This window comes from Pelophylax lessonae, assembly GCF_965119305.1.
Source record: "Pelophylax lessonae genome assembly, chromosome: 1".
NCBI lineage: Eukaryota > Metazoa > Chordata > Amphibia > Anura > Ranidae > Pelophylax > Pelophylax lessonae.
In genome coordinates this window covers 744,862,024-745,116,736 of record NC_138768.1, presented here as the reverse complement: position 1 = coordinate 745,116,736, position 254,713 = coordinate 744,862,024, and the positions used below count along the sequence as shown (strand labels likewise).

Sequence of the window (254,713 nt, the reverse complement as noted above, 5' to 3'; positions counted from 1 at the left end):
AGGGGGGGAATGTATTATGTATGAGGAGACGGGGAGGGATGTATTATATATGAGGAGGGGGGGCTGTGTTATGTATGAGGAGAGGGGGGACTGTATTATGTATGAGAAGAGGGGGGGGGTATTATGTATGAGGAGGGGGGGGCTGTATTATGTATGAGGAGAAGGGGGCTGTATTATGTATGAGGAGAGGGGGCTGTATTATGTATGAGGAGAGGGGGGGAATGTATTATGTATGAGGAGAGGACTGTATTATATATGAGGAGGGGGCTGTATTATATATGAGGAGAGGGGGGGAATGTATTATGTATGAGGAGACGGGGAGGGATGTATTATATATGAGGAGGGGGGGCTGTGTTATGTATGAGGAGAGGGGGGACTGTATTATGTATGAGAAGAGGGGGGGGGTATTATGTATGAGGAGGGGGGGGCTGTATTATGTATGAGGAGGGGGAGGACTGTATTATACATGAGGAGGGGGGCTGTATTAAATATGAGGAGGGGGATGTATTATGTATGAGGAGGGGGGGACTGTATTATGTATGAGGAGAGAGGGGGCTGTATTATGTATGAGGAGGGGGGTACTGTATTATGTATGAGGAGAGGGGGGGCTGTATTATGTATGAGGAGAGGGGGGGCTGTATTATGTATGAGGGGGCGCTGTATTATGTATGGGGAGAGGCGGGGCTGTATTAAATATGAGGAGGGGGGCTGTATTATGTATGAGGAGAGGGGGAGGGATATATTATGTATGAGGAGGGGGGGCTGTATTATGTATGAGGAGGGGGGGACTGTATTATGTATGAGGAGGAGGGGACTGTATTATGAGGAGGGGGGACTGTATTAAGTATGAGGAGAGGGGGGCTGTATTATGTATGAGGAGGGGGGGACTGTATTATGTATGAGGAGGGGGGACTGTATTAAGTATGAGGAGATGGGGGCTGTATTATGTATGAGGAGAGGGGGGCACTGTATTATGTATGAGGAAGGGGGGTGGGGAACGTATTTTGTATGAGGAAGGGGGGGGGACTGTATTATGTGTGAGGAGGGGGGGACTGTGTTATGTGTGAGGAGAGGAGGGGGGGTTGTATTATATATGAGGAGGGGGGCTGTGTTATGTATGAGGAGAGGGGGGGCTGTATTATGTATGAGGAGGGCGCGCTGTATTATGTATGAGGAGGGGGCGCTGTATTATGTATGCGGGGGCTGTATTATGTATGAGGAGGGGGGGCTGTATTATGTATGAGGAGGGGGGCTGTATTATGTATGAGGAGAGGGGGGGCTGTATTATGTATGAGGAGGGGGGGACTGTATTATGTATGAGGAGGGAGGGACTGTATTATGAGGAGGGGGGGACTGTATTAAGTATGAGGAGGGGGGGACTGTATTATGTATGAGGAGGGGGGGCTGTATTATGTATGAGGAGGGGGGACTATTAAGTATGAGGAGATGGGGGCTGTATTATGTATGAGGAGAGGGGGGACTGTATTGTGTATGCGGAGGGGGGGACTGTATTATGTATGAGGAGGGGGGACTGTATTAAGTATGAGGAGATGGGGGCTGTATTATGTATGAGGTGGGGGGGCTGTATTATGTATGAGTAAGGGGGGTGGGGAAAGTATTTTGTATGAGGAAGGGGGGGGGGCTGTATTATGTGTGAGGAGGGGGGGGACTGTGTTATGTGTGAGGAGAGGAGGAGGGTTGTATTATATATGAGGAGAGGGGGCTGTATTATGTATGAGGAGAGGGGGGCTGTATTATGAATGGGGGGGCGCTGTATTATGTATGAGGAGAGGGGGGGACTGTATTATTTATGAGGAGGGGGGCTGTATTAAGTATGAGGAAGGGGGGCTGTATTATGTATGAGGAGAGGGGGGGCTGTATTATGTATGAGGAGAGGGGGGCTGCATTACGTATGAGGAGGGGGGGGCTGTATTATGTATGAGGAGGGGGGGGACTGTATTGTGTATGAGGAAGGGGGGGTTGTATTATGTATGAGGAGGGGGTGAGCGGTATTATGTATATGGGGGGGCTGTATTATGTATGGGGAGAGGGGGGGACTGTATTATGTATGAGGAAGGGGGGTGGGGAACGTATCATGTATGAGGAAGGGGGGGACTGTATTATGTGTGAGGAGGGGGGGATGGACTGTGTTATGTGTGAGGAGAGGAGGGGGGCTGTATTATGTATGAGGAAGGGGGGTGGGGAATGTCTTATGTATGAGGAAGGGCGGGACTGTACTATGTGTGAGGAGAGGGGGGGCTGCATTACGTATGAGGAGGGGGGAGTGTATAATGTATGAGGAGGGGGGAATGTATTATGTAGGAGGAGATGGGGGGGCTTTATTATGTATGAGGAGGAGAGGGGGGGACTGTATTATGTATGAGGAGGAGAGGGGGGGCTGTATTATATATGAGGAGAAGGGACTGTATTATGTATGAGGAGAGGGGGGGCTGTATTATGTATGAGGGGGGCTGTATGATGTATGAGGAGATGGGGGGGACTGTATTATGTATGAGGAGGAGAGGGGGGCTGTATTATGTATGAGGAGAGGGGGGCTGTATTATGTATGAGGTGAGGGGGGGTACAGAGCAGAGCTGTGTAAAGCCCCTTTCACACTGGCAGACTGATTGGGCCCGCCTGTCTATTTTCCAGATGGACCCGATCGGACCATCCATTGCTCTCTATAGAGCGGCGGATGTTAACAGACAACGCAGACACCCGCTGTCATCCGATCCAGTCTGCTATAATCAGAGGGATAGGGATCCATTCCCCATCCGCCCAGCGGATCAGATTAGTTGACAGTCAGATGGAGAAGGACAGGTGGTTCATTTCCATCTGACAGCCCATAGAGGGCATCAGGCTGTGTCCACTCTGCATTAGTGGAGCAGGCATGGACCTGACATCCATTTGGTCAGCAGGGATCAACGGAGAGATCCCTTGCTGAGCAAGCGGATCCAGCTGACAGGTCTGCCCTGTGTGAAAGGGGCCTTAGAAGTGTGGGGGGTGCCAAGATGCAGATCTGCGGGGTGTTGAGGTGTGCCTTGGGGGTGTTGAGGTGTTCTGGGGACTGCAGAGGATGCTGGGAGGTGCAGAGGTGTGTGTATGTGTGAGGGAGGGGAGGTTTACAAATGCTTAATGGATGTATGGAGGCATACTGGGGAATAAAGAGGATTCTAGGAGGTGCAGAAGTGTACTGGGGGGTCCAGAGGATGCTGGGAGGTGCAGAGGTGTGCGTAAGAGGTGCAGTGATATGCAAAAGGGTAAAGAAGTGTGCTGGGGGGGTTCGGAGGTGTGTTAGGGGTACAGGGGTTTTCTGGGTACAGAGATGTGCAGGGAGTACGGAGGCATTCTGGGGGGTGTAGAAATGTGCAAAGAAGTATGGCATTAGATGGTTCTTGTAGAACCACGCCAATTTTAGATGGGTTTAGTTCCACTTTAATGTCCAACTGAACTTTCCATTTTAATCCGCTAAATACATTCCAGGTGTATCAAAACTAAAAGTTTGTACACCTTTTGTTTTGATGCACCTGGAATGTACCGTATTTAGAATGTCATAGAGCATCTAAAGTGATATGCATATTACTGTGCTTGGACTTAGTTATTCATGGAAATAATACGATTCCACCTTGCTGGGTCTAGGACAGACATGTCCAAAGTCCGGCCCCCGGGCCGCTTTAATACGGCCCCACAGGTAATTTGGAAAAATACATTGGCATCATTCATGACTAATATTGCTGCCATCATTAATCATCATCGGTGGGTTCATATAGCGCTTATATGTGTGTAGCACCCTTCTAGGTAGGTGCTAGGTAAACATAGAGTGGCCCCGTCTGCTTATCAGGAGGGCCTGATCTGTTAGTTAGCCTGTCACATGCTTCAGGTGTGACCTGTTGAGTCTGGGGAGTCTCCCCACTGTATACAATGAGGGACCTTGTTGGACAGTGGAGGAAACCTAGGAAATAGCACACCAGGGTTTATGACTGCCCCAGTGGGTGGGCATTGCCACAATGAATCCTGGGATTGGGAATAAATCCGGAGGGGGCATGTGACAGGGTGTCTTTTGGCGGGAGCAAAGTCCCAGGAGGAGGTGGACGGCTGTCTCTCCTCCTGCTGAAGTGAGGAAGGTGGTCCGGGCAGTCAGCCTAGGGACCAGGGGTCAAGCTGTGCTGCAGAGGATCCAGTGTGCTGACCGGTGGAACTGCTGGGCAGAAGACTTCAGGAAAAACAGTGTCGCAAGTACTCAAGGATCTGTGCACAGGGGTTTTCCCGAATGCCCCATACACACGTGCAGATTATCTGCAGACTTTTGTCTGCAGACTTACCAAAACCATATAATATGAGGTCAAACCTAAACAGTTTCAATTTGTATGCAATCCGGCAGGCCCTTGCACTACATAGAAAAGGTAAGTCTGCAGACAAAAGTCTGCAGATAATCTGCACGTGTGTATGGGGCATTAGGGAGGGAACCACTCCAGAGAGGTCAAGGGGCTCACAGAGCCAGCTAACCTAGAGTGTTATCGTAAAGGGGGCGCCAAGTTGTTAAGCCCTGAAGATTAGGGATAAAGGGGGCGCCAGGAAGGGCCCCGAAGTTGTTCAGCAGTACAGTCTACCGCAAGCGTTAGCTAGCGTTAACCAGCGTCAATCAGCATTTTTCTTGATCGCCTCGCCTATTGGGCATAGTTCAGTTCAGTTGGAGTATCCCACTCATCCCTTCTCCTATCCAAGTTCCTAATAAAACATAAAAACCAAAGAAACTGGACTGGTCCTTGTCTGAGTTAAAAACACTTGGAAACATGTCAGAATTTTCTACTGTTGCTAATGGTAATCCAGGGGAAGCCACACTCCACAGCTCCCTTGGGAGTAGTGCTACATGTGGTTAACCCTTGTGTGACTGATTAGGAAGCACGCATGTTCTGAACTGAGATGAATACATTGTAAAATCCCAGTTAATGTCAGTTGGTCTAAATCAGTTATAAATATATTTTGGACACATTTGGTGTTATGTTAATGTTTATATTTTTTTAACTTAAAAGTTGACAGCCAACCTTTATTACCAATAATATGTAATGTACTTTACAAGTAGCTATCTGACCAATCACTGCTGACTCATTTTAAAGCCCTCATTTGCATGGCTGGAGAGGACCTTATGGGGAACTGCAGGTACTGTGCAATTGACCAATGGGAAAGCGGTTGTTGGGGGAAGGATGTTCCAAATTCTGTATAAAAGTGTGCTGTGTTCTTCCAATAAATGTTGTTCCTGTTTTAACCTCAACGCGGAGCCTTGTCTCGTTATTGGGGGGATTTATTGTATGCTGTTCCAGTTTGACTGCTAGGAGTGTAACCCTTCATATGGTTTTTCCTATTCAGCTGTATGCAGCATTCATAAGGTTCCAGCTACACTGTTTGCATCATTCCTTGGTTTCCAGTTCGGGAGTTTGGTGTCCTGCAAGTAGCTGTGCCTGTAGCTCTGGACAGGGAAGATCTCCTAAACGGTTTTAACCCTTTTGTGTCCGGGGTGCCGTTACAGTCGGCCCTCATGCATGTTCACTTCATCAAATCTGGCCCTCTTTGAAAAAAGTTTGGACACCCCTGGTCTAGGAGGATAAATGCCAATTCATGCAAATTAGACTTAGATGCTGAAATAGTCATTTGCATGCTGCTGAATGTTCATCAAATATACCCAGTACGTTTATTATTACCTTAATATATGAAAATACATGACAAAAAGTGGAACTTTAGTCAGAAAATGAAGTCTAGCTAGATCAATTCAGGCCAGCCCCGTTTGCAGGTAAAGCTATGGGGGAAAAAAAAAAGTCCAGGAATACACTGTCTCACCCTGCTCTGCACATGCTCAGTTGCTCTCCATTTTTAGGCGCTCTGCCCCCACTGCATGGATTAACTGCTCATTAACTGTTCAGGGGCACACCGAAAGGCTATACTTGCCCGATCCTTAGGAAAACTGTGCTCCCCCACTTCCAGCTGTGGATTGTTCCTGCCATCCTCCCATCTAGAGCTGGTCTGTGGGCACAATGTTGTTGGAAACAGTCTATTCACAAGACCACCAGCATGCGGGGTGGAGGTGTAGCGGGGACCAGTCTTGCGCTCAGAGAATTGACGGGGATCAGTCTTGCGCTCGGAGGATTGGTGGGTTAGGTAAGTTTATCTTTGCTCTGAAATCCCCTAGACAAAAAGCCCATCAGTGCTACCTAACAGTGACACCTCTCAGTGCCCTTCAGTGCTGCCTATCCGAGCCCATCAGTGCCTCCTCATCACTGCACATCAGTACTGCCTCATCAGTGCCCATCGGAGCAGCCTCATCAGTGCCCATCAGTGAAGAAAAAAAATTACCTATTTGCAAAATTTTATAACAAGCTATAAAAAATATTTGTTTTTTTTCAAAATTGTCTGTCTTTTTTTTCTATTTGTTTAGTAAAAAAAACCTAGTGGTGAATAAATACCACCAAAATAAAGCTCTCTTTGTGTGAATAAAAAGTGATATAAATTTTGTTTGGGTACAGGGTTGCATTACCGCGCAATTGTCATTCAAAGTGTGACAGCGCTGAAAAATTGGCCTGGGCAGGAAAGGGGTATAAGTGCCCAGTAAGCAAGTGGTTAATATAGAATAATTAAGAACATTTATACACCATCAGGACAGATCAACAATACACATACATTTTGACCTAAGCCCCCCCAGAGTCAAGATGTACTTCACTTTAATGCATGTCAGATGTTCGTGATTCGGTGCCAGTGATACAGGGGCCAGCTTGGACTGGACAAAAAAACTCCAAGAATTTATATTAATATAATGAAGAAAATCATCAAGTGCATAAATAAAATAAATCACTTTCATAGGGATTACCTCTTTCTCTGGACCCCAGATGCTCTTACTAATGAAATGCATTCAGATACCAGCCTTACCAAGATTGGAAGCCAGAAAACAGCTGCAGGAGGGCTGTAAACTAGTTGCAGGACTCCATGAATAATACTGAAGAGGTATTATTGTACTTACCGAGAGCAACGTGTTAGGGAACATGGAGGTCTGGTTGGGTGCTGTTGTTTGTATTTTTGAGGCATTACATAATATCTGTTCTGTTTATACATCTGTCTTTTTTAAAAGAAAATTGCACTTTTGTTTAAAAATGTTAGAACATAGAATACTACAAAAGCAAATTATATAATTTAATGTTATTAAAATGTAATTCTCCAATTCCATCTGCAGCTTCTGTAATTTTCTGAAACGGTCTAAAAATAAAATGAAAGATTGCTTCACTGCTTTTCTCAGTCTACGCTAAGATGCACAAAAAAGTTTAGACATACCCTGCTATGGGGGTTTTAGTGTGAAACTTAGTGGCCATTAGAATATCAAAGAGTGGCTGGATCTGATTGGGCACAGCTTTTTCTCGACTGAAGCTTTTCCGTTCAGCTCCTTCAATTTTTTTCAGTCGAATGATGCCGGTTAGGAGGTTGGTGACAAGGTGATAAACATATGCCTAGTAATAAGAAAAAAAAAAGCAAAGGCTAGCATCCATATTTGATAGTTTATTAATTTTTTATCATAACAGATTTATTTTGTTACAGGCAACTGTTGAATACATTGAAAATTCCAGCATTCAGTATGCAATGGTTTAAACAGAAAACGTGACTACATCAGACATACAATTCATGTTTTCTTTCCAGTCACCCACCCCCATATTCAAAAACAATTAAATGTAATATTAAACTTAAACTACCAAACAAAATGTACTAATATGTTTATTAGGATGAGGAGCATGTGTATACAAATGTGTTTCGTAGGGCACATGTCCAGTTTGTTTGGGAGGCAATGTAAACAATAGTGTTCACATGGAGAACACTTATTATGCTGTAAAGGACATTCCCCCTCCAAGGTCAAAAGCCACTGAGAAACTTTAGAAGAAAAAAGGGAAATCAAAATAGCTCACATCCTACTTTCCGCTTTCCTAATACCCCTATTTTAACAGAAGCCACTTTGATCTGATCACCACACTAGTGTCTGTCTATAAGGACAGATGGATGGCCTAAGCAGAAGCAGAATACTGGGATGCAAATTAGACCGACTCTGGTAGATAGTCCACAAATCAGTTTACCCCCCTTCATGACCAGGCCATTTTTTTTGCAATACGGCACTGCGTTACTTTCAATGACAATTGCGTGGTCGTGCGACACTTTACACAAATAAAATTGATGTCCTTTTTTTCCCCCACAAATAGAGCTTTCTTTTGGTGGTATTTGATCACGTCTGCAGTTTCTATTTTTTGCACTATAAACAAAAAAGACCGACAGTTTTGAACAAAAAATTAAAAAAAAAAATTTTTTTTCTTATATAAAACACATCCAATTAAAAAAAATGTAAATAAAAAATGTAAAAGAAAAAAAAGAAAAATCTAATTTCTTCATAAATGTATACCAATATGTATTCTGCTACATTTTCATGATTAAAAAAAATCCCAATGAGCGTATATTGATTGGTTTGCGCAAAAGTTAGAGCGTCTATAACTATGGGATATTTTTAAGGAATTTTTTATTTTTTCTAGTAATGGCAGCAATCTATAGCGGGACTGCGACATTGTGGCGGACAAATCGGACACTAAGTGAAACTTATTTGGGGACCAGTAACGTCAATACAGTGATCGGTGTTAAAAATATGCACTGTCTCTGTACTAATGATACTGACAGGGAAGGGGTTAACATCAGGGGTGATCAAAGGGTTTAATGTGCCCCTAGGGAGTGCTCTCTGTGTGAGAGATGCTTTAACTGTAGGAAGGAAGAGATCCATGTTCCTGCTTAGCAGAATCTGTTTACATAGACAGAATGCCGTTCTGCCCCTTTCGGGAACGGACCCGCTGTTTGGCTCCTGCCGTGTCCATTTACAGCGGGATCAGGTCGCTGGCAGGGCGCATGCGGGCTGCAGTGGTTAAATGCAGCATTGACTGGACTGGAGTGTATAAGAGACTATAAGACTCTTGGACATACATCTCAAGGATAAAAACATTCAGGGGTATGGGGAAATTATTCACACCTACACAGGTTGAACTGGATGGACTATTGTCTTTATTCAACCTCAACTACTATGTAACTATATGAAACTACGAGTGCACGTATAAACCGGGGGGGGGGGGGGTCTCCAAACTTGAGGGTAGAAAATGTGTCAGGCCCAGCATCAGTGAGAATAAACATGGCCTTAGGGTTTGTGGTCAGGAGGAAGAGGAGTGGTGCCCCATCATTGGTACTAGTGGGTGTAATAGTACCCGATCATCTGTATTAGTGGAAGAAATAGTGCCCCGTTGTTGGTGTCAGTGGGAGGAAAAGGCTCCAAGGGCCAAAAAAAAGGCTAGCAAAGGACAGCAGGTTGGAGACCTCCGGTCTAAGCTATAGATGTGGCTGGATACAATATGTATCTATCTGGCTGCCGATCAGTGGGAGACAGCTATGGAGGACTAGTGTGACACAAGCATCTGTATTTACACTGAACAAAATGAGGAAGGACTGAAGCTAGTCATTTTATTGCCAGCTACATGGACAACAATGAATTATTTAACAGCTAATCAACACAATTCTTACCCCAAGAGCTGAATACATTTTTCCCATTAGAATGATGGCTACAAACAACTATCTGACATAATATCAAAGGTCTATCACTATTTTTAAATGCCCCTAGTATAGCAAACTGTGGCTTTATTGAATTATTAAGACATTCATCATACAGTAAAAAATATACTGAACCAATAAACAGGGCAAGACTTCAAAAGCATGTTACCCCAAAATGTTGTATTTCTGATATGTGTGTTTTGTACAATGTTCTTATGTTAAAAGTATTTTTTTTCCTTTGTATTGCTTCCGTTGTGTGAAACACCTGGTGATCCTGCCAGTCCCACTGCTTTCATTATTCAAACTGACTGACCAGGCTAGGCATTAGAGCACATCCATGCCAGACTGTCAGTTTTCTGACTGTTCTGGGAGAATAGTCTAACCGTCTTCCAGTGATCAGACTTGCGCCCCCCCCCCCCCCCCCCCACTGCCATTCACTGAGAAGGTCAGGGTGTTGCTGTTTCTCCACCCCCATCTCTCTCTAAGCCCCTTATGCAGCTGATAATAGAGGTTATGTGATAACATATAAAAAAAAAAGTTATTTTTATTTTTTCATAATATTATATATATATATATATATATATATATATATATATATATATATATATATATATATATATATATATATAATATTATTACGCATACACAAATATTTTGCCTATTTTAAACTGAATGTGTAATTTTAAAAAGGTAGGGGTTTTCATATGATTTGACTAAACCCAACTGTGATCAAAATGTCAATAAAACAATTAACCAGTTTTTGACATTTTAAATCTAAACCCAAAGAGAAAAATGTAATATATTGCAACTCACCAGACCTTAGATAGGGAGGTTAGTTTCCTTTTTTGATTTTTACCCTTTTGTTTTCAACTGGTGATCCCACAAAATACATTCTTCTTGTCCCTGGGTGGCTACAGTCACTCCTCCACTGTATCAATGACAGAACTTTAATATGTATTTTTCAGGGTTGTTTGAGTGTTCTGTTAAGTATTTCTGGCAGGACCAACAGGTATTTTCTGTTTATGCTAAAAATGTTCTTAGAAAATGAATCTAACCACTACATCTAAGGACTGGTAGGACACAACATATGTTACATTTTTGTTTTTTGTGTTTAGTTACCCTTTCAACAATGGCCATTGTGACATTGTTTTCACAAGAGCTCCCTGTATATCTGTGCCTTCTTTACATAAATTCTAGCTTTTCAAAAGTCAACACTGAGGAACATCGTCACCCATCCTATAATGTAATATGTGGCAACCTTCTGTGCACTGTGGGATGTGCTAGCGGTATGTTTAAATACAGGGCATTGAATGCTGCATGTGGTTATAGGGAAGCCCAGCAGCAGTGGATTTAGAAGTTGCATTAAACAAATCAGGTCCGGAGGAGAGCATAGTCTTCATCTGGATGGCTTATTTTCAGCTTGCAGTGGCAGGTTTGCTTTAAGCAAGGAATACTTGCATACATGGGGATGCATATGTGTCTATGCAGACATTTTTGCCACTGGTGTGAACTTTCTGGAACTCAAGCTGGGTTTAAAATATATACTTATACATTTGTGTGTGCTTTTTAGCAACAAAACTATGTGTTTTAATTAATTTCTATCGGAGGATGCTTAAAATTTGGGTAACGGTGGCTCAGATTTAATGATCTATATATACACATCACCTTATATCCATGTTATATTAGGACAATGTTATTTATTTCACTCAGCTATAAATTATCTTTCTTCCATTGAACTATCTTCTTTAAGCATGCAAAAGCTGTCCAATATACAACTCACATTCACTTTATGATTGTTCGGGTGACTGAAAAAACATTAAAGGACAGTGCACCATGGACACATGCACCTGTTTCAAGAAAGAACATTGCTTTTATGGATTATTTAGCCTCAAGCAAGGCACATTTTCTTCTGAGCCAAAAAGCCCATGAAACTATTAAGTAGTAAGAATATGTGTACACTATATGAATCAATATTGAAATATGTAAAAAAGACAAAATCTCAATGTATCTTGCATTTTGCACAATACTTGTTCAATACAGTATTCCGTGTAGTGAGTGAAGAATTTGGAAGTTGACATTCTTACTTTGTGAACAAAACGGACTTTCGTTGTTCCATGTAAATGTAAAATGTCATATATTAACTTGTGTCAGATACAGTGTAAATACAGCAAGAACAATGCCACAGACAGGCATTAGGATATAATTCTTATATTTCTGCCAGGTGGATGGCTGAATCTCTACTTCATCCTTCTTCCTGTTCTTTTTCCGTTTTCCTTTCAGACGGTTTTCAAATGCTTCTAATTCAGCCTATGAAAGGGAACATTCACAAAGGTAAATTGCAATGCAAATTGTACAGTTGACATATTGTTTGGATTGAAGGGAGAAGGATTAGAACCCCCCCCCCTTTTTTTTTTTTTTTTTTTACTGCTGTATACCTGCTTGGGGACATTTCCCTTCCATCCATCCAGAGAGCACGTAGAAGTGAAAGGAATCCCCTCAAAAGGACATATACAGAAAAACACCTACTGCCTTCCTCTAACTAAAATGTAAAGGTTGCAGAATCACAGATGATTGCAATGGCATTGTTACTCTAGAAATGACAAGTTTGGGAAAGACTGTGCTATTGCAAATGACATTGCCAGATCACCTCTGTACTCAGTGGCCAAAGTAATGCACACAATAGCTCTTAGGCAGATGCAAACCATATTACTCATGAACGGGATTCAGATCCATATACAGATCAGATACGGCACCAACTGCCAAGTTCATGAGTATGAATCTTGTTGGCCATCCTCATCCTGGGTGCATAACTTAACTAGGAAATAAGCTTAGCCTCCATGTTCAAAACTGAGCTTTCCCTGGTCTGAACCTGCTCGAAGTACTGATGTATACAACACCGGTGATCTCACACGACGTGCGTGCAGGCATCTAAGATGCTCATACAATAATCTTGACAGTATGTGTGATGTAAAGATGCCGCACTTCTGACAGCCCAGCTTTAGCCTCTGCTCCTCCTCAGCCATGCCCCTGATACATTTCGCCTCACCCCAAGGCTTGATGAAATGTGTTGGGGGTGTGGCTTGGGATGGGCTGAGGCCATTTTGCACCTTTACCACATACTAGGAGGTCGTAAGTCCGGCATCTATATATCACAAGTACTGTCAAAATTCTAGTCATTTCAGTTCTATTAAAAAAAAAATAACAAAATCACCTGCTGTAAAATCTGAGGTAGCATTTAAAGTCTGCAACCAAACTCATTTTTCACTGTTCTGAATTACTGTCTATTTCATGCTAAATGTTAGTTGCATATTACAGAGACCGGATTAATAGTCAAGCTGTGACAAAGGGCACACAGAGAACCTAAATGTCCTCTACTAAAAATACTGTGAAATACAGAACTGGCAAACTGTCCTAAGATGAACACAAGAATGATCATTGATGGCCTCTTTCTTGGAATGCTTGCTGCCAGGCCACCATGACGATCCCCAGTGTTAAAAAAAGTATTAAAAAAGGCAGAGCACAAATCAAGAGTTGTGACTTCATATGCTGCTTACTTGTTTCAGGTCAGTGACTGGGACACAATTACAATGTAACAAGAATGCAAAGTTTGAATATGTAAGATTAAAAAGTAGTTAGCATTCAGAGAAAAGGACCTTGTAGTAGCTCCACTAGCTTCCTTGGTGAAGGGGCCGGTCCAGGGGGTGGCAGAGTGGGCTTTCCATGGGAGCTTTTTACAGGAATATGGGGCAGCAGCATCAACACATGAGAGCAATGTAGCAAAAAACCAACACCCCACTGAGGCTGAGCTGTTCAGTTCAATAAACATTAAAACAACTCAATAGAAAACAGTTTTAAACGTGTTGACTTTATCACATTCCTTGTGAATTACTTATTGTGCTGTACTCCATGCTGGGAGATAATAGGCGTGTGACAGCACTTCCCCAGGCCACAAATGAAATCCAGCTATACCAGAAATCTTTCAAAACTCTTAGCAGGCTTGTTGAGAACAAAGTGTAGCCTAGGAAGATGGGCTTATTCTACACAGCATGTTGGCTTGTTACCCCCAACTCTGAAAACCTGAAAACACAACAAAGCCTCCATTCGCCTAAAATATGGTTTGTGTTACATTCATTTTTACACTGTTTATGAAAAATGTTGTCTTAAAGCAGAACTAAAAACTTGCACCTTTAAATATTATCTTTGCAAACTATTTGGGAAAAAACATGCATGCATACAACCCTGAGTGATATCTATTACTGCTGGGTTGAGCTTTACTGGCAGCAGAGGTCCCCAACACCCATGCCCCAGACAAGTCCTGGGCCACACAGCAGGAGGTGAGCAGTGGGCAAAGTGAGGATTCATCTGTATTTATAGCCGCACCCCATCACTCACATTACTGCCTGAGCTCTGCCCTCTGTCAAATCAGTAGCTGCTTTAGATTCTCATAGGAGCGCAAACCCTACTGTAAACTGCACATGCAAGGGATCTAGGTCACAATCGAATGCCTGATGATCTCAGACGGAGCGGAGGCCATGATGCTAGCGCTGGGGAGTAGCTGCAAATACAGATTATTATTAGCAGAGAAATTTGACTGCACAGAGACTACAGTAAATTAAAATCAATATATATCTGAAGCTCCGGTTGGATAGCTATCCACCACAGGTTTTAGATAGGGTTGCACATCAAGGAGGAGGAACAGTGTGGTGGCTGAGCCACCTTAATACACACACAGCTGCTGGCAAATAAAATTAAAGCAGTTCTTTAAATAACTTCCCTCTGATGTAGGCACCTCCTTCATCAGCTCGGAGGAGAAATAAAAGAAGAGGTTTCTGCAAGACAGTGGGGTTGATTTACTAAAATCGGAGAGTGCAAAATCTGGTGTAGCTCTGCATAGAAGCCACCAATAAGCTTCCAGTTTTTTTTTGGTCAAAATTTAAAGTTACAAGCTGATTGGATATTATGCACAGCTGCACCAGATGTTGCGCTCTCCAGTTTTAGTTAGGCCTCTTTCACACTTGTACGACTTGAAAGTCACGTGACTGACGCGACTTGAAGAAATATCTGTGTAATCTTGAGGTCTATGGACCTTAAGTTGCATCAAAGTCCGACCAAAGTAGTGCAGGGACTACTTTGAAGACGCTGTGACTTGAAGTCGCACAGATACGAATGGTACTCCTTGGAAATCATGGAGTACGACTTGTCATGTGACTTTGCAGTCCAAAGTGTGAAAGATTTTAAAAAAGCCACAGGGGAGTAAGGCTTGCAGGTATGTATGCACAATTTGTCTGTAGCTATTGTGTGAAAAAATGAAAATGTTTAGTTGTGCTTTAAAGTGCATGCTTAGAAAACATTTTTTTGTTTTGTTTTAGATAAAGTAGGGAAGGGTTAGAATCCCCAACAACTTTGTATTGCTTTCTGTGTCTTTGTCTGTGCTTGACCCCCTCTATTTGTCCTAAGGACCAATGTCACCAGCATTGAAAGTGAGGCAAAAATCCAAGCTTTGGAGTTGTCACTGGAAGGAGTAGAGGTTAATCTTCCAATTTGGACACTTGTTCCAGTGACATTGAAGAGGTTTCTCCTTCCTTTGGAGAGATCTCCTCTCATTTCCTGATGTGTCGACAGGAAGAACAGGAAAAGATCTTTAGGTGGCTTGCAGGAGGACAGCCTAGAGAGAACCTCTTCAGTATTCTATTCTTTCATGGTCAGGCAAGTGACACAGGAAGCTGCAAGTCTGCCATACATAGCACATAGTGGTGTCACTAGGTATTACAATATTTTGGCAGACAAAAAAAAGTACACAGACATATTTCAATTGTGTACAAAAGATATTTGGCGGAGGTTTCACTTCACGTGGTTACCTATAATAACCACATTTATGCTTTTGTTGTGTGTTTTCTATACAGGATTGAACACAAACCTAGTTGCTATAGGCAGTACCTATAGTTTTGTTTCTTCTCACATTTTCTATCTGTAATATACTTGTGTTCTTTTTTTGTATTTGTTACATTTTGCCGGCTGCCACAGAAAATCAGTAAACAAAAAGGGACCCCTATGTGTATGTACTGTATAACAATGGCTGCTGGAAAAACACTCAAATGATTGCAATGACCCAGTTATAGAAAATTGTTTGGGTACATAAGACAAGTTTATGTGAACTTTGGCATTGATACACCCAAAGAATGATTACCGCACCACTGCAATTGTTGCAGAAATGGTTGAACAGTCAGGATATCTATAGGCACCCATGAAATCATCAGGTAGAGTCTTATGTGAGTAGCCTTGCTGCGAACTGACCAGCCTATTGGGATAAAACAAATCTTACCCAATAAGAGCATATTAAAATGCAGAAAGAAACCTGGCAATGGCACCTGCCAAAGTTCATATCTGCATACAATACAAATATTAAACACAAATATTAATGTATGGTCAATAGTAGTACCTGCTGCTTGCGTATCTCTTCCTCATTTGCTGCCTTCTCTTCCTTTTCTTTCATCTGCAAAAAATGTATATAAATATTTAAAAATAAAGAACATATTATCAGTGGCATACTAAGGGGGGTGGACACTCTCTGGGGGTGCTGGCCTGTAAATTGGTAATGGCTTGCCAACCCCAGAATCAGTTTGCTTGTAAGAGCCAGGATTTTTCCTGTGTATGTGAAGACAACGCTGAGCACAGCGCAGCACATATGTACCAAAACCAACAGAAAGTGAAGGGACAGACATGAGGAGGTCATCTGTATTGAGGGGTCTTGTACTGTAGGGGGAAGCTTCTGCTACTGGGGGGGGGGGGGGGTTAGGGGTGCCTATACTGTGAGGTCTTTACTAGGGGAGGGGAGGTGTTGTCTGTACTGAGGGGACTGTACTGGGGGATTATCTGTGATGAGGTCTCTGCTATTGAGGGGTTTGTATTGGGGGTATCTGTACTGAGAGGTCTGTACTGGGGAGGAGGGGGTGTTGTCTGTTTTAAAGGGTCTGTACTGGAGGGGGGGGGGGTGTCTGTAGGAGCTGGGCTGGGAGGGGAATATTTAGGAGTGGGCACAGGTCTGTACTGAGGTGCTAGGAGGGGAATCTTTAGGGATGTAGGGATGTTAGGGAAAATCTGTACTGTGGGGGTGATTTGTACTGGAAGAGGGGTCATTTTATTGTACTCTGTAAAGTGGCTTGTACATTACGTACTCCTGACCCCTGCATTATAGACACAGATTCATCAAAACAGAAGAAGACAGAATTTGGAGCAGCTGTGCAAGGCAACCAATCAGATTCTAGCATTCATGTTTGACGCTTAACGGAACAAGCTGGAGATAGAGGCTGATTGTTTTCCATGCACAGCTACTACAAATTCTGTCTGCTCCAAATTTTAAAAATTCCCCTCACTGTGTTTTACATATCATACTTCTGGCTACTGTACTCCAAGTACATTACTTCCGAAGTTCTTCTGTAAGGTAGACTGTGTGTAGAAAAATGTATGTATGGAACAGTTTTACTTTATTAAAATGAATGTGCTGGGCAATATACTTATCTGTTACACTCTTGCTTGTGGCTCTGCCTTTAAAGTATATTTTGTGGGTAAAAGGACTCTAGAATATGTATCCTGAGTATAGTGGGGTTTTATTTATCTATGCCCCTTTAAGCCCATTCCACTGTTATTGCAATTTGACAACACTTATGGCCAACAACATGCCGCTTTATTCCTTCACATTTGTTTGTGGGTGTAAAAAAAATTGGACCCAGGTGCCAGATGTGCTACGTATGCCACTGCATTTTATGTATAGAATTTTATTTATTTTGCAAGGGGCTAGAAGTCTTGCAGTCTTCCAACAATCTAAGTACATTGCTTTCCAATCCCAGGAGGGTATTGGACATTCTATTCTCTTATTTTTATTTCTACCAGTGAGAATACTCAAATTCAAGCTGTATGCATCCTCAGGTCCTCAAGTGAGGAAAGCACACCAATCTGCATGGTACTTTATCACATTGTTCCTATGATTAATCAATCTTCATTCTCACTTGGTAGAAAAGGAAAGCATGTGTGGTGACAATTTTCTCTGTTTTAATGTAATCTGTGACTAGGTCTAGCTGCTCAAGGTCCAGGAAAGATGAATGGAAACCAATCTGCGTCAATATGCCTAGCGAATGATAATAATCGCAGACACATTTACCCATCCTTAAATGACTCTTAAGGACCCAGGATTAACCTCAGATTTCCTTGCAATTCTGTCAATAAAAGGGTAAGACAGGTACAGTGAGAGCTTTATTGCCATTTCTTTACTGAAAGAGGAGCAATAGACTATTAGTTCCAATCTCAGAGTAAAGAGGACAAGTATTAGCTAAACTAACTAAATCATAGCTGCTCTGCTGAGACCCATAGTGGTATATGGTGCTCACAGTGTGTGCATGGTAAATCTCTTCTTTTCTTCTTAAAGTGTTACTAAACTCACAACAGTAAAATCAGTCTGTATATGCAGTAAATCATGCTGGTTGTACTCACTGTGGAACCTCAGGGGTTAATCCTCAGAATTGTGTAAGAAGGCTGTTTGATCCGGTGTAACGTTAAAAAACCCTACCTCGTGAAAATTCCATACCCTTGTCACTTCCTGTCATATACGTAATGGAACAGCTGAGCAGCTTAGCAGTGCGCATGCTCACAGCTCCGGATACGTCATTGAACAGCTGAGGAGCTTAGCATTGCGCATGCTCGGAGGGGTAGGGAATTTTCACGGTAGTGTGTTGTAACGTTACACTGCCTCAGCATGAATCATCTCCGCTCCTACCCCTGTCACTTCCCTGATCTCGGCTACTAAATGTAAAAGCGTCGGGTGTATGAAAATATAAATCACGGAGATCTCTGATCCGTAATTTATATTTTCATACACCCGCCGCTTTTACAGCAGAGATGTTTTAATGTAACCGCGGCAACAGCTGATGCGGTGTAACATTACAACACACTACCGTGAAAATTCCCTACCCTCCGAGCATGCGCAATGCTAAGCTCCTCAGCTGTTCAATGATGTAGGTGCACCGGAAGTGACGAGGGTAGGGAATTTTCACCGGTATGGTTTTTCCACGGAACACCGGTCTTGTCTGATACTCCCCTTTTTTCACTATCTTCAATCCATCTCCTGATAGTACAGAGCTATGGGGCACTCTGCACATGCTCAATTTGGTGTCTATTGCTAGAATGTTTTTTTTTTTTCTTAGGAGGGTGCAGGTTATCAGCACAGGGCCAATCAGCACTGTCTAGACAGGTGGTCAAGGGTCATGCAGCCTCATAGGACAGTCAAAGGATAATAAAAACTCCTCCTACAAGCTTTAACCAGACACTCATAGAAGTCAGAACACTGCTATAAACTGATTATGAGAAAAGGTATTTAGCAGTTTATATTTACTAAAATGATTGCATTTCCATGTTCTGTGCACTGTGGGAGACCAGATTTAGTGAATGCAGGCTCCTGGGTTTAGTAACACTTTAATAATAGGGACTGATCAGTGTCTATTTACAGAAAGATCGGACTAAAAATCCATGTGTTATAATTACTGCTTCTAAAGGTTACAAGTCCCCCTGCATGTCCCAAATTCCTTCCAGTCAACATAAAGGGATACTTTCCATTGTGACATAGATGGGACAGTTTTAAAGCACAACTTTACCTTTATTTTGTTTTTGATAAAGTCAAGGTGCTAAAAAAAAGTATTTCCTTGTTTACTAGCACTCCAGCACCATACCAATCTCCCCTTCCCTGGTAGCGCACTGCTGATCGGGAACACTGGCCTCAGAGCAGATGCCATTTTTCAGCAGTCAGACATGTGCCCTGCCAAGTCACCACTACTATGCTCCAAATCACCAGAGACATGTATCCTGCTCAGGGAGTGATGAAAACTAATCATTTTTTTTCCCAACACTCAAGAACATTCACAGAGTTGTCCTGTAGCCACTCCTTTGTTATCTTGGCTGTGTGCTTAGGGTGGTTGTCCTGTTGGAAGATTAACCTTCGCCCCAGTCTTAAGTCCAGAGAACCCTGGAGCAGGTTTTCATCAATCTCTGTACATTGCTGCATTAATCTTTCCCTCGATCCTGACTAGTTTCCTAGTTCCTGCCGCTGAAAAACATCCCCACAGCATGATGCTGCCACCACTGTAGGGATGATATTGGCCAGGTGATAAGCAGTGCATGGTTTCCTCCAGAAATGGCACTTGTCATTCATGCCAAAGAGTTCAATCCTTGTTTTATCAGACAAGAGAATTTCATTTCTCATGGTCTAAAGCCCTTCAGGTGCCTTTTGGCAAACTCCAGGTGGGCTGTCATGTGCCTTTTACTGAGGAGTGGCTTCCGTCTGGCCACACTACCATGCAAGCCTGATTGGTGGAGTGCTGTTTCTCCTCTACATAGTAGCCGCTGCTAACAGCTCAGCATTGGACGCGATGGGAGCGGCTTCAGAATAGGAAAGTAGAGCGAGCTTTTCTTTACAGAGTTAGATAGATTAGGCTTAGACTGTGGCTGAGAGTGGGTTTAGCCTTAGATAGGTTTTGACTAAACAGTTCCTAAATTGGCTTTGGGGCACAAGGAAGGAGAAAGAGGTGCACATGGGACCCAAATACAATAGTTTGATGTGCCTGGCCTACAACAAGCATAACATTATCTAAGTTATAACTGGTGGTGGGTGCAAAGATGGTCAATCCTATCTACAAGAGCTCCTCATGTATGTTCCTGATCTATCTCAAACTAAAGGTATCAGGTAAAAATGCAAAGGGATTTACCTCCACGGCTTTTTTCTTCAGTTCTAAACAAAGTGAATCACACTCCAGTGAAACATGACCCTCACGCGCAGTGTTACACGGGAACTCCTACAAATGGAAAAGGAGAACAATGTTTTGATCAGCAGTTCAGGAAGGTCATTATATCAAGCATCTCTATGGAGGCACACAGATGAAATATCCAACATCTTCACATGTAAAATACTGTTCATCATAAATTAAATATGAAAAATTGCAAAATATAAAAAGAAAGTTTCCAATTAATGTATGCAAGCGTAGACTACATGGGGCTCTTGCCAGCTCTATGATGTATTAAGTAAATTTATACCTTTATCATGGTGTCGTTAAAAAAGCCTAGGGACACATTAACATATTGCAGATCTTCCTTATGTAGATATTTGGGAGAGCTGACATTCAGTTAGTGCTCTGGCCAAACAAATTATTGCCAGATTGAGAAAAGGATAGCTCTGTTGCAGCAATAATCCTTGGATCTAATGCCACATGAAAGAGGTTGTACAGCATAAGCACAGGCTGTGGACAGGACATGATGAAAAACTAGGTAAATAAGACTGGGGTCACCAGGAGGGTAACAAAATCATAGGGAAATGTGTCCTTGTTCTGTGGTGAAGAGGCAGGTCTTCTCCAGCCATTGTAACTGTAATGGGAAAAAGGTCTGACAGGGCTTCCAATAAATTGAGTGAAATCCTCTACATGGAGATCCAGAGCTGCTGGAAAAAGACATTTTTTAAACAAGCTTCAATAAAGGAATATAACGGTTTCACTGGATAATCATTATTTTATCACTGCAAAATATATTTCAAGTAATCAACCAGTTGTTCTCTGCCAGCCCGGCACAAGATTTTTACTGGCTCCTTTGTAGACAGTATGGTGAGCTGCATCCATCAGAAGAGGTGAGTATGGTTGGGGGCATAGGTGGCACAGCTGTGTGCATTGAGGGGGCAAGGGACAGTGGCTGGTGTTTTTTTTTTTTTTTTGTTCAAACTGGTGAACTTAACCAACTTACAAATATGCTAAAGAATGGGGGTGCGCATGCCCGCGCACTGAAAACCAATAGTAGCAAAGTACCTTAGCCTATGGTTTTATTAAATAATGGGAGTCAAACATGTCTTGTGTACCTATAGGATGGGGTACATAGGTATTGGAGATATAATAAATCCCCAGTAATAAGAGGAATGGAGATAAATATTCAAAGGAAAGGCAATTTGGCTGGCCAATTACTGTGGTATGGTGTCATGCATCCAAGTCACTCATTGGTCTCAGTCAAAAAATATATACAAATTCAATGCTGAGCAGTTCATGATTGGTAAAAGATCTGCCTTGCTACAGCACACTATCAATATCTTCCAAAAAGTAATTTATATACCACTGAGGATGTTCGTACAAAGCAAGAAATAGCTATTTGCCTGACCAATTACTGTGGTATGGGGTCATGCATCCAGACCACTTGTTGATCTCAGTCAAAAATAGGTCAACCCAAACTCCTATAGCCTGGCTCGCAGTCTGCGCTCTAATTCATCCCGAAGGTGTTATATAGGGTTAAAGTCAGGACTCTGTGCAGGCCAGTCAAGCTCCTCCACCCCAAACTCGCTCATTCATGTCTTTATGGACCTCGCTTTGTGCACTGGTGTGCAGTCATGTTGGAAAAGGAAGGGCCAACTCCGAACTGTTTCCACAAAGTTGGGAGCATGAAATTGTCCAAAATGTCTTAGTAGGCTGAGGCATTAAGAGTTCCCTCCACTGGAATGAAGGGGCCAAGCCCAGCTCTTGGAAAACAACCCCAAACCATAATGCCCCTTCCACCAAACGATTTGGACCAGTGCACAAAGCAAGGTCCATAAAGACATGGATGAGCGAGTTTGGGGTGGAGGAACTTGACTGGCCTGCACAGTCCTGACCTCAAACCGATAGAACACCTTCGGGATGAATTAGAACGCAGACTGCGAGACAGGCCCTCTCCCCAATATCAGTGCCTGACCTCACAAATGCGCTTCTGGAAGAATGGTCAAACATTCTCATAGACACACTCTTAAACCTTATGGACAGCCTTCACAGAAGAGTTGAGGCGGATGAAGCTGCAGAGTGTGGGCCAACTCGATATTGAACCCTACAGGCAAAGAATGGGATGCCATTAAAGTTCACGTGTGTGTGTAAAAGCAAGCATTGTGATACTTTTGGTAATATAGTGTATATGCACATACATCCCCAATGTCTCCAATCAGATATCTGCTAGCACAAAAGCCTTCTTAGTACCCCTCCTGTTTCGATCATAAGGGTGAGCTTTGTCAGGAGAAATAAAAAGTCAGTAATATTTCTCCTGACCAAGCTCACCCTTATGAGTGAAACATGTTAAGTTCTTTTGCACCTGGCTTTATTTACGCTTATTATTTCTTTATTTGAATTGTTGCATGGCATTATTATTAGGGTATGGTATACTCTCATGAACTTAGACCGATAAGATATTTGTATGAACATCCTCAGTGGTATATGCAGTATCTCACAAAAGTGAGTATACCCCTCACATTTTTGTAAATCTTGTGAATCTATGTGAAGTAGTGAGTGTACAGCTTGTATTACAGTTTAAATTTGTTGTCCCCTCAAAATAACTCAATACACAGCCAATATGGCTAAACTGCTGGCAACAAAATTGAGTACACCCCCTAGGTGAACATGTCCAAATTGGGCCCAATTAGCCATTTTCCCTCCCCGGTGTCATGTGACTCGCTAGTGCTACAAGGTCTCAGGTGTGAATGGGGAGCACGTGTGTTAAGTTTGGTGTTATCGCCCTCAATCTCTCATACTGGTCACTGGAAGTTCAACATGGTACCTCATGCCAAAGAACTCCCTGAGGATCTGAAAAAAATAATTGTTGCTCTACATAAAGATGGCCTAGGTTATAAGAAGATTGCCAAGACCCTGAAACTGAGATGCAGCATGTGACCAAGACCATACATCGGTTTAACAGGTCAGGTTCCACTCAGAACAGGCCTAGCCATGGTTGACCAAAGAAGCTGAGTGCATGTGCTCAGCATCATATCAAGAGGTTGTCTTTGGGAAAAAGACATATGAGTGCTGCCAGCATTGCTAAAGAGGTTGAAGGGGTCAGCCTGTCGGTGCTCAGACCATACGCCGCACACTGCATTAATTTTGTTGCCTGCGGTTTTGACAATGGCTGTGTGTTTAGTTATTTTGAGGGGACAGCAAATTTACAGTTATACAAGTTGCACATATCCTTTGAATATTTATCTCCATTCCTCTTATTAGAGGGGATTTATTATATCTCTAATACCTATGTACCCCATCCCATAGGTACACATTATTTATTAAAACCATAGTGTAAGATACTTTGCTCTCCTTTAGTTTTTGGTGCCTGTGCATGTGCACCACTGTTCTTCAGTGTAATGCTTGTCAGTTAAAGAGGGCTATTGATACATAGAAGGCAATTGTTAAATACTGATCTTGCAATTATGGCACTGACTATAAAATAGATAATATACTGCTCAAAAAAATTAAAAGGAACACTTTTTCATCAGAGTATAGCAAAAAGTCATTTAAACTCCTGGGATATTAATCTGGTCAATGAGGTAGCAGAGGGGGGTTGTTAATCAGTTTCAGCTGCTTTGGTGTTAATGAAATTAACAACAGGTGCACTGGATGGGCAACAATGAGACAACCTCTAAAAGAGGAATGGTTTTACAGGTGGAGGCTACTGACTTTTTTTACTCTACTTATCTTTTGTGACTGTTTTTCACTAGTTTTGCATTTGGGTAGGGTCAGTGTCACTACTGGTAGCATGAGGCGATACCTGGACCCTATAAGAGGTTGCACAGGTTGTCCAACTCGTCCAGGATGGCACATCAATACATGCCATTGCCAGAAGGTTTGCTGTGTCTCCCAGCACAGTCTCAAGGGCATTGAGGAGATTCCAGGAGACAGGCAGTTACTCTAAGAGCAAAAAGAACAAAAAAGGGCGCACCGACCTAGCGCATTATCCTCAATAAAAGGCTTTATTTAAATGACATAAAAAATGGCTATTCACAGACGTAGATAAAGATAAAGCATATCAAGCTGGATTACTCAAAAGTCCGTGTTTAGTCCATATAATCGTCCATGATGAGATGACTGACGCGTTTCGAGGCCTAGCCTCTTCCTCAGAGTCACTGTGTCATGACTGTCTCTTTGGTTTAAATAATGATGTAGTGAGGTAGCGACCCAGTCACTGCCCCCAGGTAGGAGTGCCTCCTCCCCCGGGGGGTGTGGCTAGAGCACCACCCACCTTCTCTTGTGACATTATTAGTAGTATACAGTGGCAAACATCAATCATAAAAATACAATGCAAGTGCTAAAATAGTAATATTATATGCGTGAAATAAAAACATATGCATAAAAACAGTGCAACAAAGTCTAAATAAAAAACACCATGAGCTAATGTTAAAAACAAATAAAAATGCTTTCTCGGCGCACTTAAAATCATTGTGGACACTCCCTGGACTGACAGTAGAGAGCAGCCTATAAAAGTGTTATTATTAGGTAGTTACCCCACAATTTTTATATATTACCTTTGCCATCTATTGTACCAGGTCTAGGCTGGAGACTCATCTAATCGTAATGGTGGTGTTCTGTCCTCTCCATATTTTCCCCTTGATGGTCTGCCCTCTCCATATTTTCCCTTGATGGTTCCATCCTATTAGGGGGGCTCCAAACTGGAAGGAGGGATCGAAGAGGGGTAGGAGGCTAATAATGCACTCTGTGCCCCTAACCTGCTTCATTAGACAGGTGGGGCACAGGCAGTACTGGATCGTGGAGCCGATCGGTCACATTACACCGATCACCGGCTCCGTGGAACGCACGCCGCTGCCCTACTTCCGGGTTATTGCGTCATGCGTTCCACCCATCATCACTTCCGCCGGCGTCACTTCCGCCGACGTCACTTCCTGTACCGGGGGAGGCAGTGTACAGCGGGGCGGTCCGTCTCCAGGGCAACTCTCTCCATCACAGCATTGGCCTGACAGACGTCAACACCGCCCACAATATACAGCATCCCATCTTACTGTATTATACATAGGCGCTTCTATTTATTCCAGTGTTCAGGTCACGATAATGCTACTGTCTCTGATTTGGAAGCCTCTACCCTTCTAGATGTGCAATCATGGACCATTTTGGGCCACTGTATGTTTGATGGAATCAAGGAACCAGTATTTATATTTAACCATCTGCATATTCTGCTTGTTTTTATTGTTAATGGTGGTGCAGCCCTGTTGCGTACGCGTGTGAGCGCACATGCACAACCACATACATAGCCCACAAGGAGCCTGCAGGCTAATGCACATACGCACACACGCATGTACGCAACATCACAATTGTACAATATCCACATGGATTTAGTGGGACCCTCGTCTAATTTAACCTGTAAGTCCGAACAAAGAAATATACATATATATATATATATCTCACACGTATATCAATATGCTACACTATGTATCTAAATAGATACTTTATGTGGTCACAATATAGAAAAAACAATTAAAATCAATGTAAATAGTGGTTAATAACCCAAAGCATATATGGGTGTACAGATGTACCTTCTTTTTTTGGGAATTGACCCAAAGGTGGATTATTTAGAGAAGACATGTCCTCCAAGCTTGGTGAACAGATGTCATCGTTCACTGACAGTCACAGGTTCATGACAACCCCATGACTGTACGGCTCATTGAAGTGCTCAGTCCCGTGAAGTGTGTGGTCAAGGGGCTTGGATACCAAGCGCAGGAGAAGGGTGGTTACACCTTATTGTTTTTTGGAGTTACTCTAAGAGAGCTGGACAGGGCCGTTGAAGTTCCTTAACCCATCAGCAGGACCAGTTTCTGCTCCTTTGTGCAAGGAGGAACAGGATGAGCACTGCTAGAGCCCTACAAAATGACCTCCAGTAGGCCACTGGTGTGAATGTCTCTGACCAAACAATCAGAAACAGACTTCATTAGGGTGGCTTGAGGGCCCGACGTCCTCTAGTGGGCCTTGTGCTCACTGCCCAGCACTGTGGAGCTTGATTGGCATTTGCCATTGAAGACCAGAATTGGCAGGTCCGCCACTGGCACCCTGTGCTTTTCACATATGATAGCAGGTTCACCCTGAGCACATGTGACAGTCATGCAAGGGTCTGGAGAAGCCGTGGAGAAAGTTATGCTGCCAGTAACATTGTTCAGCATGACCGGCTTGGTGGTGGGTCAGTGATAGTCCAGGGAAAACATGGAGGGACACACAGACCTCTACAGGCTAAACAATGGCACCTTGCCTACCATTAGGTATCGAGATAAAATCCTTGGAACTGTTGTCAGAACCTACGCTGGTGCAGTGGGTCCTGGGTTCCCCCTGGTGCATGACAATGCCCGCCCTTATGTGGCGAGAGTACGCAGCCAGTTCCTGGAGGATGGAGGAATGGATACAACTGAATGGGCCCCGCGCTTTCCTGACCAAAATCCAATAATACACCTCTGGGACATTACGTTTCAGTCCATCTGGCGCCGCCAGGTTGCACCTGTCTGTAGAATCTTTAGGAGATCAGTGATGCCCTGGTCCAGATCTGGGAGGAAATACCCCAGGACACCATCCATCTTCTTATTAGGAGTATGCCCCGACATCGTAAGGCATACAAACAAGCACGTAGGGGCCATACAAACTACTGAGTACCATTTTGAGTTGCTGCAATGAAATTTCAGCAAAATGAACTAGCCTGCTGCATAGTTTTTTCGCTTTCATTTTTGGGGTGTCTTTGTATTCATCCCTCTGTATTTAATTTTCACTTCAATCAAACGATGTGGCATCCTTTCATTCCTAACACATTACCCAGTCCATATCGGTATAGAAATCCAGCATGATATTTTTTCCCCATTAAGATCTGATGTATTTTCTTTAATTTTTTAAAAATTAAAGCAGTGTATATCATATACAGATTTCCCTTCTTGTGGTCATCTGTAAAAGGTGCCCATACTCCCAATCTGTTTATACAATCTTCATTTAGATTTGCCAAACTACGCAATTTGAGGACCTACCTAGACAATCACTTTTCTTTGTATCAATTCTTTTTATATCCAATCAAGCCGATCTTTGCACTACATAGCTGATGGCATATATAAAGAAGATATTACAATAAAGTTCTAACATGTATGGTCAAGCTTTAGTGCAACTGACATCTTTAGGTCACATTCAAATGGATACTGGAATCTGGTTGCTGCGGGTAACCGGCCGTGTAAAAGAGGCCTTAGTGAAAAATTGTTTCAAACAAATCAAGCAGGATAGGTATGTTGGTATTAAAGTGGTTGTAAAGGCTCAACTTTTTTTATCTTCATGCATTCTATTCATGAAGGTAGAAAATCTTCTGTGTGCAGCAGCTCCCCCCGCCCCCTTAAATTTACCCTGATTACCTGAGCCCCGTCTTGATTCAGCAATTTGCACAAGAACCTTGGCTCTCCCGGGTCTATCCCTCCTCATTGGCTGAGACAGCAGCGGTAGCCATTGGCTCCTGCTACTTTTCAATCAGCCAGTGTGCCGATGAGGAGAGAGCGGGGGTGGGGCCCAGCCACGCCCTGTGTGAATGAACATGAGTCTGCATGGGTGCCCCCCCGTAGCAAGCTGCTTGCTATGGGAGCACTAGGCAGGAGAGTGGGGTCTGGAACACCAGTGGGGGACCCAAGAAGAGGAGGATCAGGGCTGCTCTGTGCAAAAGGTCAAAAATAAAAACCAAACCTTTAGTGTCACTTTAAATTATGCTAATTTTATAGACATGCAATTAAAAGCGGAGTGGCTAGCTGCTGTCAGGACAGCAGCTATCGACTCCTTCTCCCTTCCTCCTAATAGAAAAAAAAAATTAAATCTGAAGTTGAGTGGAGTGTGCATGTTGATGTGTTCACTGGCAGAATGTGATCATTCAGGACGACTGCATGTCTAACCAAGCTCAGCATGTGTATATAGAAAACCATTTATCATTAAAAGCTTAAAATAGAAATAGAGATATTTAAACATTAGCTCATCTAATATCCATATGATAGTCACACACATATGCCTACATGCTCTAGGGCCAATCTGGTCAGATGCCAGTTAACCTATCAGTTTGTCTAGAAGAAAGGAATGCACACTTGGGAAGAATATACTACTGTAAGTTATTATAAGCTATTACTTGCTAAAACTCAATTCACTCTAAACAAGAAGTACCCTTGGCGGGAACACTAACTAGGAAATTCCACCCTTCAAATTAGGGAAAAAAATTGGTAGCTGTAATACCTAATAAAAGACAGATGTAAATAAAGCTCCTGTAGATGTGTTACATGTCACTGAGAGACAGACAAAAAAAAAAAAAAAAAATGTAAATTTTGATAACACTGTCTCATACCGGACCTGCATTTTCCCATAATGTCTAGTACACTTCCTCATCATTAGATTCTTTGTTTTGTATATTATGGCAAGGCACCAAACCACGTAAACACTTAAGAGAATACCAAAGACTACTTGCTCAGGACATAGCAGATCTTGATCTGGGAAACAGCTTAAAAGTTCACATTGTTCTACGTACCATAATGCTGTGTGCAAAAGGAGCAAAAAAAAAAAAAAAAAAAGAAATGAACCTATGGGAGATTAACTGCAAAGTGTGAATCACAAATAGAGAGCCAAACAAGGGCAAACTATGAATGCAGTCAAAACTAAAAAATGATTAAAAGAGTAACTCCACTTTTTCTAAGAGAAAAACATTCCCCTCTGGGTGATCTCTGTACATTGCAAGGAGTTTAACAAACTTTGTTGCAGGTTCCTATCTTTTGTTATTCTGAAGATATAGCTGTTTGTTTGTCTGTATCCATGTGCACAGTGAATCTGTATGGGAGTGGTTTAGTAATCATCAGTCACTCTCTAATGGGGAAATTGGCAAGGTCTGTATCCCTTTAGGCGCGATTTCTTTTTTGAGAGGATCTAGTCAAAACAATTGGATTTTTGACTTGCCGTAAAATCAATTTCTCTGATGTTCATTGACGGACACAGCTCCTGATCTTCTTAACCATTGGGTTATACTGCCCCTACAAGAGTAGGACACTAGGCAGAAAAAAACGTCTGGCTATGCCTATAGGCAGTCCCAGGGGGTATACTCCCTTGCTCTGCTTTTGTTACAAGCTGTGTCAGAAGAATTACCACTCCACAGAGGGATGGGTACCGTGTTTGTCAATTAACTTCAAAGAAATGGATTTTACAGTAAGTAAAAAAATCCCATTTTCTCTTTCGTTCATTGACGGACACAGCTCCTGATCTTCTTAACCATTGGGATAGGATTGGGGTGGGAAAAGCGAAAAATAATTTCTCAAGGCTAACAGGAGCTCAACCAAAACAGGAGCTCACCTGAAAAAAACAGGTCAAAGAGGACCAGGTCCTCCAAAAAGCAGCCTGCAAAACCTTGTGGCCTAAGGAAGCATCTGCAGATACCAACACATCCACTTTATAGAACTTTGTGAAAGTGTGCACCGATGACCAGGTGGCTGTCTTGGCCTTGAAGGCCATGGAGGCACTGAGCGCCCGGTTGTGCCTTGACAAGGAAAGGAGGAACCAGATCCTTGATAGAATAGGCTTGAATCACTGTCTGTCTGATCCATCCTTGAAATGGTCACAGAGGAAGTGGAAAACCCTTTCCGAGGCCCATCCGTAAGCACAAATAGTGGGTCTGATTTTCTAAAAGACCCCGTAGCTGCCAGGTACATCCTAATCGCCCAGACCACATCCAAAGCATGCAAAGCAATTTCCTTTGGATGTCTTGGCCTGGGACACAGGGAAGGCAACACAATGTCTTCATTCAAAAGAAAATCAGAGAAAGGAATGACAGGCAGGGGCGAATAACCACCTTATCACTGTGAACTATCAAGTAAGGTGAATGACAGGGTAACATCGCCAATTCCGAAACCCTGCGAGCAGAGGTGAAAGCCACCAAAAAGGCCACTTTCTGGGACAGCGTAAGCAGGGGAATCTCCTGAATATTCTCAAAAGGAGAATTCTGGAGGACTGAGAGCACCAAATTGAGGCCCCAAAGCGGCAACAGAGACTGCACTGGAGGGGTCAAGTGCCTAGCTCCCTGAAGAAAAGTATGCACCAAGGAGTAAGTGGCCAAGGGCTGTTGAAAGAAGACGGCTAAGGCTGACACTTGACCCTTGATTGTACTCAAGGCCAGTTTCTGCTCAATCCCCGTTGAAGGAAGGTTAAGATCCGAGCACCCAAAAAAGGGCAAGGATGAACCCCAAGAGACTCACACCACGCAATGTACATCTTCCATGTACGATGGTAGATCTTCCTAGAAGATGATTTCCTAACTTTTAACAGCGTTGGAATCACTTACTCAGACAAACGTCTAAACTCAGACAAATGGTTTAACTGTTGAACCTGGCGTTCAACAGCCAAGCCGTCAAAGCCAGAGAATGAAAAGCAGGCTGGTAGACTGTTCCTTGGGACAGCAGATCATTTCTGAGAGGAAGCTTCCAAGGTATGTCGGCGACCAGCCACACCAGATCGGCGTACCAAGCCCAGTGAGGCCAGTCCGGGGCAACTAAGATGACCGGAATCCCTTCTTCCTCAATCCTGTAGAAGTCTTGGCATAAGCTTGAGAAAAGGGAAGACATAATTCAGACAATACTGACCCCCATGGGGCCACCAGCACATCTGTGGCGTCCGCGAGAGGATCCCGTGACCGAGCCACAAACCTCTGCACCTTTCTGTTGAGCTGGTACGCCAACAGATGCACCTTGGGGATGCCCCCCTGGAGACACAACTGATAAAACCTCTCTGGATGAAGGAACCACTCCCCTTGGTCCAATGCCTGCCGACTGAGGTAATCCGCCTGCCAGTTTTTCAACCTGGGAATGTGTACAGCGGAGAGGGCTAGAACGTATCGTTCTGCCCACCTTAGAATGGCAGCTACCTCCAGAGCTACCAGGACACTTCTTGTGCCCCCCTGGTGATTGACATAAGCCGCAGCCATGGCATTGTTGAATATGATTTAATGCGCACTGTACATCCCTGAAGATGATGCGGCCAATGTCCCAGGCACAGTATGATTGCTCAGAGTACTAAGACACCGATCGGTAGTCTGGACTCTCTGAGCATAAATTTTGCAGAGGAAGCCTCCCCAGCAGGACAGGCTGGCATTTATGGTGACCACTGTCCAATATAAGGGGAGGAAGGATTTGCCCAGCTGAAGTTTCTGGAGTTTTTCCAGAGGAAGGAGCACTCTGGCTAAGGCTGAGTCCAGAGTCAGACCCAGATAGTCCAGCTTTGTGGACGGAACCAGAGCAGACTTCTGAAAATTCAGAATCCAGCCAAACACCCTCAAGCTTGTATGGTGATGTCCAGGTTTTCCACCAGAGCAGTAGGAGACTCCGCTCGCAGGAGGTCATCCTAGTAGCCCAGTACCGCCATCCCCCATTGGCATAACAATGCTAGCACCGGGGCCAACACTTTCGTGAATACCCGAGGAGCAGAAGCGAGACCAAAGGGTAACGCCACAAACTGATAATGCTCCTTTCCTACAGCATAGCGGAGGAAGTGCTGGAGATGGACACTTATGAGAATGTGAAGGTAAGCGTCCTTAATGTTGATGGAGGTATGAAAAATCCCCCTGATGCAGGGAAGCCACCACCGTGCAAACGGACTCCATTTTGAACTTCTGCACCTGCACACAGCAATTCAGCGCCTTGAGATCCAGAATTGGACGCACCTTGCCTTCCTTCATGGGGACTGTAAACAGGTTTGAGTAAAACCTCTGAAAACATTCCGAAGTTGGAACCGAGACCATTACCCTTTAAAGTAAAAGGTCTTGAACCGCCCCAAAAAGAGCCTGTAAGTGGACCGGGGACAGTTGCACGTTGGAAGAAAGAACCTTACCGGAGGGCAAGAATGAAACTCGGTCTTATAGCCAGACCGAATGACCTTGTGGACCCACCTGACTTGTACCACAGGAGTCCATGGGTCTGGGAACCAGTAAAGATATGCCAGATACGGGTGAGGGCGCACCTTCAAGCTGAAGGGGCCTTGACTGCGGGTCTAGAGAAGGTCGTTCTTGACCTTTCCAGATCAAGTTCGCTTGGATCCTCCAGAGGAGGCCCCGAAGAGCTCCGATCCCTTGTCAGTCCCTGAGGGATGAAAAAACTGCTTATGAGCCGAGGAGGGGGGCCCACGTCTAAGACGAGGGTCCTTACCTATAGTAGCCTGTGGAAGAAAATTACTCTTCCCCCCTGTGAGACCTTTAATGATGTCATCCAGGATAGCACCAAGCAGGTGATCTCCTTGAAAGAAAAGATCAGTCAAGGCCTTTTTAGAAGCTTGGTCCACAGACCAGCATTTGAGCCAAAAGACACACCGAAGGACCACTGCCGATACAGAGAGCGGAGCCACTAGGGGAGCCGCATCCTAAGAGACATCACAGATAAACTGCAGCCCTTGGACCAGCTGGTCCACCAGCTCAGCAAAGGCATGGGGGAGATACTCCCCCCTTCAGGTCAAGGTGCAAAAGCCTAGCCTATTCAGTCAGATTCTGGGACACCAGGGCAATGGTGAATATCGGCCTCAGTGCCGAACCAGCCAGGGTCTATACATTGCGGGCCACAGTCTCCACCTTCCTGTCAGCCAGGTCCTTAAAGGCCTGGGACTCTTCAACTGGAATCATGGTTGCATTGTTCAATCTGGAAACCGGAGGGTCCACCACAAGTGGAACAGTCCATTTCTTAAGAAGGGACTCCTCATAGGGGTATCGCCTAGCAAAAATGCTTAGGGACCCCAAGGAGACACTTTGGTCGTCCACTATTTAGTGACAAATCTGTCAAAATAGGAGGGGAAAGGTAACACCTTTTCTGCTCTGGATGGCTTGTGCATGCCAATAGGGTACCTGCGCCTCCACAGCAGCTTCAGCTGCGTTCTCAATCTTTTAGGTCTCACACACAGCTGTAATCAGTGCGTTTACCAGCGCCTTTTCGTACGCGGTTGCAGAAGTGGATGAATTCTTCTCACTATCTGAGGATTTATGGCCTTCTGTAACCCTTCTGTGTACAGACCACCACCAGGTAGCCATATTGCATTTTAAAGAACATCACAGCACTGTAGATTAAAAGGGAAAGAGAATTTTGAATAACATTAATTTACAATATAAATTGTGTCGCAATTGTATACGCTAAAATGTTTTTTTTTTTTATTTGCTAAATTTTCCCCCGAAAGTGGAGTTACATTTTAAATTTCTACTAACCAAGAAAATACTATGTGCACACCATAAGGCTTCTTCAAAAAGGGAAAACTTGAGGTGTACATCATAAACATACCACACTTTGGGGTTGATTTACTAAAAATCTGATGTTCTGGGTTTCTCTGCCTAGAAACCAATCTTCCAGGTTTTTATTTATTTCTTTTTTTTTTTGGTAAAAGCTTAACTAAACAAGTTGAAGTTAAAAGCTGATTGGCTAGGGGGCGTGGCGACCGTCGTTCTGTATGGGCACCGGAGACTTCAGCTCTGCTATCTGCAAGGGAATAACGGCCTCCATATTAGGGCTGAACGATAGTCGATGTGATAATCGACTATCGTGCTGCAGGCGTGGGCGATAGTCACATCGCCGAAGATACGATATTAAGGCACATAGGCATTAAGGCAGGGAGAAGTCGCCTTGGATCCCTCCACTCAACAGCCCCACACTGCATACAGCCTCGGCCGAGGCGTAGGCCAGCCTATCCGGCGGTGAATGACGGCGGGCGGGTGGGCATTAGTACGTTGTGATCCGGCGGGGGGGGGGGGGGGCCAGAAGCAGGAAGTGGCTGAGAGCGGGCTAGAGCGGCGTCTGCAGCGAAAGACGAGTCCGGAGGTTACCCCGGAGGGACGGGAGGAGCTGGAAGCTACAGCTGATGTGCTTGTCTTGCAAGGAGCTAAATGTGAGTGCAACCTTATTGTATTGTCCTTTATTAAAGCGTTATTATCCGAGGTCTGCGTGCGCTCTCTTTTTTACAGTTTGGTATCTGCTATATATCCACCACCCAGTGGAGTACAAGAGGAGCTGCAGTGACCTGGATAAACTTCTTTCCAACATACAAATTGTCACAAGTAGGGATTGGATTCAGGATCAGCGCCAATGTCTGGTGAAGTACTCATATATTAATTAGTGCCTGATGTGGGTTCTTGTTGATTGAAATGTGTTCTTCTACCGGCTCCTACCACCACTGTGAGTCCCGAGACTGTGCCTAATCCACACTGAGTGTCAATCCCTAGTACAATACCATTATTAACCCTGGCCTGCCTTAGCTGTATCTGCAATTACAATCAGAAGAAGGCTGTGCTGCTGCCTGCAATACTCCATGATTTCCATCTTAGCATCCCTACAGTAACATTAACCCTGGCTGTCCCAGCCGGTAATTGTTGACTTTAGCCTGGATTGACGGCTCTCTTAATATCGCAATATATATAGTTGAAAAAAAAATATCGCAATGTACTTTTTTTCCCAATATCGTGCAGCCCTACTCCATATCCACGCCAAGTAGCTCCTACCGACATCACCGGGCACCGGAACATCCCCTCTCTCGTGCTGTCCCAGAGATGACCCGAAGCTGAAGAAGCTGTCTGGTTTCTTCATGCCGGTCTGCAGAGAGCTTCAGCAAGATGGCAGCGGGAGTCAATCTCTCACAAACGAAACGGCCTTCTAGCGGCGGCCACCTTCCTCTTGCCCCAGTCAAACGTGGAAGATGTGAGGCACACAGAAAATGGAGGAGAATTACCTCCTGCGTCCCCTGGCACGAATATCCCAGCGAAATTGAAGCCTAGAAGAGATCCCCGCCAGATGACAGCGCCGAACCTAATATGGAGGTGGGTGAATCGCACAATAATATCATCTGATCCTATAGCATCTTTCCCTACAGTGGGTCAGGCTATGACTGACTAATGAATAAATATTATTGTCTTTACACTCCTCAATTTAAACCGATATGCTTGCCTGCTTTCAAAAGTGTAACAGTTACATCCAAGCTCTTGAGGAACGAGTATGCAATTTAGAGGACTCCATGGGATTATGTATGGAATCATATAACATGGTAGATGCGCACACATCTCTCGCAGATGACATCATATGGTTAAAATCCAAGGTAGCAGACCTGGAGGACCGCTCCAGGCATAACAGTTTAAAATTAAGGGGGGACCCCCAAATCAGTAAAGCCGTTCAATCTCCCCCATTTTGTAAAAGACCTCTTTCGCACGGGTAACAACATCACTGACGCCAGGAGACATCACAATCAATTGTATCCATAGAATCCCTAAACCTTCCTTCCTCCCACCAGAAGTACCTAGGGAATGTCCTTTTGAAAATGCATTACTTTCAGGCGAAGGAAACTATTCTAGCAACATTTCGCAAAAAGGATACCCTCCCTGAAAAGGCTAATGGCATACAGGTCCTGCAGGACTTCTCGGCTCACACCTTGCAGAGACTGAAAAGTTTTAATCTCCATTGCCAAAGCTCTGAGGAACCACAATATAGGGTACCAATGGAAATACCCAGCCACACTTAAAATCACTAGAAATGGAGCAACTACCATCATTAATACACTCGAAGAAGGAATCCACCTACTCAAAAATTGGAAAATCATTCCCGTGGACCCTCCAATGGCCCAATCTCATGGATCCACAACCAAACGCCAAAGAGGGAGGAATCAGAACTCGGACAAACACAACCATAAGAAAAAGTGACAGCTGACCCTATCGCCCATGCTTTATCAATAGCATGCAGGCCGGATTCCCTTGCAGACCTTGGATTAGTATATCCTTCTGCTTACTTACAAGTTGTGTTCCCCTACATTCTGGAGTCAAACTGCGCGAGTTCTCGTGAACTTTTTTTTTATTCCTCTACCTACTTTTGATCTATTCCCTTCTTCAATTTCTTTACTTTCTTATATCTTAAGAACCTCTGACAACCTACTTCATTGACTCATCATGGCTAACGTTCTGAGCCAAACCCTCTACGATTCCCCCATCCACCTCCTCTGCTTTAGGCAGTGTGCACTTAGCAACTTCTACTATTATCAACAGGATGAACTCTCAAGATATCGCTCAAGGACATACCGGCCAATAGCAACCACCGGTTTCTATTTACAAGGTCACTCAGCACGAATGGCCTGACTAGTCCGTGCACATCTCCAACTACCATACCACGCCAATGTCCCTTAAGCTTATGTTTATTAACGCCCGTGGTATGAACCATCCCACTAAGCGCTTCTCCTTATGGAAAGAAGCCACATGTTCTAAAGCCGTCATGGTTATTGTCTAAGGCAGTGTTTCTCAACTCCGGTCCTCAGGGCACACTAACAGGCCAGGTTTGCAAGAAAACTGAAATACATCACAGGTGATAATATTTGCTGCTCAGTGATTCTAGTATTCAGTATTCTAGTCTGCATCTCCCCAAGGTAATACTTAAAATCTGGCCTGTTAGTGTGCCCCGAGGACCGGAGTTGAGAAACACTGGTCTAAGGAACCCACTTTAAAAGGTCTGAGACCCCGAAATACCTGCACACAGATTTCCCGCTCACATTTTCTGCTGACTTCACCAAAAAGAAAAGAGGTGTTTTAATCGCCATTAAAACACACTGTATAATTTCATCTCCACTCATCCATAATAGAAGGAGAAGGTAGATACTTGTTTGCAAGATCCACGATATCACCTACACTATCGTGGGAGAGTATGCCCCCAACTCTAAGCAGTAGAAAATTTTTCCAAAAAGCTCTCAAACTCCGTGATTGCTCCTCAAATGGACTCCTCCGCTACTAGGAAATATTGTCCATCCTCCTCCCTATCGCTAAAGAGGACCTCTATGATACATGGAGGTGCTTGCACTCCTCAGAAAAAGACTACACCTTCCACTCTCCCAGGTTTAATATGTACTCGTGCATAGATTTGCGTTTGGTTGACAAGTGGTTGTTGTAGCGGGTGTCCTCTTCCGAAATTGCTGACATTACGTGGTCGGACCATGCACCTCTATTTATCACAATCTCGGAATCGAACACCTATAGCCCTACTTTGCTTTGGAGATGTAGCAATAAACTCATTAACCAATTGCCGACCGCCTCCTGTATATTTACTGCGGCACGCAGCCGATTACAGGCAAAGTGACGTAGTACTACAGTAGGTCGCTTGCCAAAGAGCCTGTAGGGGGTGAGCGCACGCCGCTTGTTTCCTGCCTAGCCAGCGCATGTGACCGGCTGCTCCGATGGCTGCCGGCCACTCGCGATCTCCTGCAGGAGAGGGAGAAAGACAGATGGCTAAACACAGCCGTGTCATTCTCACTGAAGTAGGCACAGAGGTTATGCGATCCTGCTATATTGGATCGCATGTCTGTGGTTACTTCACTAGCCACGCCCCCTAACAGTTAAAATCACGCCCCTAGGGACACACTTAACCCCTTGATGACCAATAAAGTTAACCCCTTCCCAGCCAGTGCAATTTTTTACAGTAACAGTGCATATTTATAGCACTGATTACTGTAGTAATGTCACTAGTACCCCCAAAAGTGTCAAAAATGTCAGTCAGGGGTCCGCTCTGTCCGCCGCAATGTCGCAGTACCGCAAAAAAAATAAAAATAAAAAAAAAATCGTAGATCGCCACCATTACGAGTTAAAAAAAAACAATAAAAAAATGACATAAATCTTTCCCGTAGTTGGTAAACGCAATAACTTTTGGGCAAACCAATCAAAATACGCATATTGCGATTTTTTTTACCAAAAATATGTAGCAGAAAACAAATTGGCCTAAAATGTTGAAAAATTTTGATTTTTACATTTTTTTTGAGATATAAAAAAATGTGAAAAATATTATTTTTTCAAAATGGTCGCTATTTTTTTGTTTATAGCGCAAAAAATAAAAAAATCGCACAGGTGATCAAATACCACCAAAAGAAAGCTCTGTTTGTGGGAAAAAAAGGACGTCAATTTCATTTTGGTACAGCGTCGCACGACCGCGCAATTGTCCGTTGGTCAGGATGGAGGTAACCAAGAAGGCTTTGTTACACTCTACCCAGCAGGTTTTTGAACATGGCAATAAAAATAGGAGACTTTTGGCCTGGTTGGCCAGGAGTCAGGTTCCGTCCATGCCAGTGGGTTCTACCTGGGATGGGAGGGGTGAAATAGTTTCCTCACCGATAGAGGAAATACAGGGGGCCATTGCTGGGATGCAGGTGGGTAAGACGTCGGGGGCAGATGGACTTCCCGGTGAGTTTTACTCGGCCCATGAGGAGCTGTTGGCTCCGAGGCTCTTTTACCTGCTTTCTGACTTTTCCTCCCTGGATTCTCTCCTGGCCTCAATGGAGGAGGCGGTTATTGTACTGGTTCCTAAAGCCGGCAAGGACTCCTTGGACTGTGCGTCCTACCGGCTCATTTCGCTCAAAAATGTGGATGCAAACATTTTTGCGAAGATTTTGGCGGGCCGCCTTACTACCATGATTGAGGATCTGATCAATGTTGATCAGACTGGGTTTATGCCGGGTAGGGGAACGGACATCAATATTAGACGGTTGTTCCTTAACCTGTCCAAATCCTATGCTAATTCTGGTACTAGGGTTGTCGCCTCCCTTGACGCTGAAAAGGCGTTTGACTCAGTGGAGTGGGAATATCTCTGGAAGGTGCTGCGCCGCTTTTGCCCGCGGTTTGTACATGGCCTCAGATTGTTATACAGAGCCCCCAAGGCGAGAGTCCGTACTAATGGTGATGTTACCGGATCCTTCCCACTCCACCGGGACACTCGTCAGGGTTGCCCTCTGTCCCCCAGTTTGTTTGCTTTGGCCTTGGAACCCTTGGCCATTTTAATCCGGGTGGAGACTGCGGTAAGGGGCCTGCGGGTCGGGGCTTTGGAGGCAAAAAATATCCCTCTATGCAGATGACACCCTCTTATACTTGCAGGATGCGGGCCCTTCCCTTCAGGCAGCGTTGACGTTATTTTATGCGTTCGAGGAATTTTCGGGTATTCGTATCAACTGTTCCAAATCGGTGCTCTTCCCTATTGATGATGATGCGGCCCGGTTGGTTCACCCGACCCCCCTCTGCTGGGTGTCGGAATTATGGTATCTGGGCGTGCAGATCGCCAAGCCTCTGTCTGCAAGCTATGATAATAACCTACTGCCTCTGCTTGCTGATCTGAGGGTGCGGTGCTCCTCGTGGGCCGGCCTGCCGCTGAATCTCTTGGGGAAGATTAATTTGATAAAAATTATGATTTTGCCCAAATTTACCTATATTTTTGTTGGGTTCCTGGCAAATTTTTTTTGGGGCCTGGGCTCGTTCCTATGGGGTAGTTCGGTCCTGTGGCTGGCTAAATCTACGTTGTGGCTTCCGACTGCTCTGGGGGGTCTGGCCTTCCCTAATTTTCAGGTCTATTATTGGGCGGCGATCCCGGTGACATTCCATTGGTGGTTCCAGGGTTCTAGATTTAATGCAGCCACTTGTTTGGAGGCGGCCCTCCTGGGTTCTTTTGCAGATCTGAAAAATGTAACGCTGCACGCTGACGAGACTGTTGGGGACCACATTAGAATTACCTGGAGGGTGTGGGTGGCAGCTAGACGTAGGTTTCTGCAACCCAATCACTGGTCTCCAGCTCAGCCCTTATGGGGGAATCCCTTCCTGCCACATTTGCGCTCTGTCCCAGACCCCCAGGTCTGGGCTCGCTATGGTGTCAAGATACTTGCAGATATCCTGCCTTCCGGTACCGTTCTGTTTTTCCTGCAGCTTCTTCATAGATGTCATCTGCCTGCTTGGAGGCAAACTGACATCCCGTCGCTCGACAGGGAGGATTGGGAGCTTGGTCCTAAATTGGTTGTCTCCTTGCCAGACAAATTAATTCAGGTGAAATTTGTACACAGGGTTTATTATACTCCTGAGAGATTACATCGCATATACCCTGCTAGAGACCCGGACTGCCCCCGCTGTCACGCACATCGGGGTACTTATTTTCATATGTTTTGGGATTGTCGGATCATTGCTAATTTCTGGGCTGAGGTTTTTGAGGACATAAATTCCCGACTGCAGATCTCTCTCCCCCGCCCTGGCACTATTGGGTATTCATGATGATGATCAGACGGCACATAGTTCCAAACTGCTAATTTCTTACTTGCTGTACTATGCCAAGAAAAAGATTCTGCTCAAATGGTCCTCGCCCCCCCTCCCCCGGTGTCTCTTCCTGGCTAAAACTGGTTGATGTTGATCTGCCAATGTACAAACTTACTTATATGAATAGGGGCTGTCCCTGGAAATACGGCAAGGTGTGGGCCCCCTGGACTGCTGAATGATCCCATTTCTCAACGCTTCCATCCTCCTCTTTCTGCTCCTCCCCCCCCCGGCTTCCTGATGCCTGCCTTATCCTCCTTCTCCCCTCTGTCTTTGCCCCCCCCCCCTTCCCTCTTCTCCCTGTGGCCCCTTTTCTTCATCCTTTCTTCTACTTCTTCTCCTAGGTCCCTCTCCCCCCCTCTTTCCTTCCTTCTCTCCCCCTTTACCTGCCCCCCCCCCTTTCTCTCCTTTCCCCCTCTCTCTCTTTTACCTTGTTTCCTTCCCTAGTGGGAAGTTACTCTGGGTTGCATTGTACAGTTATTTGGGCATTACGGTGTTTTGCTGCTATTGGTTCTCTACTGCGTACCATGTATGCTCCTCTGATATACCTTTGTCTTCTTTTTAATTGCATTGTGCATTAGTGACGTTCCCTTACGTCCTGACTCTCCAGCTAATTTTCTTTACTTAATGCGGACAATAAAATATATGCCAAAACATTGGCACAAAGGCTGAAAAAATGTCTACCCTCTTTGATACAGCCGGACCAGACAGGATTCGTCACGGGTAGACAAGCATCTGATGCCACCAGACACGCGATTGATGTTCACTATGCTGAGCGAAGTCAAACACCTTCTCTGCTACTCTCTATTGATGCGGAGAAGGCGATCGACCGAGTCTATTGGGGTTATATGTCTCAAGTGTTACACAAGTTTGGTTTTAGGGGCACAATTCTCCCAGCCATACTAGCTCTGTACTTAAATCCTTCAGCTCAGGTGTACACCTCAGGTATACTTTCCAAACTATTTGGTATTTCCAATAGAACGAGAGAGGGGTGCCCCCTGTCCCCAACAAGATCCAATTACATCGGCTAATAACAGGATTTCTCTTTCGGAAAAACCTCACATTATCAACCTGTTCACGGATGATGATATTTTAATGTTAAGGACCTCTAAGCCTCGCCCCCCATTTACCCAACTCTCAAAATTCAGCAGAATATCGTATAACAAAGTTAACCATTTCAAATCACTGATAATGAATATGAATATCCCCAATCCCGTTGTGGTGGCATTTTAAAAAAGAGCTTACTGTACATCTGGGCCAAATCTAACATCCCCTATCTGGGCATAATAGTCACCCCTTCTCACCACACTTGCAAAGGCCAACTATAAACCCCTAATCGCCAAAATTGAGTCACAATTAAAGAAGATGGCTTTAACAGAGATGTCTTTGGTTGGCAAACTAGCGGCCTACAAAATGCATTTTCTCCCTCAAATTCTATACATGTTTCCGTCCCTCCATATACCAGTCAAACCATTAACCCTGACGACGTCACCGTATGACGAAACGCGTCGGGATTGGCTGAAACCTTGACGGATGCGCAGACGAGGGACGCGGCAGCCATCTTGCTGGTGGGATACCCACACGATTTTTTCATGTTACATGCTGGATGACATCTCCGTAAATGTAAGCTGCTCTCTTATTATTTAATAAACTTGTTGATGGTACTGCACCATGAGGAGTATTCTTTTATGTCCCCTGAGCAATTGAAGGAACAGTTGGGAGTCTGATCTGGTCGTTTTAGGAGGAGACGTACCAAAGTGTTTGGTTTTCCCTTTGTTACCGGTTCATTTACATTCAGAGTGTGTTTGACCCTGCGGGGTCTTTAAAGCTGGTAAGAGTACCTTGGTATTCTGATTGGTGGTGGACTCTCCTGCTTGCACCCCCTTTTTATTGGGATTTATGTGGATGGGACTTTCTTTGCACCTGGGACTTGTTTGCTCCTTATCATCAGTTAAAATTATTCTATGTTGATTAGCGCGACACCATTTTTTTATTAAACCATTACACCTGAATTCCCTTACACGACAACTAAAAAACTTTATATGGAAAGGGAAAAAGCTTGTGCATCTCTGGACTCCCTAATTAAAACACAAGAACGTAGGGGGAATGGAAATGATAGACCTACAGGACTATCTCATGGCAGTTCATTTGGACCACTTGAGAAACCAGTTCAACCCTTCTGCAGAACCTTTATGGTTGGACATAGAAAAAGGTATTCACAAAACCCCTAATTTATGCTCCTTACTGTACGCTGGCACTTGGAGAGCTCAGAAGCTAGCCTCATGCCTACCAACTACTAAAGCATCAATTTTTGACTGGGGGAAGATAGCAAACTCCACCTCCACACCTTCTATCCTGTTCACCACCGATATCCCTCTGGGGACTCTAAGACACCTCATCCCTGACATTTTCCTGAAAGACTTAGAGAAGTTTAACATTAAATCCTTATCAGATCTTCTCGAGAAAGATCAGTTAACCTCTCCAGAGACCATGATAGCCAAATACAAGCTCCCTCCTAACACCTTGGGTAAATTATACCGCATCTATTATTTCATAAAATCTTACCCACCTCCGACTATAAAGATAAACCCCAAAATAGCACAACTTTTCTATAACCCCCCCAAAAAAATTAAGGGAATATCACTTATATACAATATCCTCCAAAATAAAGCCAAATTCAACAAAACGAAGCTCCAATGGGAGTCGGACCCCCAAAACTCCTATACTGATCACCAGTGGACCCAAGCTACCCGTTACTCACACTCCACTATGCACTGTGTGAACCACTGGGAAATGGCCTTAAAAATATCCCTTAGATGGTACCTTACTCCATGCAGATTAGCAAAAATGTACCCTACAAGCTCACCACTGTGCTGGAGAGGATGTGGCTCCAAGGGTAATATCATGCACATAATATGGTCGTGCAAAAACATTCGTAGTCTTTGGTGTAAAGTATTTCAAATAATATCAGACATAACCAGCATCTTGACCCCCGCCAATCCTGCACTGGCCTTACTCAATTTAGGGATTGATAATTTCCCAGTACCGTTCAGGGGCATAGTGGCCAATATTCTTCTTTCCACCAGACTATCACCAGACACTGGAAACAAGACCCATCCCCTAACCCTTCTGAAGTGATTAATGCAAAACACTTCATTTGGGAAAAATCACTAGCCATACAAAACAACAGCCTACGCTCCTTTGATCTAATATGGAACTTATGGCTCCTATGGTATACACCTTGAGAACTCAAGATCCCCTGTCATACCTGGTTGTTAATTTCTGTTGCTCTAGCTTAATAAGTGGTTAATAATTAATAATCTATGATTAGAAATCTATACATAGGAGTATTGTTGTCTCTGCCTGCCTCCACCCTACCTCCCTCCCCCTCCTCATTACTTCACCAAACTCTCTCTCTCCTTTCCTTCTCCTCAATCTATCTCTCTTCTTCTTCTCTTCTCTTTTGTGTTTACTTTCTTATATGTGAACCTCCACATTGGCGGCTGTGCCCGCTTCAAGTTTCTTTTACTCATTTTGTTAACCTTTTTTACTTCTGTTCATTTAAAAAAAAATAAAATAAAAAGAGAGAGAATACCAAGAAATTTGGACAATTTCATGCTCCCAACTTTGTGGGAACAGTTTGTGGATGGCCCCTTCCTGTTCCAACATGACTGTGCACCAGTGCACAAAGCAAGGTCCATAAAGACATGGATGACTGAGCTTGGGGTGGAGGAACAAGACTGGTCTGCACAGAGTCCTGACCTTCAACCCAATAGCACACCATTGGGATGAATTAGAGAGGAGACTGCGAGCCAGGCCTTCTCGTCCAACATCAGTGCCTGAACTCACAAATGCGCTTCTGGAAGAATGGTCAAACATTCCCATGGACACACTACTAAACCTTGTGGACAATCTTCCCAGAAGAGTTGAAGCTGTTATAGCTGCAGAAGGTGGACCAACTCTATACTGAACCCTACGGACTAAGACTGGGATGCCATTAAAGTTCATGTGCATGTAAAGGCAGGCGTCTCAATACTTTTGACAACATAGTGTGTGTGTATATATATATATATATATATATATATATATATATATATATATATATATTTATTATTGATTTATATATATTATAATTATCCACTTCAACCCCACTGGCTGATGAACATATAAGTATTCTTCTAAATGTGCAGTACATTAGAAATAAACTTTGCTTTGCATGATAGAAAAAAAAGAAAAAAAAAAGCTGATTGGCTCCAATGCACAGCTGCACCATATTTTGGACTCTACTGTTTTAGTAAATCAACCTTTTTGTCTTCATTTGCAGAAATTCAAGACTGTAGACAACACTGTTTTAGAACTTTTACTATATTCTTATTTTAAAAGGGGGAAACGCTCAACTGGTATTTCAAGTGGGAAACCATTCATGGGACTGAAACAGCCAGGAACAGTCCAAACAGATGTATCCTGCACTTTTTTTGAGCAAGGCAGTAAGGAAACACAGTTGTTATACAAGAGAGCTTTGTACAGCAAGTTCACAGCTTTAAAAAAAAAAAAAATAAATAAATAAATAAATAAACTTTTTCATTTAAAAAAAAATACAACAACAAGAAGTCCCAGTCTTTTACATTCTTATCAATAATCTCCTTTAGCACAACTGTCAGGGTTCCATTCAACTGTTCTAGCAAACCATCAGTTTTGGGGGTGGTACACTAAGGTGCAAAGATGAGTCATTTTCAAGTTATTTTTCGTTTTTTAAGCTGCCTTTGACATGAAAGGTGTTTCCTGATGTGTAAAAATTTCCATACCACTATAGGAAAACATGAAAAAAATCTAAGAGGGATTGCTGCTGGATATTGGATGGCATAGGTCCCTTTCACATGGCGCAGATTCTGCCCGCTCAGTGGGGAATCTGTCTGCTGATCCCCGCTGAGCAGGTAGATGGCTTGTGCGTGTCTGCTCCGCTTATGCAGAGATGACACAGACACAGCCCACTGTCCTCTATGGGCGCTCGAATGTAAACAGACCGCCTCTGTCCATTTACATCCGACCGCCATCCGATCCAAAAGACGGATGGGGGACGGATCCTCATCAGTCTGTTTTTAGCGGATAGGATGTTGGTTGGTGTCAACGGTCGTGTCCGGCGCTCCATAGAGGGCAATGGATGGTTCGATCGGATCCACTTAAAAAGCTGACAAGCGAACCCGATCGGTCCGCCAGTGTGAAAGGGGTCTTAGTCAAGGGCTACCACTATATGCTAATGACCCTGGTGGACTTTGGAGACCCATCAGAACAATGGTAACTCTCTCAACAGGTACCTTAGGGTACCACCAACTTCAACAATGTGGTTGTGGTACATTAGGTTGACACTCAGAGAAAAATCTGCAACACTCCAACTGCTTTGTAAACACTGGTCCAGAATAAACCATGCATAATCCACTCGTCATTTTCTACACCTAAAGGTTTGCACAAAATATGAGAAGGTCAGATCCAACACCATCCTTGTGGGAGTGTCATGGCTGGGCTTTTGCTATTACTAGCAGCGGTCTTCTCAATGCTCTAGGCTGCTCAGCTGATGGTTAATTACCAGGCACATATTGTTTCCACAGTGACTCACCTGGTTATCATTACCTGCCTTATTAGTCCAGCCTACAGCCAGCCCCTTTTAGCTATTTAAACTGCCTTGCTCTTTACCTCCATGCCTTTGTGTGGTCAACCTCTCCAGCGTGTGCCTGCTGTGTTCCTGTGTATGACTTTGCCTGGCTGACATCTCTTCTGATTCCTGATCCTGATTTTTGGCTTCTGACAACGCTGACTTCTGGCTTCCTTATTACCACTCGTCTGAATATCCGCTCTGGCTTCCAAACTCTGGCTTCTGTTTTGGACTGCATTCCTGATCGGTTTTATTTTTACTCTTACATTAAAGTTGTGATGTTAACTGCATTTTCTGTCTCTGCCTGGTTTATGGTTCCTTACAGGGAGATTGGTGAACCACTAGCTGCTCCACAACTTGTTCTTGTTCCTTCTATACACTATACAGTAAGTTATGGCATAATGAAAAATGAAGGTATGCCAGGCAAACTTCTGGTTCCTGAGGTACCCCATATCACCTTTACATTTAATATTTCTAGCACTTGAGAAGTTTCACGTTTCACTTGACTTCCCAACCATGAACAGGTGTCAACATTCCCCTAAAGTTCATGCAAAATATTAACAGCATTTACTTCAAACACCTTTTTTGGACTGGTTAACAGTTTTTTCCCTACAGTTCCCAAAACAGGAAAATCACAGCTCAGTATTACACTATGCATGTGTGTAGCAAGTTCCTTGACATGCTTTACAATTCCATTAGATAGACATATCTGCCTTTCAGTCTCAATTCCTAGGTGGGTTGCAAGAACAAGCTTGGCAAATGGTGACATACGTTTCTCCAGGTCACATTCTATAGGCTCAGGGGGAACTTGGCAGCAGATATCTCACTCCCTGGCACTGCCAGCACCTAGAATGCCAAGTTTATCTCAAGGAAGAGATGCTTTTTGGGCCATTGCGTGCTTTGCTACCTTTCTTAAGCGCCAGTTTACCCCTTAGATTAAAAAGGAATAGTCTTCCCTGAGGGTGAGGTTTTCCTTTTTTAAGTGGTTAACTGTGCTGGAGGACAGATCACCTGATAGCGCTCAGCAGCAATAATGTCGCTCCAAAACTGACTGTAATGTTTAGGTCTGGGGAATGGGGTGTCAAAGGATTTTTCTAAACAGGCCATTAATACTTTTAGCAGTATCATAACAGAACTTGAGTCTGGAAAGCCTCTTAGGGGAAGTCTGGTAAAAAGAGCACCAATGGTGTTTTAAACAGCAGTTAGCCAGAGACTTGTATTTAAGCTATGTCATAAAAAATCTAGCAAGCTCCACAAGCCTGAATGCTGGTAGTAACCAACTATTGTAAAGCATTTAGACCAATACACAGGTAATCTGTCTTTTTGTGACCCTAAGCTGTCCTTTATAAACAGCCTAGCTCTCAAAATAGACATTAATTTTACAGGTCCAGCTATAATTAAGATAAAAAACATCAGGCAAGACTCTGATGTTCCCGTTCAGACCACACACTACACAATCTAAGCAGACTTGAGCACTTTCAGTTCCAGCCACTGGTTTGTAAGGTCCCCTGGTCTCCCGGAACAATCAACCCATCTCAGACTTTGCTGGCTTTCCAGGGTCAAATTCCCACCTGAACAACTGCTTTGACTTCAGGATACTCCTTGACATACTGGGGTTAGAAGTCAACGTAGGCCTTCTCTAACAGGGCTTGTAGCTTCTGTTGTAGAGGCAGTTTCACTAATTGCTGTCTCTCCTAGGAGGCCTGGTGGGCTACAGTCAGCTGTTGCTTCTGCTGGGCAACTTCCCTAATGCTGATTATAATTTGCCAAAACGAGCGGTTTAAGAAGTTCCTTTATTTTGTTTAACACTAGCTGTCTCTCTTTAAGACACAGCCTGCACCTAAACACTGAATTGTAAGGAAAACAGACTCAACTGGTACTGGCAGCAGTAAACTATACATGAGATAGGGACACCTAAAAACAGAAAGCAGGTTTGAACTGCACGATTATTCAGCAAGGCAGCAAACCATTATAATTTCAATGCAGTACAAGTCCATAACACAAAACAAACAACACATTTGCTCCTGATAGACACTTAGGTTCACACTAAGGCAACACAACTCTGTACTACTTCGGGGGCGACTTGTGCATTGCCATGCACCACGACTTCAGAGCGACTTGCAGGGACTTCACATAATGGAAGTCTATGCAAGTTGCTCCGAGGTCGCCCCGAAGTAGTACAGGACCCTTTTTCTAAGTCGGAGCGACTATTAGAACGGGTCCTGTAGCAGTCAATGGACCACGAGGGAGCGCGACTTGTCAGGCTGTCAAGTCGCCTGACAAGTCGCGGCAGTGTGGACCGGCTCTTACTAAACTCAGGTCAGTTTCTGACTAGATCCTAATGAATTCCCTAAAACAAACAGGCAGCTCTTGTATATTTTGTGTGTTCTGTCAGCAAGTCAACTACCACAGCAGAGAGAGCTCTGAGCATCTGTCAGCATGCAAATATAAAGGCCTGTGGAGAGCCAACACTAAAAATGAGATCTTGCTACCAGGTGAGATGTGGACCTAGGGATGGAGGAATTACCCACTCAAAGCTCTACAAAGGCTAGGCCCAAGAACAGAAATGATTAGGATTCTAACCATCATAAATCCTGATGCCTCACACCATATGTATGTGGGAAACCTAGGTGACCCAAACACACCATCCACAATTCTTTCCACCAGTAACTCACATTACATACTGTTGAACCATGTATCTCTAAGTTTTTTCTTGGGGATTGCAAATTTTCTTTTACATTTTAAAAAATTGAGATCCAAAGCACAGTAACTCTTGGAAACCAGACATCCTTGATTGCAGGTGTGATTTACTGTACATTATTACTATTTTACCAGCCTTAATAAATTGGCTAAAGCAGACACTTGAATATGTTCTAAAAATGTCCAGAATTTGTGTTTCGAGTCTTTTTATAGGAGCATAGCAGATATAGATGCAAACACACTGGACGTTATTATAAAACCATGCAACGAGAAATGATGTGCTGACAAAGCAGATGAAGTACCATACAGAAAAATGTTAGTTTTTAAAAGATTTGTTTGATAAGGCAGATATACTAGACCTTTTTATTTCTCCGACAAGGACATCTAAGTTTAACTTTCTGGATACACAGAAGTGAACAACTTCCCTGGTGACAAATGTCTTTGCACCGATGTCCACAAGTCAGCTGAAAAAAAAAAAAAAAAAAAAAAAAAAAAAAAGGTAAATAAGGTTTAATAATTAAAAAAAAAAAAAAAAAAAGTAGATAATATGATTCAGTTCATAAAAATGAAATGTTACCATGAGAAGCTTATTCTTAAAGCAGCATTAAACCTAAAACCAAAATGTATCATATTGCAGCTTTCAGAGGTGGTGCTGTGCAGTGCTGTGTGTACGGAGCAGAGAAGGCGGGAGAACTGTCAGCAGAGTCAGCCTGCGAGGAGAGTGCAGCGTGGGAAGAGTGAGTAGAGACTACTCTGATCGGACCCCCTCTTCCCCCGGACTGTTGAGGTTGCGGGAGACCAGGGGACCGGAAGAGGCGGTGGGTGATCAGGTGAACAGCGGGACCGAGGAATCCAGGGATCCAAAGGACAGGCTGACCGTAGGCGGCAGGTAAGTGACAATATAGGAGCGGGAGATGGGTAGGAGACTGACAGATGGACTGAGGGAGGAGGATTCACCGTTGGCCTACAAGTGTCAGTGCCAGTGTCAAGTTACAGGGGCGGCTGTGCAGGAGCACAGAGACACAGATTAGGTAAAGACTGAGACTGTGACTAGACTGACTGACTGAGGGTGTAGTGTGAGTACCTGAGTGCCTGAGCGTGAGTGCCCGAGCGTGAATACCTGAGCGTGAGTGCCTGATTACCTGAGTGTGAGTACCTGAGTGTGAGGGCCCAAGCGTGGGTGCCCGATTGTTGTAAAGTACCAGTGTGTGAGTTCCAGAGTGTTGTAAAGTACCTGAGTGCGAGACACAGAGTCAGGAAGCTAGAACACAGCTACACAGGACAAAGTTACATTTCAAAATCCCCATTAGATTAGATTAGTAGGTACAATGCCTGGTGGGTGTGGAGATGCAGCTCAATGTACAAATACTGTACTGGTGACCCTAGCATAAGGAACAAACATTTCAGAGAAAGGGAATACAATAAGACACGTGGCCACTCACTAAAACTAGAGGGAAAACGGTTTAACCTTAAAATACGTAGGGGGTTCTTTACTGTCAGAGCAGTGGGGATGTGGAATTCTCTTCCACAAGCAGTGGTATCAGAGGGGAGCATCGATAGTTTCAAAAAAATTTTAGATGGGCACCTTAAAGACCACGCATGCACACACACTAGGTTGAACTGGATGGACTGATATCTCTTTTCAACCTCACTATCTAACTAAAGCTTACCAATTATTATGAGGGTTGCATCAGTTTTAATTTCTTTGGCTCTTTTCCCTCTGTTTTCACCTGATCTTGCCAGTATCACACCTACTGTATTAGCAAGACAACTCTGGAGGAATGAGGACAGGAGGCACAGCAGGCAGCAGCATTGTCAGTTTTGGGAGGGGGGCCGGGGGTATAGTGTTAAATGCATTAGTAGACTTAGATACACTGACAAATTGAACCCAAACTCCAGCTCACACTTTATAATCAATTGCTACAGCAAACAGATTTTTCCTTTTGGGATAAAGGGTGCATGAATAAAAAAAAAAAAAAAAGCTGTTCATTTTAATTACCCCTGCTAGTGTTAAGTGGTTTGAGCCTAATACATTCTGCTTGAGAGCTTGAGCTTGTAAAAAACATACTTGTTTGCTGGATTTCCAGAAGAAAATAGAACAAAGAAAGCCTAAAAAAACGAATACAGCCATCACATCTAAGAATTGGTAAGCTGAAAAATAATAAATGTTTCCTTTTAGGTTTAATACTGCTTAAAGCAAAGTTCCGGGCACAGAAGTCATTTTTCACTGAACATACCCCCGGGACAGTCAGGGCTAGCACATTCCACAATGGCTAGCCTCTGATCTGTCCCGGTTCGCACTTCCCTTTTAGAAGAAATACTTACTTATAAAATTTCTTCCACAGCGTTTCCATCTCTCTTGTGGGCAGCTGAAGCCGGCGCGGTCCTCTTCTGTGTCTTCTTCCGCGTCTTCTTGTCCCAGAATGCGCCTGCACCGGCCCCTCTCATCACTTCCGGTGCGGCGCCGCATTCCTCCACAGCTTCTGGGCATGCCCAGAAGCTGTTTAGCCAGCAGAATGCGGCGTCGCCCGGAAGTGACGAGCGGGGCCGGTGCTGTCACATTGATTCCTGGGAGCGATGACGTTCAGCTCCCAGGAATCATTGCGAAGGAGGAAGTGACGGGTGAGCCGCGGCGCTGAGGGAGGAAGTACTCTGAGGTGAGTATTTACGATCTTCATTTACAAGGTGAGTAAACAAAAAAAAAAAACCTAACTATCCAATTCCTTTTCAGGTGATGTCTAACTAGCGGAGGGGCACAAAGAAAAAAATATTGATTTTGTGCCCGGAACTCCGCTTTAAAGACCTGAGCTCAAAATGAAGCATCACCTTCTCACCCTACCTGCTCTATATCTAAAAAGTAACAGTAAGAACCTCCCAAACACTTACAAAGTTGGGTCCCATCCTAAACAACAGAACAAGGCTTTACTGATGTTTCTGGGATATAGCCTTGGCATTGAACTCTTCTGAGAGTAGCAGAAAAACTAACTGACTGCCTCAGTTTAAACACAAACATTTTTAGTTTTAGTACATCGGTAAAAGAGTTGAAAACGTCATCAATAATTTCATCGGTGCCCCCCCAAAAAGAGAGCACTCAACAGAGCTCCATGAATCAATTCCATCCATCTATTGATGTGAATAATCTATACTGAACTCAGCTGTTGGATCCTCATCCCCAATGACCAGCCATTAAGGCTGGCTGTCACCTGCTTCATTAGATGATCGAGCAGGAAAGAGTTTTCTAAGGCTGTGCATGTTCCAGCTCTATGATCTAAAATAACTAATTGTTCTGACTATCTAAATGGCCGTTAAACATTGCTGTAGAGAAAAAAAGTCAATAAAAATGTATTGAGTAGTACTGAGGAATAAAAAAAAAGAAAAGAAAAAAAAATCAAAAAAAAAAGAAAAAAGAAAAAGAAAAAAAAAAAAAAGGAGAGAATACAGTTGGCTGGCAAGCAAGGATACAAGGGATGGAAACCATGACGGTCACAATAACTCATCCAATTGAAAGCAGATGTTGAAAAATAAAGCCTCTAAATTTGTCATTTGCTTTTGGTAAATAAGCCTCAGGAACAAAGTAGTCTATTGGCCAAATGTCTGTCCAGTCAAGGGTTTACTGCTCAGAAAGCTGAATGAAACTGGCCTCATTATTTATGGCAAAAAGGTCTGTACAAGTTAGCCCTCTAGCTATATACTTGGCATTATACTTGGCATTACCTCACATTAACATGTAATTGTAAAAAATCCAACAATCAACAGGCATATCTTTATGGGGTTACTTTCAACATATGAAAGGGGTCTGGACACATAGACAGCTTACAGAACCATGTACTTCTTGCATATGTACAGCATGTTTTACTTCACAGGCATCATAAGGTCTATTTGATGGTTCTGGGTGATTGTGTCAGACTGTAAACCACAGACTGTCCCATAAATGAAATGGCCATACGTATGAGACTGCAAAATAAACATTAAGAGCCCATTCACATTAGCGCGACTTGTCAGCCTGACAAGTCGCGCTCGGTCGCGGTCCATTGATTAGCACAGGACCCGTTCTAATAGGAGCGACACAAGTCGCTCCGACTTAGAAAAAGGGTCCTGTACTACTTTGGGGCGACCTGGAGGCGACTTGCATAGACTTCCATTATGTGAAGTATCTGCAAGTCGCGCCGAAGTCGCGGTGCACGCGACCTCACAGGTCGCCCCCCCCCAAAGTCGTGTCGCGCTAGTCTGAATGGGCTCTTAATTGTTAGTGGTAGAAGACTGCAACATAAACATTTGAGAAAGCTACAATAAGGCTTTTATATGAAAAAACTTCAGTAGAATGTAGATTTAAATTAATCATATGTTCTATATTAGCAGCCTACTGTTAAATTGATAGAAAAACCATACATTCATAAGGTGCCAAAACAGATGGAAATGTAGTCTACAAGCGATTACAATAATAGAATCTCCTATCTACGGTTCAGTAAGCTTCCTTCCACAGGAAATCTGCCTGCTACCATCAAATTACACCATGTGAAAAGTCAAAGGAAAGACACTAAGCTCTGTAAATGTTTGCAGACCTTCTAGTCAGCAGCTACAGCTAGAGGCAGAGACATACTAGGGAGTTATGCAATATGAAACTTGGGTCAAAAAACAACTCTTCCACAAAGCCCCAAAGGGCAGAAAAACACCTTCAGGCAGCCAAGAAAAACAGCTCATGTCTGGCTATCAGCAACATCGTCAATCCCACAGTTATACTGCTGAAACCCACCAAATTACCAGCAACGTGCTATTTTATTCATGCCAGTGGAAGCAGACTAATTGCAGGTGACTGATCCATCTATAAAACCCACTAATTTCCTAATGACAATACATTTCCTTACACGGGGATTCAGGGCTGAACATTTTCTCAGGCTTCCACAGTTGGTTTTTAACTGGGAGGTTTACTCAGAGGAACATACTCACTTTAACATTTATTCAAGCTGTCATTACCCTTCAGTAATGATCTTAGCAGAATCGGCTATAAAAGTTATTTTATATCTGAATAACAAATGTTTTCTACCTTGTAACAATATATTTGTAAAATTCCGTATCTGTATTCAGCTAAAGTAATAAAAATGATTTGGCATGTATTTGAGCGGAATAGATACAATTCTTTAATAACCAAATGTCATTGAATAATAGGTGTCCACCAAAACATGTGTGTCCATATGTGTGCATAGCTTGACCATAACGTTAGGACTAATTTGCCAACCAAGTTAAAGTGGAGTTCCTGGCAAATTCTAACTAGGCCTAAATCTACTCCAACCCATTTCTAGGATTCATTTTATCTACCCCATAAAACGGAATTTTTGTAAAATCTTACCGTAAAATTCCTTTCTCTGAGTCCTCCGACAGTCGCCGCCCACTCACAAGTCTTCACCAATGGGTATTGACCTTTGCTCCGCAGGAGTAGCTAGGCACAAGATTTGTTAATAACAAAAGCTTTTAGCATAGACACACCCCTAGGGGCTGTCCCCTTAGTCAATACCTCCCTGCACCAGCATTCCCAACTCAGTTTGGTAGCATAGCAGTATGAGTACACAAAAACCCCAAAAGAGGGACGGGGGCGGCGACTGTCGGAGGACTCACAGAAAGGAATTTTACGGTAAGATTTTACAAAAATTCCGTTTTCTCTTACGTCCTCCGACAGTCGCCGCCCACTCACAAGTCTTCACCAATGGGATGTCCCAAAGCAGTGTAGACATGAGGGGTGGGAGACGCAGCCGCATATCAAGCAATGCAGTACCCACATCAGAGAAAGGAACCTTACCATAGTAAGAGAACCAACTGGGCAACAGGAAAACATGCTCAACAGGAGCAACAACCCAGGAAAACAAGTAACCCAGGGGTAAAACACCCCAACAGCCAAGGACCCAAAAACAAGGGTCCCTAAGGCACTGTCGCACTGAGAACTTTACGGCCAAAGGAGGCATCGGCCGATGCCTGAACATCCACCTTATAAAACTTTGAGAAGGTGTGAATGGACGACCAAGTCGCCGCCTTACACACCTGGGCCACAGAAGCCTGATGCCAGAAAGCCCAAGACGTACTCAAGGACCTGGTAGAGTGCGCCTTCACAGGGAAGGGTGGAACCTTCCCCTTCAAAGCATAGGCCTGCTCAATGGTTTGTCTGATCCATTTGGCGATTGTCGCAGCCGACGCCGCCATGCCCTTCCGAGGTCCCTCAGGAAGGACAAAGAGGGAATCCAACTTGCGAAAAAGATTTAGTGGACGACAGGTAAACCCTGATCGCCCGGACAACATCCAAGGAATGCAAGGCAACCTCCTTCGGATGCTTTGGCTTCGCGCAGAGCGAAGGCAAGACAATGTCTTCATTAAGGTGAAAATCCGAGACCACTTTCGGAAGAAAGGATGGAATAGGTCGCAAGACCACCTTATCCTTGTGAAGCACCAAGTAGGGAGAGCTGCAGGACAAGGCCGCCAGCTCCGACACCCTGCGAGCCGAAGTGATCGCCACCAAAAAGGCCACCTTTTTGGACAACAGAGGCAACGAGATTTCCCTGATCTTTTCAAAGGGAGCATGTTGCAACACGGACAGAACTAGGTTCAAGTCCCACGGAGGCAAAGGCTCCCTCCGAGGAGGGGCCAAATGGCGCACCCCTGGAACAAAGGTGCGAATCAACGAATTTGACGCCACAGGGCGCTGAAAAAGAATGGCCAGCGCAGAAACCTGGCCCTTAATCGTGGCCAGCGCCAAACGCTGGTCCACTCCAGTTTGGAGGAAAGCCAACACTCTCGACACCGAGTATGAGCGAGGGGAATACCCCCTGGACTCACACCAGGCAAAGTATGCTTTCCAAGTACGGTAGTAAATCTTCCCCGAAGAGGCTTTCCTAGCCTTGATCAAAGTGGGGATGACCTCAGGGGAGAGACCCCTATCCTTCAGGACCTGGCTTTCAACAGCCAGGCCGTTAAAGCCAGCGACTGTAAAGCAGGATGGAATATCGGCCCTTGAGACAGAAGGTCTTCCCGAAGCGGCAAGCGCCACGGAGTGTCGACTGCCAGATTGACGAGGTCTGCGTACCAAGACCGGCGAGGCCAGTCCGGTGCCACCACAATTACCATATGCGGTTCCGAGGCTAACCTGCGAAGGAGCCTGGACAGCAGCTGAATCGGGGGAAAGGCATACATCAGACGATACTGATGCCAAGGCGCCACTAACGCGTCCAAGGCGTCCGCCCGAGGATCGCGCGTTCTTGCCACGAACCTTTCCACCTTGTTGTTTAGACGAGACGAGAACAGGTCCACATCCGGTGAACCCCACTTCGCGCACAACATCTGGAAGACATCCGGGTGAAGGGACCATTCCCCCTGGTCCAGGGTTTGGCAACTCAGATAATCCGCCTGCCAGTTCTCCACCCCTGGAATGTCAACTGCCGTTATCGCCGGGACGTGCGTCTCGGCCCAAGACAGAATGACGGCCACTTCCCGAGCCGCTCGGGCACTCCTGGTGCCCCCTTGATGGTTGATGTAAGCCACCGCGGTGGCATTGTCCGTCTGAACCCGAACTGGACGGCCCTGAAGCCGTTCCGACCATCGCAGAAGGCAAAGCTTTATCGCTTGCAATTCCAGAATGTTGATCGGAAGGGAGGACTCCTCCTCCGACCAAGTTCCCTGGGCGGACAGAACGCCCAGGACACCACCCCAGCCCGACAGGCTGGCATCCGTGGTGACCACCGTCCACAACAATGGACTTAAAGACTTGCCCCCCGACACCGCCCGGGACTGGAGCCACCACAGAAGATTCCCTCTGGTGCGGTGGCTCAGAGAGACCCGCAGATCCAGGGACTGCGGTCACCCGTCCCACTTGGCAAGAATCTCCGCCTGGAGACCCCGCGTGTGAAACTGGGCAAAGGGGATCGCCTCGAAGGCCGAGACCATCAACCCCAGACACCCCATGCATGTCCGGAGAGACGAGCTGTCGTTGTCCCTGAGGGACCTGACCTCGTCCTGAAGCGTCCGGAGCTTGTCCTCCGGTAGGAAAACCTTCGCCTGGACAGAGTCCAGAACCATCCCCAGATAGGGAAGGCGAACCGAAGGGCACAGAGTCGACTTCGGAATGTTTATGGTCCAACCGAACTCTTGCAGTGTCTGCACCGTGGTGGACAGGTCTGTCAACAGGCTCTGGCTGGCATTCGACCTTATCAGGAGATCGTCCAGATACCCCAAGACAGCAATGCCCTGTGCTCGCAACAGGGCCAGGACCGGCGCCAGCACCTTGGTAAAAACCTGCGGAGCCGAAGCGAGACCGAAAGGTAACGCCACGAATTGGTAGTGGTCCTCTGCAATGGCGAATCGAAGGTACCTTTGGTGACCCTCGAAAATAGGGATGTGTAGGTACGCATCCTTCAGATCGATGGAGGCCATGAACTCCCCCGGACTCAGGGCGGCCACCACTGAGCGCAGGGATTCCATGCGGAACTTCCGAACCCGCACAAAGCGGTTCAGAGCTTTCAACTCCAGAATCGGACGCACCTTGCCCTCCTTTCTGGGCACAGTGAACAGATTGGAGTAAAACCCCCGAAATCTGTCCCGATGAGGCACCGGAACCACCACCCCCTGGGCCCGCAGGTCCCGCACCGCCAGGTGCAGATCCTGCAAGCGCTCCGGAGACAGTTGAAGATTTGAGGGAAAAAATCTGCCTGCCGGCCGAGAAAGAAATTCGATCTTTTAACCTGATCGAACGATTTCCTGAACCCATCTGTCCTGAATGCGGACCAGCCAAGGTTGGAGGAAACCGCGCAAACGTCCCCCCACCCCTGAAGCGGGTGAGGGCATCCCTTCAGGCGGAATTGGCATGGGTTGCAGAACCGGCTTGACCGGATTTCTGCTTACCCGCCCACGGCTTCTTCTGGGAGCCTTGGCCTTTGAAGGGCTTGCCCTTGGATTGCGACCGAAAGGCACGAAAGGACCCCTGAGAGGGCCTGAACGAGGAGTTCCGCTTGCCACGGAAGGACTTGTGCTTGGGATTCTGGGGTAAGAGAGTACTCTTGCCCCCAGTAACACCTTTCACCAGATTATCCAACGCATCGCCGAAAAGGCGAGATCCCGCGTAGGGAAAATCCGCCAACGTTTTGCGAGAAGATTGGTCGGCAGACCAACTTTTCAGCCATATCAGGCGACGGTTGAGCACTGCCACACTAGACAGGCGTGCAGCCAAAGGAGCTAAATTCAAGTCAGCATCACACAAGTACATGACTCCCTGATGGATCTGATCCACCATAGCCAGCGTGGTTGGCGGAGCCGAATCAGCTACCAGGGTGCGCCTGAGCACCTTCGTCCAATCGGCCACCGCCTGGGCCGCCATAACCGAAGCAAAAATAGGTTTGAGCATAGAGCCAGCAACCATATATGCATGGCGGGCAAGAGACTCCAACCTCCTGTCCGTAGGATCCCGGAAAACCGAAGTATCCTCAGTAGGAACCAGAGTAGCTTTGTTCAAAACGGCTACAGCGTGATCCACCTGGGGTGCCACACACCAACGCTCGTCGGTGGAAGGCGCAAATGGATAAAGCAGATTAAACTTATTTGGCACTGTAAAGGGCTTCTTTAAATTGCGCCACTGCTCATTAACAGTATGATGAAACTCTGCAGGGCAGGGAAAAACCTGCGCTGATTTGCGAGTTCTGTGCGTCCCAAAAGAGGACACCCTAGCAGGAGGAGTGGGCTCATCCTCCAGGTGCAGTGTATCCTTGATGGAGGCGATCAGCTCATCCATGAGTGCAAGCTCTTCAGGCGAGCCAGGGGGAGAAGTATCAACCCCTTCCACCTCCGCCTCCCCCTCAGACCCCATAAGGTCCAGAGATGAGCGAGACCCTGAGAAGGGCACGCCAGCCACATCGCCCTCTGAATCAGAGGAAATGGATAACCTGGCCCTCTTCACAGATCGTTCAGCCATCAGCACTTGCATCTGAGATACTAAGGATGCCACCACAGTGGCCAGATCAGCCCATACAGGGATCTGTCAGGGAGCCCGCACTTTACACAGACATGGGGGTACACACAGCCACAGACTGACACCCCACACAGATAGTCCCCACACAGAAGGTGCTTACCGTACCGGATGGCGTGGGGAGCCGTCTCCAAGCGAACAAACCGCTATCCTTCATGACAGGGAGAGTCGCAGCCGGGACGCAGCGGACCGCAGCACAAGACCGCAGAATGGCGTCCAGTGAGGTAGCCACCTCACAGGCAGCATCCCTGCAGCGAGCAGGGATGGGTCGTTCATGGCGCCAGGGCGAACCGTAGCTGAACACTCGATTGCAGGCTGGGGATCCATCTGGCCCTCAGCCCTGGGATCCAGGGCAGCCAGTCCGAGACCCAGCTCCGCACGATGCATCTTCATCCGAAGATCCCTAACTAAGAGCTGCAAAATAACAGCTAGTAAAGTAAAGAGAAAACACTTGAAATAAAATCAAAAAAGGGTAGAAGGCTGAGACTGAAGCCCCAGCACAGGAAAGCCTGCTACTCCTAAGCTAGGCAAAATCAAAACTGAGTTGGGAATGCTGGTGCAGGGAGGTATTGACTAAGGGGACAGCCCCTAGGGGTGTGTCTATGCTAAAAGCTTTTATTAACAAATCTTGTGCCTAGCTACTCCTGCGGAGCAAAGGTTAATACCCATTGGTGAAGACTTGTGAGTGGGCGGCGACTGTCGGAGGACGTAAGAGAAAAGAAAAGATGTCTATACTCACCGATTCTGAAGCCGCTCTGGTCCAGTCACATGATTGGGGTCCCAGTGCCGGCTTAAGTGAAGCAGTGACAACATATGCCGAGCTGGGGCGATGAGGTCACCCATAGGCTTACTACGGAGCATCCGTTGTCAGCTGTCCTTCCTCTACACTGTAGCCACTGCTGGAACCCAATCATGTGATCGGACCAGAGGGGCTTCAGAACAGACAAGAATAGGCATCTTTTCTTTTACAGGCTAAATAAAATAGTCTACGAATGGGACCATCATTTCTTAAATGCTAGGCGAGATTCAGAGCTGTTATTTGAAAATGGGATCTGTGATGACACATCGAACAGTCAATTTCTTATGACCTGGCAGTACCTTATGCACGGATTTCCCATACTGGCAACTAGTGGCGGCTGGTGCTCAAAATTTTTGGGGGGGCGCAAACAGAAAAATGAGTGACAAGCGTGCCCCCAATCAATGCAGAGTGCCACAGCGTGCCCCCAATCAATGCAGAGCGCCACAGCGTGCCCCCAATCAATGCAGAGCACCACAGCATGCCCCCCAATCAATGCAGAACGCCACAGCTTGCCCCCAATCAATGCAGAGTGCCACAGCATGCCCCCCAATCAATGTAGAGTGCCACAGCATGCCCCCATCAATGCAGAGTGCCACAGCATGCCCCCATCAATGCAGAATGCCACAGCATGCCCCCATCAATGCAGAATGCCACAGCATGCCCCCCAATCAATGCAGAGTGCCACAGCGTGCCCCCCAATCAATGCAGAGTGCCACAGCGTGCCCCCAAATCAATGCAGAGTGCCACAGCGTGCCCCCAAATCAATGCAGAGTGCCACAGCGTTCCCCCCAATCAATGCAGAGTGCCACAGCGTTCCCCCCAATCAATGCAGAGTGCCACAGCATGCCCCCCATTCAATGCAGAGTGCCACAGCATGCCCCCCAATCAATGCAGAGTGCCACAGCATGCCCCCAATCAATGCAGAGTGCCACAGCATGCCCCCAATCAATGCAGAATGCCACAGCGTGCCCTCAAATCAATGCAGAGTGCCACAGCATGCCCCCCAATCAATGCAGAGTGCCACAGCATGTCCCCAATCAATGCAGAGTGCCACAGCATGCCCCCCAATCAATGCAGAGTGCCACAGCATGCCCCCCAATCAATGCAGAATGCCACAACATGCCCCCCAATCAATGCAGAGTGCCACAGCTTGCCCCCCAATCAATGCAGAGTGCCACAGCATGCCCCCATCAATGCAGAGTGCCACAGCATGCCCCATCAATGCAGAGTGCCACAGCATGCCCCCAATAAATGCAGAGCGCCACAGCATGCCCCCATAGTGCAGAGACCAGCGTGCGTGCCCCCTTCAATGCAGTGTGGGCTTCCCCCCCCTCGAGACCAATGCACTTACCTGGCGGCGGCTTCTCTTCAGTCCCAGCGGCGGCGGCTTCTCCTCACTCTGTCCCCCGGCGCGTCTCCTGCAGTCCTCCCGCTCCCGCCTCCTCCTCGGCCAATGGCATGGGGTTTGCCTTGCAGCCAATCAGGAAGTGCGTATCGGGCGCGCTTCCTGATTAGCCAGGAGGAGGATCAGTGTGGCAATAGCGAATTTTTATTCGCTATTGTCACACAATGGGTGGGCTCGGGACGCACTGCTCTGCGCCCCGAGCCCACCCTTTGCATCGCCCTATTAGAGCCTCTGGCTCTAATCAGGTGATGTAAAAAAAAAAAAATCCCCATTAAGCTCCATGCGTCCGGCGCCCTGCATGCAGATTAGGGGGCTGGACGCATGGATGGGGGGGGCGGCGCCCCTGCGCCCCCAACACTCCGGCCGCCACTGCTGGCAACTCCCCATCCCTGTGTCAGTGGGTTCTAAAACAAGTCTGTCATATACAAGATGGCTGGACACAAGAATCTTCTGGAAGATGACCTTAAAAGAGAAGTATGGGTTAGTGTTATTTTTTAGATTTCAATTTACCTAGGTGGATGCTGCATCTGTCCCCCGTCGCATTTACACTGAGAACAGAGCACCTCCAATGCCTCAGGTCTCACAGCTCCTTGAGCAGAGAGCTGCTGCCTGTAAGTCAGCTTGCTGAGAGGCTGAGCCGGATGTCAGTCCAGGGATCTGGAGGATCCCAACTCCGTGGTCGTGATGACGTGGAGCCTGAACCGACTACTGTGACGTCAGCAGAGAGCAGACTTCAGCCCATTCTCTGCTGAAAACGGGTCACAACAGTGCAAAACGAACTGCACTCCTGTGATCCATAGGAGAAGTACAGCCAAACAAGCTTTATTTATTATTTATTCTTTAAGGGCTCTTACACAAAAACGCCACATTTTAAAATGTTTAGGGTTTTTTCCCTATTCGATCTGTATTGCAGCCCATTGTTTTTAGTGAACCTGTACACAGAGGTACATACATATCATAAAACTAGTATTTAGTAAAAAATAAAAATAAAAAAATCAATGTTTGATTGGATTATAGCTAGGTTAATTTTTACACAAATATGCGTGTAAACACATGCACTATATTGGATAGGAAAAGCAACAATTCTAATGAAAAGCTGAGGTATTTTAGTGTCTTTAGATACAATCTGTCTTGCCAACAGATAAAGGGAGGTTCTCACAGTGATTTTACAAGTCCCTATCTTGTTTTAATAAAAAATACAATTTAGGACTGAGGCACAAAACATATGTAGAGTTTAAAGACTTTCTTTCCATAGCATGATGAATTCTCAAACAATTTATGTGGCAAAAGTCTTTAAGGTATTTTGAAATGAATGACGGTGAAAATCTTTACAGAGAAATACGTGAACATAAATAATGGTGTTAGTGGTTTCTGTGATGTTTTTCACATTTGGGGATTTAGAACAAAATAAAATATTGTTCCAAGTGAGCTTTGTAGGTGAAAATGTAACAATTGGTTTCATATGAAAGATTTTACTGAACTCCGCTACTCAGAAAATGTACCATGACAAACATCATTTGAAGAGTTAAAATAAAAAAAAAATTTTAAAAAAGGAAAAAAAAAAAAAAAAAAACTTTAACCCTTCCCTAGTCTATCCAAAACAAGAACAAAATTGGCTTCTAACCCCCCCCACAAGTCAACAGTAATGGAAAAGTAGTTTGAGTGAGGTTTTTTTTAAAGGTCAAAAAGAGGGACCAAGCAAGTCAAAAAAAGGATTTCCCATGATGTTCAACATGCTCATTTACATAAGACTTTATGCAGTAGTTTTTTTTCTGGCTAAGCTTAAATATAAAGACCTTTGTCCTTTTTAGGAAAACCTGACCATGATCCAAGGGAATAGCATGTGGAACATCAGTGTTTGCGATTTCAAAGGAGTTGAAACAACTAGTAACAGTAAATTAAGTGACCACACTGGAGAACACAAGGTAACACCAGGTAGAACTGGACAAGAACACTGCAAAGTAGAATCTCGAAAATAGGACGTACTCGACAAGAAAAAGTAAAGCCATGTAAGCAACAACAATGGAGAGTGAAGGACAATGCCACGTGTTTTATGAAAAAGCCCTTTAAATAGTTGCAAAGCCACTATGTGATCTTTACATCATCCCCTCTGTTAGATTACAAGCTGTATCCTAGTGCCTGTGCTTTATTTAAAAAAAAAAAAAAGCAGATTTCTAACTGAACCCCCTGATGACGTCAGCGTTGACTGACGAAACGTACGTCGGGAACGTGAGACTGTACACTTCCGGGTCTGAGGAGCGCAGGCGTGGAGCGGCGTGTCCTATTCCCAGCTATCGATTCAGTTTTTAAGGCGTTTATCTACTTGGATTGTAGTAAGTGCATTTTATTGTAATAAAATGATCCTCTATTGAGTAATACTGCACCATGAGAGCCTGTCTTGTCATTTCCCTATCTATGACCTGGTTCCGGAATGCTCCATCGTTTTGGCTTTTGCACTCATGCCTATGAGAAAGTGGGATGTACAAGCTTCAAATTGATGTGGATCACAAAGCGTGTTTGACCCCCTATAATTAAGGGGTCCAGTGGCTCTGGTAAGCGGTACCTTTACATTTCACTGGGTGATCGTGTGGAGGTGAAGGCTTTTCTAAAGAATCACTCCTATCAAGTCTATGTTTCTAATATTGGCTGTTTGGTTGACCCAATTGGTTTGGACACTAGAGACTTATTTTAATTTTTCACACGATCGTTTTAATTTATTGTGATCTATTGTGATTTACATTTGTTGAGCGCTACAATTTTTTCACTTTTCACTCATCACGTTTTACGTTTATGTGGCAGCTTGCATAGTGGGAGAAATTCCACCTGAATCACCTTTAGGTTTATTGATTATTATATTCATTTGCGCAGTTTCACCCATTTTTTCAAATATACCGTTTTGTTTATATGTTTGAAAACTGTATAAAAAAAAAAAAAAAAAAAAAAAAAAAGGTCAGAAATTTGAACCTGACCTGTGTCCTCTGCACATTACCAATGTTCCTAGTTCTTATGTTGAATTACATAATGAATAGCCTTTATGTTTTAGAGAGTTGACATTGGAGCCATATTACATTCCCTCTATTAGAGTGACTGAAACAGTCACTATCGCAAGTCAGCTGGGCCACCCAAAAGCAGTGCTGAAAGTTAGCTACAGACAGGCCTTTATGTAAACTGAGTCTGCTGTGTGGCACCTTCCCATTTCAGGTAAATTTAAAAAGTAGAGTGAGTATAGATAAAAAGTGTTCATTTGAAATATTCACTTCAGCTGAATGTAGGATGCACAAGAACTTTGGGGAGCAAAACATTTTGATTAGGTCAATGCTCCCTTTTCAGTCTGTGGAAGGGATTGTCACATTTTAGGTTTATCTGACATAGTTTTAACTAGTGTGATAGATTCAGTGTGGAGTATTTAAGGATCAACCTGATCCTTAAAGTGATTCTAAAGGCTCAAGGATTTTTTTTACCTTATTGCATACTATGCATTAAGGCAAAAAACCTTCTAGGAGCAGCAACCCCCCCCCCCCACTCACCTGAGCCCCATCTCAATCCAGTGATGTGCATGAGAGCAGCAGCTCTTCAAGGTCTCGCTTTCCTCATTGGATCAATCACAGCCAGTAAGCCAATGAGTAGCTGCACTCCGTGTGTGGCTCCCGAGGAACAAACTTATGCTGAATGGATTCATAACAATTTTTATCCCACAGCCCCTCTGTACAGAAGGCTCAGAGACTACCACAGCTGCAGGAGTATCAGATAGGGAATCCGGAGGGAAGAAGTAGACATACAACCCCTGGCAAAAAGTATGGAATCACCACTCTTGGAAAATGTTTAATTAATTGATTTATTGTGTAGAAAAAAGAAAAAAAAACTAATCACAGACATGCCTCAAAACTATTTTCATTTAACATTCCAACCTTCTGGCTTTAAGAAACACTTAAAAAATATAAAAGAAAACTAGTCAATTGCAACTGTTTTTGCAGATCAAGCAGAGGAAAAAAAAATATGGAATGGTTCAATTCTGAGGAAAATATTATGGAATCATGAAAAAAAAAAAAGAAAAAAAACACTACAGTACACCACTAGTACTTTGTTGCACCACCTCTGACTTTTATTTCATCTTGAATTCTCTGAGGCATGGATTTACCTATCAGCAAACAGTATTCTTCATCAATCTGGCTCCAACGTTCTCTTATTGCAGTTGCCAGATCAGCTTTGCAGGTTGGAGTCTTGTCATGGATCATTTTCTTTAATTTCCACCATAGATTTTCAATTGAATTGAGGTCCGGACTATTTGCAGGCCATGCCTTTGACATTACAGGGTTTATTTACTAAAGCTAGAGAGGGCAAAATTAGTCACAATTCTGCAGAGAAATCAAACAGCTTCCAGGTTTTATTGATAAAGTTTATTTAAACAAGCTGAGGTTACAAGCGGATTGGTTTCTCTGTAGAATTGACTAATTTTGCCCTCTCTAGCTTTAGTAAATAAACCACTTGTATGTCTTTCTTGAAGGAAATTTTTTAAGGCTTTTGCCCTATGGCAAGATGCATCATCATCATCCTGAAAAATGATGTCACATCCTTTGAATTGATGGAAGAAAAGTGTCCAAAATCTCAATATAAACTTGTGCATTTTTTGAAGATTTAATGACGGTCATCTCCCTTGTACCCTCACCTGAAAATGCAACCCCATAACATCATGGATTGTGGAAATCTGCATTTTTTTTTTTCTGGTAGTTGCCTTCTTACATTTCATTGGAACGGCACCAAACCAAAGTTCCAGCATCATCACCCAGCCCAATGCAGATTCAGATTCATCACTGAATATCACTTTCATCCAGTCACCCACAGTCAATGATTGCTTTTCTTTAGCCCACTGTAACCTTGTGTTTTTTTTCTGTTTAGGTGTTAATGATGGTTTTCGTTTGGCTTTTCTCTATGTAAATCCTATTTCCTTTAGGCAATGTCTTACAGTTCGGTCACAGACATTGACTCCGGTTTCTGACCATTTGGTTCCTCATTTGTTTTGTTGTGCATTTCCTGTTTTCAAGGCATATTGCTCTAAGTTTTCTATCTTGACGCTTTGGTCTGCCTTGGTACGCTTCCCTTTAAAATGTTCCCATTTGATTTGTACTTGGTCCAGATTTTAGACACAACTGACTTGGAACAACCAACATCTTTTGCAATATTCCGTGACGATTTACCTTCTTGAAGAAGATTTAAAATCCTCTCCTTTGTTTCAACGGGCATTTCTAGTATTGGAGACATAATTCTTGTCAATCAGGTTAGCGCAACAGCTAACCAAGGTGTGCAAGCACTCTTAACTGCAGACTAATTAGCAGATGTAATCTGATGCAGATGTTTTTTTTAGAACTGCAAAGTACATGGTGATTTAATAATATTTTCCTTTGATATGACTGATTCCATATTTTTACTTCTGTTTGATCTGCAAAAACAGTTGCAATTGACTACATTTTTTTTTTTAAGTGTTTCTTAAAGCCAGAAGGTTGGAATGTTAAATTGGATACAGAACTGGTTAAAGGGGCATGTTCAAAGGGTGGTAATAAACAACGCATACTCTGACTGGTCTGGGGTGGTAAGTGGGGTCCCCCAAGGCTCATTTCTGGGACCAAGTTTGTTCAATTTATTCATAAATAGCATTGAGGACGGGATCAGTAGCTCGATCTCAGTTTTTGCAGATGACACAAAATTGAGCAGGGCAATAACTTCACATCGTGAGGCAGAAATCTTATAGAATGACCTGAACAAAATAACAGAGTGGGCAGCTACATGGCAAATGAGGTTTAATGTGGATAAGTGCAAGGTACTGCACTTAGGGACCAATAACATAAAAGCAATATACAAGCTAGCGGGGGAAACCTCTGGGGGTAACAAACATGGAGAAAGATCTGGGGGTCTTAGTGGAAGATAGATTAGGCAATAGCATGCAATGTAAAGCTACAGCTGCCAAAGCTGGCAGAATTTTGGCATGCATAAGGAAGGGGATGTATTCCAGAGATAAAACTATAATCCTACCACTTTATAAAACTCTGGTCCGACCACATCTGGTGTATTCTGTCCAGTTCTGGTCGCCAGTCCTCAGAAGGGATGTATTGGAGCTTGAGAGAATACAGAGAAGAGCAACAAAACTTATCAGGGGATAAGAGGACCTTAATTTATTCTCCCTGGAGAAGAGACGCGTGAGAGGGGACATGATAGCGATTTAAAAATTCCTTAAACGGTGATCAGAGCATAGAAAAAAAAAATATTCAGACGCAAGGAATGCATGAGGACACGAGGTCATACAATGCGTTTAGAGGAGAAGAGATTTAACCTCAGGCTACGCAGGGGATTCTTTACTGTAAGGGCTACAAGACTGTGGAATTCCCTGCTACAAATGATAGTAACTGCAGGGAGTATGGCTACTTTTTTTTTTAAATCAAAACAACTTTATTGCGTACTGAAACACAACAGGAGATATACAACAAGAAAAGGCTGCGAGATAGCCAATATAGAATAAACCAGTCCATAAATCTTGACAGTCAATGCCAGCTCACGAGAGTACATAGCAATTAGTAGAACAATGTACACAGAAATGCGATAATTGAAACACAATGCATTAGGAATTACGATGTACAAGTAGTGGAAGAATTTAGCCATTTATCCCACACTTTATGGTATTTCCCCGGGCAACCTCTATTAACATAAATAAGTTTTTTATAGGGGAGAGTGCTATTGATCTCGCTAATCCACGCCGCCAAGGTAGGCACCGCCTGTTGGATCCAATTTCTGGCCAGCAATTTACGGGCCTGAAACAGGGTCTCCTGCAAGAACTGGGCCACGTGCTTGTTAATCTCAACATCTGGAAGGAGTCCCAGTAAACACAATCTAGGGTCGAGTGTCACAGGCGCGCCCATCTGATCGTGGAGGAACTGGACCACTTGGGCCCAGAACCCGCGTACTCGCGGACATTGCCACAGCAGATGGTCGAATGTGCCAGTCGACAGCAGACACTTGGGGCAATGGGACGCCTGGGTGGGACGAAATTTAGCCATACGTACAGGGGTAAGGTATGTACGGTGAAGGATACATACATGAGTAAAGCGATCCGACATTTTAGGGGAAGCACACTTAGCGCCCATCAGTACATCCTCCCAATCCTCATCCAGTATCTCTCCCAACAAAGGTTCCCATTTGGGTTTCAACGCATACGCGATCTTGGTGGCCGCGGGCGTAAGCAACATCTCGTACAGAAGGGCAATCAGCTTACAGTGGTCCGCGCCCATGAGGACCCTAGTCAAGTCCAAGGGTTCCACCATCGGACAGTCCACCGGGAACTGGGCCCGCAGCGCGTGATCGAGCTGCATGTATCGGAAGTACATATGAGATGGGAGGGCAAACTCCTGCTTAAGTTGGCTGTATGACTTCACTGCTCCCCGGTGCAATACATGGGAGAGCAGGAAGACACCCCTAGAGATCCAGACACTGGGATCAGGTATCTGTAAAAGTTCTGGTAGAAGTTTATTAAACCACAGCGGCGTATCAGCGTGTAAGGCCTCGCAGCCCATCTTCTGCATCGCCAGGTCCCAGACACGTCTATAGTTATGCAAGAGACTCCCACGTGGGGAGGACCCGTGGGATCCCTTCACCCCCCGAAGGAGGTCACAGAATGGGTGGGGAACCGGGAAGCCAGAGTCCGCACAGACCAAGAGACGGCACCTCAGATTGTCCTGTTTGTCCAAGTGGTAGAAATGGGATAGCTGAGCCGCCAAATAGTACAGGGGAAGATCGGGGACCGCGAGACCGCCCAACGAGATCGGGAGACGGATCGTACGCGACGACAATTTGCGCCTCGCCGATCCCCAGATAAACGAGTTCCAGAGGGCTTCGAGGACCTTAAAGTAGCGGAGTGGTATATAGACCGGGCAATGCCACATAACATACAAAATTTTAGGGAGCAGGATCATCTTGAGGAGACCTATCCGCCCCATCACCCCCAGCGGGAGCTTAGCCCACGCCTGGAGTTTAGCCTTGAACAGGGATATAACCGGTTCAATATTGAGGGAAACGTAGTCCGAAAGATCCCGAGATATATGTATACCCAGGTATTTAATCACGCTGACACGTCGAAGGGGCAATGAGGCCTGGGCAAAGGTAGGGGGAGAGGCATCCATGGGGAGAATCTGGGACTTGTCCCAATTGATACGTAGACCAGAGAACTTACCAAAGCGCTCGATGACCTGCAGAGCCGAAGCCAGGGAAGGACCAGCATCCGATAAATACAAAAGCATATCGTCAGCATATAGGCTAACCTTCTCCACCAGTGGACCAGCACGAAGCCCCTCAATACCCGGATGGGATCGAAGAGCCGCCGCCAATGGTTCCACCGCCAAGGCATAGAGTAGAGGGGAGATAGGGCACCCCTGACGTGTGCCTCTGGAGAGAGGAAACACGTCCGAGGTCCAGCCATTCGCCAGAACCCGTGCCCGAGGGGCATCGTAGAGGATAGTCAGCCACCTGATGAATCGCGGACCAAAGCCAAAGATACGCAGACAATGCCATAGATAATTCCATTCGACAGAATCAAAGGCCTTGGCCGCGTCAAGTGAGACCACCACCCGAGCTCCCAGCTGGGCATGCGAGGCCTGTAAATTCATAAATAGACGTCTAGTGTTATAGGCAGTGTTTTTTGTAGGCATAAAGCCCGTCTGATCAGGGTGTATCAACGTCAGGATAACCTTATTTAGACGAATGGCCAAAACTTTAGCAAGGATTTTCACATCAGTCTGTAATAGGGAAATGGGCCTATACGACTCAGGTTGGAGAGGGTCCTTCCCAGGCTTCGGGATCAAAACAACGAGGGCCTCACGCATAGAGTCAGGAAGGGCAGCGTCCTTAAAAATAGATCGATAGAGGGTCACCAACCTAGGAACAAGGGTAGACGAAAATTGTGCATAGAATTCCACAGGGAGCCCGTCCACGCCTGGAGCTTTGCAACGAGCGAAACTAGCTATAGCCGCCTGCACCTCCTCGGCGGAGATAGGGGCCTCAAGGGCCTCCACCTGAACCGCCGATAACTGAGGGAGGGACAGGTCAGCCAGCAGCCCATCCAGCTCGGGGGCCCCGTACGCCACCGTAGAGGAATAGGTATCACGAAAAAACGACGCAAACATGCTGGCAACCTTGGCAGCGTCAGAAACCAGGGATCCATCCGGACCCGCTAGGGAAATGACCACAGGAGGGCGGGCATCCAGGTGCGCCAAGTGTGCCAAAAGCCTACCCGGGCGTTCTCCCTGTTCAAATATCCGCTGCTTGGCGAAAAATAATTTATGCCTAGCCCTCTCGTAACTAAGCTGTTCGGCCACCCGCGTCTGCAATTTAAGGCCCGCGAGCGCATCCGGAGTCGGTGCAAGAGCATACTGATCCTCCATAGAGGCCAAGTCCTCCAGCACCTGGGCGTATGAAGCTCTAGAGTGACGTTTAAAAGTGGAAATGGCATGGGAAAGTTTCAGCCTCACATGGGACTTGAACGCATCCCACACCGTCAGGACATCCGAGGTACCGTCGTTAGTCGCGAAGAACGAGTCCCATTCAGCGTCTAGAGATTCAGTGTCTGGGATTAGGCCAAGCCAGAATGGATTAAGCCGCCAGTTACTGCGCGGTGGCCTGGACAAAACATCCAGGATCACCCAGTAAGGGGCGTGGTCAGACAGGATACGCGGGCAAAAGCCCGCTGCCTGTAGCTGAGGAGCAAGCTGTGGGGAAATAAAGATGTAATCAATGCGAGACATGGTGGCATGAGCCGCCGAGAAGCAGGAGTAAGCCCTCTTAGTAGGATACAGGTGGCGCCAGGTGTCAATCAGCGAGAACTGGGACATTACCCGACCGAAACGGGTCAGACCATTCGAAGGCCGGGCCGGGAGAGTTGAACTCACCCTATCCAGCTCGGGGTCAATGGTCATATTAAAATCACCCAGCCATATAACAGGCACAGAAGGGTGGCGTGCAATAAAGTCTAAACCGGCCCCAAGGACAGCCCCAGAAAATGGGGGAGGCACATAGTAGGCCAGCAACAGAATAGAAGAACCCGCCAGTGTAGCATGTAGAAGAACATAGCGACCCTGAGGGTCGGTCTCCACCGAACAAATAGCAAAAGGGAGGGACTTAGCAACTAATATTGAGACTCCACGGGAGTAGGAACTGTACGTGGCATGATATGCCCACCCCATCCAGGGCTTCCGTAGAGCGCGAACCAAGGAGCCAGTGGCATGGGTTTCAGTTAGAACAACAATATCTGCAGCTTGGGCCTTCAAAAAAGTAAAGAGGGCCGTACGTTTGATTTTGTCCCTAATGCCACGAACATTCCAAACTAGCAATTTCAACGGGGCCATGGAGGTAGGTAAAAAAATGGCACCAGGATATAAAGTGTCAGTGGAGACCGAGCCTGCAGAGAGGTACAGACTGAGATATGGCAAGAAAACATAGAAAAATGGCAGCATCGCAATATCATAAGGAACAGCACACAATAAACATTCTGTAAATAAACAACCCTAACCCACCCAGCTCTACACCAACCCCAACTTGTGCGAGCATACATCCCCGAACAGAAAAACCCAACAGTACCCACATTGAAACAGAGGGAGCACCAGCTGCAGCGGAGACCCGAAAGGGGCCCGCACACACACAGCCAGGACACCAGACATAGTATAGCAATAAACACAATCAAATTTGCAATCTGGGCACAGCGTAACAAGGGGGCAAACATCCTCTGAAGAACAAAAGAGTTCCTGTAGTAGTGCCAGCAAACAGCCCCCACAAGACAGGACATCTGGGGGGCCGAGCCGGCGGAGCAAAGCAAAGGGAGAGCATACGGCAGTCTGTAAAAATATTTCCACGGTGCACATGGTGAATAAACGGTGTCCAGAACAGGGGGAGAAGGAAGAACAAGGGGGGGGGGGACAGGGTGTCACAAAAAAGGGGGCAAATCCGCAGCAGTTCCTCACGTCTTGAATAGGGATGGATGGAGCAGGGGATCAGGGTCAACAGTGACGGAGGGACAGTACAAAATACAGGTGGCTCACAGGGCAAATATGGGCAGTAAGGTGGGCACAGCAGGAAAGGTGACTGCGGACAAAAGTGTACTCACGCACTAGGCAGGTCTCAGTCTGTCCAACCATGCCACAGCCTCCTCAGGATCCTCGAAAAAATGCACCCGGTCCTCGCCCACCACACGGAGCCTGGCAGGGAACAACATAGCATATTTCAGGTTTTGGGCGCGCAGCCTCCGCTTGATATCTGTAAACTTGCCTCTGCGACGCTGGACCTCTGCAGAAAAATCCGGGAATGCGAGCACCTGGCTGTTGAGGTGGGGAATGTTGCCCTTATCCCGGGCCAAACGTAAGATGGCATCCCGGTCCCGGTAGTTGAGGAATTTAGCTATGAACACCCTGGCGGGCGCTCCCGGAGGTGGCGACTTGGATGGCACCCGATGAGCCCGTTCAACCACGAAGGATTGAGAGAATGCGTCCCGGCCATAGGTGGTCACCAGGAGATCCTCAAGGAACGTGGCAGGGGAGGCCCCCTCAGCACCCTCAGGCAGGCCCACGAAGCGCAAGTTGTTTCGGCGCATCCGATTCTCAAGATCGTCCTGCTTAGAGAGCAACAGGGATATATGGCGTTCTGCCTGGTCAGAGGAGGCCTGCAGGGGGGGGACCGCATCCTCCACGCGGCCTAAGCGGTGCTCGGTTTCGGACACCCGGTCTCGCAGTTTCTGGAAATCCTGACGGAGGAGGGAAACATCAATTTTAACTTCCTCTATGCGAGCCGTCAGGGTCGCCTGGCAGGTAGATATGGCGTCAAGCACTTGTGCCAGATCAGCCGTGGATGCAGCCGGAGCGGTGGATGAGGCCGCGCCATTTTCCAGCGGGGCCTCCTTGTCCTTGTGCCGGAATTTGTCCAGCTTCGCAGCGGCCTCCGACTTCTGCCGGGGGGGAGACATACCACCGCGGGATCCGGGAACAGGTAGGGGTCAGGAAGAGATGAGTTCTGGACTCAGCGATGATTCAGGATCGAGAAGTCAGGATATTGCCGGAGGAGCTCTCGTGCAATGCGACCTACTCCATTGCTCTCCAGGCCACGCCCCCGAGTATGGCTACTTTTAAAAGACTCTTGGACGTACATCTTAAGGATTGAAACATTCAGGGGTATGAGAAATGAACAGGTCCACACACACCTACACAGGTTGAACTGGATGGACTATTGTCTTTATCCAACCTCACCTACTATGTAACCTACTATGCCAATGAAAATAGTTTTAAGGCATGTCTGTAATTTGTTTTTTTTTTCTACATTATTAAATGAACATTTTCCAAGAGTGGCGTTTCCATACTTTTTGATAGGGGTTGTACATTTACAGCTCTACGTTCTCAGCCAGCTATTATTGTATCGATTTTGTTCATAAAATCTAGCATAGCTGTAGAGAACGTCTCACTAGATAAGGCAGATGAGCGGGCCATACCTAAAGGAAGGAAGGAAGGAAGGGAGAGAGATTTCTGAAAAAAAAAAAAAAAAAGATTGTGATCTCAAGTTGAGAGCAATGATCCAGTCATTTGGTGTCAGGTCTCTGAGCAAAGAAACTGTGGGCCAAACTGGAATAGTTAGTGGCTCATGAGCTGGAGAGGCCCGCAAGACCATTCCACTAGTATTTGGGATCCGACACATGCTGCTAACTAGAGGCAACCTTAAACACCTCAAAAGAAAATCTTGGGTACTCACAAACCTGATGTGGACAGCATGAACAGGAATATCATGGCTGAAGTGCCTCGGTCACCATAGATAGCAGCAAAGACACAGAGGCAAAACCACATGTCCTTTGGAAATAGAGCAATGGCAGAAAAACTATCTCATGCTGAAAAGGTGGAAACAGAATGTGTAAAGCAATTGCGTGACACTACAGCTAGTGACATAGCAGAAGTTTAACTGGGGATTGTCACATTCAGAGCCCAGTGGCTAAAGAGAGTCTTCAAACCGAGATGCTGTGCCATGGACTTGGGTCTGTAAAGATCTCTGCAGCTAAAACACAGTATATATAAATGTCTGGTAAGTTCTACAAGCAGAGCCCAGTACCCAAGGGTCACATTGTAGGCAGGCCCACATCTTCAGTTAAGCATAGTCTGGGTATGGCCCCCAAGGTAGCACCGAGGATTTGCCAAACTGGATAACTGGCCAAAGAACAAAACTCAGCAGTGTAGCAATTGAAAGAATAAGAAAAAGGAGAAAGGTCTAGTAAAAAATTTTAACTTTTCTGAATAGAGAACAGACATCCATCCTCCAAGACACCAGCCAGTGTCCAATTAATTTTGTAGGTAGTACAACCCAGTTGTCTTTGAATTACTTCTGATCCTGTGTCACTTAAACCATAAAAGGAAAATGTTTTATCTGAAAACGAATAAATCAGGCACTATTTAAACTCAGGTTTAGAATCTCTCTGCTGTCATAGTTAAAAAGATTAAAATGATTTTCTGCAATTGTCTGAAAAACTGTCTCTGACAGCTTATATTGTCCTTCACCAAACTTTAAAATGTTATCTGAATTTACAGATCCCAATATGTCAGCTAAGAAGAAGCAGAGATAATGGCTGTATAAATTGGCTGACAGTGTTCTGAATCCTTTTCAATGTATTAGCATGAGTTCTGCCTTATGCTAATCCGATGGCACATTTTTTATTTCTATGGATTCCCTGAAAACAGCTAAAGCAAAGCAGGAAGGCCAAACATCATGGTTTAAATAAACTGAACTATCACATCGTGAAAAAAAAAAAAAAAAAAAAAATACAAAACACAGAGCATTTAATAATTTTAGCAATAACTACACAAACCTGCTTAGGATTTTTCAACATTCCAACAAGCAAGGGGTTGCACTTGCAAATTAAACATATAGGACACTTTACAAATTCTATCCATATTTTCTATCAGGTCTATAGGCTTTTAGATTGCAGCAGCAGAACATGCTGCTACTGACAGCTGGCTGATTGTACTAAGGAGTAAATAGGTGTTAACAACATCCAATCAGATTCTTGCAGACATTTTTCGTATTCAGTATGGAAAAAAAAAAGGATTATATTAGACTGGTTGCCATAAGAAATGTAGTCTTTTCTTCTAATTTTATAGATTACCATAAATTTATTAAGAACTTGAGACAAACTGTCAAGAACATAACCAAGAAACAAGAGTTTGAAACTATAGACTCCCAGAAATAGAGAGAAAGGTGGCTAGATACAGTGCATCCAGAAAGTATTCACAGCGCTTCACTTTTTCCACATTTCATGTTACAGCCTTATACCAAAAAGGAATAAATTCATTATTTTCCTTAAACTTCTACAAACAATACCCTATAATGACAACATGAAAGAAGTTTGTTTGAAAGCTTTGTAAATTTATAAAAAAAACATGTACATAAGTATTCACAGCCTTTGCTCGATACTTTGTTGAAGCACCTTTGGCACCAATTACAGCCTCAAGTCCTTTTTGAGTATGATGCTACAGGCTTGGCACACCTATTTTTAGGCAGTTTCTCCCATTCTTCTTGCAGGACCTCTCAAACTCCATCAGGTTGGATGGGGAGTGTCGGTGCACCGCCATTTTGAGATCTCTCCAGAGATGTTCAATGGAGGTTCAAGTCTGGGCTCTGGCTGGGCCACTCAAGGACATTCACAGAGTTGCCCTGTAGCCACTCCTTTATCTTAGCTGTGTGCTTAGGGTCATTGTCCTGTTGGAAGATGAACCTTCAACCCAATCTGAGGTCCAGAACACTCTGGAGCAGGTTTTCATTAACCGCTTTCATACAGAGCAGTTACACCCCCCTTCCTGCAAAGACCAATTTTCAGCGTTCGGCACTCTCACACTTTGAATGATAAATACTCAGTCATACAATGCTGTACCCATTCAAATTTTTTATCCTTATTTTTTCCACACAAAAAAACACATTTTGTTTTAGTTTCTATTATAAGATTTTGCAAATAAGTAATTATTTTTTCATAAATTTGGGCCAAAATTTATACTTCTACATATCTTTGGTAAAAATAACCCAAATTAGTGGTTATTATTTAGTCTGTGTGAAAGTTATAGAGTCTACAAGCTATGGTGCCACTCATTGAAAATTGATCACACCTGATTACCGACGGCCTATTTCATTTCTTGAGGCCCTGAAATGTCAGGACAGAACAAATACCTCCCAAATGACCCCTTTTTGGAAAATAGACATTCCAGGGTATTTATTAAGAGGCATGGTGAGTTTTTTGAAGTTGTCATTTTTTCCCACAATTCTTGGGAAAATTAAGAAATATTTTTTTTTTTTTTTTTTTTTACACAAAATTGTCATAAGTTATTTCTCACACACAGTATATGCATACTTGCAATTATACCCCAAAATACATTCTGCTACTCCTGAGTATGGCGCTACCACATATGTGAGACTTTTACACAGCCTGGCCACATACAGAGGCCCAACATGCAAGTAGAACAGTCAGGTGTTAGGGATGCACCGAAATTTCGGCCACCGAAATTATCGGCCGAAAATGAGCCTCTCTCATTTCGGCCGATAATGGGTTAACAGTGCCGAAAATAAAAATGGCCGCCGTGGGGAAGGAGGAGGGCGCAGCGCAGCGCAGGGCAGGTTTCAAAAGTCCCGCCTCTGGCCGGCCGTCCGCCTCTTAATAATGTCCCTACTACTCTGTGCATTATGAATGGACATACTAGGCGGGGGGCGGGGCGAGCGGCCGCTATAGAGAGAACTATTGTGATCCTTCACTGTCAGCTCCTCACGTCTATGTATGAATGAGAACTGAACTGAGCTGACACCGGGCGGGGGGGCGGGCGGAGCGGCCGCTATTAGCTGTGACTATGTGAGAGCTTCACTTCCCTGACAGGCACGTATCTCCGCTGACAAGGAAGAGAAGCTCTCACATAGTCACAGCTAATAGCGGCCGCTCCGCCCGCCCCCCCGCCCGGTGTCAGCTCAGTTCAGTTCTCATTCATACATAGACGTGAGGAGCTGACAGTGAAGGATCACAATAGTTCTCTCTATAGCGGCCGCTCGCCCCGCCCCCCGCCTAGTATGTCCATTCATAATGCACAGAGTAGTAGGGACATCATTGAGAGGCGGTGCCGCCGGCCAGAGGCGGGACTTTTGAATGCAGGAGAGGACACCCGAGGAGGAGGACGCTGAGGCAGTGGGGGAGGGGGGAGGGGAGCTGAGGCAGCTTACCAATGCTATTAGTATTATGAGGCATGAGGGGTTAATGTATTGTCACTGCTGGTCACTCATCTATTAGTGACTGACCAGTGGCAGTTAATTAACCCCTTTTGTGCTGCATTAGTGCAACCAGTGTCAGTGTTAATTAACACTGGTTGCACTAATGCAGCACAAAGGGGTTAATTACCTGCCACTGGTCAGTCACTAATAGATGAGTGACCAGCAGTGACAATACATTAACCCCTCATGCCTCATAATACAAATACCATTGGTAATTAAATTAACCTCTTGCCAACCCATCACAGTACATATACTGTGACAGGGTGGCAGCGACAGGTTTAGGTGTACGTCGCTGCCTGTTTTTGGTTTATGTCCCTGTTCTATCCATTTTTTTAATTTTTTTGGGGGAAAAAGTCATTTTCGGTTTCGGTTTTCGGCCAAGGGCATCCTGCATTTTCGGTTTCGGCCCAAAATTTTCATTTCGGTGCATCCCTATCAGGTGTTCTAGGAGCATAAATTACACATATAATTTCCTAACGACCTATCACACTTTCGAAAGCCCTGGAGCACCAGGACAAGGGAATTAACCACAAAATGACCCCATTTTGGAAAGCAAACACCCCAACGTATATTCTATGAGGCATAATGAGTCTTTTGAACATGTCCTTTTTTTTTCCACAAGTTTTTGGAAAATGTGGAAAGAAAATGAAAACGCATTTTTTTTTTTAACACAAAGTTGTCAATTTATAAAGATATTTCTAACACATAGCATGTACATAGCAAAAATGACACCCCAAAATACATTCTGCTACTTCTTCTGAGTATGGCAATACCACATATGTGGGACTTTGTCACAGCATAGCCACATACTGCACGCCCCCCCCCCCCCCCGGGGATCGACGAGCCCTTCCTGCTGGCGTCATTTTACAATGGCCTGGTATGGAAGTGGTTAAGGATGTCTCGGTACATTGCTGCATTCATCTTTCCCTCAATCCTGACTAGTCTCCCAGTTCCTGCCGCTGAAAAATAACCCCACAGCATGATGCTGCCACCACCATGCTTAACTGTAGGAATGGTATTGATCAGGTGAAGAGGGGAGCCTAGTTTCCTCCACACATGACACATGCCCTTCAGGCCAAATAGTTAAATCTTTGTTTCATCAGACCAGAGAATTTTGTTTCCCATGGTCTAAGAGTAATTCAGGTGCCTTTTAGCAAAAACTCCAGGCGGGCTGTCATGTGCCTTTTTTTGCCTGAGGAGTGGCTTCCATCAGGCCACTCTATGATACAGGCCTGATTGGTGGAGTGCTGCAGAGATGGCTGTTCTTCTGGAAGGTTCTCCTCTCCCCACAGAGTAACGCTGGAGCTCTGTCAGAGTGACCATCTGGTTCTTGGTCACCTCCTTGACTAAAGCCCTTCTCCCTCGATAACTCAGTTTGGCCAGGCGGTCCGCTCTAGAAAGAGTCCGGGTGGTTCCAAACTTCTTCCATTTACGCATGATGGAGGCCACTGTGCTCAATGGGACCTTCAATGTTGCAGAAATCTTTCTGCACCCTTCCCCATATCTGTGCCTCAATACAATCCAGTCTCTGAGGTCTACAGACAATTCCTTGGACTTCATGGACTAGTTTGTGTAGTGACATTCACTGCTAACTGTGGGACCTTATATAGACAGGTGTGTGCCTTTCCAAATCATGTCCATTCAACTGAATTTACCACAGGTAGACTCCAATCAAGTTATAGAAACATCTCAAGGATGATCAGTGAAAACAGGATGCAGCTGAGCTCAATTTTGAGTGTCATGGCAAAGGCTGTGAATACGTATGTACATGTGATTTATTTAATGTTTTATTTTTAATAAATTTGCAAAGATTTCAAACAAACTTCTTTCACGTTGTTATTATGGTGTATTGTTTGTAGATTTTTGAGGAAAATAATGAATTTAATCCCTTTTGGAAAAAGGCTGCATCATAACCAAATGTGGAAAAAGTGGAGCGCTGTGAATACTTTGCGGGTGCACTGTATGCAATACATCATTTTCTTTTTTGTTCAACTCTTTCTTATGATCTTGTCTATGGACCAAGACTCAATGCTAAAAAGCTTATCAGGAGTAATTGGTGCCAAAGGTGTTTCAACAAAGTATTGAGCAAAGGCTGTGAATACTTATGTACATGTTTCTTTCGTTTTTTATTTTTAATAAATGTGCAAAGATTTCAAACAAACGTCTTTCATATTGTTATTCTGGAGTATGGTTTGTAGAATTGAGGAAAATTATGAATTTAATCCATTTTGGAATAAGGCTGTGACATAACATGTGAAAAAAGTGAAGAGCTGTGAATACTTTCACTGTATTTGGAAAGACACAGACAATAACAGGATGATAACCTAATAACTCATGTAAGAAGCAGATAGGTTGTTCAATTTATCTGGGTAAAATGCTCTGGATGTGCAAGTGCCCCTGTTAGGTTTGATCCAGTGACCTCATGCCATTAGCTTAGGCTCAATAGGCCTATATGACATTTTTTTTTTTTCAAATTTGAGCTCATGCAAGTTAATATAGCTTTTGTAGTGCTGTCTTTTGACTTTTGACTTTATCTTCTAATTTTACCTAGTTAACCCTCTTCAACAAGCCCTGCTTTTTCACAGGAAAACGAGAAAAGAGCTGACAAACAATGTTTATACAGTCAGGTCCATAAATATTGGGACATCAACACAATTATAATCTTTTTGGCTCTATACACCACAACAATGGATTTGAAATGAAACAAACAAGATGTGCTTTAACTGCAGACTTTCAGCTTTAATTTGAGGGTATTTACATCCAAATCAGGTGAACAGTGTAGGAATTACAACAGTTTGTATATGTGCCTCCCACATTTTAAGGGACCAAAAGTAATGGGACAATTGGCTGCTCAGCTGTTCCATGGCCAGGTGTGTGTTATTCCCTCATTATCCCATTTACAAGGAGCAGATAAAAGGTCCAGAGTTCATTTCAAATGTGCTATTTGCATTTGGAATCTGTTGCTGTCAACTCTCAATATGAGATCCAAAGAGCTGTCACTATCAGTGAAGCAAGCCATCATTAGGCTGAAAAATCAAAACAAACCCATCATAGAGATAGCAAAAACATTAGGTGTGGCAAAATCAACTGTTTTTGGAACATCCTTAAAAACGCACCAGTGAGCTCAACAACACCTAAAGACCCGTAAGACCACGGAAAACAACTGTGGTGGATGACCGAAGAACTCTTTCCCTGGTGAAGAAAACACCCTTCACAAAAGTTGGCCAGATCAAGAACACTCTCCAAGAGGTAGGTGTATGTGTGGAAGTCAACAATCAAGAGAAGACTTCACCAGAGTGAAAACAGAGGGTTCACCACAAGATGTAAACCATTGGTGAGCCTCAAAAACAGGAAGGCCAGCTTAGAGTTTGCCAAACAACATCTAGAAAAGCCTTCACAGTTCTGGAACAACATCCTATGGACAGATGAGACCAAGATCAACTTGTACCAGAGTGATGGGAAGAGAAGAGTATGGAAAATTAAAGGAACTGCTCATGATCCAAAGCATTCCACCTCATCAGTGAAGCCTGGTGGTGGTAGTGTCATGGTGTGGGCATGTATGGCTGCCAATGGAACTGGTTCTCTTGTATTTATTGATGATGTGATTGCTGACAAAAGCAGCAGGATGAATTCTGAAGTGTTTCGGGCAATATTATCTGCTCATATTTAGCCAAATGCTTCAGAACTCATTGGACGGCACTTGACAGTGCAGATGGACAATAACCCAAAGCATACTGCGAAAGCAACCAAATAGTTTTTTAAGGGAAAGAAGTGTAATGTTATGCAATGGCCAAGTCAATCACCTGACCTGCATCCGATTGAGCATGCATTTCACTTTCTGAAGACAAAACTGAAGGGAAAATGCCCCAAGAACAAGCAGGAACTGAAGACAGTTGCAGTAGAGGCCTGGCAGAGCATCACCAGGGATGAAACCCAGCGTCTATGCGTTCCAGACTTCAGGCTGTAATTAACTGCAAAGGATTTGCAACCAAGTATTAAAAAGTGAAAGTTTGATTTATGATTGTTAATCTGTCCAAATACTTTTGGTCCCTTAAAAAGTGGGAGGCACATATACCAACTGTTGTAATTCCTACACCGTTCACCTGATTTGGATGTAAATACCCTCAAATTAAAGCTGAAAGTCTGCAGTTAAAGCACATCTTGTTTGTTTCATTTCAAATCCATTGTGGTGGTGTATAGAGCCAAAATGATTAGAATTGTGTCGATGTCCCAATATTTATGGACCTACACAAAATACAGAAAAATCTGCCTCTCTTCAGGACATGATCTGCTCACTCATGGGAAGGGCCAAGGTGAGAGGCATTCTAAAATACATTCAGTTAAAAAGTAAAGGCTAAAAAAGGAGTGGACTTCAGTGGACCCAAAGCATGCAGAGGTTTGCCTGATGTACACAGGGCAGTTGAAAACCACTTCTGGACGCTGGAAACTCACAGTGAAAAACTTCCATTTTACAGCTTTTACATTACAAGTTTATGCGAGTTTAGCAACAGGATGAGCATTTGAGGTTAGAAGCATTTTTTAAAGATAACCTCAGGAGACCCTCCCAAATGCCCACAATGCATGAAAAATAAGTTATTAACTATTTCAGCCATTCTGTGAGAGAAGACAGAGCAGCAGCAGCGAGAGTAGTGTGCTTGTAGATAGTGGTCTTATTTTTTGTGTTTTCACTATGGATCCCATCATGAGCAGGTGTGAGGAAATGCTCCTGATGTTGCTGTTGCCGAAGCTCTGAAGACATAGAAAATTGTGTGAGGACAAGAGTTCAGTGCTACTGGACTCATCCTTTGATGCAGGCAACAGCATGTGGTTAAAATCTGTTATTTCATCAAAAACTTTTTCCCCTTTAAAAACGCTTATAAACGCATAAGGGGCATACACGCGATTTACTGCGGTTACAAGCATTTGGCGTTTAAAATGCCAGTAAACTACAGTCCTGAACGTGATTTTTATGCTTTCAAAAAATGCCCTTAACCTCAACTGCCTCTGAACTACTATAAATGACTAAGTATACATAAGATAACATTGGGGAGAGTTCAGTGGCTGTTGAAAAAAACGCCCAACTGCACCTAAACTTCAGTTTAGAAGCTGTAGTGTACATGAGGCCTAAGGACATATTCAGGTATGCGGCTTAAAAAAAAAAAAAAAAAAAAAGAAAAAAAAAGGTAAGGGCCTGCTTTTATGATATGTTTACTCTAGTCAAGATCAAGTACCACTAACAGCATTCTAGTTCTAGTGTCCAAACTGGGCATGCAACTTTTAATATTCATAGTGTGGCCCTCAGGGCCCATGAAGGCAGCGGCCTTTATTTTGGTGCTTACTCAAGCCAGTGAAGGAGATTTATTATTTAGAGTGGCTTCTAGTAGTTACATGGTTCCATTTATTTATTTTATGATATCTTCCATTTTTTCTCCTCTGATTTTCTTTTGTGGATCTTGAGTGAAAGAATGGGATTTTTGACTTACCGTAAAATCCATTTCTCTGATGTTCATTGACATGCACAGCTCTTGATCTTCAAAACCATTGGGTATACTGCCCCCTCCAGGAGAAGGACACTAGGCAGAAATAAAGTCTGGCTACGCCTATGGGTAGTTCCAGGGGGTATACTCCCTCGCTCTGCTATAGTTTTGTTACAAGCAGTGTCAGAAGAATTACAACTCCACAGAGGGGTAGGTGCGGTGTCCATCAATGGACATCAAATAAATGGATTTTACAAGTCAAAAATCCAATTTTCGCTTTCGCTCATTGACGGACACAGCTCTTGATCTTAATAACCATTGGGATGTCCCAAAACAATGTTAACCATGAGGGGTGGGAAACAGCAAAAAATAATTCCCAAGGCCAAACTACAGCCAACGAGGTAAATGGGAGCTCAACCAAAACAACTGGAGCCCACCTGAAAAAAATAATACGCCCTCAAAAAGGACCTGGTCCTCTAAACAGCAGCCTGCAAAACCTTGCGGCCAAAGGAAGCATCTGCAGATGCCAACACATCCACTTTATAGAACTTTGTGAAAGTGTTCACCGACGACCAGATGGCCACCTTGCAAACCTGCGTCACTGACACCGGATGACGGAAGGCCCAGGAGGCACTGAGCGCCTGAGTAGAATGCGCCTTGACAGGGAAAGGAGGAGCCTGACCCTTGATGGAATAGGCCTGAACCACCGTCTGTCTGGTCCATCTGGAAATGGTCGAAGAGGAAACAGGCAACCCTTTCCGCGGCCCATCCGTGAGCACAAATAGGGAGTCCGATTTCCTAAAAGACTCCGTAGCTGCCAGGTACACCCTAATCACCCGGACCACATCCAAGGCATGCAAAGCAATTTCCTTTGGATGTTTTGGCCTGGGACACAGGGAAGGCAACACAATGTCTTCATTCAAAAGAAAATCAGAGACAACCTTTGGAAGGAATGACGGACAGGGGCGAAGAACCACCAAGTAAGGTGAACAACAGGATAACGCCGCCAATTCCGACACCCTGCGCGCAGAGGGGATAGCCACCAAAAAGCCCACCTTCTGGGACAGTGTAAGCAGGGGAATCTCCAGGGGATGAGGAGAGGCTCCCACCACCAAAATTGCAACCCACAGGGCTCCACTGTCATGGCCCTAGCTATTTTCCATGGCAAACTTGCTGCCGGACTACACAAACATGGCCACCGTGCATAGAAAACATACAAGCTATAGCAAAATGGCGGCCCCACGATTCTCCCAGAGACCGAGGAGGGATCCCTAGGCCTCAAAGACAGGCCCAGGCAGAGGTACAACCCCCCCTCGCACAGCTGATTGTCTGGTCGCCGGCAGCACCCCCCTTCGCCAGTATAGCGCCCTGCCCCAACCCAACCCCAGGAGGTGGACGAGAACACCCACACAGCCCTAGCAAAAGTGGAGGGGGGTAGGATGGAGGGGACAGATTAAGGGGGTGCCTGACCAGAAGGAGGGAAACCTGGGGGGTCTGACTGTCCCAAGGAGGGGCCCACGGCCACGCCAAAACACTCCAGGGGAAGAGGGGGGACAGCTACTCACCATACTAGGAACAAGACAGGCACCGCTCCGGACAGAACCCCTCACCATCAAAATGGGGGGGGGGGCTGTCGGCCAGGATTAAAGCGGTGACTCGGGCCAAGACCCCAGTCGTATGCGACCTCGCGAGGCATATAACTCGCAGGCCAGCCCCCGATCTAGTGCAGAGCTGAGGTCTGTGCACGCTCGCTGGCCACATTGGGGTGACCACTGGATCTAGATTATCCAGCCTGACGCCCAGTCCGGCAGTTGATTGCAAATCTCACAGGAAAACACCAGGAGAAAAATTTCCATCCAAAAACAAAAAATTGCCAGGACCAGAGATCCCAGCAAGGAACTAGGTCCTTACTCCTGACCAGGCACAAGAAAAAAAACTGAGTACCTATTAGCAGAGAAAGGGAGTATACCCCCTGGGAATGCCCATAGGCGTAGCCAGACTTTTTTCTGCCTAGTTTCCTACTGCTGTAGGGGACAGTATAACCTAATGGTTATGAGGATCAAGAGCTGTGTCCGTCAATGAACGAAAGAGAAATTTAATGTGGCACAAGTCATTTTTAGGAGGGCTGTTGGGAGAATAGGCAAAGATTTGTAAGGGGCTGCAATACCAATAATCGCTAGAGGTCTGATGTAATGCATCTCCAGAAGGGTGTCTTCAGTCTGCAACAGCTCCTTAAGAATTTCAACAAAATGGTGACCATCTGCACACAGACACCAAACTGCCTGTTGCCTCTACTATTAAATCCTACGAGTGGAGAACAGAAGCTGAAGCCATCTTTAACCCATGTCATTCATATTTTTGCAACAGGGATGATTAATGTCTGTGTGCAGACAGTCATTTTGTTGAAGTCTACTAGGGTTGCACCACTATCGATATCGGTACCGATACCTCGTGGAAATGCTCCGATACCTGAAAACGATACCTTTGTGATGTGATTTGTGGTGCAAAATGAATGGGCTCAAATTGTACTGCAAAGAATCACATGCCATTTGAACAGGATTGCGGTGCGATTCGCATGTGGTTTCCCCCGCACCGCTCCTGTGTGAACCAAGACTTGTCATAGTGACTTCAGTCTATTCTGATCCAACGGACAGGTTTGGGGGGCATTTTAGCAGTACCATTTGCATTGTTTTGAGCTCCTATAGAACGTATGACATGCATGACCACCTCTTACAACACACATCTTGACCAGCCCCCCCTATTGCTTGCCAGAAGTCTAACACCTTTCTGTAGTATTAAATTTAATGAATATTATGTGCGGTCCTTTAAGATTGTCAGGAGCCGCACTTGAGGCTTTCTATATCAAGTAAAGTAGTTGCCACAGCTATAGTGATGCCCCATTTGAAATTTTTCCTTGGTTCTCAAAAACAAAATGCCTATTTGGACAAATTACCAAATAAAATTATCTGGAGATTATGAACATAAGACTCCATGTACACCTGAGCGTAGCGCAGCGACAGCTGTTGCAGTGTTTTTTTTTTTTTAGCTTTTTTGTGGAGCGTTTTTGAAACGGCATTCATTTGAATGGGCCTCCCTCTGCTCCAAAGAAGCTCACGTACCAAATTTTTGCACAGAGCCAAGATCGTTTGTCGTTGCGATTTTTGGCGCGATTTTAGTGTGTTTTGTCATTTGACAATTGCAGGAAATTTGAACCGCTTTTAGGGTGCCAATAAGAAATGGAATCACAAACACATTCCGCGTTTGCTGTGATTCTGGAACCGCTGCGATACTGCCCGCCATTCAAATCGCCTAGGTGCGAACAGGGCCTTATAGGGAGAATTATAATCCTGATCCCTATTTTAGCCCACAATTTGGCCTTTTTAATTGTTAGTAGCAGACAGGTACACTTTAAATAAATGTAAGAAAAATGCAAACTAAGAAACAGACAACAGAAAAAAGATCAGCAAGGATTGGGTAGCAAAAATGTTCTTCCTACTCAAAGGCTATCTGATTTTGTTGCTTCTGGGATACATGTGTCTAGGTTTACAGGCTCCTTCACAATTAATCGGAAAGTTAAACATTGCAAATCTTCAGGACTCCAGTCCCATTCTTACCTCTTTTGGACACTGATTTTTGCACGAAGTCAGGATATTCTTTTCCTTTTCATCAGCCAAAGTAAGTTTTCTAAAACAAAACAAACATCTTAAATGATTGTTTGAATGAGGACCTGCCAGTCAAAATGATATCCAGCAGTTAAGGCAGCTCTAAAAATTCCTCTTAACAAATCACCCTCACATGAGTGATCTTTATGCTGGTAGAATCTTCCCGACAGGCTCAGCTCCTGGGATCCAGCAAATGACTGGGCAATCTAAATCCATACTCCTAAACGCTATACGATTAATATTTATTAAGGGGAAGAACTGGCAACATTGAATCCTAAAGTGGTTCTAAAGTCTAAACATTTTTTACCCTAATGCATTCTCTGAAAGAAGGTAAAAATGTTTAGATAGTAGAATTGCCCCCTTCACCCTCCTCTCCACTTGATCCAGCGCTGTCCCTAGCAGCAGTCTTCTCTGGGGAGGTGGGGCTGAGCCGCACTGTGTCAATAGACACAAAGTCCAGCTCAGCGGCCCCCATAGCAAGCGGCTTGCTGTGAGGGCACTTGCAAAGAGAAGGAGCCAGAAGCACTGGCAAGGGGACCTAAGAAGGGGCGGTTCAGGGCCACTCTGTGCAATTCAATTGCACAGAGCAGCCAAGTAAAAATCTGTTATTTTTTTAAACAGCTTTACAATCACTTTAAAAAGGCATCTAAAGTAAGAAAAAAAATGGATTTTTGTCTTACCATAAAATCCTTTCCTCTGTGAGGTTCACTGACAGACACAGCTTCAATTCCTCAAACTAATGGGCTTATGCTCTCCATCTCTAGGAGTAGGACTAGGCAGAAACCTTTTTGGTTACGCCCCTGGGGCAGTCCCAGCAGGTATACCATCACTTTGTGCTGTAGGACACCAGTTTGTAGCAAGCAGTGTCAGAATAACAAATAACTCACCCCAACAGTGGGGCGGTGCTGGGTCTGTCAGTGAACCTCAGAGAAAAGGATTTTACGGTAAGATAAAAATCCAGTTTTCTCTTTCGTTCACTGACAGATAGCTTCGATTCTTCAGACTATTGAGATGTCCCAGAGCAGTGTCAATGAGGGGTGAGAAAAAACACAGCAAATGCAGAATTCCAAACAAGGCTAAACATAGCCAACTAGGTAACAACAGGAGCTCAACTAGGAACAACTGGAGCTCACCATCAGGAAAAAATGTTAACCCTCAAGAAGCGGAAGCCTCTGCAATCACAGCCTGCAACACTTTGCGGCCAAACGCAAGTAGATCCACCTTATAAAATTTTGTGAATGTGTGTACAGACTACCACATAGCTGCCTTGCACACCTGAACAACTAACGCCTGATGACAGAAGGTCCAGGAGGCATTAAGCGCCGGAAGGCCCAGGAGGCACTAAGCGCCCTCATAGAATGCACTTTACCAGGAGGAACCTCACCCTTAATGGAGTAGGCCTACACCACCATCTGCCTGATCCACTTAGAAATGGTCGCAGCAGATGCGGCCTGCTCCTTACGAGGTCCATCCGTAAGAACAAAGAATCGGATTTTCTAATCGGTTCAGTCACCGCCAGGTATACCCGAATTGCCCTTACCACATCTAAAGAATGTAAGGCAATTTCCTCAGAATGTGTAGGCTTAGGACATAGGGACGGTAGCACAAGGTCTTCATTCAAATGAAACCCTGAGACACCCTTAGGAAGGAACGCCTGACAGGGTCGCAACATCACTTTGTCCCTATGGATCATCAAGTAAGGTGACCGACAGGAAAACGTAATAGCCATTAAGAAAGCCACCTTCTGCGACAGAGTGAGCAGAGGAATTTCTCGAATATTTTCAAAAGGAGGCTTTTGAAGCACCGGCAGAACCAAATTGAGATCCCACGGAGGTACCAGGGATCTCACCGGAGGAGCCAGATGGCGATCTCCCTACACAAAAAAGTGTGAACCAAGGACTTCACCGCCAATGACCTTTGGAAAAAAATAGCCAAGGCAGAAATCTGGCCCTTGATGGTGCCCTGAGCCAAACGTTGATCTACACCCAATTGTAGAAACTCCAACAGGCGAGACACAGAAAAGGATCGGGGAGAAACCCCCCGCGACTCACACCAAATAATGTACGCCTTCCAAATTCGGATGATAAACCTTCCTGGAAGTAGATTTCCTAGCCTTCAACAGCGTAGGAATCACAGACTCAGACAGCCCTCTGTCTTTCAGCACCTGGCTTTCAATAGCCAGGCCGTTAAAGCCATCGACCGTAAAGCAGGATGGAAGATTGGTCCCTGAGACAGAAGCTCTTCCCAGAGAGGAAGCTTCCAAGGGACGTCTGCTACCAGCCTTACCAGGCCTGTGTACCAAGAGCGACGAGGCCAGTCTGGTGCCACCAGAATGACTAGAAATCCTTCTACTTTGATTCTGTGTAGCAGTCTTGACTAAAGTTGTATTGGAGGAAAGGCATAAATCAGACGATACTGACCCCAAGGGGCCGCCAGAGCTTCTGCGGCGGCGCCCAGAGGATCCTGAGGCTTTGACATGAACCTATGGCACCTTCTTGTTGAGGTGGGAAGCCAGCAGGTTCACATTGGCGGTCACCCCACCGAAGACACAGTTGATGAAATACCTCCGGGTGAAGAGATCATTCTCCCGGATCAAACGTCTGCCGACTGAAACAGTCTGCTTGCCAATTCTCTACCCTCCGGAATGTGAACAGCAGAGAAGGCCGGAACATATCGTTCTGCCCACCTCAAGATGTTGACCACTTCCCGGGCCGCCAGGGCACTTCTAGTGCCCCCTTGATGATTGACATATGCAACAGCTGTAGCATTGTCCGATTGTATCCGTACAGGACATCCCTGTAGATGATCTGTCTATTGAGACAAAGTCTGATCGCCAGAATGTCCAGGATGTTGATCGGTGACCTGGTCCTCCCAAGTCCAGACACCTTGGGCCGAAGACACTCCCAAGACAACTCCCCATCCGGATAGACTGGCATCCATGGTGATTACAGTAAAATACAGGGGAAGAAAAAAGATTTTCCCAGACGTAGGGCTGGGGAGCAGAGCCACCATAGGAGAGGCTCCCTTGAACCTTGACTCAACAGGATCAGAATGTCCAATGACAGCCGATCCTTGTTCCATTTGAACAGAATCTCCCTTTGTAAGGGTCTGGTGTGGAACTGCGCAAACTGAACCGCCTCGAAGGTGGAGACCATCAGCCCTAACACTTGCATGCAAATCCTGAGTGATGATCGATGGTTGGACAACAGGAGCCGAACAGCATCCTGTAGCTTCAGAAGTTTTGTCTGAGGAAGAAACACCCGGGCTGATGCTGAATCCAGCGTCAGACCTAAGTAAATGAATGATATATATACAAAGTATATACCATGCGCCAAAGATAGGGTTCCAGGTGGATGAATAAATAAATTACCAGGTGGGTGTGATTTAAGAGAAATTGAGGGAAAGAGCAGCTGCTGTACAATAAAAGATGTATGTAAAAAATTGGACTTTTAAAAGAAAGGGCCAAATACAGCACTTGCTATCTATGGATTAAATAAATAAATATATGAAGATATCCAATATTAATAAAAACACATACTTGAATGACTCAATAAAAAGGTACCGATTATATATAAAATCCACAGCAAAACATATAAAAATTTATATAAAAATTAATAAAATAGATTATATATTGTGACAAAGTGGCGATGTGCTCAAAATAAATTCCTTAGTGCATGAATGGCTGTGACATAAATATAAAAATATCAGACATTAAATATGCAGTATACGTATTATTGCAGTGCAAACTTAATTAAATAGTCCAAGGTAAATAGTGACTTTGTGCTCATAAATAAATATATTGTCCTTAATGGAAGTGGTTCTTCACAATTGGAAGGTGCAAATGCTGTGATATAAATGCTGTGATATAATTCGCTACGGTGTCGATTCCTTCTCCCAAGTGAATGTAAGAATTGGATCACTTACCGAATGTAGTGGGTCTTATATGCCGTATGACAATAAGACCTTTCACGCTTTGGTGGCCTCCTGGGCCGAAAGGGTTCCCCTTTAGACGGTCCTATAAGATGGTATAGCTCCTATGGACTCCGGGGTGCAGCAACCCAGTGCAAATATGGAGGAGAAGAAAGAAAGCTCCCAATAGCGTAATAAAGTCTAGATTAAAGTTTATTTCCCATATTGTAGGGTTCCAACAATAAAGACAGAACCCTTTCGGCCCAGGAGGCCACCAAAGCGTGAAAAGATCTTATTGTCATACGGCATATAAGACCCACTACGTTCGGTAAGTGATCCAATTCTTACATTCACTTGGGAGAAGGAATCAACACCGTAGCCAATTATTTCACAGCATTTGCAGCTTCCAATTGTGAAGAACCACTTCCATTAAGGACAATATATTTATTTCTGAGCACAAAGTCACTATTTACCTTGGACTATTTAATTAAGTTTGCACTGCAATAATACATATACTGCATATTTTTGTCTGATATTTTTATATTTATGTCACAGCCATTCATGCACTAAGGAATTTATTTTGAGCACATCGCCACTTTGTCACAATATATAATATTCTATTTTATTAATTTTTATACGTTTTGCTGTGGATTTTATATTTAAATCGGTACCTTTTATTGAGTCATTCATGTGTTTTTATTAATATTGGATATCTTCATATATTTATTTAATCCATAGATAGCAAGCGCTGTATGTGGCCTTTTCTTTTAACCTCCTGCCATCCGCGCTACAGCCTATATACGGCTGCAGCGCGGACTCGAATTTTAGGGAGGCCGTTTTTAAACGGCCTCCCAGTGACATGCCCCCCGCGCGCTCCCGCGAGCGCGCATCGGGGGGAATCTGTGTCGGCCGTGTCCCTTGGACACAGCCGATCACAGATCGTGGTGAATGGCCAATCACAGCGGCCATTCACCACGTGATCAAGCCGTCCAATGAGAGATGATCTCATATGAGATCATCTCTCATCGCCGGCGCTCCTTCCTCACACAGAGCCTGCGTGTGAGGAAGGAGGGAGAGCTGCACAGCGCCGGGGACACAGAAAAAAGTAATCAGGGCACCGATCACCAGTGTCCTGATTACTAGAGGTACACCAAACACACCTTCAATGCCCATAGTGCCCACCATCAGTGCCCCCCATCAGTGCACACAATCAGTGCCCATAGTGCTGCCAGTCAGTGCCCATCAGTGCCTGCTCATCTAGGCACTGATGAGCACTGACTGGCAGCACTATGAGCACTGAGTGTGGGCACTGATGGTGCTGCCCATCAGTGCCACCTGCCAGTGCCCATCAGTGCCGCCCGCCAGTGCCCATCAGTGCTGCCCGCCAGTGCCCATCAGTGCTGCCCGCCAGTGCCCAGCAGTGCCACCTCTCAGTGCCCAGCAGTGCCACCTCTCAGTGCTCATCAGTGCGGCATATTAGTACCTCCTCATCAGTGCCACCTCATCAGTGCCCATAAGTGCCACCTCATCAGTGCCCATCAGTGCAGCCCATCAGTGCCCATCAGTGCCGCCTCATCAGCGCACATCAGTGAAGGAGAAAAATTTATTTTCAAAATTTACTCGCAAAAAATAAGAAAAAAACTTTTTTTTTCAAAATTTTCTGTATTTTTTCTTTTTTTTTGTAAAAAATAAAAAACCCAGAGATGATTAAATGCCACCAAAAGAAAGCTCTATTTGTGTGAAAAAAATGATAAAAATTTTATATGGGTACAGTGTAGCATGACCGCGCAGTTGTCATTCAAAGTGTGAGAGCGCTGAAAGCTAAAAATTGGTCTGGATGGGAAGGGGGTTTAAGTGCACAGAAGGCAAGTAGTTAAAAGTCTAATTTTTTACATTGTCAGACCTAAGTAGTCCAGCTTTGTGGACAGAGACAGTTCTGATTTCTGAAATTTCAGTGTCCATACGAACTCCTCCATCCAAGTCGGCTTCTAGAGCCAAGGAAGACTTTGCACGCAGAAGCAAATGGTCCAGGTAACCTAGTACCGCACTCCCCTTATGCCGTAACAAGGCCAACCCTTGGGCCAAAACCTCTGTGAACACCCGAGGAGCTGAGGCGAGACCAAAGGGTAACGCCACAAACTGAAAGTGCTCCTCGCCCACAGCAAAATGAAGAAAACGTTGATGTACAACACATATTGGAATATGAAGGTAAGCGTCCTTGAGATCGATAGAAGTCAGCAGATCTCCTTGATGAAGGAAAGCTACTACTGTGTGGATGGACTGCATCTGCAATTTCTGAACCCGCACAAAGTGGTTCAGAGCCTTGAGATCCAAGATTGGACGAACCTTGCCTTGCTTCCTGGGAACTGTAAACCGATTTAAATAACAACCTTGGAAACGTTCTGACTCTGGAACCAGCAGAGTAACTCCTTGTGTTAACATGTCCTGCACAGCTCCGTAGAGGCCCTGTAGCTGCCCTGGAGACAGGCGTAAGTTGGAAGGAAAGAACATTGCCAGGGGCAAGGACTGAAACTCGATCTTGTAAACGAACCGAATCAGATTGTGGACCCATTTGTCCTGAATGAGCAAGGTCCACGGATCCGGAAAGAAACAAAGATGTCCCCCCACCCCAGACGCAGGTGAGGGCGCCCCCTTCAGGCTGAGGAAGGCTTTTCTGTGGAACCAGAAGTGCCCGCTTTGGACTTACCATTCCAGGGTCTCTTGGAGCCTCCCGCAAAGTTACGGGTGGATCTCGAACCCTTTTCCCTGCGAATTGGACGGACGAAAGGGCCACTTGTGAGCCAAAAAGAAGGGTTCCTTGCCCTTAGCAACCCGCGGAAGTAATGTACTCTTACCTCCTGTTAGACCCTTAATGATCTCTTCCATAGAGCACCAAACAAACGGTCCACTACAAAAGGAAGATCAGTCAGCACCTTTTTAGAAGCCTACAGATAAAATGAAAAAGGTCATGGGACTTTAAATAAGGTCTACCACTTAGCCAAAATTAGTATACAAAATACATATAAAAATACATTTAAAAAAAAAACAACTAAGCAAACAGCAACAATATTCCATGATCATAAAGGTACATAATAACAATTCCCGAATATGGAATATCGGGAATTGTTATTATGTACCTTAGGATCATGGAATATTATTGCTGTTTTGCTTTGTTGTTTTTTCAATAAATTTATTATCATATGTATTTTGTATACTAAATTTTGGCTAAGTGGCTGGTCTCATTTAAAGTCCCATGACCTTTTCCATATTATCTGTATACATATTTAGGGATGGAGACCTCCCACTGTGGATGCTTCGAGTCACAACGGTTTTTTTTTTTTTTTTTTTTAGACGATTGGTCAGCCGACCAGTACTTCAATCAGATCATGCGGCGAAGGATCACCTGCCGGCCAAGGGGACCGTATCCAGGGATGCATCACAAATGTACTGTAACCCTTGGATCAACTGATTCGCAAGGGCCGCCAGCTCACAAGGCTGTTGACTCCCCTCCAGATCCTGGCGCAAAATCTTAGCCCATTCCATTAAGGTCTGGGATACCAAGGTGATAGCAAACACCGGTCTCAAAATGGAACCAGCCACGATGAAGAGGTACCGGACCAGAGCTTCAGCTCTTTTGTCCATGCGGTCCTTAAAAAATGTGTAATCCTCCACCGGCAAAAGTGTGGCTTATTTAGCCTGGAAACCTGGGAGTCCAACGTTGGTGGAACCATTAGTTTCTTCAAAAGAGACTCCTCAAAAGGATATCTCCTAGCAAAATGCTTAGGTATTCCAACCATGCGTTTCGGGGATCCCCACTGACTAGTGACAATCTCGTCAAAATAGGCAGGAAAGGGAAACACCTTAGTCACCTTGGAAGATTTGCGGGTGCCAAACTGCACCTGGGCCGCCGACTCAGCCTCAGCTGAGTCCTCCAACTTTAAAGTTTCCCGCACTGACCCAATTCGGGCCTCCACCAGCACTTTTTCATGCGGAGGAGCAAGACTCATCACTCACTATTAGAGCACTCAGCGTGCGTGGACGAAGACCCAGCGGGCTGACTCTCGGCTAAATCCACCTCAGAATCTGCTGAAGCAGAGGATACAGGTGAAGGCGGGGGGGGGGGGGCGCTTCTTGCCAGGTTTCCTTTGCAGGGGCATATCTACTTTGGCTTCCCGTGGCGCTGTATACAGCAGAGGAAGGATAGATACTCCCAGAGACTCACTACCTGAGCTGGAGTGCCAAAACGATCTGCCACACTGCTGGAAAGAGGAAGAGGTAACACTGACCTGATACTAGAGGCCCCTGCAGCCTCAGCCCTACATCAAACTACAGGAAAATGGCCACCATTGAAACTCTATGGGGAAATATGGCCGCTGGACTACACAAACATGGCCGCCGAAGCCGGGAATACAGTGACCACGGCAAAATGGTGGCACCATGCGGCGCTGCATGGAACCCTGGACCCCAGGGAAAAAGATACACAGACCCCAGGAGGGGACCCCTCAGGGACACCCCCCCCCCCCACTCCGCAGCTCCAAGGTACAGACAACCCCTACAGGCTGACAGGGGCATCACCCAGCGCTCCTCCAGCCCAGCACCATGCAGCCCAATTACCCAAATTCACCAATGCCCCCAAAAGGGGCCAGGGAGGGAGGGGGACGGGACAGATGAGGGCACCAAATTAGGGGGCCTACCATCCCCAGGGGGGGCCCAAGCCCACCCCAGCAATTCCGCAGGAAAGGAGGGGGGGATACTACTCACCATACCATGGTCACCAGGCGAGCGACACTCCCAGCAGTCCACCGCACCATCTTAGAATGGGAGTGCAGCGGCCTGAGGTACGCTGCATCTCTGGTCGTGACTGCTGTCGTAACCAGGGCTATGCGACCTCGCGAGCTGTTTCACTCGCCGGTCAGCCCCCGTCCAGTGGGGCTATGTCATGGCCAACCTAGCACGGAGTTATTAGTTGGGTCGCGCTCGCAGGCCAGACTGGGGATGGTAGGAGCGTAAGGATCTAGGATATCCAGTGTATTGCCCAGCCCGGCTGTTGATTGTAGTTCACACAGGAACAAAAATAATACAGAAAAAGTAAAACATATAATTTAGATAGGAAAAAATGCCAGGCCCACAGATCCCAGCAGAGAGCTAGGTCCTTACTCCTGACTAGGCAGAAAAAAAAAACTGGTGTCCTAGAGCAGAAAGTGATGATATACCCTCTGGGACTGCCCCAGGGGCGTAGCCAAAAAGGTTTCCGACTAGTCCTACTCCTAGAGATGACGAGCATAAGCCCAATGGTCTGAAGAATTGAAGCTGTGTCTGTCAGTGAGCGAAAGATAAAATCATTATTTGTCTTGGATAGAGTGGTGTGGGGTTAGAACTCCTGTCAAGTTTTTACTAGAAACATTATCTACCACGTAGTGCTCAAAATGATAGTGTCACCATTAATTCTATGATGAAAACAGAGAAGTACAATATTCTTATACCGTATAACAATCTCAACCTAAACAGAAATGACACAGAACATACAGTACATATTCATATAAAATTGTATCAGCATAAAGTGAAACATTCCAAAAATGACATAATGTGAACAATATTTAGTTTATGTAGACATTAATATTCAAGCCAACCACAGTGAAATGTCCTCCTTTTCCAAAAGCAAACACAAATAGTTGTGCTTCCAATTCATCCAATAATCCTTTCAACTCAAATTGGACTATCACTCTCTGTTTTACCTTTCTAATATGGAAAGGTAGCCGTACTTTGTATGTGTGTGTGAACGCCCAATAGATAAACTGCTAATAGCATAAAATTGTTTAATAAACAAATATAAAATCAGACACAGTAGACAATCACATGTAGAAAGTGCCAGACAGTGCTACCTTAACAAGACAAAAAAAAAAAAAAAAAAAAAGGGACTTTGAATACGAGGACACTTTGTCCTTCCAGCAGCCTCCTCACTCCTAAACAGAAGGTCATGTAAGTAGGCTCCACATTTCATCAAAACAACTTTATCTTGAAGCTACTCAAATAATCCAAAGAACCAACAGACTCCTTCAAATATTGCTGGTGTTATACATGGAAACCAGATATGCCCAATACATTTACAATTCATATATAAACAATAAATGAGAAAAACAAAAAAACAATGCTGGGCATGGCGTGGGTCCAACTAATATGTAAGCAATAAAAAAAAAAAAAAAAAAAAATTGTTATATACTGCCGTATCACAAAAATAACATAAAAAAAAAAAAAATGAAATCACTATATAAAACAAACAATTATACATTACTATGTTTTTATGGCTTTAAATGTGTGTGGTTGTTGTAGTTATATGTTATAATTGTTTATTGTTAATTGTTTATTTAGCACTATATGCTTTTATTACTAAAAAGAACATCTATCTTTTGAGATATCTCACTAAGAGGGTTGAGATTGTTCTAAGAATATTGTACTTCTCTTTTTGGGAAGATTAACATTTACACTTTTGAGTCACTTTCTACATTCGACCACTGTCTCAGGGACTAATGCCCCGTACACACGTGCAGATTATCTGAAGACTTTTGTCTTCAGATTTACCTTTTCTATGTAGTGCAAGGGCCTGCTGGATTGCATACAAATTGAAAGTGTTTAGGTTTGACCTCATATTATATGGTTTTGGTAAGTCTACAGACAAAAGTCTTCAGATAATCTGCACGTGTGTACGGGGCATAAAAGTGTGGAGTTTTCACCAGAACAGGAATTGATGGAAAATCATCCAATGGGGACACTTGTTCTAGTGACAATTCTCCAAGAGGGCACTTGCTTCACTTTGGAGAGCAAAAGGTAAATTCACTCAGTGGGACACAAGAAGCAAAAAAAAAAAAAAAAAAAGAACTTACAAGGGTTTTAATCATTGTTTACGCCAATTAGAATAAAAAAACGGAATTTTTGTAAAATCTTACCTGTAAAATTCCTTTCTCTGAGTCCTCCGACAGTCGCCGCCTCTTCATATTCGTCACATATGGGGTATTAGACTTTGCTCCGAAGGAGTAGCTAGGCAACAGAATATGTTAACAATAAAGCTTTAACATATCCCACCCTCAAGGGGTGGTCCCCTCAGTCAATACCCTCCTACTTCCTGCAACCATATCTCAGTTTTAGTGGAATAGCAGTAGAGTATACATTCAAACCCCAAAAGAGGGGCGGGGGCGGCGACTGTCGGAGGACTCAGAGAAAGGAATTTTACAGGTAAGATTTTACAAAAATTCCGTTTTCTCTTACGTCCTCCGACAGTCGCCGCCTCTTCATATTCGTCACATATGGGGACGTCCCAAAGCAGTGCAAACATGAGGGGTGGGAAACGCATCCGCGCCGAAAGGCAACGCAGTCTCCACATCAAAGAAAGGAACCTTACCAAAGGAAGGAAACCAGCTGGGCAACAGCAAAAATAAGTGCTCAACAGGAGCAACAACCCAGGAAAAGACAAAAAAACCAGGGGATACAAAAAACTATCCCAACAGCCAGGAGTCCCCAACAAGGGACCCTATGGAACAGCCGCACTAAGAACCTTGCGGCCAAAGGAAGCATCCGCCGATGCCTGAACATCTACTTTGTAGAATTTTGTGAAAGTGTGCACGGTCGACCAAGTCGCCGCCTTACACACCTGGGCTACAGAAGCCCCATGACGGCAGGCCCAAGACGTACTCAGAAATCTAGTAGAGTGCGCCTTCACAGGTACAGGGGGAACCTTCCCCTGCAAAGCATAGGCCTGTTCAATGGTCTGCCTGATCCATTTGGCGATGGTAGAGGCCGAAGCCGCCATGCCCTTCCGAGGACCCTCTGGAAGAACAAACAAGGAGTCCGTCCTACGAAAAGACTCAGTCGATTTAAGGTAAACCCTTATCGCCCGAACAACATCCAGAGAGTGCAATCTCACCTCCTTTGGATGTTTAGGCTTCGTGCACAACGAAGGCAAAACAATATCCTCATTAAGATGGAATTCCGAAACTCGTTTCGGCAGAAAAGAAGGATTAGGTCGCAAGACCACCTTATCCAAATGAACAACCAGGTACGGAGACTTGCAGGACAAAGCCGCCAGTTCCGACACTCTGCGAGCCGAAGTGATCGCCACCAAAAAGGCGACCTTTTTGGACAACATAGACAACGAGATCTCCCTGATCTGTTCAAAAGGAGCACGTTGTAACACAGATAGAACGAGATTCAAGTCCCAAGGGGGCAAAGGATCCCTCCTAGAAGGAACCAGATGCCGCACACCCTGAATAAAAGTGCCAACCAAGGAGTTGGAAGCCACGGGACGTTGAAACAGAACGGCCAGCGCAGACACCTGACCCTTTATCGTAGCCAGCGCCAAACGCTGATCGACACCCGTCTGAAGGAAAGACAGCACACGGGAAACCGAGTACGTGCGGGGTGAAAACCCCCTGGACTCACACCAGGCAAAATAGGCCTTCCAAGTACGGTAATAAATCTTCCCCGAGGAAGACTTCCTCGCGTTGATCAAAGTATGAACGACCTCTGGAGAGAGACCCTTCTCCTTCAGGACCTCGGTCTCAACAGCCAGGCCGTCAAAGCCAGCGACTGTAAAGCAGGATGGTAAATCGGTCCTTGAGACAGTAGATCGTCTCGAAGAGGCAGACGCCAAGGGGCGTCGACCGCCAGATTCACGAGGTCTGCGTACCAGGACCGGCGAGGCCAGTCCGGTGCCACAAGAATCACCGTGCTGCGTTCCGAGTGTAACCTGCGAAGGAACCTGGACAGCAACTGAATCGGTGGAAACGCGTACATCAGCCTGTACTGATGCCACGGGGCCACTAACGCGTCCGACGCGTCTGCCCGAGGGTCGCGCGTCCTTGCCACGAACCTCTTCACCTTGTAGTTGAGACGAGACGCGAACAGGTCCACATCTGGAAGACCCCACTTCGCGCACAACATCTGGAAGACAGCCGGGTGGAGAGACCATTCCCCCTGATCCAGGGTCTGGCGACTCAGATAGTCCGCCTGCCAGTTCTCCACTCCCGGAATGTGAACCGCCGTTATCGCCGGGACATGAGTCTCGGCCCAAGACAGAATGTCGGCCACTTCTCGAGCCGCTCGGGCACTCCTGGTGCCCCCTTGGTGGTTGATGTAGGCCACCGCCGTGGCATTGTCCGTCTGCACCCGAACCGGGCAGCCCTGCAGCCGGTCCGTCCAGCGATGAAGACAGAGCCTTATCGCACGCAATTCCAGAATGTTGATCGGGAGGGAAGACTCCCCCTCCGACCAGGTCCCCTGGGCGGACAGAACGCCCAGAACACCACCCCAGCCCGACAGGCTGGCATCCGTGGTGACTATCGTCCACGAGATCGGACGAAACGACTTGCCCCCGGACACAAACGGGGACTGGAGCCACCACAGAAGGTTTTCCCTGGTGCGATGACTCAACGAGATCTGAAGATCCAGTGATTGAGGTCGCCCGTCCCACTTGGACAGGATCTCCGCTTGGAGACCCCGCGTGTGAAACTGCGCGAAAGGAATCGCCTCGAAGGCCGAGACCATCAATCCCAGACATCTCATACACGTCCGCAGAGACGAGTGTGGAACGTCCCTGAGGGACCTGACTTCCTCCTGAAGAGTCCTGAGTTTGTCTTCCGGCAGGAAGACCTTCGCCTGCACCGAGTCCAGTATCATTCCCAGATAGGGGAGACGAACCGACGGACTCAGTGTCGACTTTGGAACATTTATCGTCCAACCAAACTCCTGCAGAGTTTGCATTGTGACAGACAGGTCCTTCTCCAGACCCTGTCTGGTCGCAGACCGAACCAGAATGTCGTCCAGATACCCCAGGACAGAAATGCCCTGGGCCCTCAATAATGCCAGAACCGGTGCAAGCACCTTGGTGAAGACCCGCGGAGCCGAGGCGAGACCAAAGGGCAACGCCACGAACTGGTAGTGATCCTCCGCAATGGCAAATCGAAGGTATCTCTGATGACCCACGAATATGGGGATGTGAAGGTACGCATCCTTCAAATCGATGGAGGCCATGAATTCCCCCGGAACCAGGGCAGCCACCACCGAGCGCAGGGATTCCATGCGGGAAACTTGCGAACCCGCACAGAGCGGTTCAGAGCCTTCAAGTCCAGAATCGGACGAACCTTGCCCTCCTTCCTGGGCACGGTGAACAGATTGGAATAAAACCCCCGAAATCTGTCCCGATGAGGCACCGGAACCACCACTCCCTGAGCCCTCAGGTCCCGCACCGCCAGGTGCAGATACCGCAGGCGCTCTGGAGACAGTTGAAGATTTGAGGGAAAAAATCTGCTCTCCGGCCGAGAGAGAAACTCGATCTTGTAACCAGATCGAACGATTTCCAGAACCCATCTGTCCCGCACACGGGCCAACCAGGGCTGAAGAAAACCGAGCAAGCGTCCCCCCACCCCAAAACTGGGTGAGGGCGCCCCTTCAGGCCGAACTGTTATGGGCAGCAGGTCCGGATTGGCCGGACTTCTGTTTCCCAGACCAGGGCTTCTTCTGAGAGCCTTGGCCTTTGAACGGTTTGCCCTTGTAGTGCGGCCGAAAGGCACGAAAGGACCCCTGAGGGGGCCAAAAATTTGCATGCTTCTTCCCAGAAGCCCCCTTAGCCTTGGGGAAATGGGGCAAGAGAGTGCTCTTACCCCCGGTGATCCCCTTAATCAACACATCCAGGGACTCCCCAAAAAGGCGAGACCCATCATAAGGTAGATTGGCTAAGGTCTTACGTGAAGATTGGTCCACCGACCAACATTTCAACCAAACCAGGCGGCGAGACAACACCGCCACGCTGTGCACACGTGCAGCCAACGGAATCAGGTCCAGGTCCGCATCACACAGATACATGACACCCTGGTGGATCTGATCCACCATATCCAGGGTCGCCGCCGAGGCCGAATCGGCCACTAGGACGCGCCTAAGCATCTGCGTCCAACTTGCGATCGCCTGGGCCGCCATGAGAGAAGCAAACAGAGCCTTAAGCATAGAACCCGTAACAGAATAAGTATGACGGGCAAGAGACTCCAGTCTCCTATCCGTGGCATCACGGAAAACAGGGGAACCCTCTGCAGGAATCGCAGTGGCTTTGTTCAAAACCGCAATTGCATGATCCACTGGCGGAGGCACACACCACCGTTCATCAGTGGCAGGCGAGAAAGGATAACGCAGCTTGAATTTACTTGGTACCGCAAAAGGCTTGCGCAGATCGCGCCATTGATCCTTAACAGCGCGCTGAAAATCAGCATTGCAGGGAAAAACCTGCGGCGTCCTGCGTTTTCTCTGCGTCCCATAAGCCGCCAAAGCAGCGGGGGGACACACTTCGTCCTGCAAACGTAGCGTCTGCTTAATGGAAGCAATCAACTCATCCATGATTGCAAGCTCTTCAGGCGAGCCAGGGGGAGAATTATCAACCCCCTCAACTTCAGCCTCTACCTCAGACCCCACTAGATCAAGAGAGGAGCGGGACCCCGATAGGGGGGTCCCTGCCAGAACAGCCCCATCACCTTCACCCTCAGAATCAGAGGACAGAGCAACTCTGGGCCGTTTAGTAGATTGAGCAGCCACCAGCATTTGCACCTGGGCAGCAAGGCCAGCCACAATAGTGGCTAAATCCCCCCCTGGGGGGGAAACAGCGGTCCCCTGGCTTTCCACCAATACTGTAGGAAACTTGCCCTCCTGAGAATCCATTGCCCCTGTAATGCCAGACAACCAAGGGTTAACTGCCCCCTTTTAGCAAGCGCGGCAAGCGCAGCCCACCGCACCACACTCAGGCACAATGAGACCCCCACAGGGAATATACAAACTGAGTACAGGCAATGGATAACAAGAACAGAAGGATAAAACCTGAGGAGACCCCGCTGCTGCTGCTGCCTCGATCGGTGTTCCAGGAGAGAGGAAGTGATGCTGCCAGGGCGCTCTATGTAAGCCTATGGAGGCTACAAGAAAATGGCCGCCGTGCATGTAAACCATGCGGCCGGAGCGGGCGCCGGTAAAATGGCGTCGATTGGCGCCGAAAACGCCGCTCCACAGTGCATAAAAAACACACACATTACATCCCAATATAAGGATACATGTTAGATCGCCGCAGCGATCGCTGTATATGCCCAAACATGCCAAGAAAAAACATGCCCCACAGCACACAGCTCCTCACACTGCCCAGCCTGACACACACAGTGTCATACAGCTCCCCCCCCCCCCCCTTGCAGCCCACAGCATGCAGCCGAGAGATAGGGAGACAAGCAGTGTGATTAAAGGCAGGTTACACAGTCCCAGACTGAGACCCCCCCAGACAGACAGGTCCCCACATAAATACACTTACCTCACATGGCGTGGGGAACCCGCACAGGCGAACAAGCCGCTGCACATGAGGCAGGGAGAGTCGCAATTCAAGACGCACAAAATGGAGGTTAAGAAACCGCACAGCGTCCGGTGAGGTAGCCACCTCACCAATCATTCCTGCACCGAACAGGGATGGGTCGTTCACTGTGCCAGGAGCGTTACCTGGCTGAACGCTCGATGGCAGACTGGGAAGCCACTGACCCACGACCTGCGACCAGGGGGATCAGCCCGAGACCCAGTCCGCATGATCCTCTTCGTCCGAAGAACTAACTAATGCTGACAAAAATAACAGCTAAGTAAAGGTAGAGAGAAAACTCAAACAAAATATTAAAAAGAAGAAAGAGTCTGGGACAAAAAGTCCCAGCACAGAGAGAGCCAGCCACTCCTGACAAGCTAGACATTAAAACTGAGATATGGTTGCAGGAAGTAGGAGGGTATTGACTGAGGGGACCACCCCTTGAGGGTGGGATATGTTAAAGCTTTATTGTTAACATATTCTGTTGCCTAGCTACTCCTTCGGAGCAAAGTCTAATACCCCATATGTGACGAATATGAAGAGGCGGCGACTGTCGGAGGACGTAAGAGAAATTGGATTTTTTGACTTACCGTAAAATCCATTTCTCTGATGTTCATTGGTGGACACCACTCCTGATGTTCTTGGTCACTGGGTTATACAGTCCCCCTACAGGAGGACACTAGGCAGAAAAAGAACTTGACTGCCTATGGGCAGTCCCAGGAGGTTTACTCCTGCTCTCTGCAATAGGTACTTTGGTTACAAGCAGTGTAAGAAGTAAAAACACTCCATAGAGGGGTGGGTGATGTGTCCGTCAATGAACATCAGAGAATTGGATTTTACGGTAAGTCAAAAATCAAATTTTCTCTTTCGTTTATTGATGGACACAGCTCCTGATCTTCTTGACCATTGGAACGTCCCAAAGCAGTGTCAAACATGAGGGGTGGGAATAGCAATAAAACATTCCCAAGTCTAAACCGTAGCCAACCAGGTAACAGGAGCCCAACCAAAACAACTGGAGCCCACCTGAAAAAAACAGTACACCCCCAAAGAGGGAACAAGCCTTGTAAAGAGCAGCCTGCAAAACCTTGCGGCCAGGAGAGGCATCCGCAGATGCCAACACATCCACTTTATAAAGTTTTGTGAAAGTGTGCAGCGATGACCAAGTAGCCACCTTGCACACCTGCGTTACTGACGCCTGATGACAGAAGGCCCACGAAGCACTGAGTGCCCACATAACTAGAGTGCGCCTTTACAGGGAAAGGAGGAACCTGACCCTACTCGAATATCTGTAAGTCACCGTCTGTCTGATCCATCTAGAAATGGTCGAAGATGAAGTGGATAGCCCTTTTCCAGGCCCATGCGCAAGCACAAATAGTGCAATTTCTTTATGTTTTTGGCCTGGGACACAGGGAAGGCAACATAATGGAAGGAACGACAGACAGGGGCGAAGAACCTTATCTTTGTGGACTACCAATTAAGGGAAACGACAAGACAACGCTGTCAATTCCAACACCCTGTGCACAGAGATGATCACCACCAAGAAGGCCACCTTCTGGGATAGCGTAAGCAGGGGAATCTCCTGAATATTTTGAAAGGGAGGCTTCTGTAGAGCTGAGAGCACCAAGTTGAGATCCCAAGGTGGTAGTGGGGACCACACTGGTGGAGTAAAATGTCGAACCCCCTGAATAAAAGTACGCATCAGGGAATACGTGGCCAGGGGTCCTTGAAAGAAGACCGCCAAGGCCAACACCTGGCCCTAATGGTACTCAAGGTCAACTTCTTCTCAACACCCCCCCCCCCCACCCATTGAAAGAAAGGCAAGACTCGAGCCACGAAAAAGAGCATTGGTGAACACCAAGCGACTCATACCACGAAATGTACGCTTTCCACGTAGGATAGGAAGTCAACTAGGAAGATCTACCATCTTTCAGTAGAATAGGAATCACTAACCCAGACAAACCTCTATCCTTCAGCACCTGCCTTTCAACAAGCCGTCAAAGCCAGCGACTGCAAAGCAGGATGGCAGATTGGCCCTTGGGACAGCAGATTCTCCCTGAATGGTAGTCTCCAAAGGGTGTCGGCGACCAGCTGCACCAGGTCGGCGTACCAGGACCAGCAAGGTTAATCTGGGGCCACTAGAATGACCCTTCTGCATCGATCCTATGCAGGAGTCTTGGCAGAAGCTTGAGAAGAGGGAAGGGGTAAAATCAGACAATACTGGCCTCACGGGGCTACCAGCGCAATTTGTGGTGTCCACTAGAGGTGTCTACTAGAGGATCCGGTGACCATGTCACAAACCTGTGCACCTTTCTGTTAAGCCGGGACGCCACAGATCCCACCTCGGCGTTGCCCCACCGGAGACACAGCTGATTAAACACCTCTGGATAAAGGGACCACTCCCCTTGGTCCAAAGCCTGCTTACTGAGATAATCCACCTGCCAATTTTCCACCCCTGGAATGTGTATAGCGGAGTGGGCCGGAACGATCCGTCCTACCCACCAAAGAATGCTGGATACCTCCAGAGCTGCCAATACACTTCTTGCTCCACCCTGGTGATTGACATAAGCCACGGCCGTGGCATTGTCTGCTTGGATTCGCACCGGACACCCCTGAGGGTGATCCGTCCAGTGATTCAGGCACAGCCTGATCGCTCGGAGTTCCAGGACATTGATCAGGAGTCGGGACTCTTCCAGTGTCCAAACGCCCTGAGCGGAATTTCAACCCAGGACACCTCCCCAGACATACTGGCATCCATGGTAACCACTGTCCAATACAGGGGGAGAAAAGATTTGCCCTGGCAAAGAGCTGGAGAGTGAAGCCACCAGATTAGAGACCCTTGTTTTTTTTGGCTCAGCTGGATTTGATTGTCTAGAGAATTCGGACACTTGTCCCATTTGGCCAAGATTTACCTTTGCAGGGACCTTGTATAGAACTGTGCAAACGGGACCACCTCAAAAAGGTAGAAACCATCAGGCCCAGCACCCTCATGCAAGTCCGGAGGGACGACCACCTGGTGGACAGCAAGAGAGGAGTTGCAGCATGCAACTTCTGAAGCTTGTCCAGAGGAAGGAACACGTCAGACCAAGATAGTCTAGTTTTGTGGAAGGAACCGGAGCAGACTTCTAATAATTGAGAAGCCAGCGGAACTCCCTCAGAGTCCATATAGTGATGTCCACGTTGTCCATCAGAGCAGTAGGAGACTCAGGTTGCAAGAGAAGGTCGTCCAGATAGCCCAGCACTGCAACCCCTCGCTGACGTAACGATGCCAGCAGCCAGGCCAACACCTTTGGGAGGACCCGAGGAGCAGAGACGAGACCAAAAAGTAACGCCACAAACTGATAATGCTCCTTTCCCACGACAAAGCGGAGGAATCGTTGGTGACCGACACATATTGGAATGTGTAAGTAAGCATCCTTGATGTCAATAAAGGCAAGAAAATTCCCCTGATGCAAGGATGTCACCACCATTTGAATAGACTCCATCCTAAGCTTCTGTACCCGCACAAAGCAGTTTAGAGCCTTGAGATCCAGAATTGGACACACCTTGCCTTCTTTCTTCGGGACCGTGAACAGGTTTGAATAAAACCCCTGAAAACGTTCTAGATTACCCAGCCTGTCGCCCAGTCCGGCAGTTTATTCTAGATCTCACAAGAAAAACTAGGAGAAAAAAATGTATTTAAAAAGAAAACAATTGCCAGGACCAGAGATCCCAGCAAGGAACTAGGTCCTTACTCCTGACTAGGCACAAAAAAAAACAAAAAACAACTTAGTACCTATTGCAGAGAGGGGGAGTATACCTCCTGGGACTGCCCATAGGCATAGTCAAGTTATTTTTCTGCCTAGTGTCCTACTCCTGTAGGGGCAGTATAACCCAATGGTCAAGAAGATCAGGAGCTGTGTCCGTCAATGAACAAAAGAGAAACAATTTGATTTCTCTATGAGAGCAAAGAGGTCCATCACCTTAAGAAACTAGCAAAAAAAATGAGGACCCATGGCTATAGGGAGGGTTATAGAGAGGCGCACAGGGGCATATCCTTTTAAGCTTTTGCCAGTGTCCAAGCACCTGATGGTACCAGTCTATAACCCAGGGTATATGAATGCTCCCCTGTGCCCTGTACTGTACAGTTAAGGTAACAGACTTTTTCACTGCTTGGGCCTAATGACCAATCACTAATGCCTGCTAGATCATAACCTGGAAAAGGAATTAGATTCTTCTGATAAGTCTGAGTGCAGATTGTGCAGATGATACCAAAAAGATACTATCGGACATTAAAAGCTGATAGTCATGTAGGAAGGAGTTTAACCGAACAGTTTTGATCAGGGTCTTAAAAGAGAAACAGGTGCGCTGCTCTAAATGGAAAGTGACTAAATGTGTGAGTTGCAGCTCCCACTAAACAAGTACTCGTAAAACTTGCTCAATAAACCAGATTAAAATAATATAAGTGGTGTGCTACTCAAAATGTGAACATAATCAGTGGTCTCCAGTGATACATAGTAATAAATACAAAATTAAAATTACACCCCATATATACATAGAACAACTGTAAAAATAGTGAAAAAATTAATCCACCAATAAATTCATCCACCAAAAAATTATTAAAAAATGTATATAATGTTATTGTAGTGAGTATACAGTAATAGACTTTTACTTCACCCATTGTCCAAAATTGTGCAATATGTGTATATCCTCCAAACAATAACGGTGAATAATAGTGCAAACTGGCATTGAAAGCGAAGGGCGATCAGCTGGGGGCGACGTCACTAGTCACCTGACTTCATCAGGAATCCCTGATGAATCAACTAAATGTGAGTGCAATACATCAGAGTGTGTTTATGCTAAATGCACTTTAAAGGAGTCCATGGGATGATAAAGGAGCTCTAGGTGGATCATCCAATTAATTATTGGCTGCCCACTTTGTGTGCTGGAGATGAGCGGCCATTGCACACAAGGATGTTTTGGCATGTTCTCACCATTTATACATATATTAAGTTTGCACTATTATTCACCATCATCGTTTGAAGGATATACACATATCGCACAATTTTGGACAATAGACTTTTACTTCACCCATTATACTCACTACAATAACTATATTTTAATTTTTTATTTTTTTTTTGGTGGATTAATAAATTGGTGGATGATTTTTTTCACTATTTTTACAGTTGTTATATGTATATATGTTGTGTAATTTAATTTTGTATTTATTACACATTTATGTATTTATTACTATGTATCACTGGAGACAATTGATTATGTTGACATTTTGAGTAGCACACCACTTATATTATTTTTTAATCTTTTTTTGGTCTGGGTCACTGAGGCTGACAATTAAACTTTCCTTCACAGAACAAGCAAACTTTCAGTTTCAAACTAGGAAGAAAAAGTCATAAAAAAAAGTGTGGACACGCTTTTTTTAAAAAAAATAAAGCAGACACTGATATACAAAACAACTTAAGAGCTCGTTCACACTTGCTTGAAAACATGGCTTCGGACACACTTTTTTAAAGCTCTCTAAACACCAGTCAAAGCCCCTGTCACTAAATGAAATGGTTAGCCTACAGTCCTGTTTACACCTTGCTATTGCTTTGGCTTCGCTCCAGAAATTATACCCCATGTCACTTTAGTGGTGCTTCGAAGCATCTTCAAAGACTCCATAGAAGTCTATGACAAAGCTCCCTTGAAACACCTGCAGCTTTAATTCAGCTTTAGCTTTGCTTTGTTTTGGAAGTATTGGAAGTAGGAGATATCAACACACACACAGGGCATCTGTCAAGCTTCATTAAAGCATCGTCGAAGCACCACAGAAGCATCAAAAAAGCTTTAGTGTGTTAGTCAAAGCATGTGTAAATGAGCCCTAAATCACCACACAGTATTGCATTATAATCTAAAACATTTAGCTTTGGTCCATGTAAGACCAGGGAGAGATTCTCAGTACACAGAGACAGAAAAACAGACATGTACAATATAGGATTAAGAGTCCATTTAGACTAGCGCGACCCTTTGGGGGGCGACCTGTGAAGTCGCGTGCATCGCGACTTCGGTGCGACTTGCAGAGACTTCACATAATGGAAGTCTATGCAAGTCGCTCCCAGGTCGCCCCAAAGTAGTACAGGACCCTTTTTCTAAGTCGGAGCGACTTGTGTCGCTCCTATTAGAACGGGTCCTGTACTACTCAATGGACCGCGACCGAGCGCGACTTGTCAAGCTGACAAGTCGCCTGACAAGTCGCTCTAGTCTGAATGGGCTCTTGCACTAACCACATAAAATGCAAATTCATATATATTTATTTTCACACATTACAAATAGCTAATTTAGTAAGACAATGTGCAAAGTGCCACTCAAAGGTTTCTATGAGCTTCTAAATCATGTACATCACTACTCCCCTTAAATATTGTCATATTAAAAAAAACCTCATCCTGAAATGTTACTTATTTGTTTGGAATAACCCAATAAAACGAGCAGGTGAGTTTCTACATACAGTACACGCCATGCAAAAATATGAAAGATGAGTTTCTACGTACATGCACTCGATGTAAAGATTGCTAATCTTGCAGTGGCATTTGGTCCTGATCATCTGAGCACATGGAGGGCAATCTTTGGGGTGACATGGGAGATTGCAACGATGAGGACAGCCTGGTGGTCGAGGTTTTGAGCATTCCTCTTCACACACAAAACATTCTGGACCAGACTAAAAGGCAAATGAAATGTATGAGTATTTAGAGAAAAGGTCCTGACTGATGAAATGCAAGAATCTGAACATTCAGCCTTAATTCATTGAAAATGTACAGGCTAACCTAATTGTATTTGGCCTATTATTTACCTTAAACGGTTAGTTCACTTTTACAAAAAAAAAACAAAAAACGGTCTATGCAAGTAAGGAGTGTTTGTACATAAACACAAACCATCCAACTCTGGCTAAAGATGAATAATTTTCTTGCTATAGGTGTAGGCCATTCCTCATGAAGCCCGACTGAAAGCCACCTAGGACGTTGCTAAGTGAGGCCTATTACTGCTCACCTCCACCATCACAGGACTGAGCTCTTTTTCTGATTCAAACTCCTGCACATGCTCTCTCTCACCCCTGGTGCAGTAGTTCTGAGCTCAGCGGTTAAGAGTTCACTGCTGTGATGGTGGAGGTGAGCAGTTAAGACTAGGCCTCACTTAGTAACATCCTGGGAGTATTCCAGTCAAGCTTCATAAGGTATGTAAATGGCCTATAAGCATAGCAAGGGCATTATTCAACTTTAGTCCAAGCTGCACAGTTTGTTTTTATCTACATCTGCATAGACAGTTTTTTGGTAAAGGTGAACTTACCCTTTAAGTAGTCTGAATGAGTAGGTAGGGCACCCGATATTACCAAAGGATTGCATATATATAATTTTGTGTTTGTTATGCTACAGAAAATTGCAGGCATGATACAAGGAATGGCCAAGGACTGACAAACTTGTTGCATGCAACTGCTAGAGACCATTAGCATTACAGTTCCTTTACAAATTAATGCTTCAACATTTGTGCTCTCTAAGCCCCACTGTATACTGTGTATCCAGAACAGAATTGATTAGGTATTTGCAATATATTTGCTAAAAAGGTACTAGCTCACTATGCAATTGGAAGCCCACACTTCATTCCAACTGCCATGACTGGTCACAACTTTTTACCCCACCTATTGAGCAAATTGGTCAAGATAATGCAATAGCATTCAGCATTGTAGAAGCAAGACTCAAAAGACGTTAGTTTCCAACACAAAATAGCTAGGTGAAGAAACCGAGCATTCAACAATGAGGCATAACTAAAAACGAATTGTGGTATAATATGAATATTTTTTTAAATTTAGAAATCAAGTTTACTAAAAACAAATAAAGCAGTTACAACCAATATACTGTACATATAGGTAGTGGTGATCCAAAGTACACATGAACTATATGAGATATGACAACTCCAGAGAGAAGCAATCACTCTTAGAACATAGTCACAATAAAGATCCAAAATTGCAAAGGATACAGCCATTAGAGGGGTGTATAGTAACAGGAATTTGACAACTCAGGGTGAAGTCTCCGACAGCTCCGTAAAAAGGTATGTACTAGAGTCAGCCCAAATTCTAGTCACCACTAAGTCAACAGGTGCAAGACCCAGGACTGCCAGCGATTCCCCAGAGTTTGTCAAATTTTCCTGGGCATCCCCATGCTAAAAAATGGCCTTTTCAAACCCAAAGGTTGTCTCCAATGTTGACATTCCATTCTTTGTAGGTGGGAGCCCTATCAGTTTCCCACTGTTGCAGGAGGAATCTGCAGGCTTGGAACAATGCTCTATTAATGGTTGCCTTCTGGAACTCAATGGGAGGTCATCAAGTATGCCTAAAATACATTGCGTAGGTTCAAAAGAAATGGTGATTTGAAAGAACGTATTCATTTTTTTAACCACTCTCGCCCAATAAAGGTGAAGTTTAGGGCAGCGCCATAGAAGGTGAATGAGGTCACCTTGCGCAGTAGGGAGACTGCAGAATACCCATACGGTGATGTCTCAGAGGTGTGTAATGGGCATATAGAGTAATGTATAATTTCCAGAGTCTGAATAGTGTGAAGTAAGCTTAGCATGACTGATTCTAAAGCATTATCCCATACATCCTCCTTTAAGGGGCCTACAAAATAGCACTACTTAAAAAAAAAAAAAAAATGTTGACATATGTATTTCAATAGCAGAACAAATGAATTGGGAATTAAAGACATTTTGTCAAGCGGAACAAAAAACAAAACTGCTGCTGGCACCTAGAGGAGAATGTATATATCTTTATATATGTCACTAACATGTCACTAACAAGTACCATGCTGACAGGCAAAGCTGTGACAATATGGAGTTCTGTCAGAGTCTGCAAATTAGCCCTGACCCTACACGCTCCTATTGGACCAGAACTATGATGGACAGGGTCACTAACCAACAGGAATTACAAAGAGGGGCAGGCAAGCTTTAGCACTACAAGAAAATGTTGATGCTTTGCCTGTAAGAACAGCACAGCATTTGACGATGACGAGAGGATGGTTTCTGTGGCTGCTACAATTATGTGTAGCCACCTTTAGGTGCCTGCACCTTATACCTGCAGCAGCATTAGGTTTTGCCTTTGACATTCTCTTAAAATTTGCTTAAAGGGTTACTAAACCCAGGACCCTGCATTCACTATACCTGGTCTCCCACAGTACACAGAACATGGAAATGCAATTATTGTAGTAAATATAAACTGCTTAATACCTTTTCTCATCAGCAGTATATAGTAGTCCTGTGACTTATATCAGTGCCTGGTTGAAGCTTGTAGGAGGAGTTTTCATATTGCACTGGCTGTCCTGTGAGGATGCAGGACGCCCTGACCCTCTGTCTGGACAGTGCCAATTGGCCCTATGCTGAATACATGCACTCTCCCAAGAAAAAAAAAAAACCCTATATAGCAATACACACCAAACTCAGCATGTGCAGCTTGACTACATTTACTCGGTCTTATCCGGACATGTTTTGGGGACAAAGCAAGAAGGGGAGAATAGGTGCATACAGGATCAAACAGTCTTTTTACACAATACGGGGGATTAACCCCTTAGGTTCCACAGTGAGTATAACAAGCATGCTTTACTGAATATACAGACTGATTTTGGATTTGTGGATTTAGTAACACTTTAGGGCTGTTTCGTTTTGACCTCATATTATATGGTTTTTGGTAAATCTAAAAGGAAAATTGTACAAGCAAACTGAACATGTATGGCCAGTCTAAGTGAATTGGAAGTAATTCTTATAAACCTCAAATAAAATCAGAAACTATAGAATAACTCGAACTATTACCTTCTCTTTGTTACCATTATTCTCAGTCACTTTATGACATTCTTTTAAGCAGGCGTGGTTGCCACAAGCAAGGAAACGCCCACAGGACCTCTTACATGAAAATGGACCAGCAGAATGACATGGCAATGGGCTTATCTAAAAAGAAGAAAACACAGTTAAACTGAAGAGTTTACTTGTGGAAAACTGACTGTTTTATGCAGACTATGTCACAACTCTTTGAAGCTTACCACACAATTTACAATCTGAAAGAGTAGTATACATTATATCTAACAATATCCTGTGTAGTGCAATGGGTTGCTTCGCTGGATACAAATTTAAAGGATATTACAAAGCTTTGGTGAATTTTAAGGAGATTGCACAGAGACTGTACAGTCAGTCAGAACTGAAACCGATAGGAGGATCATCCTATAAGTGATTAGCCTGGTAGCTCAGAGTCCAGAGCCAGTGTAATATGTGTGCTCCCTCTTGGCTTGTGTAGACTTTAACCAGGTGCTCCGGTTTCCTCTCACTATGACAAACAGATCAGTACAAAAAGTACTGAAATCTTAGAGGGAATATTCCCAAACTGGCCTTGATGTGCATTTTGTATGCTACGCACAGGGAATTGTGACTAATGTAAATGGCTCTATTTGCGCTGTAACAGATGTAAAACGTCAGCACTATATATTAAATGACCATCAGATGCTCCTGAAAACCTGAAATAAACATACTGATATGCAAATATTAACTAGCAACTTGGGTCTCAAGCATAGCCTGCAGACACTGCAGTATATGCTTTGCTTTCCAGCAGACACTGCATGGAAATCATTGGTTCTGGAACATGTAACATGTTCCAAAGGTGAACTTAGCCTTTAACAGCTGATTGACATACTGTAACGGTCTGCCCCAGGTAAACTAGACATGCTTTCTTCCCACTGACATGAAAAAAGAAGCAGCTTCGGGTGAACCAAGTTTTTTTTTTTTTTTTATGGACAGTCCTTTCATTAGAAAGATCTTTCAGAGACCAGATTATGTTTGAGTGTCTGACCATCATCTGATAGGTAGCTTTATAACCTTACCTCATGTTTGCCGAGACATTCCCTAGGAGAGAAAAAGGGGAAAATAATTATAAATGAAGGGAAAAACTATATATTAGAGGAGTATAAGAATAAAGGCAAGCTTAACAAATAACCATTGTGATAAGCAATGTAGTAAAAATGCTCATGTCAGATTTGATTTCTCAAGAGAGCCACCTATTTTCGAAGTTTAAAATATTTAGAGGAATGCATCAAAAGTAAAGTGATTTTACAGCTAAAACGGATTTACACGTTGACCACAGGAACCAGATTTTTGCTCTGAAATGCAGAAAAAGCCAATTGCTGAGTGACGCACAATATTGCTTCCCTATTTTTCTTGCTCATGTTAGTTCCAAAACTCACTATTGTAGATTTGTACAATACTGCATTAGGGTCTCAATTACTGGTATAGCTAATGCGGCAAAATTAGCTACCAGGGGATCACAAGTACCTCAAAAAATGAATTTTTGTACAGAAAAATTCCTTTCTTAGGTCCCATTCACATAAGGGAGATTTAGATTCGTGGGCAGAATGGCTACAATTCTGCCCACGATTCCAAAATGAACCAAATTGCGCAACACGCATTCGGTTCCCATTCATCCTGAATGGCAACACAATTTCTCCAAGACTCTGGGAATTGTGGGAAAAAGCAAGTGCAAAATTGCTCCTGGCTCAGGCACAACATTTGGTCCATGAGCTTCTTTGAAGTGACAATTGCACATAGAGCAGTCCCTTCAAGTGAACAAACTGTGAGAGGATTGATTACTCTTGCACAACCAATGAGTGTGGGAGAAACAAATTTCCCATCTCTCTCTCCCTCAGGCTTGATTTGCAATCCACCAAACTAGGTAGTTCCTCACTTTACAGAAATGCCGAGAGATGGAGTGTTTGTTCCAAGAGAACGTTGGGTTGGAGAGTCCTTGGGTGGAACACGGTAAAGTCAACAGCATAAAGGATGTCCTTTTGATCTTAAAGTGGTTCTAAACATTTTTTTTAACCCAAATCCATTCCCTGCATGAATGTAAAAACACCCCACTATGTGTCCCCCCCCCAACCCTGCACACTTAACACCTCTCCCCATCCAGCACTGCTCTTCTCTCTTCCACTTCTCACAGGAGACACTAGGGGCAGAGGGAACCACAGGCTTCTGCGAGAAACTCCTGTGAGTAGGGAGTGGGGGCGCAGCTTGTCATGGCTGTGTGTGTCTATTGATGCACACATCCCAGTTCGAGAGCATATGCGCAGAGTGCCCCCTTAGAACCTGGCTTGCTTAGGGGCACTCAGAGGAGGGAAAAGCGGACAGCACCAGTGGAGGGGTCACCAAAGAGGATGTAAGCAGCTGCTCTGTGCAATAGCGCTGCTCACAGCAGGCAAGTACAGTGTCTTTTTATTTTGAGAAAAAAATATATAGCCTTTAATATCACTTTAAGGTTTACGCATGAGACCTTAGAGAGAATCTTGTTTGCTGAAAGAAAATCTTTTGCCTGGGCCCTGTCTAGGATGAGGCCCAAGTATTCCAGACAAAGGGAATGCTGGAGGGCAAACTTTTGGAAAATAATTACCAACCCGAAAGCTTCAAAAATCTGAGAAGTCCTTTGGATGTTGCAAACAGTTTTCAGGGAGATGAATCCTTCAGAAGAAAGTCATCTAGGTACCCTGTAACCTCGATATCTTCGGTTCCTAAGATATAGAGTAGGTGTGCAAGCACCTTTGGGAATACTCTGAATGCAGAGCTCAGGCCAAATGGCAGTGTGACAGTGACATTTTTTGAGACCTACTGTGAAGCACAGAAAGCACCAATGTGGTTGATAAATATGAATATGGAAGTAGGCATCTTGAATGTCTGCTGATGCCAAGTAATCTCGTTGTCATAGAGAGCCAAAAACTGACCTTGTGGATTCTTTGCAAAACCTGGGAACATGAAGGTACTTGTAAGGAGATTTTAGGTCTGGAATAGGACCACTCCCTGGAACAAGAGATCTAGGACAGTCTGTAAATTTGACTGTCCTTCGGCAGATTTTGGCTGGATTGAGAGAAGAAAATAATGGGAAGGTAGAGTTTGAGGTAATTTGTACCCCTTTGAAAACACAGAATGAATCCACAGGTCTTCAACATCTGGGAACCATAGGAATGTAAACTGTAACAGACATCACCCCACTCTTTGGAGTAAGGGCACCTCTTCATTGTGAAGGAGGCTTTAGGGTAGACTTGGTGGGTTTTGTGTTGCAAATCTTGCACTGAAAGGAAGAGCTGAAATTTAGCTTCGAAGATGAAGCCTTTGGACAGTGATGGAACGGTCTGCACTTTGGGGAGGTGGATACACCTGAAGAGGGGGCGTTTGGAGTCTTCAGCTGTGGAAGGAGCCCATTTATTCCTGTGACCTCCTTTATGAACTTGTCAAGTGCCTCGTCAAAGACACATCCTTCTTCAGAGAGCAAATGAGCGAGACACCTTTTACAGGCAGTTTCAGATGTCTAGACTTCCAGCCTTAAGAATTTGTGCATATGGACAGAAATGAGAGCCATTGTTCAAGGGTATCAACACCGAAAAGTAAGGCGAAAGACTGCACTCCACCAGAGTTTGATCCTGAAAGACAGGATCTTGTTGATTGCCCGTTGCCCTAGTCCAACTAGCTTTGGTTTGACAAACAGAAATTGCAATAAAAGCTGGTTGCAGGGCTGGACCTAGAACCAAGCAAGATAAAATAAAATGTTTTTAAGTGTGATTCAATTATTCTGTCCGCAGATAGCAGGGTCTACTACTGGAACAGATCACTTTTTAGTGAAATCTATTTAAAATAGACATCGCTCAATAATGATTCTTGGAGGAATAAACCTTTTCAAGACAAATCCAATTGTCATAAATTGCCTATTCTATGTGTAAATTAATTGGACATTGCATTTTTTAAATTTTCAGCTCTTAGTATCCAGAGGGGCATGGCAAGACAAAGAGGAATCAAGTGTGACTATACCGAGGCATTTGCGTATACCAGAATTAAGCATATCTGTGCCTGCAAGCACATCGCATGAAGCCACAGCATCAGGTGTATGGGAGCCTGGAAGTGTGAAATCATGGCTGGCCTCTGCTAATATCACCTCTGGGTCTTCTTCAAAGTTTGCCATGTCTACCCCTTTAAACAGAGTGGTTCCACTTCTAACTCAGATAGAAAAGGTGGAGGTAGAGAAGAAGGCTGTCATTTTGAGCTCTGGACAAAGGTAGCTGCATTCAAAACGGTTAGTTATCCAAGAAATTATGACATGTTGCAGAGAGATCTGCTTTGGTCAGGGAGGCCACTAGTTTCTAAAATTGGGAACTGGTGTTAAAATAGGGTCCTGCTCCAATGCAAGGGAAGCAACGTCATTGTAAGTAGCTTGAGCATCTTGTAACCCATCAGTAGAGTAAACCTTTGCCTGAGCTTTTGCCACGGTTCCCGCCACAGCCATCAGTGAAGGTATTTCCATGTAGGGTACTCACCAAGTAGGGTGTGGAAATAGGGTAAGGCCGGCCATACACGGTGCAAAATTTGCACGATTCCCCCATCAACACAGGCAGTGTTGACAGGGAAATCAGCAATTATTTTCTCCCAGCAGGAGGGCAGGGGAAGCAGTCCCCACCAGGAGAAGACAGTGATTATCGCTAGGGGCTAAAGAAGCCAAGAGAATTCGGCAGGCTGGTTGTACTCAAGTTAATGGATAGATTGATCGATCAACTTCGTACATTCAGTCTGTACATTAATGGTTCAAATCTCAGCCAGTTCCTGCTGAACCAGCCAAGATTTGTGTCGTGGCCTTTACTTCGCGATTAAGATATACAATTTCCTAATTGTAAATCCCAGGACATAGGAATGGATAATTCGTAGGTTGCATACACAAGAAATAAATTGCCAAATCCACTTAACAATTGTGGATCAAAAGGCAGCCTGGTAATTTTGTGAGCCCTCAGGTAAAACAAAACTGAGATGTGGCTGCGAGATAGACTCGGACAGTAACCAAGTCCTAACTACATTTAAAGAGTGGAGCACAATCTCCTTTAAAAGAAACTCCACTTTTTTGGGGTTTAATATATTTGTTAAGTTTTACATAGTAGCAGTTACAAACTACCAATAAAAATTGAGATTTTAAAAAGGTAACATACATATCTTGAGAATAGATATTAACAAATTGTCAGGGATGACAAAAAGGCAATGCGGAAAAGCAATGGATTACCAACAAGGTAGTGCAAAGGAAACAATGAGTAACGCTCCAATTATTAAACTAGTTGAGAGATGGCCTATTGCTAACGAGATTGTGTAGAAGTCATCATTATCTGACACATGAGGGGAAGGAACATAGAGGTGGCTTTGTGCAAAATGGACAGGGGGGGGAAGAAAGGAAGAAAAAAATATATAGGGTATAAAATGGGGGGAAGGTTGAGGAAGACTCAGGAAGAGGGAAGCACTCTCCCCTGATTAGAGCTCCAGAAGGCTGTGGTCGAAGCCAGCAGGAAGAAATTTAGAGTTTCGAGGTTGTCAAATAGGATTTTGTTCAGGTTATCGGTCAATTTGGCTTCAATTTTCTCAAGTAGCATAACTGAATTGATCCTGTTTTTTTGGCTTTAGTTAGAGAGAAAGTGGGCAATTGCAAGGACTTCACAACTGTTTGCTTGGCGAGTAACTCCACTTTTGTTGAGAAAAGAAAAGAAAACACACACAACAACAAACTAACTGCTTCCCATCCACTGTACTAATATATGTAACCCTCAGACTGGAGCAGTGGTGTCCTTGGGATAGGATAATGGCTGCAGCTGCAGCCATTATCCTATAATCAAATTTTCTGCTGCCGATTCTCCTTCTAGTAAAAGTGATTCAGCGGCTTTACAGCCACCCAATCACTTTTACAGGCGGCAGAAGGAGGTATCCCACCCCTCCTGCTGCTGCCGCCTTTCCAATGCTCTCCTAACCCACCAGGGTGGGTGTCCAGGACCGATGCACCATGTGGTGCCAGATGCACTGTGAAGAGTGGGAGGAACTTCCATTTCTTCCACTGCTCCGTGATGTCAGAAACCAGAAGCAACGAGGACTTTGTCACTTCTGTTTCGGTTTGTTTACAAATCGATCTTGGTTTGCAGAGGAGAGATGTGGGGTCTAATAGACTATAAAGTTGATCTGTCACGGAAAATGCTACCGAAAGGGTTATTATTCATCCCTTGTGATAACAAAGTTCAATCAAAAAAATGTAAAGAGACAATGTAAAAACAAATGTCGCCCCCCCCTGTGGTCACTTGCAAATGCGAACACAAACGTAGGTCCTGCACACATATGTATATGGTAATCACATCACACATGTGAGATATCGCCTCGAACAACAGAGTGAGAGCAATACTTCTAGTGCCAGACCTGCTGTGTAACTCTAAACTGGTAACCTGTAAAGGCTTTTACCTTAACCTGTAAAGGCTTTTATCTTGTTGACTATTAATGATTTAATGTACCATAAGTTATCACCATTCTACAGGCGTGCGCAATTTTAAAGCAAAAATTGAGTATTATATTGTGCTTGTGTGCATTAAAATTCGCTAAAATTATTTTTTTGCTGCAGAGGATGTCTAAAACCGGATTTGTATCTTAGCATAGTTCATTACATTGAGAGGGGCATTCTGCGTACAGAACGCCTCCGAGTTGCCTAACTGGGTTGAATATTTCAGAAAATTACAGACCTGCAATTTAACCCCTTTACACCCCAGCCAGAAGCCAGGAGCACCAGCACAGTACTCCAGAATGAGGATCAGGGCTGTGCAAAATCACTACACATAGATAAGTACAACATGCTTGCTATTAAAAAATAAAAAAGAAACCTTTACAATCACTATAAAATTAAGTTGATCACTTTAAAGCAGAACTATACACATAACCTGATTAAAAATAATGTTCTTTAGCAAGGAACATACATTCTACATTAATAACTATGCGACCAAAATGAGTGAGTGCTGTAAATTCCCACCAGCTTTGCTCCTGTTTCTTCTTGCTGGAGCCTGCCATTTTGCTGAAGCCCAGAGCTCCTGAGCAGCAGTAAATCTTTAAGCTATCAGCAGATTGGCATCTACATTTTCAGCACAGTGCTGAAAAACAGTGAGCATTTGAGCATGTGAGACAGTTTATTACTGGATTTTAAACAGCATAGGCACTTGTTTTTAAGGTTTTACAAAGCTATACATGCAAAAGGGGCCAGCCAGAAGTGCAGTGGACTAGCAGGACCTAATTTTCTGAATAAAGTTCCACTTAGGGGCTCATGCACACATGACGTTTTTACAGCTGCTGTTAGGGGCATCTGATGTTTTTTTTTTTACTGCTTCTAAACGCCCCCCCCAACATTAGCCTATGTGTCCATGCACACATAAACTTTCAGACGTGTTTGGAGGAATAAGTGTTTAGGAGCATCCAGGAAGGAGCAGAGGCTGTTGAGCTGTAAAAACACAAAAGGCCAAAAAACACTGCTAAGCGCTGTAACAAGCTTTTAGCCGCTTTTGACATTTTTACATTATTGGGAGTGTTTTTACTGTAAAAAAACGCCCAAGCCAAAAAACGCACAGAAACGCCAATAAACGCTAGTCAAAAATGCGACTAAAAGCACGTTTTTACAGCTGCTTTTTCCTGGCAGCAGGGCTGGTGTTTTTTAAATGTCCTGTGTGCACGAGACCTTTATATAACACATAGAACATTCCTTTTGTAATGCCACAAAGTAACAGATTTTCTTCATCAGCCAGAAGAGTCTCTTCCTTACAACCTTCTGATCCAGAAGTTTCACCAACTGCCAGTCCCCTGTCCAATGAGAGTGACTTGCTGGCCCATAAATGCACCTTTTATGAATAAAAGAATGGAGCTGCTATAAAATCAATGTAAGTCAGGCCCAAGTATGAAAGTGAAGCTTAGGTTACAGGAGTGCAGAAGAGGATTTCTGGCTAATAAAGGCAATAATAAAGGTAACAATGGGTGGGTGCTCTAAAGCATTTTTACAGATCCACTTTAATTTTGTTAAAATTTATCATGTTTTGTTAAATGTATTTTTTTCAGCCCTTCCTGATAACAATAGCTACAGAGAACTAAAAAATAAAAAAACTGCACGGGCAAAATAAATATTTCAATACTTTTGTCTAGACCTAAAATTGACTTACAGTGATAACACAGGGATATTTATAAAATGGTTTCTCCTGAAGCCAGTGATCTATGAAGCAAAAGGAGAACAGAGGCTACATCTGGAAGCATTAAAGCAGAGTCATGCACTTGTCACAGAGCGAGGACCAGACATCTCATCATCATAAAACAACCTTCATAGAGGAAGTAATAAAAACCATGCAAAGGATATTAAAAGGTAACATGAACCTGTTTCTTCTACAGACCAGTCCCAAATGTAAATCAATATAGAAAGAGCATGCAGACAATAACACAAACTATAATGTTCAGGCAATGTATTAATAACTGTACATATGGCACGCTTCAGAAAAAAAATCGATGAGAAAATTTCGTGCCTTACAAAATACTCTATAGTTTATATCACGGTCACATCATACATAAAGCTCACTATCAATAAAACTATTGTTTTTTTTCCTGTCTGTGTGCAAGTGGGGATATTTCCATTGAAATGCAAATGGTAGTGAAAGAAGTTCTCTATATAGTGAGGGAGAATACTCAATTAGACAGTGGTCACCAGAACAAGTGTCCCCTTTGGAAAAATGTACAATCCCCTGATTTTCTAGTTTCTCCTCACTTTCTCCCCCAATAACAAATGGTCACCAGGACAAACAAGAGGGTGTTCAATCCTGTGGGGACAGCAATAAATACCTGACAGAGAATTTTAAGGTTCTAATCAAAGCTAAAAATAAAAGGTTTGGTTATACATACACTTTAAGGACTCATGCACACTTGACGTTATAAAAACGCCAGTAGCGTTAGCTGTAGAATGCTGCATTAAAAAAAATTGATTTTTTTACTCACTGTCAAATTAATTTCTTCAGTTTATCGACGGATGCAGCACTCCTTAAATTATAACTACTACTGGGTTATATTGCCTCCTCCTGGGACGTGAAGGAAAATGAGGGGTGGGGAAAATAACCCAAGGCTAAAACACAAGAGCCCTAACCAGGACACCCAAGACTTAACCGGGTCACAGGAGCCCCATCTGAAAAAATAAAAATTTTAAGAAAAACACCCCTCAAGAGGGAACAGCCCCTCTTAAACAGCAGCCTGCAAAACCTTGAGGCCAAAAGCAGCATCCGCAGGTGCCAAAATATCAACTTTGTAGAATTTGGTGGAAGTATGCACTGACCACCGAGTGGTCGCTTAGCAAACCTGAGATATTGACACCTGATCACGAAAGGCCCAGGAAGTACTCAGCGCCAGAGTAGAATGCGCAGTGACAGGGAAAGTAGGAACCTGACCTTTAATAGAATAGGCCTGAATCACTGTCTGTCTGATACATCTGGAGATGGTAGCCGAAGAAGCAGCCAGCCCTATCCTTGGTCCTTGTGTAACCACAAAGAGCGAGTCTGACCTCCGAAAGTCTCCGTAGCTGCCAGATAGACCCGAACCACATCGAAGGTATGCAAAGCAAATTCCTTGGGATGAGCCAGCTTGGGACACAAGGAAGGCAACACAATGTCCTCATTGGAATGAAAGTCCGAGACAACTATGGGCAGGAATGACGGACAGGGACGAAGAACCAATTTATCTCTTTGGACCACTAAATAGGAAGTAAGACAGGATAGTGCCGCCAACTCTGATAATCTGCGAGCCGAGGTAATAGCCACTGAAAAAGCTACCTTCTGGGACAACGTAGGCAAGGTAATATTCTCAAATGGAGGTTTCTGTAGAACTGAGAGCACGAAGTTTAAATCCCTCGGTGGCAAGAGAGACTGTACAGGTGGAGCCACGTGTCAAACCCCTGAATAAAGAGTGTGTGGCTAGCGGTCACTTAAAGAAGATTGCCAAGACAGACACCTGGCCCTTAATGCAACTCAAAGCCAACTTCTGCTTGATGCCCGTTGAAGAAAGGCTGAGATCCAAGCCACAGAAAAGGATCGAGGATGAGCATCAATTGACTCACATTAAGAAAATGTACGCATTCCACATATGATTGTATATCTTGCTGGGAGACAACTTCCTAACCTTCACCATAGTAGGAATCACTGATCCAGACAAACCTCTATCCCCCAGTATCTGGCTTTCAATAGCTAGGCCATACAAACCAGCGACTGTAAAGCAGGATGGTAGATTAACCTGTGGGATAACTGGTCCTCTTTGAGAGGTAGCCCCCAAAGGATGTTGACGGCCACCAGAATGATTGGAAGACCCTCGATTGGAAGAAGCTTGAGCCGAGGAGGATACTGGCCTTACCGTGGCCCTTGAATGCCTGCGCCATCTGCTAGAGGAAAACGTGGCCTCACCACAAACCTCGGTATCCTCCTGTGGAGTCAAACCTGCTGAAGAAACTGCATGCAGGTCTGTGCAAACAGAACTGTATTGAAGGTGGACACCACCAGACCCAGAACCTACAAAGTCAGTCAGGTTGGAAAAAAAAAAAAGTCTATCTGGCTCAACCAATAAAAAACAAAAAACAATAAAGAAAACACCACCATACAACCCCATATACACAATCCTATACCTGCAGTTGATGCCGAGGAAGGTGAAAAACTCCAGCAAAGCATGATCCAATTTTCTACGGCAGGGGTAAAAATTTCTTCCTGATCCCCCGAGAGGCAATCGGATATTTCCTGGATCAACTTTACCTATAAAATATTAGTACCCAGTTATATTACGTACACCTAGGAAAGAACCCAGGCTTGTTTAAAAGCAATTTACTGATTGCCACCTCTGAAGAGAGTCTATTCCACATTTTCACAGCTCTTACTGTAAAGAAACCCTTCCGTATTTGGAGATGAAATCTGTTTTCCTCTAGAAGTAAAGAGTGCCTCCTTGTCCTCTGTGTTGACCTTAAAGTGAACAACTCAACACCAAGTACATTATATGGATCCCTTATGTATTTATACATGTTAATCATATCCCCCTTAATCTCCTCTTCTCAAGAGAGAATAAATTCAGTTCCTCTAATCTTTTCTCATAGCGGAGCTTCTCAATGCCTCTTATCAGTTTGGTTGCCCTTCTCTGCACTTTCTCCAGTTCCCCGATATCCTTTTTGAGAACTGGGATGTAGACGCTGTGCCTTACAGACTGGTGCCTCATTTAAAGTCAAATTTTGTCCTTACTATATATACTAAAGGGATGGAGGTGCATGCTTCTCAGCTGGTTATTTTTAGTTTGAACCCTATGGCTATTACACAGCCAGTCGTTTTCAATTACAGCTAAGATACATTCAAGACCAGTCATAGATGGGAGCAGGTTGGGGGAGGATTGGGCCACCTCCAGGCCCACCCGTTTCCCATCTATCCATTAGCAACCATATGCTTCCACTGTGGAGACACTCAAATTCAGTAGTTTTAGGACTGCAAGTTATACAGGGTGCCATGAAGGGGCCTTGCAGCTTACACATGCATTTGCAAATGTGTGTCAACTAAACCCCTGTTTTTAACCTACATTGTTAGACAGGTTTATTCGGTTGGTTAGCAGGCTGGCAGTGAGTATAACAAACTGGGGGCCGGCTGTTTTCCATGCACCTCTTTTAGTCCCCTTTTTCTTCAGTTTTTTTCTTTTTAGAACTGGTGCCCAAAACTAAACTGCATATTCCAGATGAGGTCTTACTATTTATACAGGGCAAAATGGAATCTCTTTCTCTGGAGTCCTTGCCTCTGGTAATACAAGAAAGTACTTTGCTTGCTTTGGAAACCGCAGCTTGGCATTGTATGCTATTAAGCTTATGATCTACCAGAACACCCAGCTCCTTCTTAGCTATGGGATCCCCCAATTCTACTCCCCCTAGGATGTATGATGCATGCATATTCTTAGCCCCCAAGTGCATAACTTTACATTTATCAACATTCAATTTAATTTGCCACATAGTTGCCCAATGAAACAGTGCATTGAGGTCGGCTTGTAATTTGAAAACCTGTATGCAAATCGGGAGAGAGAACTCTCTGTGTGACAGCAGCCGGTGAATTACAGCCTGTGGTTCCTGAAGTTTGTCCAGAGGAAGGACCACCCTGGTCAGAATCAAAATCAGACCGAGGTAATTAAATTTCCTGGACAGGGATAGGCAGTTCAGACATCTCCTTAACCTTTGCAGGAATTATATCTGCACAAGGAGACTCGGGCCTAGGAAAAAAAAAAAAAAAAAAAAAAAGTTTGCCCCCCTTCTTTGATACCCCCAAAAGAATAATTTTGTGGATCCCCTTGATGCTCACGAAGGAGGTCCTCGAGCCAGAAACCAACAAAGTTGTCCCCCCACCCCATTAATGGGTGAGGGCAGACCCTACCGCTGAAGGAGTCTTGTCTGCAGAGAGAGAGAGAGAGATACACAGGGACCCCCTTCCCCAAGGACTCACCCTACCAGCCAGAGGAGCACCGCAATCTGGACCCAGCAACACCATGGATGCCATCTACTTCCTATATCCCAGGCACAGGAACAGGAACAGGAGAAAGAGGAGAAGCCCCAGCATCTCCAGGAGTCGCCGGCCATCTCCAGCGTTTAGCTGGACTAAGGGAAAATGGTAGCCGTGATATCGGGCTACAAAAAATAGCCACGGGCAAAAGACCAGCCAAACCAGGGGAAAAAAAGCCCAGCTAAACTGAGGGACTTTAGGATGGGAAGAGGAACCCACAGGCAGGCCTGACCATCCCTTAAGGGTACCCACGTCCACCCCAAACTGCACAATAGGGGGAGAGGGGGTATCGTACTGACCTCTCCATGGTGCAGGTGACGCTCCAGATAGAACTCTCCACCACCAAAGTAGGGGAGCTGTCGGGCAAGGGACTGCTGCGACTCGGACCAGCACCCGGTCATATGCGGCCATGTGAGATGTTTCATTCGCGGGCCAGCCTCTGTCTGCGAGACTATGTCGCAAGCAGACCTACCGATAGCTGCAGTCTGCACGCACTCGCTGGCTGGGCTGGAGGGACCACAGGATCTAGATTATCCAGCCCATCCCCCAGCCCGGCAGTTGATTGTAGATATCCCAAGAGAAAAAACGAAAAGATGCATGGAAGGAGAAACAAATGCTAGGACCAAGAGATCCCAGCAAGAAGCCTAGGTTTTTATTGCTTACTATACAGAGCAAAGGGGGGGGGGGGATATATACCAGCTGAGTAAGGCAAATGGGCGTAGCCAAGTGTTTTTTGTTCTAGCTAGTCCTACTTCTTGAGGAGACAATATAAACCAGTAGTTATGATTAAGGGTGTACTGTGTCCATCGATTACCAGAAGAGAAAAGTGAGTTTTTACTGCGTTTTTGCATTAGGGTTTTGTTGAGTTTGCGATATTTATAAAAACTATACTTCCACAAAAGCTTGAGGCTCAAAAACGCTCATAAAACACCAAATAGCTGCATTGTGCTGCATTTTTCAGCGTTAGAGCGTTTTTACAGCTAAACAACTCATCTTTAAATGCAGTAGTTCTGGGTTTCTTTTTCCAGTCTGAAAACGCCCCTGCCAAAAAACGCTGATAAAAGCCTATGTGTGCATGGACACATAGGATAACATGCTGGGGAGTTTACTGGCTGTAGAAAAAAAATGCCTGATGCCCAAAGCAACAGCTGTAAAAACTCCCAGTGTGCATGAGGCCTAATACTCATAGTTATGCTATTCAGTATTAGAGCTGCACGATTCTGGCCAAAATGAGAATCACGATTTTTTAGCTTGGAATAAAGATCACGATTCTCTGTGTAACAAAAAAAAATTGGGATAACTTTACTGTTACGTTTTTTTTTTATTCATTAAAGTCTATTAATTGCGTTTGAAAGACTGCTGCGCAAATACAGTGTGACATAAAATATTACAACAATCGCCATTTTATTCTGTAGGGTCTCTGCTAAAAAAAATATATAAAATGTTTGGGGGTTCTAAGTACTTTTCTAGCAAAAAAAATGATTTTAACTTGCAAGCAACAAATGTCAGAAAAAGATCCAGTCTTTAAGAGGTTAAACTTCCTTTCTGCCTGGCAGAGGGAAGAAAAAGATACAATGTAAACATTTAGGTTTATAGTTACTGGGAGACTTAGCTGATAGCTTTTGCTGGGAGGCTTTTTTTTTTTTTCCACAGCTGTTCTCTCTGCTATGCAGCTATGCAAAGAATCGAGCATATTTCAGGGTTAGATCGTCAGGGGGGGTGAATCGAGATCGCGATTTTCATACGATTAATCGTGCAGCTCTATTCAGTATATGAATTCCTTTTTAATGTGGCATGCTTTTATTTTTATTTTTTCATATTTACACGAAGACCACACTATCCAGCAAAGTGATCTTTATCAGAGTTTGGACAAACTAAAACATTTCACGCGGGAATGCTTACAAAAACACTTTTGTAAGGGCTATGGGCTTTAATCTCTGTCACTCACTTGAGGCCCATCTACTGATACATTTCACATAATTTCACTGCAGAACAGTGTTGTCACCTTGAAGAAGCTGAAAATCAACAGATCTACTGGCAAAATCAACAATTGAAAAAACTATGTTGCAGGTTGGACACAAGACAAAGGCTGAGTTTTTACGACTGACAAACTGCATCATTTTACCAATAAAGGTGTTCTTTATACTCACGTTGGTATAGGGACTTGACAAGGTGGACATGGTAAAGCCATCTGGATAAAAGCTGGTTCAGAAGGCTGCTCCCAAGGACCGGCTGGCTGGGGCTGACCAGAAGGTGTAGAAAGAATTGTCATTTAAAAAAGGGATTGCATTGACAAAATTACCACTTTGTAATGTAAAATTTATGCGGTTACGCAAATAAATCTTGAAAGATTAAAGTGGTTGTAAATCTCAGACACAAAATATGAACAAAGCATATTCTTCCATAGTGTGTACTTGTCTCAATTAAAAACACTAAGTGTAATTTCTGTCTGCTGCTTTGTTCCTCTGCAATCAGCATAAATCACTTCTGACAATTTTTCCTGACACTAAGAGAAGTGACAGGGGAGAGATCTCCAGCAGATCGACAGCCTCAGCTGTTTTACTGTGCTGTGTGAATGGGGGTGCGTCAGCTCTGCAGAGGAACTTCTCCACCTCCTTTTTTCTGAACACAGACAAACTTATAAATTTAGCACTTTGAACAGATGTAGAGAAGAGTAGACTGCAGATAGACAGGTACAACTTATGTAGGTGGATTTGTTTCATCTCTGTGTATTACCTAATCCCTTCACTAGGTATATGTAAGAGTTTACAATCACTTAAAGAAAAAATTTGACTGCTTTTGAACATCTACAGATGTCTGCTATGGAACATCTATGGACAGTCTGTACAGCTTCAAGATTACTTTAAGAAAGCCCTGCAAGTTGGCCTCCCATGAAAACACAAAGAAGGGTTTTTGTTCTTTGGTTAACCACATTAGCCCTAGCCGCTGCAGATGTACTGCGGCAGGCTGGCTCTCCCATGCAAAGTCCCGTACATGTAAGGCGCTCGCCTGGGCGGCGCGCTCCCTCCCCCACTCATCAGCTGGGGAGCTCCGATGGCCGCCGGCCACACGCGATCTCCCCCCACTGACAGAGAAGGATGGACGGCTGATGTAAACACAGCCTTCCATCATTCTTCCTGAGATGACCACAGAGACCATGCGATCCTGCTATATAGGATCGCATGTCTATATGGTCATCTCATAAGCCCAGCCCCCCCCCCCCCCCACAGTTAGAATCACTCCCCTAGGCTTACATTTAACCCCTTGATCACCCACAGGGTTAACCCCTTCCCTGCCAGTGTCATTATTACAGTAACAGTGCATATTTTTAGCACTGATTACTGTAGTAATTTCATTGGTACCCCCAAAAGTGTAAAAAATGTCAGTTAGGGGTCCGATCTGTCCACCGCAATGTCGCAGTCCCGCTAAACATCGCAGATTGCCACCATTACTAGTAAAAAAAACAAGAAAAACAACAAATCTTTCAAGCACATAGTAAACGCAATAACTTTTGCGCAAACAGATCAAAATACGCTTATTGCGATTTTTTTTACCAAAAATATGTAGCAGAAAACAAATTGGCCTAAAATGTTAAAAATAGATTTTTACATTTTTTTGGGAATGTTATATAGCAGAATGTGAAAAATAGTTTTTTTTTTTTTTCAAAATTGTCACTCTTTTTTTGTTTATAGCGCAAAAAATAAAAATCGCACAGGTGATCAAATACCACCAAAAGAAAGCTCTATTTGTGGGAAAAAAAGGACGCCAATTTCCTTTGGGTACAGCATCGCATGACTGCGCAATTGTCCGCTAAATTCACGCAGTGCCGAATCGCAAAATAGGGCCTGGTCTTTAAGCAGTAAAACCTTCAGGTCTTAAAGTGGTTAAGAGTCTATGCATCTGTCAGATCAGTGTAGGATTTTGTACGCTGACATCACTGACAACCTAAATTTGAAGAAACTAAAAGGAGGAAGCTGGCGGAGGGAGAAGACCGTGATTATCGTTAGCAGCCGCTAGCAATAATAACAAGATAATACGGCAGGGTGGTTGTACCCAAGTTGATCGATCAACTTGGTACATTCAGCCTGCCAATTAACGTTTCGAATCTCGACTGGTTCCTGCTGAACCGGCCAAGATTCGAACAGTGCATTGCTGGCCTTAGGGTTTAGATGCAGTTTAGAGTCTATATACAGGTAAATTACTTACCAGTCCTTTCTGTTTCACTAGAGCTTCATCATGGCAAGAGACAGGGCAAAGGTGACCGCATTTTCGTAAGGTTTTCTGACAAACCTGTCTGCAAGTCGGACATGGACCAAAATGGCACCTATGTTTTTCTCTGGTCTCATGATGGCAGGTAGAAGGGCGACTTCAAGAGGAAGACAATGCAAACGTTTGTTACATTAGCAGCAATAATTCTTTACATAAAAATGTATTAAAGAGATAAAAAGCTTTAAATACCTGCACACTTCCTTACAGCGTGGTGGTTTAGTACTGCGCTCTCTGCCACAAGGAACAGTCAGTATAGTTTTGCCACAGTTACATTTCACATCAACAGTTACTGGACAAGGGTAGCAGCTTCCTATATTAAAAAGAATACAATAATACCCACATTAAAAGTGTGGTGCTAAAGAAGTAAATTTATTAGCAAAAGAAAGCACAGAGCTAAATTTCAAGCACTGATTTCTATTAGTGAACACTGGTAAAGATGGAATGCAGCCATTTTTACATAACATGGACCTCTCATTGAGGCCCCATTAACACCCGAGCATAGGCAATTTTCAGGCATTTTTAGGAGTTTTGCAAGCATATTATGAGCATTCTATAAGTGTAATACAGGCATTTTACATGTGTATTCAAGCTTCAGGTATTTTTTATTTTAGCCGATAGAAATCCCTAGGGGGAGGAGATTAGGGGTGGAGAGCTGTTTTTTTTGCCAGAAAACATGCAACAAAAGCACCCATGTTGAGCTTTTTTTTAGGCGTTCCCATTAAAGTCTACGGTGCCAATGTGCCTCCAATCTGCCTAAACTAAGCTCGTGTACTTTTTTGAGCAACAAACATTTTGCTACAGTGACAAAACGCTAATATGTGAACAAGGGCTATTGAAATTAATGTGATTTTGTTTGTTGAGCGTATTAGAGCTACAAGCTTCAAGCAGAATTTTGCCAAGGTGTGAACAGGGCCTTAGTGTTACCATAACAATAGTAGTTAGAGTGCAAGAAAGACGAACCGAAAAGGTACAGATATTCTCGGAGGTAGCGATATGACACTTTACACATGTTTGCACTGGCTTCAGTTATTTTGCTTTTCCCTTTTGCACTAGAGGACACTGCTTTGACTGACGTTCCAACAACCTAACCTCCTACAGTTGCCACAGCATCATACACGGGTGAACAAAGCTAAATGGTACAGAAAGAAAACATTTAAAAACACTTTTCTGATATGTTTAAGGATCTTGAATAAAAAAATCAAGGACCGCAGAGGCGGCTCATTACGTTCATATTTACTGCAGCGAAAATAACAATAGCGAGATCCTGGAAGTCTCCTACTATACCATTTGAGCAGCTTAGGCACAAACTGAACTGAATCATGGTTAATGAGCACTTAACAGCTCAATTGGAGGACAAAATGCGCAGGTTTGACAAGGTATGGGAATCGTGGATTAACTATCTCACGGGGGGTGCCTGAGAGATTCGGGTGGGTCTGGGGGCGGGGCGCGGGGGTGGGTCCGATTCTACTACTACTTCTTTTTTCTTTTCTTTTTTCCTCCTTTTTTCTCTAGGCTCTCTTTCCATTACTCTCTCTGTACAACTTCTCACCGTTGCTTATATGAGGTTTTCAGTGGTAATGTCTTCTAACGGCTTTGTACCTCCTGTTCCCGGCTTCAGGCTAGGGCAGGACTCTGCAGGGTCACAATTTTGCCACTAGCCCTGGGACTTACACCAAGAGAGACCAAATATTTGGGTTAGCTGGACCTGTCTATCCATGGTAATGGTCTCTCCTGATACCTTATGGTTCCTGTTTTCTGTTATTTAGGTTGTAGGTCTTTGCCATGTTATTGTGCTGACCTCCTATAGCCGTGTTGGCTATTGTTTGCTACTGATGTACCACTGCTCACAGTTATTATGCACTGATTTTTATGTGTATATTTTGCACTAATTTTGTGTGTACTTTGTAAAAATTTTCAATAAAAATCATTGAAAACAAAAAAAAAAAAAATCAGGGACAGAAGATATCATTTTTATATGCCGTTTTGGAGCAGTACCACCTAAATGTAAGAAAGCCTGTATTCACATTTTTTAGAAAGTAATTCCCGCACATAGCTTTTGTAAATAAAAAAAAAACAAAAAAAAAACACTATCTTCCCTGCCTTTTACCATTTCAAAATCACAAGTGCGCTTTAAGGCTAATTGTACAAATACATCACGATCTGACAGAATAACACCGTTCTGCCTGATGAAAGCTGTGGTTGCAATAGGCCTACAAAACTTTTTTTTTTTTTAATCCTTTATTTGGAAACAAAAGAAACAGCAACATGAAAGCGTGAACAAAAATCATCCAAGACAGAGCAATGCAGTTATACACATATGAACGTTATCACATTGTTTATACACAATAAAGTCTCCAGCGTATGTGTATAATACTACATAACATATCCATAAAAAGGTGGTGTCTGAATGTCCTTTGGATGATAATGGTAAAACAAACAACCCAGTAGGAGGACCAGACCTTATGTTGTTTTGCAATCTTTCTATTGCTTTCATAAACATGTGACTTTATCATCAGGTAGGCTAAACATGCCAAAGTAGTCCTTCCACTAGGCCTCAGATACAAGATAAGACTAAGAAATGCAAGGATAGGAAGAAGAAAAAGATATGGGTAAATGGTGAAGCGGGGGGGGGGGGGGGAGCCAGCAAGGCCCCTTTCACACACAAGGACAATTTGTCCGTTTGTCTTTCATCCGTTGATGGATGAAAAACGGACATAAATGCATCTCTATGGAAAAACAAATGTAAATGGCTGTTCATCCATTTACAACCGTTTACATCTGCTTCCGTCAACATCAGATTTTTGGAACAGATCAAAGCCGTATTTTTCTTCAGAGCAGATGAAAAAAATGGATGTACAAGGACAAATAGTCCATTTTTGCTTGAAAAAAATGGCTCTGGGACTCCAGTGGTTAAGGACTCTAGCTGGAGGATGGAAAAAATGGACGTGAAAACAGATGTAAACTTCATCCTTTTTTTCTTTAAAAAAACGGGACTGAAAAAAAAAAAATATGACTGAATGGATGAAACAAACGGTTAGTGTGTGTGAAAGAAGCCTAAGTGTACCTGCACATTTTTTTAGTCTTTCACTTAAATGGAGTGGCAGTTACAAATTATATATCTACAGTGTATTCCTACCGCTTGAAATTTTCCACATTCTGTCAGGTTACAACCAAAAACATGAATGTATTTTATTGGGATTTTGAGTGATCGACCAACACAAAGTGGCTCATAATTGTGAAGTGGAAGGAAAATGATATGGGGTACATGGGAAGATGGATGGAGCCAAATACAGTACAGGGTATTCTTAGAAGAAAACCTGTTAAAGTCTGTAAAAGACTTGAGACTGGGGCAGAGGTTCACCTTCCAGCAGGACAATGACCCTAAACTTACAACCAGAGCTACAATGGAATGGTTTAGATCAAAGCATATTCATGTGTTAGAATGGTCCAGTAAAAGTCCAGACCCAAATCCAAATGAGAATCTGTGGCAAGACTTGTATATTGCTGTTCATAAATGCTCTCCATCCAATCTGACAGAGCTTGAGCGATTTTTCAAAAAAGAATGGGCAAAAATGTCACTCTCTAGATATGCAAAGCTGGTAGAGACATCCCCAAAAAGACTTACAGCTGTAATTGCAGCGAAAGGTGGTTCTACAAAGTATTGACTGGGAGGTGAATACAAATGCACGTCACACTTTTCAGATATATGTTTGTAAAAAAATATTGAAAACCATTTATCATTTTCAGCAATTATGTGCCAATTTTTGTTGGTTATCACATAAAATTGCAATAAGATAAATTTACATTTTTGGTTGTAACATGACAAATTGTGGAAAATTTCAAGGGGTATGAATACTTTTTCAAGGTACTGTAGATGATATATTTAGATATATTTTGTAACTGCCACGCAATTTAAATGAAAAGTTTCTCTTTCAGGCAGAACTAAACCCTCCTATACTTTTCAGCCAAGGAAGCTGCCATCATAGCCTGTTTGATCTGTAACTGGCAAGTTGCTGCACATGTGATCAGTTATGACAATAACCATTTGATGATTTAAATGCCAGGAATGGAACTTTTTTTTTTAAACCGTGAAATTGATGGGTTTAGTTCCAATTTAAGCAAGGAATTTAAATCTCTGTTACATTTAGCGAACAGAGCGCCTTGAAGTGAAACGAACGTCTTACATTTTTCTCAATAAATCAAGACAATCTCTGAATGAGGTGGAGAGATAGGGTGGGGTTGTCACGATTTCCACCTTGTGCAATCAGAGAATGCTTTGCTATCATTGAACACAATGCAATAAGTTCTGTGAATAGCGCCCGTGACAAGCGATCGATCACTCCAGTATTGGTGACTGCTTGAGTGATTCCCTGCTTCCACAGCAGTCCCATAGGTATGGCATATGCATACCAACATTGGTCCAAGCTGGACTATTGTAACTATGCAACAATACATACTTGGAGCTCAGCCTTAAGTACAGTTAACAGAATATAATATTTTAGATCTAAACTCAAAAAACAAAGAACCATAGATTTGTTATCTTATAAGGGACATCTACAAATTGTAATTGTGCCCAAGCATTGCCCTAAAAAAAATTATATATATATATATATATATACACACACACATATATATACACACAGTACAGACCAAAAGTTTGGACACACCTTCTCATTCAAAGAGTTTTCTTTATTTTCATGACTATGAAAATTGTAGAGTCACACTTCAAGAGGTAGTCACCTGAAATGGTTTTCACTTCACAGGTGTGCCCTGTCAGGTTTAATAAGTGTGATTTCTTGCCTTATAAATGGGGTTGGGACCATCAGTTGTGTTGTGCAGAAGTTAGGTGGATACATAGCTGATAGTCCTACTGAATAGACTGTTAGAATTTGTATTGTGGCAAGAAAAAAGCAGCTAAGTACAGGAAAACGAGTGGCCATCATTACTTTAAAAAATGAAGGTCAGTCAGTCTGACAAATTGGGAAAACTTTGAAAGTGTCCCCAAGTGCAGTCACAAAAACCATCAAGCGCTACAAAGAAACTGGCTCACATGCGGTCCGCCCCAGGAAAGGAAGACCAAGAGTCACCTTTGCTGCGGAGGATAAGTTCAGCCGAGTCACCAGCCTCAGAAATTGCAGGTTAACAACAGCTCAGATTAGAGACCAGGTCAATGGCACACGGAGTTCTAGCAGCAGACACATCTCTAGAATAACTGTTAAGAGGAGACTGTGTGAATCAGGCCTTCATGGTAGAATATCTGCTAGGAAACCACTGCTAAAGAAAGGCAACAAGCAGAAGAGACTTGTTTGGGCTAAAGAACACACGGAATGGACATTAGACCAGTGGAAATCTGTGCTTTGGTCTGAGGAGTCCAAATTTGAGATCTTTGGTTCCAACCACCGTGTCTTTGTGTGACGCAGAAAAGGTGAACGGATGGACTCTACATGCCTGGTTCCCACTGTGAAGCATGGAAGAGGAGGAGTGATGGTGTGGGGGTGCTTTGCTGGTGACACTGTTGGGGATTTATTCAAAATTGAAGGCATACTGAACCAGCATGGCTACCACAGCATCTTGCAGCGGCATGCTATTCCATACGGTTTGCGTTTAGTTGGACCATCATTTATTTTTCAGCAGGACAATGACCCCAAACACACCTCCAGGCTGTGTAAGGGCTATTTGACCAAGAAGGAGAGTGATGGGGTGCTGCGCCAGATGACCTGGCCTCCACAGTCACCGGACCTGAACCCAATCGAGATGGTTTGGGGTGAGCGCAGAGTGAAGGCAAAAGGGCCAACAAGTGCTAAGCATCTCTGGGAACTCCTACAAGACTGTTGGAAGACCATTTCAGGTGACTACCTCTTGAAGTGTGACTCTACAATTTTCATAGTCATGAAATAAAGAAAACTCTTTGAATGAGAAGGTGTGTCCAAACTTTTGGTCTGTACTGTATATAAATGGTACCTTTTGCTTGGATTTCCTCCTAAAATATAGACGTACACTTCCTGTGCTTTGAGTCTCATTGCTATATACCTGCAGTGTGAAGCTACCCATTGCATTGCTGCCTTGACTTCCTTGTGTTGACTGTTCCCCTTGCTGGAGAGGAGTCAGTACCAAAAGGAACTGCAGTGCAAGGATCTCCCTGCTTCTGCTATATTCATTCTGTGAATATGTGCTTTCTGAACCTGTCTTGCTGCTTCTTAAACACCGCACTTTTTTTTTTTTATTAGACCACCAGTCATCAGGGGGGGGGGGGGGAACCTCTTACATTAGCCACTAGCAAAAAAAAAAAAAATCAGCTGCAGGGAGCCAACCTGTCAATGAGAAGTCATTTGCCCTCTGTTTTTTTTCTAGGCACAGCTTCCACAGTTTGGCCCATTTAAAGTTCATGGAAATTTGCAGCTGTAAACAGGAGGCCTGGAGGTCCAAATAGCATTAATATTAACAGTGGAAAGGATATTTTAGGCGTCAGTATCTTCAGCTGTCATTTCTCTAGTAAAGGTTGGAATATTAAATTCGAAAGTATTGCTGTAGCAATATCTTTGCATTCTATTTCCTTCAGTTATTATACATTTATTTCAAGCTTATAACAGAGTGCATTTCCCTTTCAACTGTTAGCCGAGTTAGAGGTTCACATAACTATTCTTTTATTTTATAATAAATCAGAAACTGAAATTTTATGGATGGTAAACGTTAGCTGCTGTACAGTAATTTCTTATACATGAAGATGCAGGTCCCACTGATAACCTTGGACTGCTGAGTGGCTGCAAACCTATAAGGCAATCTGCCATTTTCTATCTGCAGGTTTTTAATCTGATCAGCGGAATGTCAGTTAGTGAGTGATCAGAAACTCAATCTTGGAAAAATATCACAGACAGTAAGACTTTCATTTTGTGTTTTATCAGAGCACTCATCCGGGTGACCTTTAGAATAGATCCTATTATTAGTTACATTATGTTTGAAATGCAAATGAAAGCAAAAGGCACAGAAAGCTCATAAAAGAACCTTGGCGTTCATCATAACCTTTCAAATGATCGGGATATAAAATGCTGGGCATTCCATCAGTGACAGTGCCATAAATAAGGTCAGAGCATTATTTCTCTCTCAAGAATGCTTCAAAGAAAGGAGAAAAAAATCAATGTTTCTTTTAAGGTTAGCAGCGTAAATCGTTGGCTGTTGTATATACGCTTGATTTGTTTCTTGTTTTGATTACTGCCACACTGTGGTACTAGCACAATCAGCTATACAAATGTGTTAACAAGATGATAAATAGTGATAAAGATTTTAAAAATGACAAACTTCAAGGCTGTTCTTCATAAACACGGTTTTAAAAAAAACGTAAAAAAAAAAAAAAGGCCTTGTTCCTCAAAACATTGCAACAGTTGGGTAAGAGTTGATAAATGTTTTTTTACTCTTGGCTGAAATTATGCTATTGGCCTGTCCCAGAGAGGCCAGATTGTGAGACTAAGATCTAACCAACAGAAGATCAAACCGCTCCACTCAAAATTGCAACATCTCCTGGAAACCTGTTTTGAATAATCCCCAAACAGAATATCTGGCTGACATGCACTTTGTTGGTAGAAACAACCCTCAAGAGCTCATGATCAGTAAGATTTAGGCTGGCCATAGACGGATCGAAAGTTGTCCAATTCAGCAGGGACCAGCCAAATTTCGATCCCAGGGCTTGACAAATTTGCTTTAAATCTAGGAGCCAGCTAAAAAAAAAAAAATGTTAGGAGCCAGTTTTAATGGCAGGGATTTATTTTCAGCGACAGAGATGGCCAACTGTTGATCTCTAAAGGGGGTCACTGATAAAAGGGGACTGATAATGGGGGGTCTCTAAGGGGGTTGCTAATATAAAGGAACTCCAATCTAATGGGGGCAAGGGGGGGGTCTCTGAAGGGGGTGCCAACATAAAGGGTCTCTGATCTAAAGGGGGAGGGTCTCTATGCTGCCTGTCCTAAAATTGCAGAACACATAAGGCAGGGAACACCTTTACGAGCTTTGCGAAGCCCTGTTTGATCCATCTATGGCCGTTTTCATTGGGAAGTTGATCTCATGATTGACTTCTCTCGAAGCAGCTTGTTGGAAAATTTCCTTCGATCAGTATATTCTGACAGCGGAGGTGTCCTTAGTGACTGAAAAACTCCATATTTAACCAACAGGAGCAGGGGGAGGGGGCTGGAGGAGATACTGTCTTAGACAAGGAACAACAGTCTGAGTTTTCATAATCAGACCTCTTAGGGAAAATGCCACAGGCCTGCTGACCCACTCCACTTGAGCCTGTGATCAACCGGGGATGTCCCACTAGAGGTACTCACAAACTTCACTGCACAGCAGATTGATACAAGCCTTTTGTTACCAGTCACTGTAGACAGTGGACACCCAAGGAAGTTCAGAGGATCACTGTGCTATATACAGCTAGAGAGGCAGGAGCGGAAGACCCAAGCCTGTGTGCCAAATGCTGGCAAATTGTGCACACATGCACAGTAAGCCCAATAAGAAAGAGGCTGCGCAGGAGCAGTAGCAACCCTGCCCAAGTCCCAGCGGTGTTAGAAAAAAGAATTGTAAAAAAATGACCAAACTGCTCTTGCCATTTGCTGCAGTGTGTCTCAGCCAGCACACTGCATGTATATCCTTCAGGGACAAGAACAGCACACTGGGTTCAAATACCGTAAAGCTGACTTTCCATCAATGTTTGCGGCTTCTCCCGATCGAGGGGGATTTGGGGAACCAGCTTACATTTCGTGAAAAAAAAACAAAAGCTGCTGACTCCCTATGCACCAAGCAGTGTGGTCGCTAAAGGTTTAGGGTTGAAGCACTAAGGTTCTTGGTTTAACTTGGTTTAGTATTTAGTGTTCTACCCCATGTGCCATGTCTGTGTGGGTTTCCTCAATGAGCTCCAGTTCCCCTTATAACCCAATACATACATGATTAGTTTTACGGTCATTAACCCAAACTGGATTTATTGTGTGGGCTCATAGTTGTGGTAAGGACATTAGAGAATATTCTCCTTTAGGGACCGATCCAGATGGTTCATGGTTCTCTGTAATGTGTCTCCAAAAATGTGTTCGCTCTTAGCAAAAAAGGGAATTTACCTAAAGAATAAACATGCATTTTACTTTTATATCTTTTCTTACCTCTATGGCACACTGAAGGACACTTATGATTTCTGCATCCCAGGCTACGTACACATTGCTGGTCACAGGGTGGGCAGTTTCCAGTGCAACACTATGTACAAGAAACAAATATTTAGTTTTTTCTAATGTAATAAAAGGACACTGGATGCCCCATGTGCCCAAATTCCTACAATAAGATCTTCCCATTACCAAAAATAACCACCACGCATCATTTGTCCATATACATCCACTCTATCACATGATGTTAAATATACAGTATGCTGTCTACTAGGAAAAAAGAAAATGTTTACATTGCATCAAGGATACATAATCTTCGCCAGATCATGCAGCTTTCTAATTCTAAATCATGGCAAATAAAAAAAGTGCAACACCACTCATTTGACAAGTCTTTTTTTTTAAACCTGTGCATGGTTTATATTGTCTGTCACCTTGCCCACTCAAAATACCTTACAACCCACCCCCCCCCCCCCCCCCACCATACACTTATACTTACGTTCAATGTGCTTATCCACTTCTGTTTCTCCATCAGAGCTGGGAATCTAAACCCCAAGTAAGGTCTGTATCATATCAGACGCTTTCAGAGCTTACTTAGGTTTGATGATAACCTCCTTTCCCTCATGTGAACATGTACTGGTTTAGCGATTAGTTGCTGAAGCCCACCACTGCATTCTGGAGGGATGCTCCCCCATAAACAGAAGGACTAGTTATTTGCCTGCTATTCCAAGGGAATAGCAGGGGAGAAGCGGGGAAGCGCAGTAAAAGCAAATATATGTTTTAGGCCCCTTTCACACAGACGGGCTGTTCAGATCCACCTGTCAGTTTTTATGGCGGATCTGAACGGAAACCCATGCATCTCTATGGGGCATCGGATGTCAGCGGAGACATGTCCGCTGACATCCGATCCGTCAAATCTGGACGGATGGAAACCCTATTTTCCATCCGTCCAGCGGATCAGATGGGATCGGATGAGAAGTTCCCATCTGATTCCCCCACAGAGAACAGCGGGGACCACACAGCGCGGAGACAGCTGCCATCCGCCTACTCAGCGGGGATCAGCGGATTGATCCCTCGCTGAGATAAACGGAGTCCGCCGACGGACCGGATTGTGTGAAAGGGGCCTTAAAGAGACTTGGTCAAAAAATTCTCTTTATACATTCATATTCTTCACACAACATTTACATTAAAGTGGATTAAAAGTACATTTCCAATACAAATAGAACCCATTTATCTTGTTTGAAAAGTGCAAAAAAATGCAATTGTTATATCCTGCATTATTAAATGTTATTCAGTTTATGTAACTTTCTTACCCTGATGTGTCTGAATAAAATGTAATTGGATGAAAACTGGCATTCTTTTAGAATAGGCTTATAAATTATACAGATTTTGGAAAGGTTAATAAAAGTTAGACGAGACAAACTGGATTATCAGACCTGAGGAATGCCTCATCTCCCCCAGAAATGGAAAATGAGAAGCTATAATTTTTCCCATCACTAAACAATTTACTTTGTTATTACTCTTATCTATTCACAGCTTGGATACCACAACATGGTCTCAAATAATAAAACAGTGATAGTACATGTAATCTGCAACTATCAGCGCTTAATGCAACAGTCACTATAAATTGTTTACCTTCTCAAGAGGAACTCCAGCCAAAACCAGTTAAAAACACACCAACAAAGTGTATCCCTCAAAAAATGTGTAATTTTATCAAGCCAATCAGGTAAATCACAAAATTTGTGGAACACCAAACTGAGAGTCTGCCGTTTCCTGTGTCACCTTTGTGCTGCCTAAACACCTCCCTCATCATTCCCAAATGCTTGAAACATATAAACAAATGATAGAAAGTGAATTTAGAAATTATAAAAATCAGGCAATATCGGTAGCATTAAAAAAAAGATAGATGTATTGGTCTCTAAAGCAGTACAGCATTTTCGCTGAGTATACTCCTATCTTTTCACATGTGTCTGATTTTTGTCAACTGCGTTCACAGCTATAACGAGGGTTTATGTTAAGGCTTTTTTTTTCCATTCAACCAGCAGGTTGAGCGAAAAAAATACTCTCAGATCCCTGCAGCCACACAAATGTGGAAGCAGGGATCTTTCCCACTGCCCTGTTATATTATGACAGCATAGGCCATTGGCTGCAAGCACTGATCAAATGCTGGTTTTCCAGCAGGACCGTTAAGGCCCGTACACACGTAGCGATTGTCGGCCGTAAATATTCGGCCAACGTCCGATCGGCCGATTGTCGGCTTGTTAGTATGATGCTTCCGACAACTGACTGCGACTTTTCGGCCGAACAAAATCTTGTGTGCAGGCTTTAAAATTTTTGTTGGCCAACACCAGAACGGCCGGTTGTTCGCCAGTTTGTACAGAATTCGGCCGACAAACAGCAGATGAGCAAGACTGGGCATGCTCAGAGAAGAAAAAACACACGGAAAGTTAACCATCACATGACATCACTTCTACAAGCTGCTTTTAAAACAGACAACTGCCACTGAAGAGGAATTCAGCAGCAAGCTCATATTTGTAACTTAAATTATGTGAAGTCCATGATTTCATTTTTTTTTCTAGATTTTGCTATTGTATTCAATATATAGATTTGCAGATTAGCTACTAACAAAGAGCATTGTTTTACAGTACAGTCACTCAGTCTCCTTATTCAACCACTGTTTGAGCACTGCAAAGCAGCAAGTAGAATCTGCATTTGTAATGAGAAAATATTTGTCACCCCTAGTTAAATGTTTAGTACAAACTATAAACAGAAAAAATAGGATTTTTGGTTTAGCTGTAGAATCCATTTCTCGGACACAGAGGACTCGGTTATTCATGAATACTTGGGTTAGGCTGCCACCTTAAAGTGTTATTAAACCCACACCAGTAAAATCAGTCTGTATATGTACATATATATTGCAAGCACTCTGCATGTAGACTAAACCAACAATGAATATTGTATAGATATAATGACTTTCAACCATTGCTACATGTTTGATGATCTTGTAAATGCTTTTGACATGTGTTTTGCTTGTTGGCTCACAGTGCTCCCTCTGGTGGCGGATCTGAGTCCGACTGGGGGCTGCGATGCACACACAGGAGAGCTTCATTCTCCCCCGCTGACTCCTCCTGATACGCCGGGCGGGGCCACCTGTGGAATCAGCGTCATGTTCCTTCCCGCAGCATATGCACCACGTTGGGTGATGTGCTTACAATGTGATTCCCTCCCGGGTGTATGAATTCCGGCGCTTTCAGCCAGTGTCCATAGCCAGTGTTGCTGTGCTATTTGGCGGCTCATATCCGCCTCTCTTACACCCAGACATGACGCTAGGGGCGGGACCCACTTTGCTCCACCGGACATATAAGGGAGAGGATGTAGACAGGGTAGGCGGTCACATTCTGCAACACAGGGTGGATAGCGGACATGACTTTTCAGTTGTCATATGGTGGGTACGCAGCCATGTTTCATTGCTAGTTTAGGAACTGACCCCTGCGCTATCACTTAGTAACAGAGAAATCTCTTGCAGGAATCAGGTGTAAAGGACAGGATCTGCTGCAGCTCTCAACTCAGCCTTTTAATTAAAACCGAATCAATCAAAGTAGGTATATAATAATAAAGCCGCGCTTATATTAAAGAAGTCAAGTAGGCCGTGACGATACGTGTAGAGACGCAGGGACAGAGACTGGATGCGGAAGTGCGGCATCACTAACCGCTCGGAACGGACAGCTGTATACACCGACTACTGTGAATTTAAATGTAAGTTGCTACTTTTTTTGGTCAATAAATGTTGTGAAATACTACACCAGAGGACATTTTTCTGCTTGTCTGCCCCCATTTGGAAGCATACAGGACATAAACAGCTCCCTCCCTCACCCCTGGAAGGTGGAAGTCGGATAGGATCCAATTTAAATACCCCCTCCCAGCATCCCCTTTGGATACACACAGGAACACGGAATTGACACCATCCAAATGCTGTAACCTTACAGCAGTAAGGTAAGGGTGTAGCACACCCAGAAGCTTTGCACATCTCCCTATTACACCTCACTGGTTGATTCCTGGAATCACTCACCTGATTTGATGCCACTTTCACTGCATGATGATTGAAGCTGCAACAGATCACTGAATGGACTTGTTTTATGGGATTTTTTTTATTTCATTGTTTATAATTTTTTTACATCATATTATCATCCTACTGTTACGCAGCTGTTGTGCACTTGTCACTTTGTTCACTATATATATTTTGGAGGTACAGTTAACCGTCACACTGGGATGAAGAGAGTATATGTATTGACGTCCCTGGATAATCTTCTTGCACTTAGCACCTTTGTCACAGCAGTTTGTACCTCACGGACTATTCATGCTATTATATATTTTATTTTTACACATTGGATGGCACTAGGAGCACCATGATTTATTATTGATCAAGCACATTATTAATTCTTTATTCACTTCTATTTATTGATTATAGATATTATGTTAGGATAAGCGCGGCTTTATTATTATATACCATGTTTCATATTATATATATATATATATACACACACATACATACACATATACATTATATATATATACATATACACACACACACACACACACACACACACACACACACACACACATATATATATATACTCAATTTTATTTCAGAGACTGGTTATTTTGAGATTTTCAAACACTTTCTACATATTAAGGTACATCCTCATCCCTGGTCTGGTGTAGCATTCTCTTGGGCCCTTGCTCTTTCAGTTCCCTTATCGGGCACATTGCCTGCCGCTGTGTGGCAGCGCGGTTTACAAAACAAGATAACATGACTTTATATGAGAGTATGATATTTCCCCACTTGGGTTTCACATTTACTGAGTATCCATGCTCTAGTAGTCTTCCCTTCTGCATGTCGACTAACAACATTTACTATATTTTCAGATATGCTCTTATACACATACTCCTGAAGAGTGGGCAATACGACCCATGAAAACGCGTCGAGTTCAACACTTTAGATGTATTTATATGCATACTGTTACTGCCATGTCATGTTTTATTAATAATTTGCATTATTATGCTTATGTAATTGTGTACTACTCAGATATGTATTTATTTATATGGCTACAATTTTACACATTACGCTTTTGTTAATAAACCAGACGCATTGCTTTTTAATGACTTATTGAGTCCTCCTCATTCAAAGTCCCACCGGGCATTTTCTTTTTTGTACAAATAATTGGGATGGAGGTGTACTCAAATCACAGTGTGGGTCCAATATGTCCTGTTCCATCATATTGAATTATATCATGCAGCACAGCAAAAAACAAAATGAATATCAATGTGATTTTGAAATACCTCCTCCACTATCCCAGGCAACAATAACAGATATGTTTCTGGAAAAAAAAAACATGCGTCACAGTCTTGATTCAGATGGAAGATCCCAACTGCTGGACAAAGTAATCACAGAGATGACTGTCACTGATAACAAGCCATTTACAATGGTGTCTGACTCAGGATTTAAGCAGTTGATGTCCATACTTGAGCCAAGCTAAACACTGAAGAGTGAGAACTATTATCGAACAGAAATGCTGGGAAAGATTCACCAAAAGGTCATTGCAACCAGAGAATGCTGGCAATTCACTCTCATTCACGACTGACTGCTGGTCAGGACAAACCGAGTCACTAATGATTCTTACATGCCACTTCATTTACAGCGGATGGACAAAAAGGCAATTGGTGTTGGATACAAAAGTGATGCAAGGATCCCACACAGAGTACAGTACAGAAATGTTTCTAGGCATGCTTGAAGACTGGGGAATCAACAAAGACAGAGTGATGCTTGTGCTACTTCGAGACAGTGGAGCAAACCTGCGGAAAGGAATGATGAGGCTGGTTGATGATATGTCATACCTCAGTGTCATGGCACACAACACCCTCCAACTTTTAAATGATGGTCTGTCAAGCCAAAGAGCTTTGATTGATATAGGTTTTGAGAAGCATGAAGAGATTAAAAATGTTGTGCTTTCAAGTCTTTTGAATCCTCAATACCAGAACAATTCTTTCTCTTCTAATGATGGCAAAGGCAAAACAATGGCTGACAGAAGATATTCAACAGCAGGTGCAGGAGGTTCCTGCCGAAAAGACAAGTCCAGATGACTATTTTGATAATATAAAAAAGCAGCATGCAGCAAAAACAGAAAAATGTCCAAAAATACATCAACAAAGAGAAGAGAATCTTCTTCATCGTGGTGGAATTGATCAGGACATTTTCAGTGTTTTATTGGGGCCTCATGCGGAGGATTCAATTTCTTCTGAATCTGCAATAATGAGCCTGGATGATGAACTTCATCTCTATTTGAAGGAACCAGAAATTGACAGAAGAAGTCATCCTCTTCAGTGGTGGAAAGAAAATGAGGCACGCTACAAAAGACTTGCTTCCCATGCTAGAAGATACCTTTCTCTCTGCTCCTCTGTCTTCCTCTACTCCTGAGCATGTTTATGAAGTGGCAGCATTATATGAACAGAACAGAAGCCCTTTAACAGGTGACCATGGAGTGGACATGCTGAAATGTTGTGCTTTCTGCAGTATAATATTGTTCTACTTAACTGGGAGCATTGAAACGAGTAGTGTCCACTCAAATCCACTGTGTAGCTGTTGCCTAGCTTTTTTTCTAGCAGTTTTACACTGACTGCAGTAAATCATTGCAGTGAGTGCACTACTGCAGCAGTAGTCCACTGACTCCAGTCCAACTCCAATCCACTGTCCTGCTGTTGTCTAGCATTTTTGCACTGACTGCAGTAGTTGCAGTGAGTGTCATACTGCAGAGGTAGTCCACTGACTCCAGTCCACTGTGTGGCTGTTGTGTTGCCTAGTTTTTTTCTAGCAATTTTGTACTGACTGCAGTAGTTGCAGTGAGTGCCATACAGCAGAGGTAGTCCACTGACTCCAATCCACTGTGCAGCTGTTGTGTTGCCTAGCTTTTTTTCTAGCAGTTTTGTACTGACTGCAGTAGTTGCAGTGAGTGCCATACTGCAGAGGTAGTCCACTGACTCCAGTCCACTGTGTGGCTGTTGTGTTGCCTAGCTTTTTTTTAGCAGTTTTGTACTGACTGCAGTAGTTGCAGTGAGTGCCATACTGCAGAGGTAGTCCACTGACTCCAGTCCAATCCACTGTGTAGCTGTTGTGTTGCCTACTGTGTAGATGTTGCCTAGCTTTTTTCTAGCAGTTTAGCACTGACTGCAGTAGTTGCAGTGAGTGCCATACAGCAGAGGTAGTCCACTGACTCCAATCCACTGTGCAGCTGTTGTGTTGCCTAGCTTTTTTTCTAGCAGTTTTGTACTGACTGCAGTAGTTGCAGTGAGTGCCATACTGCAGAGGTAGTCCACTGACTCCAGTCCACTGTGTGGCTGTTGTGTTGCCTAGCTTTTTTTTAGCAGTTTTGTACTGACTGCAGTAGTTGCAGTGAGTGCCATACTGCAGAGGTAGTCCACTGACTCCAGTCCAATCCACTGTGTAGCTGTTGTGTTGCCTAGTTTTTTTCTCTAGCAGTTTTTTTCTCTAGCAGTTTTCCGCTGACTGCACTGCAGTAGTGATTTAAAATTATTGCACTATTGTAGCAGTTTATTATGCATTAATGCACAATCAGAAATTCAGAATGATGTGAAACTAAATGTCCCTGAAATTGAAGTTTTCCTATCAGTTCTCATGCAGTTAAAGGTGTGAATAACGAGCCCTTAATGTTAAAAAAATAAAGTTTTACATGTTCAGTAACAGATTTACATCAAAATTTGTGTTTATTTTGCAAAATTTTAAATGTGCAAAAATATCGGCCAATACCAATATGCATTGGCCAAAATATCGGTATCGGTAACGAAAAACTGATATCGGTCGAGCACTAGTTACTACCATATAGAAGTAGGTTTAATGGACAGGTTCTGTAGGCTCTGTAGAAGAGGGAAACCTTAAAACTCATTACTCATTACATTGACTACAAGTGTTGTGGATTTTCGCATATGAATTTAAGCGGATGACTATGATCAATGTGATCAATGCTTTGACACAAGTACTGGTTTGTGATAGGGTTGCACCGATACCGATGCTGGTATTGGTATTGATACTAGGCATTTTCGTGCATAGCGGTACTCATGAAAATGCACCGATACCCGAAACCGATACCGGAAGTGACGTCAGCTTGGAAGCCAAACCCCTTCTCCTCCCCTCCGGCAGCGGAGATCAGAGCAGTTGCAAAGTTGCTTCCCGCTGACGTCACTTCCAGGCCTTGTGTTTCACGCTGGTCCCGGCTGCGCAGCTGTCCTCTGGGTGTCTCCATCTGTGGCTTCCCTCCGCTAGCCAGTTCAGGATCTTCTCCATTGTACCACACTGGAATACACTTGGACCACTTCCCGCTGGACTTGTTCTACTATGATGAGCCTTTTTTTCCTACACTTCCTGTAGGTGTGTTTTTATTTAGATAATAAAATGGTTTATGGTTACTGCACTTAGAGGCATCTCCCCTCTGTTCTCCTTCCTACCAGAGCCTGCTTCCCTCCTGGAGTGCTGCTCAGTGTTGTACCAACAACAGTCCTGCCTCACCACAGCTCACATATCTTAACCTATTCGGCACTGCGAACATATCTCTGACTAGTCTGGTTACTCAGAGTGCCCTACATCCAGAAACCAATTCCTCCAGCACAGCAGTACCTTGATCTAGGCGGGTACTGGGGAGGAGTGGGCTCCCCCCCTACATGCCAGAAGTCTCCCATCTTGAGCACAGCACTAAGAGCTCATCCTCCCCATCCCATTCTCTTTCAGCTACCATGTGCACAGTATATAGCTAGCTACTGCCACTAACTGGCGTTCCTACAATGGAATTTCACAGGTCAGAACTGCAACTAGTAGCTAGCTATACACTGTGCACATTGTAGCTGTAAGGGAATGGGATTTCAGCTCCAGTGTGTGCTGTGTTGGGGGGAGCAGGAGCTCTGCCTGTGTTCAGGCTGTTTACAATGCAGGGAAGGGAGACAGAGCTCTGCCCAGTAACCCCTGTACTTTGCCCTCCTAACCCCCTGCACTGTGCTCTATTGCCCCCCTTACTGTGATATCGGTGAGTACTTGCAAAAAGAAGCATCCGTACTCAGTGTTAAAAAAGTGTTATCGGTGCATCCATAGATTGTGAGTATATTCACCTCTATTTTATTAAATAAAAACATGTATTGAGGATAATGCGCTAGGCCTATGTGCCCCTCTGTGTTCTTCTATGCTTTTAGTTCATTTGGACTACCCTAGTCTTTGGAAGGCAGCAAGGTGTGCATTATCCACATATACTAATATGTCAAGATAAGAGTCTGATAACACGTTAGGACTTACGTCAACATTTTGAAATGCTCTGTCCAGACAGAGGGTCAGAGGTCCTGCACCCTCATAGGACAAACGGGGAACAATGAAAACTCCTCCCACAAGCTTTAACCAGTGCTTGACTGGACACTGATAGAAGAAGTCACAAGACTGCTATATACTGCTGAGGAGAAAAGGTATTTAGCAGTTTATATTTACTAAAATAATTGCTTTTAGGGGTTCTGTGTACTGTGGGAAACCAGATAAAGTGAATGTAGGGTCCTGGGTTTAGTAACACTAAGGTAAATGGACACTGGTGAAAAAAGGTAGGACTCCCCACCTAGGCAGAACTCTCCTAGTTCAGCTAAGCTTCAGATAAGAGGGGAGGGATCTCTTTGTCTAGTATTATACTCCAACAATAGGATTGCACAGGTAACGAAAAATTCTAAAATTCTAAATCATAAATCAGAGGACACAGAGGACTTAATATTCATGACTAGTTGAGATGTTCCAATGCACTGAACATGAGGGGTGGACAATACAGCAACAAGGCCAACACACCTGAACCACCAGAACACGTGAAAAACGCCTGTAAGACAAGAATTTCTGCCCAAAACTGGCGACCACAGGGGCGTAGACATCTACCTTAATAAACAGGTGAAAGGAAGACAAATGTAGAAGCCTCAAAACAATTGAACAGAAGAAGCTTGATGACGAGAAAGCACTGAAACTCCTAGTAGAAAGGGAGGATCCTTGCCCTCTACAACAATAGTTCTGACAAACTAACAAATGCACCTAGAAATAGTGGATTGAGAAGCAGCCTGACACCTATAAGAATCCTTGTAGAACAAACAGGTATCTGAGGGTCAAAATGAAGCTGTAGACTTCAGATAAACTCAAACAGTTTGGACAATATCCAAAAAATAAAAGCACCCTTTTCTTTAGGATACTTGGGATTAAGACACGAGATGGCAACACAAGGTCCTGAATCTGGTGGAATGAAGGAAAGGTTCCTTGCAGGAAAGAAAGAAAGCACAACCAACTCGGAGATCCTACAAGCCTGGGCAATGTCAACCAAATAGACAACCTTCCGTGCAAGGAGCAACAAGGCTCAAACATAGAAGCCTGCAAAAACAGACAAGACAAAGTTAGGTTCCCAAAAAAAAATAGGAGGGGGCTGCACAGACGAAGCAATGTGTGACAACCCCGTCAAAGGCTTTAACCAAGGAATAAAACACAATGTGCTCAATTCACTAAAAGGATATCGCTTATAATATTTGGGTTACGTGACACATTTTTTCCAAATATCACATGCGATAATGAAAATGTCAATTCACTATCCCTTATAGCAGTATTTACAGCAAAAACGCTTCGGAAATACCACATAATAAGCGTTAACCGCTGTAGCTCTGAGGCTATTCTAAAACTTCTCACAAGTAAATATCTGCTTTTTTTTTTCATAGCAAACTACTTAGAACCCCCAAACATATATTTTTTTAAGCAGAGAGTAAAATGGTGGGTGTTGCAATTTTTTTTTTGTCACGCAGTATTTGCGCAGCGGTTTATCAATTTAAAATGTACACAAACACAATATAATACCCAATTTATTTGGTAAAATCTAAAAAGATTTTATGCTGACTAAACAGATACCAAACATATCACACTTTAAAAATGTGCATGCCCGTGGCACAACGACAAGTTACAGTACATTAAATTATCCATAGGCGACACTTTAAAAACCTTTACAGGTTACCACTTTAGATTTACACAGGAGGTCTGGTACTAGAATTATTGCTCCCGCTCTGATGTTCGTGGTGACACCTCACATCTGTGTGTGAGCGCTGTTTAGGTATGCGTGGGGGACCAAAAAATGCATTCACCTTTGAGCGCGAGCATGGAGGGATGGGGGCGCTTTACATTTAAAAAAAAAAATCCAACTTTGTTGCTATTACATGGGATGAAAAAAAAAAAAAAAAAAACCCTTGTGATAGCATTGGCAGTGACGAGTACTCTTTACCGAGAGATCTAGGATCTATTAGCCCTCAGATCAGTTTCATCCAATGCTTTCCCAAGCCAGTAAAGGTTTTTTTTTTTTAGATCCTACTGAAACTAGAAGAGACTAAATACTTGTCACTTTCGGGTTCTAATAGAAATGGGGACGTTACGGACCTTGGCAATTTCTATGGTCAGCTGGCTTCAGTCCCGGGCTCCCTGGTGGGAAGGGAGAGCCCAGGAAGGTGGGGGGGGGGGGGTCTCTAATTGGCCTCTAGGATTGCTTTTACAACAAAGAGCACTGCCTGTTGAAAAAAAAAAATACAACATACCAGGATGATGCAGTTGCTGCAGATATCCTCCTGGTATAACCATTTCAACCCAGCGCCGTTCGCAGAGGATGAAGTGGTTAAAGTCAATTCACTAAAGTACATAAATAAATGCATACGTTATATAAGTAGGGGTCCAGGCATGCAATATTTAGGGAATGTATGACATTTGTTTGCAATGTGCATGGAAGTGCAGGTCATACGGTCACCTATGCCACACTACACCCCTCTCCCCCCAGTCTCAACCACGCCACTCCCCTAACCCCCCCATCCTAAATAACTAAGCGCCCCACTATCAGCCTATACTACCCACCCCCCAAGTCACCTCACACTGCCTGGCAAACCACACATGATTCAGACAGGAAATCGCACTGCATTCCTGTTCAAATCACATGCGATTCTTGCAGTGCCATTTGAACTTATTCATTTTTGTATGAGATCAAATCACACCGCAAAAGGTATCATTTATAGGCATCAGGAAGTATTTGAGCAAAAGGATCGGTACTCGCTCTTAAAAAACAACAGGTATCTGTGAATCCCAAGTACTTCTAAAAGAAACTCTTCTACTTTGTATTCTGAGGGTGTCACAGGTTCCTGACCTGTCAACTTTAGCTGGGGTAGGACTAGGTTTAGACTGGTGACAGCCTTTTGACAGGCAGTGAGGAGGCGATATGTTGGGGGTCTTCACACAGTTCCTTCTGGCCTGTTGACCATAGTGACTAATCCAGGAAGAGCTCACCTGTGCCCCACCAGGGATGTAAGCACAGAAAGATATATCCAATACCTAAGTACACTAGCTAAAAACTGAGGCTTAACGGAGAGTAGTTATGCCTGGGCAGGGATTCCAGGCTTTTTGAGTGTCCATTTATGTGAAGGTAGCAGCATAATCCAAAATAAATGAATATCAGAGTCCTCAGTGTACGGTCATGTATGCTTAAGAAACATGGGTTTGAATGTAATTGATAAGATTGGTCATATCATGTACATGTATTAAAATACTCAAAAAAGTATTTTATTTTCGAGACATTATGTGTTCTTTAAACTTCACTGATAGTGTGTATATACAATGGCAAAAGGAAATCTAGAAGTATAAAATGTTTCAGTAGAAGGTATCCAGTCAATTTAAAAATAAATTAGGGGAAAAAAAAAAAACTGGTAGCCAGATGTACATGAAAACATCTTGAAATTCACTAAAGCACTGCATTTGCTATAGGTTTATTAGAAAAGATTTATTTGAAAATTATGTGCGACTTCTACTGGAAATGCTGTTCAAGGCTCTCAGCGAGTGGTAAAAGGATACTGATGAATACTTTTCAATGTGTAACATTAGATGAGAAATAGAGAAACATGGGAAGCTATGCACTGTTATTAGAGCTGTTGGCTTCTATTAGGCTTGTGTAATAAAAGGTTCTGGTTTCAAACTCATCAATCTCAGGCATCTGTGACCACATAATGATTATTGCAGTACAGAAGACTTCAGGTATATGAAGTCCCCATTATGAAGTCAATACATGGTCAAGGAAAACCCATAAATACAATTCTGCATCGTCTTTATTGAGCAAGAAATGAGACGTAATAGTTACAAAGGTTTAGACCTCATTTTCAGTGGGTAGAGCCACGAAAATCATTCCGTCCTGCTCCAGTGGCTAACTATGCATCAAACTGATGGTTTTATTTTATGGTACATAACTTGTGCATATCTGGCTCAGCTTTAAGACTGATGCAAGATATGGAAATCACTTAGTGGTGTATGGAAGGCAATGTGACAAGACAACATGTTAGGGTATAGATTCCATAAATACAGCAGTAAATGTAAAGTGCAGTTTTTTTTACATCATCTCTTTTCTAAACAGTGTAATAAAACAAAGGCCCTAAAACTTCTGGAGATTACAGATTGTATAAAGGATAAAAATGCGATTATCAATTTAAGTAAGAGGATTTGAGGAGGAAAATTAAAAGAAAGCAGTAGTTTGGAATTATGTAGGCTTCTGCTGTTGACGTTTACTTTTGAAAATACTGGTTGTCATGTTGATCGAAGGCTTTCTGAAGCTTCAAGGTCAATAACTTGGAATAAGTATACATGTACTGTATTGTACCCAAAAGGAGAATGAAAAACTCCACATAGTGTGAAATCCAACTAAAATACTTTAATGAAGGCTAAAATATGCTTACACGTCATTGTACCCCAGATGACATCAGTTATGACGAAACGCATAGGGTAGAGACTGAAGTTATCACGATTTTCCGGAAGTCGTAAAATGGCGATACTTATTACAACCGCTGATTGCTTTTCTTTCCTCTAGCTGTATTTTAGTCTTTATTAAAGTATTTAGTTGGATTTCACACTATGTGGAGTTTGTCATTCTGTTTTGGGGTACAAGCTACATATGCTTCTTTATAACATTAGAGTCCTATCGTTCTGGAAATCAGAATTGACTCTCTATGTGGTGGTGGTGACGCACTTTACGAGATGCGTTTTTTGGAGGCTCATCATTTGTTCACAACATTTTTGAACTATTTGGGACATTTTATTTATGTATTTGAATTTTTCTGTTCTAGATTATCTAATTGTTTTTGGTCACATACTATATATTGGTTTATATATTGGTTTATATAGTGGAGCACATTTTTTGTTACTGTAAAAAATATATCTCATGGTGTGCATGTTGGCAGCACTTATAAATCACTATTTATGAATTACCGTTTTCTTTTCACCACTCTATGTGGTTACTGGCAGCAACCCTTGCCACAGTACTTCGTGAAAAAAAAAACCTGACATATAGAGGGCCGAAGGCGTACGATAGGGTTCCTGGTCTGACGCGTGCGCCAAGAGAGCATGGGTGGCTGCTCAGCAACGTTTCTTGTATTCCAACCAGTGGTCACCAGCTCAGCCCTTGTGGGAAAATCCTAGACTATCGCACTTTCGTACTATTCCAGGCCCACAGGTCTGGACAAAGTATGGAATTAAGTCCCGAATAGATATTATGCCTGGGAGGAATGTCTCAAACAGGGCCCCAGGCTAGTCCTCTCCTACCAGGATAAACTAATTCAGGTAAAATTCCTGCACAGAGTTTACTACACCCCCCAAAGACTTTATTGTATTTTTTCCAGATAAAGACCCCACATGTCCGAGATGTAAAACACATGTTGGGTCATTTATCCATATGTTCTGGGATTGTCCGGTCACTTCAAATTATTGGTCACTTCAAATTAGTGGTCGGAAGTATTTTCAGATTGCAACTGTCCTTACCGGTTTCACCAGAGTTGGCCTTTTTAGGGGTTCATGACGATGCCCAACACTCTCACCATACTAAGTTGCTGATCTATCTTTTTCTACGCTAAGAAGGAGATCCTCATGAAATTAATCTCCTCATCACCTCTGGTTCTATCCTCCTAGTAAGCAATGATTAAAGATTCAGCATTGCCCATGTAGAAGATGACCTATATGAATAGAGGGCGCGCACGGAAATATGACAAGGTGTGGTCACCTTGGACTTTCACCTGGGACTACTAATTGGATCTATACAAAGATACACCAGGTATGATGCTGAGAGTGCTAAAATACATGTCCTGTGTCCTATTCCCCCCCCCCCCCCTTTCCGCTTCATGTTCGAAATTGTTCTATTGTCTAAAACAGCCATCAGGTTAAAAAGTACCTTGAGCGTGAATACAAGTTTAATTTGTGTATATACAGTTTCTTTGTTGTTCTGTATAATAATTTAAGCATGTACCATGCCAGCATGTATAATTTAGGTTATCCTAATATAAAACCAATAAGGCACTTGTCTTGTTAAAGAAATAAATATATATATATATATATATATATATATATATATACATATACACACACACATTATATATATATATATATATATATATATATATATATATAAATATATATATAAAATGTGTGTGTGTGTGTGTATATATATATATATATATATATATATATATATATATATGTGTATATATATATATATATATATATATATATATATATATATATATATATATATATATATATATATATATATATATATATATATATATATATATATATATATATATATATATATAGAGGCATATTCAATAATGTATATGAAGCCTAACTGCATTAAAAGTAACAAATCAAGAGGGTTCATTTGTGCTTTAAAGAAACCCCTAATGGTCTAGAACATCCATAATAAGTATACCTTCCTCTTGCACTGATGTCTCTGGCAGTCCCGAGTTTTAGGGCATTTGGTCTCGCATAAATAAGGCTTATGACAGGGCATTTGCCTGGTGTGTTTTCCACAGCGACATTGTTTTTCAACCTCCTTTGGAAAGAAAAAAAAAAAAAAAAAAGATTTTTCAGCTTAAACTCAGAGACTATTATTCTTTATATGTAATGTGCTGCCTTTAACCCACTGAAAGCATCTCCCCATCAATTATTAAATGTTCTGAAACAACTGTCAGATTCTTCAGACACACTGAACAGTGTACATCAGGAAGGTCAATGCAACATTGCTTTTAATTAGATAAAATTAGTAAGGCTGATTACAAACATGACCTTGGAACAAAACCTCGAATATAAAACTGACTTTCCAATATCTTAAACACTGGCCAGTAAACTTTGGCTTGATATTACACTTGCATGTAACATTTCAATATGTGTACAGAATTTGATGTTCAAGACATGATAATTACAATAGTTACAATAGCTCAGTCACTTCACGCCACTGAAAAGGATGTCATCTGAAGTATATAATAATGTATCCACAATATTAGAAAATTAAAAATCCGGAATCGTAATGATCACACTTCTCAAGTGTTTATTCATGTGAGTTGACTGTTTTAATTATGTAAACGCTCGTCCGACCTGTAAAATAACACTGTTTCTGTGTGTATATTCTCATACTGTTCTACTGTTATACTTGTTTGAAAAATCTAATAAAAAGATTTGGAAAAAAAAAAAAAAAAAAAATTAGAAAATTATTTTAGACATACCCATTTCTGAAACTATTCTGATACATTATACAGTTTGGACACAGGCATTTTTCTGCACCCTTTGGAAGCAACATTATGGTATGTTCAATATCATTTAACGTTCAGCATGGTGAAAAGAATCCCAATGAGTACAATAAATAAGACTCAGACATCCAACCACACTCTGTTGGATGTATTAAAGCCGAATATAAATACCTGAAATAATTCCAGATAGATAAAAAATACACAAATTAATGCAGCAATAAATGCAAGCAGTTTAAGTAGCTGAATTTCATTTGATATCAGCTTTTTGCAATCCCTGTATAGTATAGTATAGCTCAGACTGGGAGCGGGACAAGCAGCTCAATGAGCCATTCAGTTATGCTGCAATGTTCATGTGCTAACAAGGAGCCTGATAACATTTTTCAGAACACATAGAAGAAAAGAAAGAAGAAAAAGACACAGGAGAGAGTACTTAATTTATAGTGAGGAGGTATGTTATGAAAGTAGATCATTGGAAGGGTTACTAAAGTCTGTGGGACGAAAAAAAGACTGGTTTTTAGGCTTGCAGGGAATAGGTCTTTGTCAATGCAGAACTTTAGGTTACAAGTGGATGAGCTTCATGCTGGTCAGGGTATTTTGGGTTATAACACACAGAATAGTGGTTGAATGGCAGTACATAGTGAGGCAAGTCCTCTCCCCAGCCTGTGACTGATGAGATTTCGGTCTCTCTTCTCTCCTCTCTGTTAAGTGACGCAAGTATTTGTGCCCCCCAAAAAAGCTAAGTACAGTGCAACCCGGAAAGTATTTCCAGCGCTTCACTTTTTCCACATTTTGTTATTACAGCCTTATTCCAAAATGGATTAAATAATTCATTATTTTCCTCAAAACTCTACAAACAATACCCCATAATGACAACGTAAAATTGGATTTTTGTCTTACCGTAAAATCCTTTTCTCTGAAGTTCATTGATGGATGCAGTCTTCTGATCTGCATATCAGTAGGGTTATGCTGCCCCCTACAGGGGTATAACACTAGGCAGAAAAAAGTTCCGGCTACGCCTATGGGCAGTCCCAGGGGGTATACCCTCTTTCTCCCTGCTATAGAATGTCAGTTTTTTATCAAAAGCAGTGTCAGAGAAAATAATACCAACCCAACTCAAAATAGAGGGGCGGGTACTGAGTCCATCAATGAACTTCAGAGAAAAGGATTTTATGGTAAGACAAAAATCCAAATTTTCTCTATCGTTCATTGACGGATGCAGTCTTCTGATCTTCATATCAGTAGGGAGGTCCCAAAGCAGTGCCATACAATGAGGGGTGGGAACAGCAGAAAAATAAGTCCCCAAGGCTAAACCATAGCCAACCAGGCCACATAGGACTCATCAGAACAACAAGATGAGACCCACCTACAAAAAAAAAAAAAAAAAACCCTCAAAGGGAGACCAAGAACCCCCTTAAACAGCAGCCTGCAAAACTTTGTGGCCAAAAGAGGCATCTGCAGATTACAGCACATCCACCTTATAAAATTTTGTGAAGGTATGAACAGACAAACAGGAAGCCGCCTTGCAAATCTGAAGCATAGATGCCTGATGGCAAAAAGCCCAGGAAGCACTAAACGCCCAAGTAGAATGCGCCTTAACAGGAAAAGGAGGAACATGACCCTTAATTGAAAAAAAGCGAATCTGACTTCCGAAAAGACTCAGTAGTCGCCAAGTACACCCTGATTGCCCAAAGCACATTCAGAGTATGCAGTGTAAATTCCTTAGGATGTTTCGGCTTAGGACACAAAGAGGGTAACACGAGGGTAAAACCACCTTCGGAAGGAAGGACAGATCCGGATGAAGAATCACTTTATCCTTGTGAACCACCAGATAAAAGGAGAACGACAGGACAATGCCGCCAGTTCCGACAGCCTGTGCACAGAAGTAATAGCCACCAAGAAGGCCACCTTCTGGAATGAGGTAAGCAGGGGAATCTCCCGAATATTTTCAAAAGGAGGTTTCTGGAGAACCAACAGCACCAAATTAAGGTCCCAAGGTGGCAACGGAGGTACCAAGTGTCGCACCCCCTGGGGGAAGTTACGCATCAGGGAATGGGTAACTAATGGCCTTTGGAAGAAAATTGCCAAGGCCGAGACCTGACCCTTGACAGTACTCAAGGCCAACTTTTGATCAACTCCCCGTTGAAGAAAGGCCAAGATCTGAGCCACCGAGTAAGAATGAGGGGGAGCCCCAAGAGACTCTCACCACGCAATATATGCCTTCCACATACGATGATCGATTTTTCTAGAAGACGCTTTTCTCGCTTTAAGCAGAGTAGGAATCACTGAAGCAGACAACCCCCTGTCCTTCAGCACCTGGCTTTTAACAGCCAAGCCATCAAAGCCAGCAACCGTAAAACAGGATGGAAGATTGGCCCCTGAGAGGAAGTCTACAAGGAGCGTCCACGACTAGCCTGACCAGGTCAGCGTACCAAGCTCGGCGAGGCCAGTCCGGAGCCACAAGAATGATCAGAATTCCTTCCGCCTCAATCCTGCGAAGAAGTCTTGGAAGCAACTTGAGAGGAGGAAAAGGCATACATCAGCTGATACTGACCCCACGGGGCCACCAGCGCATCTGCAGCGTCTGCCAGAGGGTCCCAGGAGTTGGACACGAACCTCTGCACTTTCCTGTTGATCCAAGAAGCCAACAGATCTATATCTGGAGTGCCCCAACAAAGGCACAACTGCTGGAATACCTCCGGATGGAGCGACCATTCCCCTGCATCCAAGGCCTGTTGACTGAGGTAATCCGCCTGCCAATTTTCTACCCCTGGTAGCGGAGAGAGCTGGAACAAAGCGTTTCGCCCACCTTAGAATGCCTGCCACCTCCAAGGCCGCAAGGACACTTTTAGTGCCCCCTTGGTGATTGACATAAGCCATGGCTGTGGCATTGTCAGATTGAATGCGCACTGGACAACCCTGCAGGTGCTCGGTCCAGTGGACTAGGCAAAGCCTGATCGCTCTCATCTCCAGAACATTGATGGGTAACCTGGACTCTTCCAGGGACCAGACTCCTTGAGCAGAAAACCTGCCGATAACCCCTCCCTACCCGGACAGACTGGCATCCGTGGTGGAAACTGTCCAATATACAGGGAGGGAGGATTTCCCTTGCTTGAACATCAGGGACCGAAGCCATCATATCAGGGAGTCCCTGGTCACCAGGCTCAGCTGGATCTGATTGTCCAGGGAAATTTGATTCTTGTTCCATTTGAGAAGGATTTCCTTCTGGAGGATCCTCATGTGAAATTGAGCGAAGGGGACTGCCTCGAAGGACGACACCATCAGTCCCAGAACTCTCATACAGGTCCGAAGGGATGACCATTTGCTGGACAGCAACAGCTGAACTGCGGTCTGGAGTTTTTGGAGTTTTTCCAGAGGAAGAAACACCCTGGCTGAGGACAAGTCCAAAGTCAGGCCCAGATAGTCCAGTCTCGTTGAAGGGACCAAGGACGACTTCTGAAGGTTCAGAATCCACCCAAACTCCTCCAGAGTTCTCATGGTGATTTCCAAATTTGTTTCCAGCACGTTTTTTCCAGTGGGAGACTCCGCACGGAGAAGCAGATCATGCAGATATCCCCTGCTTTCGCAACAGTACCAGGACCAGAGCCAACACCTTTGTGAAGACCCGAGGAACAGAGGTGAGACCAAAGGGAAACGCAAAAAACTGATAGCGATCCTCTCCCATGACAAAAACTGAGAAACCGTTGGTGTCCTGCACATATTGGGATGTGAAGGTAGGCATCTTTGATGTCTATGGAGGCCAGGAAATCCCCTTGATGTAGGGAAGCCACCACCATGCAAACTGATTCCATCTTGAATTTTTGAACTCGCACGAAACAATTCAGTGCCTTCGGGTCCAGGATTGGACGCACCTTGTCTTCCTTCCTGGGGACCGTAAACAGGTCTAAATAAAAGCCCCAAAAACGTTCCGCACAAGGAACCGGAACTATTATTCCCTGTTGTGCCAGGTCCTGAACTGCCCCATAGAGAGCCTGTAAGCAATCTGGGGACAGTCGCACATTGGAAGGGAAAAATTTCACCGGCGGGACGGATCGAAACTCGATCTTGTAACCAGACTGTATGACCTCTTGAACCCATTTGTATTGTATCCGGGATAGCCACAGGTCCGGGAACTGGCAAAGACGCCCCCCAACCCCAGATACGGGAGAGGGCACGCCTTCAGGCCGAAGAGGCCCTGTCCTCCGGTTTGGATAAACTAGATTTCTGCCAGACCAGGGCCGATTGGAACCACCCGAGGGAGCCTTGAAGGGCTTTGCCTTATCGACTGACCCTGAGGGACGAAAAAACTTCTTGTGTGCTGAAAAGGAGGGACCCTGTCTGTGGCGAGGGTCCTTACCCTTGTTAACCTGAGGGAGAGAGGTACTCTTACACCCTGTGAGACCTTTGATAATGTCATCCAGGCTAGCCCCAAACAGGCGATCTCCTTGAAAAAGTAGATCAGTCAAGGCCTTCTTTGAAGTCTGATCCGCAGACTAGCACTTTAGCCAAAGTACACGCCGAAGGACTACTGCCGAAACCGACATTCGGTCCAATACGGGAGCAGTATCCAGCGCGGCATCGCAAACAAATTGCAGCCCCTGCACCAGCTGGCCCAACAGCTCCGCAAAGGCAGAAAGAAGGGACTTGTTTCCCCTCAAGGTCATGGCGTAGTAACTTAGCCCATTCAATCAATGTTTGAGAGACAAGGGCAACCGTAAAAACCGGCCTTAGTGCAGACCCCGCCAGGGAGTACATATTGTGGGCCACAGACTCCGCCTTTCTATCTGCCGAATCCTTGAAGGACAGGGAATCCTCCACTGGGATCATGGTAGCTTTATTCAGTCTTGAGATCGGAGGGTTCCCTGTAGGTGACACAGTCCACTTCTTTGTAAGGGACTCCTCAAAAGGGTAGAGTCTAGCAATCCGCTTAGGCACCCCAGGGGAATGCTTTGGGCGGTCCCATTCTTTTTTGAGCATGTTGTCACAATACGTAGGAAAGGGAAAAACCTTTGCCGCTCTGGATGGCTTGCGAGTGCCAAACGTAACCTGGGCCTCAGTCGCATTAGCAGCTGCGTCCTCCATGTTTAGGGTCTCACGCACAGACACAACCAGTGCGTCCACCAGCGCCTTTTCTTGCGCAGTAGTAGAGGTAGAAATGTCATACGCACTGTCAGAGGAGACCGGACGTGAGGTAGCAGGACTGGCAGAGAGACCCGAGGCAGGGGTAGGCGGAGGTAGGCCACCTCCACCCGGGACACAAGCAATTCCAGGACCGAAGTGCATCTATTGACAGCTGGGATCCGGAGGGCCCTGCAGCCTCCTTGAGGGGGGTCAGGTGGGGACACATGTTCTGCAGGGTCCATGTTGCACCAGGGGAACCCGTCAGCAAAAAGTTGAAAAAAATATACAGTATACCAGGAGGTCCAGAAATACTACCTACATGGGGCACCTATATAAAAATAAGGGGTTTCTACTTTATTTTTTGCATGTACCTTTGCTCTTACATAATATGCTTGGGGACTGTCAGTCTGGGAATGCGCAGCCCCTAGGCACTAAAGTAGGTTGGCCTTTATGATATACCACGCTTTTCATGTGATTATGGAAATGGCGGCTATATATATATATATATATATATATATATATATATATATATATATAGTCAAATCAGTGATATATATGCCGCTTTTGATTACTCTTATAGAAATTAAATATTTATTTATCGTATCTAAGTAAGTTTATATTCTCACTAACCAGCTAGGATAGCAAATATTTTGCAGGTACATATTAAACCAACTATATGTTAGTGTTTTTTTGTCTGCTTCATAGCAACATAATAATATTCTTTATTTATTATATGCTGATATTTGCACCTCCATAACCACATCGACTATTATTCTCATCATATGACAAACTATAGGTCAACTAGCCAAATACTTATAATGAGCCTGTATTATTATATTGTAAGTTATCCATACTAAGGATCTTTTGTCCATGAATGTGTCCCCACTCTCAATATGATTCTGGATCGGGGTAGGTCTTGACCGTCATGTTAGTATTTTATGGCTGCACAATTTTTGCGTTTGTTTCATACTGCCTAACTATGTGTGGGAACTTGGGGGTCGTGGTGGTATCACCACGATCAACCGCATGGTTTCCCGCTCTTTTTTAATGTTAATATGTAGTGTTGTACCTTATCTTATGATCTAGATTGTATTTGTGTTAAATGATACCATGTATATGAATTATTTACTGCATGTTATTGTTCACAGTGCTCCTTAAACAGGCCCCTGAGAAGGCGCTGAGCCTGGAGCCTAAGTGAGTTAGCAGATACCTAGTCACGGACACGGCCCACTACCTAAATTTACTACCTCACAACAAACATCTTGTACACTGGAGTACCAACCTTGAAACAGCTTCATCAAGGGAAGATATTATCTTTACTCTTCTGTGATGCAATATGGTAGTCGGCATCTGTCTGTGGAGATCTGTTAACCATGTTCCAATGTGGCTTTACATTTCTATTGTAGATTATTTGTACACTTTTACAAAAATGTGTGTTCTTGCAATTTTAAAAAATCTTTTGAATCTTTAAATAAATTTATATTGATTTTACATTTGTTTTTCGTTATGTGCCATCAAAGTCCACATTTACATATATTTTTCGACAAAGGCTGTGAATACTTATTATGTACATGTGATTGTTTTCATTTGTTATTTCTAATAAATTTGCAAAGATTTCAAAAAATCGTCTTTCACATTGTCAATATGGGGTATTGTTTGTAGAATTTTGAGGAAAATAATGAATTTATTCCATTTTGGAACAAAATGTGGAAAAAGTGAAGCACTGTGAATGCTTTCCGGATGCACTGTAGATGTGCCCATATCTGGTCCATTCCCACAGATTTTCTCATAAAAAGGTGGCAATTTATTATGCCCCCATTTATGCATTTTGTGGTGCACAGCTTTTCACTTGCTCCTTGGTGGGCGTGCTCCTACGACCAAAAGTTTTCTGGGAACAAATGGGTTGAGGAATAAATACACGCCTTTACAAGAGAGAACCTGTGAGAAAGATTGTAATATGGGCACTTCTGCTTACCTAGCTTCTTTCAGGGGCACAAACACCTTCACATATTAAAAAGAGGAGAGAGCAGAAAGACAGAAAGCTCATCAGTTTGCTGCCAGTCACAGGTCAGGAGAGGAACAAGACTACTAAAGTGCATGTAAACTTAAAGCGTTTTTTTTTAGAGTTAACAAAGATCCTGCTCCTTTAAAGCAGGTTATACAGCACAGTGCTTGTGCTGTGTAATTTGGCCCCCCGTAGCACCTGCAATACCTGGCTGATCCTGCCTGGTTATACCCTCCCCCTGTAAATGGACCACGATGTATCATGGCTGCTGAGCCCTGACACCGGGGTCAGTTTACGTGCCTCCGTCATCCGCAGCCCTGCTCTGTTCTCCTCTCCCCCTCTGTCTGTCTGCTGGTGTCTGTACCCACCCCCTCCCCTCCTGCTGCTCAAATTAATTTTAGTATCCTCTATAATCCTCTCGGTGTCCTAATGACAAGTGCTCCTGTCTCTGTTTTATAAAGAAAAAATGCCGTCTTTACCAATTCCCGGCAATCATATGATTGGCCAGCTCGCTCTCCTCTCCTCCTGACTGTGTCAGTGGGTGGAATCTCAGCCCCTCCTCCTCCTCGCAGACGGGGAGAGGAGAGAGCCAGCCGGTCATGCAATTTATGGGAATCGCTCTAAAATACGGTAAAGAAGGCATTTTTTTTATTTATTTTTTTATAACACACAGAGACAGGAGCACTTGTCATTAGGACACAAAGAGGATTATATGTAGTCAAAGTGTGTAAACAACCACTTCAAATCTTCTACTTGTACCTATAGTCAAGCCTATAATTAAGGCTTACCTATAGGTACTGTAAAAATCTCCTAAACATGCACCATTTAGGAAAGATATTTAATATATATATATATATATATATATATATATATATATATATATATATATATATGCAGCCCATGGCGTCATTGGCGCATGCGCTCTGAAGGAATGACCACTCAGCTCGTTCCTCCAGAATCCTGTGCTGTAAACGGCGGCTCCCTCACGCATGTGCAGCAGTGACGTCATCCCGGCTCCGGCCAGTCATACAGCTGGAGTCCGCGGACCCAGAAGGAAGACGGGTGAAGATGAAAGCGGCCTCCAGCGATTACATTGCATCGTTGGAGTGCTTTGTTTTCAGGTAAGTAGCACATTATGACATTCCCTTCCAAGTCAGGGAAAAAAAAAAAAATGGCACCCAACACTGCTCTGTTGCAAAAATGTGGTAAAAAAAAAAAAAATAATAAAAAAAGCAGATGCATTTATGATGCTTTTCCAGTGCGTTTTGCACCTGTGAAAAATGGTTTTCCATTCATGTCAATAGGGAGGTTAGTTTTTGTTGCATTTTTTTTTTTTTTTTTAAAAACGCACTAAGAAGGACTTTTAAAAACACAACTGACCAGCAACTGTCTGGTGTGAAGAGCTCCATAGGATGTAATGGTCATGCATTTTTCTTCCAATTTTGGTAAGGCATAAACAGAAGAAAAATTGGTCAGTCTGAAAAGGGCCTTAGTGTTACTTCGATTCTGCAGAAAAAAAATCAGTTCTGCGGCCAAGCCAGACAGTGCTGTTTAAATGCAGAGTTCACCTTTTAGAGCATGTTACACATCACACCCATATTTAGGGTCTAGCATGGAACATGCTCCAGCACCTCCAGCTGCACCCCTCCAATTTTTCTCTTCCTACCCACTGTCGCATTTTAAAAACAGCAGGGCTGTGCAGGGTTCTGCCCACATAGCCCAATCAATTATTCACGGGAATCTGTAAATGAACGAACTACAAGTCCCATCTGCCGCAGCAGCTGAGGGTGTTGAGAGGGTGAACTGAGAGGGTGTTGATGAGCACTCTTAGTTCATTGAGACTTCCTACAGCTTTCAAAACAGAAAGCCCATACACAGGTACGAGTAGAAAGCTGTAGGAAGTCTGCAGGAGCCTGCCATTACATCCATGATCTGCTGATCACAGGTGCATTGTTCTGCAGGCTCCTGAGAAATAAATACATGCACCTTTTTTACCTTCAAAAACGTGCATTTATAATTTTTTAAAACATGAATTTAGCCTTTAAATCTCAGAACTGAATGGACATAAATATAAATTCTTTTGACAGTTACAACTGATGTATATGTAGTTAATCTACTGTACTTAGCCATGTCTGGTCTTAGCTTTAACAGATTTGGCTATACATGAGCTTGGGGCATTCAGACAGTGCAAGGGAAAATAGAAAAACAAGATGCCTGGATAAACTAGAAACAGTATCTGCAATCCATATGTAGTCTTGTAGATTACAGATAAGTTATTCAGTAGAATTCCGTCTGTTATTTTACACAGGGAAGAACAAGACACAGAATTAGGAGCCTGCATGAATGTTATACAGCGTGGCGCATTTCTATGATTTATGACCCATAAGTGAACACTGACCTGTCTGCATGTTTCACATGGACCTCTGTGACACCGCTGGGAGCACTTGTGTATTCCACACTCTAAATCCTTATCGCAGCTATCACCGCAAGTGGACACATCTTCTGTACAAGGCAAGGTGTACTCTAAACAAACAAAGCAAATGTGATTTATACGACGACCAGTGACATCTCTCTTATTTATTGGTTTGGTTATAAAACTGACATTACTGGCACTGCACTTCATGTCCTTTCTCTATCTTGCTAATATTATACTGACTTATAAGAGCTTATGTATTTAATAAGATGGACCAAAGAGCAATTACAACATGCAATACACAGAAGCAACCAGATTTCACCGGTTATCTGTTTAAATTCTTACATTAGCCTTACAGTTTAACCACCTCAATACCAGACACTTTCACCCATTTCCTGCCCAGGTCATTTTTAATTAAGTTCTCAGTGCGGTCACACTTTGAATGACAATTACTCAGTCATGCAATACTGTACCCAAATTAGATTTTTATTCTTTTGGTGGTATTTATTCACCACTGGGTTTTTTATTTATTGCTAAACAAATGAAAAAAAAAAAAAAAACGAAAATTTTGAAGAAAACAAATAAACAGGTTTTTCTTAGTTTCGGTTATGACATTTTGCAAATAATCTTTCATCATAAATGTGTGTAGTCTGCTACATTTCTTTGGTAAAATAACCAAAATCAGTGTATATCATTTAGTCTGTGTAAAAGTTATAGAGTCTACAAACATTGATGTATTTGAAAATTGATCAATCCTGATGTACTAATGGCCTATCTGATTTCTTGAAGCCCTAAAATGCCAGGACAAATATACCACCCCCCTCATCTGACCTCTTTTTGGAAAGTAGACACAGCCCAAGTATTTAGCAAGAGGCATGGTGAGTTTTTGACAGTCGTCATTTTTTGAAAATTAAGCAGTTTTTTTTTCACAAAGTTGTCAATTGATCAAGTTATGTCTCCCACACAGCATAGGTATATTTATAAATTACGCATTACATTCTTCTATGCATAGAGGGCCCCCATAATACAAGGAGCACCTTTGGTCTTTCAAGCAGCGTAAAATTACACATCTATTTTCCTGACTACCTATCACATTTTTGGAGGCCCTGGAGCACCAAGACAATGTAAAACACCAAAAAAAAAAAAAAAAAAAAAAAACCATTTTGGAAAGCAAACATGCCAATGTATTTTTTAAGAGGCATAATGAGTCTTTTGAAAAGGTCATTTTTTTTTTGCCACAAGATTTTGGAAAATGCAGGAAGGAAAATAAAAAAGGATTTTTTTTTTTAAACACAAAGTTGTCAATTAATAGAATATTTCTAACAAATATCATACGCATTACTTCGAGAATTACATCCCAAAACACATTCTGCTACTCCTTTTGAGTATGGGGATACCATATCCTAACCACACAGAGGAGCCAAAATCCAAAGAGCACCTTCAGGTTTTCTAAGGGGCTTAAAGTGGTTATAAATGAAGTGACCGGCCTTAGGTTATACAAAGAGATAAAACAAATCCACCTACATAAAGTTGTACCTGTATTTCTACAGGATTCTCTTTTCTACAGTTGTTCAAAGAGCAAAACGATAAAAAGCTTGTCTGAGCTGTCCAGAAAAACAAAAGGGGGTGAGGAGCTGAAGTGTTACTCTGCAGAGCTCAGTGAGACGAACTCTGAGAGCTGATTGGAGGAAAGGGACCACACTGAGGCTGTCAATCACAGATTGTGTGCTGAAAGTCCCCCTCCATCCCCTTTTTTCTCTTGGTATCAGGAAAATTTGTCAGAAAAATCTCATTCTGATAGCAGATGGGCAGGGCAGCAGACAGAAATTACACTTAGTGCTCTTAATTGAGACACTATAGAATGGTATGCTTTGTTCTTATTTCATGTCTGTCTGAGGTTTACAACCACTTTAAAATTTATACATCTAATTTCTTGATTACCCATCACATTTTTGGATGCCCTGGAGCATCAGGACAGTGGAAAAACCCATAAACATATTTCAGAAAGAAAAACGTCCCAAGGTATTTTTAACCACTTCCACACTGCTCACTAGAGCTGTACTGCGGCAAAGTGGCTCGATAACGTCTGGTGACGTAGTACTAGACATTCCCCTCTCTCGGCGGCGCTCGTGCGCCGCCGGAGGCTCACTCCCGCTGTATTCAGTCACAGCAGGAGACGGGCCAGGGGAGGAGCGGCGGCGATCGCTGCTGCTCTTCCCCGATCGTCGGGGAATCGAGTTTGGAGATCCGCCCGCCTGTGTAAACAAAGCGGGCGGATCTCCTAAGTGACAGGCAGGGTCAGATTGCAGGGTTCAGCATAGCTGAACCTGCGATCTGTCCTTGTGTCATAGTCCCCTCCCCCCACACACACGTCAGTAAGCACCAGGCATACATTAACCCCTTGATCACCAATAAAAATTAACCCCTTCCCTGCCAGTGTCATTTTTACAGTAACAGTGTATATTTATAGCACTGATTACTGTATTAATGTCACTGGTACCCCCAAAAGTGTCAAAAATGTCAGTCAGGGGTCCGATCTGTCCGCCGCAACGTCGCAGTCCCGCAAAAAAAAAAAAAAAAAAAAAATCGCAGATCGCCGCCATTACTCGTTAAAAAAAAAAAAAAAAAAAAAAAAAAAAAACACAAATCTTTCCCTTAGTTAGTAAACGCAATAACTTTTGCGCAAACCAATCAAAATACGCTTATTGCGATTTTTTTTACCAAACATAGGTAGCAGAAAACAAATTGGCCTAAAATTTTAAAAAATTTTGATTTTTACATTTTTTTTGGGGGGGGGAATTTCATATAAACAAAATGTGAAAAATATTGTTATTTTTTCAAAATATCCGCATTTTTTTGTTTATAGCGCAAAAAGTAAAAATTGCACAGGTGATCAAATACCACCAAAAGAAAGCTCTGTTTGTGGGAAAAAAGGACGTAAATTTCGTTTGGGTACGGCGTCGCACGACCGCGCAATTGTCAGTTAAATTCGCACAGTGCCGAATCACAAAAAGTGGCCCAGACGTAAGACAGCAAAATCCTCCGGTGGTAAAGTGGTTAAAGGATTCATGGTAAGTCTTGCCACAAATTTTTGGCAAATGCGGAACGACAATGAAAATTATATTTTATACACAAAGCTGTCAATTTAATAAGAATTACAACCCAAAACACATTCTGCTACTACTTCCGAGTACGGCAAGACCACATTTGTGAGACTTTTTTCAGTGCCTGGACTGATTTTGTACCAGACATTGTTATCTTGTGTATAACACAAGATAACCAATTATATCAAAATCTATGTACTGTAATGGTCACCTTTATACAAGTGGTCAGGGAATATAGCTATAGCGTCACCTATAGCAGTCCCTGTTCCTAAAAGCAAATCAAGCCTAGTCGACAGGCAACGTGGCTGCCCCCAGGAATACCATGTTTACTAGTCAGCAGCGTTAATTTTGTCTACAAAAATATTTTTGTCGACTAAACCAATTAAGATGACTAAACGACATTTTAGTCATAAGACTATGACTAAAACTAAATCGAAAAATTTACAAAAATTAAAACCCTAAATCGGCAACACAATTCCATCCAAAGCCTGTAACAGCAGCACAATAAAGTTTAAAAATGTATTGCACTACCACATAAGTATAAGTAGGGGCCATCTACTAAGCTTCCGAAAGAAAAAAAAAAAAAAAAAAAAAAAAGGCTTTTCTTATATATTTTTTCATAATATTTAATGTTGGTATTATATTCAAGTAATATGTGCAATGACAGTACAGCCAATAGAGTTTACAGTTTGAGTTTTTTTGTATTTAAAAGTTGCACTTCTGTTAGTCAAAAAGCAATATTTTTGTTTGTTTATGAAACTTGGTTTTATTTATAAAGGCGTTATAGATCACAATGACTAAGACTCGGTCCACACTAGCGCGACTTGTCAGGCGACTTGTCAGCCTGACAAGTAGCGCTCCCTCGCGGTCCATTGACCTCTACAGGACTCGTTCTAATAGGAGCAACACAAGGTCGCTCCGACTTAGAAAAAGGGTCCTGTACTACTTCGGGGCGACCTCGGAGCGACTTGCATAGACTTCCATTATGTGAAGTCCATGCAAGTCGCTCTGAAGTCGTGGTGCATGGGAATGCACAATTTGCCCCCGAAGTAGTACAGAGTCGTGTCGCCCCAGTGTGAACCGACTCTTAATCTGTGTCTGTAGTGCATGTTTAAGCCTTAATACCATAAATAATAACATGTTATTAGATTTTTACTCCAGGAGTATATAATTAGATTGAACATTGTAGAGAAATGTTTAAAATAATGCATTACAATTTACCTAAGCCCATTTGATTTGTAGTTGACTAAAATGTATGAGATTTTAGTCAACTAAAATAGGACTAAAACAATTCAGATGACTAAAATACGGTTAAAACTAAGATAGCATTTTAGTCAAAAGACTAAAATCTGATTAAAACTAAAATGGCATTTCAGTCAAAAGACTGACTTAAACTAAATCGAAATTTGCTGGCAAAATTAACACTGCTGGTCAGGAGGTACAGAAGGCTAAAAAAAGGAAGAAGCACAAAACCTTGCATTCGAGCTGCAGTTTTACCACCCCTCAATTACTTACTACCTTCTTTAGCTGCAGAGGCAGTGGCTGGGGGTGTACCCATGCTCTGGCTGCGATGCTTTACTACACAGCTGTGGCAGCAATTATACCCCCTGTATGCCCACCGATCGTGACCTATTAAAGTGAATGGGGGTTGCTTCTGCAGGGTCCAAGGGGTAAAGCAGGTAGTGAAGAGGCAATATTGTGCCTCTTCACTGCCTATCAAATTCTCCCTGAAGAGCGATCTGAACATGGATGGCTCTTCGGAGAGCATTGCACACGTGAACAAGTCCTTATGCTGACACTAGGACTGGTGTGGTGGTGATTAGGGACAAAAAGAGCGGTGTAGCTGTACTCCAGGACAATAAGTAGTGTGGTGGTGATCAGGGATCCTGTAAGTGATGTGGTGGTTACTATGGACAATATGACCGGTGTGGTGTTGATTAGGTAAACTGACTGGTGACAGTACGTATTGGGGAAAAAAAAAAAAAAAAAAAAAAGGGACACTGTACTACTCTGGGCAGGTGAACAGGATTTTTTTTTTCACATTACTATGAATGCTTATTTACAGTGACGATCACTGTAAAAGCAAACATTTTAGCTGTCATGATTGGCTTTCATTCATGATTCCTGTTTACTATTGTGATTGGCTAAGCGATCACCTGGAACAGGGCTGCTGTGATTGGCCCTGTATCATGGGATTACTGTGACCAATCATATAGATCACAATACTAAACATTACTATCATGAATGGATGCCATTCATGACAGTTGTTAACCACTTACCACAAAGTGACGTAGGGCTACGTCTGCAAACTTTGCGGTAGTATACCGGGATGATGCCTCTAGCTAGAGACACCATCCTGGTACCGTGGTTTAGAGCCAACTGTCGGCTTTCCGTCGGTAACGACCGATGCGGCTCGGGAGCCACTTGATCGTTACCCGGGTGAGCGGGAGGGGACGCCCCCCCCTCCCGCCGCCTTCCGTGACTTTGCTCGGGGCTCCCGTCCCACCGAGAGCCCCGAGCACCCAGCCGGCACGTCCACCGGCTGGATGGAGTCCCGATCAATGCCGGAAACGGCTTTGATCGGGTCTCCGATGACGTAACCCGGAGGCGGCGTCCATGATGTCACTTCCAGGTTACTGTGCTGCAAAAGGCTGCAAATTTAAAAAAATGGCTGTATGCAAAAATGCAGTTTTCGGCGTTTTGCATACATGGAAGTGTAATGGAGGGGTCTAGGGTCTTTTAGACCCTCGATCCCTCCATAAAGAGTACCTGTCACTGCATATTGGTGTCACAAGGGATGTTTACCATGCTTGTGACAGCAATAAAAGTGATCAGATTTTTATTTTTTTTTTTTTTAAAAAACTGTAATAAAAAGTTAAAAAAAAAAAAATAAAATATATAGGAAAAAAAAAAAAAAAAAAATTTTAGCCGCCCCCGTCACCGTTCGCTCGCGCACAAAAAAAAAACACGTATACGGAAGTCGAGCCGCAAATGAAATTGCTATTCAAACCACACAAGTGAGGTATCGCCGCGATCGCCAGAGCGTGGGCAATAATTAAAAAAAAAGAGCTACACTCTAACTCTAAACTGGTAACCGTTAAAAAAATTTAAAGCGTCGCCTATTGAGATCTCTATTGACCGAAATTTGTCGCCATCCCACGGGGGGGCGCAATTTTAAACCGTAACATGTTGGGTATCTATTTACTCGGCGTGACATCATCTTTCACAATATACAAAAAATATGGGCTAACTTTACTGTTTAGTATTTTTTAAATGCAGTGAAATGTGATTTTTCAAAATTTTTCCAAACAAATTGAGTTTTAAAGATCGCTGCGCAAATACCGTGTGACAAAAAATATTGCAATGACCGACATTTTATTCTCCAGAGTCTTTGCTAAAAAAATATATATAATGTTTGGGGGTTCTAAGTAGTTTTCTAGGAAAAAATACTGGTTTTAACTTGTAAACAAAAAGTGTCCGAAATAGGGCTGGGGCTTAAGTGGTTAATGATAGTTGTTAAATAAAACAATAGCACAGAAAAGACATAAAACATAACAGAAAACACCCAATATGCTGAAAAGAGCCATACTTGTTTTTCCACATGGGCACAAGCGATTTCCAGAACGAGGACACTGGCCACATGAACCACCATGGCAAACCAGCTCACAGGTGTGATTCCCACAAGGTAAAGTTTTTCCACAAACCTACAATAAAAAAGGCAAAATACAAATAAAATTATTTTTAAAAAAAAAGTTTGGTTTGCCAGCTATTTTTCATATATGCAAATGCAATATTCTGAAGCACAAAGCCAACTGAGAAGCTAATTTTAAATATGTATATTCGTAAAATGTAAAATGTTTTACCTGCCAACATACAGGTGCATCTCAAAAAATTAGAACATCCTCAAAAATTTTTTTTTTTTTCAGTAATTCAATTTAAGAAAAGGGAAACTCATATTTTCTATAGATTCATTACACAGAGTGATATTTTTCAAGCATTCCTTGCTTTTAATTGAGGATTATGGCTTACAGCAAGTGAAAACCTAAAATTAGTATCTCAGAAAAATAGAATATTGTGAAAACGTTAAATAATTTAGACTCATAATGTCACACTCTAATTCGCTAACTCAAAACGCCTGTAACGCTAATTAACTCAAAACGCCAAAGGTCTCCTGAGCCTTTAAATGTTCTCTCGATCTGGTTCAGTAGGTTCCACAATTATGGGGAAGACTGCGACCTTGACAGTTGTCCAGAAGACAGTCATTGACACCCTGCACAAAAAAGGGCAAGTCACAAAAGGTCATTGCAAAAGAAGCTGGCTGTTCACAGAGTGCTGTATCCAAGTCTAATAATGGAAGTGTGGTAGAAAAAGGTGCTCAAGCAACAGGGATAACTGCAGCCTTGAGAGGATTTTGAAGCAAAGGCCATTCAAGAACATGGGGGGTGATTCACAAAGAGTGGACTACGGCTGGTGTCAGTGCTTGAAAAACCACCACACACAGGACGTATCCAGGACATGGGCTACAACTGTCACATTCCTTGTGTCAAGCCACTCCTAAACCAGAAATAAACCCATCAGAAGCGTCTTAACTGGGCTAAGGAGAAAAAAATGACTGGACTGTAGCTCAGTGGTCCAAAATCCTCTTTTTGGATGAAAAATTAATTTTGCATTTCATTTGAAAATCAAGGCCCTAGAGTCTGGGAGGAAGAGTAAAAAGGCACAGAATTCAAAGTTGTATAAGGTCTAGTGTGAAGTTTCAAGTCAGTGATGATTTAGTGAGCCATGTCATCTGTTGGTGTTGATCCACTGTGTTTTATCAAGTCCAAAGTCAGCGCAGCCCTCTACCAGGAAATTCTAGTGCACTTCATGCTATTGCTTCCCCTCCGCTGACCAGCTTTACGGAGATGCCGTTTTCCTTTTCCAGCAGGACTTGGCACCTGCCCACACTGCAAAATGTACCAATACCTGGTTTAATGATCATAGTATCACTGTGCTTGATTGGCCAACAAACTCGTCTGACCTAAACCCCATAGAGGACCTGTTGGGTATTGTCAAGAGGGAGATGAGGGACACCAGACCCAACAATGCAGATGAGCCTAAGGCCGCTTTTTAAAGCAACCTGGGCTTCCAGAACACCTCAGCAGTGCCACAGGCTGATCGCCTCCATGCCACGCCACCATTCATGCAAAAATAACCCTGAAAAACCATTGAGTGCACACTATACTACACATGGACATACTTTTTAGAAAGCCAACATTTCTGTATTGAAAATCCTTTTTTTTTTTTTTCTTATTGGTCTTATGCAATATTCTAATTTTCTAATACTGAATTTTGGATTTTCACTAGCTGTAAAGCCATAAATAAATCACAATAAAAAGAAAAAAAATGCTTGAAATATATCACTCTGTGTGTAATGAATCTATACAACATAAGAGTTTCCCTTTTTTTCATTGAATTACTGAAATAAATTATCTTTTTGATGTTCTAATTTTTTGAGATGCACCTGTAGTTAACGGTTTTCTGTGACTGTTGTGATTCATACACCCATGTCACATAGCAAAGCCAGGACGGTGACACTCCTATTTTTAATTTCGCTATTATCCATTGACCGATGCAGCAGCATTGCTTCTTTACCCTTGGGTTATGCGCCATCTACAGGAGTAGACTAGGCAGTGAAAAAATTCACTGACACACCTATAGGAGCTATCCTAAGCATAACCCCCCCACTCACTGTGCTCTCAAATCAGTTTCTTGCTGCCTAGTGAAGGAGTAGGACCTAGGTTTCCTGCTGGGACTTCGGTCTCAGTTTATTAATCTTTTAAGAATGTTTATATTTATTTATCTTTACTCACGATCGCTAGCTAGTGTCAGGGGGATCCTCCTGGTGAGCTACAAGTGACAACCGGCTGCGGTTTCACAGTGGATAATCTAGATCCTTACGGTCTCCCAGCCTGGTCGACGAGCGAGAGCAGGTTACGGTCCAAATGGGCCTCGCCTTGACGGAGCCCTTGTGGATGGGGACGAGCCTGCGAGCGGATGTCTCGCTGGGACGCATTGACCTGGAATGCCCTGAGTCGCAGCGTACCCCTTGGCTGGCAGCACCCCCACTCAGGGTGGGAGGCAGTCTGCCCGGATGGGGAGCCCACCCGGTCCATGGTATGGCGAGTAATACTAAACCCCTCATGTCCCTAGTGGCCTCGGGGGGGGGGGGGGTGATGTGGGCTCACTCCTGGGCATAACAGGACTGTTTTTTCCCTGAAAGATCCCCCAGGCCTATCAGGACCAGGTCCTACCCTCCCTGCCCATGGCGGAGCTATATTTGGTGCCTGGCGCCCGGGGGGGGGGGGGGATGTACACTGTTACCTTGTCCTGTGGGGTCTTTTTAGGTAGATCCCTGTGGTGGTCTCAAGTCTGGGTCTTGAATGCATGGCAGCTGTTTCAGCCGCCATCTTAAGTGTGAGCATCGGTTCTGTGTGCAAGGTTCAGCGCCCATTTTCCCTGAGCTTCCTATGCTTTTGCATTGGCACCATTTTGTTGTAGCCCAGAGCTACATAGGCAGTCTTCGGCCTCTTGTGATTCTATGTCACTTCTTATGAGACGTTTCATGCTGAATCTCCATGCTGCAGAGTTGCTGATTACACTGTGAGGTGGTACAGTATAGGGGGGTCTTCTTTTGGGCATTCCTCGGGCATACTGTGCTCCTGACACTATTTAAGGGTGACTCCATTTACAGCGCGATATAGCGGTGCGGACTGCGATCGCGATTTAAAGGGGCGATACACCTTTTTTTATACAACTTGCAAAATGGAGTCCCAAGCAGTTTTTTCTCCTCCAGACTACCTCAGTGCGACTGCCGGTGAATCGGGATCACAGTCTCTCATGTTTTTTTTTGTTGCAGCATTGGAAAATCTGGCGTCAAAATGTGGATTTTGTAATGAAACATGTCACTAGCCAAAAACCGCCACTGCCTCTTCTCTGTCCTCTGATTCAGAGCCTGATATAGTCGCCTCGTACAACCCCTTCCCTGAGGGATTCCTGTCTTAGCAGTCGGATGGTGAGGAGGATATGTCCTCCTCGGCTGCAGCGCAGCAACACGCTATGGTGGAAGCACCGATTCGTTCAGTAAGGGAAACATTAAAATTGGATGATGTGCCCACACAGTCAGAAAAGCGGGTAGTTCACAGTTTGAAATCTCACTGGAAAGAACCCCGTTCTGTAGCCGCTCTATACCAAACCACATGAAAAAACACCCGCTTATAGGGCTTACAATTAAGACATGCGCAAAAGCTATTCAACAATATAAATTGACGAGGAAATATTCGGCCATATTCCCGATCCTGAGTAACCCTAGATTTACCCCGGGTTTTCAGGATAAAAAATTTAGGGACCTGAAGGAAAAAGTAATTTACCAGGTAGACCATTTCATGAAGCAGGGGAGATGGATTACGGAGGAGGAGATGATGGACCCCATGGGAGATTTCCAACTGGACCGCTGGAGAGCGACCCAGCTTGGACACTTCCTGGGGACGCTACCAAAACTCAAAGGGGAGGAATTACAATATACTAAATTTGAAGAGATGTGCGTACAAAAAGGGACTCTATTGCATCCCATATCTAAACTGTATTTATTATTAGGGGACAGCGGGGATAAGGGACCATTAAGTTATATGAAGGAATGGGAAAAAGAATTAGATAAGTCCTTTACGGAAGAAGAGAAGAGGCAGATATACCAGATGACACATTCAACATCCATCAGTACTAAAATACAAGAAACTAATTTTAAAATAATGTCAAGGTGGTACCAAACCCCAGTAAAAATGCATAAAATTTCATCAGTAAATACAGACAGATGTTGGAGGTGTGGAGAAGGCGAGGGGACATTAATCCATATCTTTTGGTCATGCCCCAAAATGGAAAAATTTTGGAAGCAGATTTATGAAATTACACAAAATTTTACAGAATACCAGCTGATAATGGATCCTGCACTCTTCCTACTCCATAAAACCAACATCCCAAGGAAGCAATATGAAAATTCAATAATACCTTACTTACTTAATGCAGCTAAAATGTGCATCCCCTTAAGGTGGAAAAAAGAGGAACCACCAGATTTGAATATGTGGATCAATAAGGTGGAAGAGGTCAATAAATTGGAAAACTTAGTACTAAAATGACAACCACAAAATAGACAAATATAAACTAATTTGGGATAGATGGAATGAATATGTCATCTCGAGAAGGCAGAACCCTGTGTGAAAGACTAGTGGATAAAGTATATATCTAGAAGAGAAACCCCTAAGCCAGCCAGATCCCCCCCCCTTTTTTTTTTCCTTCCTCTCCTTCTTTTTCCCACCCCCCCCCCCCCCCCCACAGGGGGAAGTTAAGTGTTTCATGGTACGAGATGTGATGTGATAATGCAGAGGCTAAAGGACCTAAATAGACATGGTATATGAGGAATACTTGGGTTATAAATATAGAACAATGATGATATAACTTATCCCCAAGAAGGGAAGGAGAATGAGGTTAAAGAAAGAGAAAGGAAAAGGGGAAAATAAGGAAAAATGTAGACTCTGTTATATTGTAAATAATAATCGATACCATGAATGTATGTAAAAGTTTAATGGAAAAATTGAAAAACAAATAAAAAAAAAAAAATTTAGTAAAAAAAAGAAAAAGCGGGTAGTTTTTGGCTCCTGCAAAGCCCAGAAGTCGGGTCAGGTGTTCCCTTGTCCCGAGGACTTTCACAATATTATGAATGAGCAATGGCGGCGCATTAAGCACGTGCTAGTGGTGCCAGAGCACTTTAAACGCAGTTATCCCTTTGCGGACTTGGTCTCGAACCGCTGGACGGTGTCACCTAGGGTGGATCTCCCTGTTTCCAGGTTAAACAAATCTACTGTGGTGCCTGTGAAAGACTCCCCGGTGTTTACGCATGCGGTGGGCAGACGGGTGAATTCCTTTCCCGCCAACTGCATCTTTTGGCGGGCTCGATACTAAAACCTGTCTCCGTCCGTTCTGGTTTCTCAGACGGTAACGGAATGGGTTAAAATGCTTAGGGTTAACTTGACGACTGAGATAGACTGATTGAGCTCACAGACCAGATGGCCCAGTCCCTGGTGTTCCTGCGTGATGCGGCCCTGAACGTGGCCCCTCTGGTTGCCAGAGTGTCAGCAGTAGGGATTTCCATACGCCGCATGGTGTGGCTGAAGAGCTGGTCGGAGGACCAGGCTTCTAAGAAGGCCTTAACAGATCTCCCCTTTTTTTTGGAGACTCCTTGGATGAGTTGATCAAAGGTTTAAAAACGGGGGGCAAGAGTACTATTCTTCCCCAATCCTCAAAAGGTAAGGCGCCCCGCAGTAAGCAGGGGCCCTCTTTCACGGCTCATAGGCGGTTTTCTCGTGCCTCAGGTTTTCTCGTGCCTTGGAAATAAGTTAACTGTTTTTTGGTTGCGTTCTTCCCATCCCTCATTCCTATACTGCTTTGGGAGGTCCCAAGGGTAAAGAAGCATTGCTGCTGCATCTGTCAATGGACGATAGAGAAAACTGGATTTTTGTAAGAACTTACCGTAAAATCCTTTTCTCTGAAGTCCATTGACAGACGCAGCACCCGCCCGTCCATTATGGGGATGGTTTGTGTCTTCTTTTCACTGCTTGCTACAAAACTGATTTGAGAGCACAGTGTGAATTTTTTCACAGCCTAGTCTACTCCTGTAGATGGCGCATAACCCAAGGGTAAAGAAGCATTGCTGCTGCGTCTGTCAATGGACTTCAGAGAAAAGGATTTTACAGTAAGTTCTTACAAAAATCCAGTTTTTCTACTGTAGTTTGCAATTTTCCGTGCCACTTGCCTGCTTACAGGACTAAAGGATGAACATCACACTACTTCATAAGCTAGGAAAAGCTCTTCTTTGAACATGTATTACTGGCAATATTTTTCATTGCGTTGGCACACAGTTCATAAGCTGTAGATGATCTTACCCCAATACTGACTTACCATGACTGGTTCTGTGCTTTCCCAAACTGCAGATATAAAGCTTTAAAGCCATACACACATACCAGGAAGGGCACTGCTATTGTTCTGAAGGAACTTCAGACAAATCGTGCATATGTCAAGTTACAGCTTAGGCACAATTAAAACTACTAAATGTTCCTTACAATATATTAAATCTTCACTTTTTGAGTGTAGTTCCACTTTAGGGTGAAATAAGTGATTTATTAATACACGTGTGAGAACTCTATACTGGCAAGTGCTCAATACATACATTTAGAGCATATCATGGGTTAAAATGTAAAATTATATATTAATTTCCACATTGTATTTTAAATACACTGCTCAAAAAAAATTAAAGGAACACTTTGAAAACACATCAGATCTCAATGGGGAAAAATATCATGCTGCATAGCTATACTGAGACGGACTGGGTAATGTGTTAGGAACGAAAGGATGCCACCTCGTTTGATGGAAATGAAAATTATATCACCCTACAGAGGGCTGAATTCAAAGACACCCCAAAAATCAAAGTGAAAAAAGGATGCAGCAAGCTAGTCCATTTTGCTGAAACTTCATTGCAGCAACACAATGGTACTCAGTAGTTTGTATAAACGTGCTTGTATGCATGCCTGACAATGTCAGAGCATATTCCTAATAAGACAAAGGATGGTGTTCTGGGGTATTTCCTCACGGATCTGGACCAGGGCATCACTGATTTTCTGAACAGACTGAGGTGCAACCTGGCAGCATCGGATGGACCGAAACCTAATGTCCCAGAGGTGTTCTATTGGATTTAGGTCAGGTGAGCTTGGGGGCCATTCAATGATATCAATTCCTTCATCCTCCAGGAACTTGCTGCATACTCTCGCCACATGAGGCCGGGCATTGTTGTGTACCAGGAGAAACCCAGGACCCACTGCACCAGCGTAGGGTCTGACAATGGGTCCAAGGATTTCATCCAAATACCTAATAACAGTCAGGGTGCCATTGTCTAGCCTGTAGAGGTCTGTGTCCCCCTCCATGGATATGCCTCCCCAGACCATTACTGACCCACCACTAAACCGGTCATGCTGAACGATGTTACAGGCAGCATAACGTTCTCCATGGCTTCTCCAGACCCTTTCACGTCTGTCACATGTGCTCAGGGTGAACCTGCTCTCATCTGTGAAAAGCACAGGGCGCCAGGGGCGGACCTACCAATTCTGGTGTTCAATGGTAAATGCTAATCGAACTCCATGGTGGCGGTGCCCACTAGAGGACATCGGGTTCTCGGGCCATCCTCATGAAGTCCGTTTTGTATTATTTGGTCCTCCTTGCACAAAGGAGCAGATACCGGTCCTGCTCAGTATATAGAGCAGTATTACATGCCAGAGGTCCTAGCCACCAGTGCTATTGTGGGTTCTGGTGGCTTTTTATGTAAGTGATGTTCTGAAGATTGGACCTTTGCGTTTGGCTTTTTCTTGTTTTTAGTTGTCTTTTAATAAATACTACACTATGGAAAGCATTTTCTCTCTTGCATATCTACTGATACAACTTCCTGCTGGTTGGAGTACTTGAAGGAATTTTCTCCGGTGTCATCCTCTCTTCTGATTTGCTTTCTGGCTCAAGACCTGCTGTATAATATACAAAAACGCATTAGCTGTCCTAATAAGACAGCAACATGGTCTGGTGAGTGCACATTTCTGTTTTTGGATGAAGGACCACTGGTGGAGAATTGACCTTGTTTACACTGACATTGATTATCCATATGGACTTTTTTTGCAGTTTTATGGACTGAGTTAATTATTTTTGATCATATGCACTATATGTTCACTAATTTTATGTTTTAGCGCTGCAACCTATTTTTTCACATAACCTCATTGTTGCCCATCTAGTTCACCAGTTTAATTGACTTGATGCTATACTCTGATTGAAAAAAAAAAAAAAAAAGTGTTCCTTTAATGTTCTTTGAGCAGTGTATTTTTTAGCCTACTCCTATTACTCTGAATGATCTTGAGGCTTGCAAACTTACTCTGTGAAGATCCCCACACATTTACTTCCTTAAATTCTGTGGCCCATATTTAATTTTGAGTAGGCACTGCTGTGTCACACATTTTACAGAGCCTGCCTTCTGAACCACAGGGGTGCTGGGGGGAGACGCTTTAGGAGGTGAGGTCAGTACAGGAATCACTGCTTGCAGGCAGCAAGTTACCATGGGATATGCATCCCTAAGAAATGAAAACGCACACAGCAGAGGAAAAGCTGTAAAGTATGCAGAAAATCCAGGAAGTTGGGTGAAGTGATAACCAGCTGACAGGCAGAACTCAACATAAGAGGAGATTTTTTATGTATGCCTTTAACCCTTTCGCTGCCAGCGCTGTTTTTGCAGGGGGCTTTTTTGCACACATTTAAAAAAAAGCATTTTCGGCCAGAAGATTACACAAAACCCCCAAATATTATAGATTTTTCTGAAGGCAGACACCCTAAAGAATAAAAATGGGATTTTTGACTTACCATACAATCCATTTTTCTGATGTTCATTGACGGCCACAGCTACTGATCTACTGTAGCTGTGCTACTGACTATTGGGTTATACTACCCCCTACAGGAGTAGAACACAAGGCAGGAAAAAAGTCTGGCTTTGCCTATGGGCAGTCCCAGGGGGTATACTCCCTCGCTCTGCTATAGGTACCCCATTTTCTTACAAGCAGTGTCAGAAGAATTACAACTCCACAGAGGGGTGGGTGCTGTGTTCGTCAGGGAAAAATCAGAGAAACTGATTTTACGGTAAGTCAAAAATCCCATTTTCTCTTTTGTTCATTGACGGACATAGCTCCTGATCTTCTTAACCTTTGGGATGTCCCAAAGCAGTGTTAAACATGAGGGTGGGAACAGCGAAAAATACATTTCCAAGGCTTAACTATAGCCAACCAGGTAAACAGGAGCTCAACCAAAACAACCGGAGCCCACCTAAAAAAACAATACACCCTCAAAGAGGACCAGGTCCTCTAAACAGTAGCCTGCAAAACCTTGCAGCCAAATGAAGCATCCACAGATGCCAACACATCCACTTTATAGAACTTTGTGAAAGTGTGCACCGATGACCAGGCGGCTGCCTTGCAAACCTGCGTCACTGACACCAGATGACGGAAAGCCAGGGAGGCAGTGAGTGCCCTAGTAGAGTGCGCCTTGACAGGGAAAGGAGGAACCTGACCCTTGATATTATAGATCTGAATCACAGTCTGTCTGATCCATCTAGAAATGGTTTCAGAAGAAGCAGACAACCCTTCCCGAGGCCCATCTGTAACCACAAGAATAGGGAGTCTGATTTCCTAAAATATTCCGTAGGTGCCAGACACACCCTAATCGTCCGGACCACATCCAAAGCATGCAAAGCAATTTCCTTTGGGTGTTTTGGCCTGGGACACAGGGAAGGCAACACAATGTCGTCATTCAAAAGAAAATCAGACACAACCTGAAAAAGGAATGACGGATATGGGTGAAGGACCACCTTTTATTTCTGAACCACCAAATAAGGTGAATGACAGGATAACGCCGCCAATTGACACCCTGCGCACAGAAGTAATAGCCACCAAAAAGGCCACCTTCTGGGACAGCGTAAGCAGGGAAATCTGCCGAAGATTCTCAAAAGGGGGCTTCTGGAGGACTGAGCACCAAATAAGAGGTCCCAAGGTGGCAACGGAGACCGCACTGGTAGGAGCCAAGTGCCAAATTCCATGAAGAATAGTACGCACCAGGGATTTTGTGGCCAAGGGCCGTTGAAAGACTGCCAAGGATGACACCTGGCCCTTGAAAGTAATCAAGGGCAGTTTCTGCTCAAACCACCATTGAAGGAAGGTCAAGATCTAAGCCACCGAAAATGAGTGAGGATGAACCCCAAGAGACTCACACCATGCAAAGGATGGAAGACTGGCCTTTGGGACAGCAGATCCTCCCTGAGAGGAAGCTTCCAAGGAACATCGCACCAGATCTGCGTACCAAGCCCGGCGAGGCCAGTCTGGGGCCACTAAGATGACCGGAATATCTTCTGCCTCAATCCTGCGTAGAAGTTTTGGCAGAAGCTTGAGAGGAAAGAAGGCTTAAATCAGATGATACTGACCCGACGGGGCCATCAGCGTGTCTGTGGAGTCCGCCAGAGGATTCCGTGACCGAGCCACAAACCTCTGAACCTTTTTGTTGAGCCGAGATGCCAACAGATCCACCTAGGGGATGCCCCACCAGAGACACAACTGATGAAACACCCCAGGAAGAAGAGACCACTCCCCTTGGTCCAACACCTGCCGACTGAGGTAATCCGCCTGCCAGTTTTCCACCCCGGGAATGTGTACGGCAGAGGGACTGGAATTAAACGTTCTACCTACACTCCAGAGCCGCCAGGACACTTCTTGTGCCACCCTGGTGATTGACATAAGCCACGGTCGTGGCATTGTCCGATTGAATGCACACTGGACATCCCTGAAGACCAAGGGTCTTCAAACTATGGCCCTCCAGCTGTTCAGGAACTACAATTCCCATCATGCCTAGTCATGTCTGTGAATGTCAGAGTTTTACAATGCCTCATGGGACGTGTAGTTCCGCAACAGCTGGAGGGCCGTAGTTGGAGGATCCCTGCTGAAGACAATCCATCCAATGTTCCAGGCACAGTCTGATCGCTCAGAGTTCCAGGACATTGATTAGTAGTCTGGACTCTTCCAGTGTCCAGACCCCCTGAGCAGAATTTTTGCCGACGATGCCTCCCCACCCAGACAAGCTGGCATCCATGGTTACCACTGTCCAATACAAGGAGAGGAAGGATTTGCCCAGCTGAAGCTGCGGAGAACGAAGCCACCATATTAGGGACTCTTTTGTTCCCTGGCTCAGGTGGATCCGATTGTCCAGAGACTGCAGAATCTTGTCAGATTTGCCCAGAATCTCCCTTTGCAGGGACCTTGTATGGAACTGTGCAAACGGAACCGCCTCAAAAAGCTAGACACCATAAGGCTCAGCACCCGCATGCAAGTCTGCAGGGATGACCATCTGCTGGTCAGCAGGAGACAAATTGCAGCCTGCAGTTTCTGGAGTTTGTCCAGAGGAAGGAGCACTCTGGCTAAGGCCAAGTCCAGAGTCAGACCAAGATAGTCCAGCTTTACTTCTGAAAATTCTGAATCTAGCAGAACTCCCTCAGAGTTCGTATGGTGATCTCCAGGTTTTACACCAAAACAGTAGGAGACTCTGCTCGCAAAAGGAGGTTGTTCAAGTAGCCCAATACTGCAATCCCCCCCCCCCCCCCCCCGTTGGCGTAATAATGCTAGCACTGGGCCTAACACTTTTGTGAGAACCCCAGGAGCAGAGGCGAGAACAAAGGGTAAAGCCACAAACTGATAATGCTCTTCTCCCATGGCAAAGCGGACGAAGCGCTGGTGACCGGCACACATTGGAATGTGAAGACAAGCGTCTTTGATGTCGATTAAGGCAAGAAAATCCCCGATGCAGGGATGCCACCATGGTGCAAATGAACCCCATTCCGAACGTACGCACCCGTACAAAGCAGTTCAGTGCCTTGAGGTCCAGAATTGGACGCACCTTGCCTACCTTCCTGGGAACTGTAAACATGTTTGAGTAAAACCCCTTAAAAACGTTCCGATGTTGGAACCGGGACAATCACCCCTTGAAGGAACAGAGAAAGGAGTCTGCCTGTCAGTTTCACACACAATCACGGTAGCTGCAGCCACTGGATTGTGTTTTTATATGCCCCACTGTCAGGTCCATACGAAATAGGGACCTGGCAGCAAAAGGGTTAATGGCTTGTCAAACAAAACAATTATTTTTACTGCTATTACAATGCTGCGTTATAAAATGAAAAAGTGTATACGGTGATCATAGATTACCATTAAGATAGAGTGCTCATGCCCCACTACGTTATGGCATTAACCTGCAGGGGACCATTCTTCTCCTGTGGATGACAGTAGTGCACTTAGTTTTGCACTCCTTTGACCCAGATTTAGCGGATGTCACAGAGACGGTCCAGGTTCTGCAGGGATCTCAACAATAATGTCAGGATCCACCCAGATACCTGACTAGCTGCTGGCTCAGCCTCCCAGCTCACTGCCGAGAGCCTCAGCCAGCTGCTCCTGCCCCCTTCACAGTTAAGCACTCCAGTAAGAGTTGGAGGAGCAGAGAAGAGCAGTGACTGACAGTGACCGCTTTGTGCTAAGAGCAAACCTAAAAACTGAGCAATCAGTGGTCTTTAAACGCCCAGTTCTCTGTATAAAGCCGACGGGGGACAGCTGCAGCCACCTAGGGTAGTATAAATGTTTTTGTTAATTTTTTTATTCCAGCACTTCTCTTTGAAAGTAAGGAAGGTACACCAGACATGAGCAGTAGTACAAGATGTCCTTTGGCGCCTTCCATATATACCCACAAGATGCCCATACAATACATAAAACGTTTCCACATTCTTCTGTTACCCTTCAAAAGAATTTGTTTCATGACCAGTTAACATCAGCTATTAGACCTACAAAGAAGACCATTTATCATAGTCAGGTTCACATCTCAGATTGTGGGAAGACTACATAATGATAGGTGTGGGGTATGGGTTGGTTTCTCAGGCCATAAGGTGGGACTTTTACGGGCAAGTGATGGATACACAGTTGTATAAAATTATAATGACAATTTATTGTGGATAAATTTGTATATACAATAAAGATATTTTAAAAGACATTAGTGGTGATGTTTGGTGTTTGGGTTACAGACCCAAGGTGCATGGAAAATGCTAGTTTTGGAAAAAGAGTTTCCGTGACAATGGTGCAGTATGTGTGACTTATTTTTGATGAAAAGAGACTCTGTTTCTCCAGGCTAGGTTGCTTGGATGCATCACAGAGAATTCATCAAAAATGTTGACCCGACGCGTTTCGGCTAACAGGGTAGCCTTTGTCAAGGGTTTAGTGTCACCAAGTCTGTAGAAATAGTGACATATATATCAGAATTCTCATCATTTTCATATAGTGGGTTATATAATGACGGTATAATAAATACATACATTTTGACCCGTTTTTGGTGATGCTTATTCAAAATCTTAGAAGATCCGCAACGAGAACCAAATGTGAGCAACCTGCAGGTATGGTCAGTGGTAAATATTAAAGAATACTGAATAAAGCTGAATAAAGGTGCTAGCATACTTGATGGTGACATCAACTTACTAGATATTGCTCAGGTGTCCGTTTATGCCTGGGTTGGTCGATGAGATTATGCAGCAAATAAAATATATATATATACACATATATACACGCATATATGCATAAACATACAGCGAGGTACACACATGCACACATATATATATCCGCATACACACACGTGTATATCTGAAGGTCTGGCCAATCTGTGGGTATATAATATATATAGAGAAATTGGTATTTCAGATGTTTAAAGAAGGGAGGTAAAAGGAAAATACATTTTCCACTACTTACAGGATGTGTTACAAAAACACGGCTCAGGATAAATTGTAAGTTATTTTTCGGTGCAAAAAATGCAGCCGTCCTCAAAGTCCATGTCTTTTGTACAGGTGTTTGATACTGGAATTACATTTAACTCGTTTTAGACACAGGCAAATGGCGCCAAGTATGGTGCTTTTATTGGTTTGGCAAAGTGAGTAACACTTACGGTTGTTTGTAGGGGTTTTCTGCAAGTTGCGTCCGCTCTGTCTCCTCGCTTCCCTCGGTGTGAGGGTGAAGTGAGGAGACGCTGATTCCCCGGCCTTTTTAAAGCCCTTCGCGCGTGCGCACTGTGTGCCGCACGTACGGAGCTTCCTGTGTGACTGACGTCATTCCCTTGTTGTGCGCACGCGCTAGTAGGGTGCGCGCGCATCAGGGAGACTGGTCGCACATTATTGGCCGCCGACACGGGAGGGAGGAACTAAAATCCCGGGAGGGGGATTTTGCAGAGGATGGTATATTCCGGGGTTCCAAGTTTAACCCCTGGTTTACACAGGGGCTTTCCGTGCCGGGTGCGTTCTTCATGATTTTAACAGTTTCATCAGGGGTCGATGAGTTATATCAAGCATACATATATATATATATTTGAAAGTTATACAGTAAATAAAACTAAATGGTATATTAGTGTATAGTCTAGTATCATGAGTTTTAACAGCAGAAAAAATATACAAAAGGAAGGGGGCCTCATTGTATTCTGAAGAGCAAGAGTTTAGAGGTCCTGTGGGAATGAAGGGGGGGGAAAAAAGGGGAGAGGGAGAGAGAGAGGGGGGGGGGGGAAAGAAGGGTATTTATGTATTTTTTAGGGGATTTTGACCGTGAGGTGAGTTTGGCTTCTTTTTAGTTTTTGGGTTTTTGGGAGGTTTAGTGTTTAATCAGTTTTTCCTGATACGAAACCTTCCAGAAAAGGGCGATAGCTTGCTATTTCGTTTAGACCCGGAGGTACGGTGGCTTTTAGGTGCTGTATCCACCGTAGTTCTATTTGGAGGAGGCGTTTGTTCCAATCCCCCCCTCTATGGGGGATATGGATTCTGTCTAGAGCCATAAAGTTTATTCTGGGCATTTTGTAGCCATGTTGATACGCTACATGTCTTCCTAGTGGAAGGTCGGGATTGCAAAGGTCCATACTGTTTACATGTTTTCCAATTCTTTTTCCCATTTCTTGTTTTGTTTTCCCAACATAGTATGCTCCGCATTCGCATGTCATCAAGTAAATCACTCCCTTTGTTTTGCAATTTGCAAAGTGTCTTGGTATAAATTTTTCCCCATTTGGTAATGTGGTTTCCACGCATTTCTTAATGACGTTGCATTGCGCGCATGATCCACAAGGATATGTTCCTTTAGTTTTGCATGGGTCTTTTCTGATGTTTTCTTTAAATTCACTGTGTATGAGGTTTTGTTGTAGGGAGCCTGCTTTGCGATATGTTATTGATGGATTCTCGGAGACCAGATGTTTTATTTTGGGGTCCTCTTTTAGGATTGGCCAGTGTTTTTGGAGAATGTTTTTTATGGTGGGATGTTCGTTGGTGTATCTTAGTATAATCCGTGTGTTGTCTTGTTCTTGTTTTTCTTTGTATTTTTTGCCACTTATTTGTTTACAAACTCTCCAGAGATCAACAAAAAAACCTCTCCATAGACCATTGGATGGATAACACATCCACCTTTCTCACGATCCCTGGAAAGTAAAAAAATCTTCAAAAAACTTTTTCTTATACCCCATAAGGTCGCTCAGCAGGACCTTAACATATATCTACTACAAGCAAGCTAGGAGATCCATAAGTTTCCGCCCTCCAAGGCATAGAGCCTATTGGAGGAAAGGAAAATCGCATCTCCATAGCCAAACCGTCTATTGTTTCAACAATAGTCGATCCAAGGAAGAAACCCCCTCATTGATAACCATGGAGGACAAGCAGGACGGAGACCTAATGGGAACTGAATGGGAAAATCTAATGTCAGCCATCCAGAAAAACTTCCAAGGAAATGAACAACAAGATTCAGACATTACATCACTATTTAACAATCTCAAAAAACATCTTGAGAGAAAAGCAGCCCTACATTGGCACATAAGATCTTTTGAGAGGTACATAACGGAGGAAATCAACCCTGCTGGTTTGAGGATACAAATATTCCCAACTATGGACAACATCACTAACCAGATGAAAAAAGACTGGGAAAACGTCCTGAACGAGTGTTCAAAGAATCTAATGATACTACTTCAAGAAGAATACCTACGCCAAATAAAAAGTTTAGAAAACGACATCAAACTTATCTACGAGAAACTAACACCATTAAAAAAGACTGCTCTCTACAGCGAACAAGAAAAGAAACTCAAACAACATCTTGAGGAGTACAGTAAGGAAATACTAAAAAAGAAGGAGCAAAAATATTGGAGGGACAAAAACGCATTTAGCCAAAACCGAGCCTACAAATGGTCTAATCCCAGACTAAACAGAAGAACAAACTATAGACAACCTAGAAATGCAGGACAACAATACTCATCAGACTCCTCCTCCTACGCATCAGGAACTGAACAAAGAATGATAAGAAGGAGAGACGTACAGATCCCCCCACAAATTTATGAAACTGAAGATAGAGAAGAAGAACCTTACACCCTCGAACCTACCTCAACAAATGAAGAAGAAACGTCAGCACCCCAGAAAAATCATCAAATGTTCACAAGATCATATAAACCCAAGCAAAACCCTCCAAAAAAACAGAAAGGTTTTTTAGGGCAAACAGACCCGAAAACTCAGACGAAAACACAAAAACAGACAAAACCATAGAGATGGAAGGCGTAACCATCATAAACCTATCTTCACATACGCTAACCAAAGATCAAACAGAAGTATTGACATTAGGCTTATCCTTCTGTCCCAATAAAACATCTGATACTTTTGAAATCATAAAAGATATCAATTTATTCGCCCGAAAATTGCTCTTCAAAACAATGTATCAAAAAACACCAACGACAGAAAAACCACCCAACTTGACGGCAGCCGAGCTCAGAGCAATCAGAGACCTGAATATATTACTGGAAGAAGGAGGCCTGGAGGACTGGCCAGACGAAGACAACCAACCAGAAGGAGATGAAGACGAAGAGGAGGATCATACAACCCAAGAAAAAACAATACCAGAATTTAAAAAAAGATCTCAAAAATTTCCTCCACTTAACTTGAATCCAGCGATTGCTCTATTTGTTCGCGAAACAACTAAAGACATAGAAAAATTAAAACTCAAAAAAGATTACAAGACAAATAACCTTACCAGAAGACAAAAAGCAGCAATTAAAGAACTACAGAACCTTGAAGGCATTACAATAAAACCAGCCGACAAAGGAGGCAACATCGTACTCATGAGTAATGAAAAATACAAACAAATGTGTCTAAACATCCTGAATAACCCTGTCTGCTACAAACAAATATCTCCTGTAATGATCAACTCCTTCAAAGAAGACTTCTACCAAAAACTAGATAGAGCCCTACAAGAAGGGGCAATTACACAAACACTCTGGACCTTTATGAGAACCAAGCATCCTAGAACACCGACCTTCTATGCACTCCCAAAGGTGCACAAAAACAAACGAAACCCACCTGGAAGACCCATTATCTCAGGAAACGGCAACATAACAGAAGCCACAAGTCAGGTCATCGATGCACACCTCAGGCCCTATGTTACAACATTACCTTCATACATCAAAGACACCGTACACCTCCTACAAACATTAGAGGGCATAATCATACCCAAAAACGCTTTCCTAATCACGGTGGATGTGGAATCCTTATATAGCAACATCCCCCATAAAAAAGGTATAGAAGTTATCAAAAAAACATTAAGCCAAGGAAGCAACACCGATTTAAAATTCAATAACTTCATTATTCAAATGCTCGAATACATTCTCCACCATAACTTCTTTACCTTTGATGGAGTCTACTATCTACAAACATGTGGCGTAGCGATGGGCACAAGTTGTGCCCCATCCTACGCCAACATATACCTAGGAGCATGGGAACGAGACTTTCTAACAAAAGAGGAAAACAGTCTATATACCGACCATATCACACTATGGCAACGATATATAGACGATATCCTGATCGTATGGGACGGACCAGAAGAGCTAATTGAGGGATGCCTGAAAGCAATGAATACAAACTACAATATGTTCCTCACACTCAACTACAGCAATCATAAAGTTCCCTTCTTGGACACCTGGATTATAAAAGGAAAAAGAAGGCGCTATACGAACAACTCTATACAGAAAAGAGACAGCAGGAAACACGATCTTACATGCCACCAGTTTTCATCCGATACCTCTCAAGAAAGCCATCCCTTATAGTCAATACCTACGACTCAAACGGAACTGCAACCTAGACAAAGACTTCCAGGATGAAGCAAGACTCCTGACAAATAGACTACTCAAAAGAGGCTACACAAAGACCACACTAAGAAAAGCCTACAACAAAGCAAATCAACAAGAAAGACAACATCTTTTATTTCCAACTAAACAAATAAGTGGCAAAAAATACAAAGAAAAAGAAAAACAAGAACAAGACAACACACGGATTATACTAAGATACACCAACGAACATCCCACCATAAAAAACATTCTCCAAAAACACTGGCCAATCCTAAAAGAGGACCCCAAAATAAAACATCTGGTCTCCGAGAATCCATCAATAACATATCGCAAAGCAGGCTCCCTACAACAAAACCTCATACACAGTGAATTTAAAGAAAACATCAGAAAAGACCCATGCAAAACTAAAGGAACATATCCTTGTGGATCATGCGCGCAATGCAACGTCATTAAGAAATGCGTGGAAACCACATTACCAAATGGGGAAAAATTTATACCAAGACACTTTGCAAATTGCAAAACAAAGGGAGTGATTTACTTGATGACATGCGAATGCGGAGCATACTATGTTGGGAAAACAAAACAAGAAATGGGAAAAAGAATTGGAAAACATGTAAACAGTATGGACCTTTGCAATCCCGACCTTCCACTAGGAAGACATGTAGCGTATCAACATGGCTACAAAATGCCCAGAATAAACTTTATGGCTCTAGACAGAATCCATATCCCCCATAGAGGGGGGGATTGGAACAAACGCCTCCTCCAAATAGAACTACGGTGGATACAGCACCTAAAAGCCACCGTACCTCCGGGTCTAAACGAAATAGCAAGCTATCGCCCTTTTCTGGAAGGTTTCGTATCAGGAAAAACTGATTAAACACTAAACCTCCCAAAAACTAAAAAGAAGCCAAACTCGCCTCACGGTCAAAATCCCCTAAAAAATACATAAATACCCTTCTTCCCCCCCCCCCTCTCTCTCTCCCTCTCCCCTTTTTTCCCCCCCCTTCATTCCCACAGGACCTCTAAACTCTTGCTCTTCAGAATACAATGAGGCCCCCTTCCTTTTGTATATTTTTTCTGCTGTTAAAACTCATGATACTAGACTATACACTAATATACCATTTAGTTTTATTTACTGTATAACTTTCAAATATATATATATATATGTATGCTTGATATAACTCATCGACCCCTGATGAAACTGTTCAAATCATGAAGAACGCACCCGGCACGGAAAGCCCCTGTGTAAACCAGGGGTTAAACTTGGAACCCCGGAATATACCATCCTCCGCAAAATCCCCCTCCCGGGATTTTAGTTCCTCCCTCCCGTGTCGGCGGCCAATAATGTGCGACCAGTCTCCCTGATGCGCGCGCACCCTACTAGCGCGTGCGCACAACAAGGGAATGACGTCAGTCACACAGGAAGCTCCGTACGTGCGGCACACAGTGCGCACGCGCGAAGGGCTTTAAAAAGGCCGGGGAATCAGCGTCTCCTCACTTCACCCTCACACCGAGGGAAGCGAGGAGACAGAGCGGACGCAACTTGCAGAAAACCCCTACAAACAACCGTAAGTGTTACTCACTTTGCCAAACCAATAAAAGCACCATACTTGGCGCCATTTGCCTGTGTCTAAAACGAGTTAAATGTAATTCCAGTATCAAACACCTGTACAAAAGACATGGACTTTGAGGACGGCTGCATTTTTTGCACCGAAAAATAACTTACAATTTATCCTGAGCCGTGTTTTTGTAACACACCCTGTAAGTAGTGGAAAATGTATTTTCCTTTTACCTCCCTTCTTTAAACATCTGAAATACCAATTTCTCTATATATATTATATACCCACAGATTGGCCAGACCTTCAGATATACACGTGTGTGTATGCGGATATATATATGTGTGCATGTGTGTACCTCGCTGTATGTTTATGCATATATGCGTGTATATATGTGTATATATATATTTTATTTGCTGCATAATCTCATCGACCAACCCAGGCATAAACGGACACCTGAGCAATATCTAGTAAGTTGATGTCACCATCAAGTATGCTAGCACCTTTATTCAGCTTTATTCAGTATTCTTTAATATTTACCACTGACCATACCTGCAGGTTGCTCACATTTGGTTCTCGTTGCGGATCTTCTAAGATTTTGAATAAGCATCACCAAAAACGGGTCAAAATGTATGTATTTATTATACCGTCATTATATAACCCACTATATGAAAATGATGAGAATTCTGATATATATGTCACTATTTCTACAGACTTGGTGACACTAAACCCTTGACAAAGGCTACCCTGTTAGCCGAAACGCGTCGGGTCAACATTTTTGATGAATTCTCTGTGATGCATCCAAGCAACCTAGCCTGGAGAAACAGAGTCTCTTTTCATCAAAAATAAAAGTCACACATACTGCACCATTGTCACGGAAACTCTTTTTCCAAAACTAGCATTTTCCATGCACCTTGGGTCTGTAACCCAAACACCAAACATCACCACTAATGTCTTTTAAAATATCTTTATTGTATATACAAATTTATCCACAATAAATTGTCATTATAATTTTATACAACTGTGTATCCATCACTTGCCCGTAAAAGTCCCACCTTATGGCCTGAGAAACCAACCCATACCCCACACCAAACTCTAAAGGGACGGAGGCAAAACACAACTACAAACTCTCCAGAGATCAACAAAAAAACGACTACATAATGATATATTTCCAATAGTTATATACATTAGTGCTTGAGTGAGATTTTTTTTTTTGTTTCGGTTTCAATTATTTTTATTGAAAGTTTTCTGAAGAATAAAAAAAAGAACATTACAAAGTAAAGTGGCAAACAATCCTTGCCAGTCTTTGATCATTCAACAATATAACTACTTAGGAAGTACAAAAACAAAAGAATAGAAGTGGGGGCAAAAATAAAAGAAGGAAGTGGGGAGCACCTAACCAGATAACCCAATGTTGGTGTCCACTATGGTCACATACCAAAAAAAAAAAAAAAAAAAAAAAAAAAAAAACTTTTAACCTCCCTGGCGGTCTGATTATGTCCATTCTCAAATTTTCCAGGCACAAAGTACTGGAAAAGCACAGGCAGGGCACTGGAAAAGTCACCAGGTGCAATCCTGTGCTGAAATGGCATGATACAGTGTAATCCGTTAGGATCACAGCTTTGTATCATGTCATTTGTGTATTTACACTTTTGAATTTGCCGCCGGTTCCACCCCCCTGCGTCGCAACGCTCGCAGGGAAGGAACCAGAAGGCAATCGGCCGTGCACAGAGCGGGGAGAGAGTGTGTGGACGCCGGGGAGGACGGCGGGGGAGCGCAGGGAGTAACATTGCAGGGTAATCCCGAGTGTGGCTCGGGGTTACTGCTTTTGGTACTGAAAGTTAACCCCGAGCCACACTCGGGAATACCACTAAGGAGGTTAAAAAAAAGGTAGTTGCATACCAGAGACCTATAGAGCCGAGAGCTTGTTCAGGGTCAGATCTAGAGATCCGTCTATGGCCCATTTCTAGGCCCTAAGGCTTTATTAAAAAATATTGTAAAACCTATGGGATGTTCGACAGAAGTATAATATATCGGACTTGTTTTATAAACTTCTAATACTTTCTCCACTATCCCAACACAATGAGGACATTAATGGAAATGCCACTTCCCAATGCTGCTGATTTATGAATTAAAAGGTGTAAAAAGGGGTGGGGGGGGGACAGGTATTGGTCGCAGGACCGGCATAACAAGAAGAAAAGAAGGAAAAAAAAGACAGAGAGAAGAGAAGGAAGAAGAGAAGGAAGAAGAGAAGATAGGGGGTCCATTCGGATATCTGAAGCCAACCACTTCTGGAGTTAGCGCCTCATGTCCGGAACCTGCCAATAGATAAGCCAGGGCGACCATATTTTGTTTGTCTCGCAAGACACTAATAATTTTTTAATTGAGCATTATCCACAGGAGTTTACGCTTCTTTAGGGTTATGTCTATAACTGGGCTTTCCCAGGAGGTAGCAATAGCAGTTTTGTCTGCCAGGAAAATTAAGTATATTAAAGGTTTGTGGGACATGGTTTGCTCCCCTGTATTTTTCATTTATATCTAAAAAATAAAAATGAAGAAGGTGGGAGACTCTGGAACTCAAGGAGGGAGATCTGGCTGCAGAGATGCCAAAATTATAGTTTAGTATATTGTGTTCATATATGCTACGGGTAAATTACTCACCACATCACACTGCCAGGTTGGACTTGCACACAGTCGTTCAGCCACCTTTTTTCCACAAAGACATTTTTGCTTGCTGACTCTGGGGCATGGCAGGCATTCTCCTTTAATAAGCAAGTCCAAAGAAAACAGTTTATAAACTTTATAGCTTAAGCCGATGTGCCTTTTAATGCAGGAAAAACTGCAAATGATAGGGATTTTTTAAAAGCAGTTGCTATTTGCTTACTACTGCTTTGTAACACAGAAATTATTAAAACATATGATGAACGTGGTCAGAATATACCTTTATGGCAATGATTTTCACACTTGTGTTGCCCACACAACAGCATTCTCCCACATGACTGCTGACAAGACCAATCTTTGGCACTGCACCTGCGTGGAATAGGCTTCGCCTTCTTGCAAAAACAAGTGATGGTAACCATCTTTGGACAAGGTGGGCAAGGTCCTAAATACAGGTAGACAAGGAGATAGGTTACTGATGAAATAACTCCAGCTGCAAGAGGTAAAACAAATTTATAATACCATAGAACAATGCTTAATGTGCAAAAATGGGTTTTAGGTCCTGAATGTGGAACGCAAGCTAAACTGTTAAATACACATTGTAGCTGCATGCAGGAAACTTTTTTTCCTCCCCCAGTTATTTAGTACTGTTCAGATATTCATGTTTCTCGCACACTACTTCCAAACAACCATAATGTGCGCCACATATCAAGGCATTAGGGGACCTCCTGTGTCACCTTCTAGCCTTCGGTCTCACTGGACTGTGAATGAACATCGCTCGGCTGCCAAGGTCATTCCTGTGTTCTCTACTCTGGTAATCTCCCTGAACACCTCACTCCTGCTCCCAATACAGGTCAGAATAATAGCAACAATGCTGGCACTGTAACCCCCTTTCTGCTGTGCAGGTATGTGAGGTTAAGAAATAAATTACACACACACACACACACACACACACACACACACACACATACATACATACATACATATATATATACATATATACACACACACACATAGAGACACTGTGTGTGTTTATACACTCACTGGTCACTTTATTATTATTATTATTATTATTATGTACACACACACACACACACTTGATCCGGCGCACAGATGCCGCCCTGTAGCAGTAAAACTGCTATGAGACGGACAGCAAGTGGGTAAGCAGGTATGAATGTCTAGGCAAAGTGTGCATTTATCACAGATAAAAGAAAAAAACTTTACCAATAATAATTCTGCCTAAGCATAAAGTAGAACTGCATATAACTAGCTCATTATATACACACACACACACACACACACATACATACATACATACATACAGGCTATCCACAAGGTTTAGGAGTGTGTCAATGGGAGTGTTTGACCATTCTTCCAGAAGAACATTTGGGAGGTCAGGCACCGATGTTGGAGAGAGGGCCTGACTCACAGTCTCTGCTCTAATTCATCCCAAAGGTGTTCTATTAGGTTAAGGTCAGGACTCTGTGCAGGCCAGTCAAGTTCCTCCACCCCAAACTCGCTCATCCATGTCTTTATGGACCTTGCTTTGTGCACTGGTCCAAATCATTTGATGGTGTGGGGTTGCTTGTCTGGGTTTGGCCCCTTAGATTTAGTGAAGGGACCTCTTAAAGTGGAGTTCCACCCAGGGAAAGCTTTTTTTAAATAAAAATACCCCCGGGACAGTCAGGGCTAGTACATTCCACAATGCCTAGACTCTGATCTGTCCCGGGTTGCACTTACCTTTTAGAAGAAATACTTACCTTGAAAAAGTATTGTCCAGCGCTGCCATCTCAGGTGTGGGCAGCTTGAAGCCAGCGCGATCCTCTTCTGTGTCCTCTTCCGTCTTCTTCGGTCCCACGATGCACTGCACCGGCACCGCCGTCACTTCCGGGACTGCAGCGTCATCCCTGCACGCCCAGAAGCTGTTTAGCAAGGTATGACGGCGCCTGCACCGGAACTGACATCGGGGCCAGTGCAGGCACATTGATTCCTGGGAGCGATGACGTTCAGCTCCCAGGAATCATTGCAAGCCATGAAGTGACGAATCGCCGTGGCCGCCGAGGGGGAAGAAGAGGAAGTAAGGTAAGTATATTTTCTTCTAAACCAGGTAAGTAAAAGAAAAAAAAAAAATTGCGATTATCCATTTGTTTTTCAGGTGACCCCGGGCATGAAGATGGAGGCAAGTTTAATTTTAGGGTGGAACTCTGCTTTAACCACTTAAGCCCCGGAGGATTTGGCTGCTAAAAGATCAGGGGGTTTTTTGCGATTTTTTACTGCGTGACTTTAACGGACAATTGCGCGGTTGTGCGACGCTCTACCTAAACTAATTTCACGTCCTTTTTTTTCCACAAACAGAGCTTTCTTTTGGTGGCATTTGATCACCTGTGCGATTTTTTGATCATGCGCTATAAACAAAAAAAGAGCGTCAATTTTGCAAAAATAACAATATTTTTCACATTTTTTTATATGAAATTCCCCCAAAAAAAAAAAAAATGTAAAAATCAAAATTTTTTAACATTTTCGGCCAATTTGTTTTATGCTACATATGTTTGGGAAAAAAAAAAAAAAAAAAAAAAAAAAAAAAAAAAAATCGCTAAAAGCGTATTTTGATTGGTTTGCGCAAAAGTTATCGCGTTTACTAACAAATGGAAAGATTTTTGTCATTTTTGGTGTTTTTTTTTTTTTTTTAACGCGTAATGGCGGCGATCTGCGATTTTTTTTGCGGTACTGCAACATTGCGGCGGACAGATCGGACCCTTGACTGACATTTTTGACACTTTTGGGGTTACCAGTGACATTACTGCAGTAATCAGTGCTATACATATGCACTGTTACTGCAAAAATGACACTGGCAGGGAAGGGGTTAACTGTATTGGAGAGGGAGGGGTTAAGTGTGTCCTAGGGGCGTGATTCTAACTGTATAGGGACATGGCTATTGGTGTAAAAACAGAGATCAACGGTCCTACATAGTAGAACCGTCTGATCTTCATTTTTACACCAGGGAGAATGGCAGGCGGCTTGTTTACATAAGCCGTCCGTCTTTCTCCCTTCACCGGAGCGATCGTGAGTGACCGGCGGACGATCGGGTCCGCCGGTCACACGCACTGACTTGTCAGTGAACGAGCCAGGGCGGGCGGGCGCGCGCCCGCCCGCAATTGGCTCACAAGTCAGTGACAGGCGAGTGACGTATCCATACGTCACTCTGCCTGGCCGGGGCTGACCGCAGCAGTGTATAGTCGTGCGGCGGTCGGCAACCGGTTAAGGTGTCAGCATACCAAGATATTTTGGACAATTTTATGCTTCCAACTTTGTGGGAACAGTTTGGGGATGTCTCCTTCATGTTCCAAAATGACTGCTCACCAGTTCACAAAGCAAGGTCCATAGAGAAATGAATGAGCGAGTTTGGGTAGAGGAACTTGAATGGCCTGCACAGAGTCCTGACCTTAACTTGATAGAACACCTTTGGGATGAATTAGAGCAGAGACTGCGAGCCAGGCCTTCATGTCCAACATCAGTGCCTGACCGCCTCACAAATGCGCTTCTGGAAGAATGGTCAATCATTCCTATAGACACACTCCTACACCTTGCGGACAGCCTTTCCAGAAGAGTTGAAGCTGTTATAGCTGCAAAGGGTGGGCCAACTCACTTGAACCCTACAGACTACAGACTAAGATGCTATTAAAGTTCATGTGCGTGAAAAGGTATGCGTCCCAATACTTTTTGTAATATTGTGTGTAATGATATATATGATAGACCGATATGTTTTTTCAGAGCCGATATCGATATTTTGGTCACAACGTATCGGTATCGGCCAATATGGGCCGATATTTATGTACATGTAAAGTTTTGAGAAATAAAGACACATTTTTGACACAAATCTGGTACTGAACATGTTAATTTTTGTTTAATGTTTAATGGCTGGCTTGCTGGAACCCTGTGGTGGGTGGGTGGGTGGCTGGCTGGCACCCTGTGGTGGGTGGCTGGCTTGCTGGCACCCTGTCTGTGGGTGGCTGGCTGTCTGACAACCTGTGGTAGGTGGGTGGCTGTAGATTGGAAGGACATATCAACCAACCGACACTATGTATAATTTTCCTTGTTTGTATATTGTTCTGCTTTGCAGAAGAACTTACAAAGAGCTTATTTTTTTACCATGAATATTTATACCTACCAAGATTACAACTGATTCAGATGTAAACCCAACACGCTGTGTGTGTTCATAAGGGAATTTAAAGCTAAATATATGAATATACACCCCTTTTCCCCTTATCACTCTTTGCCAACACTGCTTTCAAGGAGACCATTATTTAATGAGCTTGGATTGACAGCCAGATTGCCAGATATAGGAGCACTCGCAGCAGAGGCGGTGAAAAAATACGGGGCTCCTGTGCACTACAGGAAATTCCCTTTACTATGTCAGTCACACCTCAGAGTGCTCCATTACCCCTAGTAACTCATTCAAAGGAAACAATTTCAAACTCTCTAAAATGGAGATTATATGTAATGTCAAAGTCACTCACACTTGTGTTGCAACTCGTGTGCTGCAATCACACAGCTGCTGTTGCTGGAACCTATTCCTAGCGGCAGAGGCAAGGACAGGTTTAATGGCAATCAGAAATAACTCACTGACCTGAATCGCCAGCAGCATCCCAGTGCACAAGTATAAGTAACTGCTTACATATGACAGCACTATATTCACAGGATCAAAGAATTTACATAGTTACATAGTTAGTGAGGTTGAAAAAGACATCCGTCTATCCAGTTCAACCTATGATGTGTGTGTGTGTGTTTGCTATTAACCGTACATTGTATACCCCTGTATGTTGTGGTCTTTAAAGGTGCCCATCTAATAGTTTTTTTGAAACTATCAATGCTCCCTGCTGCTACGACTGCTTGTGGAAGAGAATTCCCCATCCTTACCGCTCTTACAGTGAAGAACCTCTTACGCACTTTAAGGTTAAACCGCTTTTCCTCTAGTTTTAGTGAGTGGCCACGTGTCTTATTGTATTCCCTTTCTCTGAAAAGTTTGTTCCTTATGCTAGGGTCGCCAGTACAGTATTTGTACATTGATATCATATCCCCCCTCAATCGTCTCTTCTCCAGAGAGAATAAGTTCAGTGCTTGTAGTCTTTCCTCATAGCTGATGTCCTCCATTCCCCTAATTATTTTTGTTGCCCTTCTCTGGACTCTTTCCAGTTCCAGCACATCCTTCCTGAGGACCGGTGCCCAGAACTGGACAGCATACTCCAGATTTAAAATAGTATCCTTTTTCTGCGTTACCTAGGGTAAAGGAACACCAATATGCTGATGTAGGACCTTTCTTTTAAATCATATGGTGGCTTCTACTGACAAAGTCTAGCATTGCGGATCTCTACAGGCTTGAGGATCAGTTCATTTCGGAATCACCCAGCATTTCTTTAAAGAATCAAAGATAAACACTTCCAAATAATATACCAGCAGTTAAGGTGAAATTGCTTATAAGGATCTCTTATTTGATCTGCAATGTAGCAAACTTTTATAGTCAAGTCGCATTGCTATATGGTTCATTTCTATGCTTACCTGGATGGCACAAGAGCAAGCATTTGTGACCACAAGATGGCTTAAATTCTCTTTCGCAAACTTGGCCACAAGAATGAGGTACAAGCCACGGGTCCAGTGGTGGGTCTTCTACTTTACTACAATAACAGTAATATCTGGCAGGAGTCTGGGTTCGCTTGTATTCATATCGACACTTGGGGCTAAAAGCCAAAAAAAAAAAAAAAACAGCAGTATTACAAAAAGGCAGGCATCAAGTTTTAAGGCTCCTTTCACACATACCGTCCATTTGTCATCCATCCGTTGACGGATGAAAAACGGACATCAATGCATCTCTATGTAAAAATGGATGACAACGGATGATCATCCGTTAACATCCGTTTTCAACCACTTCCGTCAATGTCCGTTTTTCGGAACGGATGAAAGCCCTATTTTTCACCCGTCAAAAAAACGGATCGGACGAAAAATGGATATAAAAAAAGGGACAGATGGTCCGTTTTTCATCCGTTTTTGCATTGGTAGTGGATGTAAAAAAGAAAACAGGATGAAAAACAGACGAACAACGGACAAACAAACGGACAAACAAACGGACAAACAAACGGACAAACAAACGGACAAACAAACGGACAAACAACGGACGAAAAACGAATACATTTTGAGGTGACTGAACTGATGAACTGAACGGACCGGATGTGTGAAAGGGGCCTAATTAATGTGCATTAGAATTAGACAATGTGTGCAGTTCTGATCTTAATCTTAAGCTGGATACATACTATCCAACTTTTGTGGTTAGATTTCCTTCAGATTTACCTTTTCTTAGTAGTGCAAGGGCCTGCCAGATTGCATACAAATTGAAAGTGTTTAGGTTCAACCTCATATTATATGGTTTTGGCAAGTCTAAAGGAAAAAGTCTTCAGAAAATCTGTGTATGGCCCATAAGGCACAGTGCCTGACTGCATCCATAGATTTAAGTGCGTTGACAGTTATTTGTAGCATCCAAAAATAATTCAGCAAACAGCAATGACTGCTAGGTTTAGCTGGAAGAATTCGGAGCAGAGAAGTGAGCTGGAAGTTCAGCGCCCTCCTCCTCCACCCATTCACAGAGCGCAGCACGATTCGCACATGCGCAGAAGGAAATTGCCTGTAAAGCCGCAATGACTCACTGCCGGTTTCCCTTAGCTGAGATGGCGGCGCCTGCACCCGAAAGCTGATTCAAGAATCGGCTCCAGTCGAGGACACCACCTGATGCATGGACAGGTGTGTGCCCTAATAGTAAAAGTCAGCAGCTACAGTATTATTATTATTGTATATTATTAAAAATATATATATTTTTTGGAAAGGCGGGGGGAACAGAACTCCACTTTGTGTCCCGGTTCACATTTGTGCGATGCAGGAATGCTGCCAATATACAGCGTTTTCCCGCATCGCATCCGCACCCCTGGCAGTTCACACTGCCATATGTGATACACAGGGGGTGTCAATTAAAAGTTAACGACACCCCCAGTTGAGATCGCATATCGCAGTGCGATCTGCAAGATCGCACAGAATCGGATCACACTAGTGTGAACCACCATGCGATCCGATTCTGCTGCGGATTAAAAAAAGGGTCATGTGCGTGTTTAGTGCGATTGTGGTGCGAATTCAGCCATACAAACTGTATCACAGAGATCGCATGTAATTTAGGAGCAGTGCGCTCCGAATTATATGCGATCTCTGTGATCGCACAAATGTGAACCGGCACCAAGTTAAAACTTGTGAATTTTTGCACCTTTAGACTGGAACTAGATGTCAAGTCCCTGAGGTTACTGCTCTGCAATTCTGACCTCCCAGTTAAGAAGTCACCATGCCATCCATTTTTTGGTGATGTAACCCGATCAAGAACCATGGATGTTGTTATCCAAGTATCTCTTTACTTGGGGGCCCCTTATTGACCTTGTGGTGCAGCACAAAAATAAGAAGGCAAAGCCTCAATAGGTTCACCAGCTTCCCACTGAATTTCATCCAAACTGAATACTTTGAAAGCCCATGACTTGCAAATCTGGAGTTTTGATTTTACTCACTACATGCTTGTTCCAGGTCCAGGCCTTAGAGAGTACTGGAGCCAGCAATAGCCAGGTATATTGCATTTTCGGAAGGCGATTAGTAATGACAGCCCGCAGTTTTGTTCTCAATATAGATTTAATTTAATGTTGTAAACAATTTATAAGAAAACAGACAAAAGACTATTCTATATTTATATCCATCCTGTAACTGTATATACAACTTACCAATTTCCCTTACTTCCTGTTCCAACAACTTACACCTTGTGTGGGCAAGGCGCCCTTTTCTATCTAGGTATTCCTAAGCACCATTTACGTACTGTGGGGTGGATTTACTAAAATTGAGTGCAATATCTGGTGCAACTCTTCGCTTTGAATTCAACCCCTGTATTCCCTTTGTTATCCTTCCTTGTTAGAACTAATTTGTAAAGCTCCAAGGAAGATCACCATTAAATTTATATGTGAAATATATAAATATGTCAAAACTGCTTAAAAGAGGGACTGAAAGTTTTATTCCGATATGCTAAATGTCTAGGAATTAAAATTGTATAAATTTATTGTCCCTTCTGATTTATTTTTATTCACTGATCACAGATATACATTTTATACAAAAAAAAAAAAAAAAAAATCAGGCAATCCATACATTAAACAAATGATCTGATTTCTGAATTTTTACATACCACGGCCAAGGGTAATCTTTCTTTTCAAAGTCATCATCTGTGAGTGAAGACACAAGGAATATGCTGTCCTTGGCCCATTTCTGGATGCACGGCATGTGAAATATGCAATAACAGGCACAGCAGCTCCAGACCTACAAGGGAGCCATTCATAATTAGAACTCCTGATCTTACATGGACACAGTGTTCCAATTAAATACATCAATACAGGATGACAGATCAATAATAAACAAAACATACAAACAAAGCACCACTCTTTTTCTATGAGGTTCTGGATTATTTATAAAAAAGGTAGCACTAAATGATGTTTGCAATTCAAACATATAAACACTAAATTATTGTCTGTAAGGACACCAGACGTTGTGTGTAAGCGATTTGCCTATAATATCCTTCTTTCTTCTGAAGTGTGGATTACTAGCACAGCTTGATGTTAATGAGATGTAGTTTATCTGTCCACACAGAGCCTGGATTTGCTAAGAAAATGTCATCCCGTAGATGAGGCACTCTTTGGTTGCATTGAAAAAGCTGTAAAAAGGCTGTGTTAGACCTGCAAAGGTTGATCCATCTGGTAAGAGGCGATTCCTCTTGTGTGCAGTGGAGCACGGTGTATTTAAATAGGTTCACAATTTGATACAGGAAAAATCACCTTTGAATGGATGTTGGGAATCTACACCTGATCACACAATCTTGTGCATGGGACTTTTTCATCTATTTAACCATGGACTCAGTTTTGGTTTAATTATTTCACTTTGTTTGTGAAACAACAATCTTTTTAATTGATATCATTAGTGATGTTTTTAACACTGTTAGTCAGCGCAAAGCCCCGTCCATCCCTATTCTTGGATAGGGAAATGGGAGGAAGGGACACTTGCTGCCAGGTTTGATTATGTTCTATTAGCATAGAAACACAGAAGCTCGGCGGCAAGGTCATTTCCAGCTATGTCCTAAATGCCCTGAGAGTGAACACGGTTCTGTGCATCACCCTGCATATGAGAGCTATCGCGACTGGAAACAAGAGAAACTAAATAAGCAAGTTTTTTTTTTTTTTTTTTTTTTTAAACACACCAAAAAGGTCACTGCCTGTTTAAGCTTGCTTTTGTCAGCTGACAGATAATTTTGTTGATAGTAAGGGTTACAACTTTAGGCAGTAGACTTCCTTCATTCAGCCTGCCTGGCTATTGTATTGTAATAACCAAACAGCAACTGGCTGACTGCAGTCCCGATTTGGCCGAAAAATATCGGCTAGGCTCTGTCAATCTTCAGATCAAAATTTGTTGAGAACTAAAACATTCATATCTTCTAGAGAGGGGTCTGGTGAGAAATGTAAAAGAGGCGTGTAGTAAACTTCTTCATGTTCTTTTACAGGGTGTCTATGAAGACTCATTCTTTTTCGTAATTTCTGTCCTGTTCCACTAATTTTACATCCCTGGTTGCACTTGTTGCAATAAATCAGGTACACCACATGACTGGAGTGGCAGCCACCATATATGATCCTGTAATACTGAGGAGTGTGGGATGTTTTCTATTGAATTATTCTGATGCACAGTTTGCAGTGTTAATTGTTGCAAGGTTTTGTTCACTTGTTTGCGACCTTGTAGTAATAAATCTAATTTGAATAGTTGCCTGAAGGAAAGCATCAGGAGGTGTTGGAAGATTCAATGTTTCAAATAATTTTAATAGAAAAGAGGTTAAGAAAAACTATGTTAAAATTATGATTTTTAAGATATACGATAGGTATTTTTCAAAAGTCATTCTATTTCAACCTGATGTTTCTTTAAAAAAAAAAAAAAAATCCAAAAAAATGAAAATATAATTTCATAGTAACTATAGCATGAATGAGGGCATTCTAAATTCTATGTATCAAACTGCTAACAGCTATCAACTGCTTTGCCTAGTTCTACTCTTGGGCCCTGGTACAATTGCTATATTGTGGCTGGTTACAACTCGCCAGTAAGAATACTTATCCACTTTCATGATGTTGCTTGGTGGCCGTACAATTTAGGGATTGCTTCCTCCCTGATGGAATTGCTGCAAAAACGTCTCTTGCTAATGATAGAGTGACACTTGGTCAGTGAAAAAGTAGTATTGAGGTATCAGGAGTATAGTGATCCTTTTGCGGGTGAAGATTACAAGTGTAACATGTACCTTATGAAGAATGTCAAAATATTTTTATTACCGTAGTTATAATAAAACTAACAAAAAGTATTGTTAAAAAAAAAAAAAAAAAAAATGTCAAAAATATTGTTGTGCTGTGCCTTTTTCAACTTGTCCCTTACTAAAAAATTAATAATAATAATAATGATAATAGGAAATAAAAAGATTTACAGACACAATTTTTTAAATTTAAAAAGGAAAATTGGAGCTACAACATTTTTAGGTGGTTGTAAAAAGGTAAAAGCCTTTGTTTACCTTAACGCATTCTCTACATTAAAGTAAAAAACCGTAGTGGTAGTACGACCCCCCCCCCCCCCCAGCGCCCCCCAAATACTCACAAGAACACAATCTAGATCCAGCGCTGTGTATTTCTGCATCAGCTCTTCTCCCCTCCTCTGACTCTCACAGGCTTGGCAGGGGAAGCCAATGGCTCCTGTTGCTGTCAATCAAACCCTGTGAGCAGAGAGCAGAGGAGGGGGGGAAGGTAGGAGCCAGGAGTACTGGCAGGGGACCCCAGAAGAGGGGGGATCAGGACTGCTCTGTGCAAAGCCATTGTGCAGGGAAGGAAAAGTATGAAATGTTTGTTAGTTGTAAAAAATAAGAACCAAAAGTTTTACAATCACTTTAAACTGAAAGGAGGAGATGTAAAGAAAATGTACCTAAAAATTCAGATGATTTAAAATGGTTATGTTTTTGAAAAAAATTATGTAGAACATAATGCTATAGTATAGGGATATATATATATATATATATATATATATATATATATATATATATATATATATATATATATATATATATATATATAGCGAGTACTGTCTATAATAACCAATCAGCTATCACCTTCTGTTAAGTGAGGCTAAAATCCAATTGGTTGCTATAGACAATATCATTTTTTCCATTGCAGCAATTCATACAGGAGTCTACAATAACACAGCACTTACAGCTTGGTTTCTCTTCACTGAAGCAATGCATATCAAGCAAGTCACAGCTCCAGACTGAAAAGCCTCGCTCATGTATTGTTTGGTGCGTACCAATTCACTGACATCGCCATCTGTGAAGGTAAAATAATCATATGGAATAAAAACATTTGAGTATGCCAGTCCAAAACATGTCATGTAGGCGTTTTCCTATAACCTGACACCTAGTGTTCCAACTACCTTAAAGGAGACCTGTGAGGATAGAAAAATAAAGGGGTGCCATACAGGTTTCAGAGCAATCACCCTTGAACTGGATTTACTCCTTAGTGAGTTACACACCTGGAACAAGTGTGCAGCTCAGACTTTTCACACATCAATGATTACCTCCATTTTCCATTTCAAGAATTCATCAGGCAACATCATGCATATAGCTTATAGGCAAAAAAACGGTAAATAACTTTTCTAAACCTATCTGCATTTAAAACAACATTATTGCAATTGCAGAGACAACAGCCTTAAAGTGATAATAAACCAGAACTGTTTAATTTACATTTTCCCTTCTATTTCTGTATATGGATGGTGGCAATGTAATGATTTTATAAAAAAAAAAAAAAAACACACACAGCACATCTAAGTACCTTTTTCTAGTCGATATACAGCTGCCACATGACCCAGCCCTTTCCCAGCCTGTCTGCAGGGAAACATAAGCAGGAGGAGCTTCTAGTCCTCTGCTGCTGGACACATGTTCAAAAAAAAAAAAAAAAATAGCCTTTGGAATACAGAGTGAATATAAATAATTAAATATCAATTATTGCTGCATGATTCTAGATAAAATGAGAATCCATCAATCCAAAAGAGACATAGTAAAGTTTGCTACACAAGAGTAGAATTTTGGTTGAAAGATTTCATTTTTGGAAAGTTTTTTGGATTTTCTAATCATTAGTGGGGTCAAATCACAGCTTGTTTTTGACCGTAGGGACGAGGGGAAAAAAAAAAAAAAGGAGCAGGATGGAAAAATGTTGCTCAAATGAACAAATTACTAATGGTGTATGTGCTTTTCATTCAGGAAATTCCAAAATCGACCGTTAAAAGCAAACATAATTAAAAGTATTTTTGAGCGATATTTGTCGTCAAGTCTCTATAGGTATCATTGAATGCCCATGAGATACCAATAAGTCTATCAGAGTATGGCCTGCTTTACAGTATAAACTACACTGCTCAAAAAAAATTAAAGGAACACTTTTTAATCAGAGTATAGCATCAAGTCGATGGAATATTGATCTGGCCAGATAAGTAGCAGAGGGGGTTGTTAATCAGTTTCAGCTGCTTTGGTGTTAATGAAATTAACGACAGGTGCACCAGATGGGCAACAATGAGATGACCGCCAAAACAGAAACTGTTGTCAAGGTGGAGGCCACTGACATTTTTTTTCCCTACTCATCTTTTTTTTTTTACTTTTCTCACTAGTTTTGCATTTGGCTAGGGTCAGTGTCACTACTGGTAGTATGAGGTGATACCTGGACCCTATAGAGGTTTCACAGGCAGTCCAACTCCTCCTGGATGGCACATCAATACGTGCCATTGCCATAAGGTTTGCTGTGTCTCCCAGAACAGTCTAAAGAGCATGGAGGAGATTCCAGGAGACAGGCAGTTACTTCTAGGAGAGCTGGACAGGGCCATAGAAGGTCCTTAACCCATAAGCAGGACTTGTATCTGCTCCTTTGTGAAAGGAGGAACAGGATGAGGACTGCCAGAGCCCTACAAAATTACCTCCCAACAGGTCACTGGTGTGAATCTCGGACCAAACAATCAGAAACAAACTTCATGAGGGTGGCCTGAGGGCACGATGTCCTCTAGTGGGCCTTGTGCTCACCGCCCTGTACCGTGGAGCTAGATTGGCATTTGCCACTAAACACCAGAATTGGCAGGTCCGCCACTGGCATCCTGTGCTTTTCACAGATGAGAGCAGCTTCCCATTGAGCACATGTGAAAGGGTCTGGAGAAGCCGTGGAAAACGTTATGCTGCCTGTAAACCGATCATCATTCAACATGATCGGTTTGGTGGGGAGTCAGTGATGATCTGAAGAGGCATATTCATGGAGGGACCCACAGCACAGACATCTACAGGCTAGACAATGGCACCCTGACTGCCATTAAGTATTGGGATGAAATTCTTGGACCCATTGTCAGACCCTATGCTGGTGCAGTGGGTCCTGGGTTCCTCTTGGACCCACAGTGTGGCATCCTTTCATTCGTAACACATTACCCAGTCCAAATCAGTACAGATATCCAGCATGACATTTTTCCCCATTGAGATGAGTTTTCAAAGTGTTCCTTTAATTTTTTTGAGCAGTGCATTTGCTGTCTTGTTTTGACAGGGAGTAGAAGTTATTATATTCATACATTCAATGAAATATCTTTTACATACAGAAATCTAAAAATGATTCTAGAAGACTTTAAAGGGGTTGTAAAGCCTAAAAATGTTTACTGTAAAAAATTCCCTGCATTAAGAAATAAACGGGGAGACGGAGAGCGAGAGAGATTATTATGCCGCATCAACATATGTAAACGGTGTTCAAGCCACACGTGAGGTATCGCCATGAACGTTCGAGCGAGAGCAACAATTCCAGCCCAAGACCTCCTTTGTAACTCTAAACAGGTGACCTGTAAACATTTTTAAAGCGTTGCCTATGGAGATTTTTAAGTACAGAAGTTTGGCGTCATTCCACCAGCGTGCGCAATTTTAATATTAACCACTTTACCACCGGAGGATTTTCCTGCTAAAAGACCAGGGGTTATTTTGCGATTTTTTACTGCGTGACTTTAACGGACAATCGCGCGGTCGTGCGACGCTGTACCTAAACGAATTTCACGTCCTTTTTTTCCCACAAACAGAGCTTTCTTTTGGTGGTATTTGATCACCTGTGCGATTTTTTGATCACGCGCTATAAACAAAAAAATAGCGTAATTTTTGCAAAAACAACAATATTTTTCACTTTTTTTTATATGAAATTCCCCCAAAAAAAAATGTAAAAATCAAAATTTTTTAAAATTTTCGGCCAATTTGTTTTACGCTACCTATGTTTGGTAAAAAAAAAAATCGCAAAAAGCGTATTTTTATTGGTTTGCGCAAAAGTTATCGCGTTTACTAACAAAGGGAAAGATTTTTGTCATTTTTGGTGTTTTTTTTTTTTAACGAGTAATGGCGGCGATCTGCGATTTTTTTTGCGGTACTGCGACATTGCGGCGGACAGATCGGACCCTTGACTGACATTTTTGACACTTTTGAGGGTACCAGTGACATTACTGCAGTAATCAGTGCTATACATATGCACTGTTACTGCAAAAATGACACTGGCAGGGAAGGGGTTAACAGTATTGGACAGGGAGGGGTTAAGTGTGTCCTAGGGGCGTGATTCTAACTGTGTAGGGACAGGTCTACTAGTGTAAAAACAAAGATCAACAGTTCTACATAGTAGAACTGTTTGATCTTCACTTTTACACAGGGAGAACTGACAGGTGGCTTGTTTACACAAGCCGCTCTGTCTTTCTCCCGCTGTAGCGGCGATCGTAGTGTGACCGGCGGACATCGGGTCCGCCAGTCACACTCCCGCACTCCTCCGTGAACGAGCCGAGGCGGGCGCGCGCCTCGGCGGGCGCGCGCCCGCCCGCTATTGGCTCTGGAAGGAGTGACAGGCGAGCGACGTAGACCTACGTCACTCTGCCTGGCCGGGGCCGACTGCCGCAGTAAATATACTGTGCGCAGTCGGCAAGCGGTTAAGTATCGATTTATTCAGCGTAACATCATCTTTCACATTATACAAAAAAATTGGGCTAACTTTAGCGTTTTGTTTTTTTTTTAAATTTCTGATTTTCCAAAAAAAAGTGTTTGAAAATTGCTGTGCAAATACCGTGTGACATAAAAAGTTGCAATGACTGCCATTTTATTCCCTTGGTTCTCTAGTGCTAAAGAAAAAAAAAAACACACACACACACACACACACACACACACACACACATATATATATATATATATATATATATATATATATATATATAAATAAATAATTGGGGTTTCTGAGCAATTTTCTAGCAAAAAAAAAAAATGGAATTTTTGTAAAATCTTACCTGTAAAATTCCTTTCTCCGAGTCCTCCGACAGTCGCCGCCTCTTCATATTCTTCACTAATGGGGTTATTGACCTTTGCTCCATAGGAGTAGCTAGGCAACAGAATATATTAATATCAAAGCTTTTAGCATATCCCACCCCCAGGGGGTGGTCCCCTCAGTCAATACCTCCCTGCTTCCTGCATTTCCAACTCAGTTTCAGTAGCATAGCAGTAGAGTACATAAACAAACCCCAAAAGAGGGGTGGGGGCGGCGACTGTCGGAGGACTCAGAGAAAGGAATTTTACAGGTAAGATTTTACAAAAATTCCGTTTTCTCTTACGTCCTCCGACAGTCGCCGCCTCTTCATATTCGTCACTAATGGGGACGGTCCCATAGCAGTGTAGACATGAGGGGTGGGAAAAAAGCAGCCGCGCCTAAAGCAACGCAGTACCCACATCAGAGAAAGGAACCTTACCAAAGTAAGAGAACCAACTGGGCAACAGGAAAAAAACGTGCTCAACAGGAGCAACAACCCAGGAAAGAACAAGTAACCTAGGGGTAAAAACACCCCAACAGCCAAGAGCCCAAACAAGGGACCCTAAGGCACTGCCGCACTAAGAACTTTACGGCCAAAGGAAGCATCTGCCGATGCCTGAACATCTACTTTGTAAAACTTGGAGAAGGTGAACGGACGACCAAGTCGCCGCCTTACACACCTGGGCCACAGAAGCCTGATGACGATAGGCCCAAGACGTACTCAGAGACCTGGTAGAGTGCGCCTTCACAGGAAAAGAGGAACCTTCCCCCTCAAAGCATAGGCTTGCACAATGGTCTGTCTGATCCATTTGGTGATGGTCGCAGCCGACGCCGCCATGCCCTTCCGAGGTCCCTCAGGAAGGACAAAGAGAGAATCCGACTTGCGAAAGGATTTAGTTGATGACAGGTAAACCCTGATTGCCCTAACAACATCCAAGGAATGCAACGCCACCTCCTTCGGATGCTTAGGCTTCGCGCAAAGCGAAGGCAGGACAATATCCTCATTGAGGTGAAATTCCGAGATCCTCTTCGGAAGAAAAGACGGGTTAGGTCGCAAGACCACCTTATCCAAGTGAATCACCAAATACGGGGATTTGCAGGACAAGGCCGCCAGCTCCGACACTCTGCAAGCCGAAGTTATAGCCATCAAAAAGGCAACCTTCTTGGACAACAGAGACAACAAGATCTCCCTGATCTTTTCAAAAGGAGCATGTTGCAACGCGGACAGAACAAGGTTCAAATCCCAAGGAGGCAAAGGCTCCCTCCTAGGAGGGACCAGATGTCGCACCCCTTGAACAAAGGTGCTAACCAAAGAGTTAGACGCCACAGGGCGTTGAAAGAGAACGGCCAGCGCAGAAATCTGACCCTTAAATCGTGGGAAAAGCCAAACGTTGGTCCACGCCCGTTTGAAGGAAAGTCAACACTCTCGACACCGAGTACGAGCGAGGGGAATATCCCCTGGACTCACACCAGGCAAAGTATGCTTTCCAAGTACGGTAGTAAATTTTTCCTGAGGAGGCTTTTCTAGCCTTGATCAAAGTGGGAATGACCTCAGGGGAGAGACCCCTATCCTTGAGGACCTGGCTTTCAACAGCCAGGCCGTTAAAGCCAGCGACTGTAAAGCAGGATGGAATATAGGTCCTTGAGACAGGAGATCTTCCCGAAGTGGCAGACGTCACGGAGCGTCGACCGCTAGATTCACGAGGTCTGCGAACCAAGACCGGCGAGGCCAGTCCGGTGCCACCAGAATCACCGTGTGCGGTTCCGAGGCTAACCTGCGAAGGAGCCTGGACAGCAGCTGAATCGGTGGAAAGGCATACATCAGACGATACTGATGCCAGAGCGCCACTAACGCGTCTGCCCGAGGATCGCGCGTTCTTGCCACGAACCTTTCCACCTTGTTGTTTAGACGAGACGCGAACAGATCCACATCTGGGGATCCCCACTTCGCGCACAACATCTGGAAGACATCCGGGTGAAGGGACCATTCTCCCTGGTCCAGGGTCTGGCGGCTCAGATAATCCGCCTGCCAGTTCTCCACCCCCGGAATGTGAACTGCAGATATCGCCGGGACGTGCGTCTCGGCCCAAGACAGAATGTCGGCTACTTCCCGAGCCGCGCGGGCACTCCTGGTGCCCCCTTGGTGGTTGATGTAGGCCACCGCTGTGGCATTGTCCGTCTGTACCCGAACTGGACGGCCCTGAAGCCTGTCCGTCCAACGCAGAAGACAGAGATTTATCGCTCGCAATTCCAGAATGTTGATCGGAAGGGAGGATTCCTCCTCCGACCAAGTTCCCTGGGCGGACAGAACGGCCAGAACACCACCACAGCCCGACAGGCTGGCATCCGTGGTGATCACCGTCCAAGACAAAGGACGAAAGGACTTGCCCCCCGACACAGACGGGGACTGGAGCCACCACAAAAAGACCCCTGCGGGTGAGGTGGCTCAACGACAGCCGCAGATCCAGAGACTGCGGACGCCCGTCCCATTTTGCCAGGACCTCCGCCTGAAGATCCCGCGTGTGAAACTGGGCGAAGGGAATCGCCTCGAAAGCCGAAACCATCAATCCCAGACACCTCATACACGTTGATTTTGGAAAATTTATCGTCCAACCGAATTCCTGCAGAGTCTGCATCGTGATGGACAGGTCATTCACCAGGCCCTGACTGGTCGCGGACCAAATCAGGATATCGTCCAGATACCCCAGGACAGAAATGCCCTGGGCTCTCAATAAAGCCAGAATCGGTGCAAGCACCTTGGTGAAAACCCGCGGAGCCGAAGCGAGACCAAAGGGCAACGCAACGAATTGGTAATGATCCTCCGCAATGGCGAATCGAAGGTACCTCTGGTGACCCTTGAAAATGGGGATGTGAAGGTACGCATCCTTCAAGTCGATGGAGGCCATGAATTCCCCCGAAACCAGGGCAGCCACCACCGAGCGCAGGGGATTCCATGCGGAACTTGCGAACCCGCACAAAGCGGTTCAGAGCTTTCAAGTCCAGAATCGGACGTACCTTGCCCTCCTTTCTGGGCACAGTGAACAGATTGAAATAGAACCCACAAAATTTGTCCCGATGGAGGCACCGGGACCACCACTCCCTGGGCCCGCAGGTCCCACACCGCCGGGTGCAGATCCTGCAATCGCTCCGGAGTCAGCTGAAGGTTTGAGGGGAAAAATCTGCCCACCGGCCGAGAGAGAAACTCGATCTTGTATCCAGATCGAACGATTTCCTGAACCCACCTGTCCCGAATGCGGTCCAGCCAGGGTTGAAGAAAACCGAGCAAACGTCCCCCCACCCCAGAACCGGGTGAGGGCATCCCTTCAGGCCGTATTGTTATGGGCAGCAGACCCGGACTGGCCGGACTTCTGCTTACCCGCCCACGGCTTCTTCTGGGAGCCTTGTCCCTTGAAGGGCTTGCCCTTATAGTGCGACCGAAAGGCACGAAAGGACCCCTGAGAGGGTCTAAACGAGGTATTCTTCTTACCACGAACAAACTTAGTCTTGTGCGTTTGGGGTAAGAGAGAGCTCTTACCCCCAGAAATACCCTTTATCAGAGTATCCAAGGATTCGCCCAAAAGGCGAGATCCGGCGTAGGGCAAATTAGCCAAAGTCTTGCGAGAAGATTGGTCAACAGACCAACATTTCAGCCATATCAGGCGACGGTTCAACACCGACACACTAGAAAAGCGCGCAGCCAAAAGGGACCATATCCAAGTCCGCATCACACAAATACATGACACCCTGATGAATTTGATCCACCATAGCCAAAGTTGTCGGCGGGGCAGAGTCAGCCACCAGGGTGCGCCTGAGCACCTGCGTCCAATCCGCAATAGCTTGGGCTGCCATAATGGAAACAAAAATAGGCTTCAGCATAGAACCAGCAACCGTATAAGCATGACGGGCCAGAGACTCCAATCTCCTGTCCGTCGGGTCCCGGAACACCGGGGTATCCTCAGCAGGGATCGCAGTGGATTTATTCAAAATCGCCACCGCGTGATCCACTTGGACACACACCATCGCTCATCAGTGGCGGGTGTAAATGGATAACGCAGCTTGAACCTACTCGGCACAGCAAAAGGCTTTTTTAAATTGCGCCATTGCTCATCAACAGCGCGCTGAAATTCCGTAGAGCAAGGAAAAACCTGCGAAGTCTTGCGCTTTCTTTGCGTCCCATAAGAGGACATCAAAACAGGAGGACATGGTTCATCCTGTAAATGCAGCGTTTGCTTGATAGAAGCAACCAACTCATCCATGAGTGCAAGCTCTTCAGACGAGCCAGGGGGAGAATTATCAACCCCTTCCACCTCAGCCTCCCCCTCAGACCCCACAAGGTCTAGAGATGAGTGAGACCCTGAGAAGGGCACACCAGCCATAGCAGCCCCATCGCCCTCTGAATCAGAGGAAATAGACACACTGGGCCGTTTTGTGGATCGATCAGCCACCAGCATCTGCACCTGAGCAGCTAAGTTTGCCACAATAGTGGCCAGATCAGCCCCCTCGGGGGAAGCAGCAGCCCCTTGGCCCCCCACCAAGGTGGGAGGAAACCTGCAATCCTGAGAATCCATGCCCCAGCAAATTAGTAAGAAAAGGGTACTGCCCCTTTAAGATCGCTGCGAGCGTAGCCCACCGCACCCACTGAACACACTGACCCCCACAGGGACAAGAAACTGGGCAAGGAATACAGGAAAAAAGGGAAGATAAAAACCTGGAGAGATCACACAGGCTGCTGCCACCGATCGCTGTCCCAGAGCAAAAGGAAGTGATGCAAGACTGACCGCCCCTATGAAGCCTATGCAAGGCTACACAAACATGGCCGCTCGGCTGAGGATTCCTCGGGCAAACAGAAAATGGCGCCGACATGTGGCCTGATCGATCGCCGCCAAAATGGCGGCGCTTGGCGCCAAACGCCGTGCATAACCACACAGGACCGGCCACCATGATTCTGCCCAGATCGCCGCACAGCATGTCCAAAATCATACTGCTTCATGCTGACACCCAGCAGAGCGGGAGAGCCCCCCCCTCACAGCCCACACACAGGCAGCAAGTCCACACAGGAACTGACAGGGAGCACAGCAGCCACACAGACATGCAGGGTCACACAGTCCCAGACTGACACCCAAATAGACAGGTCCCCACATAGATTACACTTACCAGTCTGGATGACGTGGGGAGCCTGCTCCAGCGACCAAACCGCTGCACTGACAGGGAGTGTCGCAAGCATGACGCAGCGGAACTGCGGTGCGAAACCGCAATGGCGTCCAGTGAGGTAGCCACCTCACCGATAGCATCCCTGCAGCGAACAGGGATGGGTCGTTCAATTTGCTAGGGTAAAACCTAAGCTGAACGCTCGATGGCAGGCTGGGAAGCCCCTGGCCCTGAGCCCTGGGATCCAGGGTGGCCAGACTGAGACCCAGCGCCGCACGATCATCTTCATCCGAAGAAGCTAACTAATGCTGAAAATCAACAGCTAAGTAAAAGAAAGAGAGAAAAGACTCAAAATAAAATCAAAAAGAGAATAGAGGCTGAGACAGCGAGCCCCAGCACAGGAACAGCCAACCTACTCCTAAGCTAGGCATTAGAAACTGAGTTGGAAATGCAGGAAGCAGGGAGGTATTGACTGAGGGGACCACCCCCTGGGGGTGGGATATGCTAAAAGCTTTGATATTAATATATTCTGTTGCCTAGCTACTCCTACGGAGCAAAGGTCAATAACCCCATTAGTGACGAATATGAAGAGGCGGCGACTGTCGGAGGACGTAAGAGAAAGATGATTTTTACATGTAGGGGCGGAGTGCCAGATTTTGCCCGGTATGGAAGTGGTTAAAAAAGGATTAGATTCTTTCCTAGATATAAGTAATAGTATCCAGTTATATTATGTGTATCTAAGGTTGATCCAGGGAATATCTGATTGCCTTCTGGGGGATCAGGAAGGAATTTTTTTCCTGCTGGAACAAATTGGATCATGCTTTATTGGGGGTTTTTGTCTTCCTCTGGATCAATTGTGGGTATAGGATGGTATAAAAAAAAAAAAAAAAACCTATGTAAAACAATGCATAGGAAGTAGTGGAATACCACATATAAATGTACATACAATAACACATCAAAAAGGCACCACACAGATATAAAGGGGCCCTAAATGATTACCTGCTCCCCCTTTAACATCCAACTTTAGAAAGAGATACAATTTGACTTAAACTACCACCTACTAAATTGTAAACCAGCAACATAGCTTATCAAGTCAGACATTTTACAGATTTCTGTAGTGACACATCACACTGAGGCAAAGAATATGTCACTCTTAAATAGTGTTATTGATTGATGATGTACAGCAATTACAGCTTTTGTGTTTTCCAAGTACCACTAGAGTCATACCATTTAAAAAGTGGAGTTACCACCTTACCACACTGCGACTAAGAAATAGAATTACCTGTTTGGTTTGTGTAGGTTGTAAAGGTTAAATCTAATATTTTTTTCTGTTTCCCTTCAGCATCTTCGTCTCCATCATCATCTTCATCTGATGAGCTATAATGGTCTTCCACAATCTTTCTTACCACTGCCTGATTGGCTCTCTGGATCTCTTCAAACTTCCTCTTGGAGCTATCCACTTTAAAACAAATACAAACATACCATCTTATAAAGTTACTTGGCATATACAGGAACAAGATTATTAATGTACAGTATACTTCATTTTGTAGCTTATAAATATGCATATTGCTATGGGGGAACAAATGCGGGCTTGTGCCCAAGCCAGGCTGTGTGCATCCATAGACACAAACAACGTGGCCTGCTCCCTCCTCACATGATTATTTTATTTTTTAAATGAGATATGCTTTATTAAAGTGAATGTAAACCTGATTCATGACATTTTACCTGGGCATGTTTACCTGTAGTGTTTACTTACCTCTCTCCTAAGCACTAAGTCCTGTGATTTTCTGCTGCTCTGTTCTTCTGTTATAAGCTTGATAACTTCTGACAAGTTCTCAGACACTGGAGTTAAAAGCAGCTAAAAATTTGTGTCAGGGTGAGCTAGTAGCATTGAGCTGGTCTATTCACAGCAAAGCTCTGCAAGTATCTTACTCTGCCTATGTTGGGGTGGGGGGTGCCTTTCCTCCAATCAGCTGTGACACAGTATATGCCAAGACTCCACACCCACAGCTGAAACAGGAAGAACAAATTCTAACACAATGTTCACTTTCTTGTACAAAAGTTTTTATCAAAGGAAAAGGAAAAGCATAAAACATACATCAGAGCAAGGTATGTGCGTACAATGCAAAAAATGGAACATATGAAACAGGTAGCAGCAAAACAAAATGCAAACAGAGCGTGAGCCAATCTTAAAATGCTGTAAACTAGATGGAATTGGTCAGCAAAAAGTAGTAAAGCGGGGGCCAAAAGTCCCCCAGTGACACATAGTGCAAAAAAACAACAGGTGGAGCAATCAGAGAGTGTTCCATCAATGAGATATAGTCATGGTCATAGAGTACCAAACAAAAAAGAGGAGCGATACAGAAAAGACAAAGGGAAAAGAAAGGAAAGAAGAAATGAAAAATTGAGGGAGAAGACAATAGAAAGAGACAAAGAGAAGAGTGGGGACGGGAGAGAAGGTCCTGCGGGGTGAGCACCCGGGGGGCATTAAATGGAGAGGAGAGTGGTCTGAAATCTAGAAGGGGCAACATTCGAAAACACAATGTTCACTTTCTAAAGAATATAGCAAGCTGAAGACAGCAGTTATACATGTAAAACTTCTGTAGGGAGATTTGTTTCATCTGTGTGTGTATCATCTGTGGTTGTTCACTTCAGTGGGTATATGCAAGGGAATATTCGAGGGTTTACATCCACTTTAAGAGAAATTTTTTACAAATAGTTTTTAGACACTGCCCTCACCATCCTGGGCAGAAATACAAAAAACAAGAAAAAAAAAAGTAGTCAAGTACATATGGAACCAAAGAAATGACGACAAGCACCGTTTGCCTCCAAATGATGAGATAACTAAAGAGCAATATTGACATACATGGGAAATGCATCAGGTGTGTATGAACAAGAATATATGCACTATATTACCAAAAGTATTGGGACACGCCTTTACACGCACATGAACTTTAACTGTGATGTAACTTTTCCTTAGGGTTCAATATGGAGTTGGCCCACCTTTTGCAGCTATAAATAAATACCAGACATTCTCTAATGCCTCGTTTCCACTGAGCGGATCGGTTCGGTACGGTAGGCTAATTTGAGTGTTTCCATTATGAAAGTGGCCCATACAACCGAACCAAACCGCACCATTCCTGGTCCTGCTTCAGATGTAGGGCCATAGGAAATGGTACGGTACGGTTAGGGCGGAGCTACTGGCGTCACACGATACATTCCACTGATTGGCGGACAGGAAAACTTCAATGCTCACGTCAAATGAAAGAGCAAAACAAACACCTCATTTGGTGTAAACCCTGCATGGTCCCTGGTGGCCGGACTTGCAGTGGAAATGCTCACCTGAATAGACCGGACCATTCTAACCCTTCCAAACTGTACCGACCCGAACCGTTCCGCTCAGTGGAAACGAGGCATAAGAGAAGAGGAGGAAAACTGATGGCCAAATAAGTGACACAAAATCGTGTGCTGGGGTAATTAAATTGCATTTATTGATAATGATAAAAAAAAAAAAATCTATAATTTTAAACTGCCTCATTTGTCTCATAAGAGGCTACAATGCAATACAGCCTAAGTGGATATTCAATTTGTGTGGCTAGCAAATAAATCAAGACAACAGAAAAGACAATTAACATGCAACGTGTATACTCCTACGTCCGGATGCTTAGAATTTGGTGGTGAAATCAATTAATCCACAATAATGGAATTTGAGATATTATTAAAGCAGCCATATTGAGTCAAGATTTTGCCAGGTGTATGAAATTCTAGGCGTCTGGACGTAGGAGTATACACATTACATGGTTATTGTCTTTTGTGTTGTCTTGTGTTATTTGTTGGTTCCACACTCAGGGCCACACAAATTCAGTGGCTCTTCGAATATCCACTTAGGCTGTATCGCATTGTAGCCTCTTATGAGACAAATGAGGCAGTCTGATATGATCATTTTTTATCATCATCAATAAATGCAATTTAATTACCCCACCACACCATTTGGCCACCTGTTTTCCTCCTTTTTCTCTTAGAGGAGGTCTGGTATTTTGTTGGTTGAGTATGGGCTAGAGAGACACTACCTCAATAGGTATACAGTGTTTTGTATTCTGGGTACTTGTAGCACTGACTATAATATTTGTAGCCTTACCCTTAAGTTGCATAACAGCTTTAACTCTTCTGCGAAGGCTGTCCACAAGGTTAAGGAGTGTGTCTATGGGAATATTTGACCATTCTTCCTGAGGCGCATTTGTGAGGTCAGGCACTGATGTTGGAGAGACGGTCTGGCTTGCATTCTGTGCTCTTATTCATCCCAAAGGTGTTCTATCGGGTTGAGGCCAGGACTCTGTTCAGGTCAGTCAAGTTCCTCCAACCCAAACTCGCTCATCCATGTCTTTATGAACCTTGCTTTGTGCACTGGTTTTTTTTTGTAAGAAGTTGGGCTTGGCCCCTTCGTTCCAGTGAAGGGAACGCTTAAGGCATCACCATACCAAGAGATTTTGGACAATTTCACGCTCCCAAATTTGTGGGAACAGTTTAGGAACGGCCCCTTCCTGTTCCAACATGACTGCACACCAGTGTACAAAGCAAGGTCCATAAAGACATGGATAAGTGAGTTTGGGGTGGAGAAACTTGACTGACCTGCACCTTTGGGATGAATTAGAGAACAGACTGCGAGCCGAGCAAGGCCTTCTTGCCAACATCAGTGCCTGACCTCACAAATGAGCTTCTGCAAGAATGGTCAAACATTCCCATAGACACACTCCTAAACCTTGTGGACAGCCTTCCCAGAAGAGTTAAAGCTGTTATAACTGCAAAGCGTGGGCCAACTTAATACTGAACCCTACGGACAAAGACTGGAATGTCATTAAAGTTCACGTGCGTGTAAAAGGCAGGCGCCCCAATACTTGACAATATATAATCGGACCTGCAAAGACCATTTAGAGTGAATCACATCATATGCATGAAATATTAGCTAAGATTTCCCACTGTGTGAAGGTACAGAATGATAATGTAAGGGGAAAAAACTGATCTCTGAGAAGTATGGATTTGTCTATGATCCAGTTAGTACCCTTCTCACATGATTTCACTGAAAGCAGCAGGAGCCAATGACAGCGCTGAATCGCACAGGAGGAGGTCTGGGGGGCACGGCTATTTGTAAGATTTTCTTACCATAATGTAGTGTAAAGCCTGAAAGTTTTATTACCTTCATGCATTTAAAAAAATAAAAACAAACAGACTGTTGATAAGGGAGAAAAGGCCTATTTACATTAAACGGACAGCTGCTGCACAGTAAAAACGCAGCAACTTACTGTGCGACAGCTGTAGTGAGTCAGCAATAAGAGGTGGTGTGGTGCATGATTCTGCGCATTGCACAGCTCCCTTTTTTTTCCCTAAAAATTACATGTGACCAACAAGCATCTGAGGCAAGAACGGTCTGTTTTTTCCCATGCTACAGGGTACCACAGGCTATTTCATACTGGCCTCTTGACAAGCAACTAATACATAACATCTAGGATGATTCACACTTGTGCGGTTTGCGAGATCGCATGTAATTTGGAGCGCACTGTATGGCTGAATTCGCAGCGCATCCACAGCAAACTCGCACATGAGGCTTTTTTTGAGCCGCATCAGAATCGGATCGCACAGTGGTTCACACTTGTGCGATCCGATTCTGTGTGAACTTGCGATCGCAACTGGGGGTGTCGTTAACTTTTAATTGACACCCCCTGCATATTGCATATGGCAGTGTGAACTGCCAGATGTGCGGATGCGATGCGGGAACACGTTGCATATTCGCATCGTTCCCGCATCGCACAAGTGTGAACCGAGCCTAAACAATCCACTAATGTATGTAGGTGACTGATAAGTTTAATTACACATGCAGTACTACTTACCATTACCTTCACTTGCCGGCAGTGCATTCACGGGCTTGCTTACAGAAGCATAGGAAGCATTCCCTCTTCCAGGACCAGGCCTGGAAACACTATTTAAATCTTCTCTTGAGTAGGAAGCATTTCTGGCAGCTGCTGGGCCTGGAGCTGGTTGTCCATTGATAGTATTACCTCGACCTCGTGCTCGACCTCTGCCACCCTGACGCCATGGAGCATCCATCGCTGCTAGCGCCACAAGTGAAAAGGTGCAATTCTAAAAAAATAAACACATTCTTTAGTCTCCGACAAGGTCTATGTTACAGTGCTGCCACTGATTTAGGGCCTGTGTACATGGGCTTTTGATTGTTTCAGAACTGCTTTTATCCCTACAAACATAGCTTGAAGCAGCTCAGTGCAGCTTAGGAGGTCACATGTAGGTCAAATGCACCAGCAGATTTCAAATTCAAGCTAAATGCTTTAGAGGGGGTTATTCACAAGTCCTTTGCTAGGTATGGAACAGCCAGAAAAGACATGGCTTGTAATCATTCACAGTTTCTAGGTAAATCCCTCACTCAACTGCAAAGACCAAAGCTAGAAAAAGGAACTAAAATCAAACTTCACATTTAATGTCCCTTTAAATAGTTTGGTTTTGCCCAAGCTGGCCCAATCTACGTCCCTAAAAGGTGCGCTTAATAGTCGCACTGTATGTAGCCTCAACTACAAACAGTATACAGTGCTGTGTTCCAGCAGTGGGACAGAGAGTTCCCATCCCACTCCTGGCCACTCCTCAGCCATTCACAGGAAGCTTTGTATTCTATTAATTAATTCGAAACTTTAATTTAGCTGAGGTGGGCAGGCTGGTGGATGACCTCAATCTCTGCCACAGCCAACCAGAAGAAGTTTTGTAATCCTTTATAGAATACAAAGTTTCCCATGAATGGCTGAGCAGCACTCAGCCTGACTATTTTGTTTCAGGAGTGGGATGGGAAGTCTTTGTCCCACTACCAGAACACAGAGCTGTACACTTCACGTAGCTGAGGTCATTTATAATGGGAGTAATGCGTAAAATAACTGCAAGCCAAGTGTTTGGCCCCACTGACCTGAATGGTCAAGTTTGAAGGGCGGTGCCAACTGACAGCTTGGCATGTTGTATTGAATTTGCCACATAGCAAAACAATGTGACATATGAACAGCCTCCTCTGGCTGTAATTTACACTTTAGCTGGTCGGTTAGAGGGCGCTAAAACTATAGACCAATGCAAGTATGCATTTGCCATAACCGAGGGACAGCTGTGAAAGCTGAGATTTCCACTGTCTTCCAGGTCCCATGCCGAGTGGCAGTCCTGCTGCATAGTAACCACAGGTTCCCCCCCCCATTTAAATGGGTGCCATTACCAGAACGTCTTACATTTTTCTCAATGAATGCAAGGAGATCTCCTCCAATAGGGTCAAATGAAGAGGCAGGGTGATGGCTTCACAATCTACACCTAGTCCAATCAGAGAGCACCTCGTATTCAATGAGAATAATGCAAGGCGTTCTGTGTATGGTGCTCACACTGAGAGTGATTCCCTGTGGATACTATGCAGCGGCGATCACCATAGTAACGGCAACTACTACTACTACAGTTCACTTTCACAGCAGCTGCTCTGGTATGGCATATGCAAGCTTGTATTGGTCCACGCTACCCCAATACAACTATTCAATAAAATGCATACCTGGATTTTAGCTTTATTTGAGCCCAGTTCACACCTGGACGTTTGTGATAGTGGGCAGAATTGCTGTGATTCTGCCCACAATCCCAAAATGCTCTGCAAAACTGACAAATCACACCACGATTGTTCAGGTGCCATTCATTTTCAAAACACGGGTGCAGTTCTGCTGCAATAAATCAAGCTGCAATTGCAGGAAATTGCATTGCGCGAAGCTTGTTGCCCAAAAGAAGCTTCTGCTCCCATTGGAGCGACAAGCTTTGCGCAATGCAGATTTCCACAATTTATTGTATGAGAACCACGACACCCGTGTTTAGGCACCATTAAAAATGAATGAATGATCGTAAACGCCCAGGTGTGAACAGGGCCTAACAACTGTCTGTAATATTCATTAGAAACAATATTTTTAAAAGTACAGAGAAAAAAGCAGTTGGACAGAGGGGCCAACACTGGGGGGGGGGGGGGGCAATCAGATTTCGCTTCAGCAGCAATAGTCCCACCCACACTGTATATACCCCATGCTACCAGTATATTATATATATATATACACACACACACACACACATACACACACATACACACTGTATATACCCCATGCTACCAGTATATTTTATATATATATATATATATATATATATATATATATATATATATATATATATATATATACACACACACACACACACATACACACTGTATATACCCCATGCTACCTATATATATATATATATATATATATATATATATATATATATATATATACACACATACATACACACACTGTATATTGTATATACCCCATGCTGCCAGTATATACACACTGTATATACCCCATGCTACCAATATATATATATATATATATATATATATACATACATACACACACACACACACACACACACACACACACACACACCCACACTGTATATACCCCATGCTGCCAGTATATATATATATATATATATATATATATATATATATATATATATATATATACACACACACTGTATATACCCCATGCTACCAATATATACACACTGTATATACCCCATGCTGCCAGTATATTTTATATATATATATATATATATATATATATATATATATATATATATACACACACACACACACACACACACACACACTGTATATACCCCATGCGACATATATATATATATATATATATATATATATATATATATATATATATATATATATATACACACACACACACATACACATACATACACATACATACATACATTGTATATACCCCATGCTACCAGTTTATATATATATATATATATATATATATATATATATATATATACACACACACACACACATCTCCCATGCTACCAGTTATATATACATTGTAAATATGTATATGACACGCACACACAGAGCCTCCTAAGAGCAGCTGTGAGCCCCCCCAGGTATCATACATACAATCATGTGACCCGTGCACCGCACATTAGGGCTCGGCTCTGTAACAAGCACACACTATTATTACCTGTCTGTCACTGGCGGTCAGTACATGTTTCGGACACCCCGGGGAGAGAAGGGCAGTGAAGCCATGAGCTCATACTCCTAGCACAGGGCCTTACAACACTCTGCACAACCAGCCCTAGAAGACTACATCTCCCGGCATCCTCCAGGCTAAGTGCCACGCAGTCCCCACGCACAGCGTGCCAGTGGTCACCTAGCAACCGAACGTAAATACTAGAAAGAGGCACGCAAGAGTCCTCTTTCCTGCAGACGCACGCTGTGTGGCTTATTGATGGTTGGTGGGCTGTTTTTTTTTTTTTTAGCAGTGTTACTTGGCGCACTGCATAGAAGACACTGGGCAGGCAGACCTTTGAGAGATTTAGAAGGGGAAGAGTTCCTGCCGAATGTGCACGTTAATGATTTCTCGACGTGTGATCCGTGTAGAGGACTGGACTGCAACAAAGTAACATTTATAAAGTGCTGCACAGGATGGGGAAGATTTCCTTGTTAATACTTTGTTCACATACATGTAGGTATTCTAGACAAAATATGTCATAAACACGGGGCCAGAGAGCGACGTCACAACACTGTGCTCCCATTTCCTAAACTGCGTTGTTAACCAATTCCATAGCGGGCCTATTCTGGCACTCCCCTCCTACATGTAAAAATCATGTTTTTGCTAAAAAATTACTCAGAACCCCCCAAACATATTTATTTAGCAGAGACCCTGGGGAATAAAATGGCGGTTGTTGCAACTTTTTATGTTACACAGTATTTGCGCAGCAATTTTCCAAGCAAATTTTTTGGGGACAAAATGGTTTCACGATAAAAAAAAAAAAATACTAAAGCTAGCCCAATTGTTTTGTATAATGTGAAAGATGATTATACGTCGAGTAAATAAATACCTAACATGTCACGCTTTAAATTTGCGCACACTCATGGAAGGGCGCCAAACTTCGGTACCTAAAAACTTCCAGAGGCGACGCTTTAAAAATGTTTAAAGGTTGCCAGTTTAGCGTTCCAGAGGAGGTCTTTTGCTAGAATTGTTGCTCAAACTCTAACATTTGCCGTTTACATATGTGGGGGCGATGTACATAATTTTTTTTTATTTCGTTTTTACACTTTTTATATATATTTTTTTTTATCGATCTTATTCTAATTACAAGGAATGTAAACATCCCTTGTAATAGGAATAGGGCATGACAGGTCCTCTTTATAGAGAAATGCTGGGTCTATAATATCTCAGATCTCTCCTCCAGGCTGGAAAGACTGAGATAAAAAAAAAAAAATAAGTGAATAAAAGATCTCGGCCTTATCAACCAAGTCCCAGGCAGTGTTTACAACTGCCAGGCCGGACGTGACCTCGTAACCTCGCACCTTAGCCTCCGAGTCATAAAGACTGCCGGGGACCATCTGGTCCTCAGTATTCTCTATGGTGAATTTTCGCCGCCTGTAAAAATGATCAAGCAGGCTAAACTGCCGCTATGATTTCTCTTACGGCGCAGGGAATTGCTGGCTGAAAAAGAAGATATCTGAATGCTGCCTGTAGCTGGAGGCATCATTTAGATATCTCCACTCAAAGTCCAGGAGGTCATATGACGTCCTTGGGTGGGAAATGGTTAATTGTTTTCAATACAGGCCATTTTTCAGCTTTCAGTGCTGTCTCACTTTGAATGACAATTGCGTCGTAATGCAACTTTACCCATATGAAATTGTTATTTTTTCCACACAAATAGAGCTTTCTTTTGGTGATATTTGATCACCACTGGGTTTTTTATTTTTTGCTATAAAAAAAGACTATAACGTTTTTTTGTGTTTGCAAATAAGTAATTGTTCTTCGTGAATTTAGGCCAAAATGTATTCTGCTACATTTCTTTTGTAAAAATAACTCAAATCTTTGTATATTATTTAGTCTGTGGGAAAGTTATAGACTCTACACAGTATCTCACAAAAGTGAGTACACCCCTCACATTTTTGTAAATATTTTATTATATCTTTTCATGTGACAACACTGAGGAAATGACACTTTGCTACAATGTAAAGTAGTGAGTGTACAGCTTGTATAACAGTGTAAATTTGCTGTCCCCTCCAAAATAACTCAACACACAGCCATTCATTTCTAAACCGCTGGCAACCAAAGTGAGTACACCCCTAAGGCTGGCCATACACTATACAATTTTCTTGTTCAACTTTCCTTTAGATTTACCAAAACCATGTAATATAGGGTCAAACCTAAACACTTTCAATTTGTATGCAGTCAGGCAGGCCCTTGCACTACATAGTTTAAGGTAAATCTAAAGGAAATTGAATAAGAAAATTGTATAGTGTATGGCCAGCCTAAGTGAAAATGTTTAAATTTGGCCCAATTATCCATTTAAACCCCCCCCCCCGTGTCATGTGACTAGTTAGTGTTACAAGGTCTCAGGTGTGAATGGGGAGCAGGTGTGTTAAATTTGGTGTTATCGCTCTCACTCTCTCATACTGGTCACTGGAAGTTCAACATGGCACCTCATGGCAAAGATCTCTCTGAGGATCTGAAAAAAAGAATTGTTGCTCTACATAAAGATGGCCTAGGCTATAAGAAGATTGCCAAGACCCTGAAACTGAGCTGCAACACAGTGGCCAAGACCATACAGCAGTTTAACAGGACAGGTTCTACTCAGAACCGGCCTCGCCATGGTCGACCGAAGAAGTTGAGTGCATGTGCTCAGCCTCCTATCCGGAGGTTTTCGTTGGGAAATAGACGTATATGCTGCCAGCATTGCTGCAGAGGTTGAAGGGGTGGGGGGTCAGCCTGTTAGTGCTCAGACCATACACTGCATCAAATTGGTCTGCATGGCTGTCGTCCCAGAAGGAAGTCTCTTCTAAAGATGATGCACAAGAAAGCCCGCAAACAGTCTGCTGAAGACAAGCAGACTAAAGCCCCATACACACATGCAGATCGTCGTCATACAAACGTCGGCGGACGAAAGATCTGCCGATTGTACGCGTGTTAGTATGGTGCCTCCGACAGCTGTCTGCACAGAATCCGCGGACAAGAGTCTTTCTTGCAAACATGAAAATTCTTGTCTGTGGACACCAGAACGGACGATTGTTCGCCTGTCAGTACAGAAATCAGCCGACAGACCGCAGATTTGCAAGACTGGGCATGCTCAGAAAATAAAAAACACAGGGAAAGTTAACCATTACATGACATCACTTCTGAAGTCTGCGGACAAAATTCTTGTGCTGTCCTTGTGCTGTCTTTGCACTTTTCAACAGACACCGACATCCCGGGGAGAAAAGACGAACATTTGTATGACGACGATCTGCGTGTGTGTATGGGGCTTAAGGACATGGATTACTGGAACCATGTCCTGTGGTCTGATGAGACCAAGATAAACTTATTTGGTTCAGATGGTGTCAAGCGTGTGTGGTGGCAACCAGGTGAGGAGTAAAAAAACAAGTGTGTCTTGCCTACAGTCAAGCATGGTAGTGGGAATGTCATGGTCTGGGGCTGCATGAGTCCTGCTGGCACTGGGGAGCTACAGTTCATTGAGAGAACCATGAATGCCAACATGTACTGTGATATACTAAAGCAGAGCATGATCCCCTCCCTTCAGAGACTGGGATGCAGGGCAGTATTCCAACATGAGAACGACCCCAAACACACCTCCAAGACGACCACTGCCTTGCTAAAGAAGCTGAGGGTAAAGGTGATGGACTGGCCAAGCATGTTTCCAGACCTAAACCTTATTGAGCATCTGTGGGGCATCCTCAAATGGAAGGTGGAGGAGCGCAAGGTCTCTAACATCCACCAGCTTCGTGATGTCATCATGGAGGAGTGGAAGAGGACTCCGGTGGCAACCTGTGAAGCTCTGGTGAACTCCATGCCCAAGAGGGTTAAGGCAGTGCTGGAAAATAATGGTGGCCACACAAAATATTGACACTTTGGGCCCAATTTTGACTTATGGGTGTACTCACTTTTGTTGCCAGCGGTTTAGCCATTAATGGCTGTGTGTTGAGTTATTTTGAGGGGACAGAAAATTTACACTGTTATACAAGCTGTACACTCACTACTTTACATTATAGCAAAGTGTCATTTCTTCAGTGTTGTCACATGAAACGATATAATAAAATATTTACAAAAATGTGAGGGGTGTACTCACTTTTGTGAGATACTGTATTTGAAAATTGATCAATCCTGATTTACTGACGGCCTATCATTTCTTGAAGCCTGAAAATGCTAGGACAGTACAAATATTCCCAAAATAACCCTTTTTGGAAAGTAGACAGTCCAAAATATTTAGTATGAGGCATGGCAAGTTTTTTTTTTTTTTTTTTAAATAGTTTTTCTTTTTTATATAATGTCACCAGTGCACTACAGCATCATCATTTAACTGATGTGGCAGTGATCAGTGACAGTATGTAAAAAAAAAATAAATAAATGTGTGTGTGTGTGTGTATATATATATATATATATATATATATATATATATATATATATATATATATATATATATATATATAATATATATTAGTGTTTTCTTTTTGTTTTGTTTTTTTTTTACAATGTTTTTATGTTTTTCTTTTTTATTACATTATTATTTATTTAGTTTTTACCTACTGTGACCAGAGCAATACTGTGTTACCATAGTAACACTGTACTACTCTGGGGAGGTGATCAGGATTTTTTTTTTTTTTTTTTTAACACACTATGATTGTTTATAAACAGTGAATTTCAGTGTGATAAGCAACCATTTTTTCTGATTAAAATCTATTCATTCAGTGTTTGCTATTGTGATTGGCCACAGCTAATCGAGGCACATATGCATCCCGTGCAGGCAAAAACAATCTCATTCATGTCTATTAGAATGCAGCTGCTCCACAGACAGCCACTGCTTCCAAGTCGACATCCCTGCAGGTGCATTTGGGAATAGGTTTGGGTTGGGTGCACCTGCCCCAGCGCGGTTGTCAAAACTGGGACGGTCATCTGTGTCCACGCAGCCACTGCATCCCAATAGATATAAAAGGGACAGCCTGCACACAGATATATCAAACATCTGTGCATCCCATTCATGTCTATTGGAATGCAATGGCTGCACAGACATGAATGAAACTGCCTGTACGTGGCTGCCTGAAACACCTGTGCAGGCAAAAACAGTCCCATTCATGTCTATTAAGATGCAGTAGCTGCACGGACACAGCTGTTGCTCCCAATTTGACATCCAGGTGTGTTTGGGATTGGGTTTGGTGCACCTGCCCCTACACAGATGTCAAAATTGAGACCAGCGGTTGTGTCTGTCTGTGCAGCTACTGCCTGAACGTAGATGGACAAAACGCCTGTGCATCCCATGTATAAACAACTGATATCCGCTATAAATTTTATATAACTGATAAGGCCCAATATAAATCCTGTACATTAATAATATTATTGGGCCAATATAAATCCTTTAAATTTATATGGTTTGGCAAAATACTGCATTACATGCTGTTTATGAGTGGCACTGAATAAATAGCTGTCAGCCGGCTGATCCACCAAGTAATAGCTGTATACCGAGCTGATATTAGCTGGGAACACAGAGACGCACTGTACCCAGCTGATCCAAGGGGCCGGGTACCATGTGATCGCTGTGATTAGTAATTACACTGATCACATGGTACTGTTTATAGCAGGGGAAATTAATTAAAATTCAAGGAGGTCCGGTCAGTAAAATTTTCTTCCAGCTGAGGTCCGAATCTTATGTTTGTGTGAAGCCTCCTATCGATAGTATGTAATCATTGTAGGGTGGATTTACTAAAACTGGAGAAAGCTAAATCTGGTGCAGCTGTGTATTGTAGCCAATCGGCTTCTAATTTCAGCTTGTTCAATTAAGCTTTGACAGAAAAACCTGCAAGTTGATTGGTCTCAATGCAGAGTTGAACCAGATTTTGCACTCTTCAGTTTTAGTAAATCAACCCCTCTGTGTCTATAAAAAAATCAGTCGGCGGGGGGGGGGGGGGCATGGCAGGCACGATCGTGGCGTCTGATGATTTTACATTGGTGTGCATTACTGCAAGCACTCTCAATGTTTACTGAACTGCTTGGTGGATTGGATTCTCTATTGAGGGTGGCCTCAAAAAAGCTCCCATTTTTGGTGGGCTTTACTTGGACCGTACTAAAGCCACTGCCTGTTCCTATTGTCTCTCCTGAGACTGACTATTCCGGCTTCTCTATTGGCCCATGAAAGGAATACTTCTCTCTTTTTTTTTTTTTCCCCCTTTGCTTGAAGTGGAATTCCAATTTTTAACCCTTGTTTCAACATTTTTTGTGAACCCAATGCGAACCTAATTAAAAGTGCTTTCATGATGTGGTGATGGATATCCCTGGAGGAGGCCCATTAAAATGGCAAAACATGTATGGAAAGCTACACCGGGACAAGCAACTGCAATGAACCCACTAAATGGACACTAAACATGAAGCGTCCTCAATGTTTTTTTAACAAATGTATCTCATGTCTTTTGGTTTTTAACAAAGTTATAAATAAAATGTATTACATTTTAACATGTTAGTTTGACTGAGTTACTGGCACCTAAAAAATCCCAGCTCTTACCAAGAGCATTCCAATTGTCCTGTTCCTCTTCAGTTTTAGTAAATCAACCCCTGTATGTCTATCAAAAAAATGAAAATGTAAAATTTTCAGCACATTTCAACATTATTTTTGTCAATTTTCAGTTACGACAGTAAATGTGTGGACAGTTTGAGCTTGGATGGTTGACATTTTTTCTTGTCTTTGTATGGAATACAAACAGCTATCTGAGACAGACAGAAAATAACTCTTTAATAAAGCATAAAAGAAAGCCAATCACATACACATTTCAAGTAGAAGAAAAGAGAACCAGCGTACATCAGGTGTCCCCATCACAGTGCCCTCTTATATTAGCTGCCCCATCCGAGTGGCTCCTTTTATCAGTGTCCCCATCAGAGTACCCACTTAGGTCAGTTGCCTCTATCAAAGTCTCCCCCTACACCAGGTATCCCCATCAGAGTGCCCCTTATATCATGTGCTCCCATCAGAGTGCCTCTTTGTTAGGTGCCCCCATCAGAGTTTCCCCTTACATTAGTTATCCCAATTAGAATACCCATCAAAATGCCTCACAGGGAGATCTCTTGTGTACGAACAGCACTGCCAAAAAAGCCGTGCAGCCAGATCTGCTTGTCAGGTACCTGCCCCCCCCCCCTGTTGAACTGATGGGCCCCAGTCCTCGTACAGGACAGGTGGTACACTCTCATCGGGGGCCCTGAGTTAACAACTTCTGGACCGGAAGACTTTCCCCTTAATGACCAGGCCATTGTTTGTGATTCGGCACTGCGTTATTTTAATGGACAATTGCGTGGGAAAGGGGACTGAAGCACAAACTACTGAAGACAGGGTCTCCTTAACTAAGTGTGTGTTTTACCCTTTAAAAGATTTCCATGGTTTGAGACTTTGATCTCAATGATTACAGCAAAGTAGTGTCAACTTTAAAATTCAAAACATTATGGTGAGGATCACATCGTTTTTTAACCAAAAGTCTAGAAAGCCTCTCTGAACTAATGTTTGCTGAGACCACATGATCCACATCAAAGCTTGATCTATGGAAAAAGATTTATAACGTTGATTAACCAAAGGAGTACATTTTTTTTTTTACTTAGCTCAGTGATGCTATATTGTCTTCAATCATTCAATGACACACAAAGTTCATCCAGGTTCACTCAGCTCCTTTAGAAATCTCCTTTGACCTCCTTAGCGGTATTCCCGAATGTGGCTTGGGGTTAATATTCAGTGCCAAAAGTGGTAACCCTGAGCCACACTCGGGATCACCCCAGAATGAAACTCACCTTCCCCTGTGATCCCCTGCCGTCCTCCCCAGCCTGACTCCAGCCATCCTCCCACTGTGTGTTTGGCCGATGTCGGCACCTTCTACCGGTTCCCTTCCCTGCGAGCGCCGTGTTGCAGGGGGGTGGAATCGGTGGGAGATTAAAAAAAAAAAAAAAAAAATTACATGATGCAGTGTAATCTGTTAGGATTACAATTTTGTGTAATTTCACCTAGTGTCTTTTCCAGTGCCCTGCCTATACTTTTTGTGGTACTTTGTGCCTGGAAAATTTATAACGTCTATGGCATCCAAAAAGCGTGCTTTTAGCTCAAAAACGCTTTTGGACGAACTGGAAAACATCGACAGTGAATCGGAAATATCTGAAGAACAGAGTGATAGTGATTTGTGGGAAAATTCGTCATCAGGTACTAAAAGTGATGACAGCGACGATTGTGCAGAATTGGTGCTCTATTGACTGCGGTACGGATCAGGCAGCACCCTCAAGATTCCTATTTACTGGAGCACCTGGTATGAAAGTTGACATTGACCATGACAACCCCTTGGCATACCTACAATTATTTCTGACTGATGAGGTTATTGAAGAAAAAATAGTTACCGAGACAAAACGGTACAAAGAGCAACAATGCGCTACGCTTTGGAAGTTTGCAAGATGCAGAAAGTTGGAACCAGTGACCAAAGATAACATTTGGAAATTTCTGGGCCTAATAATTCTTCAGGGGGTGGTGGGGAAACCCCTGCAGAAGTGGTATTGGACAACCAATACATTACTTGCCACTCCAATCTTTGCCACGGTCATGTCAGAGTACAGATTCTCCCTCATAATGAAATATCTCCACTTCGAAAACAATGAAGAATTTGATGAAATGTATTATTATTACATTATAATTAATGATTTTAGTGTTTCAAACTTTATCATACCTGGGATGTCTACTAGACTCTTGTTTGAATAGATTTAAGTGAGTTAATACTAAGAATCACAGGCCTAAAATATAAAACAACATATTTGCATGCAAAACAATGTACCGCTTTTAGCACAATAATTCTGACATAATCAGACTGCCAGGGAGGATAATAACCAAAACCATAGAGTCCAACAGGGAATGTATAAAGGTTAAGCCATTGAAAAAATCTATATATAGTAAAAAAGAAAGCGATTGACAAAATTATTTTAAAAATTATACTTCAAGTAGAACTAAAGACATTTTTTTTTTGGATAGAAAAACGGAGTGTTACAACCCCTGTCAGTTTTTCTTTCCTGTCCCATATCCAAAGCTGGAAGTGTGAGAAAAGATCTCCAGGACTTGTCACCAGAACTAGTGTCCCTAATAGAAGATTTTCCCTCTATTACTATTCTAGGATCCTCTAGAAATTTGGGATTTTTTTTCACTTTTACCCTCAGTGATAATGGTAAACAGGACAAATAGAGAGGGTGAATCTGCGAGCCAACAGCAATAAAAATCTGATGGGTGTTCTGGTCCCTCTCCACTTTGTCTAGTTATGCTTTATTATATCCGATCCACCCATATTATAACGGAGGTGGAAATGTCTGCATACCTACTGTAAACTGTCCTAGATCTTTGGTCAACTACAACTCTGTACTTTCTAACAAGTCCTACCTTGCTACTTAATTATAAATCACTCTCTAGATAATAAATAGGGTGGAAATGATATCTGTATCGGTTCCAATATGAAGCATTTGCACGACTATCGGTACTCGTGCAAATGCTCCGATACCTGAAAATTATACTTTTAGGCTCAGTTCTTTTAACTGTCAGCAGAATTTCACCACTGACAGCTGAAATATAAACAAAAAAAAAAAGCCAGCACTTACCGGTTGTTAGGGAGGGGGGCTGCAACTTCCTTAACAACCGATGACTCGTTCAGCTGTCAGTGGGGTTCCCCTTTGACAGCTGAAGTTTAAACAAAGTCCAGGCAATTGGAGCTGTAAAAAAAAAAGCATCAGAGCCGGTTCACACTACCACTACTAGAAAGTCGCCCCGTGACTTGAAGAGACTTGTTTAGAGACTTGGAAGAGACTTGGAAGAGACTTGGAAGAGACTTGTGCACTACTTTGAAGAGACAGGCGACTTTGTCTGTGGGGAATGCCTGGCTAATCTCTTTCTTCTTCCTGCAAAGTCTGATAACAAGTCGTGTCAATTAAGATAAGGAGGCGACTCCCATTGAAGTATATGGGACAGTCGGATCACAGGTTGCCTCAAAGTAGTACAGGACCCTTTTCTGAAGTCGGAGCAACTTCAGTAGTGCCAATTAAGACGGCACTGATTGATTAACATTGCTTTTGTTATGTCAAGCTACCTGGGGCAACACAAGTTGCCTCACAAGTCGCGCTAGTGTGAATGGGCTCTCAAGGCAATGTTTATCAACAACATTGCTCAGCCACTAAAACAGAAAAATAAAAAGAAACATTTTTAGTGCCGGTTCACACTGGTGCAATGCAGGAACCCTGCGAATCCACTGCGGGTTCCCGCAACGTACCCGACTCGCAGGCAGCTCACACTGCCATATGCAATCTGCTGGGAGTGTCAATACAAAATTAATGAAATCCCCAGATTAGTTTGCATATTGCAGTGCGAACTGTCAATTCGGACAGGAATTGGATCACATAGGTGTGAACAAGGTCCTGCATGACTTTGGTCTGAATGTGATGCAAATTCAGCCATACAATCTGTACATGTGATTTGCAGGGCAGTGCGGTGCGAATCACATGCGATGTCTGACATCGCTATAGTGTGAACCGGCACTTCATTTTGTATTCTACTGTTTATTCATCCACAGATCAAAGGGATGAAGTCAGTTTAAAGCAACCTGTCAAGTAAAACAAAGGTTATTTTTTAGTTTTTCTTTTTTCCAAAAATTTCCTCTGTCTAACCCCTTATTAACCCCTAAATTACTCTAATCAGCCCTAATTAGCTCCTTATTCTCTTTCTCCATTTAATTATTATTTTCATGTTTTTTCTTTTTTTTTTTTTGTTCTATTTTATAAACCAAACTATTAAAAATTAAAACCTTTTTTGTATGCTTTGTTTATTATTATTTTTACACCTTTAACATATATTTACACATTCACTTTCAAAAAAGCACAACATTTAAAAAAGATAATTGTATTTCTTTTATAAATAACTTTTTAATGCTTTGTACCATTGCTGACAGCCCCATGCACACAGGGCGTTTTTGCAGCTGCTGTTAGGAGCGTCGGACGTTTTTTTTTTTTTTTTTTGCAGCTTAAAAATGCCCCTCTATGTTATTCTATGGCCTCATGCGCACACAGGGCTTTTAGGAGCTCCAAGTGGCATAGGCGTTTTTTGAGCTGCAACGTCAAGCTGTAAAAACGTCTGACGCTGCTAATGGCTGATTAACGTTGCTTATACAGCGTTAAATTGGAGTTCCACCCTAAATTTATACTTGCCTCCATCTTCTCGCTCCGGGTCACCTGAAAAACAAATGGATAATCGCAATTTTTTTTTTTTTTACTTACCTTGTAGAGAAAATATACTTGCCTTACTTCCTTCTTCCTCCCCTCGGCGGCCACGGCAATTCGTCACTTCCTGCCTTTTGCAATGATTCCTGGGAGCTGAACGTCATCGCTCCCAGGAATCAATGCACCAGCCCCGACGTCCGTTCCGGTGCACGCGTGTCATTCCCTTCTAAACAGCTTCTGGGCATGCCCAGAAGTTGTGGAGGGATGCCGCGCGCGCACCGGAAGTGACGGCGGGGGCCAGTGCAGTGCATTGTGGGACCGAAGAAGAAGGAAGAGGACGCAGAAGAGGATCGCGCTGGCTTCAAACTGCCCACACCTGAGATGGCAGCGCTGGAGAATACTTTTTCAAGGTAAGTATTTCTCCTAAAAGGTAAGTGCAACCCGGGACAGATCAGAGGCTAGCCATTGTGGAATGTACTAGCCCTGACTGTCCCGGGGGTATTTTTATTAGAAAAAGTATCCCCTGGGTGGAACTCCGCTTTAAGCCACGTTATACGTTTTTTTGAAAATCAATGGTTCCCTAAGGGAGCCCATTGATTTGAATAGAAGGCGCATCGCAAGTCTGATCAGGATGAGAAAGAAACGGCGTGGGAGTCCCCCCAAAATCCATACCAGACCCGAAGGGCCTGGCTTGGAACCTGGGGGGGACCCCCACGCCATTTTTTTTCACATTTTGGCGTGGAGTTCCCCCTCAAGATTCTCAGAACGCAAGTTGAACCGCAAGTCGGATCATCCTGATCTAACTTGCGATGCACCTTCCATTCAAATCAATGGGCTCCCATAGGGAACCACTGATTTTGAATAGAGGCAGAAAAAACGCTGCTAAAAGCAACGTGTCCAAACGTGCAATAACGCCAATGGAAAAAGCTTCTAAAAGCACGTTTTTACAGCTGCTTTTTCCTGGCGTTAGACGTGGCTCTGCAGCTCGTTTTCTCTGATGCCCTGTGTGCATGGGGACTTAACAAAACAGTTGCCAGCAGGTATCAGTACTTGGTATTGGCGGGTACTAGAAAAAAAGTATCGGTACTCGTACTCGCTATGAATAAAATGGTATTATTTCATCACTAGTAATCAGGGCCGCTAATAAGGCAGTACATCTGGTCTGCTGTGCTGGGCCTGGGCAGCTTAATATTTATATATTTATTTTTTCCAAACCAAAAAATAGGGCTTACTAAATTACACCCCCACTCCTACTTGCTTAACCACTTAAGCCCCGGAAGATTTTACCCCCATTCCGACCAGGGGGTATTTTGCGATTTGGCACTGCGTGACTTTAACGGACAATTGCGCGGTCGTGCGACGCTGTACCTAAACTAATTTGATGTCCTTTTTTTCCCACAAACAGAGCTTTCTTTTGGTGGTATTTGATCACCTGTGCGATTTTTTGATCACGCGCTATAAACAAAAAAAGAGCGTCAATTTTGCAAAAATAGCAATATTTTTCACATTTTTTTATATGAAATTCCCCCCAAAAAAAATGTAAAAATCAAAATTTTTTAAAATTTTCGGCCAATTTGTTTTATTCTACCTATGTTTGGTAAAAAAAATCGCAAAAAGCGTATTTTGATTGGTTTGCGCAAAAGTTATCGCGTTTACTAACAAAGGGAAAGATTTTTGTCATTTTTGTTTTTTTTTTTTAACGCCTAATGGCGGCGATCTCCGATTTTTTTTTTTTGCGGTACTGCGACATTGCGGCGGACAGATCGGACCCTTGACTGACATTTTTGACACTTTTGGGGTTACCAGTGACATTTCTACAGTAATCAGTGCTATACATATGCACTGTTACTGTAAAAATACACTGGTAGTGAAGGGGTTAACTTTATTTGGGAGGGAGGGGCTGTGTGTGTCCCTAGGGGCGTGCTTTCTACTGTGATTGGCTGTGGCTTCAGCTGTAAGGACACTGATCAACGGATCTACATACTAGATCCGAGTGATCAGTGTCTTTACAGCGAGGAGAATGACAGGCAGCTTGTTTACACAAGCTGCCTGACATTCTCCCTCTCCCCCGCCGATCGCCGAGTGGCCGGCGGACATCGGGTCCGCTGGTCACACGCGCGGGGGGGTCCGTGACCACGTGGGAGCGCGCCTCCGGGGGCGCGCGCTCGCTCCCTAGACCCTCACAAGCAGTCAACGTAGCCCTACGTTAGTTTGCCTGTGAGGGGCTGACCGCCGACGTAGATAGTCGTGCGGCGGTCGGCAAGTGGTTAAGGGGATGTATAAATATATTTTCTTTTGTCCCATCAGGTCAACAAAGGGGCCCAGGAGGTGGGACTATTTTTTCATTTTCAGGGCGTAGGTACTTAATTCTGCGCCCTGACGCATGCTCTAGAGTTCCTGGGCGGCTGTTATCTTCCTTCCCTGGTACTTGGTGGAGTGATTTGTAAAGTGCTTTACCTGCTCCGCTCCCTCAGGTGTCGGGACTGATGAGACACAGCTGACAGGGAGGGAGCGGTAAAATGAATCCTGGTGGCGGTGGCAGTGGCAGCAGGTAGCACAGCAGGCACTGGGCACAGTGAGTGAGGTGTTACACCCATTGTAATATCTTAATTGAATCATAGGAATTTCTGACTAATGAGGTTATTAGTGCCTTTGATCTTTAGCATTAGGATAATCATTCATACAGCACAGCAGGTGCTCTATGGCTCTGTCAAAGTGTGTCACATGCTGTTGGGTGGTGACTTTGTTTGGAACACAGTACCGCCATAGCAAAGTCAGGACCACCGGTCCTCTTGTAGGAGGCCAGAGCACACAGAGGGGCCCACACAGGGAGGGTAATTAGTGATGAACGACATTTACAGAAATCTTCGTCCAGCAGCTGAAAGCTGATCTCTCCCCCCTCCCTGTTGCCAGCTTTTATCTGCCGAGAAAGAGACAGTTGTCCCTCACTAATCCCCCTCCCTGTGTGGGCCCCCTCCCAGCACTGGCTCTAATTTTAGCTCTGCTAGGTGAGTTTGTTATCTCTGTAACTTTCTTTCTCTCCCCAGGGCCAGACTGGCCTACCGAAATACTGGGAAATTTCCCGGTAGGCCGTCTGCCCTGGGGCTGGCTGAAAAACAATGGCACCTGCGGCGGTCGGCCCGATCTGTACACTGCGCATGCGCCATTCGGGAAAGCCAGTACATGCTCCGCGTGGTGATGTGTGAATCCGGGCGGCGCCATTTTTTAATGTAAGGCGCCTCACCAAAGGGTAAGTTAGTCTGCCTTGCAGCCCCTGCATCTCCTCAGAAAATGAAGTGCTGCGGGCATGGTACAGGGAATTCTCCTGTACCATGCCCGCAGCACTGCATCTCCTGTACCATGCCCACAGCACTGCCTCTTCTGTACCATGCCCGCAACCCCTGCATCTCCCGTTACATGCCTGCAGCCCTGCTTATCCTGTTCATTGCCCACAGCCCTGCATCTCCTGCATCATGCTCGCAGCCCCTGCTTCTCCTGCACCATGCCTGCAGCCCCTGCATCTTCTGAACCATGTCCACAGCCCCTGCATCTCCTGCACCATACCGCAGCCCCTGCATCATGCCCGCAGCCTCTGCATCTCCTGCACTATGCCCTCCGCATATGCCCCCAGCCCCTGCATCTCCTGCATCACTCCCGCACCCCCTGCATCTCCTGCACCATGCCCATAGCCCCTGCACAATGCCTGCAGCCCTTGCATCTCCTGTACCATGCCTGCAGCCCCTGCATCTCCTGCACCATACCCGCAGCCCCTGCATCTCCTGTACCATGTCCACAACCTCTGCATCTCTTGTGTTATGCCCGCAGACTCTCCCTCTCCTGCACCATGCCCGCAGCCCCTGCACCATGCCCGCAGCCCCTGCACCATATCCGCAGCCTGTGCATCTCCTGTACCATGTCCACAGCCTGTACATGACCACTTTTATGTACAGTATCTCACAAAAGTGATTACAACCCTCACATTTTTGCAAATATTTTTTTATATCTTTTCATGTGATAACACTGAAGAAATGACACTTTGCTACAATGTAAAGTAGTGAGTGTACAGCTTGTATAACCGTGTAAATTTGCTGTCCCCTTAAAATAACTTAACACACAGCCCTTAATTTCTAAACTGCTGGCAACAAAAGTGAGTACATCCCTAAGTGAAAATGTCCAAATTGGGCCCAATTAGCCATTTCCTGCCCCGCTGTCATGTGACTCATTAGTAATACAAGGTCTCAGGTGTGAATTGGGAGCAGGTGTGTTGAATTTGGTGTTATCGTTTTCACTCACTCATACTGGTCACTGGAAGTTCAACATGGCACATGAAAAGGATATGAAAAATATTTACAAAAATGTGAGGGGTGTACTCACTTTTGTGAGATACTGTTTATAACTGCATTAATGTTTCAGGTCAAATAAAATCAAACTGTGTGTAGATGTGTATTGCCTCTAGACTGTTTTACACAGTTCAGATGAGATGTTGCGGTAGAACCCATTGGCTGCATTTACAGATAGTGGTAGGATTTCCTCTTGGGGTCCAAGACTGATATGGACACTCTTCAAAGTTAAAATACCATAGACTACTGGGTGTGCAGGCTGGACCACTGATCAGAGCTTGCCCTGCAATCCGTGAACTGTTGGAGAGGGACTTCAGCATAGCATGTGGTCTTGTGATAGAGAGAAAAAAATCACCTGTTCCCTGACACTGTGGGCCACTTAAATTTCATAAAAATGAATTAGTCCTGGATTAGCAATGTTTACAAAATCTTTGTTGCTGATGCTATTGACTACATTTTGCTTAATATTCAGCCCCCTCCCCAGAAAAGGTACCATACACCATTACAGGCTCCTGACACCACTGTACCCCTGCCACTATTACTAGCTTCTGCTACCTATCCTGAACTTTGGCTGTCTTGATTACCAGTTCTGGTCACCTCTGCTGGTCTGCCACTATTGCCAGTTCCTGTTATAACTGTTGGCCTGTCACAATTAACACGTCCTGCCACCTCTGGTGGCATTCCACCATTGCCAACACCTGTCACATCTTTTGAACTGCCACCATTACCTGCTCCTGCCATCTCTCATGGCCTTCTACCATACACTATATTTCTTTACTCACTATAAAAAAAAAAACTACCTCATCTCTCCCTCATAAATTGCAGCCTAATAAAGTTGCTTACTTACTGTGTAGTGACTATAAAATATTTCTGACTTCTCTCTCTCTGAAAAAAATACACTCTGGTTTTTATTTCAAGTTAAACCCCACCTTGTCTCTATGTCTTTCATTACAACCGAATCATGCTGTTTACATACTCTCCAGTGAATGTACAATGTACTAGATTTGTGGCTATTGTCGCTGAAATAATACACTCTAATTCTGATTTCTTGATAAAACCTGCCTAATCTCTCCCGCTTACATTGCAGCCTAATCACGCTGCTTTCATACTGTGCAGTGACTGTACAAAATGTCAGGCTGTTGTCTCTGAAATAGTATATCCTATTTTTTTTTTTCATGAGAAAATCTGCCTCATCTCTTCCTGGTACATTGTGGCCTAATTTAGATGCTTACATAATGTACAGCAACTTGTGGCTATTGTCTCTGTAATAATACACTCTACTTCATGATAAACACTGTCTTTTTCTCCCTCTTATACTGCATCTCTGTTGAAGAGAGGTTACAGCAAGAGTACCCTTCGCAAGGCCTACAACTTGGCTCTGTCAAAAGACAGACATTCCCTTCTCTATGGTACCAAACCTACTACTTCGAATCATCTAGTGAAGTTCATTACAAAATTTTCCAGCCATCAGGGCACATTGCGCAATATCCTTAATAGACATTGGCATTTTCTGCATGAAGACCCCATAGTGGGCAAACATGTGAATGCAGTGCCTCAGATCACCTATAGGCGGACTACCTCCTTGCGAGACCGCCTAACCCGTAGTTTCTACAGCCATAAGAAGACCATAGTCCCTGGGCCACGAGGCATTTACAAATGCCGCCACTGTGATATGTGCCCTTGGGTGGCCGAGGGTAACAGATTTATTTTGCCCAATGGCGAGACTTTTGTTCCGACCTTTAGAGCAGATTGCAGTACTGAGGGGGTGGTCTACCTCATGTTCTGCAAATGCAATATGTTTTATGTGGGGAAGACCTTTCGTCAATTTCGACGACGGATAAATGACCACATTTACTACTCATCAGGTGGCAAGATGATCACCCCGGTAAGCAGGCACCTGGATCTGTACCATCGGTTCAATACTATGAATGTCAATTTTATTGTCTTGGAGGTCATACCTCGTGACCCCAGGGGCGGCGATTGGAATCAGCGTATCCTCCAGAGGGAATCCCTCTGGATTGAGCGCCTGAATGCCAATGTCCGCCCAGGGCTTAACGAGGCGCACTCCTATAAATGCTTTCTGTGAAGGATCAATAACGCTGTCAATCCCCCCATGATTGGCAATTGTATCTATCCTTCTGTATAATTTCTCTATTTCCCCCCCCCCTTCCCCCCCCTTTTTCCCTTCCCATCCCTTCCTTCCCCGCCTGTGTTTCCCCCCCCCCTTTTTTCTTTTTTCCCCCCTTCTTCCCCTTCTTCCTCCCAGTCCCTCTCCCCTTCTGTATAATTGGTTCAAGTTTCAAGACATCACTGTTTGATACATCCAGTGTAGCTATCTAATACTATGTACTCTGTTTTGGCCATTACAAATGTTTGTATGGATCGACTGCACCATGCCCATGGGTTTGTGACCCTAGTGTCCAATATATGGTCAGGTTGGCATTCGATTTTTTGTTTATGACATGTACCCTAGACGTAATTGTTAGTATTCACTGACGTTTCCAAGTGTCCCGCTTTTTAGGTCATGCCAACGGTGCACTTGTCATATATATTGTCGTGTTTTTCTTTGGTTTTTTCTTTATTTTCTTTTTTTCGGGGGTCTCCCTCTTTCTCCCTCTCCCCCGCCCTCCTACCAGCTTGGTACTCCTTTTTACTAGATTGTCCCATCTCAGCATTCTTTCCTTTCCTTCTTTACAGGAAGGTGCCGTGCATGCGGGGGCATGCACACCATCCCCACTGACTGCTCGGAGCCGACGTACGGCCGGGTAACCACGCCCAACGGTTGACTGCCAATCGGCGTTCTCGCTGGCGTGGATAGGAGGTAGCGCTGTGGGTCAGCCGACTCACAAGGGCTCCCTCCCCGTGTCATGACGCGGCCGGCTTGTTGCCTGGGTCACCATGGTGACGCCTGTGGCCCGCGCATGCGCGGGGAATACCGGCCGGGGTTGATGACGTCACACGCTTGACTCATCACCCGGGACCATTGCCCTTAAATAGAGCGCGCCATTCGCTCTAAAACATGGCGGTATCCCCATCCGGGGGGGACACACATACGGTCGCTGTAGCGGTAGCATTCACAGCCTGAATACACCTGGGTAAGTCTACATGCTTCTCTTGGGCTATTTATCTCTATACATGGTGGTTTATTGTACTTACTACCCTCAATATCCACAGGTTTTAGGCACATGAGGTTACTCACCTCACCTGCCCGTGTTTTGGGTTTGTAGGCCGGGGCTTTCTCTCCATTCGGCCGCCACATACTACCTCCTTATGGGACCAAAACTTCCATGATAACAAGCCCCTAACTTGTTCCGTACCTATGTGAGTACTGCCCCAGTTGGCCCCATTAAGTTTTCACGCTGCTACTTTCTGCTCTATCACAGCCCGGTGTCTTGTGGTTACCTATCATAATGGGGATGCCTATTTCCATCCTAGGCACTTCAATCCTTACCTGTACCTTGCTGATGCATGTTGCCACACTTATCCGGAATTTCTTTTTACTTGCCATTATTACTTTCAACTGTTAATATATGCGGTATTAATCCTTGTATGGATTTGGGGTCTTTTGTAACCGTATCTATTTAGTTGCACTGAGGTGAGGTCTTGGACAACTGTCCTCATCCTAGTCTCCCTTTCAATTCCACCAATTTTTGGCTACTGTCCATTATATTTATTACATTATGTATTTCAGGTTATTTGAAGTTCCTTGTCTTATATTAGGTTTGGCAATCCTACCAGGCTTTTTGCTCCAACTACAGTGCACCGATCCCCCTCGTTATTATTTCTTCTAGCCTTTAAGGCTTGATTCATCATAAGGTTCTTTCACCTGAAATATCTCTCTCAGGTATGTATTTTGTTTAATATATGATTGCAGTTTTGCTCATTCCATTAGAATACCCCATTCTACCATACTATGAAGCCTTGGTCCCTACGTTTGGCTCTATGTCTGTGGGCCTGGCTAGCACTCCCAGCATTCAGGCTCCTTTTTTTTTTTTTTTTCCCCCCCCTTTTCATTTCTACCCTTTCTCCCTTTCTGGTTTACTTTTATTCCCCCCCCCCTTTTTTTCTTCTTTCTTCTCTGCCCTCTTATTCTTACTTTCTTTTTCTATTATCTTTTTGTCTTTTGGTGTGACAAGGGTATGGCACGTAGCCTCAAATGTAACCATGTGTTGACTGGTCATTAGATCTATTCAGTTATGACTGTATAATAACTCTTATAAAAATGTAAGCGTTTTGTCTATATATAAGGATATTCATTGTCATTGCTTTGTCCTTATGCAGATGTTTGCCTTCATCATATGCTCCAGAAGAAGCTTACTAGGTTAAGCGAAACATGTAGGGCAGCTGGGATTCAACCTAACATCTGCATCTACTATGTACAGACGACCCTTTGGAGACGGCTATCCCTTCTCCAGGGCCGCCTCATGAACACAGGTCATTCTTGTATCACTTGTGATTGCTGTACAAATAATTAATACCTGATAGGCTATGTGATTTGCACAACTGTTTTGAGGCTTTGCCGCCTTATTGTAATAATTGTTGTATATGATATGTTGTCCTTTTTAGATGTTTCTTCTTTTGCGTTTTGTTATCAATGTGCTTTTGTAAATTTTCTAATAAAGAATATACTATTTTAATATTGGTGCCTATAAAGTCCAATCTCTTCCCTCCACTTTCATTACTTATACTGCATCTTAACCAAGCAATTTACATACTCTCCAGCACATGTAAAATATTTGTGGCTATTGTCTCAAAAATAAAACACACTCATTTTTTATACATTATAAAAAAAATGCCTCCCTTTTACATTACCGCCTAATCAAGCTGCTTACATGCAGTGACTATAAAATATTTATTTCTATTGTCTCTCAAATAATACACTCTAATTATTATTTCATGATATAATCTGCTTCGTCTCTCTCTCTTACATTGCTGCCTAATCAAGATGGTTAAACTATATGTGAACCCTTACCTAGTAAAACATTCAGTTTAAAATAGATATGAAAGGCAAAATTTTGTGTATAGATATAAAAAACTTTATACATACTTTTTTTCTTTTTCACTTTTTCACATGATCTCTGTTCTCAGCTGCATAAGGGGCTTAGAGCTAGGGGTGGAGAAAAAGCAATACACTTAGGCTGGCCATACACTATACAATTTTCTTGTTCAACTTTCCTTTAGATTTACCAAAACCATGTAATATAGGGTCAAACCTAAACACTTTCAATTTGTATGCAGTCAGGCAGGCCCTTGCACTACATAGTTTAAGGTAAATCTAAAGGAAATTGAATAAGAAAATTGTATAGTGTATGGCCAGCCTTAATGACTATATGGGGTGGGTGTCAACACAAGTCTTGGCCATTGCAGAACAGCCAAAAAACAGACCACGCTGGGAGGGATGTGTTTTCATGCCAAGGAAAACGGAGGAACTGGCAGGATCACCAGGTATTTCGCACTAAGGAAGCAGTACAAAAGAAACAGAATACTTTTTAACACACGTACATAATACAACAGGCACTCGTCAGAAATATGACATTTTGAGGTATTATACTGTGTAGCCTCTGTACAATATTTGTAGCCATTTTCTTTGGAATAATACACATTTTATTTCATGTTAAAAAGTGCCTCATCCTTCTGTTTTACATTGTGGCCTAATCAGTCTGCTCCCATATTTTCCAGCCACTTTACTAAATGTGGAGCAATTGTCTCTGAAATAACGCTCATCTCTTCCTCTTTCATTATGGCCTTTTCAAGATTGTGGTTTTTAAAGCGTTTTTCTGCACTATGTTTTGACATGTTTTAAACTTAAAGACAATACACTGCAAAAAAAGCAGCACAAATCATACTATGAAACTGTTTTGCCACTGATCAGTTGGTATGAAATTGAGAGCTGTCACAGTTGGAAAAAAAAAAAAAGCCTTTAAGTTGCAATGAATGAGATTGGTTTGCTGCTGTATTTAAGCCAAGCAATAATGTAACAGTAAAAAGTAAATTTACAGCAAAATATGTGATGCCAGAATATTGTATCCCTGATACTGTTCATGAGCATAAATAATACAGTACAATAATACAGTTCAAACCTTGGAAATACATTAGTCTCACTGTTCCTATTTAGCATTGCCTTGTAGTGTGATAGAATGAATTAACTACTTGCCTACTGTGTACTTAAACCCCCTTCCCATCCAGACCAATTTTTAGCTTTCAGCACTCTCACACTTTGACTGACAATTGCGCGGTCATGCTACACTGTACCCATATGAAATTTTTATCATTTTTTTCACACAAATAGAGCTTTCTTTTGGTGGTATGTAATCCCCTCTGGGTTTTTTATTTTTTACAAAAAAAAAAGAAAAAAGACAGAAAATTTTGAAAAAAAAAAAAAAGTTTTTCTTATTTTCTGCGAGTAAATTTTGAAAATAAATTTTTCTCCTTCACTGATGTGTGCTGATGAGGTGGCACTGATGGGCACTGATAGGCTGCACTTATGGGCACTGATGAGGTGGCACTTATGGGCACTGATGAGGAGGTACTAATATGCCGCACTGATAGGCGGCACTGATAGGCGGCACTGATGAGCACTGATAGGCGGCACTGATGAGCACTGATAGGCGGCACTGCTGGGCACTGAGAGGTGGCACTGCTGGGCACTGAGAGGTGGCACTGCTGGGCACTGAGAGGCGGCACTGACAGGCGGCACTGATGGGCACTGATAGGCGGCACTGATGGGCACTGGCAGATGGCACTGATGGACACTGACGGGTGGCACTGATGAGCACTGATGGGCGGCACTGATGAGCACTGATGGGCAGCACCATCAGTGCACACACTCAGTGCCCATAGTGCTGCCAGTCAGTGCTCATCAGTGCCTAGATGAGCAGGCACTGATGGGCACTGACTGACAGCACTATGGGCACTGATTGTGGGCATTGATGGGGGGCACTGATGGCGGGCACTGTGGGCACTGTGTGTATGTTTTTTTTACCTCTAGTAATCAGGGCACTGGTGATCGGTGCCCTGATTACATTTGTTCTGTGTCCCTGGCGCTGTGCAGCTCTCCCTCCTTCCTCACACTGCAGGCTCCGTGTGAGGAAGGCGCGCTGGCGATGAGAGATGATCTCATATGTTTACATATGAGATCATCTCTCATTGGACGGTCCGATCATGTGGTGAATGGCCGCTGTGATTGGCCATTCACCACGATCTGTGATCGGCTGTGTCCAAGGCACACGGCCGACACAGATTTTCCCCAATGCGCGCTCGCGGGATCGCGCAGGGAGACTGTTTCTGGGAGGCCGTATAAAGTCCGCGCTGCAGCCGTATATAGGCTGTAGCGCGGATGGGAAGTAGTTAATGTCTGCCTTTGTGTTTGATTTGGAGAGGAATAAAATGTGAGTAAGAAAACCAGTAAAGCTATATTCCAGCCTTAGCTTCTAACATGAATAGATGTACAGGCTCATATCCTGTAATGAAATTGCCTATTTTGATTTCACTGCACACTGTTTCTCACAATGTGCATTAGAAGCTACTGCAAGTCAGATAGACCCTGCCTCATTTCCTTGCTGAAGGACATCCAGCATCATCTAGACTTTCCTTCACATACCTTACTGTCCTTAACCCACCCCTTTCATGCATTGGATTTCAGTTCCTTCAATCATGGAGGCTCAGCATCACATGTGAGCATTGCCACAATTGCCACAGATGTCTGTTTTCAAAAAGCTATGTACAGCATGCTGACAATCCCTCCCACCAGCTATGATCTAACTGCATTGCATAGAGAAGCAAAGCAACCTAGTGATGATGGTAATGGGTCTAAAATAATGTATGTAAAAAAAAAACAGAAAGTTTTAATATTGATGAGGTGAAGAACAAGGAGCTAGGAAGGCAAAATATAAACAGAAAAAAAATTCAGTTATAATGGCCTGACAGCAGGCATAGGGCACTGGCCCAGCAACAAACTATTGCTAATCAGACAAGAAGCAAGCAGACTGTTGGCCGCCCAGTTGGGGGTCTAAAGCACTTCATGGACACCAGAGGGGCAGCTGTAAAGGATGGGTTGCATAATGGCTGGTCTAAAGGCCTAGGTGCACTGACCAAGAAATCTGCTTCTTGGCCTTGCCATTTTGTTCCATATTTTTTATGCCATTTTTACCCTATTAAGTACATTTAAATTGGGGGCACTCCAGTCTTCTTTTTATGCTCTTCTAAATGCTGCTTACCTTTTTTTGCAGGGGAAGCTTTGATATTTTCCACCTCTAGTAGTTCAATTTTCATTATATTTCAGAGGGTTCAGCTCTTCATCTGAAACCCCCTCTCTGTTCTTTGCATTATTTTCTTCTTACAACAACTTCTGGGCCAGTTTTTCTGTTCAATTGGAGTGTTCTGATCCCATCCTGCTTATGGTAACAGTGAAGTTTTGTAAGCTGTGTCATTTTTTTGTTTTCTAAAAAATCTTGTTTGCAACTGTTGCATGCTTCCTCATGAACACTAAATCATGGACCAATCCAGCCTTATCTTTTTATGTCTAAGGGAACCTAAATAAGGTAAATCATTAACTATACACAAACCGAGCATCTCGTTTATATATCATTTGAAGTTAATCCTATTAAATTTTAAAATGGATCTCCAAAATGTGAAGATTTGCTATCGTATAGAAAACATCTAGGAGTGTTAATGTGACTGAGCAGTGTCTTGAATTCCTCCTGAAAAATAACATTGCTTTTCCTAGCCACTCATATTCTGTGGCCTAAAAGCTGTCTATCTTCTATCTGCAGTGCGAAATTATCTAAGGCACTACTTCCTTTGACTGCTAGTCTTACCAGATCACAGGATCGGTTATACAATATAAGTAAGTCATTTTTCCCAAGGCGGCATTCTTTTATTAGCCCTTGATGCTCAGCCAGTTATAGCTGCTTAAAGTGAAGAAATGTTTTATTTTTGCCCGCACCTTGCCGGATTTATCTGGCCTAGCCACACAGGTTCAGCCTCACCTGTGACGAAGCTCCCTCCATTCGGGTGTAAAACGCCTATAAGGGGGAGGCCTCTTACAAAATCCAGTGCAGGGGTGCAGGATGCTGGTCTCTAGGGATTATACAAGTGTCTCCAGCAGTCAGCATCATGACTCCCTGGATGAACATTCATTGGACTTCCTGCTTTCCATGAGGCGTTTGGATGGTAAGGCGCATCACATGGTGCACAAGACAATAGTACTCAGCTGTTATACTGTTATAGGATTACCTATAGGTTTATGCTGTTATCCTGCCCTGCTGAAAGCAGGTATTAAACATGTGAATCTTTGCTGGCTTTTTGTCAAAAGAAGATGTCAAGGATTATATTCTCCATAGTTCTTAGTTAGAAAGAAGATTTAGGCATGAAGCAGAAGCAGTGGCGTAGCGTGGGGGGTGCAGGGGGGGCCGGCCGCACCGGGCGAAACATCTGGGGGGGCGCATCTGCAGTGTCACTCTTTCTGTCTGACTCTGACATACACAGTTCACACACTGTCTGTGGCTGCCTCCATCTTTAGGCTGGGAGATGTCCAGTGCGGCCGCCCTATGGCTGAAAATGGCGGGTCGGGGCGGGGCTGGACTGTGCCTCACCTGTCCATTGGTGTAGGGTGGGATGGCTTTGCAAGCCAAGCAGGGGCTGACTGGCAACTTTTAGCCCAGGGGGCAAGTACAAACCAGAGGCCCATGGTGCAGCGACTCAGCCCCCCTCCCACTCTCTCTCTTCCCGGGCCTTTTCCTGACCCCCATTCCAGGCTGAAGCTCCGCTCCAGGTACTCTCTATTCACCAGCCGAATCTGGTTTCCCCACCTGGCCAGCAGGGGCAGTTGGGGGGAGCTGAGACAGTTCCGTCGGGGCTGGCTGGAAGAGGAGAGTCTCCAGTGGGGCATAGAACTGGTCTCTGCTCAGACACAGCTTACACCATCCATGCTGGGGGGGGGGGGGGGCAGCGCTCTGTCCTTGACTTTATTCTGCACTCAGTTGGTCAGCAGTGGGGACTTTTTACTTCTCTTCACCACCAGCATGTCAGTGGCAGAAGCGGTGCAGCCTTTTTTATGGGGCATCAGAGTGGCCCGGGGGGCAATTGTCCCCCTGCCCCCTGGCCCAGTCCTCCCCTGAAGCCAAGCCCCCCCCCCCCAGTAAGTCAGCAGCCTGGTGCTGTCACAGAGTGGGTTTTTTTTTAATCACCTGATTAGAGCCAGAGGCTCTAATAGGCTTCAAAAAAGGGTGGACCCGGGGCGCAGAGCACCCATATTGTGTGACATTAGCGAATGAAAATTTGCTATTGTTCCACGAATCCTCCTGGCCAATCAGGAAGCGGGTCCCAGACCCGCTTCCTGATTGGCCGAAAGGCGAACGCATGCCATTGGCCGAGGAGGAGGCGGAAGGACTCGAGGAGACGCAGGGAACTGAGGAGAAGCCGCCGCTGCAGGTAAGTCTCTCTACATTGAAGGGGGCACACTGGTCTGTCTGCATTGAAAGGGGCACGATGATCTCTCTGCATTGAAGGGGGGGCACGCTGGTCATTCTGCATTGAAAGGAGGCACGCTGGTCTCTCTGCATTGAAAGGGGGCACGCTGGTCATTCAAACCTGTATTTAGATGCATTTTACTTTAATTAGTAATTACATCAGTATTTTCATAACAAACAATACATGTGCTTAGGGGGTAAGGGTTTCAGAGACTCGAGTGCTAAAATCCCGCGGGTTAGGGGGCGCAAATTACTTGCCTTGCCCCGGGTGCTGACAAACCACGCTACGCCACTGAGCAGAAGGAAGGTTTAAGATCCAAATACTTTGTATGGAGTGGTTGCAGCCATTTACTTAAGCCATGTGATCAACCATCAGAGAAGGCAGCTGTAAATTGTCTCTGCATCTAGCAGATGTGTATATACACATGTATGCTTCGGCAAGTATCTTTGCTTGGCTGTTTGAGAATTTCACTTTAAGTTAATTCGACAACCTTTGGCCTTTCCACATACCCAAGACATTTTCCAGAACATTACTTCCAGGATGGGCCATCTTGCGTGAACAAGGGCTACAGGTGTTCCTTATTTGGACAACAGCCTGTGGGTGGCTCAACATCCTCTAGGTCCTTGCAAATTCTGATTCAGATTTTGATCACACCTGGATAAGTCATCAGCTGGGGAATGTCATCCAATCTCATTATAATAATGACATTTGTGGAAGCAGTTCAGGACACTCAAGAGAATACTGTAGAGAAGGCGACAGTATTAGTATCTTGCTTGGGACAAGTCATGGCTCTATCCCATCTGTGATATCCTATGGTCTCAAAATTGTAGAGAAGTGGTCTGCAGTAATCTGTACAGACTGTTAGACTCTCTTTAAGGTTGAGAACGTTATATTCAGGCTTTCTAGAGTAATGAAGATTTGCTTCCTCCATCAGAAAAGGTGACCCCACAATTGAGACAAGTTTGTCCAGTGGATTAAGCCAGTTAATCTTTTCAGCCTTCATCCACTATCTGGCATACCGATCTATTCACTTTTTTGGTATTTACCTCAACGACCTCCTAGTCCAAGGTCAATTACATATGTCGATAGAAGACAAAATGTCCAGCATCAGAGTTGCAGTGACTCCCAGGCATTGAGATTGTTTTGGCATCACAGCCTAGGACGCCTCAGTTATGCTCCAAATAGACAGCAATTGTAATTTCCTATCTTTGTTTTCATAAAGGAATGAAAGATTATTCAACTTATTTCAGAGATATCTCTTATTCAGATTTGCCAGTCCTGGCTTCCCAGAACTTCCTGTCAGACCCTTAAAATACAAAGCCTTAAAGGTCAAAGGTTGGTCTTTAAACCAATAAGCAGTTCAATGGATCTCAACTTGACAGTAACCCCTATGGACAGGAATGGAAGTGATTCCTGCAATAATGAGTTTCCCAGAAGAAGAAGCAGTGGATCTACTAACATCCAGCTGGGTCAGCAGGTTAGCCTATATATATCCAGCAGACTCAGTGGTTTCCAGGCTCCTCATCAGGATTCAGAGTCATCCAGCTGTGATTAAGGCAATCATTTCTAGGTGGCCTTGCAGGCCGTGGTGTCCTCAAGTACAGTTGTTGGTCCAAGAACCTCCTATTCTCCTTCCTGAAATTTCAGACCTTACACAGAGTGGCCAAGTGTATTATCCACATCCAGCCAAGTTAGATCTAGCTGCTGGGAGGCCAAGAGGTGAAGGCTAAACAAAGGGGTCTCACCTTCAGCATTTTAAATCCTGTTGAAGCCAGGGCACCTGCTACAAACGTCATGTATACTAGAACATGGGAAACCTTGCAGAATTTTAGGGATTTAATTCTCTGTTCCCTGCTGTAAATATTGAGTTGTCTGCAAGTAATCCGAGATATGGGATTAAGTGGTAGTCGAGTCTTGGTCATGTCCTTAATTTCTGGAATCCAGTGACTGTCGCAACTCTTGGTAAACCAATCCTGAAAGGCCTTTACAGATTTTCTTCCCCTTTGGGACTCGCAGGGCAAGTAGCTCTGGAGATGTTGTCTCACTCTTCATTCTTCCGAAAAAGACTTCCTCAATATTCTTAGTGGCACCGAAGCAGTATTTCTATCATGTCTGGGAGAAGGATTTAAATTATCCAAGTGTCAACTTCCTTATCGCTACCATTATCAAACAAATTAGCTCTGGTCTCTTTTTCAGCACCATACAAAGGTCTGCAAATCTTTACATCTGGGTCGGGACATCATCCTACCAGCATGTCCATACTAAGCATTGGAAGTTGACTCAATGTTGAAGGAATACATGAAAGTAGCCCTTCTCCAAAAGGTCGGAAAATTAGCTCTTCAGGCCTGGCAGTGTCAGAAGAAGACTTTCACTGTCCACTATGATAATCGCATTGTCTGGTGGGCTTATATGGCAAAGATGAATCCATCAATTTAGCGCAGAGCCCACTTTACTAGACAAATTGCACGCTCATGAGCAGAATTCAGGAGTCCAGAATTATTCCACAGCATACCAACCAGATTCATGTACTACAAACCATTTCTAGCCCATTACAAAGCTAATCAAGCAACATTGAAAACAGGGGCGTTTGACTTCAGTTCTAAATGAATTCAATAATATGTGACATGCTACATCTCATTCGTGTATGCTGTCATGCTTGTGTCAGGAAAATGGAAAATTTTATACTTACCTGATGGTAATTTTCCTTTCCTGATACATAAGCATGACAGCATACATATCCCTCCCTTGGGACTTCATATTGAGAATTGTTAAGAGAATGCCATCTTGGGGGAAATGACTTACTTATAGTGTATAACCAGTCCTGTGATTGGGCAGGGGGCAGAGACTACCCATTCGTGTATGCTGTCATGCTTATGCATCAGAAAGGTAAAATTACTGTCAGGTAAGTATACAATTTTCCATTTTGATGTTTTCAAAGTTCTTGACATTATGGAACTCTGAGTGTTTTTTATAAATGTATTATTTTTTTACTTCAAAGGGAAAACATTTAAGAAAGTATCTCCCTCCCACCTTCCTGAACATTTCCTTCCTGAGTACACTGAGTACACTTATTGGCCACTCAAGTAATATCATTGGACAGGGAAATAGCAGTTGGGCAGGGCTTACCCCAGAAGTCAGGGTAGTTAAGCCACTAGTAACAAAGTAGAAGTAAATCAGCATGATGTACAGAGAAGTGGGTTCTTCCTGATAAATGTAAACGCAGGCATCTAATGGTATCTGCTTTTTGGCTAGGTTCACATTACTGCATGTCGGGAACGTGTGCAAAATCGCATGCATTCCTGACACGCAGAGAAAAATTCACTGCTCTACAGCAGACATGCAGGGGTGCCATTAATTTTTATTGGCAATCCAAAACATTGGCAAGCATGTGCATTTTTTGCGCACACCAAATCACATGGTGCTAGAGCACCATATATTTTGGTGTGGAAGGATTTTTAAAGAAAGGTCGAGGACTTAAAATGAGTGGGCTGCCTTCCACACAACGTACATGTCGCAGTAATGTGAACCAAGCCTTAACCACTTGCCGACCGCGGCACGACTATTTACTGCAGCAGTCAGCCCCTACTGGGCAAAACGACGTAGGGCTACGTCGCTCGCCTACGAGCCTCTAGGGGGCGAGCGCGCGCCACCGAAGGCGCGCTCCCGCCCCCGCTCATTCACTAAAATCCCTGCACGAGTGACCGGCGGCGACGATGTCCGCCGGTCACTCGCAATCTCCCGCTGGAAAGAGAGAAAGGCAGAAGGCTAATGTAAACAAAGCCGCCTGTCATTCTCCCTAGTGTAACTGCAGAGATCATACGATCCTGCTATGTAGGATCGTATGTCTCTGTGGTTACATCACAAGCCACGCCCCCCCACAGTTAGAATCACACCCCTAGGGATACATTTAACCCCTTGATCACCACTAAAATTAACCCCTTCCCTGCCAGTGTCATATTTATAGTAACAGTGCATATGTATAGCACTGATTACTGTAGTAATGTCACTGGTACCCCCAAAAGTGTCAAAAATGTCAGTCAAGGGTCCGATCTGTCCGCCGCAATGTCGCAGTCCCGCAAAAAAAACCGCAGATCGCCGCCACTACTAGTAAAAAAAAAACTATAAAAATGACATAAATCTTTCCCGTAGTTAGTAAATGCAATAACTTTTGTGCAAACCAATCAAAATACGCTTATTGCGATTTTTTTTTTACCAAACATATGTAGCAGAAAACAAATTGGCCTATAATGTTAAAAAATTTAGATTTTTACATTTTTTTGGGGGGGGGGGGGTTCATATCAAAAATGTGAAAAATATTGTTATTTTTTCACAATTGTCGCTATTTTTATGTTTATAGCGCAAAAAGTAAAAATCGCACAGGTGATCAAATACCACCAAAAGAAAGCTCTGTTTGTGGGAAAAAAAGGAGGTCAATTTCATTTGGGTACAGCGTAGCACGACCGCGCAATTGTCCATTAAAGTCACGCAATTTCTAAATCAAGCAATGTTTGTGGCTTTTTTTTTGTGAAGATAATAAAACAATAAGGTCATGGTGTTCTGCAAAAGAGTTGTGTAACTACAACTGTAACAGGTATTGCCTATCAATGTTCTTTGAAGATAAATTGAATTAAAATAACTAGCCATTTGGGTATTAATTAAAAAAAAAACACAAATACTTTATATTTCTGTACACATTGTTATACTGTATGCCTATGCCATACATTGGTTAGCTGAATATAAAGGAGTTTATTTATAAAGCAGTGAATCTAACATTCAACAAACTTTCACTACAGGTACATTTTCCTGGTGCATGTGTTTTAAATGACAATTGGCTAGTGAATGTTTGCTGAAAGCCTAATTTATAGCTTTTAAATATGCCCCAAGGTGAATGTAGGATTTGATTCGTTTATTTTGTATATCTGAAATTTAAACAGAGCTTTCCAATAATCAGGCAATGAATGGGGTTTCAAATTATTACAACACATAATGGAAAAAAGCTACAAATTAAACTGTACAGAATTGAGAGTAGAATACAATAAATGTATTAAGAGTAGCATAAACTACATTTGTAAGACGCAGATCTTAATT

The 254,713-nt window shown here is 43.7% G+C and overlaps 1 protein-coding gene across 2 annotated transcripts; it reads right to left on the bottom strand.

Moving 5' to 3' along the window:
* Positions 1 to 11,317: 11,317 nt before the first annotated feature.
* NFXL1 (nuclear transcription factor, X-box binding like 1) lies at positions 11,318 to 223,691 on the bottom strand. Of its 2 annotated transcripts, none has more exons than XM_082259587.1 (23): positions 223,563 to 223,691; positions 220,368 to 220,617; positions 215,765 to 215,941; positions 205,214 to 205,323; positions 202,119 to 202,249; positions 199,424 to 199,602; positions 194,151 to 194,312; positions 193,871 to 193,971; positions 171,436 to 171,550; positions 164,728 to 164,852; positions 154,390 to 154,512; positions 138,563 to 138,653; positions 129,615 to 129,735; positions 129,363 to 129,522; positions 127,307 to 127,398; positions 113,637 to 113,658; positions 112,579 to 112,713; positions 109,278 to 109,444; positions 86,439 to 86,508; positions 49,204 to 49,308; positions 20,358 to 20,444; positions 16,046 to 16,099; positions 11,318 to 11,913 (listed from the first exon to the last, which is right to left on the bottom strand). In XM_082259587.1, exons 2-23 carry the CDS (start codon positions 220,582 to 220,584, stop codon positions 11,737 to 11,739), a joined length of 2,721 nt encoding a protein of 906 aa, XP_082115713.1. In that variant the 5' UTR covers positions 220,585 to 220,617; positions 223,563 to 223,691; the 3' UTR covers positions 11,318 to 11,736. The 2 variants fall into 2 exon arrangements, with proteins under 2 accessions (XP_082115713.1, XP_082115714.1); XM_082259588.1 differs by having other exon boundaries at positions 220,374 to 220,617.
* Between the last annotated feature and the right edge of the window lie 31,022 nt (positions 223,692 to 254,713).

What these genes read in the sequence shown, in the direction of transcription:
- NFXL1 (XM_082259587.1), bottom strand. Translation starts at nt 220,584, where the DNA reads ATGGATGCTCCATGGCGTCAGGGTGGCAGAGGTCGAGCACGAGGTCGA. An exon ending in CAACCTGGCAGTGTGATGTG is followed by an intron (nt 171,551 to 193,870) that starts GTGAGTAATTTA and finishes TTTTTATTGTAG; the next exon opens with GTTTGTGGAAAAACTTTACC. An exon ending in TGAAGAAAAAAGCCGTGGAG is followed by an intron (nt 16,100 to 20,357) that starts GTAAATCCCTTT and finishes CATTTTTTGCAG; the next exon opens with ATGAAAGAAAAGGAAGAGAA.